We start from the raw sequence: 253,383 nt of genomic DNA on the forward strand, positions 1-253,383 counted from the left end.
TTTATGAAGGAATTTATCAATAAACTTCTTTATGAATCGAAATTACATAAATAGTAATGTATGACTCTCATAAGGATCAACAATTCCACAGGTCAAACACGGAAATGGCAGAGAGAAGAATTGTGATTTCAGGGAAGAATGCCAAATAACCATGTAAAAAATTGGTTTAAAATAGGGAATAGGCTGTATGTACTAAGCTATTCTATTTAAGCAGTCTAAGTCTGCTGCAATATTGGGACGGCGCTACTCCAGTTTCCCTTTGAGAGTACGCACTGAGAGATGCTTTTTGCATCTTAATATCTCGATCTCTTCGAGAAGGTGGCGTCTTGCTTTCCCGATGAAGAATTTTTAAATTATTTTGCAAATTTGTACTCGTGTGTGCCTCGTCAAGCAAATGGTTACTTATGGCTGACTTGGAATTAGCTAAATTCAAATGTTCTTTAAATCTCGTGCACAAGCTTCTGCCTGTTTGTCCATTGTATCTTATAGGACAGTCGTAGCACGTAAAGCTTTAACATACACAATGTCAGCGTGACATGTACAGAAAAGATTATTGATGGACTGTGATGTAATCACAGTGAAGGACACACCAACACAAAGTTTATATTTTTAAAATTTAAAAAGGTCTCTAATTACTAAATTTTTCTTTTATTTTAGGACCGGTCATAAGATTTGCCCAGGAAAGACGAAAAAATTTGCATAAGTAGCAATGGAAGGATTACCATAATATACTATAGTACTAGAAGTAGCACAAAATTAAATAACATGACAGGCAGCTGAAACGTACATGTCTTGTTAAAGTAGTATATAAAACATAAAAACTTGCAGCCAAGAACGGCACCATCAAAAGCAATAAAACATAATGAAACTGAATGATAAACAAACTCAAATGACTTGGTCATAAAACAAAGGAAAAAAATATGCGGTCAAAGACTATTTTGTCCAGTTCATGTGAATTAGTGTTCACGAAGGAGAGCCACAAACTACATTAACTGTTTCATGAATGCTTTAGTAAAAGGAATGCTTACATCTGTTACAACTTCACGTAGAATTTGTGTAGGAATTATGAAACGTTTTTATCACTCTGACTGAACATTTCGAACAAGCAGTTCTAAGAAGAGAGAATACTGTTGGAGCAGTACACAAGCAAGCAAGCAGTGAAAACGCCTTCTATAAAGTGCTTCAGAAACAGGCATGTAAATGTGTATCAGATTTTTCGGAACTACGATAGCCTTGATTACAATAAATAGAGTTTTACCAGCCACGGATAGGTGACGTAAAACTTGTTTACCTAAAGAGAACGAATTTGGATTTGTGTTTTGGAACTAACTGCACTAAAAATTATTGTGTTGTGTCACATTCCCATGCGTCTTTGCATAGTTGCTTCTCAGTCACATTCAAACGTTGACTACACGGAATAAAGGCTTGTTCTGTTGACTGGTGCGTTGATGTAAATACTTAATTTCAAGTAACAATCATTTTATGACTGTTGTGATTAAATTAATTCAATTTAGAAATACAGGCCAAAGCATTATATTTAGGATGTTGTAAACATATCATTCCTTTTTCAGGGAAACTTTTCTTGCTGTTACCAATCAGAATTCTCTATACTCTTTTGTGCTATTATTTATGCCTTCAACTATAAATATAAACCGGTGGAAAACCTCGTGACTCACCCCGCTTTACACACACACACACACAGACACAGACACAGACACACACACACACACACACACATATATATATATATATATATATATATATATATATATATATGTGTGTGTGTGTGTGTGTGTGTGTGTGTACAGCGGGGTGAGTCACGAGGTTTTCCCCCGGTTGCTGGAGGTTATTCCTCAGGTATTTGCAACCAAAAAATGTAAGTACAGTAATATGATCAGCTCCATAATTAAGGAGCTACAACAGAGTTCCGAAATACAAAATTGTTAAGGCTTTCGTGGCCACTTGTTGACAAACTGCCTATTGGCTTCTGTCTCGGGTTCTTCGGCCGACGTTCATCTAATGATTTTTCTGACGTTTCGCCAGCACGAGTGGCTGGCATTGTCAAAGCTTCACCCTGCATTGCCGGTGGTGAACTGGAGGCGAGCTCGCGGCCGCAGACTATATGTACCTGGCGCGCCAACGTCCGAGGGCTTCTCCGCGGTCATTTCCGGTGCGGTTCTCCTCTTGCTACCTGCGACGGTCGCTCGCTGCAGTACGGGAAGCCAGGATCCGTTTACCTTAAGGCTTTCCTCTTTCTTGTTGAAACTGTTCGCGTGTTTTTGGATTTCTACAGCTTCTCTGAACAAGCGCGTGTGATAGTGCTTCTCTACAGCCAGAACTTCCGTGTCGGCGAATTTTATTACGTGGTCGGTCTCATTCAGTGCGTGCTCTGCCACGGCCGATTTCTCCACCTGCCCCAACCTGCAATGTCGCTTATGCTCTTTGATCCTGGTGTTAATGGATCGTCCAGTCATTCCGACATAAACTTTTCCGCATGTGCAAGGTATACGGTATATTCCCGACATTGCAAGTGGGTCTCTTTTCTCCTTCGCCGATCTAAGACACTCTTTGATCTTCCTTGTCGGTTTGAAAATCGTCTTTACGCCGTGTTTGCGCAATATACGGCCGATTCTGTCCGTCACTCTGGGAATGTATGGCAGAAAGGCCGTACCCGACATTTCTTTTTCTGGTTCCTTACTTCGCCGAGTGTTTAGCTCTGTTACACTTCTAATGTAATTCGTGGAGTACCCATTGCTCCTCAGAACAGTTTCCAGGTGTTGCATTTCTCGTTTGAGGTGTTGAGGCTCACATATTCGTCCTGCTCTCGTTACGAGCGTACTAATCATGCCTCTTTTCTGGCTGGGGTGGTGGTTTGACAGTTTGTGCAGGTATCGGTCCGTGTGTGTCGGTTTTCGATACACGCTGTGTCCCAGGTTTTCGCCGTCCCTTGTGACCAGCACATCTAGAAATGGCAGTTTCCTGTCCTTTTCTACCTCCATGGTAAATGTTATGTTGGCATGGAGGCTGTTCAAGTGTCTCAGGAATTCACCGAGCTGTTCTTCACCATGGCTCCACACCACGAAAGTATCATCGACGTACCTGTACCACACCTTAGGTTTGCAAGTCGCCGAGTCCAGTGCCTGTGCTTCGAATTGTTCCATGAAGAAGTTGGCCACCACTGGACTGAGAGGACTACCCATGGCGACGCCTTCCAGCTGTTCGTAGAAATCGCCATTCCACGTGAAATAGGTCGTGGTGAGACATGCATGGAAGAGCTTTTTGATGTCTTGCGGGAACATGGAACCGATGTGCTCCAGAGCGTCGCTGAGTGGCACTTTCGTAAATAACGAAACAACATCAAAACTGACCAGGATGTCGTTTGGCGCAAGTTTCAGTTTCTTCAGCTTCTCAATGAAATGTCCTGAGTCCTTAATGTATGTGTCGGTCTTTCCCACGTGTGGCTGGAGCAGAGAGGCCAAGTGTTTCGCCAGTTTATACGTTGGTGAGCCAGGAGCGCTAACGATCGGTCTCAGTGGAACGTTGTTCTTATGGATCTTGGGTAATCCATACAGCCGAGGTGGTAGGGCTTCTGTGTTGCGCAGGTTTCTCTGTATGTCCGCCGGCAGAGAAGACGCCTTGATTAATCGATTCGTATTCCGAGTGATACGCTGCGTCGGATCTGCGCTTAGTTTTCGGTACGTCGTCGGATCTAATAGGTCTCGGACCTTTTGCTCATAATCTTCGGTCTTCATTACGACGGTCGCATTCCCCTTATCGGCAGGCAGTACCAATATACTCTTGTCGGCGTTGAGATTCTTAATGGCTTGTACCTCTTCTTTCTTCAGGTTGCAAGCTGGTGGTTTTGCTCGGCGCAGTATCCTGGCTGTTTCAGTGCGTATTTCCTCTGCCCTTTCACAAGGAAGGGTCCGAATGGCTGCTTCGGTGTTGGCAATGATGTCCTCCATAGGTATAGTTCTCGGGATGATAGCGAAATTCCCTCCTTTTTGAAGGACTGACACTTCCTCTTCGGTCAATTGTCGTTCAGTGAGGTTGACCACTGTGTGTGACATGTCGGGAATCGCCTTGTCGGTCTGCTTCCGGCATCTTTCAAACTTTTTCTTTTGCCGCACGGTGCAGCGCTCGAGTTCGTTCTGCATGCTCCTGTGAGTGATGCTGTCGATCTTGTCCCAGTCGTCTCGATGCATTCTGCTACTTAGTTGATAGAAAATGTCCAGAAGTTCCTGATCCGTTCTTGCCAAGTCTCTCCGTGTTGTATGTATTCGCTCACGAAGAAAAGCTCGTTCCATTCTGTCGTAGATACGATGTGCTTGGGCGGTGGTGAATAGGCGCTTGCATCTCAAGAACTTCGGTGTAGCACATTCATCTCGGCACCGTGACAGAAAGGCGAGAGAGGACATCAGTCGCGCTTTCTTCTTCCGTCGTTGGTCAAGGCGTCGGTACAATCTGCAAATCTCCTCCCCGTAGAGGCGTAATACAAAATTGTTAAGGCTTTCGTGGCCACTTGTTGACAAACTGCCTATTGGCTTCTGTCTCGGGTTCTTCGGCCGACGTTCATCTAATGATTTTTCTGACGTTTCGCCAGCACGAGTGGCTGGCATTGTCAAAGCTTCACCCTGCATTGCCGGTGGTGAACTGGAGGCGAGCTCGCGGCCGCAGACTATATGTACCTGGCGCGCCAACGTCCGAGGGCTTCTCCGCGGTCATTTCCGGTGCGGTTCTCCTCTTGCTACCTGCGACGGTCGCTCGCTGCAGTACGGGAAGCCAGGATCCGTTTACCTTAAGGCTTTCCTCTTTCTTGTTGAAACTGTTCGCGTGTTTTTGGATTTCTACAGCTTCTCTGAACAAGCGCGTGTGATAGTGCTTCTCTACAGCCAGAACTTCCGTGTCGGCGAATTTTATTACGTGGTCGGTCTCATTCAGTGCGTGCTCTGCCACGGCCGATTTCTCCACCTGCCCCAACCTGCAATGTCGCTTATGCTCTTTGATCCTGGTGTTAATGGATCGTCCAGTCATTCCGACATAAACTTTTCCGCATGTGCAAGGTATACGGTATATTCCCGACATTGCAAGTGGGTCTCTTTTCTCCTTCGCCGATCTAAGACACTCTTTGATCTTCCTTGTCGGTTTGAAAATCGTCTTTACGCCGTGTTTGCGCAATATACGGCCGATTCTGTCCGTCACTCTGGGAATGTATGGCAGAAAGGCCGTACCCGACATTTCTTTTTCTGGTTCCTTACTTCGCCGAGTGTTTAGCTCTGTTACACTTCTAATGTAATTCGTGGAGTACCCATTGCTCCTCAGAACAGTTTCCAGGTGTTGCATTTCTCGTTTGAGGTGTTGAGGCTCACATATTCGTCCTGCTCTCGTTACGAGCGTACTAATCATGCCTCTTTTCTGGCTCGGGTGGTGGTTTGACAGTTTGTGCAGGTATCGGTCCGTGTGTGTCGGTTTTCGATACACGCTGTGTCCCAGGTTTTCGCCGTCCCTTGTGACCAGCACATCTAGAAATGGCAGTTTCCTGTCCTTTTCTACCTCCATGGTAAATGTTATGTTGGCATGGAGGCTGTTCAAGTGTCTCAGGAATTCACCGAGCTGTTCTTCACCATGGCTCCACACCACGAAAGTATCATCGACGTACCTGTACCACACCTTAGGTTTGCAAGTCGCCGAGTCCAGTGCCTGTGCTTCGAATTGTTCCATGAAGAAGTTGGCCACCACTGGACTGAGAGGACTACCCATGGCGACGCCTTCCAGCTGTTCGTAGAAATCGCCATTCCACGTGAAATAGGTCGTGGTGAGACATGCATGGAAGAGCTTTTTGATGTCTTGCGGGAACATGGAACCGATGTGCTCCAGAGCGTCGCTGAGTGGCACTTTCGTAAATAACGAAACAACATCAAAACTGACCAGGATGTCGTTTGGCGCAAGTTTCAGTTTCTTCAGCTTCTCAATGAAATGTCCTGAGTCCTTAATGTATGTGTCGGTCTTTCCCACGTGTGGCTGGAGCAGAGAGGCCAAGTGTTTCGCCAGTTTATACGTTGGTGAGCCAGGAGCGCTAACGATCGGTCTCAGTGGAACGTTGTTCTTATGGATCTTGGGTAATCCATACAGCCGAGGTGGTAGGGCTTCTGTGTTGCGCAGGTTTCTCTGTATGTCCGCCGGCAGAGAAGACGCCTTGATTAATCGATTCGTATTCCGAGTGATACGCTGCGTCGGATCTGCGCTTAGTTTTCGGTACGTCGTCGGATCTAATAGGTCTCGGACCTTTTGCTCATAATCTTCGGTCTTCATTACGACGGTCGCATTCCCCTTATCGGCAGGCAGTACCAATATACTCTTGTCGGCGTTGAGATTCTTAATGGCTTGTACCTCTTCTTTCTTCAGGTTGCAAGCTGGTGGCTTTGCTCGGCGCAGTATCCTGGCTGTTTCAGTGCGTATTTCCTCTGCCCTTTCACAAGGAAGGGTCCGAATGGCTGCTTCGGTGTTGGCAATGATGTCCTCCATAGGTATAGTTCTCGGGATGATAGCGAAATTCCCTCCTTTTTGAAGGACTGACACTTCCTCTTCGGTCAATTGTCGTTCAGCGAATCAGTCAATTATGGAATTAGTTAAATACAGTGATGTCGATTTGCACGCCGATCAGTCGGATGAAAATGGTGAGCAAACAACAATCGAGGTAGAATCCCGTGCTGACGGTTACGAAATTGTAACCCAGACAGATCAACTTTTAGATCCATTGGCGAAATTCTTTAGAGAATTGGAAGTAATGGTTACTATTATGCGCACCAACTTAAATCATGTGAGCGAAATTTCATCTGTGCTGACGAAGTTGTCGTCAAAACAGCACGCCTTTAAATTCGAAAGTTTGGAATTAAAAACTACTCAGAAAGGCTTACCGGACGCATTAACTAAACTGAGGGATGAAGTAGGAGAGATATTTTCAGCATAGTCTTCTTTAATGGATGTAGTCCTGGAGACATCGACTAGAATGGATATTTTGATTGCCGAGCAAGAGATTAAAGTAAAAGATCAATTTGAAGTACAAAGTGAAATATTTTCTAGAGAGTTCACAAACTGGATATCCAGAAAGAATATTCTGATGATGAAAAATGAGATTCTGAGTTTAAGGAGCTCTGGAACAGCTTAGTATAGATAAGTGTCATCAAAACGAAACATTTCAGAGGAACTTAAGGAAACAGAATTACACCAACTTAAAGCCGCAATGGGTAAATATCTTACTGTGTGGTGTGAGATGCCACTCAGATGGAATATTTCCGAAAAAGATCTGTTCAAAGTTAAAGACATGCACAGAAGCGCCAAAAGAAACAGGGATAGGCATGCGTATTCAAATACAGAATACGGCGCTGCGATCGGCAACGACTGTATAAGACAAGTGAGCAACCTGATAGAATAGGTATTCATTGCACAAAGGAAGCATCAGCTACAATTTGTATGAAGCTGAATATCTCACAGCAGAACAAAAGGTCACCTAGTTAGTCTCTGACTGAAGTATTCAGAAACATTTGAAGAGAATCCAAGTACTATCTGTGGTTATGAATAACGTCTGGAATGTCGTCCCCCACAAGACATATCGCCCCACCCTTATACTTCATTCCGTGGGCCACACGACCAGCACTGACCTCTGATTAAGAGGGTTATACCCTCATCCAAATTTAAAAAGCTATGTCCAATGGTACTGTATTTATATATTTAGACTTATATTTTATGGATATTTTATTTTCATATAACTGTATAAACACAGACTACCTGATTTATATTTAAATTTAGAATGTGATTATACGCTGACAGTGATCAAACTGGAATATTCTTAAATTGTACATAGTGTATATATGCAACATCTGTATCCATTGTGTATGTGTGAGTATGTAATAACAAATTTTATCCATAAGATGTTGTCATGGAAAATTAATGAACTATCATTATCACTGTAGTTCAAGCCCACGTCCGACTGCGGCTGAGCCAGGGGGCAACGTTCGAGTAGCTCTTGGTGCGACAGCAATCAGATTATTGTTCTGGTTGAAACTAGATCAGAAAGAAGTTTCATGTGGGGTGTAACGGTAACACGGGCCACCTTAAATGGCAATCGATGCTAATGTTACACCTCTGCTAGGAAGTCTTGAGAAAGCTGTGACTGTGAGATAACCTAATCGGAACAGAACAGGCAAACTGGGATACGTTCCCGAAACACTCCAACAAACAATTGGCCAATGAGATAGCAAACAGTAACATATGCCTCTCAACAACACGTACCTTAAATGAACTAGATGCAGCAGTTTATAGAAGCAATCACCAACACACATGAAACTAGTAGCAATAATAAACAGGGAAGAGCATGAAATAATTCTGATTTAAATCAGGTCTGTTAATGATCATGTTCTATAACATCTTTGCTTAGTTCAGGGTATCTATGCCTGTGCGTTAACCAAATTGCATTAGAATAGCTAACTCACTAAATATTTTTTTCTTAAACTCGGTTTGAAACAATTGAACAAAATGCAAATCTAACTACACTGGCTCCAAAGGAGCCTACGCTTTGCGTCATTAACCAATTATCCTAGTACATGAGGGCCCTTAAACTACACAAGTATGTATGAGAAATGGTAAGTATTCTCATTAATAATTATTAATTAAATAAAATGCAACAAACTATAACCCTTTAAATAATAAATGTGCTTTGATAAGCAGTCTTTTAACCAACTCAAAATATAGTTGGTTGTGCAAATGCCAACTCAACATTAAATTCAAACACTTTCTCATGAAATGAACACTGATACTTTGTAATTCTGATCAAAGTGCATAAATGCAGCAATTAATAATATTTTTCACTTCAGTTTGACGTTACTATTTTCTGGCAGCTTTTCAATTAAGGCATATTACTAAAGAAAATGACTGCGATTTGCTTAAAAACACACTGGAAGTGGAATATTTCTCCAACTATAAAATAACTCCACGCATTAAAAAGCAAGCACAACTATTTTTACAGCTGCCGAATAAGACTTTTAATAATAAATCAGGACACTTGGAATTAAATTCACTAGGATAGAATTCCTGTCCAGGTTTGTGATTTGGAATAGTCACGGCTGTAAGACAGAGTTCTTAGCAACACCACGATTGTTATTCAAATCAACCAAATTCCACAAATATCTGGTGCATTTACAGATTGCCAAATATAAACAATTTAGCGGAAGGCTGGTGGTACTGGTGGCGTAATCTGCAGTGGCTGTTAACATGGAGACGATGCAGTCATGGCAGTACTGTTGACCTCGCCCTATTACAGATCTTCTTGGCCTCGGAATTATATTTTTTAGGGTCAAATACCATGCCGTGATAACAGTATCACCAATTGCATCATCTGAGGCTCATAAATACTGCTCTTTACCTCCTCTTGCCTCAAAACCCCAAGAATATGAGCCACAATGATCCGTTACTGCTAACAAGATGTTAACCACAGCATGCTCAGCCCAGACTCCTTACTGTCACAAAGGACGAGTTGCCACTTGATTGCCAACCACACATTTACCACACCGCCAGGCTACTTCCAGAGCTGCGGGGCTTCCCCACATCTTTTACATTCAACCCTACAATCCCAAACTATGGAGCATGTGATTTACAGTACATTATACAACAATCATTCCAGTAGTTATTTAAATCCAAAAGCACAATTTAAACAACATCGTTCAGAAAGTTCACATAACTAAAATATGAATGCATAGTCAAAGAATTTCCATGACAGATACATCACTCTTCATAAGCAACACTACAAATTGACACAGACATATCGAAACAGATACTAAGTAGGTCGGTCGACAATAGGTGTTACGGGGGGACAAGGTAATTTTGGGAAACCATTCAAATTCATCCCTCATGACGAGGAAAAATAAGAAATGTCAACTTATATACTTAGGGTCTTTAGAAATTGTCAGGATTCCATCATCAAGATTTATAAGAGCTACATCGAGTAATACTGCGTATACCTACATATAGACTTCTGTATTTGATAGACATTTTATTTTCATGTAAACGTTTAAACACAGACTACTTGATTTAAATGGAAAATTAGAATTTAAGTATGCACTAACTGTGCTCCATCTGGAATATTCTTAAATTGTTCGTAGTGTATATACACAAAATCTGTATCCATTGTGTAGGTGTGAGTATATATTAATAAATTTAATCCATTTTTTAAAATATGCCCTATGCATATGTATAGAGATGTAGATAAATGAATAGTATGCGAACATTTTTTCGGTTTTCTAAAAGTATCTGAGATAGAAAGCGTATTCTGTAAATGTGTGTGAGATATCCTTTCAATAATAAGTGGAGTTTATAACACTACATAGGTTCGTTATACGCCACTTTTCCCTAACAACCTAACCTTAAGTTCTGTCATGGGAAAAGCCACGTATAACAAACACTAGCCTGTCATGACACAAACTAATGTTACCCTCTGAGAGGATTTATAGTTTCGACCGTGCATGTATTTCTAATGGATACAGGTATCGCACAGTAATTTTTAACATGGTGAATTTAGCGGAAAGCTAAACAGGCTTTAAACTTTGGGGTTTAATGAAAGTAGTAAATTTCGTTTACGAATGAAAAAAAGTGAATGGTTGCCAACTCAATTAGCTACATGAACTTGGAAATATATGTCTAAGAAAATTAAATATTAGTTATTGAAGTTACTTTAATTAATATTTCCCTTTGAATAGTACACAAGATACAAACAGACAGAGGGCACTCTGAGCTGTGTGTAGCAGCAGTCACCAATACTGCACGTACTAGTAACCATAGAAAGCAAAATTTATACCAAACTCACACCAATAAGAGCTACACTCAAGATTGTTACTTGGATCAGTACTGAAATGTTACTGCAAGAGTGCAGAACTAAACTTAGCCAGGAGGGGTTTCTGACTTAACTGACACATAAATACCATAAATAAAAATAAATAATACTACAATTACAATGTTTATACTCCTATTTATAGAAATGTATCAGATTTCCTTAGTAGCAATAATATTCCAATTATCTTTCTAATGTGAGAAGAATATGGTGGGGATCCATAAACTGATATTGAATCACTAGTCAAACTCTATTTCAGTAGCAAAATTCAATTTAAGTAAATTTAATTCTTAGCTTCAATTGGAATATTTTATGTTTTACTTTTCAAGGCAAATTATTCAATAGTGAGCTCAATTAACTTCAAAAATTCATTCATGATAGCAATCAAAAAGCTAAATGAAGTTTCAAATGAGCGTAACTTATTTGCCTTTTTTCATCACCTGTGAAGCAGGTATTTTAGACAGTGACATTTACAGTCTGGTACTGAATTTTTGCAATAAGTTGAGAGTATTTTAGTAAAATTCTAACTAGCTTCACTTTTAATAATCCTAATAAATAAACAATAATAGTGCATTTTAAACAGGATACTCGGTTTTAGAAAAACTTAGGAGGGGACCCTGCTTAGGTTCATGATCAGGATAAAAGTTATGGTTCTAAACATTGGTTTATAGCACTTGGATTATTATTAAAATCACTCACACAAATTAACTGCTCCATGCTCTGATACATATCTGTATGCATGAAGTTGGTGGAGCAGTGGCGAAGTGGTGGTGGCAAGCGACATGGCGACTAACTGTACTTACGGCACTTGATGTTTGTATACTCTATAGAATTTCTTCTTGGCGACGTATTTTTAATGTGTTAGAACCATTCCTTATTTGCAGAGTACCATGCAACAGCCAGATCCACATCTGATCCAAAATTCCTTGCAAAGCGGCTTCCAGTTGCCTCCTTTGACACCGTTGATGTATAACGTGCAACGGCTAGCCACTGACTGCTTATCGTTCCCACCAAGTAGTTGCCGAGTTCGACCGCCAAAATCACCTTTTACATCGCACCAAGCCACTTCCGTTGCGGAGGGACGACCCTACATCTTTTACATTTTACAACAGAAGTACCCTAAGCATGAAACAGCTTGCAATATACATTGAATTTTTATAAGTATACACATATTATAAAATTTCGTTATTTTAAATACAATTTAGCTTCCTCCATATATACGTTACAGAACTCTGATTTCCTGTCACGAATCAAGGACTTTAACTAAAAAAGAACACACACTCCATAATCGTAGATACACAGTTATCTAATATAAACTTGCTTCTAATCGATATAAGTGTTAAAAGCTGTACATTTCAAGTTTGCTTGTGTAATGAACTATCAATACTCATGAATCAATAAATACAGACAGTTGACACAGTAGTAATGGATGAGAATGTCGTCGTGAGGAGCAGTAGTTGAGCAGTGCAGTCCTGGTGGACTTAGCTGATGCATCCGATTTTTGAATAAGCAGATGTATCTGTTCGAGAATGTAGTAATAATAGAACTGATTCTATGTGGACTGTGCATAGATACAGCTTGGCTTTCTCATGTCTTAGGAAATATTTCTAATTTTTCTTTGAGTTTATTTATTTACTTTTATTTATCTAGTTATTTATTCATCTTGTGTGACAGATTTAGATGTTAATGGCTCTGTTAAGCATAAATATGAACAAAGATAGTCGCTTTCGGGAATTAGCTATGACATCTGGTACACTATGTTTGTAAATTGAAGGGAAACACTGCTGTCAGCTGCAGCGGGAAATTACGCGGAATCAGGGGCGACGAGGGAAAATTGTATCAGACTGGGGTTCGAACCCAGGTTCACCTGCTTACTTGGCAAGTGTGTTAACCACCACGCTATCCGGGACACAGCGTTATCACAACAGCACGGACAATCGCATCACACTTTACTGCTGATCCACATTCCAAACGAGAGCGACCTATCCGCAGTCCCTATCGACTGTACTCCTGTTCGCTTCTCTGAGATTCCCACAGGAGGTGGGACGTATTTGTGCATCCCCACTGAAGGAGGATACATTTCCCAGCTAGGTGGATCAATTATATGTCTGTTCTTTCGGACATGTCCAAAAGAATAGACACCATGCATTTATATGACATTCTATGTTGCCTGTACAGTACGTAAGTAAATGTCTGTGTGGCAATCAGGGTGAGTATGAACTGGTGATAAAAACTTCTGTCCCCCTCCTCAGCTTTGTCCCTCCCATTTCCTTCCCTCCCCAACCCTCTTCGGCGCGCCCCCGCCCTTCTCTTCCGCTCTCCACCCCTCCCTCCCTTCTTCCGTTCTCCCTCATCTCCATGCCCCTGGAAGATCCTCTGTCTGCTCATCGTCATCAGTGTGCTATGTCAGTGTTGTTTGGTGCTGTTCTCCTGTGCATCCAGAGCTGTGAATTTGTTTCCTGGACTAGTACATAGCGTTACTGTCAGTGATCGTTATGTACTGCGCTGTCCATCGCTACTTTTATGCTCCAGCCATACTTCGCCTTGTGTTCTTTTAATCGTCCCAGTGTGAGGTTTTTTTGTGCGCAATACCTTTTTAAGGTTTATACCTCTATTTTACTGTAGCCCCTTTTTGTCTGTTCTCTTCCATTATGTTCCCCCTTTTTATACTTATGTACGCCATATTTTCTCCTTTGTAATTTTAAATGTCTTCTATTGTATAATTAATGGCTTTCGGCTGAAGAGCAGCGCATATGCTGCTGCCAACCCGCCCCGGATGGGGAACTGAAGTAAAAAAATAAAAAAATAAAAAAAGACATCTCTAGGAAGTACAGTTAGATTCTTAATAATGAATTAGATGTGTGTGTCACCTACGCACTTTTCATGAAGAACTGATGTGGTACGTACAATGTGTGCAGAGATTTGCTTACTACATGACGTAAGTAACTACACGAGTCATTTTTTTTTTTGTGACAGAACTATGAGCGATAACACAAACACCAAGCTTAATTCATAAGTGTCCAGAACAGTGATTTCTCACTTACCCACCGAGCGAGGTGGCGCAGTGGTTAGCACACTGGACTCGCATTCGGGAGGACGACGGTTCAATCCCGTCTCCGGCCATCCTGATTTAGGTTTTCCGTGATTTCCCTAAATCGCTTCAGGCAAATGCCGGGATGGTTCCTTTGAAAGGGCACGGCCGATTTCCTTCCCCATCCTTCCCTCACCCGAGCTTGCGCTCCGTCTCTAATGACCTCGTTGTCGACGGGACGTTAAACACTAATTTCCTCCTCCTCCTCACTTACCTTTAACTGCAGCCACGGAGATGGGAACTGGAATCTTTGTGTGTGTGTCTGTATGTGTGTGGCTCAGAACTATTCATGAACCCGAACCTTTAAGTGTCACGTAAACCGCGCTCAAACGAAACGCATGCATTACTGTTGGACATGAGCATGCATCAAGCCCCCTCCGGCGACAATCGGAGAGTTGACGCACAGACGTATCCATTGTTGATTTAAAATGTTTTCTTTTTCAAATAATGCGATTAACTCTACAAAGACGCTAAATAAATGCGCTTGTGGTAGTTGTAGACCGCTACGAAACCTTATCTGTGGCAATATGCACTGCATGTCTTGTTATTTCGAATAGTGTTCTGCTTCATGTGCGAGACCATATGCCAGTTAGTGACGAATAATAAACGACTGTCAACCGACCCGCCTCCCTCCACCCCCCCCCCCCCCCCACCGCCCCGTCACACCCCGACGGATCTACTTGAATTAAATTAAATTAGAATTTTTCTTGTGTATGGAACTTGCACCTCTATTCCGATGTATTAATGATGTTTATAATTCAGGTAATCTTAGTTTTTGTGTTATTCACACGTTTTTATGATGTTTCATGTAACCCTCTCTGATGTGTGTGCTGGATGGCGGCTCCTTGGTCCGCTGCTAATTTATCCTGCGGGTTTCCATGATGGTACCACATCATGCTCTTCACTGATTTACTCCATTTTCCTACCTACTACATACGACCACACTTCGACAACATCTGCACGAAATTAAAAAGAATCATTCATTTACTTAGATATGTGTATATCTACTTCGTAAAGCCTCATCCTTCACACGACAGAAAATATTTGATAAGATTTGTAATACAGGATAGTTTTCACTCACAAAGAAAATAGGAAGGAAAGAGCATTTTATTTTACTTCCAATAAAGTGAAACTGTCGTCTTTGTGTTACTCATGTGTCACAAAAAGCTCGAGATTTTCATACGTTACTTTGAAACCAAAACTCTACATTTTTATGAAAACAGAAACTTTGCTGCAATATTTCTATGTGCACTTTCTGTACAATAAAAACAATTGCTTTGTTATGAAAACTAACACCAGAGATTGAAAGTTCTGTCCCGGTTTTAGTGAGTTTTCCGTGAAACTTGCCTGAATTGGGGGACGAAATAATAAAGGCAATTCCAGGGGAAGTAAAGATCCAGCCTCTGTTAGTATGTCATAAATAGCGTTTCACTCACGGTAACTACACAAAGAATATAAAGGCTCGTTGCGTTGAGTCAAGAATCTGTAGAACAACAGGACGTACTTGCAAAAAGTAAAATGAGCGCTCATTTCACAAAATCGAACTGATGCATCACATGTAACGTACAAAGAAACGAACAGGTGTATAATATTAATTGCCCTGCGTAGTGTGTAAATATCGTCAATGTATGATGAATACAAGATGAACGAAAGGAAATCCATAGAATGGCGAAAGCTATGTTTACTATAGAGCCACACTGCGTATGTCAACGTACATCGAAACTGAATGCCATCTGTAAAGTGAAAGAAGGGGAGAGTTTACTGATCTTTACAACCGTTCCAGAGACACCACAGTGATCTTCGCAAGAGTATCTGTGTAACTTTATTGCAGTCATGTCTGTAATTAGATTATTACAAATGTAATGACACCGTCTACTTTGATCTGCCTTCTAGAATTTAAGTGAAGAATGTAAGTTTGTCGCCACATCAGCGCATTTTTATAATTAACTGTATAATTAATTACGCAGAGAATAAAAACACAATTGTTTAGCATTCCCGCATTTAATATTCGTAATATGTTTCTTTTCTTGTCAGCAAATAATAGTAATAAAAAAACTTAAACTCTACGAGCCGCCATTACCGAATTGCTCAGTGGTTTATCTGAAGCCGAAACGATCGAGTCCATAACGTCTAGTTCCGTACAGTGTCTTGGTACTGTTGCCAATTGCTGCTTAATGGGGCCTATCCATCTGCCCAAGGTTCGGACATCCACCTTTCGTGTTACTCTGGTTCTGGCTGCGAAGTTACAAGTATACGGCGTGCTCTGCTGGGCAGTCTGGTAACAATCTATGACAGCTACGTAATGTTAGTGAAGTAATCCGCAATATCCTGTTGTAGTTCATTTTTACTGAATTTCGAACCTTGAGGGTAATATGCTAGAGTATGCTATGTTCCTTCAAAACAAACGCCACATGTGAATTTTATTAAAAATACGAGGTTCCAGTCGGCTACTTATTCACTCATTTAATTTCGTAATTTTTCATGGTCCATATCATGTGATGAAAACTTTGTGTATGAAGACTCGAACTTTGTCCAGTAAATGACCGTATATCACTCAAGTAGTACTGGCCACAGAATGGTTGAGGGTTGAATATAAATGCCTACAGCAATTGTCATTAGCAAATTTACGGTGTATATTCACATATCTCTTATGAGAAAACTGGTTTATCGGGACTAAGTCATAACCAGTGAGCGTGGTTCGTCGCACGTATTCTCGATTTTATAGCTGTCTTTTAATACTGGTGTGCACATCTAAGAATGCAAGATTTCGCACATGACGAATACCGATGTGCTGGGAGAATTTTCTTTCGTTCTCGAATATCCTGATTTTGGCAGGATCATCGCAAAACTGGAGTCGCAGACATATTTTCTGCAGTGATCAGCAGGGTCGCCACGTGGAGTATCTCCTGCAAAGCACAGGTAAGAGATCATCGTTTCTACTGTGTGTCTACTGTACGCACAAACTAAGATGACACTCGGCGCGACGGTTGATGGGAGCGACAGTAAAGGCATTTTTCAGTTACAGTCGCTCCCATCAGCCACCGTGCCGATTGTCAACATGTTTTGTGCGCATAATCCCGTGAAATGGGAGTTTTGAGAATGATACGATCTTCAAACTTGTTTTACATCCAAGAGGTATATATCTGTATATGGCTTCCTTATTGAAACTTTATCCAGTAAATCCACTGTAGAGTATAAGGTCACGAAACCGAACATCCGGTAAAGTGACGCCAGAAGAAGTAATGTCTCGTACAGCATTTCCGACGTACATCCACAGTGTGACGGGCAGAATCGAAATATACACTGAGGTGATAAAAGTTATAGGATAACGACATGCACATGTACAAATGGCGGTAGTATTGCATGCACAAGGTATAAAAGTGATCTGTATTGGCAGGGGAGTCATATGTGCTCATGTGATTCATCCCAAAAGGTTTCCGATGTGATTATGGCCACACGACGGGCATTACAGACTTCGAACGTGGAATGGTAGTTGGAGTTAGACGCATGAGACATTCCATTTCGGAAACCATTAGTAAATTCAGTATTCAGAGATCCACAGTGTCAAGAATCTACGAAGAATACCACATTTCAGCCATTACCCCTCACACAGTGGCCGACAGCCTTCACTTAACGACCGAATAGAGCGTCGTTTGCGTCGTGTTATCAGTGCTAACCGACAAACAACACTTCGTGAGATAACGGCAGAAAGCAATCTGGGATGTACAACGAACGTATCCGTTAGGAAATTGGGGCAAAATCTGGCGCTAATGGGCTACGTCAGCAGACGACCGACGCGCGTGCCTTTGTTAACAGCACGACATCGCCTACAGGGACTCTCCTGGGCTCCTGGTCATATTAGTTGGGATCTAGACGACTGGAAATCCATGCTTTGGTGAGATGAGTCCAGATTTCATTTGGTGAGAGCTAATGGTCGGGTTCGAGTATGGCGCAGACCCCCACGAAAATTACCGACAAGCCACTGTGCAAGCTCGTGATGGCTCCACAATGGTGCGAGCTGTGTTTACATGGAATGGACTTGGTCTTCTGGTCCAACAGAATCAATCATTGACTGGAAATGGTTGTGTTCGGCTACCTGAAGGCCATTCTCAGCTATTCATGGACTTCATGTCGCCAAACAGAGAAGGAATTTTTATGGAAGACAATATACCATGTCATCGGGCCGCAATTGTTCGCAATTGGTGTGAAGAACGTTTTAGACAATTCGAGCGAATGATTTGGCCATTCAGATTGCCTGATATGCTTCGCATCAAACATTTATGGGACATAATTGGGAGGTCAGTTCGTGCACAAAACCCTGAACCGGCAACACTTTCGCGATTCTGATCGGCTATAGAGGCAGCGTGGTTCCGTATTTCTACAGGGGACTTTTATCGACCTGTTGAGTCCATGCCACGTCGAGTTGCCATACAACGATTATTGTCACCTCAGTGCAATATGCAAACACGTAGAGACTATACAGAAACATGTCAAGAAGATCAGAAAGCGTCTCATATCAGCAAAGGACAAAGGGGACCACTCGTAATGATGGAAGTATACCGCATACTGAGTATGTGTGGAAAAGTGTACATTGGAATGACCTGATCATCCATCACTACCAGCATCATCGAATATCCACGGTATGGTAGGTTGCGAGCAGTGGAGAAATCGGCCGTGGCGGAGCGCACTCTGTGTGAGATCGAGTATGTAATAAAATTCGCAGACACAAGCAGTGAAGAGCTACCGCGTCCGTTTGCTTCAAGGAAGCCGTCGAAATTCATAAACAAGGCAACAGTTTTAATAAGAAAGAAGAAATGCTCAAGATAAACGGATTCTGGGTTCCTGTACTGCCGTGAACAACCGTTGCAGGTAGCAATGGCGGATCTACAGCGACAATGACCAGGACTGCGGACGTTAGCATGGACAATACATAGAGCCTCGCGCGATGGGCTCAAATCCAGTTCGCTTTCGGCAATGGAGGGCGAATCTTTGAGAATACCAGCCACTCGTGTTGGTGAAATGGCAGAAATATCATTGAAGTAATGTCAACCAAACATTCTGAGATGAAGTCGAAGAAGCTGTATGCCTACAGGTGATCAACGATGACACGAATTTTGTACTGTTAAGAAAATATCATGAGGTAAAGGCAACAATACGCAGTTATTGCTTTGTTTTCCTATCGGAGGACTGATTTGATGCAGCTTTTGATGCTAGCCTGTCCTGTGCGAGCCTCTTCTCCAGAGCTGCTGCAACGTTCACCAATTTCGGCCCGCCTACCGCAGTCTAGTGTTGGTCTCTCCCGCAACGGCAGGGGTGAGCAGATGCGGTAGCGCGGGCGCACGTGTTCGCCCACACTGCTTGCCAACGGCGCTATCAACAAGTAGTTCCCCCCTCTCTTCTGTTAACATCGTTCGTTTGTTACTGGCGTGCGCGCGGCAAGACGTGCCTGATCCGAACTTAACACTTCTTAGTAAGATTACGTGTATTGAGTTGATAGATGTTTTATATAAAAAAAGAAGCATGTGTTCTTTGCCTGTTACTTTATGTTGGTGTTGTATTTGCGACCAGGATATTATGTCACCGAGATTGATACTTAGTTGTCTTTCCTTTTATCCTCTCCCCCGCCTCCGGGTTCTACACTGAACAGAACGACAGGATCTGGAAATTTGCAAGGCGTCTATTGCTTGTACATGCTATCGACTAAGCAACATTTACTTTAGGGCACTACTGTGCTCTTTATGGCATTACGAAATGGAAAGATTATTGTGACTCTTCAAGCTTTCCTGGCGGTTATGTTGTAAATAGTCTTCACGGGTTTGCCGCCGGATGATGATGTGCAAATTCCACAATATTTCCTCGGAGCAACTGTCCGACACCTTCAGCTGATTGAACCTTGCTGGTGACTAGGTACGATTGACGGTATCCGCACGTCCACGCGCCGTGTACAGGGTGAAAAGTATTTAAACCAAAAGCTCTTGGAGGTTGTAGGGGACATCAAAACAAATATTTTTCCCTAATGTCATTTTTTCCTATGAGGATTATTTAAACCGGTGGAGGCATTATTTCGCCCTTCCGTTGTTAGAGGCTGTATTACGATCTTCAGTTGTAGGCAACTGCTGTCCTCCAGTGTAGTAGTGCATTGTCTCTGTTTACTAATGGAGCGATACACCTGGAGTGAGTACACTGACATGGTTGGTGCGTACTACGTAGCGCACCACAACGGGTGAGTTGCACAGCGGGTTTATCAACAACAATATCCTAATCGTCGTGTCCTGCATCATACGACCTTTTCTGCTGTGTACCAACGTCTGCGTCAGACCGGGTCATTTATCAGATTACGTGGACAGGGGCGCCGTCGCACGGTAAGAACGCTGCAATTTGAGGAAGCTGTCTTGCAGCATGTGGAGCGGGATTCTTCAATCAGCACTCGTGTAATTGCACGTAACATGGGGACGAATCAGACGAATTTAAGAACAGTCCTTCGAGAGCAATTGTTATGTACATTTCACTTACAGCGTCTCCACAACCCGGAACCAGTTGATTATTCACCCAGAGCACAGCTTTCGCAGTGGTACCTGGAACAGTGTAAAATGCATCCTACATTTCCATCCTCTGTGTTGTTTACCGATGAAGCAACGTTCGGGCGTGATGGAGTCTTCAACATACATAATTCGCATGTTTGGAGTGAGGATAACCAACATGCCACAGTTACTAGCCCTCATCAAATGCGGCTCTTCGTTAATGTCGGTGTTGTTGGGAACTGTTTAATTGGGCCATATCTGCTACCTAGGCCATTAAATGGCAGTCACTATTAACAATTTTCTCGCCAGAGTATTGCCAGAATTGCTGAAAGACGTCCCGCTCCCTACAAGACAACGCATGTGGTTCCAACATGACGGGGCGCCGGCACATTTCAGTCGTCGTGTGTGTCGATTCCGGGACCGACGGTTCCCAGAAACGTGGATTGGCAGAGGTACAGGACCCTGCACCATGGCCTGCTCGATCCCCAGATATGTCCCTCTGGAATTTTTTGTGTGGGGAGAGATGCGCAACCTTGTTTACGCAACCCCTGTTGCATCAGAAGAGGATCTTGTTGCCCGGTTAGAAGCAGCAGCAGGAACAATTCAGGATACTCCTGGGGTTTTTGCCCGTGTCAGACAGAACATAATCCGACGGTGTAACCTTTGTTTACGTGTCAATGGAGGCAGTTTTGAAAATCTACTGTAACTGAAATTGGGTTGTGTTAATGTGTTGTCTCTTGGTCATAAAAAAATGGAAAAGTGTTTATTGGTTTAATTGATTTGTCGCCAGAGCAATCTTCCTCTACCGGTTTAAATACTCATCATAGGAAAAAATGGCATTAGGGAAAAATGTTTGTTTTGATGTCCCCTACAACCTCCCAGAGTTTGTCGGTTTAAATACTTTTCACCCTGTATAAAAGACGGGCTCGAAGAATGCGCAGGCGTGGAAATCACGCATGCGCAATGATTTGCGGATAAATGGTGCCATACTTAAACGCCGCTGCCGAAAATCGAAGAGCTGTGCTGCTGCGCGTGCGCTGTACGTTATGTTCACTAACAGTGCGGCCAAAGGTTTCTCACTGGCCGCACTGTTAGTAAACATAACGTACAGCGCACGCGCAGCAGTTGGGCGGCATCTTCACTACTGCTTCCCAGTACATTTAGTCGCTCACATGTTTTTCTTTGCACATGGTGACGCAGACACACTCTCAGAAGAATTTCACGAAATTTTAGTTTCGTCACAAAATCTTATGTATCTCTAGAACGCAGTGGAATTTTACAAGTTCCCGCTTTAGCACAACGTTTAACCCTCAAATACGTATTTAAATGACTGACGCGTTTTACGACCTGCTCAAGCAGAGCAACATGTAACGCTGTCTGTTCACACAGGGAAAGTGAGCTGTATCAGAGCGAGCCGTCCATCAGATGGTGATCGTTGGCTTGATACGGAGGCCGACCTACTGCTTCTTAGGCGGTTTTCTCACACCTGAATAGCAAAACCTGTGCTGGTTGCCCATTTATGCATCAGAAACACACTATACACACAGTGATAAACAAACACACGCAGAACAAAATTTAGAGAATAGAAACATAGCGAACATTGCTGGCAAGATTATGAAGACTATGTGACGTGGAATACAAGTAAAATTAACCCGATTTCATAGCAATTGTAAACAACTATAACACTTGTCTGCATGGTATCAGATGACTGAAAATTAATATGTGATACAACCTCAAATGTTTATGCTCATTCCAGATCTGTTTTCAGTTTTTTCCTGCCACTTACAGCTTTGCCGCAGTTTGACTTCAAGGATGTTACTGTGCCTGTAGTTTATACGTATTGTTGGAGGGAAATTTCTTAACACGGCCCTGTATACCTTTAGACTGTTACACCTGTTGACACTAGTTGCTATTGTGTGACCTTCAAAGTGTTTTTTATCGCATAGGCTTGCATTACCAGTGCTATATTGTGATTATCCTGTATATTTAAAATAGAATTAATAAAACAGTTCACCTAATGTTTGTGGTTACGACAATGTCTCTACGCAAGCGTATGAGCAATCCAAATGCTTTCTGTTATATATGTAGAAATTATACAGTGCTTAAGCAGAAGTAGCAGACTCTGTGAAAAAGTTTGCCATGGTTATTTTAAAATGAAACTTGGTGACCAGGACAAGGTATGGGCGCCAAAGACAGTTTGCCGCTATAGTGTTGGAAGGTTAAGACTGTGAACAAAATGAAAGAAAACATGCATGCCATTTGCAATGGTGTGGAGGAGCCTAAAAATCACATTAATGACTGTTTTCTGTTTAGTTAGTGTTCAGGGTACAATCTGAAAAATAAGAAACAAATTGTGTATCCACGTATTGATTCAGCCATCTGTTTGCTCCTCTTCCTCCAGCCGTTTTAGAGGACGTTTCAGAAGGCGATGATGAAAATGAAATTGATGCAATTATCGAAGACTATAGCGATGTTCGAAATGTTCAGATGTGTGTGAATTTCTATGTCATGTCATCGGCCCTTAGACTTATACACTACTTAAACTAACTTATGCTAAAACAATACACACACCCATGCCCGAGGGAGGACTCGAACCTCCGCCGGGAGCAGCCGCGCAGTCAGTGACATGACTATAGCGATGTCTAGCAGCCTGAATGCGGCTTTACTCTACAACTGTCCTCTCAGAATGAAATTAATGATCTCGTACGAGATTTGACTCTGCGGAACTACTTGGCTCCTGGTTAAAAAGTAAGAATCCTTTCTTCTCACAGAACGAACCTTTGGCTTACTGCAACAATAACGAAAATAAAATGGTTCAAATGGCTCTGAGCACTATGGGACTTAACATCTGAGGTCACCATTCCCCTAGAACTCAGAATTACTTAAACCTATCAAACCTAGAGACATCAAACACATCCATGCCCGAGGCAGGATTCGAACCTGTGACCGTAGCGGTCGCGCGGTTCCAGACTGAAGCACCTAGAACCGCTCGGCCACAACGGCCGGCAATAACGAAAACAACTTCATGCACTTCTATGACATTGACCATGATCCTATTCAGTGGAGACATTTTCTAGACTCACCAACGAGGAGCCTGAAAGACGTATTACTGCACAATGGGAACGTGTATGGGTTCATTCCTGTGCCCCATTCACTTCAAATGAAAGAGATGTATGAGAAAATGAAAATACTCTTAGCAATCATCCAGTATGAGGAACACAAATGGCTTATCTGCGGTAACTTCAAGGTTATCGGAATGCTATTAGGACAACAACATGAGTTCACAAAAATGCTTGTTTCTATGTGAATGGGACAGTCGGGCAAGGCAAAGACATTGGAGTGAGGGAGTTTGGCTAGAGCTGAGAAATTTTGTGCCTGGAACTAAGAATATCTGCACGAAGCGCTTGTAGGACAAAAAATCTTGCTTCTACCACTACACATAAAATTGTGCTTCATGTAAACGCTCTACTATAGTCGACCCTGCTTCAAGTACCTCTCCAAGAAATTTCCTTTTATCACACGAAACAAATTAAATGTTGGAACTTTCTGCACTCAAATGTCGACCACTTTCCGGAAAATTTTGGACATTAGAGTGAGAAAGAGGGTGAACGCTTTCACCAAGATACTAAGGAGAAAAGAGAACCACTTGAATGAATATCAAGAGCACAGATGGAAGCCCACTACTAAGCAAAGAAGGGAAAGCAGAAAGGTGGAAGGAGTATATAGTGGGTCCATACAAGGGCGATGTACTTGAGGACAATATTATGTAAATGGAAGAGGATGTAGATGAAGATGAAATGGGAGATACGATACTGCGTGAAGAGTTTGACAGAGCACTGAAAGACCTGAGGCGAAACAAGGCCCCGGGAGTAGACAACATTCATTTAGAACTCCTGACGGCCTTGGGAGAGCCAGTTATGACAAAACTCTACCATCTGGTGAGCAAGATGTATGAGACAGGCGAAATACCCTCAGACTACAAGAAGAATATAATAATTCCAATCCCAAAGAAAGCAGGTGTTGACAGATGTGAAAATTACCGAACTATCAGTTTAATAAGTCACAGCTTCAAAATACTAAAGCGAATTCTTTACAGACGAATGGAAAAACTGGTAGAAGCTGACCTTGGGGAAGATCAGTTTGGATTCCGTAGAAATAATTGGAACGCGTGAGGCAATACTGACTCTACGTCTTATCTTAGAAGAAAGATTAAGGAAAGGCAAACCTACGTTTCTAGCATTTGTAGACTTAGAGAAAGGTTTTGACAATGTTGACTGGAATATTCTCTTTCAAATTCTAAAGGTGGCAGGGGTAAAATACAGGGAGCGAAAGGCTATTTACAATTTGTATAGAAAGCAGATGGCAGTTTAAGAGTTGAGGGGCATGTAAGGGAAGCAGTGGTTGGGAAGGGAATGAGACAGGGTTGTAGCCTCTCCCCGATGTTATTCAACCTATATATTGAGCAAGCAGCAAAGGAAACAAAATAAAATTTCGGAGTAGGTATTAAAATCCATAGACAAGAAATAAAAACTTTGAGGTCCGCGGATAACATTGTAATTCTGTCGGAGACAGCAAAGAACTTGGAAGAGCAGTTGAACGGAATGGACAGTGTCTTGAAAGGAGGATATAAGATGAAATCAACAAAAGCAAAAGGAGGATAATGGAATGTAGTCGAATTAAGGCGGGTGATGCTGCGGGAATTAGATTAGGAAATGAGACACTTAAAGTAGTAAAGGAGTTTTGCTATTTGGGGAGCAAAATAACTGATGATGGTCGAAGTAGAGAGGATATAAAATGTAGACTGGGAATGGCAAGGAAGCGTTTCTGAAGAAGAGAAATTTGTTAATATTGAGTATAGATTTAAGTGTCAGGAAGTCGTTTCTGAAAGTATTCGTATGGAGTGTAGCCATGTACGGAAGTGAAACATGGACGATAAATATTTTGGACAGGAAGAGAATAGAAGCTTTCAAAATGTGGTACTACAGAAGAATGCTGAAGATTAGATGGGTAGATCACATAACTAATGAGGAGATATTGAATAGAATTGTGGAGAAGAGGAGTTTGTGGCACAACTTGACTAGAAGAAAGGACCGGTTGGTAGAACATGTTCTGAGGCATCAAGGGATCACAAATTTAGCATTGGAGGGCAGCGTGGGGGGTGAAAATCGTAGAGGGAGACCAAGAGATGAATACACTAAGCAGATTCAGAAGGATGTAGGTTGCAGTAGGTACTGGGAGATGAAGAAGCTTGCACAGGATAGAGTAGTATGGAGAGCTGCATCAAACAAGTCTCAGGACTGAAGACCACAACAAGAAACAACACTAAGGAGATGAAGAGGACCTATAACGGCCAACTACTGTCGGATATTCAAGAGGGTGTGAGGTAACGGGCGAATTGTGGCGCCTGAAATTGGCGTGGCCGCACGGGACGCTAGGTCAGCCGGGAGGGGCCCAGCAGCAAACACGTGGTGGCGAACGTTAGCCGGACGAGAGGGGTAGCCCCAGCGCATGGTCCACCCGCGTGGCTGGGAATTCCGCTGTGACGAGGACGGTGCTTTGTGTCGGTGAAGGAGATGTCTATGCAGAGAGTGCCAAAGATGGCTGACTTTGTGAAATCATCATGGCAGACATTTCACAGTTCGTATAGAAATTAATAGTAACCAGATGAATCATGATACCTCAAAAGAAAAATGTACATTACCATTATATTGGTTTAAAGTTTAGTATCTGGCGATAAATTATACAAGTAAAACCCAGCAACGAATTTCCAAAATCTAAACGGTTTATCCGATTTCTTCGACCTACGTGTCTTTAGAAAGCTATTAGTGTAAACCTAAATTGGTATGAATTACAGGCAAGTAACTTGAATAGTACATGAGCTATTGGAGGTCAAAGTGGCCGATTAATATCGATCGCGTCAGGCCCTAAGTACTCCAAAGTTGCACGAAAAACGGTAGCAGTATGCTTATAAATATATTTATTCGTCTACGTCTTTGTTTATATTCGATATATACTGTTCGTGAAGACTCTGGTTAAATATTTACTGTGTTAAGAAAGTTCAGAGACATTAGGCTACTGGCCTACCTTTTGTTCTATTCCTTTGATATATGTTTATTTAATTTGTTTAAGTATTTAATAATATGTGTTAGAGCCTGTTTATGATAAAGCCGTAGGAAATTTTTTTTAATTTCAAGTTATTTAATTGTAAATCTAGTATTTCGTATGTGCTTGAATATGTTTGTGAGTGTATGTTCGTTTGGAGACAGGGACGGAGCGCTCTAGCCAACCACAGCGTTCGTTAGTGGTGAGACTGCATGGAAGTGGGGGAGGAGGATCGTTTCGAGGTAGTTCTGGATGGTACGGCACAGGACACGGGCGTGAGTGCTGGACGCGGACAGTATAGAGCGACGGACGCACAGTCCCGGGAAAGGCTTGGGAGTGGAGCGGTTTGCGCGCGGTCGCGACAGATAGAAATACTTCGGAGTGCGCACTTGTTGCTCTTGTGAGATTTCCGTTGCTTCTACAGTGAAGACGTAGTGGGCGTTTAGAAGTGAATATCTCGCGAGCTATGTTGTCGTTCATAACTAATTACGTGCAGTAGGAATCTATTGTTTCCCTGTTATTCAACATATATTTTATTTAATTGCTGGACCATCGACACCAATAAGTGTTTTGTAGAATTATACCGCATTCTCAAACGTACTTCTACTATCGTACTCATAATTTAAGGTCGTTAAGATAGTACCTGCATATTTTATTTAATTGCAATCTTCCATTTAAAAATTTATATGTTACATTCATAATTCGCGATTTACGAATGATAGAAACCTTCGACCATTCGATTCATGTGTGTATTCTTATCGTATACTGTAGACTCAGCAGTATTTGGCCTGTAATGCGGGAGGTACGTATCCCAGCCCCTAGACAACGAAACCAGCCAAAACTTTTGATATTTCAACGTTGAGTCGGAGGGTGCGTAGTCCTTTTGAAAGCCCGCAAGGGACAATCATCACATACAAGGATCTGCAAGGGAGGCCGGCCGAGGTGGCCGAGCCGTTCTAGGCGCTACTGTCTGGAACCGCGCGACCGCTACGGTCGCAGGTTCGAATCCTGCCTCGGGCATGGGTGTGTGTGATGTCCTTAGGTTAGTTAGGTTTAAGTAGTTCTAAGTTCTAGGGGACTGATGTCCTCAGATGTTAAGTCCCATAGTGCTCAGAGCCATTTGAACCAGCCATTTTCAAGAGAGTCAAAGGAGAGAAAATTTAAAAATTAGTGGTACCAGAGACTGTCAAGAAATAAATTAGGGGAACCCTGCAGAGTATTTTTTAAATGTATTTTATTTTTAAATGTGTTTTGATTACAATAAAATGGTGTTTAAATATATTTGTGGGTTCAGAAGTTAAAATCATCAAAATATTACTTCTTATTTTGAGTAAAAACCTAACGCGCAAGACAAAAATGGAAGTTATTTCTAGAATCAACATAAAAAATTTATCCAAGAATACCTAATTTCGACAAATCATTTGACAAAAAGTTCTAAAGTGCAGACTAGTGTAATTAAAAAAAAGTGGAGCTTGCAACAGCTACTAACGCTGAGTAAAACTCACGACTGCATGCCTACGCGACTACAGAACAATCACTGGAACAGACACATCCGTAAAATATCAGGGAGCTGTCGTACGTTGTGATTTAAAGTGGAACGACAGCATAAAACTAATCTCATATAAGACAGGTGCCAGACTAAGATGTACTGAGAGAACCGTGAGGAATTGCAATCCACCCATATAGGAGACAGCTTGCAAAAATTTCGTAAGATCCAAAGGAAAGCGAAAGCGTCGCAGAGATGCTCAGGTAACTCCAGTGGTAGACGCCAAAGTCAGTGACGGATTTACACATTTGCCCCTAGTAGGCCATTCAAATTTTGCCGCCCCTACAAATCGGTACCCAATTTCACAATTATATTATTTACAACTTTTCGTCAATGAAATTTTAACTTCATTATTTGTGCACTATCGTCCTAATTACACCACCTTTTTCTCGTTATTAGTATGACTGTGAACTAGGGGATCGGTTTGTCAGTTCCTAGATCATTTTTGCAACACAAAGATTTAGTTAATATTGCACAAAAATTAGTTTCTGTGTATATTTCTGAGCTAATAAAAGCTCAGTCATTTACTACGTAATCGTAGTTAAATAATTTTTATTGCGCTTACTTACAGGTTAAACACAGTATATTCAATTATCTCGTAACAATCCGGCTGATGATGACACCCCAGGTTCGATTCCCGGCTGGATCGGAGATTTTCTCAGGGACTGTGTGTTGTGTTGTCCTAATCATCATCATTTCATACCCATCGCAAGTTGCCGAAGTGGCGTCAAATCAAAAGACTTGCACCCGGCTAACGGTCTACCCGACGGGAGGCTCTAGTCACACGACATTTACATTTTTACCCGTTTTAAGGAAGAAAAGCTTCTCTCGCCCGAACAATTAGCCGCTGGCGTACTCAGAGCCATGCGAACTACAATATCCAAGTTTGGATAAACCTTTTGCAAATTCTATTTTCGCTGGAACGAAGAGAGTCTTCTCAAAGATCCAGAATCTGGTTTTAACGAAAATCTTCCAGAAGAAGGGTGGAATTGAAAATGAGCGAATTCTAGAACTAAGTCGGTCTCTAAATCATTAGGATACTTTTTTTGCAAGAAAAGGGCTTTTTCCGTAGCGGTTGATGATGACACTTCACTCATTTTGGTCGGAAATGAAAACGTTTCAATGAACCTTTTGTAGGCCTCCTGTCATTTTCTTTTTAATTCTGAACCGATTCTGTCAATGAGGACGAGAAATGTGATAAACCAGAAAGTATCACTCACAGCCATTCTTATTTTTTCATCGGGTGTTTCATTATAGATTTCTTTCCTTTTCGGTTGTGTTTTTCCCATGTCTTTCGTATACTGTTTCGACACGCTTAATTCGATCGCTTTTCCATCGAAATACTTAAAATTTTCTCGTTCAGCTACGAAAAACTTGCAAAGAGATTCGTAAAGATCGACAACAGTGATCAAATCTACGGTGAAAACCTGAATTTGAACATTCCCTTTGTTTATTCTTCCCAAAAAAACATTCCACACAATAACCATGACCGCCGTTTCCAGTTTTTCTAAATTCAAAAGTACTCTCTTCGTTTCGTTTCGAGTTAGGGGCTTTTCGGCAAATCGTCCTTGATTGATTCCAAAGCTGTAAGGACTTCGTGCCAAGAACTTCTCACACTTCTACATGTGTCCTCTCTAGCTGAACCAACGTGTCAAATTTACTCTCTTTAGCGTTCTCACTTTTTTGACTTCAGTTATTTCCGAAAGTTTAAAAAATAGACGCAGATTTCTTGAACCAATAAGAAGAAGCGACAAACTTCTGTGTAAGATTCAGTACCCGTAGTTTGCCAGTGAATTTAAGGAGTGGGCAGAGCAAGGAACGAAAAAAAAAAAAAAAAAAAAGTGCTTGGCTTTTGAATTTTAGCCTGTAAGCCATTGTACACACCAGACACGTTTCGCGGCATTATCATATGATTGCCCACGACAGTATTCAGTATTTATGTCCAGTGTTTCGAGTTCCGAAATAACGGCAAGAGACATTTCTTCAGCTTTATGTCCCACTGAGGGCAAACCCTTGAGAAATCTTTCACACGTCACCTGTTTCCGAAACGTATCAAATGACGACATTAAGTTCGTATACATGTGTTATATCTGGTGTTGAACAGGTGATTAAGGAAAAATGTTTCCCCCTTCTTGTCTCGTCTCCAACCTGTTTTAAGTCTTTAAGATCCATCATGAGAATAAACTCTTCGCAGACGGTCTTACTGATACGTCACGGATGATTTACTGTAACACATTGTGAATACGTACCTACTATAAGTTTGCACCGGTGATGTTACCATATGAAATTATTTATACAGTCCACGAAACGCTTTGAAAAATTACAGCACACAACCAGAAAAATGTGCCAGAGAAATATTCATATGTATTATTTGGCCACGATAACTTGACGATTGCGCTTGTCCTGGCACAAGCAGAGAAAATCGGCACTTGTTGAAAGATATTCGATTGTCTCCGAGCGCTGCCAACGTTATGCTACCATTATACCGGAAGTGGTACTGCACACATCGTTATGGGTAATGGTCCTAGCACCATTGCAAGCAGTAGACGTTGGCTTCCCCTTATCTTTCCTCTCCCCTTGACACCTTTAATGTGGGGGCAAGGCCGTTTCCAGCAACCACCTCGCGAATCGTCAAGTTATTGTCGCAAATTGTATTAGAAGTTGCAGAACGCAATCAACCGAGGCGGCTCATCTTTTGTTTTTTGACGGGACGGGACTTCGCCGTTTGTATCGCCGCTCTACCTCTCTCTCGAACTCAATGCCAGCACGCGGTGTATGCCTACAACAGCACAATCCCCCCCCCCTTTCGCCCCCCCTTCCCCCCCCCCCCCCTTCGTCACCCACAGCGGCCGCGCCGCGCTAGTGCAGTCAGTTAAGCCAGACTCACTCAGCGGACCGTAGTCACTCGTTCCCGCGACGCAATCGCACGCGACTAAGCAGATTGAAGAAAAATTTATTTAAGAGGTGTAACACATTACATGCTGAATTGTTTGTGTGGACCTAATAACATTTAGGTATATAGATATGGCTCTTTTTAAATTCCGGAAGACGTGAAAAAAAATTTGGCACCAAACTTTCCGCCCCTAAAATTTACCGCCCTAGGCTCCAGCCTACTGAGCCTGCTGGTAAATCCACCACTGGCTACAAGATGTATGTTCTGCTTCACACAGTGATTTTCTGTTCAAATTCCGAGAGAGTTCCTTCCTGGAAGAATGAGCCTACATACCGCCTCCTTTAATTAACATATAAAACCTGTAAAAATCTTAAATTCTTGACAAAAATTTGACTAACGAAGTATCGATAATAACATAGGGGTAATGTTATGAATCCTTAAAACCACTTAAATGAAAGTGTACTAATATGTATTAATTAGTTACGTAAAAGGATACGAAAGAATGTATATATAATTGGAAATGACTGTAATATTCCTAGTAAACGTGTTTTTCAAAATTCAATTCTCGAACATTTAATCAGACAAGCCGAGGATTCACAATGGGTTTTCCTTTCCTACTTTTTTGGATGAAAATGTCACAGAGAGAATATCATTCAGTGGGGACGTGGATGTTGTGTCCATGTCTGAAGAAGTGAATATGCAAAACCGCCTAAAAGTGCGTCGAATCAGACAGAATGTGATACGACTTTTGAGCAGACATAGGCAAGTCGTCTCTGAAAATTATGGCTCATGGAATGCAAGATTTTTCGGTGATAATAGTGATAGAAGTATTTGAGCCAGAGCTGCAGTGTGAACAATGGCTTCTGCAGGCACCCTGGTGAGCCCTGTTAATCTACTTGGTCAGAGATGTAAAGAACTGGTTTGAATTTATTTGACGTCACAGCTTTCGACGGCACAGCAGCTTTCTAGCACTCATTTACCTTAAGACATTTCTTGTTCCTGATTTCTTTGTCGTTGAATAGTTAATGTTCTGTGTCTAACATGCGATTTCAAATACAACATTTTTTGACGATCGTAGAATTTCGTGAAGTGTTCACTGGATAATGAAGCTATTATTTTACATGTTGCAATGGTTGTGGTTGCTCTTTGGTTATGAATGGTAAATTTACTTCAAACAGTTTACAGTTTCTTAATTCTTACTTTTAATAATTATTCAGTCTCGGAGTTTTAAAAACATGGTGGTCACAGGGCTGTGTAAGAACTATGCAGTTTGCCTCCATCTTGATTTCAAGTAATTTCATTTCAACAAACGACATTTGGCTTCATACTCTTAGAGTAAATTTCAGAAGAATGAACTTAAATGTTGCACTTTTCAAGGTAGCGATCGCTTTTCGTAGTTTAATATTTGTCTCTGAGGATTTGTCACCCAACAAGTTAATAGCAGTTTTCAACCAACCTTTTTACAGAACCACTGTCGATTTGGTGGACATAACCAACTTAACTGAAGGTAGGAAAATTGAGGACATTATACTCATCCCCTGTACATCTCGTGAAAAGACCATGCACGTAAAATTCGATTCGAGCTCACGTGAAGACTAACCATGATATCGCTTGCAGAATATACACAGCAAGAAATAAATTAATACATGCTTTTAGAGGTTTCCAATTCACTCGAGATTTATTGTTGCAATAGTGCATATTGAGTACATGAAATTATTGCATTGAAACATCAGTGGCACAAGCGGTGTAAGGTGGTGTGGTCTCCTGACCTTCATTTCTTACATATTCTGTCCTCACAATCGTATTCTGCACATCAAGACGCTTCATTCGAACCCAAACTCGATAAGGTAGAGTCAATTTTGCATGAATTCATGAAAGCGATATGCAAATCTAATAAGTAAATCGCAAGGCCCACCGAGGTTGAAAAAGTCGAGGCTGGCGTACATAACATGACGGGCACAGGAATTTTCGTTCTAAAGAGGCAGCCAGCCCGCTGGGAGGCCTGTCTCTGTTGCTGAATGTTTTTCAAGCAGTTCTTGTTGGTACATTATGAGCTTCTGTCTGACTTCTGTAGTAGTGTGAGGTGGAAATAGTTTCTTGCAGGAGCCAAAGGGTACTTGTTGGATCAACTTGACAAAATAAAACCCACACACTCACAGCGGTTCTGAGGTACCAGGTATTGACCCATGCTGAAACACCCACATTAGTACGTGGTGTAGCCTACATGGGCGGCAATGCAGCTGCTGACTCTGGCATCCAGTTGCTCCTTCATATGGCGAATACTGTATGTAATGCGACACCTGCTGGATATGTTCACATACTTCTATAATAGTTGTTTGCTGACGGGTCGCTCGAGTCACTTCTCATTCATATCCGAAGCGTGCTCGGGTGGAGGCACATCAGGAGATCGTGCTGGCCAGGGAAGTTGCTGGACGTCTTGCAGAGCACGTTGAGTTTCACGGGCAGTGTGTGGGTGAGCATTATCCTGTTAGAACAACACACTACCTTCCTGTTGCGAGAACGGCAAAAGAACATGACTAACAACATTCTGCACGTACCGAGTGCTGGTTAGGGGCCCCTCCAGAAACACCAAAGGTGAACGAGATTTGTTGCTTACCGCAACCCAGGCCATAAGGGCTGGGATGAGACCAGTGAATCTTGGACGAATGCACTCTACGAGACAGCTGCCACCATATGTACGTCATACACGCAAATGACCACCACATGCATGCAGGCAGGATCTGCTTTCATTGTTGAAGACCACAGCGCACCACTCCGTCTTCCAGATGATCCTACGACTGCACAGTCGAGCCGTACACGTTGATGCTGTGACATGAATGGAAGACGGGCTAGAGGTGTGCACGTCCGTAATCCAACTGCTATTAAGCGGTTCGCAACAGTTCGTGTTCACACGACTGAGCTCACAAGCTCTGTTATCTTTGCTGTGGTAGCTTGTAATATTTCTTGCTTAGTCAGCCATCATATTAGGCTCTAAGAAGCTGTTCCCAGAGCAGTGGAGGTGCAAGAAGTATATAGATGAAATATGGTGTGAAGTACCTGTGACAGATGTTAGATTCGGTACCATTCCCGTGAGAAAGACCGCCTGCATAATGCTACTGCTCTGTGACTGGCTGCTGTGTTCGGAGCAAGGGCGCCAAAAGGTTAAAGTATAGTCATTATTATTAGTTAAACTACTCACTGGAATGACTTCACAGATTAATATAAATATTTGTCAACAGCTGATTATCAACCAGTCATTTTAGAATTATTAAAAACAATTTAAATCAAAAACAAAAGACTGGCGAAATTGCAGACGAAGCACTTCGGAAGCGTTCGGGTCACGCCTTTTCTGGTATGGCGCGCGAAGTGTTTCGGGCTGTTCGTCACTCTGGATTAGGCAGTCGAGAAGAACAGACATGTTGTCTGTCGTAGGATGTGTTTCCAATTTTTATTTAAATTCCTGTTCGTCACTCTGGACTAGGCAGTCGAGATGTACAGTCATGTTGTCTATGGCAGGATGTGTTTGCCAGTATTCAGTATTAAAAGGTTCACTCCGGTAGTCATGAGGTACAGACACGTGCCACAAATAGTCTAAAGATACATTTTCGTAAACAATGTGTTTGATCATGTACTTCGCTAGTATCAGAAGGTGTTGTAGTAAGATCATGTAGTCTTCTCGTGTGGCTATATTAAAATACGCGAGTGGCATCCCAAAGGAGTGATACATTATTTCAGAACAGAACCCCTCTAAAAGTCAGTTTCCGCCTCAAGATATAGAACCTACGACCTGCGCGCTGTTTTCTGCACTGGGAACATCAACTTGGAGAAAGCAGGTTAGTGAACTATAACAGAATCTTCGTATTCCACACAGTGCAGTGGAAACAACTAGGCGCCTCACTGCATGCACAGAACAAATGTGCTCAGTGACACGTCATCTGCAGTAATGCACAGGAGGTAAAGGTTCAAATGGTTCAAATGGCTCTGAGCACTATGCAACTTAACTTCTGAGGTCGTCAGTCGCCTAGAACTTAGAACTAATTAAACCTAACTAACCTAAGGACATCACATACATCCATGCCCGAGGCACGATTCGAATCTGCGACCGTAGCGGTCGCCCGGCTCCAGACTGTAGCGCCTAGAACCGCACGACCACTCCGGCCGGCGGAGGTAAAGGAGGATGATCGTTATTAATACCAACAATCAATTCATTCTTCCTTTCTTGCCGTAAGCTGTTCGATCAGCCATCGTTGTCCTACAATGCGACGATCCCGGAGGGCGTCTGTACTGCGTGACGTCCAAAACATAGTCTAACAAGGGAACCTCCCCATCGCACCCCCCTCAGAATTAGTTATACGTTGGTACAGTGGATAGGCCTTGAAAAACTGAACACAGATCAATCGAGAAAACAGGAAGAAGTTGTGTGGAACTATGAAAAAATAAGCAAAATATACAAACTGAGTAGTTCATGTGTAAGGTAAGCAACATCCAGGTGGGTGTAAACCCCTGAGCACCGTGGTCCCGTGGTTAGCGTGAGCAACTGTGGAACGATAGGTCCTTGGTTCAAGTCTTCCCTCAGGAGAAAATTTTAATTTTTTATTTTCAGACAATTATCAAAGTTCAGGAACTCACATATAATCAACTTCGCTCTCCAAAATTCCAGGACATGTTCAGATTTGCTTGGACATATGCGGGATTTGACGGTCTACACACGGAAAAATTTTAAAACGTTAAAAACATATGTTTTGACAGAGCACAGACAAAACTGAGCGACTCTGAAACTGTTGCATTCATTTGTTGCAGTTTATGTGACAAACTCTTATGTTTTCACACTTTTTTGGGAGTGATTATCACATCCACAAGAAAACCTAAATAGGGTAAGGTAGAAGAATCTTTTTACCCATTCACCAAGTATACAAGTTAGGTGGGTCGACAACATATTCCTGTCATGTGACGCACATGCCGTCACTAGTGTCGTATAGATTACATCAGACGTGTTTTCCTGTGGAGGAATCGGTTGACCTATGACCTTGCAATCAAATGTTTTCGGTTTCCATTGGACAGGCACGTCCTTTCGGCTACTAATCGCACGGTTTTGCGGTGCGGTCGCAAAACACAGACACTAAACTTATTACACTGAACAGAGACGTCAATGAACGAACGGACAGATCATAACTTTGCAAATATAAAGAAAGTAAACTTTTCACTCTAGGGAAGATTTGAACCAAGAACCTCTCGTTCCGCAGTTGCTCATGCTAACCACGGGACCACGGCGCTGTTGAACTCGGGCTCTCCTAGATGTTGCCTATCTTGCACATGGACTACTCAGTTTGTATATTTTGCTTATTTTTTCATAGTTCCACACAACTTCTTCCTGTTTTCTCGATTGATCTGTGTTCAGTTTTTCAAGGCCTATCCACTGTGCCAACTTATAACTAAATCGGAGGGGGGTGCGATGGGGAGGTTCCCTTGTAAGGGTGCGAGAATATTCACGTGATCTCTGATACCAGCACCGTTGCACAACTGACGCAGCACATCCAACTTGTGTGGCAATTCTGCGAATGGTCGCTCCTGCCACTCGCCAGACTACCATTTGACCCCCTTTCAGATTCGATCAGTTGGCTGTAGGAAGCACGAGTGCGTCTCTGTGATACGGTTACCTGCCTGTTTCGCATGTCTGCGCCACACTGTGCCCCCAAACAAGCATCGTCTCTAGGAGAAATGTCCGTATGCTGATGGTCCAGTGTTTGTCGGTTGGGTATTGCTTGCTATTCAGAATGATATTGCTTAATTATTGCTTTTCGTGACTGACTGTGTCTGTGAAGTGCCAGGAACTACCACACTGAGCCTTCTGGCCCTATTAAAGGGTAGACACAATGGTGCTCTGATAACTATGCCACTACGGTGTGTGTTGGCGAACGACGTTGAAACCATTATCATCGCAGCTACTATCCCCCAGGTGGCATATGCCGTCGTCGGATCAAAATCGACGTCGTCTTATAAGTGTACTAATTCTTTTTTCCGGCAGTGTAGCTGTAGATTAAGAGGTTGTATTTCACCTGTGTCCGCAGCTCGTGGTCTCGCGGTAGCGTTCTCGCTTCCCGCGCACAGGATAGTGGGTTTGATTCCCGGCGGTGTCAGGGATTTTTCCTGCCTCGGGATGACTGGGTGTTGTTGTGTCGTGTTCATCATCATCATTCATCTCCATTACGGTCGCAGGAAGGCACCTTCGCTAGGACCTTGTGGCGGTGCGTGTCTCCCGCATCGTTCCCAACGCTCCTCGGACTATGGGACCTCATCATCATCATTTCACCTGTAGCGTAAGTAGGAGCTGTCTGAGGTAGCGCTGTGCTCTCTGAAATGTACTCTCACAAACACGCCACTCAGAATGCAGAATCTGAAAGATAGCTACGGATTCGCGTCCTGCTAATCCTTCATTACACCGTACACACCCATTAAAAGAAAAGAAAATCGATATTCTTGTATATATTTGTTTCAGTCATAGAAATTACAAAAGAAAACTATTTAATTAACGTACAACGGACACATACATGAATTAAATGTATGGAAGAGAAGATACTTAAACTAGGTGAACATGTAATGTACAGGTAGAACTATGTTGCATCGCCGACTGCTGCGTTCCGCGACCAGGCGGCTGTGCGTGACGTCACGGCTACGCCATCCAGCGCGTCAGCAGGAAGAGCAGCGCGCTGCCCACAGCCAGCCACGGGCGAACCGCGCCACCTGCAGGCACACCACATCGTCTCATCCACAGCTTATCGTGTTTAGCTTACGAATACAAGTCAAATTTAGGTGAGTGTCATGTTTTATAAGATACGAAAAGCGTGAATCCTATAACCTCTGACTTGCTGTCTGTTACGAGAACCTAAACTGAAAAATACATAACCAAGATGGCCTAGTTAACCATTCCTAAGAACGCCAACTTCATTTCACATCTGAAGGTGTTTATAATTAAACTTTCGCTACCTGAGCCCGCGTATACGCAAAACTATTTACCGTATGGGTGATGATGTTCAGACTGTGCGCTGCAGGATTTGCGTTGTTGGTTGTGTCATTGTCATGACTCGCCATTAGGCGCTGATACTCGTTCGCTGACGCAGGGTGAAACACAAGCTTCAATGTGCACTGCAACTGCAGAGTCAACATCGGTCTGGATAAAGTCGGCAGGGCTTTACACATAAAGTTGTTTTATCAACACGCCAGTAATGCAAGTATCGACACATTGGAGAAATACAGCGAGGTTCTCTTTCTGCACCGGGTTTGAAGAACATGATTCGGAAGTTTGAATTATTTGGGCCATTTGGGAATTGCTCCTGGGAGAGGTCGAAGGCTAAATGCGTCACAGTTTTTTAAAGAAGTTTCTGTTGCCATGGTAGAGAGTGCTGCACGCAATGTGCGACCACCAAATAGTGCACAAGCTGTGTCACAACAGCTGATCGTTCTATGGTCCACCGTTGTTTCGGTCAGCAAACAGAGCAATTTCTAGTGCGGTTCCAGGCTCTCGTGGATACAGATGGTTGTCACATTGAACATCTTCTGTAACGTGGAACGTTAACACTGTGCGCAATTAACAAATGTTGCTTTTTCATGTGGAAATTAAAATATCTTTCTTTCAATGGTTTATTCGTTATTTTCAGTAACGATTCATTTTACTACGATTCCTCGGCTTTCATGAGGGCGTCTCAATTAGCGAAAGTTTAATTATAACCACCCTGTACTTTAATATATGTCTTATTCATTGTTGGACTACAGTTTTCTCGAACATGATACTCTTGTAGTGGTAAATGTTACTTGCCATGTAGACGACCACGAAATACCAATGATAGGAAGTGCTCATACGTAAGCTAAGATCATAATTTCTCAAGAAAAATTTTGCTTTATCACACTTAATCCATATGTGGTCTTTTGTTGACCTACGAAAGTTAAATGATAACCTATCTGAAGCACTGTCTGTGTCTGTCGTGTAACTGATAGGATATATATCAACAGAACACTTGAGAAAAGTTCGTCAAACAGCAAAAATATGTTGCTTATCTGAACCACTAAATCGTTTTTATAAGGAATACATTTTTTTGAAGTCATGATCAACGTGTTAAAACTCCGTAAAGATTTTAAGGATAGCTAACACATACCGGAAAAGTTTGTGCTTTCAAGTTATTATGTATTAATGCCTGGAGAAAAGTACCGGTGATATTCGCTTCCATTCACTAAGTGCCAAAATACCGTGAACAAACAAATTTGTCTAGGCTAATGCAGTCCGGGGTCATATGTATGAAGGACAAAATGAGACGCCGGCCGAAGTGGCGGTGCGGTTAAAGGCGCTGCAATCTGGAACCGCAAGACCGCTACCGTCGCAGGTTCGAATCCTGCCTCGGGCATGGATGTTTGTGATGTCCTTAGGTTAGTTAGGTTTAGCTAGATCTAAGTTCTAGGGGACTAATGACCTCAGCAGTTGAGTCCCATTGTGCTCAGAGCCATTTGAACCATTTTGAACAAAATGAGACAAGATATCATACGGGAATTAAATAATGTGCAAAACTGACAATTTTAGTATATTATAGAAGAGAAAAGACAGTCTGTAAAATTATAAGTGTAGGAAAGATCAAGATGTAGACAGACGCAACAACGAACTGCCTGTATCCATGACACGACGTGTGGAATATTTTGAGTTTGTGACGCTTTTTGCCTGGAAGGCAGGTTAAGATTACCAGTGACAAATGATTTACTTCTTGTTCCGTTATACTCACGTTGTCAAATAGGTGCTGTGAGTGCAGTGAGGCAAAAGTGGTATCGAGGCAAAAGGAACTGTGGGAATAAGAAACTCATCGAAAATGAGGCACTATATCGTACTGGTGCAGCCGAAAAACAGGACGTTTTCGAACACAGTCGCTGGAATTAGAGTAAAAACAGGGACGAGGAGAACACAACGAAGACCAGCTAGTTACAGAGATGCTCTGTGAAGGTCATGAAGGGACCACTTGGGTGGAATTTTTGTTTTTAATAATCGTATCTATTCTTATTTTGGTATGAGAAATGACTGATTATAATCGCAGGACTCATTCACGTGAACAACTTCTTCAATCATAAATACAATAACAAGATAATCCCACGTTGTTAGAAGCAACATTAGTGTACCACATTAGGAACTGAGTACAAATTATTACATTTTGTAGTAAGGATCCTGTCGTAATCAAATTTCGCCTGTAATGTCGTTCACAGTTTAAATCAGGCAGGGGCAACTTTTGGTAACCAGCGCACGTGATACACGTACTTAAGCTCGCGGGCCGCCTCGTAACATGAAAGCAGCGCTCTTTGGCCATAAAGTCAAAACTATAATATCTGTGAGGTTATTTGCGGGTGACGTACCGATATGAATGGGACCCCTTTCTCGAAACGCTACGCCAGCAAATTATGCCTCAATGCACTCGTCTGGACTCTTACGCTAGCCGGATTGAAACTTAACGCGGGCCGCCTACGACCCAAGGGCCGCCGGTTGCCCGCCCGTGGTTTAAACAACCGCTTTTCCTACTACATCGACAGAAAAATTCCTTGCAACGCCGCTCTCTGATTGGATGAGTAGTGTCACATCTGTAAATTCTACAGTTTTCTCTGACTGAGTGACAGAATGTCCAGCTGGGTTGACGATTCTACACAGCCGGACAATATTACGATGAATAACTTTGTCGTCTTTGTAGCGAAATGTGTCAGATGTGCTGGTTACCTGATCTCCATCCTGACTATGGGGCGAATACTTTGACTCTTGGCTGAGGCTGTGATCTTATGCCCTTTTTTTCAGATGCTCCAAGAAGTATAAGTGCAGAGTAAGTTGCGCAACACAGAAGCCCTACCACCATGGTTGAGTTGGTTGGCGTCAAGTAGCAAAGATGGTGTACCTTTAAGACTGATCGTAAGTGCTTCTGGTTCACTGATGTACAAATTGTCGAAACATTTGACCTCCCCACTTCAGCCACCGTCACATACATAACGGACTCGGGACTTCTCATTGACAAGCTGAAGAAACTAAAAACGCTTTGTTCTTATTTCTTAAAAAATATATCGTCTAATTTTCTATCACAGCTGCAAATTTTTATGGTATAACTAGGTTCTACGACATCTGATCACCTTAAGATATAAAAACAAAGTAAAAATTATATGTGTTCTTTTATTATTTTAGTACAAGTAGAAAAGTATTGTACATAACTGTTAAATTTACCTGTGTAGTTGCATATTACCTGTCATCTGTTGTATGCAGCTGTGGTCTATAGCTTAAAGAGGTAACTGGTTGTGGAAGGGGCGAAGAGGAAAAGATGTCAAGAGGGTGCAGGGAGAAAAAAGTCGGGTGAAGGAGATTGGGAGAGAAGGCAAGGAGAGATAGTAGAACGGATGTCATGAACATAATGGAATTTTAAAAGACGACAACAATGTAATACCAATGGCAGCAAGTTAATAGGTGAACATGAAGACAAGATAATCATCTACATGTCAATCCGCTATGAAGGATTTGTGTCAGATGTAATTACTAGACTTTCGTAGAACCAGTTTCTGCATAGTGTTTAAATTAATGAAATTGTACGTCTTAGACTGGAGCACCGCTTGAATCAAAGGCCTCGAAAGTCATGCCAGAAGGTGTGCATAAACTGAAGTGTGGAAACTATCCAAAAGCTTACGTAGGTTAGACAGACAAGACATTTCAAATACATTTCAGAGAGCGCGTTGCGATACACAATAATAAAGCTGAGTTTGGTGAATGTCTTCTACCATCGAAGCACTCTGTTGGAAACATTGATGCGCATTTGGAAGTGCTACACAGTGAACCTTCATACATATGACCCCGGACTGCATTAGCCTAGACAAATTTGTTTGTTCACGGTATTTTGGACTTAGTGAATGGAAGCGAATATCACCGGTACTTTTCTCCAGGCATTAATACATAATAACTTGAAAGCACAAACTTTTTCGGTATGTGTTAGCTACCCTTAAAATCTTTAAGGTGTAAGAAACTGAGATTCCTACTTACCGTTTACATGAGCCTGGTAATACATTGAAACGCCAGAACGATTTTATCAAAAGCACATATTTTAGAAACTTCGAAGGCCTCTTCCAGTCGTCTACCTCAACACAACTTCTGCATGAGTAACAGTCCCACTCACCTAGGAGAGACGACGGCTGGGCATCAGGTCACAAACCTCCGTAGCAGCAAGCCGGCGTGCAGACTGATTTCCGCACACTTTGTACAACCTGCGTGCCATACCACGCCACCAAGCATAAGCGAATGCAATAAACAATAGAAACCGCGTCCTTTTAATTTTACTTGTTTCACTTAATTCGCGTTCACAATTTTGTTATTTATAGCTTTCATAGTTTTTTTACTTCCATTCTTCTGCGCTCTTTATATTTTAACGTTAATTTTATTTTATATAATGTTTATTTTCTGTAAATTTCACTTAAACATTTCTCTTCTACGGAAGTTAGTGTACCATTTTCAGAATGAAAATCCATTATGCCCATGCTTCATCATGCTCCCTCTCCCTATCCAACCCTTCGCCCTCTTCTTTCTCCCCTTCCCTCTCTTCACCCTTTTCCCCTTTCTCCCATCTCTGAATGAGTTACCTACTCAAGTCATAGACAACAGTTGCATACCACAGTGTTCGGATGTGTGGTTCGTGTAAAGACAGGACAGCTGGCTTACTGAACTACATAGATAAATTCAACAGTTATGTACAATACTTTTCTGCTTATTGTAAAATAATAGAAAGTCTGCACTTAGTGTTTTTTAGTCACGCCGTAAAAATTTGTGCAACTGTGACAAGAAAATTAACGATATAAAGTATTTTTAAATATCAACACATTTATTTCTCTCGTGATCTATATGTCGGCTATAGTTGTCTCATTATTTAACAAAGTGTCACTTGAAGACTCCTGGAGTAAACTGGCTCCTCTTTCCCACAGGACTTCACCCATATGTTTCATATCATCTTATCACATGCTGTTCCACGTGCCATGAGGACTTTAATTAGCATCTGAAAGGAATTGCTATGGCTAGATCACTTACTCTAGTGCTACCACTTTTGTCATCGAGCATATCAAAAGACAGGGATCGGACTTGCCACATTGCAACACGTTAAATATGGTACAGGTACATCAACGGCAGCTTCTTTGTTTTGAGCCACATTGATGGATGGCTGGGTGACTTCCTAAGACGGATCGTGCGTGTTGGGCAGCCAGTCTGAGGATATTTAGGTATTTAATAAAAAAGGTATTTCAGGGTATAAGTCACATCTTTCGGATATTCTCCCAGTAGAACTTCATCGGCGCCTACATGCCTGACTGCCCTTTCAGGCCAGAGGCAGATCACTGTAGCGAAAGATGCTGCGTAAGACATCATGCCACTTTCCCAGCGTCGCTGCTGAATAGACCGGCGATTCCCCGCAACTGTTTAGCCGATAGGGAGCATGGCAGGCCCGTCATAAATGCGGCTTCTGGGGTACATATGAGATTAGTTTCTCTCTCTTGGTTTCCAGACTTTAGCCAGAGTGAATGGCTCAGCGCTGTCTGTCCTGGCACTGCTCACTAGGAGCGACCATCAGCACATAGACGTGAACTGCCACTCTCCTGTTCCCCATTCCTCGTTATTTACACCCCAAACCCTAGACAGGCAATTAGCCTTCACGTCGTACTCCAGGTCTAGCCCAGTCTGTATACCATAATCGCAGAATATCATATGAGTTTCGTTTAAGTTTCTATTTTCATTTAAAACCGGCATCTCTTCCACCACTGATAATTCATCCCATTCCCTCATCTTGCGCAGTATGTTGTACGTGTTAGCATTAAATATGCTGTTATTTTCCAGGATAGTATCTACAGTGTATACTAAAATTCATCCAAGTTTGGGAGCTCCTGGAAGCCGATCCGCCTGTGTGAATGACTGGTAGACTGCCTGCTAGGGGGAAATGCTGAACGAATTGTGGCAGATGCGGAAACTATTGCTGCAAGGGGGAATGACTGAGTGGCCAAGTCTGCAAGCGAATCATAATAACATCATGGAAACCGAGAGATTCCTTCATACTAATGACAAAGTAGAGTGTCGTTAGGAGGTCTAGGTACAACGAAACAGTAAGTATTCATGTGCCGAACCAGCAGAAAAAAGCCTGTGAAAGGTGAAGTTGCGAAAGTCTGAAGTCACTATGACAGCTGTCAGCGAGTGGAAACAGGAAATGTGATGTCACTGCCATCCCCACCGATTCACAGCGCACAGGAGGCACCAACATAAATACGTCGCCCTTCTAAACAAATGTGGTTGCTGATTGCATAGTCGCAGCCCTTGTGTCAGCTGCAGCTACCCAGTGTGAGGGGATGCTACGGAGGTCGACACTGGGCACGCTTGGCTGTCTTCGATCACGAGTCTGGCTAGAAGGACGCTGCTGCTGCCACTTCCAGTGCCAACTTATGTGGTGTGGATTCCGCCGTCACCCTGCTGGTCTGCTGGAGACGCTCTGTGTGATCAGGACGCTGTCCGCCGTCTGCCTTTGAGAGGGAAGGTCACTGCTGCTGCTCATTCCATTCTTGAGGCCGACAACGATGCTGGTACTTGAGGTGAACGTGAGTACAGCAGAGTCCCGCTAATCCAAACACCGGTAATCCGAACGTTCGGTTAATCCGAACATGAAAAACGTTGAAACTTCCTGGCAGATTAAAACTGTGTGCCGGACCGAGACTCGAACTCGGGACCTTTGCCTTTCGCGGGCAAGTGCTCTACCAACTGAGCGACCCAAGCACGACTCACGCCCCGTCCTCACAGCTTTACTTCTGCCAGTACCTCGTCTCCTACCTTCCAAACTTTACAGAAGCTCTCCTGCGAATCTGCAGAACTAGCACTCCTGAAAGAAAGGATATTGCGGAGACATGGCTTAGCCACAGCCTGGGGGATGTTTCTAGAATTTAATTTTCACTCTACAGCGGAGTGTGTGCTGATATGAAACTTCCTGGCAGATTAAAACTGTAGAGTGAAAATTTCATTCATAAAAAACGTTGGTCTAAATATGGAAAACCGCACGGTAAACTGCTCCACATACACACTATTTTAATTTACACAGTACAGTGAACACGTATTAGAAAAATTGGCAAGAAAACATTAGGTTTAAACAATGTATAACAATGAAAGAGAAGCTGTCAAACCCACTAAAATACAGCGGACATTTTATCCCTTCTTTTTAGATGACAAAAACTCAGTCATTGTTTTTTGACGTAATGAAGACAATCTGTTATTTGACGCATAGTTGCGACATCGTCTCATAAACATCAAATCAGCAGGTGTAGCAGTGGGCTCCAATAACGTAGTGCGAGGTCAAGGGCTTCTGCTGCGTCTGGCACCAGCTCTCCTTTGTCGCTTTCAGCCTCATTGTCACTTCCGTCACAGCAGTCCACTTCTTCCTGCTCTTGAATCACAGCAGCAACTAAATCAGCGTCAGTAAGGTTCTCCACACGTGCTCCATCCGCTGCCATTCACTCATCTACGTCTCCTTCAATATCTTCTTCATATCAAGGGATTGTCTTATCATTTGTAATAGATTTTCCTCTTCATTTTCAACTAGGTTTTCCTGAAATTGAAGAGATTTCCACAGGTTTCTACAAGATTTTCTGAGTATTTTCTGAAATATTCTGCCTTGCCTCAGCGGCCCAACAAACATCATCCTTCACTTTGGCCTTTTATTTTGTCCACTAAAAGATGCTATGATCTTGGATCGGCATTCTTAAAAACTGTTTTCTGTAAATCAGTTTTAAGGTTTGCAGTACGCCCTGGTCTATCGGCTGTAGAAGTGGTGTAACATTCGGCGGCAAAAACGTCGCCACAGTTTCTCCATCACATGATTCCTCAGTGCTGCGGTGAGATGGCGCATTATCAATCAAAAGGATTGCACGGGGAGACAAATGATTTTCCTTAGAAAACCGTCGAACAGAGGGAACAAACTGGCCGTGAAACCTTTTTTTGAACAGCTTACCAACGATCCATGCTTTTTTTTCTGGTTGCGATAATATACGGGCAGGGAGTTCATGCCGCAGTTTTTAAAAGCTCTGGGCCTAGCAGATTTGTCGATCAGCTTTAAAGGCAGTTTGTGGTTACCAGCAGCGTTCCTGCACGCTAATAATGTCACACGATCTTTGCACATTTTAAAACCAGGAGCGAAGTCTTCTGCTTTTGATGCCAGGCTCTTTGTTGGAAATGCCCTGAAATTAAGGCCAATCTCGTCAGCGTTTTGAATTTGTCAGGGAGAATACTTTCCCTCTCTTATCATTTTTTCAAACTCATACAAGTATTGCTTCGCTGCATCACGGTCAGAAGAAAGATTCTCTCCAGTAATTGTTAGCTGACGGATTCCATGACGTTTTTTGAATCTGTCCAACGAATCCGTGCTCGCACTAAAAGACTCATCACTATTCGTTAACTTGTTCAGGTAAACAGCCTTCTCCTGAACCAGTGCCCCATTCAAAGGAGTTCCCCCTTCTCTTTCCTGCGTAAACCAAAGGAAAAGAGCTTCATCCATTTTATCGTACTGGAACTATTTCAAAGTCTGCCAAATTTCGAGTGTTTTTCCCGAAGACGTTGCACAGGACTGTTCAAGCTTCACTCTGTTCTTCTTCCAATCACAAATCGTTGCTTTACCAACACCCAGTTCCGTTGTCAGTTTAGATACATTCTCACCTTTGTCTATCCGCTTCAAAGCATTCAGTTTTTCTTTGAGAGTTAACGTTGTATGTTTCCGCTTACTCATGACGAAAATATGTACACCTCTATACCTGAACGAATACAATACAACTGTTACGCGTGCCAGCGATCGGTAACTAACATAACCAAGCGCTTTGCGAGCCAACTGGCAGTACACTGACCGCAGACCCTACAGAGGTCTCAACCATGCACAACAACAAGGGCAAGGAGTGAGAGCGAGCCATTGTTCCCACACTTGCTCCCATTTGTTACCATGGTGTACCTACTTATCTGCTTGGTACACTTCATTCAAGAAACTCGTCACCGTAATTCCGGCTAATACGAACAAATCGTTAATCCGAACGAGGTCTGGTCCCAGTTAGTTCGGATTAACGGGACTCTACTGTACTTCAAATGGACTTGGGGGTGTGACTCCCTTCTGGAAGTCTTTGATGTCAACGAAAGCACTTTGGAGATCGACACATAGAACTGGAGGCCGCCAGTGTCCACGGATCGACGATCATCCTACGGCGTTAACACTGCCACCTGACACACTGCTGCGCTGTCAGAACTGCAAGTCGAGCACATACCAGCTCGCTTCTGCTGATGAGACTGCTGCTCTGTCAGCTACGTTGTGGCACAGCACTTTGGAAGACAAATTTGTATTGCCGCTTAACAAATGTGCTATCGTCAATGATACTAAACTGGACTCCTATAGTAGTATGAAGCCACAGAAGGACCAACTCCTCCCGGATGTGCTGGTTACGAAGATTACTGAGAATTTGGGCCGCAATGTGAATCGAAAACCTACAAACGAGAATCAATACCTGCGCAAAATTTCAGATAATTACTTGAGCAATAAAACAGGTGTCATTAACACACTCGTAATGTACGTGAGGCGAATCTGCGAGCCGCACCACTTTAAGGACGAGTTCTAACACCTAGAATGCGTTCGAAACTTAACACCTGGTGAAGTAATAAGCCAGAAGAAGAAACGTCTGGCGTGGCCTTTCTGCCATATAGCCCCCGAGTGACAAAAGAAATCTTCCAAAATTGAGCAAACGCAGCCGGCCAGAAAGATAGTGTCTCAGACTGGCTGAGGACAAATGAAAACGACTGACAATGACGGAGTATACTGCATACCACGTATACGTTGAATAGCTATGTTGCAATGAGTGGATAATCCATCTATCACAGGAAAATCGAACTTGAACGGCGCTGCAAATTGCGACATATGGAGAACTCGGCCCTTTTAAGGCATTGTGTGAGACCGACTATGAAACAAAATTCGCTGATACCAGGTTCTCACTGACGAGAATAACTAACACACCCGTTTGTTGAGAACGTCATCGAATTTAAAAAGCACGACAATAGCTTCATCACGAAAGAGAAAAACAAAGATTGGAAGCAAAAGACTGTTGCGGGGGTGAATATTTGACAGTACTAGCCACAATTAGCCACTTATGCTTTGAAAAACGCCACATAATCCACTAAACGATCGTCGGTCGAAGATCCTGCGACGAGTTGGCACTGGCAACAAGTCAAACCGAGTGCTGGCAAACATTCAAGCGCCTTTGAACACTGTTTGAATTATAATGATTAAAATTGTGTAGATAAGAGTACAAGGGTGCCGTAGGCTCAAGTTTTGTGGGAGACAGTAATCAAGGTGCGTAGGTGCATACGGAAATAACACTGGAAAACCTAATAAGAAGGAACTGACTTTTGACGTAAACCAAGGGCTGAGAACTTTATTCATCACAACTGTAAAACAATTCGAGCTTGGATATGAACAGCGGGGCATACCAACAGTACTACAATCAGGGCATATAGATGAATGTCCAGCAAGGACTTCATTGCTAGTCATACTGCCGCTAGCTGCGCCGTATAGAAAGTGGATTAGCGGTTAGTCTCGCTGATTGGCGCGCTGTAGGTCACCAGTTCGAATCCTATCACCAGAAATTGTTTATTATTTACGTTTTCTAGAAAATTCTTAAAAAAACACACACAATATATACATATATATATATACAGGGTGAGTCACCTAACGTTACCGCTGGATATATTTCGTAAACCACATCAAATACTGACGAATCGATTCCATAGACCGAACGTGAGGAGAGGGGCTAGTGTAATTGGTTAATACAAACCATAAAAAAATGCACGGAAGTATGTTTTTTAACACAAACCTTCGTTTTTTAAATGAAACCCCGTTAGTTTTGTTAGCACATCTGAACATATAAACAAATACGTAATCAGTGCCGTTTGTTGTATTGTAAAATGTTAATTACATCCGGAGATATTGTAACCTAAAGGTGACGCATGAGTACCACTCCTCCGCTGTTCGATCGTGTGTATCGGATAGCACCGAATTACGTAGGGATCCAAAGGGAACGGAGATGGACCTTAGGTACAGAAGAGACTGAAACAGCACATTACGTCCACATGCTAACACCTTTTTATTGATCTTTTTCACTGACGCACATGTACATTACCATGAGGGGTGAGGTAAACGTACACACGTGGTTTCCGTTTTCAATTACGAAGTGGAATAGAGTGTGTCCCACTGGAAACGCGTCGATGTATGTGGTAACAGCATGATGGTGCGCCTGCACATTCCGCAATTAACACTAGGCTGACCCTTGACAGGATGTTCGACGGGCGTTTCATAGGACGTGGAGAACGCATAAATTGGCCAGCCTGTTCTCCTGATCTTTGGATTTCTTTCTGTGGGGTACGTTAAAGGAGAATGTGTACCGTGATGTGCCTACAACCCCAGAGGATATGAAACAACGTATTGTGGCAGCCTGCGGCGACATTACACCAGATGTACTGCGGCGTGTACGACATTCATTACGCCAGAGATTGCAATTGTGTGCAGCAAATGATGGCCACCACATTGAACATCTATTGGCCTGACATGTCGGGACACACTCTATTCCACTCCGTAATTGAAAACGGAAACCACGTGTGTACGTGTACCTCACCCCTAATGGTAATGTACATGTGCGTCAGTGAAAAAGACCTATAAAAAGGTGTTAGCATTTGGACGTAATGTGCTGTTCCAGTCTCTTCTGTGCCTAAGGTCCATCACCGTTCCCTTTGGATCCCTACGTAATTCGGTGCTCTCCGATACACACGATCGAACAGCGGAGGAGTGGTACTCAAGCGTCAACTTTGGTTACAATATCTCCGGATGTAATTAACATTTTACAATGCAACAAACGGCACTGATTAGGTATTTGTTTATATGTTCAGATGTGCTAACAAAACTAACGGGGTTCCATTTTAAAAAAACGAAGGTTTGTGTTAAAAAACATACTTCCGTGCATTTTTTTATGGTTTGTATTAATCAACTACAGTAGCCCCTCTCCTCACGTTCGGTCTGTGGAATCGATTCGTCAGTATTTGATGTGGTTTACGAAATATATCCAGCAGTAATGTTAGTTGACTCACCCTATATATATATATATATATATATATATATATATATATATATATATATAATAAAGTTTTATATATACTAAAAATAACTCCGCCAAAGCCGGTCCCAAGCCCGGTTGAAAAGGGAAGAAAGGAGCAGTAACACCTCGTTAAAAAACCTTGGTTCACCTGGCCCGGGTGATAGTACCTCGAGAGTGTCGCTTGCCAGGGAAACGGTGAAGACCTCAACGGCAGTGAAGGCGGCGATGAAGATCATCATAATGGCGGAACTGACGGAAGAAGCAGGCTTTTGTATGAAACCACCAGACTGTAGCGTCTGTTCCCACAGTGGGCGGCTACAAAAGGCGTCTGTCCCACATGTTAGTGGCGGCCTCACTTATAATTTTAAGCTAAATGCTTGAATTTTTATCATCGAAAGGTTCAACTACCTTTCCCCAAACCAAACTTTAACCTAAGATATGATGGTAAATTTCAAAAGGAAAACTACTCCAGTAAGTAACCAATCTTCCATCGCTATTCATGGTGGTGCAACTAGGCCTTTGGATTCTGGAGAGTCTAGAATATCATGTAAGGAAGAGTAGGAGTTTCATAGTACTTCTTCAAAGATAAGACTTAAGAAAAAACATCTACTGGGGACTCTGAACATCAACACACTTATGAAAGTTGGAAAACTAAAACACCTAACAGACACTCTCAATCAATGCAACATACTTATATTAGCACTTCAAGAAACAAGATATCTGGATGAAAATGCATTTGAGTCAGGTGGATACAGGATCTACAAAGGAAAACCAGCCATTAAAAATTCCAATAATACGACTATATTAGGGACCGCAATTATGGTCAGACAGCAAGTTACGGAATCAATAGCTAATTTTAGCTCCCCATCAGAACGAATTTCATTTCTGACGTTCAAGTCAGGCAACAAACGTTACACTATTATAAATGCACATGCACCTATCAATCAACATAACGGGACAAATGTTGGCAAAGTGGAAGATTTTTGGGACATGCTACAACATGAAACATCCATATCACCAAAAGAACATATAAAAATTTTAGTGGGTGACTTTAATGCACAAGTTGGCAAAGAAATAAAATTTAAATTAGTAGTTGGAGATTATCATGCACAAAGAAAGAACCAACAGAAATGGGGAAAGAATCATAGATTTTTGTAAACAATTTAATCTAAAACTAATGTCGACATGTTTCAGGAAATTTGCAAGAAAGGAAAAAAATGTGGGTATCACCTAATCCAAATCAAGATGAATATCAGTTAGACCATGTGGCAATAACGACTCGCAACTACAAGGAAATCTTGGATGTCAGAGTGAGGAAGGGCCTAAACATAGACTTCGACCATTATCTGACTGAAATAAAGACCATGTTCCATCGAACAAACATAAACAAAAACGTAGAAGATTTCCAAGAGTAAACACTAAATTTCTCAAGCAAAATCAGGACAAATTCTATGATATACTAAACACAAGAAAAATGGATGATTGGGAAGAAATTAAAGGAACAATGCTAGAGTCAGTTAAAGAAATGGGACAACCACGAAGAATGCCAAGACACAGATGGTGGAACGAGCTGTGTGATGAAGCTATTGACAATCGACTAAAGGCATGGAAAAAATGGAACAGTAATAAGAAACATGAATACTGGGATGGATTTGAATATGAAAGGAAAAATGCAGCAAAAATCATCAGATCAGTGAAAAGAAAATATGACAAAGACAGATTAGAAGAAATGGATTCAGACTTTAAAAGGAACAACACTAGAGACAGACTTTCAGGGAAGTTTTAACAGGATTCCAGTCACAAAGTTTACATTTTAAATATAAAAATGGAAAAATGGTTTTAAGCAATAAAGAGAATTTTAGCTGAATACTTTGAAAATCTATTAAACTGTGAAGAGCCTAATGAATTTCAAAAACAATAACATGAAAATCCACCATAGGTACCACCTACAGTAGAAGAAATAGAAAAGATTAGCAAAATATTTAAGAATAACAAAGCACCAGGAGAGGATGGGATAGTAGCAGAAATGTGAAAATTAGGGGGCTTATCCGCATGGCAGAAAATTCACAAAGTAATTCAAGGCATTTGGACAAAAGGAATCATACCCAGTGACTGGAAACAAGCATTGATCCATCCTCTCCATAAAAAAGGACATAAAACAGACACCAAGAACTACAGTGGCATATCCTTGTTACCAGTGGCATACAAAATACCTTCTAAAGCACTTTTAAATAGAATAGAGGAACAAGCACGACCTAATATAGGAGATTATCAAGCAGGATTTAGGAAAGGTAGATCATGTGCAGAACAGATTTTTAATTTAAAAACAATTTTGAGAGTGAGAGCTATACAAAATAAAAATACAGTAGTTACTTTCGTAGACTTCAAGAAGGCCTACGACTTAGTTGACAGACAAACACTACTCCAGGTACTTTATGAATCAGGGATAGATGAAAACACCAGAAGACTTGTTGAACAAACGCTCACAGATACAATATCAAGAATTAAGTTTCAAGGCGAAATATGTAAACCATTCAAAATCAAAACAGGAGTTCGAAAAGGGGATGGACTGTCCCAATTCTCTTTAACTTGGTTTTGGATAAAATAGTAAAAATTTGGGAGAGCACATTAAAAAACAGAGGCACAAAGGGTATAAGCATGGACCAAGGAAAGAACAAATTTGAAGTGAAATGTTTAGCCTTTGCGGATGATATGGCATTGATGACTGAAAACCGAACAGACGCAACAGTTATGCTTGATCTGTTACATGAGATTGCTGAAAAGACTGGGCTAAAAATATCCTATGAAAAAACCGAGTATAAAGAACACAAACATAATAAAGAAAAGATTATGAAAACAAAGTATGGGAAAATTAAAAGAGTTGATAGATTCAAATATCTGGGGGAGTGGATCCAAGCCAATGGACTGGATAACACAACAAATAAAGAAAGAATAAAAAAAGTTAGCATTTGTATATAAATTAACACAAAACTACTACAATAAGAAATCAGTATCCATACAAGCGAAGATTTGACACTATAATTCAGTTCTTAGGACACAAGCAACGTACGGGTCAGAGTGCCTAACATTGAATAAGAAAAGTGAATTAAGAGAACTAGAAAAAAGAGAGAGAAAAATACTAAGAAAAATTCTAGGTCCTGAGGAAAACAAGGAAAATAGGTGGATTAAAAGGAGAAACGAAGACTTATACAAAAATACAGAAAAGATCACAGATGCAATGAGGAAGAGACGGCTATAATTTTATGGACATTTAAAAAGAATGGAGGAAACACGGATTACAAAGAAAATTTTTAAATGCTTTAGTAATCTGAAAAAAACTGTAGGAAACTGCAGTAAAGAAAGACGCCAACAAAATAGGCGTTACAGAAGAAATAATACGTGACAGGAATCACTTCAGGCTACTGATAGAAAACGCAAACTATGAAGAAGATGAGCCAAAACCTCGACCCAAGAGAGTGTGGACAGATGAGCAGAGATGAGCAGTTGGCGAGAAAATGAAGAAGTACTGGGAAGAAGGGAAGAAAAAGAAACACCATAAGTCGTAAGTTGTATGCGGTCCATAGCTAGTCAAGTTCATAAATAAAAAAAAATAAAAAAAAACAAAAATGTATGTATGTTCCAAATCATGGGCAAAGGGCAGGGACGAGAATGAAAAAGAAGTGTAGCCGAAGATGCGAAAATGAAAGCACTTAGTGACTTGCAGCAAACTTTACAGATAATCTCAGACCTTTAAGAAATTCTTTCTCGCTGACAACTCCTACAAAATTTGGAAGGGGAACTTCATTGATTAATTACTTCTTCACTAGTAAAACAGTATTCGCGACACATCTTACAGATAGTATTCACATATATTACTGAATGTACCTGCAAAATTATTTCATTTTACGACACATAGTTCAGGAGATATGACATCAGAAACACTGTGATGCGTGAAACACTGCACATAATGCGTGACAAATTTATTACTTATTTGCTGTTAATTACATTCTCAACAAATTTCGCAGATATTATGCACATACGGCCAATGGCCTTGCGCATCGTTTCCCGCCAGATCACCGAAGTTTATTGCTGCCGGATTTGGCTGCATTTGGGTAGTTGAACGTCCGGGTATGGCGAGCACTGTTGGCAAGCGGGCTGCACACAACCCTTGGGGGGCCTTGACTGAAAAGTGGCGACTCCAGTCACGAAGACTGACAACTGCTTGGAGAGCTGTGTGCTGACAACATGCCCCTCCGTATCGGCATCCTGTCATATCTATCGGCTGAGAATGACAAGCGGTCGGTCGGTACCCTTGGGTCTTCCGAAGTTTGTGCGAATGGAGTTTAATTTTGGTTTATCCGCATATGCCAATGAACATAAATACAAAACTACATCATTGTGCGACACATACTTCAGGATATATGACGTCATAAACACTGAGATGCGTGAAAAACTTTCGCATCATCCATGACGTTTTACTTTATTACATCTTTACTACTATTTCTATTTGCATAACATTTCGCAGACAGCATCCAAATATATCACTGAATGTACCTGCAAAATTATATAACTAAAAGGCACACTTCAGGAGATATGACGTTGTAAATCTGCATGAAAAGGAAACTGCAGACCAAAATACGGTAGAGAAACAGGTAAAATATGTGTACAAATATGAGTGAAATGTATTAAATATATGTGAGACGTGCTTTCTCTGGCAAAACCCAGGGTAAAAAGGTCCTCCTAAATCCCTGAATCGATTTCAGCCGAACATGGTACACATACTTCTTCTTCTTCTTCTCAGCGATCACAGGCCCTGTAGATCACGCGCTGCATCAACGATCTGCTTTCACCGCCTTCTATTTCTCGCAGTCTCTCTCCACTCTGCGGAAATTCCTAATGCTGCGATGTCCTTCTCTATGTCATCTTTCCACCTTGTACGAGGTCGACCCAATGATCTTGTTGCCTGGAGAGTTCCTTCAAATCCTTTTTTGGTGATTCTGTTGTTTTATTTTCTAGCCACATGTCCAGCCCGTTGCAGTCTCCTTTTTAATTTCTGGATGATAGTGGGTTGCTTCATTAGCTGATAAATTTCATTGTTCTTTCGAATTCTCCTTACGCCAACCCTCCAACACAGGTCTCCAGATTTTTCTCATTACTTTTCTTTCGAAAACATTCAGTTTTTCTCTTTAATTCTTAGTAGGCGTCCAGCTTTCTGAACCGTACAGTACTATGGGGTAGATTATAGTGTTGTATATCTTCATCTTTGTGGTGATTGACAAAGCTTTACTTTTCAGTGGGTTGCTTAGTGAGTACAGACATCTTGACCCTGAGGCTATTCTTTCGTTCATATCCATTGTTATGATATCATTATTGTTGGCCAATTTCTAAGTAAGGATTTGGGTTTATGACTCGACCTATTTCCATATATTGTTATTTCTCTTGGTTAATCAAAAGTCTCATTTTGCTGGCACTGTGCCTGAGAGATCTGTACATGTCTTTCAGTTCTTCTTCAGTTTCACTCATCTGCACAAGCCAGGAGTTTTACTTCACTGTGTTCGAATCGGAGATCATTGTAAAGTTGTAAATTACTCTCCCGAACCACTTTCTCTAATGCAAGGTTGAAGAGGACACATGAAAGAGCGTGTCCTTGTCGTAAGCCTGTTTTAATTGGAAAGGCGGGGGATATGGATCGTCTGACTTCACTGCTGCCTTGGAGCCATCCATGCACAGCTGTATCATCCTAATGATTTTACTGGGTATACTAAATTCTCGTGATACACATACACTGACGGGAAAAGAAATTGCAAAACCAAGGAGGAGTTGAGCGACATAAACAAAAGAGGCGTTTCTACATGTAAAAGATGATTTATATTCAGATTTCGTGCCAGTCGCATAAGAGGGATGCTGGTATCGCCGCTATGAGGATGCAAATCAGCTTTCTTTTAAGTACACGCCGTAACGGTCGTTAACGTCAGCTGCCTTTGAGGCTGGACATGGCGAGTTGGTGTTACTCAAGAATGCCTCTAAGGCGACGAAAAAGCCGTTATTAACACCTCACTAATTTTGAACGCGGTCTTGTAATAGGGCTACGAGAAACTGGGTCTTCCTTTTGCGATATTGCCGAAAGACTAGGTAGGAAGGTGGCCTCTGTGCACGGTCGCAGGCAGCGGTGGTCACGAGAGTGAACGGTCGTAAGAAGACCGGCTCCGGACGCTGCGAGAGGGAAGACCATCGTGTTCGGCGCAAGGCTCTGGCGTATCGCAGTACATTTTCCGCAGGGATATGAGCAGCAGTTGGCACCACAGTGACACAGCGAGCTGTTACAGATCGGTTACTCCAAGGACAGCTCCGAGCCAGACGCCCTGTAGCGTGCATTCCACTGACCCCAAACCACCACCATTTGCGTCTTCAGTGGTGTCAAGCGAGAGCTCATTGGAGGGGAGGTTGGAGATCTGTTATGTTTTCTGATGAAAGCTGGTTCGGCCTCGGTGCCAATAATGACCGTTTGTTGGTTAGAAGGTGGCCAGCTGAGGGCTTGTAACCAACCTGTCTGGTGCTAGACACGCTGGACCTATACCTGGAGGTACGGTCTGGAATGCGATTTAGTATGACAGCAGGAGCACTCTCTTGGTTATTCTACGCACCTTGACTGCAAAATTGTACGTCAGTCTGGTGATTCGACCTGCTGTGCTGTCATTCCTGAATAAAGACGGTGTTTTGCAACTGGATAACGCCTCCAATCGAGCACATATGGGACATCATCAGACGACAATCCAGCGTCATCCACAAACAGCATTAACTGTCTGTACTGACCGACCAAGTGCAAAAGGCGTGGAACTCCATCTTACAAACTGACAACCGCGCACATATTCAACAAAATGCACGTGAATTTGCAGGCTCGCATTCAAGTTCTGGCGGTTGTTAATGTACGAGCATTTCACACTGTAAGTAGGTTGTTCAGGTTTTAATGTTGGTAACGCCACGTAGCGCTCTACATGAAAATCACTGATTGTGCCGTGTGAAGTCTGTGGCTGGTTTGCATTGTTGGAATATCTGCTATTGTAGTGTTGGGCAGTTGGATGTGAACAGTGCGTAGCGTTGCGCAGTTGGAGGTGAGCCGCCAGCAATCGTGGATGTGGGGAGAGAGATGGCAGAATTTTGAGAGCGGACGATCTGGACGTGTGTCCATCAGAAAGAGTAAATTTGTAATATTGGCTATCATGATGATGACTTCTGAACATTATTAGCGTAAATACATTGTTTGTTCTCCATCAAAATCTTTCATTTGCTAACTATGCCTATCAGTAGTTGGTACCTTCAGTAGTTAGAATCTTTTATTTAGCTGACAGTATTGGCGCTCGCTGTATTGCAGTAGTTCGAGTAACGAAGATTTTTGTGAGTTAAGTGATTCATGAAAGGTATAGGTTATTGTTAGTCAGGGCCATTCTTTTGTAGGGATTATTGAAAGTCAGATTGCGTTGCGCTAAAAATATTGTGTGTCAGTTTATTGATAATCAGAATAAGCAAAGAGAGAAATGTCTGAGTACGTTCAGTTTTGCTCAGCTGTTTGAAAATCAAATAACGTAAGGGGTTTACCAGCACAGTAATTCATAAATTTTTGTAAGAGGATGTTTCAACACTTGCAATGGCTTATCTCACGCCTACACGAATCTGTGATCTCGCAATGTTAATCACTTAAATATGTTATCTGGACAAATGTATTACAGAAATGTAATATTCTACATTAATCAATTTTTTTGAGGTTGCGATTTTTTTACATCAGTTTATAACTTACTACCTGGAAAGAAATACCACAGGGGTAAGAGCCAACAGTCTGCTATTGGCCTTGGGTGATAACTTAGTTGTGGAGAGAGGTGAAGATGGTCAGGGAGGGTAAGGAGAAGATGGATACATATGGTAGGAGGAGGTGGACAGAGAGAAGGGGAGGAGGAGATGGACAGAGGAGGGAGGAGGAGGAGGAGAAGAAGATTGACTTAGAGGACGTAAGGATATGAACTCAGAGGAAAGAAGAGGAGATAAAGAAGGAGGTGATGGATGGAGAACGAGAGAGAGTGGGGAAGAGCAGATGGACACAGGGTGAGATGCGGAGCAGATGGACAAAGGGGTAAGGAGGAGATGGACTAGCAGAAGATCGGAATACATACATATCCACGCAGTACCAGGTACTCAGCTGGTTTCTTTATATTTGCAATATTTGTATGTTCTGGAATATTCTATGCTTGTATAAATAGAAGAACTCTCCGTCCAGGAGGCAGTTCTATTCCGTCTGTCCACTGGTGTCTTTAATAAACGTGCTTCGTGTCGTATCCTCCAGAGGTCACAATGCTACAGCAAAATCGGCAAAGTGAATTAATACTACAGGCATTAACGAGGGCTTGCTGCAATCTGCAGCCATGCAAGACCACGCCTCCACGTCAGCAACAACAGAAGCCTCGCACTGAGGTCAGTATAGTGTTGAGCATGGAATAGCGCAGTCCCAGTTAGGGACCTCATCTAAAGCAGTCAACATTGTCGGCTAGGACCAACGAGATGTCAAAGTTTCAGATGAACATGTAGTGTTGTTAATCTTGCACATTGTACCTCAAGAGAACTGTTTTTTAATTGGTGCATGAAGTGCTGTTTTGCTGCTCCTTGACAGCTTCAAATTGTCCAGTTCTTCTGTGCCAAAGAAGTGTGTCCATGTGAAGTAAATCTTTTATTCATTTATGTAGTAATGTGAACTAATATTTCATGCACTGTAGTTTAATGAACTGTCTCCCAGAACAATCAAAGAATCCAAAGTTGTGCCCAGACGAAAGCAGTTTTGTCTGGTCACAATACTTTGACTGCTAAGTGTAGTACTTCATTGATGACATTGCTTTCGGATTTGGAGTTGATTGTAGTTATGAAGTGACACTGTTCGTTGGAAACGTCGGATGCTTAAGAAAATTAAAAAAACTCTCCACTATTGTGGCTTCAATTAAACACCATAAAAACCAATGCCCCCACGGACAGGAACAGGAATACAAGCAGTATACCGTTCCAGACCTCTGTTTATTCAGAAGAACCAGTAGATTCAGAAACAGCAGCAAGTCAGCTGTACATTATGCATCCATCAGTGTTTTGCGGTGACACTGGTCGGGAATTGACGAAGTGGCTGAAAAATTTCAACCGAGTCGCCAAATACAACAGGTGGGATGGTGTGATATGTCTGACAAATGCGTACTTTCATGTGGGTGGCACAACCCAACAGTAGCTCGAGAACACTGAAAGGAAACTAGATTGGTGGGACAAATCACAGGCAGAAATGAAGATAACAGTTGGTGACAATCAGCAGCAAGTTCGCTCAGTAGAAGAGCAATTGAAGAGCAGGACCCATCATCAAGGAAAAATGAGAAAGACTTACACACGGAATGTTTTAGTCGTATGCTATATTGCGAATCCAAATATGACAGAAGACGAGAAGATCCCACATTTTGTGAAAGGAGCAACAGAAAGCATTTACCAAAATGCTTTGGTGAAGGACGTCACAGTGGAGGAATCAATGAAGTTGTGCCAATGCATCGAGGTAACGCAACAGAAAAAAAGAGCTGGACGAAAGAGATACGATCGGTTCCCGAATGTGGTCCCTGTAGCAGTTGTGGAAAACGGCCACAACAACGACCATGTCATATGCTGGGTAGTGAGAATAGAGACAGGACTATCGGATCGAGTACACAAGAGACAGCAACCATGTATATCGACCACATACAGCGGGAAGTAATAGATAATGTTGAATAAGAGGTCTTTCGATCTTTAGCATTCATCTCCGTCGCCAGCCAAACGCGAGTTCGTGCCGCAACCGTCAAACGACAAACCATCATTCGGCCAATGTGGGTACAAACATTTCCTGCGCCAAGTATAATGCCCTGCAAAAGAGTTAAGCATGTTCAGTTTGACGAAAAAGATGGTGGCTGCCATCATAGCGGCGCAGATCCCATCACCAGCGCGAATTTCGTAAATAAGCTTTGCAGTCTGCTCAAACAGAGCCAGAGGGTGTGCAGTCACTTAAACGTAGGCAGTGCAGTTTTATGATAGTGAATTAAGGTTTGAGTTGGACTTTGATGTTGACAGAGGCGTAGGCGAACGCAGTTCACTTAGCCAACCTTTTCTGTGCAACAACACAAATGCCACTCGACATGGTAAGTCAACTGCTGCGCCTTCTCCTGTTACTATACTTCTCTTTTATGGACAACATGTTGGTTACATTCGTTTTTATTCGAATTGCGGAACTTTGGGGGCCAGGATGGAGTAGTTCCGTATCGTTCCTTTGGAATAGATTTTGGTGTTGTCTAGTGAAGACCCATGTGGCAAAAGGAGCATTATACTCCTGAGAGCGCAACAGGGACAAGACTTACTACAACTCTGAACCAGTCGAAAGATTGCGCCAGTGACGTAAGCACTACAAAGAGGGTCATAAATGCACGGCCGTCATCATAGTGGATTCTGAGGCATACAGTACGGAATTGGTGTTGCTGGTAAGAGTTTGTAAAAATATTTTATACAAGCCAACACGTCTCAAGAATTTACGTGATTTTTACCGGAATTTTGTTACTTTCTTTAGTAGTGGACCTACACTTCTCCGCATTAGCCTTATGATGTGTTAGTGATACGGAATTCACATGGTGGCGAATAACGTACGATTGTCTGCACTGCAGGTAAAGACAGACAGGTTACAGATCGAGCATGTGCGGATGCAGACTACGCTGCTAATGTGCAGGTGAGTCATAGATCGGATCCGATACGCGCCCCTGTAATGCTATCGCTTACCGTGCCAGTCGGCCAAGCTGGTTCAAATGGTTCAAATGGCTCTGAGCACTATGGGACTTAACATCTGAGGTCATCAGTCCCCTAGAACTCAGAACTACTTAAACCTAACTAACTTAAGGAGATCACAAACATGCATGCCCCAGGCAGGATTCGAACCTGCGACCGTTGCGGTCGCGCGGTTCCAGACTGAAGCGCCTAGAGCCGTAGAGCCGCTCGGCCAAGCTGGTCTAGGTGAGGATTGTCATTCATCGCTTCTCCTGTTGGAGCGCCAATGTTAGTTCTTATTTTGTTTTTCGCCAAACGGGAGGAATAGAATGTTCTCGTTCAGAGAGCGCACCGTGGTGAAATATTACAACTTAAAATCAGTACTAAGGAAGGCGAATAGTAGACTTCTATTTATTGCAAGAGCTCTGGAAAAGTGCTGTGCATCGGTAAACGAAATCGCAAAAAAGACAATGGTGTGACCAATTACAGACCAGCGTTTGGTTTCTTTATTAAGAAGGTTTGACAAACATTCGGTGAATTCAGAGTATGTTGGTAACAAGTAGTCAGTACAGCCGATAAAAAAAAGTAGCATATATGCTCGGAGAACGTACACGAGAGTAACTGTAAGAAATGTGTCTCTGTCCTCGTTTAATTACGCTTGGTTAACATTGAGAACATGTTTTTGAGGACGACTGTGGAACAATATTTCCGCCACAGTAGTATATGTCGGATAGAGTCAATATTTTAGCATTCGTATCTATTTTAATGTAAGTCGCATGTACATGTGGCACGCTTGTGTAGGGAGCGAGCTTTCCATAAGTGGTAAACAGTTTCTCCTTTCGTTACTAATAATTTCCCTTCCCATAAGTAACTATCACACCAGATATTTCACCGTAACAAATTCGTAAACAGATACGAAATACGTGGCGCGAAGTGACTACAGTTACAGCATGTAACTTCACTTACGGGAACATGGCAAGGAACTCCAATCAACATGTTGGAATAATAATTTACCGAACATTATGTATTTGAAGACCATCTTATTAAAACACAGCAAACAAAGCAATTACGTAATAACTCAGTAGTTAGCTGAGGGCCACGCGGACTGCTTTGAGAAAGGCCCACACAGTAAAAGATTTTAACTATCAATGTCATGCATCATTTTCCAGAATACACCTCAAATATTTTGTGTTCCTCTGGGCTTGCAGCATAGTAGATATCTTGTGAAGCCATTTAACGTATATTATACGAGAAAGTTGCTATTTTTTGAAGTTTTATTCAGGAGTTGTAGGGTTAGGCGATAAGTTTATTTCAGGTACGTTGCTTTTTTGAAGCGATTTGCAGTTACATAGTACTATCAGTATACACAATTTTTACGTTCTGTATCTCATTGGTTTCGTAACAATGTGTCGAGTACTTACTTCCGTATTTCATCTTTGACGTTGAAGCTGTTAAATATTTCTACGTATTGTATGTGCAGCGCAGGTAGGGCTGTTTTCGTTTATATAAATTTTTCTTAATAGTAGACGTTATTGAGTAATTTTTGTTGAAATTTCTCGTTTTCTGTGATTTTGACAGCTTTACTTGACAAAAATCAACGATGTTGTATGGTAACATATTTGTCTTATCTATGGATCTGTGTCGTGATTATAGGTTCTTTGTAAAAGTTTGTGCGACTAGTCTTTGCTTATCATGTCATGTGTTATCGTATACTAAAATTTCGACGTAATTTTCAATAAAACTTTTATGCTTGACTTCAATCTGTCCGTTTAGAATTTTGTGTATGTGTGTGTGTGTGTGTGTGTGTGTGTGTGTGTGTGTGTGTGTGTGTGTGTGCCTATCTTTCTATCTCTTCTAAAGGAGTCACTACACTACTGGGATTTTCAAATAGCAAAAATGTGGAGGGATTTGTATCGCTCTTTCTGGCATGCTCTTGCTATCTGATCAGAAAATTTCCTCCTGTTTGGCCCATACTTACAGAAAATTTCGTCGTAATTTTAGAACACAAGAACAGGTGACATGATAAGCAACGACTACTCACACACCTATACAAAGAATCTATAACCACCACACAGCTCCATAGATGAATAAGATAAATAGGTAACCATACAAAATCTTTGACTTTTGTCAAGTAAAGCTGTCAAGCTTACAATTAGAGAAAGCGAAAAATTTCAACAAAAATCACTTAACAACAACATCTACCGTTGAGAAAAACATATGCAATGAAAATCATCTTGTGGCGACGTCATTTATCCACTGCGCCAAAAACAGCGGGTGAAAGCTGCAGCTGATAGGTATTTATCTTTGCCGTAGTCGGCTTGGTTACGAGTTGTTTATTCTTGTTAGTTTTTGATCTGTGCTTGAAAAATAAAATGTTTTCTCATCTCATGAAAAAGCTGTTACTTCATAAAATATAAAGGCTCCCATAGTGGTGACCCCGAAAAATCGTAGCAGAAGCATAAAGAAAATATGTATACCGACGAGAATAATGAATTCAGAGACAAAAGCATGGGGCAGTGGAATCAAGATTGAAGACTACAGTCTGTTCGACCAAGGATCGCGGTCCACGCCCTTTGATTCGCCACAAAACGGAACGACAGATGTTAACGCAAAAGATGGGAGTACCTACGCGCGACACGGAAATGTTACGCTTTCCGCGTTCTGGCCGACGCGCTCCCAGCTTTGGTTTACGCAGGCTGAATGCATATTTCGGCAGCGTGGGGTGTCTAACAACATTGACAAATTTAATATAGTGGTTTCACATCTAAATTTAGAAGTGATAGAGCAAGTAGAAGAAACCTTGTCGCAACAAAATTACTTTGTGGTAAAGGAAGCTCTCATACAGCATTATACGTTGTCACCAGATTTGCGACTACAAAAAATTTTCGCATACGAAGATTTGGGCGACAAGACTCCCAAGTACTCAAAGCCTTACGTACATTAGCCGGCCCGGAACTCCTACCTGAAGAGTCTTTACGTCAAATATGGCTTCGTAAACTTCCTGCCAACATCCGTGCCGTCATTGCAGCAGAAACAGACTTACCATTGCAAGTCTTAGCAAAAAAGGCAGACACCAACGCAAACACCTTAACCGAGGTTTCTGCGTGTTCCGAATTCACCTACAGCCAGGATAGAGGCCCAAGAACGTGTAGTGTGATGGAATCTGACGTCAGTGAGCCAGGAACATGCAATAATACTTCCCAACAGCAGTGCTCATCGACCGAACCCACCATACAGCAACTGGCAGCACAAGTGGCAAAACTCAACGTGCAAGTAACTTCACACCACCACCAGCTACGAAGTCGCAGTTGGAAAAGACGAAGAAATGCTATCCAACAGGATTTGACAGATCAATGGTGCTGGTACCACAGACGCTTCGGTAACACTGCCCGTCAATGTATTCAACTCTGCAGCTACCCAAACTTAAAAGGCGGGCGTTAAAGGGCGCTAACGTTCGTCAACAACAACATAGGCGTCCGAGTCATAGCGTGATTCAAAGAGGTGAAAACTCCACGGTATCTGCAGTCAACCAATCACACCGATTGTTCGTGTTGGACCTCTCTTCAGGTGGGAAGTTTCTGATTGACACAGGTTCAGAAGTCAGTGTGTATCCAAGAAAGAGAGGTGATATACTCACGACAACAACGCAACATGTGCTGACTGCGGCAAACAATTCCAGAATATCTAACTATGGTGCGAAACAGTTGGCATTACATCTGAATTCCAACTTCCATCCAAAATGGACTTTTGTGGTTGCTGATGTGCCGAGTCCTATAATTGGAGCGGACTTTTTACGGAACTACCGACTTATGCCCGACCTGGTTAACCGTCGTTTGGTGACAGTTTCCACAGAAGGGATATTGGCTACTGCGTCTTCCGCGTCGGTTCAAGTGCAGTGCGATGTGCCCGTGTCTTTCCGCACGAGGATTTCCGGCTCCTCTACCGCGTCATCCGCGTCGGGATATTGTGATACGATGTCGTACCCGCAACTAAGCGGGGCGCACACGTGTGCGTCACGCAAGAAGACACCCGACAGTCGTAACGATTCGTATACTGTAGGCAATATCAGAGCACTGTCGGAGGAATCACTTTTTCGTAAACTGCTTCAAGACTTTCCAGCACTTACCGAACCCGTCAACGCAACCAGGAAATGCAGACAAAATACTCAACACCACATCAGCACGACACAAGGTCAACCCGTTGCCTTCCGCCCGCGGCGTCTGCCTCCAGAGATAGCTGCTCGCGGCGCGAGCTGAGTTCGACAGACTTCTAAAAACAGGTATTGTAAGTAGGTCTGATAGTTCATGGGCATCTTCAATTCACATGGTCCGTAAAAAAGACAATTCATGGAGAGTATGTGGAGACTACAGGGCGCTCAATGCCCGAACAATTCCCGACCGCTACCCAGTACCCAATGTGACTGATTTTAACAGTACGATTAGCAATGCCAAAATATTTAGTGTGATTGATTGCGCCAAAGCATTTTCCCAGATTCCCATGGCTCCATCTGACATTAAAAAAACAGCAGTTATCACACCATTCGGTTTGTTTGAGTACAATTTTATGCCATTTGGCCTCAGAAACGCTGCCCAAACATGGCAAAGATTCATGCATGAGGTGCTTCGAGAATTACCATTCGTATTTTGTTATATGGACGACATTTTAGTATTCTCTGGTTCTGTATATCAGCATGTCGAACATCTACGGCAGCTTTTCCGCCGTCTGACAGAGTATGGCATAATTATTAACGAAACAAAGTGCACGTTTGGAAAACGCGAGGTTAAGTTCCTGGGATATTTGGTTTCAGCAGCAGGCCTGTCACCTTCGCCTGAGCGGGTTGAAGCAGTACAACAGATGCCCCTTCCCACAACTTACAAAGGACTTCGCAGATTTTTTGGCATGCTCAACTATTACAGACGTCACTTACCTAAATTAGCTGCCGCCCAAGAGCCACTCACAATGTTACTTGCAGGTAAAAATACAACAGGAAATCGTAAAATTCCATGGAGTCCAGATGCTGAAGCAGCTTTCCATGACTTAAAGAAATGTCTTTCTCGGGCAACACTACTGGGACATCCAAGACTGAGCGCTCTTTTAGCGCTCATGGTTGACGCGAGCCAAACAGCAGTGGGTGCAGCGCTACAGCAAGAAGTTGATGGCAGATGGCAGCAGCTCGCATTTTTCTCTAAAAACCTGACTCGACAGCAGCAAAAATGGAGTGCTATTGTCCGTGAGTTGCTTGCTATTTACTTATCCATAAAGCATTTTCGCACGTCTGTCGAAGGGAGGTACTTTGCAATTTTTACCGATCACAAGCCGTTAGTAGCTATATTTCAACGAGACACAGAGCTCAATTCACCACGTCAGTGCAGGCAAGTCGAGTACATTGCACAGTTCACAACTGACGTGCGTCACATTTCAACCTGCTCGCAGATTGCCTGTCTAGGAATTGTGCCAGTTTAAATTCAATTCGTTGGACCGAGTTAGCGTCTAAACAACGAGAAGATCCTTTCTTGCGCCGTCTAATAGAGGAACAGAGAACTGCACTGCGGCTCAGACGTGTGTCTGTCCCAAATGTTCCAGACAGAATTTGGTATGATGTAGCAAAAGGAAAGGAGCGACCTTACATACCAGGACAATATCGTCGGGAGATTTATAGTGCTCTACATAACCTATCACATCCAGAGTACGAGCTACAGCCAAGTTAGTTTCCTCCAAAGTAGTGTGGGCTGGGATACAAAAAGATTGTCGTGCATGGGCGCGTGCATGCCTAACATGCCAGCGTAATAAAATCAGCAGACATGTCTTTGCACCTATTGCTGACTTCCCGACGCCATCTGCAAGATTTTCACATATACATGTGGACATTGTGGGCCCGCTATCATGCTCTTCAGAACAACGCTACTTGCTCACAATCATTGATCGTTTTACCAGGTGGCCAGAAGTAGTTGTAATACAAGACATTTCTGCGGATTCGGTTGCAAAAGCACTGTTGCATTCATGGTTCTCCAGGTTTGGCGTTCCGCAAAACGTAACAACAGATCGCGGAAGGCAGTTTGAAAGCCAACTTTTCAATGAACTTTTAGTACTGTGTGGGTGCAACCACCTACGCACCACAAGCTATCATCCATCTAGTAATGGAATTGTGGAACGACTACACCGCACGCTCAAAGCTGCATTAATGTGTAGTTCCACTTCATGGCCTGAAGGACTACCGCTGGTCCTACTCGGATTGAGAACGGCCGTGAAGGAGGACTTACAATGCTCTTCCGCAGAATTGGTTTATGGCGAGCAATTGAGGGCTCCTGGAGAATTTATCGTTCCAGCATCTACACAGCCGTTCGCCCCTGAGCTATGCACGCAATTCGCGAGACAACTCATCGTTAGAATGAGAAACATCAAACCCACTAACCCTGTCAGACATGGAGACCGGAGATTGTTTGTACATAAAGACCTGCAAGCAACGTCCCACGCTGCTTGTTTCGCCTTACTCTGGACCATACAGGGTAATCACAAGAGGAAGCCACAGCTTCAAAATCGATAAGGATGGTAAAGAAGAGACAGTCTCAATTGAGCGGCTTAAACCTGCTTACACCGAAGAGGGTACACTCCTTCCTCGGTCTGCAAAATCACCCTCAAACGTGGAGGCCAAAGAAACAGCAGAGAGTCTCGCCGAGCCCTCGGTTTCAGAAGAGGACAACGAAGCAGCAAGTGCAGAACAGGAACAGCCATTGCCTGCACCAGATGTTTTCACGAGAGGTGGTAGAAAAATCAAGTGCAAGTTTCCTCACATACCTGGTACACCCGGTTTCAAAAGGAGGGGGTTTGATGTGGCGACGTCATTTATCCACTGCGCCAGAAACAGCGGGTGGAAGCTGCAGCTGATAGATATTTATCTTTGCCGTAGTCGGCTTGGTTACGAGTTGTTTATTCTTGTTAGTTTTTGATCTGTGCTTGAAAAATAAAACGTTTTCTCATCTCATGAAAAAGCTGTTACATCATAAAATATAAAGGCTCCCATAATCTCTATCTGCGCTAGAAATACAACACGTAGAAATATTTAACAGCTACAACGCCAACGATTAGATATGGAAGTAAGAACTTGACACATTGTTACAAAACCAATGAGATACACAACATAAAAATTGTGTATTCTAAAGGCGCTATATAACTGCAAATCGCTTGAAAACGGCAGTGCGCCCGGAATGAGTTTATTGCCTAAATGTTAAACTCTTGAATAAAGCTTCAAGAATAGAGGCTTCCTAATATAATACACATAAAATGTCTTTACAACTCAAATAATTAAACTGAGAGGATATTCGCAATAAAAGTAATCCAAAGCTAATTATTACTCCCTCGCGGAAGCTCAGTACGGGAGCAGCACTCCGTCAGAGGCGGCGAGATCTGTCGCAGACAGTGTCTCCCGACATGATTGTGTCCACAAGTTGTCACATAAAAATCTGATTATACGTTGTTACTGAGTCAATTTCAAACAGCAGGAACCTTTCGCATATGTTGGTTTAGCTGTACCGAAAATGTGTATTACGAAATGTAAGAACTGTGAACTCTGCCTCGCCTGTAAATAAACAGTTGTCTGCAACCTCTCGTAGGTCCAACGACAAAAAACCACTTTAAGACTTAAGGACTGAGACATCGAATTCGTTGGATATTTGTACATGTGGAGCACACTGCGATGTAAAACTCTCCATACACTACTGTAGCTTAATAGTACGTTAACTTGGCAGCCACTCTCTTCCTCCAAGTTTGTGGCCAGACTTGTACAGCTTCCGAAACAGTTATTCTCAACTTCTCGTGTAATGTGTGCAGGATTCTCTGTTTCGCTGCCATGCGTATCCTGGAACTGGACACGGTGCACGTATACTCACTGCAATGCTTGAGGTCGGCGCTGGGAAAGTAGCCGTCCGCGCATGCGCAGGTACCGTTGGCGGCGCAGGCCGTGTGCTGTGAGCCGCCGTCGCCCTCCATGTAGCAGTGGCCCAGCTCGTCACCCGCGCACGCCCTGCCGAACGCTGCAACACCACCAACACACACATCACTCTTTATTTACTCACATGCCTAAAGGATCCATAGCTGGAACAGACTCAGGTAATATTAAACCAATGAAATTGCTTGCAATTATAGTGCATTTTCTCAGTGAAATTATGAACTTGTGAACACTCATGTGATTGGGTTGAAACCTTACCTCAGTATAAATTTCAATTTCATAACTGGATCGAACCGGGAATGCGTCTACACTAAGGTAACAAAAGTCATCCGATAGCGATATGCACAAATATACAGGGTGTTACAAAAAAGTATAGCCAAACTTTCAGGAAACATTCCTCACACACAAATAAAGAAAAGATGTTATGTGGACATGTGTCCGGAAACGCTTAATTTCCAGGTTAGAGCTCATTTTAGATTCGTCAGTATGTACTGTAGTTCCTCGATTCACCGCCAGTTGGCCCAATTGAAGGAAGGTAATGTTGACTTCGGTGCTTGTGTTGACATGCGACTCATTGCTCTACAGTACTAGCATCAAGCACATCAGTACGTAGCATCAACAGGTTAGCGTTCATCACGAACATGGTTTTGCAGTCAGTGCAATGTTTACAAATGCGGAGCTGGCAGATGCCCATTTGATGTATGGATTAGAACGGGGCAATAGCCGTGGCGCGGTACGTTTTTATCGAGACAGATTTCCAGAACGAAGGTGTCCCAACAGGAAGACGTTCGAAGCAATTGATCGGCGTGTTAGGGAGCACGGAACATTCCAGCCTATGACTCGCGAATGGGGAAGACCTAGAACGACGAGGACACCTGCAATGGACGAGGCAATTCTTCGTGCAGTTGACGATAATCCTAATGTCAGTTTTAGAGAAGTTGCTGCTGTACAAGGTAACGTTGACCACGTCACTGTACGGAGAGTGCTACGGGAGGACCAGTTGTTTCCGTACCATGTGCAGGCACTATCAGTAGCTGATTGGCCTCCACGGGTACACTTCTGCGAATGGTTCATGCAACAATGTGTCAATCCTCATTTCAGTGCAAATGTTCTCTTTACGGATGAGGCTTCATTCCAACGTGATCAAATTGTAAATTTTGACAATCAACATGTGTGGGCTGACGAGAATCCGCAATCAATTGTGCAATCACGTCATCAACACAGATTTTCTGTGAACGTTTGGGCAGGCATTGTTGGCGATGTCTCGATTGGGCCCCATGTTCTTCCACCTACGCTCAATGGAGCACGTTATCATGATTTCATACGGGACACTCTACCTGTGCTGCTAGAACATGTGCCTTTACAAGTAAGACACAACATGTGGTTCATGCACGATGGAGCTCCTGCACATTTCAGTCCAAGTGTTCGTACGCTTCTCAACAACAGATTCGGTGACCGATAGATTGGTAGAGTCAGACCAATTCCTTGGCCTCCACGCTCTCCTGACCTCAACCCTCTTGACTTTCATTTATGGGGGCATTTGGAAGCTCTTGTCTACGCAACCCCGGTACCAAATGTAGAGACTCTCCGTGCTCGTATTGTGAACGGCTGTGATACAATACGCCATTCTCCAGGGCTGCATCAGCGCATCGGGGATTCCATGTGACGGAGGGTGGATGCATGTATCCTCACTAACGCAGGACATTTTGAATATTTCCTGTAACAAAGTGTTTGAAGTCACGCTGGTACGTTCTGTTGCTGTGTGTTTCCATTCCATGATTAATGTGATCTGAAGATAAGTAATAAGATGAGCTCTGACATGGGAAGTAAGCGTTTCGGGACACATGTCCACATAACATATTTTCTTTCTTTGTGTGTGAGGAACGTTTCGTGAAAGTTTGGCCGTACCTTTTTGTAACACCCTGTAGACGGTAGTAGTATCGTGTTGACAAGTTATTAAGTGGCAGTGCACCGGCAGAGTTGCCATTTGTGCTCAGGTGATTCATGTGGACAGGTTTCCGACGAGGTTATGGTCGTCACGACGGGAATTGACAGACTTTGATCGCAGGCTGGTGGTTGGAGCAAGATGCATGGTACATTCCATTTCTGAAATCGTTAGGGAATTCAGTATTGCGAGATCCACAGTGTCAAGAGTGTGCCGCGAATACCAGCTTTCAGGCGTTATCCCTCAGCATGAACAACGTAGGAGCTGATGGCCTTCACTTAAAGATCGACAACAGCGGCTTTAGTGTAGAATTATCAGTGCTACAACAGACAAACAACACTGCACGAAATAAGCGCAGGAATCAGTGTGCGACGTACGACGAGCGTATCCGTTAGGACCGTGCGGCGAAATTTGGCGTTAATTGGCTGTGGCAGTAGACGACCGACGGCATCGTCAGCTGCGCCTCTCGTGGGCTCGTGACGGTACCAGTTGGCCCCTAGACGACTGGAAAACCGTGACCTGGTCAGACGAGCCACGATTTCGGTTGGTAGGGGTTCCAGGGTGGCGCAGACCCAGCAAACTCGTGACACAGGTCGTCAGCAAGGCACTGAGCAAACTGGTGGTGGCTCCATACTGGCGTGGGCTGTGTATACGTGGAATGGACTGGGTCCTCTGTTGCAACTGAACGGATCACTGACAGGAAATGGTTGTGACAGGATGTGTTCAGTTGCTTGGGAACCATTTGCAACCATTCATGGACTTCATGTTTTGAAACGACGTTGGAATTTTTATGGATGACAATGTTCCATGTCACTGGGACACTATGGTTCGCAATTGGTTTGAAGAACATTCTGGACAATTCGAGCTAATGGGTTGGCCACCCAGATTCGCCGACATGAACTCCGTCGAACATATATGGGACACAATCGAGAGATCAGTTGGTGCACAGGCAACACTTCCGCGATTATGGACGGCTGTAGGGTACCACGGCTTAGTATTTCTGCAGGGGACTCCCAACAATTTGTTGTGTCCATGCTGCGTGGAGCTGCTGCACTAGGCTCGACAAAAGTAGGTCTGAGGCAATAGTGAGAAGTATTCCAGGACTTCTGTCACCTCAGTGTAAGTTTGGCTTACTGACGTACAAAAATAATATTTTGTGATGATTAGCGTAAAACAGTATGTACAAGTGTCGATGTGTTGTACAATTATGCTGTTAATGTGGCGATATAGCAGATTTTTATATTTAATAACATCACTAGTATATTACCTTCAGTCTTGCACTATAGAAGACTGAGTACGCACTGCTCTCTTTTTTTTTTTTTTTTGCCACTGATAGAACAGTTAAGGTTAGACTACCTCAGACCATGATTCGAGATTAACTGTCCATCGTTTTATTGCGTATTATTTAGTTATGCTATAACTAAGCACTGTCACATTGTTTTAATTTTGTTTGCAACCTTTTGTTTCAACGTGCTATGATTTTATTCAATGTAGCCCTCCCCATCCTCTTACCCCCGCATTTTTTAGCCGCTAATAGCACTTAATATAAGATATTCTCAGACAATGCCACGAGAATAAAGTTTTGTTTTTATAGATTATGGATTTTACTGTCACCTATTATACCGTGGCACTTATTTTTGTTGTAGAAACCTACCTCTGTTCATATTTTAAATATTCACAACCATATATTTTAGGATGTTATATACTCTTTACTTGATGCATCATTTGCCATATTACCTGCCAGTAGCCCCTTTTACGTAAAATGTCCTTAGGTCATGACGCTAAAGTATGAACTGCTAATTTTTTCTTCTCGTCACTTTTTCTTAATATATCTTTAAGTTTGTATCTCGTTACATAATTTTAAAAAACGCTTTATACGTCATTTGGTGAGCCATGTATTACAATAACTAATCTGACTCTGAATCTAAGCGATCATGACTCATGAATGTTGCTTTCTAGGTGAAGTAAACATCATTTGTTAGATGTTGTCTCACGTTATGTTTCTAATGATGTACCGCCTGGCAGAAGGTATATTTAAGAAACTTGGTATTCTAACTACTACTTCTCAGTACATATACTCATTGATGTCCTTTGTCATTTCCAACATGTCTCTTTTTACGCAAAGTAGTGCAAAACTTGATTATAATACCAGAACCAAAAACAATCTGTATAAGGACTATAAAAGCTTAACATTAGCACAAAAAGGAGTCAAGACACATTTGATGCCTCCGCAAACCGTTCGTTCTAGATCTGAATTATTTTTAACAATTGCGACCTTTAATATGTGCTTATAATAGAATACAGTACGTTACGTCTATAAGCCGTGTATCAACCTATGGACACACTGATGCTATTCGCTGTATATTTGCTGTAACTGGTTCCTGCGTGTACAGAAGTGACAGTTGGTGTTCGCCTATCAGTTGTATCTTTGATTTGTTTCGTTGTAGACTGCGCTTGAAAATGGCCTGGAAGGCTGAAATTTGCCAATCGTGCAAAGTGTAATAATCTGAATACTTGTGAAGGAAAAGCCAAGGCGGAATGCTTCAAAATGTTCTTTAACAAATTTACAGCTTTGATTCCCCACATGCAGAAAAAAAGTTGTAAAAGTACATAGCGTTTTACTCACCATAAAAATTTTTTTAAAAATGTTCAAATGTGTGTGAATTCCTAAGGGACCAAACTGCTGAGGTCATCGGTCCCTAGACTAATACACTACTTGAACTAAGGTAAACTAACTTAACGCTTAGAACAACACACACACCCATGCCCGAGGGAGGACTCGAACCTCCGGTGTTAGAGGCCGCGCAATACGTGCATAGCACCTCAAAATAAAATTCAGTACCTGGAAATTAACAATACATTCTAAAGAATTTAATGTTTTATACAGTACTTAAACGTGTAGAACGAGAAATAATTACAAAGGCTGTCGAAAACACAGATTCATCTCTAAGACCAAAATGTGTAGAGAATGTCGCAAACCGCTCATGGCGGTCCCTGTTGCGCGTTCCTGCATGCAATTCTAAAAACAATCACTGGACTGTAGAACCAGCAAAAAAACATCATGCGATCCCAGGTACAATATCGTCTACGTACAACACTCTCCTCTGCTGTCTTGTACAAAAATTAATTCAATGTTTTTTTTATATATTAGGCAATTTGCAGAAAATCAACAGCTCCCACGAGGATTTCATTACCATCCCTTCAAATTATGATGCTTTTATCACCACTAAAGAGAACTGTTTATGGTTTACCTGTATAACAGTTCCGCTCCTTCACAGTACAACACTTACACGTGACTATAAGAAACAGGCACACACACGTTGGTCAAGAACACCACACAGCTCAAAACGTTCTGCACGCTTCTACGTAATGAAACGGCATCTATGAACCTTAAAAGAATATAGAGAGTGACAAACTGCCTGTTGTCTTCTGTCTCGGGTTCTTCGGCCGACGTTCATCTAATGATTTTACTGACGTTTCGCCAGCACGAGTGGCTGGCATTGTCAAAGCTTCACCCACCATTGCCGGTTCACCACCGGCGAAACGTCAGTAAAATCATTAGATGAACGTCGGCCGAAGAACCCGAGACAGAAGCCAACAGGCAGTTAGTCAACAAGTGACCACGAAAGCCTTAACAATTTTGTGTTACAGAGAGTGTTGTGAGGAAAAATCGAGGATAGGAATCTTTGTCTGGAAACGTTATTCAATGATGCTAGAGAGTTTTCAGTACGTGTGGAACCACAAATCCCGGTACACGACACCTTTGACTGTAAACGTGGCTGACGGCTGAATGTTTGTCGGTCTGCAAGGCGTGACAGAACAATACCGGCAGCACTGAACTTTCAGAGGCTAACGTTGCCACCGCAGCAGCCGCCTCCATCTCTTCCACTGGAAGTTCTGGCTGCCAGTTGCGTTCTATTACTAACAGAGCAGTTATCATCTACATCTACATACATACTCCGCAATCCACCATACGGTGCGTGGTGGAGGGTACCTCGTACCACAACTAGCACCTTCTCTCCCTGTTCCACTCACAAACAGAACGAGGGAAAAATGACTGCCTATGTGCCTCTGTACGAGCCCTAATCTCTCTTATCTTATCTTTGTGGTCTTTCCACGAAATGTAAGTTGGTGGCAGTAAAATTGTACTGCAGTCAGCCTCAAATGCTGAATTCAATACTTTAAATATATCAAAACAAAAGATATGTACAAGCCAATACGACGAGGAACGTCATTCCGCATGGTAGAGAATACAAAACAATTTTCAAAGAGTGAAAATTACCATGTGTTACATTTTTAAAAGAAGGTGAGTTACAGGAAGGGTTTAAGACGCGAGCCTGCGTGTATGAGGTAGGCACATACCCTCCAGATACCGGACAGAGTGCGAATATCTTCACACCCCGCATAAATTGGTCTTAGAGAGTCCTCGGTTGAAACTACTGGAATTTCGTACAAAATATTCTTAAGAATGAGCCAAAAAGAAAAAAAAAAGCGAAGAGTTCTAGTGACAGGTGGCCAAGCTGCAGGGCTATCTCGAACCAATCCAGCGATCTTCAAATATCTTTCTAATTTGGGTTCTGGCAGCTAGACAATGTACTAGAGCCACGTACGTTGATGGGCTACAAATGGCCCCTTCTTTAAAGATTCCGGCAGTACTCTTCGAATGAATGTTGGATAATCGTCTGTCGGCGGGAAGAGAACATGGGTTGTTGGAATCAGGTAACCGAATAGAACGCCAGCCAGTAAATTGATTATAATTTTTTCTTGATAATCCCGTTGGTAGATGGTGTGCGGATTCGCTTCCGCTTAAGTTGTCCAAAGAAATTATTTAATAATGTCTATGATGTATCTCTGCAGATAAAAGCGACGAATGAATATTTGCACAAAGACTAATTTGGATTGAGGTGACAGGTTTGCTAGGAAGGTCCACGCAGTTATGCGAAGCCACTGTGCCAATATGGGGTAGATGTTAGCGCATCTGCCTAGTGTGCTGGAGACCAGGGTTCAAATCTCGACCTTGGTATAATATTCATTCCTCGCTTCAGTCTGCATATATACACTGCAGATGTTTGAGACTTGAAAAAGTCTCTGGAACCACACAGTTTCATTTAATTAAAAGTAGTTCTACTGCCAGGGATCCGAACAAGCTTTTCAGGACGTTGGTTGTTAAGGCAAATACCGAGATTGGGAATTCTCTCCCTAACATTAAAAAAAGTCACAATTTGGACACCCTGTGTCACGCTACCACCACAACTGCTATTTGTTTATACGAATTGCAGTGCCACCTGCGTTATACTGATTACGATGCGAAGTGGCACTGTGGCTACTACAGCCGTTATTATGTACATTAAATAAATTCGCAACTCCGAATAAGGACAACCATCAGCTGTAGAATGGGATGACGAGAATCAAAATTTGTGCCCGACCGATTGTCGACATGTGGAAGTTTTAGTCTTGACGTGAATCGTTCACGGATAGCCAAATAGGAGCCGGTACGGTAGCTCAGCACGTTCAACCAGAGAGCTGCGTGCACCCTGTAATAAAAAAAAAAAAAAAAAAAAAAAAAAAAAAAAAAAAAAAGTCAACAATGAACTTCAAGGAATGTCATTGACGTTCGCCACGATCAGATACGATGAACAAAATGTAAAGAAAATAAATGGGAGGCCCACCGCTCGCGATAAGCGGGTAATCTGGCTTGGAGTCCCGGTCCGGCACAAATTTTCGTTGGCGTCATTCCATTCTGCAGCTGATGGTTGTCCTTATTCGCTGTTGCGAATTCATTTAATGCTATTTGTTTAGGCTCGCTAATGTATTTGAACTCGAATATTTCACTGTAGTCCTCACGATAGAGAATAAAACTATTTTTTACAAAATGCAGCTGCGTGGCACAGCACTGTGAAAACCACTGCCCGAACTTAATACGAGGACAAAACAAAAAGTCGCAAGCGCCTTTACCTCAGGGAAACGAAATTGGTGCCTCCGTTCCTCGAACATCATTCTCCCGATCGTCACGCAGTTGCTTTGCAATTCATTTGTTACAGTGCGAGTATTTGTGGATGGGTCTACGTAGAATTGCATAAGCATATCGTTCTCAAATCTTTGTGCACCGAGCACGCTACCTCCACCTGCTTGACTTTCCACGAAACCACCTGCCATGCAGATGAGGATGAAAAGCGGCAGACGTAGAGTGCTGTAGCTGACACGTTTTACGCAATAGGCGTAAAATTGTTTGCCCATTTACTCTCGTTTCACCGTAACAGACCAAGAAAAGTTCTTCATTACAGGGCACAACAGCACGAACCAAAGCCCGCATCTCGTGGTCGTGCGGTAGCGTTCTCGCTTCCCACGCCCGGGTTCCCGGGTTCGATTCCCGGCGGGGTCAGGGATTTTCTCTGCCTCGTGATGGCTGGGTGTTGTGTGCTGTCCTTAGGTTAGTTAGGTTTCAGTAGTTCTAAGTTCTACGGGACTTATGACCACAGCAGTTGAGTCCCATAGTGCTCAGAGCCATTTGAACCAGCACGAACCAAACTACGAATTACCGCCGAGTTTTCTTTCCCCCCAGTCGCCACTGCGCATCGCCGGCTCTGCATTACTGTTGCGACTGATATGGACACGCTCAATGGCAGCCAACGACTGAATACTGCCAGGCCAAATGTCCCGCTGTCAGTCCGCCCTCAAAAAGTAATGACAAAAATAACAGCATGGCGTTATGCACATACGCAAATGGCAGTAGCATCGCCAATGCAAGTATAAAATGACAGTGCATTCGGGGCAACGTCATTTGTACTCATGTGATTCAGGTAAAATGGTTTCCGGCATGATTATAACCGCACGACGGGAATTATCAGATTTTGAAAGCGATGTGGTGGTTGGAGCTAGATGCGCACGACATTACATACCGTAAATCATTAGGGAATTCAATATTTCGCGATCCACAGTGTAAAGAGTGCGCCGAGAATAGCAAATTTCAAGCATCACCTCTCACGACGGACAACGCAGTGGCCGAAGGGCTTCACTTAACGACCGACAGCAGCGGCGTTAGCGTAGAGTTGTCAGTGCTACCTGACAAACAACACTACATGAAATAACCGCAGAAATCAATGTGGGACGTACGACGGACGGATCCGTTAGGACGGTGCGGCGAAATCCGGCGTTAATGGGCTGTGGCAGCAGATTATGACGCAAGTGCCTTTGTTAACAGCATGGCATCGCCTGCAGTGCCTCTCCTAGGCTCATTACCCTACCGGTTGGACGACTGGATCACCATTGCCTGGTCAGATGAATCCCGGTTTCAGTTGGTAAGAGCTGATGGTAGAGTTAGTGTGTGGGACGACCACATGATGAACCTGAACCCAAGTTGTCAACAAGGCACTGTGCAATATGGTGTGGCTCCAGAATGGTGCGGGCTGTGTTTACATGGAAAGGACTGGGTCCTCTGCTCCAACAGAACCTATAATGGTTATGTTCGGCTACTTGGAGACAATTTGTAGCTATTGTTGGTATTCATGAACCCAAACAACACTGGGAATTTTATGTATGACAATGCGCCATGTCACCGCCCCACAATTGTTCGCAATTGGTTTGAAGAACATTCTGGACAGTTCGAGCGACCCAGATCGTCCAACATGAATTCCATCGAACATTTATGCGACATAATCGAGAAGTGAGGTCGTGCACGAAATCCAGCACCAGCAAACACTTTCGCAATTATGGACAGCTATAAAGGCAGTATGGGAAGTATTTCTGCAGGGGACTTCCAACAACTTGTTGAGTCCATGCTATATCGAGCTGCTGCACTACGCCGAGCAAAAGGAGGTCGGACACGGTATAAGGAGGTACCCCGTGACTTTTGTCACCTCAGCGTAGTCCGCGCTTGCTGCTGGAAGCGGTGGGCTAGAGGCAAGCGCTGGTCTCTGTGGCATCGACGCTCGTGGCGCGATTTTACGATGTTCCTATACTCAATTTGTTTCTGAAGACACCCTCAAACACCTCGAAGTCTCTCTGTACAGCTTTGTTTCACTCTGTATATAAATCATCTTCCATTTTGTTCTGATAATGTGGAAAAAATTGGTGTCGCTAATTACTAAAGAGCTGCACAGCCACTGAATCAGATCGGACTACGGAGGAAAATATCAGCGATAAACAAATACGAATCTTTGACTATTTGACATTGTATTATAATTTACTTAATTCGAAATTTTAATAAGCCGTGGAGAGTTGAAGGTAAAATATTTGAGCTGAAAACGTTACGTACTGGAAATGAGAAAGAATTTAGGGCTGAGGGGAATGTGAAATCTTAGTGCAAGCTTAATTCAAAAACACATTTGAAATATTATGCAGACTAAGGACTTTGCCCTAACTTTGATAGCCCGTTTTAGCTGGCAAACGCCGGCATGCATGATACTGACGTCGAGTAGAAGTTAAGTTTGCAAACACTATAGCAGGTTATGACGAAATCTGCCATCGAGTGTAAGTTTTAAAACTGTTCCCTTGATGAAAATCGATTTTAGTACATTATTTTCCAATGGAAGTTCTATAGACATTGTTCCATTGTGTGAGAAATGCACCACTAGAAATTCGGTGCAAAAATGACCTCAAGGACAAAATAATTCCTCATTGAGCTCACGGTAACAGAGACAGACGTATGGGACAGGCTAATGTTCGTTATGATGGGAAACTTGTAAATAAGAAAATCAGATCACAAATGAAACTATTCTAAACGAGCCGATTGAAATCAGCGAAAGTGATGTGTGGTATCGCAGCTGTCGCAATATATTCGTCACGCCGTATCCAGACCGCTTCTCAATATTTGCAAATGAAATTAACTGCACGATAAGGAGGGAGCGACGATGAGTGAGTATGCCAAAAACATCCAGCGTAGGATACTTTTCGCTCTTATGGTAAGTTTAAGTGGAAACTGAAATTGATGTCGAAATCATTTTACTGGACGTCATAGCCTTAAAATTTAGGACCTTTACCACCGTTCTAAATATCCGTTTCTTGTATTTTTTATTTTTAACAAATTATGATATCACTATAAATCTGTGTTCAGTAAATCTAAGAAACATAAATAGTTTTGTTTTCGTAACTCGAAAGGTGTAGAAATTTGCACCACATGTGTAACTGCGACAGTGTGTGATTCGAGGGGAGGAGGGAACAGAAGAATAAGCCTACGAAACAGTTCATCTACATCTACATCTACATGGATACCTGCACATTTAAGTGCCTGGCAGAGGATTTCCGAGGGAACTAAAGAATAAGCCTTACGAAACAGTTTCCAAGCGATCATTGCGAAGAGAACTGTGCTGATTGGACGTTTGAAGGCGTGTACCTCGCAGATCGTCATTCCACACGCGAGCATATAAAGCTAAGTGGGCCAAACAACAAGGAAATTAAATAGTAGGTTACGGGGGACGTGTAATGAGTGGTCGATGAGTCAAAATTTTGAGACTTTTCAAATGCAGCGCGCCATAAAATTTGTATCGTTAAACTCCCAATCTTAATCTCATATAAAATGTCTACTTTGAATGTAGCAATCAACATCCCGGCAATCTGGTGACTCTACGGTATCTAATCATAGGTTAGTTAGATACGCCATACGTGAAGAAACTCGTGGACTCTGTTCCTCCCTGAAATGAGGTCTTTATGAGGACCTAAGGGGCCAGGAGCGGGAATGTTTTTGTCCGGTGCGTATGTTCAATGCCATGTTGCTGCACCGCATGTTTTGTGATATCCTTGGACCCTCCTCGGCATGTTGTCCTTAATGTGGTCGATACGTTGCTGCTCAAGTTTGTTCTGTACTACAATGGCGGTCTCCCTGAAGTCATCCACGTGCGAGGAGGTTCCAGGAATGATGGATCAGTTGCTCGCCAACCGATACAGACTGCCATTTCAATCGGTTGATTCCTGTGTAGACGAGATGGCAGCGATGTTATCGTGCACTATCATCTTAACCCTGTGAGTGCCTTCGGCTACTGCATGACATGACTATTTTATTGGCTTTTTTTGAGTACCAGTGCCATCGAAGCTATTGCAAGACAGACACATATATGGTACACTGAGTACCTCTGCGAGTGTAGTGCATTGTAGCGGACACTTAGAGCGTTCAAAGTAACAGTCGGCTCGGAGATGTGTTACGTAATTGTAGGAGATAATTACATCTGGTTTTTATACAGTAATCATACTGAGGAGATAACTGACGGTGGCGGTAAATATATCTAAAGTTATTGTAGAGTAAATTTGATTTTGTACTATCGCTTTTATGAGTGGTTTCGAAATGAAACCACGGGAGCAGTATGTACTTGTGATAGAAATTTATTTAATTTGAGGCCCATTTTTGCTTGTTATGTAGGACAACAATTTGTTTTAGGTATTTTGAGTTTATGGAAGTTTCGATATGTGAAATTGTGTTTAGGAAGAATGCGAAATTGTTTTCAAATTTATCTCGTAAAAAGATTGGCTGTTGAAAACTGTTTGTCCGGGTGGCTCCAAAGTGAGACCACAACCTTAAAACAATTGACTGTTTAATTTCTGCTAATTTCTTCTTGTATTCGAAGCTTACTATGATCATAAATGTCAATTATGTGAAAAAAATATAGTTACGTTTTCTTATGTTATTGGGACTCAAAGGGTTAAAAGACGAACCCATCACCAAAACGTTCACTGTAGGACAAGAAAATAGGTTAGAGAATCCTATAGCGATACTGGACGGCCCTCAAATTACCGTCGATAGCAAAGAGAGGTGTCGAACATGCTTTCATTAAAGCGGCTCAGAATATGGTTGACCCACTTCCCTGTTAAACTCAGCACTGCATCCCTGCTTTCTTGTATGACAGTCATTGCGGGTGAGACAAATCTTGCACCCTTCGATGAAGAGAATTCAAAGCCATTGATCCGTGTTCAGTTTCAGACGTTTTGTTGGCCACTTTCTTGGCGCAGTTGTCTCGGAAGAGGCAGCGCACACGGGACATCTACGAGGCATGATTTTCAGGTATCTGGTGGCATTGTTGACCGAGAGCAGCCGCGAGTCGATCTTCTATGTTTTGTGTCTGAAGAAAGTGGCCGAATATATCAAAGACATAAATGTAGCATACGTCAGTATGGCGGGCAACTTAAGGTGCTGACAGCCCGTTTTCTTGCGAAGCATGTTGACAGACTGATCACCGCCATGTCCCTTAGTGGGGTCTACCAAGCAAGAATGCAGGATTATTTTTACCTCCACCATCGATACTGTGTGGTTACAGAGTACTGAATGGCAGCTAGCTCTAAATGTGAAAAAATGTAAGTTAATGCGGATGAGCTGGAAGATCAAACATGTAATGGTCGATTACAGTATTACTAGTGTTCTGCTTAACACAGTGTAGTCGTTTAAATATCTGGGCGTAACGTTGGAAAGCGGTACGGAATACATTGAAGACGAAAAGAAACTGTTATAGGTATGCGTATTCAAATACAGAGATATGTAAACAGACAGAAAACGGCGCTGCGGTTAGAAATGCCTATACAGACAACAAGAGTGTGGTGCAATTGTTAGATCGGTTACTGCTACTACAATGGAAGGTTATCAAGATTTAATTGAGTTTGAACGTGGTGTTGCGCACGAGCGATGGGAGACAGCATCGCCGAGGTAGTACTGAAGTGGCGATTTTCCCCTACGACCACATCACGCATGCATCGTGAATATCAGGAATCCTGTAAAACATCGAATCTCCGGCATCGCTGCGGCCGGAAAAAGATCCTGCAAGAATGGGACGGCTGAAGATAAACGTTCAACGTGACAGAAGTGCAGCCCTTCCGTAAATTGCTGCAGATTTCAATGCTGGGCCATCAGCATGTGTTAGCATGCGAACCATTCAACGAAATATCATCAATATGGGCTTTCGGAGCAGAAGGCCCACTCGTGTACCCTTGATGACTGCACGACACAAAGCTTTACGCCTCGCCTAGGCCCGTCAACACCGACATTGGAGAGTTGATGACTGGAAACATGTAGCATGGTAGGACGAATCTCGGTTCAAATTGTATCAAGCGGATGGATGTGTACGGGTATGGAGACAACCTCATGAATCCACGGACCCTGCATATCATCAGGGGACTGTTCAAGCTGGTGGAAGCTCTGTAATGGTGGGTGGTGTGTGCATTTGGAGTGATACGGGGCTCCTGATACGCCTACATACGACCCCGACAGGTGACACGTACGCAAGCACCCTGTCTGATCGCCTGCACCCCTTTATGTCCATTCTGTCTTCCGACGGACTTCGGAATTCCACCAGTACAATGTGACACCCAACACGTCCAGAATTGCTGCAGATTGGCTTCAGGAATACTCTTCTGAGTTTGAACACTTCCGCTGGTCACCAAAACTTCCCAGACATAACATTATTGAGCATATCTGGGATGCCTTCCAACGTACTGTTCAAAAGAGATCTCCACCCTCTCAGACTCTTAAGGATTTACGGACAGCCCTGCAGCATTCATGATGTCAGTTCCCTCCGACACTACTTCAGACAGTCGAGTCCATGCCATGTCTTGTTGTGGTATTTCTACGTGCTCGACGGGGCCCTACACAATATTAGGCAAGTGTACCAGTTTCTTTGGCTCTTCAGTGTAGAACGAGTATAGGGTAGGCGAATGGTCGACTTTGGTTTATTCAGAATATTTTACGAAAGAAGTGATTCACCTGTAATGGAGCTCAGATATAGAGAGCTGGTGTGACCTACTCTTTATTACTACTCGGGTGTTTGGGATCCATACCAGGTCGGATTGAAGGAAGATATCGAAGCAATTCAGAGGTGGGCTGAAAAAATGTGTGTGAAATGTTATGGGACTTAACTGCTAAGGTCATCAGTCCCTAAGCTTACACACTACTTAACCTAGATTATCATAAGGACAAACACACACACCCATGTCCGAGGGAGGACTCGAACCTCCGCCGGGACCAGCCTCACAGTCCGTGACTGCAGCGCCTCAGACCGCTCGGCAGAGGTGGGTTGCTAGATTCTTTAGCTGTAGGTTCGAACAACCGTAAGTGTTACCGAGATGCTTTGGGAACTCAAATGGGAATCGCTGGAGGAAAAGGGACTTTCATTTCGAGAAAGGCTATTGCGAAAATTTAGAGAACCGGCGTTTTAAGCTGACTGCAGAACGATTCTACTACCGCCAACGTACACTGCGCGTGAGGACCGCGAAGATAAGATTCGAGAAATTAGGGCTCTAACGGAGGCATATAGCCAGTCGTTTTTCCCACGCTGTGTATGCAAGTGGAACAGGACAGGAAATGACTAGTAGGGGTACAGGGTACCCTCCGACAAACAACTACGGTGCCTCGCGGAGTATCTATGTAGATGTAGAAGTACTGAAAAAGAGGTATAAAATAACCCAACCTTGGAAGTCGTTAAGGTATTGCAAGCCTTAGTTTGAGCACTTTAATGGGGGATGTACGTTAGCTCACTGATTAGATAGTCAGCTAAAGCAGGGTCAGTCAATCTATTTTGCCTACTGCTCACTTTTGTATCTTCGTTTGCAGTAAAATTTTCCAGCCGCCCACCGGTTCCACAGTAATGGTGATTTATAAAGTAGGGAAGTAATTATATTTAGAAAATTACAAAACAGAGTTACAACAAGTTATATAAATAAATTACTTACAAAAGGCGATGTACCCGAGGGCAATATTATGGAAATCGAAGAGGATGTAGATGAAGATGAAATGGGAGATATGATAGTGCGTGAAGAGTTTGACAGAGTACTGAAAGACCTAAGTCGAAACAAGACCCCGGGAGTAGACAACACTCCATTACAACTACTGATAGCCTTGGGAGAGCCAGCCCTGGCAAAACTCTATCATCTGGTGAGCAAGATGTATGAGACACGCAAAATACCCTCAGACTTCAAGAAGAATATATTAATTCCAATCCCAAAGAAAGCAGGTGTTGACAGATGTGAAAATTACCGAACTTTCAGTTTAATGAGCCATGGCTGCAAAATACAAACGCGAATTCTTTACAGACGAATGGAAAAACTGGTAGAAGCCGACGTCGGGGAAGATGAGTTTGGATTCCGTAGAAATGTTCAAACACATGAGTAAATACTGACCCAACGACTTATCTTAGAAAATAGATTAAGGAAAGGCAAACCTACGTTTCTAGCATTTGTAGACGTAGAGAAAGCTTTTGACAATGTTGACTGGAATACTCTCTTTCAAATTCTGAAGGTGGCAGGGGTAAAATACAGGGAGCGAAAAGCTATTTACAATTTGTACAGAAACCAGATCGCAGTTATAAGAGTCGAAGGACATGAAAGGGAAGCAGTGGTTGGGAAGGGAGTGAGACAGGGTTGTAGCCTCTCCCGGATGTTATTCAATCTGTATATTGAGCAAGCAATAAAGGAAATAAAGGAAAAATTCGGAGTAGGTATTAAAATCCATGGAGAAGAAATAAAAAGTTTAATGTTCGCCGATGACATTGCAATTCTGTCAGAGACAGCAAAGGACTTGGAAGAGCAATTGAACGGAATGGACAGTGTCTTGAAAGGAGGATATAAGATGAACATCAACAAAAGCAAAACGAGGATAATGGAATGTAGTCGAATTAAATCGGGCGATGCTGAGGGAATTAGATTAGGAAATGAGACACTTAAAGTAGTAAAGGAGTTTTGCTAATTGGGGAGCAAAATAACTGATGATGGTCGAAGTAGAGAGGATATAAAATGTAGACTGGCAATGGCAAGGAAAGCGTGTTTGTAGAAGAGAAATTTGTTAATATCGAGTTCAGATTTAAGTGTCAGGAAGCCGTTTCTGAAAGTATTTGTATGGAGTGTAGCCATGTATGGAAGTGAAACATGGACGATAACCAGTTTGGACAAGAAGAGAATAGAAGCTTTCGAAATGTGGTGCTACAGAAGAATGCTGAAGATTAGATGGGTAGATCACATAACTAATGAGGAGGTACTGAATACAAAAAAAAATGGTTCAAATGGCTCTGAGCACTAGGGGACTCAACATGTATGGTCATCAGTCCCCTAGAACTTAGAACTACTGAAACCTAACTAACCTAAGGACATCACACAACACCCAGTCATCACGAGGCAGAGAAAATCCCTGACCCCGCCGGGAATCGAACCCGGGAACCCGGGCGTGGGAAACGAGAACGCTACCGCACGACCACGGGCTGTGGACTATGGAATAGAATTGGGGAGAAGAGGAGTTTGTGGCACAACTTGACTAGAAGAAGTGATCGGTTGGTAGGACATGTTCTGAGGCATCAAGGGATCACCAATTTAGTACTGGAGGGCAGCGTGGAGGGTAAAAATCGTAGAGGGAGACCAAGAGATGAATACACTAAGCAGATTCAGCAGGATGTAGGATGCAGTACGTACTGGGGGATGAAGCAGCTTGCACAGGATAGAGTAGCATTGAGATCTGCATCAAACCAGTCTCAGGACTGAAGACCACAACAGCAACAACTTACAAAATACATTAGGAGAAAATTTTTTGAGAAACTTAATGAAAATATTTTGAAACCCAGTACCGCTTATCACTGACTATTAATGGTGGAACATCCACTAGTCGGCGGTAGAGACCAGGTTGACTACCACTGAGCGAAGGAAGCGCAAGGAAGCGGGTCGCTTATTATTCGTAGCGCAAGGAAGCGGGTCGCTTATTATTCGTAGCGCCCTCGCCCCGCATCGGCGCAGCTACGGCCACCAGCGAGTACTTACGCAGCGGGCGGTAGCAGGTGTAGTTGTAGTAGTGTGCTGTCGGGTCGCAGACGCAGCGCCCGTTCGTGGAGTTGCAGCGCCCCAGGCTGCCCATCGCCTCGGAACACTCCCAGCTTTGCTCGCAGCTCGCGTTGTACGCCGCAGCCTCTGTAACAAACCACAGTCCAAGGGTGTGGACCTAATGTTTTTTATCATAGTGCTTCTCAACCTTCCAATTACGTGTTATACACTGCGTCACAAAAAAAGTGAAGCACTCAGAGGACATGGTCGGATATCAATGTGACTTCTTACACGTACGCACCATCGGCGGGTATGTAAATGGTTACAGCTGCAATTCTCTGTGACAGCTATAACAGCCACCACAGAACATTAGTGTTATTCATGTTTAGTGCTGTTACCAGGCCCTGTAAGGTATGTAAGAGGCGTTAACTGAGTCAGATTTTGTAATTTTTTATATTTTCGGGCAAAGTTTGAGTTGGTGAAGTTACAAGTAGTAAAAAAAATAAAAAATAGGTTTTCCATCGAGACCCATTATCGGCTACTGAAGGAGTGACTGGTGAACCGAACAAGGAGGGTACTGGTACACCCACTCTGTTACAGAGGACTAGACGCGCAGCCTGTATACAAGGTATTTCAAAGTCTTTGTGACATACGTCATGGGGAACAACTTTTGTGAGAGACAAACTGTTCGCTGACACTTTCCAGACTTCGTATAAGGCTGTTATTCCCCTGAGAGGCAGCAGTGCATAGGCACTCTGCGGCGTCCATATGAAGTGTGCGTTACCTATCATCCAGTGATTTAGCTATCTACTACATGTGAAAGGCGCCAGGCCATGCAAAAACGTTCCTGATTCGCTTCTAAAACACCTTTCTCCGCACAGAAACACTCATTCTTACGATTTTAATATTGAAAACCACTCCGCCAGTTTAGTGGGTAGTATGCTGCACAACTGGTAAATAGAGTCTGCTAGTTCGACGAAATACTCGTCGTCCCAGGGCTGGGGAATGATAACCGTTGCCTAGCGTCGCTGGGAAGCGCCAGCGAACATTATGTCTGCAATGAATTTGAAATGCCGTCCATACGAACGTCTTTGCTATTTGACTGTTTACAGCCATCGAGTAATTCATGAAATGCATATTTGACCATCAGTTGTCAGCTTCTAGTCAATAAGTTGTCTTTTGTGTGAAGTATGCCCCTATTATTCGTGATAGCTCTTTTCACATCTTAATGAATTATATGTCCTATGTCCATCCAACAGATACAATACTGTCATATTATTATGCGCATCATGCCCATTAATCGTCAGCACTTGCATACCTGTGTGCACACGTAAGTATGTGGCCGCATATTTGCTCCAGGCTGTGTGTTAATTTGGCACTTACTTATTCTTCGTGGACATTGTTCTGACATTTTTGATTACCTAAACCCTCAATTTTCACATAAATCTGTTGGATAAGTCAACCGTAGCGTGAGGTCTATGTTCCTTGTAATACTTCTTCGGACAATATGCCTACAAGTAGATATGCTGCTTGACAATTATATACCTGTATTAAGAGCAATTTTATACTAGCGTCTTAAAAAACCCAGAGACGAATCATTTAATGCCTTACAGATATATTACGCTTTTAAAAGGAAAATTGTGTGACTATGTTTACTGTTGTATGCACTTGCTACCAGCTGTCCATAAAGCCAAAATTAGTCACTCGTTTCATTTTGCTGTGATTTGTTACATTTTCGTGATATATTACATCTAGATCTCGTTTCTCAAAATAAACAATAAAAGTGACATGACATTGACATTTGATGTGGTCCTTCATACATAATCATTACCTAATGGTAAAGGTTGATTAATGTAACTAGGCTGTAAATGAATGATAGTTGACAATTTGTACCTATTTGTAAGAACTTTATTTTTAGCCAGTTTTATGTTATCAACACCATGCACATTACGTTTATGTTGTGACTGATGTTTGTTTTTATACACCTCATGGATAATTATGAAATAGTTGTGCTACTGTTTACCATCTAGGTATTGAAGAGGTTTGTACGTTCTTGATGTGAGATAGATGTCTTCTATTTTTGTAATGGCAACTTCGTGTCCCGCTTTCTGTTTACAAGGAGAAGTATCAAAAAAGTTCGCCAAAGATAGCCTAGTCTCCTGCAATCAGCAGTTAATTCATGATCAATATACTTTGTAATACATAATGAAGAGGTTTGGAGAAGGTTTCCGACCAATTCTTCATGTTTGTACCATGACAGTACTTATGTTCTGTCCTGTTAACTGACGTCACTACTCAGGGCACAGTAAATGTCCTGTGTATCACTTACTATACTGGAAATTATTACATATTATAACACCTAGACTGTATCCATTGTCAAATAATTGTCACCGGAGATGTATCTAATTTAACGGTTCTTAATCTTTTAGATATTTACGTTCGTTTTGTACACCTTTATAATTTCTTATCATATACAGGGTGTTACAAAAAGGTACGGCCAAACTTTCAGGAAACATTCCTCACACACAAAGAAAGAAAATATGTTATGTGGACATGTGTCCGGAAATGCTTACTTTCCATGTTAGAGCTCATTTTATTACTTCTCTTCAAATCGCATTTGGAATGGAAACACACAGCAACAGAACGTACCAGCGTGGCTTCAAACACTTTGTTACAGGAAATATTCAAAATGTCCTGCGTTAGTGAGGATACGTGCATCCACCCTCCATCGCATGGAATCCCTGATGCGCTGATGCAGCCCTGGAGAATGGCGTATTGTATCACAGCCGTTAACAATACAAGCACGAAGAGTCTCTACTTTTGGTACCGGGGTTGTGTAGACAAGAGCTTCCAAATGCCCCCATAAATGAAAGTCAAGAGGGTTGAGGTCAGGAGAGCGTGGAGGCCACGGAATTGGTCCGCCTCTACCAATCCGTCGGTCACCGAATCTGTTGTTGAGAAGCGTACGAACACTTGGACTGAAATGTGCAGGAGCTCCATCGTGCATGAACCACATGTTGTGTCGTACTTGTAAAGGCACATGTTCTAGCAGCACAGGTAGAGTATCCCGTATGAAATCATGATAACGTGCTCCATTGAGCATAGGTGGAAGAACATGGGGCCCAATCGAGACATCACCAACGATGCCTGCCCGAACGTTCACAGAAAATCTGAAGAGCAATGAGTCGCATGTCAACACAAGCACCGAAGTCAACATTACCTTCCTTCAATTGGGCCAACTGGTGGTGAATCGAGGAAGTACAGTACATACTGACGAAACTAAAATGAGCTCTAACTTGGAAATTAAGCGTTTCCGGACACATGTCCACATAACATGTTTTCTTTATTTGTGTGTGAGGAATGTTTCCTGAAAGTTTGGCCATACCTTTTTGTAACACCCTGTATATGTGCACTATATTTAACCCGCCAAGGTAGCCGAGCGCGCTAATGCGCTGCTTCCTGGACTCGGGTAGGCGCGCCGGCCCCGGATCGAATCCACCCGGCGGATTAACGACGAGGGCCGGTGTGCCGGCCAACCTGGATGTGGTTTTTAGGCGATTTTCCACATCCCGCTAGGTGAATACCGGGCTGGTTCCCACGTTCCACCTCAGTTACACGCGCCGCAGACATTTGCAACACGTCCGCACTATTTCACGATTTACACTAGACGCAGACAGTTGCGGTACACTGATTCCTTCCTGGGGGGTACGGGGTGGCGGCAGGAAGGGCATTCGGCCAACCCTACAACTAACACTGCCAAATACGTTGCAACCACGCCGACCCTGCGATCGCTGCGGGACTATGGCGTAATCGAAAGAAAGAAAGAAAGAATATGTGCACTATATTTGTCTGTGTTAGTACCTTTGATGATGGCCTAAGACCGAAACCGATTGATGCTTGAGGTTTTCAGTAAAACAACTGATCGACAAATACGCATTTCATGAACCCTATGTGTGTGTGTGCTACACCTGTTGCCTGGTGCCACAAACTGCAGCTTGCAGGCAGGGCCCCGCGTACTCACTGTGGTGGCAGCGGGCGCCGTTGACGCTGGGCAGGTAGTCCGGCAGGCAGGAGCAGCGGCCGTCGCGGCACTCTGCGTTGTTCACGCAGTCCGATGGCGCCGAGCACTCTTCCCGCAGCCCTGCAACACACGGCGGGACTCACACGTTCCGACACAATATTCTCCTCTTAGGATAATCGAGAAAAACTGTTCTAAAGCCAGAGACACAAACGAAGTTCTTGACAAATGAATCCTTTGCGTCATTATACGAGTTGTGGCTATAAAATAACAGAACTGATGCTGTCACACAGTAGGTACACATGCACCAAAAATGAGTTGGCAATAACTGAAGCGTAAAACTTTCTTAGGAGTCGAATGCGGCATCTCTGGTGTCTGAAGACAAATCAGTGCGACCGTGGCCTTCGTTTGTGTAGAGTCGGTTATTTTGTTTAGATAAGTGCAATAATAGAGCATTGTCGTGGAGTTCCACATGAAACTTGGAAATACAGCTACGGAAACCTACCTTTTACTGAAAGAAGTGTATGGCGAGGACTGCTTATGACGTACGTGAGTTGGCTCTGGCTCTGAGCACTATGGGACTCAACATCTGAGGTCATCAGTCCCCTAGAACTTAGAACTACTTAAACCTCACTAGCTTAACGACGTCACGCACATCCATATCCGAGGCAGGATTGGAACCTGCGACCGTAGCGGTCACGCGGTTCCGGACTGCAGTGCCTAGAACCGCACGGCCACCGCGGCCGGCCGTACGTGAGTTTCTGAGTAGTTCAAGCTTTTACAAAACGGCCTAGAAAACGTTCAAATTGACTCACGCCCGCTGAAACTGTAGTAATTGACAACGAATACATAAGGCAGATTTCACATAATCAGTTTAACCAAAGAAACAGTTGCAGAAACTTCTCACGAGCCAACTAAAAGAAGCTCGTGAAAATGTTTCTACTGACACTTTATCATTGAAAGTATCAATGCACGTACCTCGAAAACACCAAAGTGATCGACAGTTGTAGCTTATCGCACCCCAGCCATAAGGACTGGGGTGGAGCCAGTGTGTGTTGGACAAATGAACTCTACGAGACAGCGCTCACAAAGTCGTACGTGCAAACGACCATTACTTGCGTGCAAGCAGAATCTCTTTTCTTCGCTGAAGACCACGTTGCCCCATTCCATCTTTCAAGCGATACTCTGACGATCTTTCAAGTGATACTCTCACGGCACCAATCGAGCCGTGGACGTCGATGTTTTGGCTGAGTGGAAGACGAGCTAGAAGTGTGCTTGCCTGTAGTCCCACTGTTAATAACCGATTCGCAACAGTTCTTGTTGACACGTCTGGACTCACAAGCCCTCTTACCTCTGCTGTGGCACCTGTACGATCTGCCACTACTGCCCTTCCAATACGATTCTGGCGTGCGTCTGTACTGGAAGATCGTCACCTCGTCTACGGGTGCGAGTAAATTCGCGTAACTACTGATATCATCATCGTAGCACAAACGACGCAACACGTCCAACCTGTGTGGCAATTCTCCGAAATGTTCATTCTGCCACTCGAAAGGCCACACTTCGAACCCCTCCAGACCCGTTCAGTTGGCTGTACAAAGCACGAGCGTGTGTCAGTGGCATGGTTACCTGCTTGCTTCACACGTTTGCAGTTCACTGAGCCTTCTGGCTGCGAGCATTCCTTGTATAGACGTAGATAGCGTTCTGATAGCTATGCCACAATGCTACCCGTTGGCGTACGACTTTGAGATCATTAACAATACCTCTACTATGCCCCAGGAGCGATATGCCATCACCGCCTTTCCAGGTGTACTACACTACTGGCCATTAAAATTGCTACACCACGAAGATGACGTGCTACAGACGCGAAATTTAACCGACAGCAAGAAGATGCTGTGTAATGCAAATGATTAACTTTCCAGAGCATTCACACAAGGTTGGCGCCGGTGACGACAGCTACAACGTGCGGACATGAGGAAAGTTTCCAACCGATTTCTCATACACAAACAGCAGTTGACCAGCGTTGCCTGGGGAAACGTTGTGATACCTCGAGTAAGGAGGAGAAATGCGTACCATCACGTTTCCGACTTTGATAAAGGTCGGATTTTAGCCTATCGCGATTGCAGTTTATTGTATCGCGACGCTGCTGCTTGCGTTGGTCGAATTCCAATGACTGTTAGCAGAATATGGAATCGGTGGGTTCAGGAGGGTAATACGGAACGCCGTGCTGGATCCCAACGTCCTCGTATCACTTGCTGTCGAGGTGAAAGGCATCTTATCCGCATGTCTGTAACGCATAGTGCAGCAACGTCTCGATCCCTGAGTCAACAGATGGGGATGTTTGCAAGACAACATCCATCTGCACGAATAGTTCGACGAAGTTTGCAGCAGCGTGGACTATCAGCTCGGAGACCATGGCTACGGTTACCCTTGACGCTGCATCACAGACAGGAGCGCCTGCGATGGTATACTCAACGACAAACCTGAGTGCACGAATGGCAAAACGTCATGTTTTCGGATGAATCCAGGTTCTGTTTACAGCATCATGATGGTCGCATCCGTGTTTGGCGACATCGCGGTGAACGCACATTGGGAGCGTGTATTCGTCATCGCCATACTGGCGTATCACCCGGCGTGATGGTATGGAGTGCCATTGGTTGCACGTCTCGGTCACCTCTTGTTTGAACAGTGGACGTTACATTTCAGATGTGTTACGACCCGTGGCTCTACCCTTCATTCGATCCCTGCGAAACCCTACATTTCAGCCGGATAATGTACGACCGCATGTTGCAGGTCATGTACGGGCCTTTCTGGATACAGAAAATGTTCGACTGCTGTCCTGGCCAGCACATTCTCCAGATCTCTCAGCAATTGAAAACGTCTAGTCAATGGTGGCCGAGCAACTGGCTCGTCACAATACGCCAGTCACTACTCTCGGTGAACTGTGGTATCGTGTTGAAGCTGCATGGGCAGCTGTACCTGTACACTCCATCCAAGCTCTGTTTGACTCAATGCCCAGGCGTATCAAGGCCGTTATTACAGCCAGACGTGATTGTTCTGGGTGCTGATTTCTCAGGATCTATGCACCCAAATTGCGTGAAAATGTAATCACATGTCCGTTATAGTATAATATATTTGTCCAATGAATACCCGTTTATCATCTGCATTTCTTCTTGGTGTAGCAATTTTAATGGCCAGTAGTGTAATTTTTTGGGGGGCAGTGTACATCTAACCTATAAATGAGTATTTAACTGAACACTGTTGGCTTGAGTAGTAAAGCAGTTGATGTTAAATTTGTGTTTCACTAGTAACGTGAGTATCGACTGGAGGGCTGAGGCTCGTACTTTCTCCGTCTACCACGCTAGCTAGCCTTTCATACGTACTCGAAGTGCGCACAGTCCACTACCGAACTGTGCGTCGTGGAAGCCGATGTCAGTCTTTCATGGCTTACCTGCGGACGTGTGGCACGTGGTTGGACGACTTGACAGCGACCTGCAGCTGTCCCAGAACATCGTCCTGTAGAGTCGGAACTTGTGCAACTGATTCAGGGTACTTTCAAAGGAGCCACGGCATCTCGTTTTTGTCCTTGTGGTTTTAATTTTTATTCTGTTCCTCCGAAAATAATTTTGTTCCAGTTGGCATGACCTCTCTGAGGTGCCTAACAACACTACAATCAGTGTGAAATATTTATTTTTTATTTTTTTAATACTAACAAGGGAACCTCCCCACCGCACCCCCCTCAGATTTAGTTATAAGTTGACACAGTGGATAGGCCTTGAAAAACTGAACACAGATCAATTGAGAAAACAGGAAGAAGTTGTGTGGAACTATGAAAAAAATAAGCAAAATATACAAACTGAGTAGTCCATGTGCAAGACAGGCAACATCATGGATAATCTCAGCTCAGGAGCGCCGTGGTCCCGTGGTTAGTGTGAGCACCTGCGGAACGAGAGGTCCTTGGTTCAAGTCTTCCCTCGAGTGAAAAGTTTAATTTCTTTATTTTCGCAAAGTTATGATCTGTCCGTTCGTTCATTGACGTCTCTGTTCACTGTAATAAGTTTAGTGTCTGTGTTTTGCGACCGCACCGCAAAACCGTGCGATTAGTAGACGAAAGGACGTGCCTCTCCAATGGGAACCGAAAACATTTGATCGCAAGGTCATAGATCAAAAGATTCCTCCACGGGGAAACACGTTGATATATTCTATACGACACTGGTGACGGCATGTGCTTCACACGACAGGAATATGTTGCCGACCCACCTAACATGTACACTTGGCGAATGGTTAAAAAGATTCTTCTACCTTGCTCGATTTAGGTTTTCTTGTGGATGTGATAATCACTCCCAAAAAAGTGATGAAAACATAAGAGTTTGTCACATAAACTGCAACAAATGAATGCAACAGTTTCACAGTCGCACAGTTTTCCCTGTTCTCTGTCAAAACATATGTTTTTAACGTTTTCAAATTTTTCCGTGCGTAGACCGTCAAATCCTGCATATGTCCAAGCAAATCTGAACATGTCCTGGAATTTTGGAGAGCGAAGTTGATTATGTGTGAGTGCCTGAACTTTGAAAATTGTCTAAAAACAAAAAATTAAACTTTTCATTCGAGGGTAGACTTGAACCAAGGACCTCTCGTTCCGCAGCTGCTCACGCTAACCACGGGACCACGGGGTTCCTGAGCTCACATTACCCTTGATATTGCCTATCCTGCGCATGGACTACTCAGTTTGTATATTTTGCTTATTTTTTTCATAGTTCCACACAACTTCTTCCTGTTTTCTCGATTGATCTGTGTTCAGTTTTTCAAGGCCTATCCACTGTGCCAACTTATAACTAAATCTGAGGGGGGTGCGATTGGGAGGTTCCCTTGTAAGTAAGTCTAACAGATAGTAGATCGCTAGTTGAAAGACTTACTGCCTTTTTGGAGTAATTTGCTCACTGTGATTTTCTTCAGGAGTTTTGCGTTTAACTGGGAAGTATCACAAGCCTAATGACCGTATGAGAGTAAAAATGAAATAGCCATCTTTCTTTTAGGGCCCAATTTCTGTCGACCTTGCAGGTTCACTGACAATCATGCTATAATAGTTTCTTCCAATAGCTGCCAGGTCAAAGAACATATGCTACAAAGCTGCTCTCTGGACAAGTATGTAGACATTCTTTGTTCTCGAAAATGTGAATTCCTGTATGTGTACGAACACAATCTCTCTAGAACGTTCAGTTCAACCTGCTTGTAGGACATGAGTGAAAAGACACATTTTGTATAGCCTCGCTGGCCTCTTTCGAATCGCTTACAAATTGTAACAACAACGACGCTGTACTATTGTACATACAAATAATTTTTTTCTTCTGATTTTTCGATAAACTTGTGTAATTGATGTTCTGATTTCATTTCTTTTTTGTTTCATGTCATTATGTTAAGAAAACTGTAAACAAGTTTCAATGTGAATATTAATGTTTATGTCAAATGTCAAGTAATATTGTAATAGAATTGAAATGTAACAAATGTTGAGACTGTTGTAAGATGTTTAAAATTGTAACTGTGAATCTGGTCCATACGTAGGCAATGTGTTAGGATATGTAGAATGCAAAACCTAGGGTGAATACCCGGTCTGTCATGGAGCGGTAAAAGGTGGATGGCAGGCGAGCGCGGGAAAATGCACACGGGCACTGCACGGCACAACGGGCATTGGTTTGAGCAACATCTTCTGGAGCGAGGAGGCTCTCCTGGAAGACATAGCTTCACTGAGCCTCTGGTATGCCGTTCCAACGCCCACACAGCATGGTGAAATTACATAGGCATTAGATGGAAAAATATTGCGACGCTAAGAAGAATTAAAGTGCCGATACATCAGGAGCCATAGCTGTGGTTGTATGTGTGCTCTGTGCCTCGCCATCTCGCCGCTCGCCAACCGCCGCATCGATACAAGCAGGTTGAAACTTTTAGTACTGTATTCGTATGGACCATAGAGTGAACTGTTCAATAATAACCTAAATTTTACCAGAACTTTCCCATCATTTAATTATCCTCACAACTAACCTAGACAGGGTCCTTCCCAAATGTTGTGCAATCCGAGTGTCCCGAAATGAAAATTAAAATTTGTGTTAATAATGATTATTTGCAGAACTAGCTATGTTAGAATGGTGTTTAAAGAAATGTTTTGTTAATGAACCAGTAAATGAATAACGAAGGTCTAACTAAGTTGAAAGATAACTTTGATATTGATGTAGTAATGAAGTTTATTATTTCGAGACAGATATAAAGGTATTTAAATGAGCAGTAAATAAGATGAAAAGAGTAGTAACTTATATACTGGAAATCTTGAACGTATAATAAATTCAGTAATCATTTTTTTAATACAGCTATCATAACAGTTTCACGGTCCCCCCCCTTTTTTTTATTCATTTGAATTCTGAAGTGTTCTAAATTCGTTTGACCAGAAAAAGTTAATGTCAATATAAAAGTCAAAATTTATCAGTGTTTTATCTTTATGAAAATTGACATTTTGTGTGTGGGGCATGAAAGTACAATCTCTAGGGTAACCTATGCCCGATTTTAATCAGATTAATAGACAGTATAAAGTTTTGTAGTATACATTATAGTGTAGTGTTATGTATTCATGGTTTTTCCATATCAGTACAGAAGGTGAAACTATCAGTTCAATAGATTTTTTGGTTCTAAAATTCTACTGTATTATGCAGTGTTACAACTTGTTGTTTTGCATGAATATATACCAACTTGTACAGGGAAGAAACTCAGTTAATGCCTAATTAGGCTGGCGACCGTATTATTATTAAATTGGCAGCATCTTCAGTGTTGCTTTTGGTCCACCCTGACGTGTAGTTGCATTTCGAACCTGCTTGACGGATCATTGTTATTACAGAGTGGGTGTAAGTCTGATTTGCCACCATTCAGGCACACGTGGTCGATATCTATACAAAAATCCTTTCTCATAAGGTGAACCCCGCTCACTTACCGTAGTACAGGCTATAACGAGTACTGTGTCACGCGGAGGTTACAAAATCAAATGCACTGTTATTTGTAGAGGCTGGTGCGGAAGTGTGTCTACCTTTGGCACAGTAGATCTTGCGCTGGTCAGTGTCGGTGATGGTGTGGTACCCAGCTTTGCAGGAACAGCTGCCACTGTTGCCGCACTGTGCGTTCACGAACTCGGTGCAGTCCGCGTCTGCAGAACAAGCCTTGTAGATTCCTGCAACGGGTCGTAACATGACTTTAGTTTGTTGAAAGGAGAAATACTACTTTCGACATATATCAAACGTTCTCATCGACACTTTTTAACAACAAATAAACACGTAGCTTATTAATGCTCAAGGAAAAATTTATGCAGACTGATAGCTGAGTGTGTAGGTACAATTATTCGAGATGCAAGTAAATTCTGAATACACAGTGGTGTAGAATTGACAGTAGGGTAAACAGATGTTTCTCCATCATTAATGAATATGCATAAAAACGTTAGTCACCTGCAAAGGGCAACGTATGTTATGACAACAAGATTCGACCACGTTTCAGTTAATACTTTAGGGGTGATTGTTTAGGCATTGAAGATCTAGATAGGTCGTAATATATCGCTGCGCTTTATGAAGAAAGCCGCCCACACTGCAAAACGTGACCCGCCTTCTGCACAGTGATACACTGTAAGCAGAGCTGCATCCATCACTATCCCCAATCTCTATCCCAACCCCAACTCCTCCACCCCTCCCCCTTCCCGAACCCCCCCCCCCTCCAAAAAAAAAGGTAATGTGCATGAACTGTAAACAACCTACGTGATGTGCAGTGCTGCTTCAGCTCACGAAAGAAGTCACTGTCACCCTCTCCCCCATCCCCCCTCTTCCCTCGATCCCTCCTCCACACAAACTCACTTCATCAAATGGATTTCCGACGAGAATGTATCTCACAACAGTCCTAACTCGGATACTTACAAGTATTAGGATACTTTTGTGTGTCTGCGAATAGTGCTCTACCGTGGTATAGTAGTAGAAAGATCTTCCGCTACTGCATCAGCGAACGACCAGCGTACTTCTAAACCGCTCTGCGTGTGGCTGTTGAACGACAAACCCAATGAGCTACGTTACCACGTCATTCACGTAACACGAAATTTCGTTCTTTAGGTACCTTTAACAGAGACCATATGACCAACTCCGGACTTAAATCATCTGTAAAGGAAATGAAAGATTTTTCCGCACCATCTCAAGAAAGAATAACAACTACACTTAGCACCTCCACTGCCTCATCCTCGTCTCGTCGACACTGTTCATAGTATCTTCCCATTTATTTTTTTCCACCAGCTCCTGAAACATTGTACACTGTTACTTTCAAAGGACTTCAGCAATACAACAACCTGAGCTCATGGCTAATATGGAATGTATCACATAGACATCTCACACGAGAATGTGGGAAATAGAACGCGACCAACTCAAATGCATACTAGATTATAATTGCACCTTCACTGAATGACTCTAAATGTCGTCAATCCTTAAATTTTAATGCGGAATCGAGTGGGCACTAGTCACAATATTTTGGATTAAGGACAAATAAAACAAAAAAATGAAAGTGATGAGTAGTCAATAGAAAAGAGAAAAATTACATGTTGAACCTCTAAACTGAAAGGGAGTTTGTAGATGAATTGAAAGATTTTACAATAATCGGATAATCGGAAACAGAATAGTGTTATTCTTTTTAAAGGAGCTTCAACCAAAGTAGTCTAAGGATTTAACATTGGGCTGAAACTGAAGAAGACTTATATAAAATTTTTCATCTGTAGCACAGAATTGTATGGAAGGGAAATGTAAATTATCGGAAACCACAAAATAAGAACTAGGAGAATTTAGAATGGTTTCTTTAAATCAATTTGAGATGGAATATTTCCTTAAATAAAGCCTTGGTTACTTTCCTGTGCAGTCGTGGTCGTGCTCCATCTCTAACGACATCGATGAAGACAAGACATTAAAATTTTATCTTTTGTTCATCCAAGCGACTTGAATCGATCTACAGAATACGCGACTGTTGCTGGTGTATGTACGATTAGTAGGACATGCTTGATAATTGTCAGGCAGAGAAAAAGGGCCGGTGTCCACAGCTTTCATACAGTGTTGGTGTGGTAGCTCTGCGAGGGTTCACGTTGTCTTCTGATGACAGTCCACCTGGAAATGTTTTCCAGATAGATAGACAATCTGGCTGGAGGATTTCGACAAAGAGCCATGCTGTTATGGAGCTTCGAAGTAGTCGCAGGGGTTGGGGTTGTCTTGGCGTCCCAGATAACGGATAGTCCCCAGCAGTGAGATCGACTTTTCTAAACTATCTATACAGTGGTGTAGTCCCTCGTTTGTGACTAATCAGAGAAAAAGAATTTCTTGTGTCTATTATGGCCTTCAAAATGTCACTGATTTTCGGAATGTCTCGGTTACATCCACAAATACGATAAACGTCGACCAAGTTCAGCAACCAAATTAGAAATTTCTCCCTGGCACTAATCACAATGCCTTTGCCTAACTTGTTAGACACTTGACATTTTTTCTCACCAAACTGAAAGACACCAATAAACAGGAATTTTTTTAAATCATTTGTTATAGCAACTTCGGACTCTTAATTCTCATGTAGGAGCCATGTATGGACCGTCACTGTACAGTTAACTGCGTATGATTTTCGAGTCAGATTAAGAATGGAAAACAGCGGTGAAGAGTAAACATTCGAGTCATTAACTCGATGACCTGATGGAACAAGACAGTTGGGAACATAATGTAAAGCCACAAATGAAATAGGATTAAATGCAGACTGTTTTAAGACTACCCATTAGAGTAAAACAGAAAGAAGGCATTGTTTGTATGAGCTTTTTCAATACTTTAATTTTTTAAGCGTAAGAAAAGGAAATGATATGTTTTGCATGTCACACCTAATTTGATTAGATGTAAACATAATTAAAGAAACTGGACAAACCACTTTCTTGACAAAAACCTTGAATAAATTATTCGTATTATAACATAAATAACCATGTTCACTAACTTATAATACACATGAAATTCTTTCTGCAGAAAAAAAACATCATCCTGAAGTAACTATTGCTTTTCTGATGTTTAACTTCCCTAAGGTACACAGAAAAGCTGTTCAAACAGTATATTGACTTTGCATAAAGAAAATTCTCTAGAAGTGGAATTTAAAATCAATGTCTATATATATATAATGTAAGGTTCTTATCGATACAAAATATGTCCTGCTAAGGACTGTCTTTTTATTATTACTATTATTGTTGTTGCTGTGGTCTTCAGTCCTGAGACTGGTTTGATGCAGCTCTCCATGCTACTCTATCTTGTGCAAACTTCTTCATCTCCCAGTACCTACTGCAACCTACATCCTTCTGAATCTACTTAGTGTATTCATCTCTTGGTCTCCTTCTACGATTTTTACCCTCCACGCTGCCCTCCAATGCTAAATTTGTGATCCCTTGATGCCTCAAAACATGTCCTACCAACCGATCCCTTCTTCTAGTCAAGTTGTGACACAAACTTCTCTTCTCCCCAATCCTATTCAATACCTCCTCATTAGTTACGTGATCTACCCACCTTATCTTCAGCATTCTTCTGTAGCACCACATTTCGAAAGCTTCTATTCTCTTCTTGTCCAAACTAGTTATCGTCCATGTTTCACTTCCATACATGGCTACACTCCATACAAATACTTTCAGAAACGACTTCCTGACACTTAAATCTATACTCGATGTTAACAAATTTCTATTATTCAGAAACGATTTCCTCGCCATTGCCAGTCTACATTTTATATCCTCTCTACTTCGACCATCATCAGTTATTTTACTCCATAAATAGCAAAACTCCTTTACTACTTTAAGTGTCTCATTTCCTAATCTAATTCCCTCAGCATCACCCGATTTAATTTGACTACATTCCATTATCCTCGTTTTGCTTTTGTTGATGTTCATCTTATATCCTCCTTTCAAGACACTGTCCATTCCGTTCAACTGCTCTTCCAAGTCCTTTGCTGTCTCTGACAGAATTACAATGTCATCGGCGAACCTCAAAGTTTTTACTTCTTCTCCATGAATTTTAATACCTACTCCGAATTTTTCTTTTGTTTCCTTTACTGCTTGCTCAATATACAGATTGAATAACATCGGGGAGAGGCTACAACCCTGTCTCACTCCCTTCCCAACCACTGCTTCCCTTTCATGCCCCTCGACTCTTATAACTGCCATCCGGTTTCTGTGCAAATTGTAAATAGCCTTTCGCTCCCTGTATTTTACCCCCGCCACCTTCAGAATTTGAAAGAGAGTATTCCAGTTAACATTGTCAAAAGCTTTCTCTAAGTCTACAAATGCTAGGAACGTAGGTTTGCCTTTCCTTAATCTATTTTCTAAGAAAAGTCGTTGGGTCAGTATTTACTCACGTGTTTGAACATTTCTACGGAATCCAAACTCATCCTCCCCGACGTCGGCTTCTACCAGTTTTTCCATTCGTCTGTAAAGAATTCGCGTTAGTATTTTGCAGCTGTGACTTATTAAACTGATAGTTCGGTAATTTTCACATCTGTCAACACCTGCTTTCTTTGGGATTGGAATTATTATATTCTTCTTGAAGTCTGAGTGTATTTCGCCTGTCTCATACATCTTTCCCACCAGATGGTAGAGTTTTGTCATGACTGGCTCTCCCAAGGCCATCAGTAGTTCTAATGGAATGTTGTCTACTCCCGGGGCCTTGTTTTGACTCAGGTCTTTCAGTGCTCTGTCAAACTCTTCACGCAGTATCTTATCTCCCATTTCATCTTCATCTACATCCTCTTCCATTTCCATAATATTGTCCTCAAGTACATCGCCCTTGTATAAACCCTCTATATACTCCTTCCACCTTCCTGCCTTCCCTTCTTTGCTTAGAACTGGGTTGCCATCTGAGCTCTTGATATTCATACAAGTGGTTCTCTTCTCTCCAAAGGTCTCTTTAATTTTCCTGTAGGCAGTAGCTATCTTACCCCTAGTGAGAGAAGCCTCTACATCCTTATATTTGTCCTCTAGCCATGCCTGCTTCGCCATTTTGGACTTCCTGTCGATCTCATTTTTGAGACGTTTGTATTCCTTTTTGCCTGCTCCATTTACTGCATTTTTATATTTTCTCCTTTCATCAATGAAATTTAATATTTCTTCTGTTACCCAAGGATTTCTATTAGCCCTCGTCTTTTTACCTACTTGATCGTCTGCTGCCTTCACTACTTCATCCCTCAGAGCTACCCATTCTTCTTCTACTGTATTTCTTTCCCCCATTCCTGTCAATTGTTCCCTTATGCTCTCCCTGAAACTCTCTACGACCACTAGTTCTTTCAGTTTATCCAGGTCCCATCTCCTTAAATTCCCACCTTTTTGCAGGTTCTTCAGTTTTAATCCACAGTTCATAACCAATAGATTGTGGTCAGAGTCCACATCTGCCCCTGGAAATGTCTTACAATTTAAAACCTGGTTACTAAATCTCTGTCTTACCATTCTATAATCTATCTGATACCTTTTAGTATCTCCAGGATTCTTCCAGGTATACAACCTTCTTTTACGATTCTTGAACCAAGTGTTAGCTATGATTAAATTATGCTCTGTGCAAAATTCTATAAGGCGGCTTCCTCTTTCATTTCTTCCCCCCAATCCATATTCACCTACTATGTTTCCTTCTCTCCCTTTTCCTACTGACGAATTCCAGTCACCAATGACTATTAAATTTTCGTCTCCCTTCACTACCTGAATAATTTCTTTTATCTCGTCATACATTTCATCCGTTTCTTCATCATCTGCAGAGCTAGTTGGCATATAAACTTGTACTACTGTAGTAGGCATGGGCTTTGTGTCTATCTTGGCCACAATAATGCGTTCACTATGCTGTTTGTAGTAGCTAACCCGCACTCCTATTTTTTTATTCATTATTAAACCTACTCCTGCATTACCCCTATTTGATTTTGTATTTATAACCCTGTAATCACCTGACCAAAAGTCTTGTTCCTCCTGCCACCGAACTTCAATAATTCCCACTATATCTAATTTTAACCTATCCATTTCCCTTTTTAAATTTTCTAACCTACCTTCCCGATTAAGGGATCTGACATTCCACGCTCCGATCCGTAGAACGCCAGTTTTCTTTCTGCTGATAACGACGTCCTGTTGAGTAGTCCCCGCCCGGAGATCCGAATGGGGGACTATTTTACCTCCATAATATTTTACCCAAGAGGACGCCATCATCATTTAATCATACAGTGAAGCTGCATGTCCTCGGGAAAAATTACGGCTTTCAGCCATTCGCAGTACCAGCACAGCAAGGCTGTTTTGGTTAATGTTACAAGGCCAGATCAGTCAATCATCCAGACTGTTGCCGCTGCAACTACTGAAAAGGCTGTTGCCCCTCTTCAGGAACCACATGTTTGTCTGGCCTCTCAACAGATACCCCTCCGTTGTGGTTGCACCTACGGTACGGCCATCTGTATCGCTAAGGCACGCAAGCCTCCCCACCAACGGCAAGGTCCATGGTTCATGGGGGGCATTACTATTATTATTATTATTATTATTATTTTATTATTAGTATTCATTCCTTGCTTATTGTAGATAGTTTTAGGGATATAATGAAGAAGGCTGAAAGGTGCTCGTATTAGGAGAAATGGTTACAAAAGATGATCATATCACGAAAAATGACATTTGTTTGGTATATTTAACAGTTTATTTGGAATGTTCACCACTATGAGCGGTCTTGCGTGGCTGGATAAAGGACTGATATGACTTCTTTGGCTACCACATGCTGTAGTATTGTTGAGTAGAGGTCTGGGCGGGGAAGGAGTTGGAAGCAGTTGTTATCTAGAGAGGGAAGGGGAGTACTGTATCACGGCAAGGTGAGGAGCTTGGATGGCGGACATACCATACAGAGAATTGATATGCTCTCTAACATGTAACTGAGAACAGAAGATGATTTCAGAGGATTTTATAGACAGGGAAGAAGATAATTTGCATTGAGTTTGTGGTGTCACTGCCAGACACCACACTTGCTAGGTGGTAGCTTAAATCGGCCGCGGTGCATTAGTACATGTCGGACCCGCGTGTCGCCACTGTGTGATCGCAGACCGAGCGCCACCACACGGCAGGTCTCGAGAGACGTACGAGAACTCGCCCCAGTTGTACGACGACGTTGCTAGCGACTATACGGACGAAGCCTTTGCTCTCATTTGCCGAGAGACAGACAGAATAGCCTTCAGCTAAGTTCATGTCTACGACCTAGCAAGGCGCCATTAGCCTTAGATAGCTTGTATCTAAAGAGTCTCACTTGTATCGCCACAATCTCCAGATGTCTCATCAAGAATGATGTATACAAAGGAAGGATTAAAAGTTAAGTAGTCCAGAAGATACGTACTTTTCTTTATAGCATTCATTAAGTCTCCTGTTTCAGACCTCACTCTATCCTTCGTGAGTTAGCGCGTGCATCTTGGCCGCCTCTTTCAATTAGTGTGCGTAGTGTTGGCAAGTCTGCCGACACAACAGAGTTTGTTTTGCTGCAAGCGTTAGCCAAGTAATATGTGTAATGCTAAGATTTCATTGCATTTAACGATGTGTACATTTTGGTATCCAGGACGAATTATGTCATGTGTTCAGTATTAAAATTCCTTTCCTCCTCCACTGTCAGTTAAAATATTTCTTTAACAAAGCCAAAGAATAAATCTTACATAATTTTAAAAATGTGAAAAAGAATAATTTTCTAAGAAAAGGTCATTTTTCATGCAAGTTTGAGTTACTTTTCTATGTTATTAAAAGGAGTCTGCATAATTGTAGAATACTCTGCTATAGATTTATAAATATATCATGAAGCTATTAAGTAAAAGATATATTTGGTACAACTTGCCCTGTCACTCCTTACACTATTGCATCGGCAATGAATCGTATTTTCAAAAAAATAACAGAAGTTTAATTTCCTAATGCAACCTGATAAATGACATAAAATAAGATAAGTTAGTTTGCCATGCAATGACTGATTTCCCATACATGTGTTTCATCACTTCATGTTCTTCCAGTGTGCATACAGAGTAGAACTGAGTTATGTTACAGTGTAAGAATCTGTTGAAGGGTCTAAACGAACCTTTCCAGAGAAAATTAGGAACAATATTCGTTTCCAAAATTTCACACTAATTCAACGGCCGCGTTTTCTAGCACAGAAAATTTTCGTTACTTAACAATCTGCCACTGTGTGTGATTGTATCATGACATAGCCACTCTAATATTGATAACAGTTCTTTATATGCATTTACAAATAATCAGATGCTGTTTAGGTTAACTTATATCATATACATCAAAAGTAATTGGCACATATATATGTTTCGAAATGCAGTCTTATTTTTAAGGCCATAGTGAAAATGAGAAATTTTGTTTTACCAGTGATTCGCAAACACAGAACTAACAGAATGAATGGCTGGTGGATGTGATATCTGGGATTGTAGCTTATACCACGCAACAGGTGGTTTCAAAAAACCAGTCACATACATGGGGACCTCTCCTGTAGGTATTCGAGCACTCAGTATGGAACTATGTCACTTAGCTTCCACCATTTAGCTTGCTCAGCCACTCTAAAGGGCGATTACAAACTGCCACCAGCTCTGAGCGCACTTTCTTCTTGCCAAAAGGAAACCAGAACATTGTCATTGGGGGTCATAGTTACAGTGCATGTAAAATAATGTGCCTAGTATATGTACAATCAGCAGTACATGTATTGGGAGATCGGTAGTGGGGAATTGCCGAGTGCTCGAGGGGAAGTGCCGTTCTAAACAGAAACCCAAGCTCATATTCTTTGTAGGTATTGAGTGGAGCCCCTCCGTGCCCACACTTGCATGGTGATCATTCAAGAAGATCTGATATCACCTATGCCTTGGTCAGTATCTACACTCCTGCAAATGGAAAAAAGAACACATTGACACCGGTGTGTCAGACCCACCATACTTGCTCCGGACACTGCGAGAGGGCTGTACAAGCAATGATCACACGCACGGCACAGCGGACACACCAGGAACCGCGGTGTTGGCCGTCGAATGGCGCTAGCTGCGCAGCATTTGTGCACCGCCGCCGTCAGTGTCAGCCAGTTTGCCGTGGCATACGGAGCTCCATCGCAGTCTTTAACACTGGTAGCATGCCGCGACAGCGTGGACGTGAACCGTATGTGCAGTTGACGGACTTTGAGCGAGGGCGTATAGTGGGCATGCGGGAGGCCGGGTGGACGTACCGCCGAATTGCTCAACACGTGGGGCGTGAGGTCTCCACAGTACATCGATGTTGTCGCCAGTGGTCGGCGGAAGGTGCACGTGCCCGTCGACCTGGGACCGGACCGCAGCGACGCACGGATGCACGCCAAGACCGTAGGATCCTACGCAGTGCCGTAGGGGACCGCACCGCCACTTCCCAGCAAATTAGGGACACTGTTGCTCCTGGGGTATCGGCGAGGACCATTCGCAACCGTCTCCATGAAGCTGGGCTACGGTCCCGCACACCTTTAGGCCGTCTTCCGCTTACGCCCCAACATCGTGCAGCCCGCCTCCAGTGGTGTCGCGACAGGCGTGAATGGAGGGACGAATGGAGACGTGTCGTCTTCAGCGATGAGAGTCGCTTCTGCCTTGGTGCCAATGATGGTCGTATGCGTGTTTGGCGCCGTGCAGGTGAGCGCCACAATCAGGACTGCATACGACCGAGGCACACAGGGCCAACACCCGGCATCATGGTGTGGGGAGCGATCTCCTACACTGGCCGTACACCACTGGTGATCGTCGAGGGGACACTGAATAGTGCACGGTACATCCAAACCGTCATCGAATCCATCGTTCTACCATTCCTAGACCGGCAAGGGAACTTGCTGTTCCAACAGGACAATGCACGTCCGCATGTATCCCGTGCCACCCAACGTGCTCTAGAAGGTGTAAGTCAACTACCCTGGCCAGCAAGATCTCCGGATCTGTCCCCCATTGAGCATGTTTGGGACTGGATGAAGCGTCGTCTCACGCGGTCTGCACGTCCAGCACGAACGCTGGTCCAACTGAGGCGCCAGGTGGAAATGGCATGGCAAGCCGTTCCACAGGACTACATCCAGTATCTCTACGATCGTCTCCATGGGAGAATAGCAGCCTGCATTGCTGCGAAAGGTGGATATACACTGTACTAGTGCCGACATTGTGCATGCTCTGTTGCCTGTGTCTATGTGCCTGTGGTTCTGTCAGTGTAATCATGTGATGTATCTGACCCCAGGAATGTGTCAATAAAGTTTCCCCTTCCTGGGACAATGAATTCACGGTGTTCTTATTTCAATTTCCAGGAGTGTATAAGGAATTCCGCTGAAAATGCAGTAAAATCAGCGATTTAATTTCGCCTGGCTTGTTAACCATCTGTAGCTTTCAAGGAAACGTCATGAGTGACCAATTTTGTGTAAAACCTACATTTCCCTTGATTCCATCTTAAAATTTGCTTCTTTTTCCAAAACACAGCGGAGTTTAGACAATTATACCTCATTAACACGTTGTGCAGACACAATTGTGCGAGCATTCTGAAACTGTGGTTTATTCAGTTTATTAAATGAGAAACTGAGGAAAGTAAAGTCAATGCTTATAAAAAAGCACAGCCTCAGTACAAAAGTTTGCGTGTGACGTCTTCACTTATGCCACTCCATAAACCGCAGCATTTGTTGTTGAGGGAGCTACCGATGGCTGTATCGCTGGCACACGCGATCACAAATGAGTATGCCGCATCAGATCAATTTTCAGGAGATTAGTGACAGAGACTTCCACCTGAATCTAAAGTAATACACCATACTTTGGCTAAATTTTAAACGCAGGGACATATTATGCAATATCCACCAAACGCGAAATCATAGCGACCCCTATCTTTCATTGCCAACTTTTTCGAATTTCTCGCAGTGTTTTACTTAAATGCAAATATCACAATAACTATACCCATTAACGAAATGATGGGCATGTCATGGGCTGACACATAAAGCTACACGTAACGCAAAAATGAATATTTTTTAACCTAATAGTTTTCGTAAAATCGTTTGAGAAAGACTGCAGGGGGTGCGGGTCGATTCTGTCACCACAGCTCGTAGCCGACCAGGCGAAAGTGAGCAGTGTCCGCCTTCTCTTCCGAACGAGCGAATGAACTCGCCCAGCGCTTTCAGCGAAAACTGCTCACTGCGCTTCGGCCACCCTATCTCGCGCGTCGTAGTGACCTGTGTACGAGGGGCGTTTGAATAGTCCGTGCAAAAATAAAAACTACCTACGTGTTTGGGGTAAACTTTTTTATTTTTCGACGTAGTCTCCTTTTAGACCTATACACTTCGTCCAACGCTGTTCTAATTTGTTGATCCCTTCCGAATAATAGGAATTGTCCAAGTCTGCAAAATAGCTATTAGTTGCTGCAGTCATCTCCTCATTTGAATAAAATCTTTGTCCCGCCAGCCATTTCTTCAAATTTGGGAACAAATAGTAGTCCTTGGGAGCCAAGTCTGAAGAATAGGGGGGGATGTGAAACGAGTTGGTATCCTATTTCCATTAATTTTGCCATCACAACTACTGAGGTGTGTGCTGGTGCATTGTCGTGAAGGAAAAGGACTTCTTTGCGGTCAAAACACCGGCGTTTTTCTTGCAGCTCGGTTTTCAAACGGTCCAATAACGATGAATAACATGCACCTGTAATATTTTTACGATTTTCCAGATAGTCGATGAGGATTATCCCTTACGAATCCCAAAAGACAGTCGCCATAACCTTTCCGACCGAAGGAATGGTCTTCGCCTTTATTGGCGCAGATTCTCCGTCGGTAACCCATTGTTTAGACTGTTGTTTGGTATCAGGAGCATAGTAATGTATCCATGTTTCATCCACAGTGATGAAACGACGCATAAAATCCTGCAGATTCTTCCTGAACAGCTGCAAACAATCCTTACAACACTTCACACGATTCCGGTTTTTGGTCAAGCGTGAGCAATCGCGGAACCCATCTTGTGGATTGCTTTCTCATGTCCAAATGTTTATGCAAAATATTATGTACCCGTTCATTCGAGATGCCCACAGCACTAGCAATCTCACGCGTCTTAACTCTTCTGTCATCCATCACCATATCATGGATTTTATCAATGATTTCTGGAGTCGTATCCCCCACAGGGCGTCCAGAACGTTCAGCATCACTTGTGCCCATAAGACCACTCCGAAAATTTAGAACAACTTATAAACTGTTCTAATCGAAGTCACCGTAATATTTACCAAGCTTCTCTTTAGTCTCCGGAGGCGTTTTGCCTTTCATAAAGTAATGTTTACTCACCACTCGAAATCCTTTTTCGTCCATTTTTTGACGATCACTCGACTTCCTTGATTCACACGAATGCCAAACACAAAGAAATAGACCAATATGGCTGAAACTTGGTGTATGTTCTTTCCAAAGATGCTACTAACTAAATATGACCTCGATACGCGCCGGTGGTGCCATGTCTCGGACTTTGCCCGGACGTTTCAAACGCCCCTCGTATACTGCGTGCATAATGCCTTGACCGCTAATGATGGGGGCGCTCAGAGCGCTTTAGGGTAAACGCCGAGCACTGGAGGGTAAGTGCCATTCAAAAATGAAGCCTACACTCACATTTTTTGTAAATATTAAGTGTGTCCTCTAAAAGCCTACATTTGCATGGCCACCATTCAAAAAGTCTACTGTCACGTCTCCTTTCGTTAGTATCTAAAAAGAATTCCGTCAAAAATGCAGCTATTTATTTTTTTTACCATTGGTAACTTTCAGAGAAGCGCCACGAGTGGCGAATTTTAAGTAAAACCTACACAATTCTATGGTTGCCATGTCAAAATTTGGTTCTTTTGCCAAAATACAGCGGAGTTTACACTGTCGCACCTCACTAACAAATTGAGCAGACACAGTTGCGACAGCATTCTGACTGAAACTCTGGTTTAATAAGTGAGGTCAGCAACGTATGAGAAAGCCCGTCGTCGGTAGAAAAAAGGTGTAATATCTTCACGCATGTTGTTGCAAAACCCATAGCTTTTCTCGTTTTAGCAGCTATCCATGGCCCTTAAAACTTACATTCTTTCACCAAAAAAGTCTGTAGTTGTTGGAATAAGATGGTAGGTAATGAAGTTTTGCTAACGATGTGATGATACTATCATTTGACAAATCTCATTTCAATATCTGAAATTATTTATGAAATATGAGGAATGCTGTGGGTGTTTCGCTCTGGCTTTATAGCTGGCGCGGCGCGATCGCAAATGAGTGTGCTACATGCGATCTGTTTTCTCGAGGTCAATGACAGTTGGATACCTCCACCCAAGTCTAAAGAAAAATTCCGTGCGTTCGCTAAATTTCATAAGCAACAACATATTATTTAATATACACCAAAGGCAAAATCATATCGACCTCGATTTTTCATTGCGCACTTTTCCAGATATCGCGCAGTGTCTTAGTTTCACATAAATATCAAAATAACTATGACCATTAATGAAATAATGGGCACATCATCATGAACCTGACATACGAGGTGCGACTATAAAGAAATGACATTAATTTTCTTTGCAAGATGTGGCAACCCTGCAGGCTTACGTAGGCACAATATCTTTTACCTTGGCCTATAAGCTGCTTCTAGTCCAAGCGTCACATCGATGCAACTGATCAGTCCTGAGTTGTACTGTAATGAGTTAACACTTGTTTGTGTCTCTTGTCATAGAAATGGAACCGCATAATATTGCGCTACGGTATGCCATTTCTTTTTGCGTTAAATTGGGTGAAAACGCGACGACAACTTACGGTAAGCTTCAGAAGGCTTTTGGAGAGGAGGTTATGTCAAGAACTCAAGTTTTTCGTTGGCATAAGATGTTTAGTGAAGGCAGAACGAATGTTGAAGATGAAGTGTGGAATGCATGCTTGTGTGCTTCTTTGATTCCAAGGGAATTGTTCGTAAAGAGTGGGTGCCTCCTGGACAAACAGTTAACCAATATTACTACAAAGAAATTTTAGAAAGACTTCATAAAAGAGTTGTTTGTGTCCGTGCGGACATTGCTGATAATTGGATTCTGCATCATGACAATGCGCCATCCCCTACTGCTCTATCAGTACAGCAATTTTTAACCTCAAAACCTTATTCACCAGATATCGCTCCATGCGACTTTTTTATATTTCCGAGAGTCAAAACGGCGGTCAAGGGAAACCATTTTCAAACAACACAAGATGTCCAAAAATCTGTGGCGAGGATCTTGGAGTATATTACAGAAGATGAATTCCAGAAACCATCAATGGCAGAAGCGCTGTAAAAAGTATGTGCAATCGGAAGGGAACTACTTTGAATGGGACAACACTAAACTTGACTAAAACGGTAAGCAACAATTTTTTTCTCATCAGACTCATTACTTTATTGTCACACCTCGTATAGAGCTATAAGTGAAGCAAAAATGATTTTTCTTACCAAAAAGTTTGTGTAAAATCTTTTGAGAAAGATTGCAGCGTGCGCGCCACGGTTCTGTTATCGCTGATTGGCCGAAAGTTGGAAAACGCTTATCGGCCTCCCCTTCCGAGCAAACGAATGCGGTTTGGACGAAAAGTGGTCACTGCGCATCGACCACCGTATCCGGCGCGAGCTATACATGAGAATACGTTCAGTATGAAGGACGAGCGATACTCACTGCAGCTCATGATGGTGTAGTCGGGCGCGTAGCCGTCCTCGCAGGCGCAGGTGCCGTTGCTGGCGCAGCGCACGTGCTGGTGGTCGCCGTCCACGGCCAAGTAGCACGAGCCCTCCACGTCTCCCGTGCACTTGTCGTTCAGACCTGAAACATCGCACCGTACTGCTCTATAGCCGCAGCACAGCTTTCTTACCTTTCAAGTGGTTCAAAATGACACTTAAGACTATGTAATGTGAACAAGCCAGCTGATCATAATCGATTTCTAATTATTCGTTGAATACGGATCGAAATTAGCGCCCAGATCATTGAGCCGTGTGTCGGCTCTCGACATATATCGCACTGTAAAGATTGTTCTGAGTCCTTCCATTCCATCGTTAATTGATTCTTTCATATTTATCGTTATGCTGCGTACGATTCTGTTGAGATTGCCCCCTGGCGGCGTGTCTGGTCTTATCGATCTTCGATTCGTTGCTTCCTGTTAGCCTTGTGTAAGGAATAAGATCTTTGGGGGGATGGCCGGTTGGTTGCCTAGCGGTGACGAGTCGGTCGGTCGTTTTTAAAATCGGGAATGAGAGAATGTCGTACCTAACAGTTCCCTCCATATACATTTATGAAATTATAATCTTTGTACACAGCAGACAAAAATTATTTGAGGAAAATCGGCCGGCCGAAGTGGCCGTGCGGTTAAAGGCGCTGCAGTCTGGAACCGCAAGACCGCTACGGTCGCAGGTTCGAATCCTGCCTCGGGCATGGATGTTTGTGATGTCCTTAGGTTAGTTAGGTTTAACTAGTTCTAAGTTCTAGGGGACTAATGACCTCAGCAGTTGAGTCCCATAGTGCTCAGAGCCATTTGAACCATTTTTTGAGGAAAATCATTTTAACCACACGTACAACACAAGAAATAAAAATAATTTTATGTTACCCACACACCATTTGAAATTATATGCACGAACTCCACAGTATATGGGGATGGCAATATATGGTAATCATTTTTTGGGGAAATTCAAGTAGTGTATCTCGAATACTGAAACTGCAAAAGAAAATTATAAGATACATGTCTAGTGCACAACAAACAGAATCTTGTCACCCATTATTTCGGAACCTGCAAATCCTAACAGTTCCCTCCATATACATTTATGCAATTATAATCTTTGTACACAGCAGACAAAAATTATTTGAGGAAAATCATTTTAACCACACGTACAACACAAGAAATAAAAATAATTTTATGTTACCCACTGTAAGGGGTCCGCAGGCCCTTACTATTAAAACTTGCGCTCACACAGGTCGGTAGGGCAAATATCGAGTAGTGTGTGCAGGACGCGCGAGCTAGAGGGGATCCCCCGGAGTGCCGAGTGGACGGCTTGGGTAGATTCCCGCGAGGCGGGAATAACTGGGCGGAGAGCAGTGCGAAGTTAGTTGCGTGGAGGATGCCGTGAGGGTGTGTTAGGTTCCCGCGAGGCGGGAATAGCTGTGCAAAAAAGCCAGCAGAAATTATTGCTATTTACCGGCAAAGGGAGTGGCCAACGCCGTGGTTTAACCCCTTTGTATCAATATTCGGCGGAAAAGTGAGAAAGTTTTATTATAAAGTGATTTCAGTGAGATTGAGTGCCGCTGTTATACTTCCGCGTCTACCGCGCCGGCATTACTTGGATTACAGTGACTGGATATTGCGTGTGACGATGCACAATAATTGTAGCGACCTGTGATGAGATTAGCCGTCATTAACAGTGTATTGACGAAGGCAGTGGCTGTCTCCTTATTTTTGTGCTTGCTAAGAATATAGGTTTTGTTTATGAAACTGTGTTTGCTGTCCTCATTTCCACCAAACCATACTTATTACCATATTTGTGAGGATAGCACGGAATGTAACACCTCCTGAGCAGTCCAATCCGATTGCTAGCCCATTAGGTACACGGTCACATTATTTAATTATCTAATTTTGGGCTGCTAGTCAGATCCGCGAACGAGCAGATAACAAAAACCATAAAAAAGGACGTGTTACACCTTGGCTTACCGTGGACAGGACTCGGACTAATGCAATTTTCGAACGCAGTGTTACACAGTTGGTGAGCCGTGAAAGAACAACTGCAATTTTCGGACGAATCGTGTTAACACAGTTGACTTACTGTGAAAAGAACAAGTGCAATTTTCGGACGAGAAAACAAATTTTTCAATGTGGAATCGGGACAGTGCATGAACGTTAAAATCGCGATAAGGAACAGTGTAATTTTTGAACAATACGAAGTAATAAATCGCACGATTGTGACTAAACTGTTTTTCTTGCCAGATGAGATAGCCAAATAACGTCAATAAACTGTGTTGTAAAGTGCAAACGCGAAAATCCGCGCGAAAAACTGTGAAAAGTGGACGCTAAAGAGAGACACGTGTGAACATTAATATAGCGAAACGAGCTAAAATTTCAGCACAAAAGTTGTTAGAAAGGTGTTTAATGATAACATGTTGACCGAAATTGCCTTTTGAACGGTGAAAATCGGACGATTTCATGTGGACCCATAAACTGGTACGCTGAGGATAACGTATTGTGGCAACGCAATTAGGGAGTGACGTCACGCAGAGCCACGTAGCAGTCGCGCCAAAGATCTTCGATCCGCGAGGTGATTTCACACGACGAACGACGCAACTTCGAGACAACGAGCGCAGTCCCGGCATCTAGCGGCTGAACGACGAACTACGCCCGCCTGCAGCGCCACGGGCGGCCGACGGAGAACTACGTCGTCTGACAGCTGGTCTTCAACTTCGCGCGAACTCCAGCGGCGGCATGACCACGCCCATCCGAAACGTCAAAACATCGCGACTCGCGGTAACGTCGGTTGGTGAGTGAAGACGACGAGTTAGAGTAACAGTAAATTGCAGTGTGCAGTCTTCGTGATAAATAAACAGTTTTAACTGATATTTATGTTAGGGAAGATGCTAAATTGTAGTAATTTTAGAAAAGTTGCGAAACATATTTTGAAGTCTAGCATGCTTATTGGTGCACACTGCATTGGATAAATGATAATTGTTTTGAGGAATTCGCATTTTTAAATTTTGTGAGTGTTATGAGTATCTTGTTTAAAACATTTTACATAAATGGTGTATGTAGAAATGGTTATTGGGAATTTAGGTTTTTGAGAGCTGTTATATTCAATACTCATACATGTTGTATCATTTTGGGAATTAACTGAAGGAATTGCAGGTACTGTTCGAATAGGTTCATGATAATTAGGAGTGTTTTGAATTATTGGAGGTTATTTTGTACTACTTGCCTGGGCCTTAAGTATAAATCGAAAATGTCTTCTGAAGATAGGCAGGTCTGTGAGGCAATAGTTGAAAGAAAAGGGGTAGAACAGGAGAACAGAGATGATTCAGGAATTAGTGATTGTGGATTGTCATTAGGAAGCCCATCGGCACACTCAACTAGTTATCCTGAAACACCGGGACAAACAATGAGAGCTAGGCCAGTTTCAGAGGGCGAAGATATACGGTCGATGTTGGCAACCTTGCTACAAGAAAATAACGCATCGTTAGAGAAAGGTATCAGAAAATCACTAAAGGAAGATTTACAAGCATCATTAGAGAAGAATTCACAAGAAACTAGAGCAAGGGAAGAAATATTCCGCAAATCATTAAAGGAAGAGTTACAAGAAAATAGAGAAGAAGGAAGAATATTCAGAGAAGCAGTAGAGAGGGGTTTACAAGAATCGAGAGAATCACTAAAGGAAGATTTACAAGAGATCAAAACATCACAAATGAAGATGGAAAATAATTTAAAGAAAGAAATGCAGGAGTTACAAGAACGACTGAAGATGGACATCGACGAAAGAGAAAGGAAGCTGCAGAAGAGCATAGACCAAGTCCAGGGAGACGTGGAGAAGACGGAAGAAGAGCTAACAAAAAAGACAGAAGAAAATGTTGAAGAAAATAGAACCGAAATGGAAGAAAAGATCACCGAAGTGACGCAGATGCAGAAACAATGCAACGACATGGTTGAGAAGATAGAAGAAAATGTTGAAGAAACCGGAATCGATATGGAAGAAAGGATCACCGAAATGACACAGAAGCAGAACCAATGTAACGACGTGATTGAGGGGATAGAAGAGAAGCAAAAACAATTGGCAGTAAATCTGAGAAATGCTGGAGACATGCCGCGAGAAGATTACCAGAGGGGTGCAATCGAAGGTGAGGACTTCACTTGTGGAATCAAGAGGAAGAAAGGGACTACGGATAATGATCAATTTGGAGGAGAATTATTGAAGAAATGCTGGCTCAAGAGTCGTCAATGTGCAGCACTTGAGGACCCACTACGATGCAAACCACTTAGTGATTGGAAAGGATCGTCTGAAGAAATTGCCAAACCTTTGTGGAAAGGGAACGAGACTTTGGAACAACCCCTGAATGACAACGTAATGATATCTGCAATAAAAAGAAGAATGAATCAGAAAAGACAAGGAACCGTATCCAGGAGCCCAATTAAAGGTAGAGAGGCCTTAATGAAGATACTGGAGCAGTTGGAGTATATTAAATCACAGAAATACAAGCTAGCTAAGGATCGAAACAGAGAAGGGAGTAATGACCCAAGGATTCATTTTAATCATTCGTCTGATTTCCGAGGAAGAGGCGGAGGAACCGAGAAACCAGATGACAGTCCAGATGAGGTCCGGTCTGGAGTGAGGGCTATAATGACCCAAAATAAACATGCTAGGACATGGTTAGGACAATTAGCTGTAAAATGGACAAATGAAAGGAAAGGGTTTATTTACATTTGTGCTCTGTAAGGTATTTCAAGTAGGGTTGCCTATTTCATGTCAAAGACTCTCTCAGAATGCATCTAAAACTTGTAATAACTATGTTGCAGTAATAATCCATATGTTCTGTATTTAGGTAAGGAATTTTTGAGTGTATACGCTGTGTGTGTTCATTTTGATATTGGACTACAGACGACTATTGCTGGTTGAACTGAAAGGTTGTAATTTTGGATAATGCCATTTATGTGATGTACTAACCTTTTTTGTAGAAATTGTTATGGAGGCAGCCCACTACCGGAGTCCAGGATTATTTTGAAAAATTGTAAATTCATTAATAATTTGTATTGCATGTTTTGATTCAATGTAACTATGTTTTTAAATCCCTAGCCGATTCTTTTTCACCTGTGGTTCAAAAGAAGTTTTTGAGGGCGGGGATGTAAGGGGTCCGCAGGCCCTTACTATTAAAACTTGCGCTCACACAGGTCGGTAGGGCAAATATCGAGTAGTGTGTGCAGGACGCGCGAGCTAGAGGGGATCCCCCGGAGTGCCGAGTGGACGGCTTGGGTAGATTCCCGCGAGGCGGGAATAACTGGGCGGAGAGCAGTGCGAAGTTAGTTGCGTGGAGGATGCCGTGAGGGTGTGTTAGGTTCCCGCGAGGCGGGAATAGCTGTGCAAAAAAGCCAGCAGAAATTATTGCTATTTACCGGCAAAGGGAGTGGCCAACGCCGTGGTTTAACCCCTTTGTATCAATATTCGGCGGAAAAGTGAGAAAGTTTTATTATAAAGTGATTTCAGTGAGATTAAGTGCCGCTGTTATACTTCCGCGTCTACCGCGCCGGCATTACTTGGATTACAGTGACTGGATATTGCGTGTGAAGATGCACAATAATTGTAGCGACCTGTGATGAGATTAGCCGTCATTAACAGTGTATTGACGAAGGCAGTGGCTGTCTCCTTATTTTTGTGCTTGCTAAGAATATAGGTTTTGTTTATGAAACTGTGTTTGCTGTCCTCATTTCCACCAAACCATACTTATTACCATATTTGTGAGGAATGTAACACCTCCTGAGCAGTCCAATCCGATTGCTAGCCCATTAGGTACACGGTCACATTATTTAATTATCTAATTTTGGGCTGCTAGTCAGATCCGCGAACGAGCGGATAACAAAAACCATAAAAAAGGACGTGTTACACCACACACCATTTGAAATTATATGCACGAACTCCACAGTATATGGGGATGACAATATATAACAAGCTAAAGGGCAAAAATATATTTAATATGAAGCCAGAGAGTCTAAAAATAAGGCTACAACAGATTCTGTGGGATAAATGCTACTATTCAGTAGAAGAATTCATAGAGGATGACATGATAATTTGAGCAAGGGGTAATTAATTGTTAGTCTTTTATTGTATGTGTAACAAAATTGTATTATTATTATTATTATTATTATACCATTTGTTAAAATTAGTTGTAATTAATTGTTAGTTTTTTATTGTATGTGTATTTTTATATTGTATTATTGTTATGGTACCATTTGTTAAAATTAGGTGTTGTATGTATATGGTAAAACTTTACCAAAATTTTGACGTGTCTGCTGTACCTAAATCAAATGATTTAGATTATGTACGTTATGAGACTAATAAACCACAGTTCACAATACGATGCGACCGCGGCGTGGCGTGGCGGTGGAGAGTTGGCTGTTGTTCCGGGAAGCCGCGTGGTGTATCCTGGCGGTGCGAGACGTGTGGGCCGAGTTGACGGGACAGGGCTGTAAGCTCTTGCTGTGAACACCCGGGGGCCACGGCTGTGGTTCCGAGTCACTACTTGGTGGGAGCGGCAACGGATGTCTTTAAATTTTCCGTCTGGAGGCGGGAATGATGGACTAGTAACTCGCCTCACCTGAGGAGTGTTATTTCGCCGCCGTGGGTGCAGAGAAGACGAGGGCTCCGGTGACAGAGCGCGTGGCTGCGTGACTGTGCCCAGTTGGGTACGCTGGCGACGTGGACACGGTCGGGTGTGAGTAACCTTTGCATCGGAGTTCACCTGCTGTTTCTCTGATAAACTGCAAGTTAAGTTGGTTAAAGGTTTAGATGTTAATTGAAGAATTTTGGTTTGTGCAACCAGCGTCCTTTCTGCCTTGTGGCCTCCTGCGTTCGGATTTCCTGTCCGTCGCCGGTGTGTTTATAGAGAGTGATCTTTTCCGCTTCTTATTAGTACTGACCGATAGGAAGTGTATTTTTGGGCAGTGATTATTGTTTTAGATTACATTTGTTCTGCCTTGTGGCCTCCTGAGTTCGGATTTCCTGTCCCTGTCGCCGGTGTAATTATAGACCGTGATCTTTTGGCTTCTTATTAGTACTGCCAGAGAGGAAGTGTATTTTTGGGCAGGGATTATGGTTCCTGATTTGATTCCTCTTCCTCCCCTGGCCTCGCGTGAGGTCGATCTGATTGCTGAATGTGAGGCGTTGTGGGTCTGTTAGTCCGCTTCTAGCCTGAGCATCCTTCTGGCGACAATTGTGGCCGCCCTTACACCCGGTCGGTTAATTATTCCTATCCCAGGCCATTCTGGTGGCAAGACATGGTATTCAAGTTGTTAGTTATTGTAAAATGTTAAATGGTTGTATTTTACTCTGATTGTTTTAGGCCACTGTTTAAAAAGATGAAGTTTACCTTTCATTGGTGGGTTTTTAATATTACGTGGCTTTAAAATTGTTAGTTATTGTAAAAGGTGAATGACTGTATCTTTACTTTGATTGTTTTAATCTGCTTGGCATCCTTTGAAAATGCTAGTTCTGCCTCCCTGTTAGCGAGCCCTTGTAATTTAATATCTTGTTGTGCCAAAGTTTAAAGGAAGTTGGTTCCCTGCATGTTCGGTAGCGAAATTGTATGCAAATTGGTGGTTTTTGTTTCATTACTTGGAAAGTTTTAATTTTGTTATTAAATGCTTTATCAAAGTATGTTTTAAGTAAAATGGCTTGGCTATGAACGGTAAAGTAAAATGTTTTGAAAAGGCACTCATGCCTACTAGCTTTTTGGATCTGTTCCTGGTCAAGTAATAAAGAAATGACTTTTAATGGTTGAAGTAATCAATAAAGAAATTGTAAATTGCAACTCGACAGTAACCAACTAATTTTGGCCCAGTTTCCCAACTGGGGGATTTCCTTGATTAATCGTAACACCCGTCTCAATCATATTTATCGAGAATGTACTGCAGAACGAACAGCCGCATGAAGTTGGAAAGGATCGCTGATCACTTTCGGTTACAAAAAGGGTGGAAGATCGGATGCTCAGCATTGCCCAATCTGACAAAAATTAAGTAGATACTCCTATGTACTGCAGAATTAGCCACTTGATGTAACGATGTCACGAGAGGCGGACCCCTCTGTATGAATGGAGGTGGGGAGTACTTTGTTGTCAGTAGAGAAGCAGTAACAGCAAAATGGGTCAGTCAAGAAAAATTAGTGACTTTGAACTTGGACTAGTTACACGATGTCGTCTGAGTAATAAAGCCTTCAGGGACATTTCCACCGTTCTAAGGCCGCCCAAGTCGGCCGTTGGCGACGTGATTGTGAAGTGGAAACGCGAAGAAACAGTCAGAGCTAAACCAAGACCAGATGGAGCTCATGTACTGGCAGACAGGGACAGTGGAACATTGTGGAGGTTGGTTGTAAAATCTCGTGCTGAATCAGGGGGAGGAATCACTTTGAGTTCCAAAGTGCTACCAACAGTATAGTTAGCACAATGACTCTGCATAGGGAGTTAAAAGGAATGGGGTATATTCGTCGAGCGACTCCTCAGAAACCACACATTTCAGTAGTCAGTGTTGAGCGACACATGTGGTGGTAAAACCAGCGACGCCACTGGACATTGGATGGGCATAAGCAAGTGATCTCGATTGATGAATCCCGCTATACACTGTGGAAGGGTTTGTGTTTGACAAATGCCTGGAGAACTTCACCTGCCTCCACTTGTAGTGGCAACAGCGAAGTACAGAGGTGATAGTGTTACTGTGTGGAGGTGTTTTTCGTGGTCAGGTTGTTACCTTTCACTGTGTGTAAGAGAACGCTAAATTCAGAGGGATACGGACAGATTTTACAGCATTGTGTACCGCCTACGTTAAAGGAACAGTTCAGAGATGACGACTGTCTGTGTAAGCATGGTAATGCACCATGTCGTACAGCAGCATGTGAGCCAATGGTCTGTGCACAGTAGTATTTCTGAAATGGACTGCCCTACCTAATCTAAAACAAATGGACTGTCGATTCCGCTCCAGACCCCAGGATCAACTGGTTTCGGGCCTTGAGGAGGAATGGGCTGCCATTCCCCCACAGACATTCAGACGCCTCATTGAAAACGTTCCCAGCAGACTTGAAGTGGTCATAATGGTGAATGTTCGATACATCTCATATTAATGTCCAGAACAGTTGTCTTCATACATCTCATCAAGTGGTGTATAGCACAATACTGCTGACGTCAAACTGTTGGAGGATCCTGAACAAAACTTTTCGTTCAACATTAATGTTCCTGGAGGAAAAGATGCTTGTTTTAATGATACACGTTTTGTGCGATATTCTGAGCACAAGTTACAGCCAGGTGCGGACCGGATTGCAGTAAGTTACGCTGACCAGCGATTGCGAAGTGGAATGGAGGCCACAGGGCCGTCGAAACGCTGAAAAGAGTTAACACAGCGGTTCGCATGGCGCAAGCTATAGGCAGACAGGGCCCAGTGGCGCAACCGGGGTGTGTGGCATACATGACTCGGAGCGATGCGTTAGTGAAACAGAGGCGCGTAGCCGAATATAAACAGGTGTTGTTTTCTAACGAGATTCATTCAAGTGTGGCAGCTCTACTGGAGAGCGGGGCGTGTCACTCCGCTGGGCTACACACAGCAACAGATGGGGCGACAGCATCCCAGTCCACAGCAGGTCGTTGGTTCGACCCTCTGAGGCCGACGTGGAATCCGCAGCCAGCCAGGGCGGGCCACTCTTCGGCTCGCTAATGCGGGCAGTCGTCTGGCTCCCGACTTCTGTGACGAGGACCGCAGATTCGGAGGCCGGATCGCAGGCAGTCATTGCCGCCGTGTTCCCAGCTACGCAAGCTGAGGAAGAAGCAGCAGCGGGGCCAGCCTACGGCTTCCGGCGGAGCAGCGCGGAGACAGCGAGGACAGTGGTGGCTGAGTCGGCTCTCGGAACTCTACAGCTGGCGCACAAGGCCAGCACAACACAGCACTGCGTTACACAGGCCACTGGGGGTGCTTCCTCAGCATTGCAGGGCCACTGACGCAGACCGAGGTGAACGAAGCTCTGTAGAGGAAACGAATAAATCATTTGAAAATTTCTCGCCGAGTTTTAATACAGCACCTCCTGGCACCCACCCATTACATTTGGTGTCAATACGCCGCATTTGGCGTCTGATACCACAACATCTGGTATCAGTCACAACAGTACCAAGTTTCAGGCATCATTTCCCACCACGGAAACAAAGTGGCCGATGGTCTTTAATTAACGAGAGAGAGTAGCAGCGTTTGCGTAGAATTGTCTGTGCTAACAGACAAGTAACACTGTGAGAAATAGCCCCAGAAATCAGTGTGGGACGTACGACGAACGTATCCGTTAGGACAGTGCGGCGAAATTTGGTGGGCTATGGCTGCAGACGACCGACATGGGTACCTTTGCTAATAGCACGACATCACCGAGCTGTGTGTACAAGGAATGGACTGGGTCCTCTGTTCCATGTCAACTGATCATTGATTTGAAATGGTTATGCCCGCATCTCGTGGTCGTGCGGTAGCCTTCTAGCTTCCCACGCCCGGGTTCCCGGGTTCGATTCCCGGCGGGGTCAGGGATTTTCTCTGCCTCGTGATGGCTGGGTGTTGTGTGATGGCCTTAGGTTAGTTAGGTTTCAGTAGTTCTAAGTTCTAGGGGACTGATGACCATAGATGTTAAGTCCCATAGTGCTCATAGCCATTTGAACCATTTTTTTTGAAATGGTTATGTTCGGCAACTTGGAGACCATTTGCAGCCATTTATGGACTTCACAAACAACGATGGATTTTGTATGGATGACATTGCACCAAGTCACCAGTCTACAATTGTTCGCGATTTGTTTGAAGAACATCCTGGACAATTCGAATGAATGATCTGGCCGGCCAGATCGCCCGACGTGACTCCTCTCGAACATTTATAGGACGTAATCGAGAGGTCAGTTCATCCACAAAATCCTGCATCGGCAACACTCTCGCAGTTATGGGCGGCTGTAGAGGCAACATGGCTCAGCTTTCCTGCAGGGGACTTCCAACGACTTGTTGAGTCCATGCCAAGTCGAGTTGCTGCATCGCTCCGGGCAAAAGTAGATCCGACACGATTCTCCTTGCCTTTTGTCACTTCAGTGTAGTTTTATTAATATTATCCTGTCTGCGGGGGGCAGAAAATAGGGGTGTTAATTATTTATAAAATGAGCTTGGTAGATATTAGTAAACTAAGACGAGATAAGTGGATCCCTCTATTTCTTTCCTTGCATCAGTTGTTCGTTCATCACACATGCTGTATTCTTTCTAAATTTCAGGGCTAAAGTCTTTTATGGTCGTCCTGTAATTTTGCCCGGAGCGATGCAGCAACTAGACTTGGCATGGACTCAACATCTAAATTACAGGACGACCATAAAAGACTTTAGCCCTGAAATTTCACTAAATGTGTCTACACCAATGAAACGCTATTGAAACACTAAACTCGATACCACCTTGCAGTAACGAAGTGATGCGCTTCAACATGATCGATAATCTTATCATGAGACATAACTGATTAAATCGTGTGGCTGCACATGTGGTGGGAGGATAAAGTCAATTTAGGTGACGGTTAGTATTAAGAAAACTCTCATCTACTTCAGATGAAGATCTACAGGATGGATTATGGGTTATTTACTTATTTATTTTCTTGAATCATCCGTCTTCTCATTGCTTTCATGCGGCTCGCCACGAAGTCTCGTGTGCCAACCTTTTATCACCTCAAAATAGTACTTGCAATTACTTCCTGGATGTATTTGTCTCCATATTCTTCTAACAATTTTACCCCAGAGCTCCCCGTAGTATCACGGAACTTTACCCCTGAAGCCTTAACAGATGTGTTACCATTCTACCACAACCCCTTGTCAGTGTTCACCTCGCCGATTCTGCAGGGAACCTCCATTTTTCCGTACCTTATCAATCCATCTCATTCTCAATCTTGGTCTGTAGGAGCACTCTTCAAATGCTTCGATTATCTTCTGTTCCGGTTTTCCAACAGTCCAAGTTTCACTGCCATACAGTGCTGGGCTCTAAACTTACATTCTCAGGAATTTCTTCCTCAGATTAGAGCCCGTGACTAATACTAGTAGAGTTGCTATTTTTTCCAGATCTAGTCTACCTTTTGTGTCCTCCTTGCTTTGTCCATCGCGGGCTATATTACTGTCTAGGTTGCAGAATTTCTTAACTTTGTCCACTTCGAGGTTTCAAATTATTGCATTAAGTTTCTCGCTGTTCTCATTTCTGCTAGTACTCATTACTCTCGTCTTTCGACGCTTTACTCTCAATCTGTTTTCTGCAGTCAGTAGACTGTAATTTTTCTTTTTTTCTCAGCGAGAGTGCCAATGAAATCGGCGAATCTTATCGTAGATATCCTTTCACCTTGAATATTAATCCCACTCTCGAACCTTCCTTTTATTTCTGTCGTTGCTTCTTCAATGTACAGATTGAACAGTACGGGTGAAAGACTGCATCCCTCCCCTACACCCTTTTTAATCCGTCTTTTCCTATAGCTTACCCCTATTTTTCTTAGAATTTCGAACATCTTGCACCATTTCACGTTATCAACGAGTTACCGTGTGCTAACTCATGAAACAAATCCTGACTTGAAATTACATCTCCGCGCTATGGCAGAATATCCATACTTACCAAGTGTTCAGACGAGAGTGCCCTCCGAATCTTCCCTCGTCTCTTGCAAGTTTTAGCGTTGGCGGATTTTGGAGGGGCTGTAGTAGCTAATATGCAGTGGCTATCAGAAATTATTGTCTAAGGAAGAGCGTGGCAGAAACTGTACTGAATCTTTTCTTAGCAGAAAAAGCTTCGAGAATGGCCTCGAAGGTTCTTCTAGGAAATCTGAAAAGCTCATAAAATGACTTCATTTTAAAATAGGCGCGAAGATTCGGCTCGGCTGTTGAGATTCTCAACCGATGGTGATCTTTAAAGAGTCTTCTCTCGCTTGCACAGAAATAAAGGAAGGAACAGCCTCTAACCTTCAGCTACGTCGCAATGTTCCCATTTCAGGCAGGTTGCTACTTCAGGCCTAACTACTGTACATGAAAAGGTACTGGGGCTGCAAATCACAAGTACCTACACAGAAAAAAATAACAGATCCCACGAGGCATCGCCATGTAAATTGAGAGAAGAAAAGTGAGACTGATACGACACAGACTTCGTCAATAGCCAGAGACATGGTACTGTGAAAAAACACAGAGGAATAACATATGTCTCTCAACTAATTTCAAACGATTACGTTCATTCTCACGCTATTCCGTGCATTTTAAATGTTTGACTTAGCATAGTTCCAATTACACATTCAAAAGACTTGTCGGTATATTTTATCAACATTTGAAATGTAAGTAATGGTTTCACAATGAAAGCAAGTATTTGAAACCACTTGCCATTAAACATTATATGCAAATGTGGCGGACACCTAAATGAATAAGAAATTACGAGTTTCTGGGCCTTTATAACAACAATATGTTAGAATCATGTAACGATGTGAATGGCTGGAGGAAAATTTGACTAATAGAATCCAGCGAATGATCCACAGAAACGAAAGTAACGTCGGGTATGCCCATAGAAGCGTAACAAGACCTCCAGTGCTCACAATATACGTAAAACGATATATTAGATGGGGCAGCGGTATAACCTTATTCGTTTCGGTACCGTTATATGCAGGGAAGTATCGTCTTTGGGGGATCGTCAGGAGCTGCTGAAAGGCTTGCACACAATTTTAACTCGATTTAACGATTGACAGCTCTCTTTAAATGTGGGCGTGTAAGGGAAAGATCACGATAGTATATGATAACAAGATTAGTGACATAGATCTCGAGCGCTTCAGATCATATAACAGTTTAATCACAACATTAAGAAGTGGTATGAAATAGGGTGAGCATGCAAAATCACTATGAAGGAAGGCGAATGAAAGACTTAAGATTTGTTGTAAGGGTTCAGGAAAAATGCAGCGCAGTTGAGAAAAAAAAAAAAAAGAAAAAGAGATCATTCCGTCTTCAGGCCACAAGTGGCGCATCGAGACGATCCGACCGCCGTGTCATCCTCATTGAGGACGCGGATAGGAGGGGCGTCAGCACACCGCTCTCCCGATCGTTATGATGGTATTCTTGACCGACGCGGATATTATTCGGTTGAGTAGCTTCTCAATTGGCTTCACGAGGCTGAGTGCACCCCGAAAAATGGCAACAGCGCAAGGCGGCCTGTATGCTCACCCATTCAAGTGCCGACCACGCCCGACAGCGCTTAACTTCGGTGATTTCACGGGAACCGGTGTATCTACATCTACATCTACATCTATACTCCGCGAGCCACCTTACGGTGTGTGGCGGAGGGTACTTATTGTACCACTATCTGATCCCCCCTTCCCTGTTCCATTCACGAATTGTGCGTGGGAAGAACGACTGCTTGTAAGTCTCCGTATTTGCTCTAATTTCTCGGATCTTTTCGTTGTGATCATTACGCGAGATATATGTGGGCGGTAGTAATATGTTGCCCATCTCTTCCCGGAATGTGCTCTCTCGTAATTTCGATAATAAACCTCTCCGTATTGCGTAACGCCTTTCTTGAAGTGTCCGCCACTGGAGCTTGTTCAGCATCTCCGTAACGCTCTCGCGCTGACTAAATGTCCCCATGACGAATCGCGCTGCTTTTCGCTGGATCATGTCTATCTCTTCTATTAATCCAACCTGGTAAGGGTCCCATACTGATGAGCAATACTCAAGAATCGGACGAACAAGCGTTTTGTAAGCTACTTCTTTCGTCGATGAGTCACATTTTCTTAGAATTCTTCCTATGAATCTCAACCTGGCGCCTGCTTTTCCCACTATTTGTTTTATGTGATCATTCCACTTCAGATCGCTCCGGATAGTAACTCCTAAGTATTTTACGGTCGTTACCGCTTCCAATGATTTACCACCTATGGCATAATCGTACTGGAATGGATTTCTGCCCCTATGTATGCGCATTATATTACATTTATCTACGTTTAGGGAAAGCTGCCAGCTGTCGCACCATTCATTAATCCTCTGCAGGTCTTCCTGGAGTACATAGGAGTCTTCTGATGTTGCTACTTTCTTGTAGACAACCGTGTCATCTGCAAATAGCCTCACGGAGCTACCGATGTTGTCAACTAAGTCATTTATGTATATTGTAAACAATAAAGGTCCTATCACGCTTCCTTGCGGTACTCCCGAAATTACCTCTACATCTGCAGATTTTGAACCGTTAAGAATGACATGTTGTGTTCTTTCTTCTAGGAAATCCTGAATCCAATCACAAACCTGGTCCGATATTCCGTAAGCTCGTATTTTTTTCACTAAATGTAAGTGCGGAACCGTATCAAATGCCTTCCTGAAGTCCAGGAATACGGCATCAATCTGCTCGCCAGTGTCTACGGCACTGTGAATTTCTTGGACAAATAGGGCGAGCTGAGTTTCACATGATCTCTGTTTGCGGAATCCATGTTGGTTATGATGAAGGAGATTTGTATTATCTAAGAACGTCATAATACGAGAACATAAAACATGTTCCATTATTCTACAACAGATTGACGTAAGCGAAATAGGCCTATAATTATTCGCATCTGATTTATGACCCTTCTTGAAAATGGGAACGACCTGCGCTTTCTTCCAGTCGCTAGGTACTTTACGTTCTTCCAGAGATCTACGATAATCACTGTAGAATCTTACGGGTATCTCGTCTGGTCCGGATGCTTTTCCGCTACTAAGTGATAGCAGTTGTTTTTCAATTCCGATATCGTTTATTTCAATATTTTCCATTTTGGCGTCCGTGCGACGGCTGAAGTCAGGGACCGTGTTACGATTTTCCGCAGTGAAACAGTTTCGGAACACTGAATTCAGTATTTCTGCCTTTCTTCGGTCGTCCTCTGTTTCGGTGCCATCGTGGTCAACGAGTGACTGAATAGGGGATTTAGATCCGCTTACCGATTTTACATATGACCAAAACTTTTTAGGGTTCTTGTTTAGACTGTTTGCCAATGTTTTATGTTCGAATTCGTTGAATGCTTCTCTCATTGCTCTCTTTACGCTCTTTTTCGCTTCGTTCAGCTTTTCCTTATCAGCTATGATTCGACTACTCTTAAACCTATGATGAAGCTTTCTTTGTTTCCGTAGTACCTTTCGTACATGATTGTTATACCACGGTGGATCTTTCCCCTCGCTTTGGACCTTAGTCGGTACGAACTTATCTAAGGCGTACTGGACGATGTTTCTGAATTTTTTCCATTTTTGTTCCACATCCTCTTCCTCAGAAATGAACGTTTGATGGTGGTCACTCAGATATTCTGCGATTTGTGCCCTATCACTCTTGTTAAGCAAATATATTTTCCTTCCTTTCTTGGCATTTCTTATTACACTTGTAGTCATTGATGCAACCACTGACTTATGATCACTGATACCCTCTTCTACATTCACGGAGTCGAAAAGTTCCGGTCTATTTGTTGCTATGAGGTCTAAAACGTTAGCTTCACGAGTTGGTTCTCTAACTATCTGCTCGAAGTAATTCTCGGACAAGGCAGTCAGGATAATGTCACAAGAGTCTCTGTCCCTGGCTCCAGGTGTATCCACTGCGGCAAGGCCGTTGCCAGCGCAGTTGTGAAGGAAATCAAATTGTGTGATCAATTCCAGAGTATTTTTCCAGTGTCTGGAGTCCTTATCACATAGGGATGACAACACACATCGAATAAATTGAGAGAAGTACTGGTAGGATCGTAACTGGTTGGCATAGCACATACGAGATTGTAATAGAAATGGTAGGGGAACTTAAATGGGAATCATTGGAATAAAGACGACTTAGTTTTTCCGAAACTTTTTTGGGTTCATGAGAATGTGATAAGCAAGATTAGGGCACGTACACAGGGAGCTATTGTCCCGTCGCTCAATACGCAAATGGGAGAGGACAGAAGTCGATTACATTCCTAAAATTTATTGTCCACAATGCTCTGTACAGTGGCTTGTGATTTACATAGATGTAGGCGTTGGGAGCAAGAACGACCCGAAAAATTATTGAACTGACAAATGGTTCAAATGGCTCTGAGCACTATGGGACTTAACTTCTAAGGTCATCAGTCCCCTAGAACTTAGAACTACTTAAACCTAACTAACCTAAGGACATCACACACATCCATGCCCAAGGCAGGATTCGAACCTGCGACCGTAGCGGCCGCGCGGTTCCAGACTGTAGCGCCTTTAACCGCTTGGCCACCACGGCCGGCTATTGAACTGACACAAAGATGTTCTTTACATCAGTTAACTTTAGTTCTGTGTGTTGCATCGTACCCAGTGGTAATCCAAATGTTAGCTTTACATCAGAAATTGCTTTGTTTACATGTCTATTTGTTGTGTTGTGTTGTAGTTCGTGTTTCGTTGTAGTTCGTGTTTCGTTGAAATGGGTACACTGGAATACAGTGCTACCATAATTTTCTTCTCTTTTGCGAAGGTGTTGCTTCACAGGTCATAAATATGTAAAGAAATACAGTTTCATTTAAATAACACATTATTTGCTACCTATTTCAATGTATCTCGTGCTAATTAGCCAACATAAAAATTGTTAGCAGAGCCTATATTGGCTAATTGCTACTTTGTTGTCAACTACAATCATAGAAATCCGTAACCCACTAGCAGTTAGACTCGTCAAAACAGAAGAATGCATTTATGAACTTGTCACTGTACAAAGTGTATTCCGCAGAACGTAGGGAATGCGAAATCTGACATTGCAGTATTATCGTACTGCAGCAACGTTTAATGGATTCTTTTTTTTTTTGTTTTTATCATTGACACCGCAATTGTGATGACAATGTGCGGCGGTCGGGAACTAATTCGCAGATTATCCGGAAGAGGCGCTACAACAGCCCTTATTTATCGTAGCGAACTTGCTTTCCGACCGGACTGAAATTGGTGTTTACCGCAGTTGCGTGATATGAATTATTCTCTATATCTACGAGTTACCCATGGAGAAAGTTACACCTATACCGTGTGTTCAAGAGTTCTTGCATCAAGTGTCTAGGAAAGAGATAACATCACGGGGAACAACTTTTGTTAGAGACAAAATGTTAGCAGAAGCTTCGCGACGACACTATTTATTTATTTATTTAAGTTGGTCTGGTTAGGGCCGTCAGGCCCTGTCTTAGATCAGGGTAGGTTTCACGCATACAGCACCTTTTTTACGTCGTAGTTTCATAAGAAAATAACAATTTTAATGTGTCTGAAGGGGCAATTTAGATTTTCATCTACTATTACTTATAGACTCGTTACTCAAGGTCAGAAGTTGAAATTTATCGCATTTAGACTTAAAGATGGTAGGAATTTCCGACATTTTGGGCTAATGGACATAGAATGACCAACCACTACCGCTTGGTTTATCGGTGAGTTGAGTTTTAACCGTATATCCTGCACCCAATTTAATAGTGCGCACTCATCGGTATCGAGATTCTGGATAGCTATCTTCAGGATCATTGGTTCTACTCTTAGATACAAATGTCGGTCTTCAGCATACACGTGGTATTTGCAATAGGACAAAACTGATGACACATCATTTACGTACAATTAAAAGATAGGAAGGCGTCCTTTTGTACAGGTTGTGCCCCTGAGAGGCGGTAAGAAAAGGACACTCTACAGCGTGCGTGTGCCTTGTGTGTTGTCTGTAATCCAGTCATCTGATCCGTATGAGAGGAGGCAGGCCCAGTAAATTTAAAGTTCTTTCTCCGCTTAGAGCACTCATTTTTCAGGTTTTCTTCTTGGAAATCACCCTATCAATTTACGAAGGGAGGCAGTACACAGCAAAACATAGTAGACGCTGCTAGTTAGGTGAAATTTTGTCGTCCCAGAACCGGTGAATATTAGCCTAGCGTCTCCGGGAATCTTCAGCGAACATTTTGCGCCTAACAAAAGCTGTTTTCCATGCACAGCCGCAAGACGTTTCGTGTGGATACACTGTGTAAATCTACAGTCTTTCGTGGGCGTTACCATCAGGGGTAAAATATTCTGTTAGAACTGGAATCTTCTGGAGGCAATAAGACCGTGTGGCTACTGAATGAGGTTTCGTAGGGGGGATGAGACGAAACGATGAGTTTCGTGTAGAAATATTATGCGGTCCGACATCCAAGAAAGTTCTACCTTCAGTGTCAGATCTGCAACAAAACAGAGGGAGCCACTGTATTTCACGTATGGTAGGGCACATTGTTTTTTATTTTCTTATGCTGCCTGCCTTGATTTTCTCTCTTGTAAATCTCTTCATCAGAAAGTAGCATCCTTGAATATTTGCCTGAGGAAGTAAGGGAAGAAGACACACACACACACACACACACACACACACACACACACATGCACGCACACGCAGCTTACTCACGCAGGCTCTTCTGGCAGGTGTAGTTCTGGGGGTTGTAGTGGTTGCTGAGCATGCAGAGGCAGCGTTCCGTCGTGTCGTTGCCGAGCAGCTTCCTCTGGCAGATGGCCTTGCTGCCCAGCACGCCCTGGCACTCCGCCGTGGCTCGGCATGGCGCTCCGTACACCTCGCTTCCTGTAACACAAACAAAAGGAACGCGATGTTCTCCAAGCGGTTACACATCACCTTTCATTGATGGTTCAAATGGCTCTGAGCACTATGGGACTTAACTTCTGAGGTCATCAGTCCCCTAGAACTTAGAACTACTTAAACCTAACTAACCTTAAGGACATCACACACATCCATGCCCGAGGCAGGATTCGAACCTGCGACCGTAGCGGTCTCGCGGTTGCAAACTGTAGCGCCTAGAACCGCTCGGCCACTCCGGCCGGCTCACCTTTCATTAGCCACCGAATTTTAGGCGTAATTATGACGGACGGAATGATCAAAGCCGCAGTACCTATCGGAATTCAGTGCCTGTATAGACTCAGGTGACAAACGTCACTGCGAGATGCACATTACAAATGACGGTAACGTCGCATACACAAGGTATAAAAGGGCAGTGCATTGGAGGAGCTGTCATATGTGGTCAGGGGAGTCACGTGAAAAGGATTCCGACGTGATTATTGTCGCACAACGAGAATTAACAGAGTTTAAACGCGGAATGTTAGTTCGAGTTAGACGCATGAGACATTCCGTTTCGGGAATCGCTAGGGAATTCAATATTCCGAGATACAAAGTGCCAAGTGTGTGCCGAGAATACTAAATTTCTTGCATTACATTTCAGCACGGAGTTGTGAGTGCCAACAGATAAACAACAGTGCCTGAAATAACCGCAGTACCAGAACGTATCCGTTAGCACAGTGCGGCAAAATTTGGCGTTAACGGACTATGACAGCAGACGACCGACGAGAATGCCTTTGCTAACAGCACGACATCGCCTGTGGCGTCTCTCCTGGGCTCGTGCCCTTATCGGTTGGATTCTAGACGACTGGAAAACCAAGGCGTGGTCGGATGAGTCCCCATTTCAGTTGGTAAGAGCTGATGACACGGCTGCAGTGAGGCAAACACCCCACGAAGCCGTGATCCCAAGTTGCCAACAAGGCACTGTGCAAGCTGGTGGTGGCTCGATAATGGTGTGGGCTGTGTTTACATGGAATATTCTCGATCCTCTGGTCAAACTGAACTGATCATTGATTGGAAATGGTTGGAGAACATTTGCATTCATGGAATTCATGTTCCCAGACAAGAATGTCGTGTCACCGGGCAGCAATTGCTCGACTCTGGTGTGAAGAACATTCTGGACAGTTCGAGAAAATAATTTGGCCACCGAGATCGCTCGATATGAATCCCGTCGAACATTTATGGGACCTAATTGACGGGTCAGTTCGTGCTCAAAATCTTGCACCGACAACACTTTCGCAATTATGGACGGCTATAAAGGCAGCATGGCTGAGTATTTCTGCAGGGGACTTCCAACGACTTCTTTAGTCCATGCTACGCCGAGTTGCTATACCGGGATAAAGGAGGTCCAAGACGATATTAGGAAGTATCCCATGACTCCTCTGACGTCATTGTAGATTAATCTACATCTACATCTACATGGATACTCTGCAAATCACATTTAAGTGCCTGGCAGGTGGTTCATCGAACCACCTTCCCAATTCTCTATTATTCCAATCTCGTATAGCGCGCCGGAAGAATGAACACCTATATCTTTCCGTACGAGCTCTGATTTCCCTTATTTTAATGAGGATAGTATGAACATTTGGAAAGATGACTAGACAAAGGGAGTTATTGTGTCTGTCTTTCAGAAGGATAACAAGAATCTCTGCAGGAATTGCAGAGAAACAGCATTACTGTGCCACTGTGTGAGGAGTTATGAAAAGATAATTTTACGGAAAATCAGGGATAAGACAGAACCACTACTAGGAGTAGAAAAACAAAGATTTCCACCTGAAAGATTGACTACAGATATCTTATTTGCAGTATTCACAGATATAAAAAAGGCTTATGGTGCTATTAGAAGGGAAGAAATATGGTGAGATAAGAACAGACTGAAATTCTCAAAATTAATACAACTGAGAATCAGAAACACTTACAAAAATGTCTGAATTGTGTTGTAACGGACGGCAACACATCAAAATGATTTATACCGGGCAGAGAGGTGTGCTCTCACCAGTGCTTTTTAGGATAGTCATGAACAACATCATAAGGAAACTTCACCAAGGATCAACAGCAGATAATATGAAGATCACAGCATGTACAGACGACGTGATAATTTGGGAGGAAAATTAACAGAAATTAGAAGAACAAGTAAGTACCTGTCAGAGAGTAATTGAGAAAACAGGCACGGAAATAAGCTTAGAAAAGGTAAAGTAATGAAAGCCAGTAGGAAAAATGACAGGAAATGAAGGATTTAACTTAAAATTGAAAAAAATTATTTAAAAAGTAGATGCTTTCAAGAATCTAGGAAGTAAGTTAACCAGGAAAGGAAACATCAGGGAACAGAAAATTGTCCCAAGTTTTATTCTTGTATAAAGGACATAATTACAAATTGGAAAATTCCTGCCAACGTAAAGACCAAGATGTACAAGTGATATTATCTCCCCATTTTCATTAACGGATGAGAATGTAGCACTTGGACAGGGATAGATCTGATGAGAATACAAGAAACAGGCATTCGCTTTCTACGACGGATCCTCGGTAAGAAGAGAAGGGACAGGATGAGGAATGACACAATACGAAACACCCTGCAGATCAAGTCCGTAAAAGAAACTCTGGAGGGTAGCAGGCTTAAGCGGTTAGTACACATTAAAAGAATAGGACCAGAAAGAGTTCGAGGAAGAGCCCTAGAATGGCTTTAATGTGGACGAAGACCAATTGGCAGAGTATGAACAAGATGAAGAAGACCACTTGAAGGATGATATGAACCGAAGAGAATGCAATGGGGGGAGATGCTACATGATAGACTCTGGAAGAGAAGAGAAGCTTGGAAGAGACTCTGTGAACAACCTACATAAGCAGGAACGTTTCAGGAAGAAGAAGATTACCCTGGTACCTATTAACGAATCAATACTTTCCTCACAGGTCTACAGGACTTGAAATCAGATGTCCAGGTACTGTGGATACACATTATTGGACAAAAAGAATTCTATACTATAACGGATAATAAACCAAATATTTATTCCACATATGAAGTTTCGTAATAATACCATTAAGTATATTCAGCTACAAATAGTCATTTTAGAGAGTGGTTTGCTAGACCTCTAAGATTTTGAAATATTGAGCACTTTCAAGTTTTTATACTGTCTTTTGTTGTACACTTGCTTTTACATCATATACAAAGAGACACGTCTCAAGTCGACTGTACGGGATGTCCACAAAGTACCGCTATCACTTCAAAAAACTCTAACTTGGAAACTTGTAGAAATAGTTGTTTACTGTATACTGTTTATCACCTCTCAAAGATTTTTTTCCTTTGTCCTTTCCTGCAGATGTGATTTAGAGTGCATCAAAATGGTCACAGACCAGGGGAATGAGCAATGCATCATCTGGTAGGTAGAATCGAAATCTATCGACGCCACCAAGATTAATAATTTCATGTAGCTCAGTGGCTTGGTGCAAGTCTTTCAATTGGACGCCACCTCGGTGACTTATGTATCTCTATCCTGCTCCAGTTATCCAACAAAGAAAACCTATAGTTTAACTTGGAATCCGAATCACGTTCGGCTTCTGGTCGCTCATCACATCGTTGACAGGTGAAGGAAGACTAAAAAATCCGTCGCCAGCAGGGTTTCAGTGACAAGACCTTTGAGTTTCCAGACAAGCACATTACCGTTAGGCCACTTCTTATTCGTTCTGCCTACTAGGACGTGCTGAACAGTAATGCCTCCGAATATTTTATGTAAAAACTCTTAAGGGTTTCAAATAAAACAAACTTTATTAACATTCTACATGTTTATTCTCTATGTTTACTCATTTGCAGCCCTCTGCCGCTAGAGGACTCCGAATTGTAACGTGCCATCGTGGCGGTGTGTAATGTTATATATGAGCAGAAGAATCAGCATGCTGTAATCAAGTCCCTAATTGGAAGAGTTCATCCACACATGGAGTACCCCCTCCTTACGCACGACCATGCCGGATCACACGCGAAGGCTGCGACATCTGCAACAATCCGACACCTTGGGTTCACTGTTATCGATCATCCTCCATACAGTACTGACTTGGCCCCATCCATCTGTTTCCAAAACTCAAAGAATGCCTTAGGAGACTTCACTATGGTAGTGATGAAGCAGTGCAAGCAGAGGTGAGGTAGTGGCTCCGTCAACAAAGTCAAACATTTTAGAGTGACGGTTTCAAAAAAATCGTTGGGAGAAAGGTGTTCGTCGGCAGTATGACTACGTTAAGAAATAAATATGTAGACATGAAGAATAAAGATGTAGAATGTTAATAACGTTTGTTTTATTTAAAAAGCTTTAAGAGTTTCCACATAATAGATTCCGAGGAATGACTTTTCAGCACGCCCTCGTATATACACTATGTGATCAAAAGTATCCGGACACCCGCAAGAGCCGGCCGCTGTGGCCGAGCCGTTCTAGGCGCTTCAGTCTGGAAACGCGCGACCTCTACGGTCGCAGGTTCGAATCCTGCCTCGGGCATGGATGTGTGTGATGTCCTTAGGTTAGTTAGGTTTAAGTAGTTCTAAGTTCTAGGGGACTGATGACCTCAGAAGTTAAGTCCCATAGTGCTCAGAGCCATTTGAACCAATCCACTGCAAGTACTATGACAGTTGGGCGGGAGGTGGGAAAACTTGGATTTCATGGTCGAGCGGCTGCTCATAAGCCACACATCACGCCGGTGCATGCCAAACGACGCCTCGCTTGGTGTAAGGAGATTAAACATTGGACGATTGAACTGTGGAAAAACGTTGTGTGGAGTAACGAATCACGGTACACAATGCGGCGATCCGATGGCAGGGTGTGGGTATGGCGAATGCCCGGTGAACGTCATCTGCCAGCGTTTGGAGTGACAACAGCAAAATTCGGATGGGCAGGTGTTACGGTGTGATCGTGTTTTTCATGAAGGGGGCTTGCACCCCTTGTTGTTTTGAGTGGCACTATCGCAGCACAGGCTTACATTGATGTTTTAAGCACCTTCTTGTTTCCCACCGTTGAAGAGCAATTGGGGGATGGTGTTTGAATCTTTCAACACGATCAAGCACCTCTTCATAATGCACGGCTTGTGGCGGAGTGGTTACACGACAATAAGATCCCTGTAATGAACTGGCTTGCACAGAGTCCTGAGCTAAACACTATAGAACACTTTTGGGATGTTTTGGAACGCCGACTTGGTGCCAGGCCTCACCGGCCGACATCGATAGCTCTCCTCCGTGCAGCGCTCCATGAGGAATGGGCTGCCATTCCCAAGAAACCTTCCAGCACCTGATTGAACTTCTGCCTGCGAGAGTGGAAGCTGTCATTAAGGTTTCGGGCTGGCCAACACGATATTAAAGTCCAGCATTACCCATAGAGCGTGCCACGAGCTTATAAGTCATTTTCAGCCAGGTGTCCGGATACTTGTGAATACATGGTGTATATGGACAGTTCATCTACAGGTTGTTATGAGTAGTTTGCGGGCATCAAATACGTCGCATAAATGCCTATATCTTTATTTATTTATTATTATTATTTTTACCTCTTAAAAAAGAGATCTGAAAGATATATAAAACAGCATGAAGTCTGAAAATAACAAATTACGTAACAATGTAGTCCCCACTGTAATAAAAGATTGAAAGCAAATTCGCAAAAAGTGTTCAGCCAAGTATATGCTTTACCTTTATTACAGTTTATACCAATATAAAAACATCGATCTGACTATGAATCTTTAAATGAACCAAGTTTCGTCATAATAACAGAGTTACATAATAAAAATACAAAACTAAGTTTTTTGAATAGATATCAAGTGTTCAGAGGAAGTAATGACATACTGTGGCTGTGTTTTACTTTGCTACCGTCAGAGTTTTTTAAGCTCAACACCCTTCCCCTCCCCTCCCCCTCCCCCACCCCTTCCACAAGGATTTACCTTGGACTGAACTTGCAAAGTTGTATCAGTTTCTTCCCTCCCATGCCAATAGCGCTGCTCCTTTCTTTTGACTCCCCACTTCTGCTCCTTGCTCCCCTCACGCCACCGCTTCCCCTCCCTCCCCGTTGTATAACCCACACAGTATTACTGTGTGCAAGTTCAGATGTTTGGTATTGAGTTTAATATATGCCACTGCTTACTATGTTCTAAATAGCAGACGTAAAAAATGGGTTTCAAGATTATATAGACTCTAGCTTCACGATATATTAATGAACTTGACTTACTGTTTTAATTTGTGAATGCACAAAGTAAATGTGAACTTAAAATCGTCTCGTTACCTATAGATATTTAGCACATAATAACTGGATTATACTGCCACAATAGATTAACGTTCACAACACTACACGTTTGTTCGTGATCGTATGTGGTCGCCTTATATAGAAGCCCATGGACGCAGCGTTTCACAATTGCACGTTACCTACGTGGAGTGGTTACCGTTGACGAGGGGCTGAGGGGCTGATACATAGCATGGGAAGGCACGTTGCAGCGCCGCTCTGAGTCACATCTTGGACAAATGTGAAGCTAGAGATGCGGCCAAAGATCGTCAAGTGACGTTGCAAAGTAATACGCAATATGTCACTATTACCTCTAGATGCTTGATTTATTTTCTATAGATATTAAATGGGAAGAGAAATTCCGCCTTATGCAAGACACCTTTTTCTGTTTTGTTTCACGAATACATGCTTCAGCACTTTTGTGCTGTCATCAGTGGATTTAACTTTATTTTTAACTATAAAATTTTTGTTACATAGTAACATTTGTGTTGTTTATAACATTATTTCAAAGTTGCATTTATAGCTTAATTGGCGAGAAGTGGATGTATGCATTAGTTAACATACCTTACAATTTTATAGTTACAAATAAAAATTAAACCCGCTTATGAGAGCAGAAAAGTGTGCTGAAACATGTATGGGGTAAACAAAACAGAAAAAAAGGTGTCTTGCATAAGGTGGAACTTCTCATCCCATTTTCGTAGCAAGCACGGACACAAGAAAAAGAACTGCACCACAAGATGATTATGGAAATTAATTTTGTAACACTTTTACTATCACGACACTTGCTTAATTTAAAGATTCATGGTGAGATCGATGTTTTACGGTGGTATAGACTGTGTATAATGGGGAAATGTAAATGTGGCTAAACACATTTACCAGTTTTATTTTGATCTTTATTTACAGTGGGTATTATTTTGTTAGGTAATTTCTTGTTTTTCTGATATTATGGTATTTTTAGATACCCTTTACACTGTGACTTTTTTAACAAGCAAAAATAAATAAATAAATAAATAAAATTAAATTAAATAAACTCTATACACGGCGGGCGCTCTTATCACTGCTGGCCTCAATCTGCATCTATTTACAACTCAACACTGACCTTTTCTTTTAGTACTGGGTACACCTGCGTTCCAGAAGTAAGATGCCATCTATACATTTTAAGGCTACGAAAATAAGGTGAAAACACGTCCAGATGTGGTGGGCTGGGCTGCCACCCATAGTTACAGATGACTGACGTCGTAGGCTGGGCAGACTCGTAAAACAAGACAGACAGCAAAATGAGACAGAAGTAACGTCACACTTTAATGCTGGGCACGGTAATAATAATAATAATAATAGTAATAATGATAATAATAATAATGGCGTGTGACGAGGGCCTCCCGTCGGGTAGACCGCTCGCCTGGTGTAAGTCTTTCGATTTGACGCCACTTCGGCGACTTGCGCGTCGATGGGGATGAAATGGGTACAAACGTCTGAACACACAGTACACCGAACACTCCTAACGGTGGGCCTCTGCAGAAGACGACCCATGCATTTGCAAATGTTAACAACATCAGCAACTACGACTGAAATGGGCACGTTGCCATCGGCACAGGACGTTGGCGCAGTGTCTGATGAATCCCGATACCCTCTTCATCGTGCCGATCGGAGGACGCGAATGCTTCGTCTTCCAGGGGAACAGCTCTTGACGACTGTACTGTAGAACGGAGATAAGTTGGCGGTGGCTCCATTACGCTCAGGGGAACATTCACGCGGGCGTCCCGAGTTTAATGTGATAAGCAGACGCAACGTGCAAGGCACATGACGGCCAAGGAGTATCGTGTACTGGTTGCAGATTGCATACACCCCTTCACGAATATCATATTTTCCGACAGGGCAGTGTCATTTTTCGTCAAAATAATGCGCTTTGTCACAAGGCCAGGAGTGTGATGGAGTGGTACGAGAAACACTGTGGCGAGTTCCAGTTAATGCGCTTCCCCTCCCCCCCCCCCCCCCCCAAACTCACCAGATCTGAACCCGACCGAACACATCTAGGACGTGATTGAACGTGACGTCAGGGCTGATTCTCCGCCCCCTCCTCAGAATTTTTGCGAATTAGGTGACTTACGTGTGTCTAGATGTAGTGTCAACTCTCTCCAGCTGCCTACCAAGGCCTCATTGCTTCCCTGCCACGACGCATCACCCCTGTTATTTGTATGGAAGGTTGTTGTTCTGGTCTTCATTCCAGAGACTGGTTTGATGCAGCTCTCCATGCTACTCTACCCTGTGCAAGCTTCTTCATCTCCCACTACTGCAACCCACATCCTTCTGAATCTCTTTAGTGTATTCACCTCTTGGTCTCCCTCTACGATTTTTACCCTCCACGCTTCCCTCCAATACTAAATTGGTGATCCCTTGATGCCTCACAATATGTCCTACCAACCGATCCCTTCTTCTAGTCAAGTTGTGCCACAAACTTCTCTTCTCCCCAATTCTATTCAATGCCTCCTCATTAGTTATGTAATCTACCCATCTAATCTTCAGCATGCTTCTTTAGCACCACATTTCGAAAGCTTCTATTCTCTTTTTGTCTAAACTATTTATTTTCCACGTTTCACTTCCATACATGCCTACACTCCATACAAATACATTCAGAAACGATTTCCTGACACTTAAATCATTACTCGATGTTAACAAATTTCTCTTCTTCAGAAACGCTTTCCTTGCCATTGCCAGTCTACATTTCATATCCTCTACTTCGACCGTCATCAGTTATTTTGCTCCCCAAAAAAAAAAAAAAAAAAAAAAAAAAAAAAGCTCTGAGCGCTATGGGACTTAACATCTATGGTCATCAGTCCCCTAGAACTTAGAACTACTTAAACCTAACTAACCTAAGGACATCACACAAATAGCAAAACTCATTTACTACTTTAAGCGTCTCATTTCCTAATCTAATTCCCCCAGCATCACCCAATTTAATTCGACTACATTCCATTATACTCGTTTTGCTTTTGTTGGTGTTCATCTTATATTCCTTTCAAGACACTGTCCATTCCGTTCAACTGCTCTTCCAGGTCCTTTGCTGTCTCTGAGAGAATTACAATGTCATCGGTGAACCTCGAAGTTTTAATTTCTTGTCCATGGATTTAAATACCTACTCCGAATTTTTCTTTTGTTTCCTTTACTGCCTGCTCAATATACAGTTTGAATAACATCGGGGATAGGCTACAACCCTGTCTCACTCCCTTCCCAACCACTGCTTCCCTTTCATGCCCGTCGACTCTTGTAACTGCCATCTGGTTTCTGTACAAATTGTAAATAGCCTTTCGCTCCCTGTATTTTACCCCTGCCACCTTCAGAACTTGAAAGAGAGTATTCCAGTCAACATTGCTAAAAGCTTTCTCTCAGTCTAAAAATGCTAGAAACGTGGGTTTGCCTTTCCTTAATCTATTTTCTAAGATAAGTCGTAGCGTCAGTATTGCTTCACGTGTTCCAACATTTCTATGGAATCCAAATTGATGATTCCCGAGGTCGGCTTCTACCAGTTTTTCCATTCGTCTGTAAAGAATTAGTGTTAATATTTTGCAGCCGGCCAGTGTGGCCAAGAGGTTCTAGGCGCTACAGTCCGGAACCACGCGACCGCTACGGTCACGGGTTCGAATCCTGCCTCGGGCATGGATGTGTGTGATGTCCTTAGGTTAGTTAGGTTTAAGTAGTTCTAAGTTCTGGGGGACTTATGACCTCAGCAGTTGAGTCCCATAGTGCTCAGAGCCATTTGAACCATTTAATATTTTGCAGCCATGGCTTATTAAACTGATAGTATGGTAATTTTCACATCTGTCAACCCCTGCTTTCTTTGGGATTGGAATTATTATATTTTTCTTGAAGTCTGAGGGTATTTCGCCTGTCTCATACATCTTGCTCACCAGATGGTAGCGTCTTCCCAAGGCTATCAGTAGTTCTAGTGGAATGTTGTCTACTCCTGGGGCCTTGTTTCGACTTGTGTCTTTCAGTGCTCTGACAAACTCTTCACTCATTATCATATCTCCTATTTCATCTTCATCTACATCCTCTTCCGTTTCCACAATATTGTCCTCAAGAACATCGCCCTTGTATAGACTCTCTATATACTGCTTCCACCGTTCTGCTTTCCCTTCTTTGCTTAGAACTGGGTTTCCATTTGAGCTCTTGATATTCATTCAAGTGGTTCTCTTTTCTCCAAAGCTCTTTAATTTTCCTGTAGGCAGTATCTATCTTACCCCTAGTGATATACACCTCTACATCCTTACATTTGTCCTCTGTCCATCCCTGCTTAGGAATTTTGCACTTCCTGTCGATCTCATTATTGAGACGTTTGTATTACTCTCTCTCTGCTTCATTTACTGCATTTTTGTATTTTCTCCTTTCATCAACTAAATTCAATATCTCTTCTGTTACCCAAGGATTTCTACTAGCCCTCGTCGTTTTACCTACTTGATCCTCTGCTGCCTTCACTATTTCATCTCTCAAAGCTACCCATTCTTCTTCTACTCTTTTTCTTTTCCCCATTCTTGTCAATCGTTCCCTAATGCTCTCCCTGAAACTCTCTACCACCTCTGGTTCTGTCAGTTTATGCAGGTCCCATCTCCTTAAATTCCCACCTTTTTTTGCAGTTTCTTCAGTTTTAATCTACAGTTCATAACCAATAGTGTGGAAGGTATACCGGCTATTAAATAGATGGTCTTAAGGTTCTGCGTGATGAGTGTATAATCTGGAAAGAGTGGATGGAGAAAGATTACCTCTCTAGAAGGGAAGACTTTTTAACAAGCTTCGGAGAAGGAGTCCAGGAAGACTGAGGAAGTGATGGGTATCGTGACATGCAAAAGAAAAGTCCTGCTGCTTGAGCTGAAGGTGGTGACTGCCACTGACTCACCATGCAGACACCGTGCGCCGTCGTAGTCGGGCAGGTAGCCGGCGGCGCAGGAGCAGCGGTTCTCGACGCAGCTGGCGCGCTCGATGCCGCCGCAGTCGCTGTCCGCGCTGCACGCCTCCCGCAGCTCTGTAACACGTGTAACGCCGGCAGTGAGCTTAACGCCTAACGACCCGTCAACCAGCGTGTCATTAGTGGCAGAGCGCAACTTTTGATTGCGGATTGGCAAGGACACGTGCTATGCTGCATCGAAGGCATCATCCTGGCTTTCGCCTTAAGAGGGACGTAAGCAACAATTTAACATTTATTTTAAGAAAATAATTAAAGCCATAGCAATTAATGTACAGATTAATGTTTTGCATGTGTAAAGAAAAAGGGCTATATTTTAACAGAAAAATATAATAAGTCGCAGGACTAATATTTTGCCAGAAAGTCTGATTTTTAAATTTTTATTGTTGTAACTCAAATTACACTACTGGCCATTAAAATTGCTACACTACGAAGATGACGTGCTACAGACGCCACATTTAACCGACAGGAAGAAGATGCTGCGATATGCAAATGATTAGCTTTTCAGAGCACTCACACAAGGCTGGCGCCGGTGGCGACACCTACAACGTGCTGACATGAGGACAGTTTCCAACCGATTTCTCATACACAAACAGCAGCCGACCGGCGTTGCCTGGTTAAACGTTGTTGTGATGCCTCGTGTAAGGAGGAGAAATGCGTACCATCACGTTTCCGACTTTGATAAAGGTCGGATTGTAGCCTATCGCGATTGCGGTTTATCGTATCGCGACGTTGCTGCTCGCGTTGGTCGAGATCCAATGACTGTTAGCAGAATATGGAATTGGTGGGTTCAGGAGGGTAATACGGAACGCCATGCTGGATCCCAACGGCCTCGTATCACTAACAGTCGAGATGTCAGGCATCTTATCTGCATGACTGTAACGGATCGTGCAGCCACGTCTCGATCCCTGAGTCAACAGATGAGGTCGTTTGCAAGACAACAACCATCTGCACGAAGAGTTCGACGACGTTCGCAGCAGCATTGACTATCAGCTCGGAGACCATGGCTCTCGTTACCCTTGACGCTGCATCACAAACAGGAGCGCCTGCGATGGTGTACTCAACGACAAACCTGGGTGCACGAAAGGCAAAGCGTCATTTTTTCGGATGAATCCAGGTTCTGTTTACAGCATCATGATGGTCGCATCCGTGTTTGGCGACATCGCGGTGAACGCACATTGGAAGCGTGTATTCGTCATCGCCATACTGGCGTATCACCCGGCGTCATAGTATGGGGTGCCATTGGTTACACGTCTCGGTCACCTCTTGTTCGCATTGACGGCACTTTGAACAGTGGACGTTACATTTCAGATGTGTTACGACCCGTGGCTCTACCCTTCATTCGATCCTGGCGAAATTCTACATTTCACCAGAATAATGTACGACCACATGTTGCAAGTCCTGTACGGGCCTTTCTGCATACAGAAAATGTTCGACTGCTGCCCTGGCCAGCACATTCTCCAGATCTCTCACCAATTGAAAACGTCTAGTCAATGGTGGCCGAGCAACTGGCTCGTCACAACACGCCAGTCACTAGTCTTGATGAACTGTGGTATCGTGTTGAAGCTGCATGGGCATCTGTACCTGTACACGCCATCCAAGCTCTGTTTGACTCAATGCCCAGGCGTATCAAGGCCGTTATTACGGCCAGAGGTGGTTGTTCTGGGTACTGATTTCTCAGGATTTATGCACCCATATTGCGTGAAAATGTAGTCGCATGTCAGTTCAAGTACAATATATTTGTCCAATGAATACCCGTTTATCATCTGCATTTCTTTTTAATGGTCAGTAGTGTATTTTGTCAGAAATTCGAATTTTTAATTTTTTATTGCTGTAACTCAAAGTATAATCATGCAATGAATTTGAATATATTACTGTAGTGTCCTAAGAGGGTTTAAGACCGCTAACTGCAATAGTTAATTTAAGACACAAATTGCTTTATTAAACAGAGTTTCAATTTTGGACATCCAGAATTATGTTTTTTTTTCTACATGTTACCCTAAAAAAAATCAGAATGTATGCGGAAGATCTTGTGTTTTCTACTTCCAATGAGACAGCAAAATGTTTGGAATAGCTCCTGAAAATTTCATAGAATTAGCGCATATATTTTGAGAAAGGGCTTCTAATAATGCAAAAAACATAAAACTGAGATAATGGGGTTCAAAGCTTACCTCAATTTCTTAAATGCTTAATACTGATACTCCTCATCCCTCAGGTTTCTCTTCTCACCCCTTAGAGTCTACCTGACCTGAATTTATAGGTAAGGCAGTGATCTGTCAGCCTTCTTGACCCTGCTGTCATCGATGATTCTGTTACAAACACACCTGGATCTATATCAACTTCCTTCAGCACTTCAGTTCTGTCATTTTTACCGTCAGTAAAACATAGAACTGAATCATAGACACTTATTTTGAATACTTCATGTCTACAGAACGTCCTTTTTGAGCATATAGTGCAAATTAAATTATTGAGGCTTTCATTTGTATTCTGTATCTTCCCATGAAGATACGACCTCAGTCAATCAAAAGTATCGAAAGAAAACAGCCTTACACTCACAAAAATTGAACTGCAACAAGAAGTTACCCTAATGTCGCAAAAGGTGGGAGTGGCTGCCAGTGCAGAGTTAAACTGTTTAATATTTTAAATTAACGCTGCTATCACACTAACGTTCACACAAACCATACATTAGACTCTGTAGATTACGAAAATAATAATTTTGAAAAATCGATTTTTTGTACCCCAGTCCATTACACTCCCACGTAAGCAATTTAGAGAAGTCACGAAAGTCGCGTATCTTGCTGCTACACCACTTGCACGATTTGTGACATGCAGCGGAGCAGAGACTCGCCATATTCACACTAGAATCTTGTTTCTGTTTAGCTGTCACTCACGCCCCCGATCGTACGTAGCAACGCGATTTTGCAGAAGGTTTCAATAGTTAAACTGGAATTATGCTTTGCTGCTAAAATTTTGAGACTAAGTTCAAATGGCTCTGAGCACTATGGGACTTAACTTGTGAGGTCATCAGTCCCCTAGAACTTAGAACTACTTAAACCTAACTAACCTAAGGACATCACACACATCCATGCCCGAGGCAGGATTCGAACGTGCGACCATAGCGGTCGCGTGGTTCCCTACTGTAGCGCCTAGAACCACTCGGCCACACCGGCCGGCTTTGAGACTAGGACTGAGGCGTCCACATGATCAAACTTTGGAGATACAGGTCTATTACAATGCTTCCCACAAATCCAAAATGTTTCACACATGACGCTTACACTGTATGTGGCGTTGAACGGTAACCCACATACCCACAAGCCAACGCCGATTGCATAATGTCACAGGCTCGCGAGAAAGACAAGCCTCGGGATGTACGTCACAGCACATGACACTGAAGGTTTTACCAGTGCCAGCAGCCATCTCCGGCATGGAGCTAAGAACTATTTCAAAGGAAAAGTTTTGAACATGGCTGCTTGGTTCAATGACCGTCTATAAATTAAAATTGAAACAAATGAGCCCACGGTCACAACATTTTAGTCTTATTAACTTCTAAGACTGCCTTCATCAGAATTCAGACATTTGAAGTAGTCTATAACGTAATTACAAATTTACGGGAAAAATATTTTTATATAAAAAAGTGTAAGTACTGACTAACAATACAAGACAGAGACAGTACTTACATGTTAGGTAGTAAATAAATAACGGTCCAGAGGGGCTTTAGTCACAAAAATTCGAATAGAATGTGTGAAGGCGAGCCTCTAAGGGCTGCTCATACCTGTACAGCCACAGGTTGCAACGGACTGAGGCGCCCGCGTTCTTTCACTCTGCTATTCACCGAGCTACTTCCAGTCCACTTTCGAAAGAAAAGTTCAACGACGAAATCGATATATTCAAAATGATAGAAGTTAAGAACGAGTATAAACCTGGCATAGTAGATGACATCCTCAGAATGAAAACTGTTAAATGAGTTACTACCCTCGGTACCTCTATCGTTGAATCTAACCCAAAAACATATTTTTCTATTCTTTTCTTCGGGCCCATCTCCTATCAGAACCAACGTCTTCTTCGTAATAAATCCAACTGCAACGTTGCCTTTCCTACCAATAATGAAAAAAAACTTCATTCATAATTTAAATTCGATTCGTTCCCCTTTAGAAAGTTCTGGCGCCTATATGATTTTCTGCGATACCTGCACTTCTTAGTACATAAGACAAACAGGACGTGCTTTTACAACCAGATATAAAGAACACCTTTTAAGAAAAAATGGCACTAGCCCCCAAAATTCGTCTTTTGCCGATCATTTTCTGATTACAGGTCACGCGCCTAAAGCTGTTTCCGATATCAACATCCTGCACACCTAGTGGAAAGGGCGTAGATTATATATTCTTGCAGAATTGGAGATTTTTAAACATATTTCTCGAAATGATAAACTCATTCTCAACGAGCAGATGCAGTTGCGTAACAAAAATTTCTTCAACGGGACAAATCCGTTACTTGACATTTAATTTCGGGTCTCCTCGTGCAGTTCACCGAAATGTTTTTTTTTTCATCTAAATCATGTCATGTATTAAAAGGTTTATTGGCCGTTTTTCATGTTATATCGTTTTCTACAGGCTGTGTCATTCAGCCCTTTCTGTATTTTCTATAATGACGTTTTTTTGCTTAAAACTGTACTTCTAAGATCTGATGTAGACAAAATGTTACTTTATCTGTCACTGTTAAAAAATGCCTTTTACGTTATATACTGAACAATATTTATTATAATTTTCGCCTGTGTACATTTAAATGTTAAGCAGTCAAGTTGTACCTGCGGCTACTAGATGGCGCTCTCTATGCAATGTCGTGTTCACCTGCCGCACTTGTTAACGCGGGCGTCTCAGTCCGTTGCAACCTAAGGCTGTACAGGTACGACCAGCCATTAGAGGCTCGCCTTCACACATTTCTTTTAAATATTTTGTGACTAAAGCCCTTCTGGCGTGTTATTTATTTTATACGTGACATGTAAGTACTGTTTCTGTCTTGTATGGTTAGTCAGTACTTACACTTTTTTATATAAAAATTGTTTCCCATAAACTTCTAATTATGTTATAGACCACTTCAAATGTCTAAATTCTGATGACACTCTTAGAAGTATTGAAAACGATGAATAAGACTAAAAAATTGTGACCGAGGGCTCATTTGTTTCAATTTTAAATTTTTATTTCAAACGAGTGTAATAATTCTTAACTGCGTGATCAAATGCGTGCAAGCTATCGACAGCAAACAACAAAATTAAGATCGTTAGTGAGGACCTTTTCAATGACGTATTGATCTTCCGTAGGCCCTGCACGAAGCCGAATGTTCGCGAAGTACTGCTGACAAAGCGGCTAGTATGACACCAGTATTTCGTTAGAGGGCTCTTATTTCTCGTGAACCACGACAGCGGCCCGTTACTCACACAAAGTGGAGAGTGGCGTATCGGTCTCAGAGAGAATAACAATATATGTATTCGCGAAAATTATTTCGTCATTTAGCACGTTAGACTGATATCAATGTCATCTGCTCACAGAGCAGTGTATAGACTATCGTATCACGTATAATACCTCGTAATACTGTCACGTACACATTGGTAGTTCATGCGCTTGCATTTCCCTCCTTGAAATAACCATAGGTCCTTTCGTTGGTTGTTACTCTCTTAACAAAAGGTTGCAGTATTTTTTCACATGCACTATATAATCAAAACTATTCGTCATCTCTATGTAATGTGAAACTGATCACTTGATGTCACGATAGGAGGACCCTCCAGTGTAAAAGGAGGCAGGTAGAGTTGTGCTGTCAGTAGGGAAGCAGTAACAGTAGTATGGGTCGTTCAGGACAGCTCAGTGGCTTCGAGCGTGACCTAGCCGTTGTATGTCTGTCGAATATCAAATACCGCGGGGGCATTTCAACGCTTCTACAGCTGCCCAAGCCGACTCTTGATGATGTGATTGTGAGGTGGTGGATTTAAGATATGGGGGTGTTTTTCGTGGTTAGGGTGTAGTGCCAATATTGCGCTTAAGAAAACGCTAAATGTGTAAGGATGTGAACGTCTTGGACAGCATTGTGTACTGCGTGCAGTTGAGAAACAGTTCGGAGACTGTATTTGTTTGAATGAACACGATAACACACCTGGTGATAAACTAACATCGATGAGGTCATAGTTTTTCGAGATAACATTGCTGAAATGCATTGGTGTGCTCCGAGACCTTTGGGACGAGTTAGAACTTTGGCCACGATCCATAGCCCAGCGTCCAACGTTACCTTTGATTATGGGGCTTGAGGAAGAATTCCTCGACAGCCACTCAGAGAATTCAGTGTCCACAGCAGATCCCAAGCCGTCAAGGATGGACCACACCGTACTATCGCCCAGTAATAGGTATCTGGATAATTTTAATTGGGTGATGTACTTATGAAGCATTATGATTTGACTGAAAAAGGTCAGTTCAACAATTCATATTATAGTAATTGCACATACACTACTGTTCTGAGAGTTGACGAACCCCAATAAAAACTGTAATGAAAGTTGGGGATAATCGGGTATGCGGGTGAAACTGGGAACTCTCATATTTCTCTTTACCTGTTGGTAACATTGTTTTTGGGTAGCTAGACCATGAAGACAGCCGACAGGTTCAGTATCGCCATGAGGCTTGGTAGTACCAGACGCGTTATTGTTGAGTAAAATAATTTGTTGGATTCTTGTGGTTGTGATATTTAGTGTTCAATAAGGAAGTTACACTGTCGTACTAAAAGTTGAAACTGTAATACAATTAATAATACTTTTAACCGGTTTTATGGTCATATGCCATTTCACAATTTTTCACCTTTTTTATCCAAGAGAAATTTGACAGATACTGTAAAAGAAAAAAAAAACAGGGCAGATGCAATGGGGTAAAACTACGTGATATTACCCCACGATCTTGGTTACATTTAACCTATATGTTGATGTAAGAAGCATATTGCAAATTTGTCATACAAAGACATAGTTGGGGACCGTGGCTGCTATGTAAAATAAATTGTTGGTAGTGTACAGCAACCAGTCACAAATTGGTTTCAGGTTATTTTATTCAAAAAGTACCATTACCGATTTCAAATTTCTTACAATTCGTCATAAGACGGTTTTTTTATGCTTTCGTCAATACAGACTATAAATAGTTTTCCAGTAATGTGCCCTAGGATAAACAATAATTTACAAATTACGAACTTATAACCAAATTGGTCACGCAACATATTTGTGTTAGAATGCAACTTACATGAGACGTCCATTTGGCCCATTTGCATCAGCAGTTTTCCAGGAAAGAAATATATTCTCAAGGATGTTTGCATTCTCACAGTCGCTAACGTTGCACTGCATTGTGAACCACTTTCATTTGGTCACAGAACGAATTTTGCACACATGTATTGATTTATAGGATACGAGAAAAAATACACTGCTTGCAAAGTACACGATTGTCAAACATACTACAGTGTAATGATACAGAGATAAGGCACTTTTTGGCGTGGGAGGAAACATAAATTACTGTTACATCAGACTGAAATAGTGTTTTACATTAAATCTAGGGCATTAAATGCAGACATAATCGATAAATACATGGGATTTTGTGAATTATAGCACTACAAATTTATTTTATACGACGACAGAGGTACAGGTGTGACCAAGAGCTGTGTAAATTGTTATGAGCTGTTTGAACATAGATAACGATAATACATTAAAATTTATTACAATTTGTTACCATAAAAATGCTGACTATTGTAGATATATACAATATCAAAGATTTGTTACTTGATCTGCAGATAGGTGTACAAATATTAATGTTGGAGCACCGAAAACACTTCCTGGAAGTTTTTCAGGAAAGGAGTGTTATCCAATAAAGTCTGCTCATTAAGGGCATTATCAGTGGAAGCGTTTTTTGTGTGTAAATATATCTGTTTTTGTTCTTTAATATATTCATAGTCGCTCCTTTTTCAGCTAAATGTAATATTTCCATATTGCTTTCAGTGTTTGTCACTGAATGGTTTTCTTCTCCAATGTCAGCTACAACTATAGATTTATTCAAGTTTCAAGGCCTTGGGGCATCTAGGTGTTCTTTGCACCTAATCACAAATATCTACCTGTCTGACCAACGCAGAATTTTGGGCATGAATCACATTGGAGCTTGTATATTTCCGGTTTACTGTATAGGGCCTTCGAAAGATTTACATCACTTTTCGGTGTAATTTATTGTTTAGAGAAGCCGATATTAATATTCTTTTTTTAAAGTAAGTTTCAAATTCGCTATGATATAGCGCCTATGTGTAGGATAACAGTATATTTAGGTTTTGCTTCTGCAACAGACTGATACGTTTTGGATTGAATGCTGGGTTTCCTGCTGTTCTGGGGAGCTGTGGCTTTTGTTTCTATTTTGTTGTGGAATTTGTCTATTATTATAGGATCATAGCCATTATTGTGGGCAACTATTTTAATTAAACTCCTTTTATTTTGTTGGACCATGTGATTCATAGGCACTTTTTGCATTCGGTGTACCATATGACATTTTATGTTGGCTGGGATCACATGAGTTGTCAATACTTATATCTGTGACGGTGGCTTTCCTGTAGATGCTAAACTGATGGTTATGGTTAGCGTTATACATTTTAAGATCGAGAAAATTTATTTTCTTTGTTGTTTCCTGCTCAACTTTGAATTTAATATTTTTATGCATTTTTCTGAATCTGCTCCCAATGTATGGATTTCACTGTTTGTACCCTCAAAAAGCAGGATTATATCATCAACATAGCTTTTGTAGTATATTATTTTGTTTGTGATTTGTTGATTATTTGAGAAGTATTTCTGTTCTATGTAGCTGATGTAAAAGTGTGCTAATATGCCAGCTAAGCTACATCGCATTGCCAAACCATCATGTTGTTGGTAAAACTTATTGCTGAAGCTAAGATAATTGTGCACCAGGAAGAATGTCAGTATTTCTAAGAGTTCATATGCCTCTGCATAATTTTCTTATACCTAATCAGATTTTTTATTACAATGTTAATAGTTCGGTTAAAATGTACATTTGTGTAGAGACTGACTATGTCGAGCGATGCAGACTTATCTGGGATGTGGATGTCTCCAGTAGAGGCTGTGAGTTCATGTGTTGTGTATGGTGTAGCTGTTTTCAAAGGTATAATGTTTGGCAATGAGGTTTTTTCACTTAAAGCCTATAAAATATGCAGGGCTGTTTCTCAGCTTCACTGTCGGGTGAATAGGACAGCTTTCTTTATGTATCTTTGGCTGTGCTCTTAGTTTTGGTGCTGAAAGATTCATTCTTATACAGCTGTGCACTTCACATGTGTTCAATAAAAAGTTAGTTATTTAGAATCTTAAGAAGTTTTTGGAATTTAATTTTGGCATCAGGCTTTATTTCAGTAATGTTATTTCTATTAAAAATTTTTTAATGTTTTCACTATGCATTCCTTTTCATGTAATATGGCAATAGAGCTTCCTTTGTTAGCCTTTACTTTCAGATAATTTGCTGTTGATATATTTCAAATCTCTTAGTTCAGTGTGTCAGTGGGCATTATTTGCTATTAGCTGTTTCATTATCAGTTTAATTGACTTAAAAGCTATTGCATTTATTCTCACCTGTATCTAGTTTAGCTGTGCCACATGCAAGTATTGTACAGACTGAGATTTTGACACTGTGACTGTTGAGTTTTATTGTAGGATTGTTTCATAGCTTCACTTAATAGGATAAGTTCACTGTTACTGAACTGGATGTCAATGGTGTTAACTATCCTGTCAAAGAATTTGTGTTGACCTGCTAGTTTATTTTTATCTCAATCAGAATTATTAATACATTTTTAGGTTTCTACCTTCTTCTTCTGATTGTTGTTGTTGTGGTCTTCAGTCCTGAGACTGGTTTGATGCAGCTCTCCATGCTACTCTACCCTGTGCAAGCTTCTTCATCTCCCAGTACCTATTGCAGCCTACATCCTTCTGAATCTGCTTAGTGTATTCATCTCTTGGTCTCCCTCTAAGATTTTTACCCTCCACACTGCCCTCCAATACTAAATTGGTGATCCCTCGATGTCTCAGAACATGTCCTACCAACTGATCTCTTCTTCTAGTCAAGTTTTGCCACAAGCTCTTCTTCTCCCCAATTCTATTCAATACCTCATCATTAGTTATGTGAACTACCCATCTAATCTTCAGCATTCTTCTGTAGCACCACATTTCGAAAGCTTCTATCCTCTTTTTGTCTAAACTATTTATGGTCCACGTTTCACTTCCATACATGGCTACACTCCATAAAAATACTTTCAGAAACGACTTCCTGACATTTAAATCTATACTCAATGTTAACAAATTTTTCTTCTTCAGAAACGCTTTCCTTGCCATTGCCAGTCTACATTTTATATCCTCTCTACTTCGACCATCATCAGTTATTTTGCTCCCCAAATAGCAAAACTCCTTTACTACTTTAAGTGTCTCATTTCCTAATCTAATTCCTTCAGCATCACCTGACTTAATTCGACTACATTCCATTATCCTCGTTTTGCTTTTTTTGATGTTCATCTTATACCCTCCTTTCAAGACACTGTCCATTCCGTTCAGCTGTTCTTCCATGTCCTTTGCTGTCTCTGACAGAATTACAATGTCATCGGCGAACCTCAAAGTTTTTACTTCTCCATGAATTTTAATACCTACTCCGAACTTTTCTTTTGTTTCCTTTATTGCTTGCTCAATATACAGATTGAATAACATCGGGGATAGGCTACAACCCTGTCTCACTCCCTTCCCAACCACTGCTTCCCTTTCATACCCCTCGACTCTTATAACTGCCATCTGGTTTGTGTACAAATTGTAAATAGCCTTTCGCTCCCTGTATTTTACCCCTGCCACCTTCAGAATTTGAAAGGGAGTATTCCAAGCAACATTGTCAAAAGCTTTCTCTAAGTCTACAAATGCTAGAAACGTAGGTTTGTCCTTCCTTAACCTTTCTTCGAAGATAAGTCGTAGCGTCAGTATTGCCTCACGTGTTCCAACATTTCTACGGAATCCCCAAGGTCGGCTTCTATCAGTTTTTACACTCGTCTATAAAGAATTCGCGTTAGTATTTTGCAGCTGTGATTTATTAAACTGGTAGTTAGGTAATTTTCGCACCTTTCAACACCTGCTTTCTTTGGGATTGGAATTATTATATTCTTCTTGAAGTCTGAGGGAATTTCGCCTGTCCCATACATCTTGCTCACCAGATGGTAGAGTTTTGTCAGGACTGGCTCTCCCAAGGCTGTCAGTAGTTCTAATAGAATGTTGTCTACTCCGGGGGCCTTGTTTCGACTCAGGTCCTACAGTGCTCTGTCAAACTCTTCACGCAGTATCGTATCTCCTATTTCATCTTCATCTACATCCTCTTCCATTTCCATAATATTGTCCTCAAGTACATCGCCCTTGTATAGACCCTCTATACACTCCTTCCACCTTTCTGCTTTCCCTTATTTGCTTAGAACTGGGTTTCCTTCTGAGCTCTTGATGTTCATGCAAGTGGTTCTCTTACCTCCAAAGGTCTCTTTAATTTTTCTGTAGGCAGTATCTATCTTACCCCTAGTGAGATAAGCCTCTACATACTTACATTTGTCCTCTAGCAATGCCTGCTTAGCCATTTTGCACTTCCTGTGGATCTAATTTTTAGACGTTTGTGTTACTTTTTGCCTGCTTCAGTTACTGCATTTTTATATTTTCTGCTTTCATCAATTAAATTCAATATTTCTTCTGTTACCCAAGGGTTTCTACTAGCCCTCGTCTTTTTACCTACTTGATCCTCTGCTGCCTTCACTATTTCATCCCTCAAAGCAACCCATTCTTCTTTTACTGTATTTCTTTCCCCCATTCCTGTCAATTGTTCCCTTATGCTCTCCCTGAAACTCTCTACAACCTTTGGTTCTTTCAGTTTATCCAGGTCCCATCTCCTTTAATTCCCACCTTTTTGCAGTTTCTTCAGTTTTAATCTACAGTTCATAACCAATAGATTGTGGTCAGAGTCCACATCTGCCCCTGGAAATGTCTTACAATTTAAAACCTGGTTTCTAAATCTCTGTCTTACCATTATATAATCTGATGCCTTTTAGTATCTCCAGGGTTCTTCCATGTATACAAACTTCTTTCATGATTCTTGAACCATGATTAGCTTTGATTGTTATGCTCTGCGCAAAATTCTACCAGGCGGCTTCCTCTTTCATTTCTTACCCCCAATCCATATTCACCTACTATGTTTCCTTCTCTCCCTTTTCCTACACTCGAATTCCAGTCACCCATGACTATTTAATTTTCGTCTCCCTTCACTACCTGAATAATTTCTTTTATCTCATCATACATTTCATCAATTTCTTCGTCATCTGCAGAGCTAGTTGGCATATAAACTTGTACTACTGTAGTAGGTGTGGGCTTCGTGTCTATCTTGGCCATAATAATGCGTTCACTATGCTGTTTGTAGTAGCTTACCTGTGTTGCTATTTTTTATTCATTATTAAACCTACTCCTGCGTTACTCCTATTTGATTTTGTATTTATAACCCTGTAATCACTAATTCCTACTATATCTAACTTTAACCTATCCATTTCCCTTTTAAATTTTCTAACCTACCTGCCCAATTAAGAGTTCTGACATTCCACGCTCCGATCCGTAGAGTGCCAGTTTTCTTTCTCCTGATAACCACATCCTCTTGAGTAGTCCCCGCGCGGAGATCCGAATGGGGGACTATTTTACCTCCGGAATATTTTACCCAAGAGGACGCCATCATCATTTAACCATACAGTAAAGCGGCATGCCCTCGGGAAACATTATGGCCGTAGTTTCCCCTTGCTTTCAGCCGTCCGCAGTACCAGCACAGCAAGGCCGTTTTGGTTATTGTTACAAGGCCAGATCAGTCAATCATCCAGACTATTGCCCCTGCTACTACTGAAAAAGCTGCTGCCCCTCTTCAGGAACCACACGTTTGTCTGGCCTCTCAACAGATACCCCTCCGTTGTGGTTGCATCTACAGTACGGCTACCTGTATCGTTGAGGCGCGCAAGCCTCCCCACCAATGGCAAGGTCCATGGTTCTTGGGGGGGTTCTTATGATTACCTGAGATTATTTGTTGTGTTGTAAATACATATAAATTTGTAAGGTGAAATGTTAAAATTTATTTGTAGCTCTTTTTATGAACCTGTGAAATTTAAATAATAAACTATGTTCAAACAGCACATAACAATTTACACAGTTCTTGCTCACACTTGTACCTATATCGTCGTATAAAATAAATTTTTAGTGCTATAATTCACAAAATCCCATGTATTTATCGATTATGTCTGCATGTAATGCCCTAGATTTAATGTAAAACACTATTTCAATCTGATATAACAGTAATTTGTTTCCTTCCACTCCAAAAAGTGCCTTATCTCTGTATCATTACACTGTAGCATGTTTAACAGTTATGTACTTTGCAAGCAGTGTATGTTCTGAAGATGAGAATGAAACGCCTTGTGCACTTTACAAAGAGACCTACTCGTTAATCAGATGGTTTGGTAAAGTGTTTAAAGTGTGAGAAGTGGGTCCATGTGGATTGAAGATGTCTTACTTGAGCATCGGTGTGTCCCATGCCCCAGGCGCAAAATATAACGTCTCGCGTTTTTGTCCCACAGAGTACCTGATTTTATCGCAAGGTATGGTGTATAATTGTATATTGCATACTGCTGTGTTATATTATTAAATATTATGTAAACCATCAAAAAACGCCCTCGTAGTTGATATGTCACACTTGTACCTATATCGTCGTATGCCATGTTTATCTTTCACTGCAGTAAATTTGAAGTCCCAGCAACGAAATCATGATTAGCTAGCTTTCTCTTCAGCTACCCTGTTGTACCCCAACTTCCCCTGCTCCAATGTAAATCAGAGTACATCTGTATCAGCCTCTCCATAGTACAAAGACTGAAACAGCCAGGTGCAGTGCTGGCCTCGAACAACAGCAATTGAATTGGTCAGTCGATGATCTATCGTTATCTTGTAAGGTTTCAAAGTGAGTCTGTGTAGAATGCGATGAGCTGATGCTATACATGCTGTTGATACACCAGCCTGAGGTGCTAAATGCCGTAACTATTTTTCGACACCACTCGTAACTCATCTATTTTGTTCTCCGTTAAAACGGATACCCGACCTACCACGCCATCCCAGCTTCATCTTACGGATCATAAAATACGTTGGGCTGTTTCCCCGAGTTCACGATCGGGCGAATAGGACAGCTTTCTGTATGTTTCTTTGGCTGTGCACGTAGTTTTGGTGCTGAGGGCTTCATTGTTATACACCTGCGCACTTCGTGTGTGTTCAATAAAAAGTTACAGTTATTTAGAAGTTTACAAAATACATTAAACGATTTGTGTTTGAAAAATCACAAAGTAGTCTTAACTTGAGAAAATAAAAAGTAACTCACTCGAAATTTAATTTTGTTGCCACTACACGAGGAACTCATAAAACAATTTAAAGTCGAGGAGTAATGCTGTTGCGTCACGAATGCATCATCGATCAGTATAATTTTTGGGACTCATTTTTCGATACTTGTGACTGATTTATTTTGCAAAGAGTGGCTTACTTCTCGTGATCTGCTTTTGAGATGAGCGTGTAGAATATTTTTATGCTTTTATCTCTATTTCAGATTTGTTCTGAACAAATAGTAAACGCTCTACCAAGCCTAAGAGATCACGTGAAGCAGATATGTATAAAAATGGCGTTGTAGATATATCACCGAGCAAACAGGCAGGTGCAACCAAGCTTTTTTATGATATTCATTTCTGTTACGAGACCAGGTTAGTGGAGCTCTCATGACAAGGAAAACAGTTTAGCCAGCTGCAACAACTTTTTGTGGTGTGCCCATTGATTATATCGGTGAATCATGAAAGTCATTTCTGAAACGTTTTCAATTAAAGCAGTGAGTCATCACAGATAAGGTCATCACCTGGACAACTGTTTAACATATCTATGACTTTTTAAACTGTAGTGCTTCAGGCTTTCTTGTAAGTGATTCAAGAACAATGTATTCTTGTATACTATTGTGTTAATAAATGTTGCGAAAATAAACAGCTTGGTTCAAATAAGGAATCGGATATTAGTCTTTATGAAAATGTGACGAAATCTTTACTCGTTTTTCACAGTTTGTGATTGTGTTGAAGGCAAGTGTACTAACAAACAATCAGAAATTGAATATATTTTCAATAATCATTTCTTAAATCTTGTGGAGAAAATAGGATCTAGATCTTCACTAGAAGAGTCAAGGCTACTAATAGAAGAGGCCACACCTGTGCAGTTTGAATCAACTGTATTTCCACCAACCTCTCCCTCTGAAATCAGTAAAATAATAAACTCACTGAAAAGTAAAAGCTCTTACGGAACTGATGGCATTTCCAGCAAGATACTTAAAGCTTGTTCCCCACAGATAAGTAGGATTCTCAGCCACATATGTAATAGCTCTTTGGAGCAGGGTGTTTTCCCCGACAGACTGAAATATGCCATTGTAAAACCATTGCGTAAAAAGGGGGATACATCGGATGTCAACAACTACCGCCCAATCTCTCTTCTGACAGCTCTATCAAAAATTTTTGAGAAAGTAATGTATTCAAGAGTAGCCTCCCATATTTGTAAAAATAAAGTACTAACAAAATGTCAGTTTGGTTTTCAGAAAGGCTTTTCAACAGAAAATGCTATATACGCTTTCACTGATCGAATATTAAATGCTCTGAATAACCGGACATCACCCATTGGTATTTTTTGTTATCTCTCAAAGGCCTTTGATTGTGTAAATCATGGAATTTTTAGATAGGCTAAATCATAATGGTTTGAGGGGGGCAGTGCACAAATGGTTTAATTCATACTTAACTGGAAGAATGCAGAAAGTTGAAATAAGTGGTTCATGTAATGTTAAAACAACAGCTGATTCCTCAAACTGGGGGGCTATCAGGTACGGGGTCCCACAGGGTTCGGTCTTAGGTCCTTTACTGTTCTTGATATACATTGACTTACCATTCCACATTGATGAAGATGCAAAGTTAGTTCTTTTCGCTGATGATACGAGTATAGTAATAATATCCAAAAACCAAGAACTAAGTGATGTAATTGTAAATGATGTTTTTCACAAAATTATTAAGTGGTTCTCAGCAAACAGACACTCTTTAAATTTTGATAAAACACAGTATATACAGTTCCGTACAGTAAATGGCACAACTCCAGTAATAAATATAGACTTTGAACAGAAGTCTCTAGCTAAGGTAGAATTTTCAAAATTTTTAGGTGTGTCCATTGATGAGAGGTTAAACTGGAAGCAACACATTGATGGTCTGCTGAAACGTCTGAGTTCAGCTACGTATGCTATTAGGGTTATTGCAAATTTTAGTGATAAGAATCTCAGTAAATTAGCTTACTATGCCTACTTTCTTTTACTGCTTTCGTGTTGCATCATATTCTGGGGTAATTCATCGTTGAGTAGAAAAGTATTCATTGCTCAAAAACGTGTAATCAGAATAATTGCTGGTGTCCACCCACGGTCATCCTGCAGACATCTATTTAAGGATCTAGGGATCCTCACAGTAACCTCACAGTATATATACTAACTTATGAAATTTGTTGTTAATAATCCAACCCAGTTCAAAAGTAATAGTAGTGTGCATAGCTATAACACCATGAGAAAGGATGATATTCACTATGCAGGGTTAAATCTGACTTTGGCACAGAAAGGGGTAAATTATGCTGCCACAAAAGTCTTTGGTCACCTACCAAACAGCATCAAAAGCCTGACAGATAGCCAACCAACATTTAAAAATAAATTAAAAGAATTTCTAGATGACAACTCCTTCTACTCATTGGCTGAATTTTTAGATATAAATTAAGGGAGGGGAAAAAAACAACTTAAACATTAGTGTCATGCAATATTTTGTGTAATGTAATATCTTGTACAGACATCTTTTATTAACCTGACACGTTCCACATCATTACGAAGTGTCGTATTCATGATCTATGGAACAAGTATTAATCTAATCTAATCTAATAATTCTTCAGCAATTGTGTCTAATTCACGTGTAAAGTCCTTTTGTTAATTAATCTTTTATGAACAGAAAGAAAAAAATTACTAAGAAGACATGAGCTCTTGAAATACCTCGAGTGAGGTTTTACAGTTTGTTAATTAATGAAGCGAGTAGTGAGAGTGCGGAGCAAGTGCAGACTACTCAAAAGCGATACCAGAGTACAACCAGTTTACACCGTCCAGTGAGTGAAGCATTCAGTGCAGCAGTTGTGTTTGTATCTTGGCTGCATTGATGTAATGTGAGTAATCTATCAGTGTTATCAAATACTCTGTCAATAACATCAATGTCTACTTTGATGCAATATTCCATACGAAAATGTAATTTATTGTAATGTGCGGCGCTGAAGGATGGATAATGATCTGTGGACTATACCTCAATGCTAATAAAATTTCTGAACTCCATTAGATAGTAGACATTTCCTTACTTGACATATTATCATCGACAGGTTTGGTATGTATTACGGAGAACTTATGAGGAAAACTGTATGAACGCCATCTCAAACCAGGACCTCCAACTATGGCCAACGCTTGGTGTAGCTAGGGCTCCAGAAGCTGACTGCATGACTAGGTAGACGACCTAAGCGACCTGGAAAGACATTTATAGTAAGGATATGAAGAGCGCTAGCCTACACAAGAAGCAACTCATCTGGATAAGTGAAAGTTAAACTGCTAAAGGGGGAAACCGTTAACTAGGATGGAGAAGAAATATAAACTGTCTGAGCATGAGAATGTAACAGCTAATAGAACGTAACAGCTAATAGAACGTAACAGCTAATAGAACGTAACAGCTAATAGAACGTAACAGCTAATAGAACGTAACAGCTAATAGAACGTAACAGCTAATAGAACGTAACAGCTAATAGAACGTAACTAACTGAAACAGTAATGCAAACAGTCCACAAGACCAACAATCCTACATCTCGTTCCTCGAAATGTTAAGAATAGCTCTTCATTCATGTGGTCATAGCGTTCTTAGTTACTTTACCATAATTACAGGTATTTAAATTCCGACTGTGCAGCTACCACAAAATGCGCATTTATAAGGCCATAATCGATTCGTTTTATTTATAGAAGGTGTTTATAAATGAATATCGGGGTTTTAACGCTTTATAATATTCATTATATTCAACTTACAAGCATAAATGATACGTCAAATGAAAGAGCAACTCACAGTTTTACCAAGAACCTTATAAATGTTCAATGTGAGCACCATTTGTCACATGGCACACATCAATTTTATAGCCCATTTCTTCCCAAATGTTAAGTGTGTCTTCAGTGATTGTAGCAACAGCTGCTTCAATCCAGTTTCTTAATTCAAGGAGGTCTGATGGTAGCAGAGGCACGTACACACGATCCTTGAAGAAGCCCCAAAGGAAAAAAATCGCATGACCTAGGTTGGATGAACGTGGAGGCCATGCAAAGCAAGCCCTATCATTGGGCCCCTTGCAGCCTAACCAGCGCTTGGGTACAGTGAAGATGAACCAATCGCGTACTTCGCTATGCCAGTGAGGTGGCGCACCATCTTGCTGGAAAATGAAGTTCTCTGGCTCATCTTCTTCCAACTGAGGAAAGAGCCATTGCTCTGGTGTATCAAGGTAAGAAGTGCCAGTTACAGTAGGTTCACCAGAAAAGAAAGGTCCATAAACCTTCCGCCGGGATACGACACAAAAAACAGTCCTTTAGGGGAATCTCGTTGCATTTGTACCACCTCGTGAGGATTTTATGAGCCCCAGATGCACACATTGTGAGTGTTATCATGTCCACTAAGGTGAAAGGTCGATTCATCACTGAAAAACATGATCCAGAAAATCTTCGTCATGAAACATTTCATTTGCGAAGTTGGCACATAATCCATGCCTGCCGGCTTTAGAGCCTGTAATAACTGTAAACTGTAAGGATGTAGCTGTACGCATTTTCTTAAAACTTTCCAAACATTCGACATGGGAACTTGTAATTCGCGACTATCCTTCCAAACTGATTTCTTTGGGCTACGAGTGGACGACTCTCACTCGCTCAAAAATCTCTTCGCTAACTCTTGTCGTCCTGTGCTCTTCCCTTTACAAAGGCAGCAGGTATCTTCAAATTGATGATAGCATCTATGAATGTTATCACTTGGAGGATCACAACCGAACTTCAGCTGGAACACACGTTGCACAGTAACTACAGATCCGGTCTTTGCAAACTGCAAAACACAAAAAGTTTTTTGTTCACTAGTCGCCATCTTTGCTACTACCGCTGTCTAGCGGATTGCGGCGGAGACAGTGCGCGCTGCGCATGCACACTGGTGCCAAACACAACTGTTCGAGTTGCTCTTTCATTTGACATATTATTTATAACTGGAAGTTTAATGTAATAAATATTATAAAGGATTAAAACCATGATATTCATTTATAAACACCCAGTATAAAACATCGCAAGTGGTCAACAGTGATTTCTACATCTCTAGCAGACGCTACTTCCTTATGTGAGCGGAAATCGAACAAGAAATGCCGAACGTAAAAAATCAACCTCAGTTGTAAGATGGCAAGAACTGCGCCCCTTACATGAAGTCATTGAAGATCACCTAACTCACGTTGAGCGAACAGTAGGGCTGAACAAAAATGACTGACAAGGCACAATTCATCTTGTAGAGGGTATAGTATGGACGTATTGGAATAATTAATGTCAGGCGATGGTTTTAAAGTAATTCACACGACATGAAAACTTTGTGGAAATGAATCGATTTACTGGAGGCTAGTTTATCCCAGGTAAGTATTCAGAGTTGACCGTGGCCGGCTGCGGAGCGGTGAAGGGAAGCGACAACAGGCAGCTTAGGGTGGCTCAAGCTCTGAGAAAGCGGTAATGGGGCGCGGCCTCCAGCTGCCTTAAGATGAGCGACAGTGAGTGGGTGGTCGACTCCATGCTGGTGTACCAGGAAGCAGACTGAGAATTTGTACACCTGTTGATAAATGTCCGTCGTCCCGTTTTCAGTGAAACATGCGAGAAAGCCGCGCAAAGCTACAGTGGAGCGGTCAACAGAGGCCAAAATATGTGTGTTCGTGACTATAGCAACTTCACGCTGAATTCACGATCTGCAGAGTCTGAAGTAAATCAGGTGAAGAGTGACACAATGAAATACGCCGGCCTCCAATGGGAACATAGGACCAAGGAATTTGAAGTACTCTCCTGGGAGTCAGAATTCCGGAAAAATTGGTGTTTTGTGCAGACACTAACCTTGTTGGGTAGCCTGGGAGGAGCTAAATAGCAGAAGTTGAGAGGAAGGGAAATTTTGTGGGAATTTGTTCACTTCCCAGAGAAGGCATTGGTTGGCACTGGGAAGCGACGCATAATTAACACGACTTGCACTGCAATTGGCGTAAGTGATTTTGCTGGAGGGGAAACCGAGGCGAAGAGCAGACTGGGAGAAGTCTCCATAGTGGTCTTGTTCCCAGCTTGCCTAGAGCGCAGACGTGGTGTTCTTTACTCAGCTTGCCTGAGAAAGAGTGAGCATCTCTGCAGTTTAGGACTTAGCATATGGAACGATTGAACTTGGAGATAGAAAGTTTTGGTTCAGCTATGTACTGAGCAAGATAGCTAGGAGTGAATAGACGAGTGCAGCCTTGCAGCACGACGAGGCCAGCCGATGTCCTCACGACGACGACACCCCGCCACGCTGAATTCAGTGATATTGCTCCCGCTCCGGCTTGAATTAGGCCACTGATTAATTTGTTGGATCATGTCGGCAAAGTTTCCACGAGGGTTTCATGGGCCGTGTATTGGGGAATTCTTCTCACACTTCGCATTACGCCTGGGTTAGTCGATAGGAATTAATTTTGATTTATCGCGCTTTACTCCACGTAAACGCAATTTATTACCACTGCCTGATAGGAGAGTCACATAATGTGATGATTGAAGGTCAGGAGTTAAAATAAATTTGTGCTAATCGACTGCAACTGTTTTCAATCAAGTAGTTGAAATCCCAAGTTACTTTCTTAATTAATTTTATGTTCAACATTTGCATCTGGTGTTCAATAGCTGAATATAACATCAATGTGCACCCCTTTCTAATTAAAAGTGATCAATTCTGAATCAATTAATGTCAACACTGCCACCGCAGTTCAATCAGGTGTCACAGGGCCTTATTACTTCCTTTGCGTTATCCGATATTGCGGTAGTTTTGCACTCTCTGTTGATCTGTTAGTCAATTAACTTGGGTGAACACACGCCAAAACCAGATAAGTGACGGGTGGGGTGTTACACAGTATCTTCTATAACAACTATTTTTGGAACCAGGAAGCAAACCAAAATTGTACATATGTTTCATTGCAGACAAGTGACGGTGTTTGATATCAATATAACGAAGCATGTGGTTATATAAATTCGCATTTTCTGGTAATTGCACGGCTGGTATTTCAAATACCTTTACTAAAAGTTAAGATTATTGTTTTTAATTATTTCATACTGCCTCTGTCAATTTTTGGTGTGCTTTCAGCGCTGTCATTGCGCAGAATCGGCGAGGAGAGGAGTATGCTGAAAACATCGACAAGATGTAGGTACAGGAAGGAAGAGCGTATGTTAGGAAATCAAGCAATAGATTCCCTAGTACATGAGGGAGCTGTAACGAGTAAAACATCTGCGTGATGACAAGATTGAAACATAGCCAAAAATAACGAATGATGTTGGGTTAAGTGCTGTCCTACGAAGAAGAGATGATAAAGGAGATAAATTGATGGCGGACCGTACGAAGCCAGAAAACAAGATCGTGTGATTTCGGCGTTACGGCATTTACAATTAGCTAGATCGAGTGCAGCATTATAAACATCTACGATGGCAAATGTTGCCATATTGCCATACTGCTCTATTCGGAGGTGCTGTACCTATTGCATGTCCTCAGCCTTACATTTCTGAGTGAAGGTACGATTTGTATAACAACACTTATTCCTCCCAGATTTTCGTCCACTTGAAGAAGCATTCTGTTTACCGTCTAAGAACGCGTGCTGAACATTCAAAGTAAAGAACATAAAACACTGGAAGTGAACCATCGCACAAATGGCGAATATCATTGTTTTACTTTGAAAGTAACTTATAGGTTATTCATACACACGAGAGTTTGAAAAACAAAGTAGCATTTATACCAAGAAGAAATTTTTTTGTTATAATATACAAAGTATTTCGAGGTTTAAATTCTCATCTCTTGGTAGTTTTGGTTTTACGTGCAGCTAATTACAGCATCTACATTAATGACTACCTCAGTAAAATTATAGTACGCAGGCATTCCGAAGGTCCCACAAACAGTATGTAAAACGAGATCTAGCTGAAAATGAGGTTCCCGCCACTGAACATACGGTACAGAATTAATGAAATCATTTGTGACTGGCTACAATGTTTCATAGTCTCATATCCATTTTAAGTATTCGATAAGGAAAAAATAATTTATGGAAGCTGTTATGTATCTGTGTCGTGAATACAGAAGTTTTGTCAGATCCATGATATTATGGATGCAACGACACACAAAGGAAGTGCAGTGTTTAGGCAATCACTACGTTGCTCTCCCTAGCAGATGACGTGTGTGATGTCACAACATCCACTCGGTTCACCTCCACCACCTACCATCATGGGTATAATTTCCTTTTAGTTTTTGTTTTGTATCGTGTATTTTATATGTTACTATTATTGTCCGACATCCCTCTAACCCCATTTGTATTTATATTTCAGTAAACGGTCCGAAGGTCAAATTCTGACGGAAACCGGTAGCCATTCAAAAGAAATATTTCATCGCGGCCAATACTGATTTTAACTTATTTTTAAGGAATCGTATTAAGTTCCATAAAACAAAAATCTGGATTTAAAGCTGTAATCACGAATGAGAGAGTGAAATAATCTACGTAAAATAATTCTGGATATGAAAAAGAGGATTGTAAGTGAATCTGTCTGACGACTGACTCGATAGACAATGGCAGACGTTTTCATAGGACAATTGTGACGAAAAGAAAGATGACTGAACTCTAGTACTTAGTCGACGACGAACTGAATGGAAACGTTGCACAATACCGGGTAGACAAGGGCGGAGCAGGAAACTGCCAGCATGCTTTTCGAATAAGCTGCACTGGCATTCGCCTTGATGTGTATAGAGGAGTAGTGCTAAATGTGGTCGGGTACGAGGATTTGTAGCCCACACACCCCTAATGCTAATCCAACGGCTCAACCACAGTGTCATCTTCCTCAGGAATGTTCAAATGTGTGTGAAATCTTATGGGACTTAACTGCTAAGGTCATCAGTCCCTAAGCTTACACACTACTTAACCTAAATTATCCTAAGGAAAAACACACAAACACACACGCACACACACACACACACACACACAAGCACGCCCGAGGGACGACTCGAACCTCCGCTGGGACTACCCGCACAGTCCATGACTGCAGCGCCGTAGACGCTCGGCTAATCCCGCGCGGCCATCTTCCTCGGTGATCAAGTTGTTAAAAGATCCCGTTACCATACTATATTAATAGGTGACGATATCAATTTCTCTGCCGGCGATTATAAAAATTACTTGTTTACCTGCTTCCAGCCGAAACATAATCTGTCTGTGCCCGTTATCACAAGATAATGGCGTACAGGTAGGCAGACAGCATGCTGGTGATAGCGGCGTCCCAGACCTGGGGCACTGCTTGCGTTCCACAGACATCGAACGGCGACAATATAGCTACTTTAGCAACCTCTCATACAAGCGCTGAGACTTCTGTCATTCTGAAAAACTGCGGGAAGACTAATGGAGTGGTCATCTGTCGCAACGACCCCTGGATGAGGAAGTTACGTGTTAAATTCAACAGTGTTGCCCAAGAAGCAACGAATAGGCGCGGTACGATCGAGACACTGCGGCCCTATAAAGAACCTCGGCCGTCTGATAATGCCAGAGAGCTAATGAAGCAAACTATAGTTGGAGGCATGTGATAGTATTCGTTCGGTATGTATGCAGCATACTATTAGTACCTAGGTAAACGCTATGCAAACCACTCGGTCTACACAAAATAAAGGAAACTTAACAAATTGGTTTTGGCACACGGCGACATTCACCGTGATTGCACTGCAGTTTGAAAATACAATCTCAGACCGGTTTTTTCCAACTTTTTTTTTGAGTCATCAGTCTTCTGACAGATCTGATGCGGACCGTCACGAATATTTCTCTTGTGCCAACCTCTTCATATCAGAGTAGCACTTGCAAACCACGTCCTCAATTATTTGCTGAATGATTCCAATCTCTGCCTTCCTCTACAGTTTTTGCCGTCTACAGCTCCATCTGGTACCATGGACGTCATTCCCTGATGTCTTAACAGACTTCCTATCATCTTATCCCTTCTTCTTGTTAGTGTTTTCCACATATGCCTTTCCTCTACGATTCTGCGCAGAACCTCCTCATTCCTTACCTTATCAGTCCACCTAGTTTTCAACATTCGTCTGTAGCCCATCTCAAATGTTTCGATTCTCTTCTGTTCCGGTTTTCCGACAGTCCACGTTTCACAACCATACAATGCTGTGCTGCAAACGTACATTCACAGAAATTTCTTTTTCAAATTAAGACCTGTGTTTGATACTAGCAGACTTCTATTGGCCAGGAATGCCCTTTTTACCACTGCTATTCTGCTTTTGATGTCCTCCTTGCTCCGACCGTTCTTGGTAATTTGGCTGCCTATGTAGCAGAATTCCTTAACTTGATCTACTTCGTGACCATCAATCTAGATGTTAAGTTTCTCGCTATTCTCATTTCTGCCACTTCTTATTGCTTTCGTTTTTCTTTGATTCACTCACAGTCCATATTCTGTATTGATTACAATGTTCATCCACTTCAGCAGATCACGTAATTCTTCTTCACTTTCATTCAGCATAGCAGTGTCATCAGCGAATGGTATCATTGATATCCTTCCGCCTTGAATATTGATTCCACTCCTAAACCTTTCTTTTATTTCCATCATTGGTTCCTCGTTGTAGACATTGAACAGTGAGCAGAAAAGACTACATCGCTTACACCCTTTTTAATCTGAGCACTTGGTTCTTTGTCTCCCACTCTTATTATTCCCTCCTGGCTCTTGTATATATTGTATATTACCCGTCTCTCCCTGTAGCTTACCCCTGTTTTTCTCGGAATTTCGAAAATTTTGCACCATTTTATGTTGTCGAATGCTTTTTCCAGGTTGACATATCCTACGAGTGTGACTTTATTTTTCTTTAATCTTGCTTCCATTATCAACGGCAACGTCAGAATTGCCTCTCTCGAGCCTTTACCTTTTCTAAAACCAAACTGATTGTCATCTAGCCCATCCTCGGATTCATGAGCTATTAAGCTGATTTTGCGATAATTATCGCACTTGTCAGCTCTTTCAGTCTTCTAAATTGTGTGAAAGATATATTTCCGAAAGTCAGATGGTCGCCAGACTCATACGTTCTACACACCGACGTTTTGTTGCCACTTCTCCCAAATATTTTAGAAATTCCAATGGGATGTTATCCATCCCTTCTGCATCATTTGATCTTTAGTCCCTCAAAGTTGTCTTAAATTGTGATTCTAATACTGGATCCCCCATCTCTTCTAAATCTCCTTCGGTTTTGACTTTCTTATATGCTGAGACAGTCCTTCCGACGATCATTTCGTTTTCGATTTCTTCACATTTTTCAAGCAGCCGTTTCGTCTTAGCTTCCCTGCACTCCTTATTTATTTCATTCTTCACGACATGTATTTTTGTATTCCTGAATTTCCCTGAACATTTTTATACGTCCTTCTTTCATCGATCATCTGAAGTATTCCTTCTGTTACCCATGCTTCCTTCGATGTTACCCTCTTTGTACCCATGCTTTTCTTTCCAACTTCCGTGATTGCCCTTTTTAGAGATGTCCATTCCTCTTAAAGTGTACAGCCTACAGTTCATATTGCTCTATCCGTAGCCTTAGAGAACTTGAACTTCAAACGTATCTCGTCAGTTCGTAGTACTTCCGTATCCCACTTCTTTGCGTATTAATTCTTCCTGACTAATTTCTTAAACTTCGGCCATCTCTTCATCACCACTACATTGTGATCTAAGTCTATATCTGCTCCTGGGTACGCCTTACAATCCAGTATCTGATTTCAGAATCTCTGTCTGACCATGATGTAATCTAACGGAAATATTCCCGCATCACCCAGACTTCTCCAAGTACACCTTCTCTTTTTTTGAATCTTGAACAAAGTATTTGTTATTATTCTCTGAAATTTATTGCAGACCTCAATTAGTCTTTCTCCTCTCTCATGCCTTGTCCCAAAACCATATTCTCCTGTAGCCTTTTCTTCTACTCCTTCCCCTACAACTGCATTCCGGGCCCCCATGACTATTACATTATTTCCCTTTACGTACTGTATTTCCCTTTACGTACTGTATTTCCCTTTACGTACTGTATTTCCCTTTACGTACTGTATTTGCCTTTACGTACTGTATTTGCCTTTACGTACTGTATTTGCCTTTACGTACTGTATTTGCCTTTACGTACTGTATTTGGCTTTCAGTATCCTCATATATTTTCTCTATTTCTTCATCTTCATCTTCGTTGGTATTGGTCACTGAACTGCTTTTTTTCTTTTTTCCCACGAATTCCTCTCCTGTGCCAACCTCATCTGAGAGTAGCACTTTGTCTTTTTTCGTTTTGAATTCAGGGACCCCTACTATATCTAGATTGGGCCTCTGTATTTCCCTTTACAGACCTTCTAGCTTCCCTATCACTTTCAAGCTTCTGACATTCCATGCCCCGACTCGTAGAACGTTATCCTTTCGTTGGTTATTGAATATGTTTCTCATAGTCACCCCCCACCCCCTCAGCAGTCCCCTCCCGGAGATCCGAAGGACTATTCCGGAATCTTTTGCTAATGGAGAGATCATTATGACACTTTTTCAATTAAAGGCCACATGTCTTGTGGATACACGTTATGTGTCTTTAATGCAGAGGTTTCCATTGCCTTCTGCAACCTCATTCCGTTATCATTGCTGATTCTTGCACCTTTAGGTGCAGTTTCCCACTCTAAGGACAAGACAGTGCCTTGAACCTCTGTCCGCAGCTCCGCCCTCTTTGCAAGGCAGTTGGCAAAATGAGGGTGACTTCTTATGCCGGAAGTCTTCGACCGCCATTGTTGATTATTAATCAAAATTTAAGCGGTGGCGCGTTTCGAACCCCAGACCGAGGACAAGGACGTTTAGATCACTTATCAAAGACGCTACCCCCTTTTTTAAATCTTATTTTATCCGCTGTATTTGCTCAGGGCTGATGTCTCATGACATCCGTTCATCGTTGATTCGGCGGCTAACCCTCTGACCGAACACTCTGAGCTATCGTGCCGGCTAACCCTACACCACTGCTACAGAGCAGTCTGTTTTAATAACATTAATGTGACCACCAGCCTACGGGCTTTAACCTTCTGTCCTACCGTCAGCAAAACGAGTCCATGTAAATCGTAGAAGAGCAAAACACGGTTGGGGGTTAGAGCAACGGAAGAGTTTTCAGAGCTCTGTGTGGCGGACCTGCTGGAGCAAGTATCCTCCCTGTTTAGTAGTGAGCCTAAGACTGTTTTTAAATTTCGCAAAGCATAAGAAATCTTGTTCACCACATCTTAGTTTTTAACAACCCTTTTTTGGGTTTTTAGATGAGCACCTAGACTTGTTATTTATGATGTTGGGTTTAAGCAGGGTCATACTGTAGGCTGCTTAGCAGTCTCCCGTGACAGTGTCTGTAGGAAAACACTTTCTAATGACTTTGCAAATAGTTACATGCAATACCAAGGCTACAGGAGCAGATGAGGGCAACCGATGGAATATTTTTCTCGTCAGCTCTGATTCCTTAAACCTCTACAGACCAATCCCAGTCTGCAAATCCATACAACACAGAAAACAATCCAATCACATAACACAGTTCTTACGCACAACGTCGAGTCAAGGGAGTATCATTAGTACTCGGCCATCATTGGTACTGGGCCAAGGGGGACTCTAGGAAAATCGCCAAGCCGACTGAACAGCAAGGAAAATAATGTTGCAGCTTGCTGTCGCCTTGAATGCTTTAGCCTCGTTGTTGAGGCGGAGAGTGACTGTATGTGTCAGTTGGAGAACATATGCTTGCAAGCACAAAAAATATTTTAAGTTTCCTCACACCTACAGTTTTTTCATGGTGAACAACGTTTCGCCGCTAGGGGTTAGCCGAGCGGTTGCGGCGCTGCTGTCATGGGCTGTGCGGCTGGTCCTGGCGGATGTTAGTACTCCCTCGGGCATGGGTGTGTGTGTTTGTCCTTAGGATAATTTAGGTGTGTAAGCTTATGGACTGATGTCCTTAGCAGTTAAGTCCCATAAGATTTCACACACATTTGAACAACGTTTGTCACACAGATGGAAAGAAGTGTTTTTAACACTTCTGAGAAGAGGGCAGTGTCCTCTGACACACAAATACCTCCTGCAGCAGGGGAACCTATCAGTGTGCTGCGACAGTGCTCCACGTCTTAGCTGATTACGTTAAGTTGGGTGATGCTGCGGGAATTAGATTAGGAAATGAGACGCTTAAAATAGTAAATGAGCTTTGCTATTTGGGGAGCAAAATAACTGATGATGGTCGAAGCAGAGAGGATATAAAATGTAGACCTGCAATGGCAAGGAAAGCGTTTCTGAAAGGGATAAATAAAGTACAGATTTAAGTGTCAGGAAGAAGAGAATAGAAGCTTTCGAGATGTGGTGCTACAGAAGAATGCTGAATATTAGATGGGTAGATCACATAATTAATCAAGAGGTATTGAACAAGAAGAAAAAGTTGTGGCACAACTTGACTGGAAGAAGGGATCGGTTGGTATCGCATTTTCTGAGGCATCGAGGGATCACCAATTTAGTATTGGAGGGCAGCGTGGAGGGTAAAAATCGTAGAGGGAGACCAAGAGATGAATACACTAAGCAGATTCAGAAGGATGTATTTCGCAGTATGTACTTGGAGGTGAAGCTTGCACAGGATAGAGTAGCATGGAGAGCTGCATCAAACCAGTCTCAGGACTGAAGACCACAACAACAATTCTGGCAAGAGAGGATCAGTTTTTCTTGAAAATACTGTTTTAAATGACAATGAGACGATTTTGGAGAATGTTTTAAGATTTTGTGTTGTCGGTACTCTCCATCTAATTATGGAATATGTGTCTCCGGGTGACTGGTTCACCCTTTTCTAGTCAGTGATCAAACCAAACGCGAACATCTCAATAATTTTTACAATTTTGACAGCGTTTCCATTCCTCTTTTCATATGTACTGTTAAACTGAGACACAGATCTGATTTAAGCCATTTCAACATCCGTGTGTAAAAAATGGTTCAAATGGCTCTGAGCACTATGGGACATAATATTTTAGGTCATCAGTCCCCTAGAACTTAGAACTACTTAAACCTAACTAACCTAAGGACATCACACACATCCATGCCCAAGGCAGGATTCGAACCTGAGACCGTAGCAGCCCCGCGGTTCCGGACTGCAGCGCCTAGAACCGCACGGCCACCGCGGCCGGCTCCATGTGTAGAGTAGGTCCAACGTTTATTTATTCTCACAGAGGGTGAATCTTCCTTGTTCTTGTTAGCCTGGCACATGTGCGAGGGAATAACTTTTAGCGCTTTATTTTAGGTAATTCTGTTTACCATGTTATGTCATGATTATGTTACAGTTTTTTGAAGTGTGGAAAAACGACATGGCCTGCCGAGGTGGCCGAGCGGTTCCTGGCGCTACAGTCTGGAACCGCGCGACCGCTACTGTCGCAGGTTCGAGTCCTGCCTCGGGCATGGATGTGTGTGATGTCCTTAGGTTAGTTAGGTTTAAGTAGTTCTACGTTCTAGGGGACTGATGACCTCAGAAGTCCCATAGTGCTCAGTGCCATTTGAACCATTTGAAAAGCGACATGAACGTCAGTGTAGGCATGTACGCTGCCAGGCTTGACTTCCGCTATACATTTTAATATGTTGTTCTTACCGGGCAGTCTTTCAAGTGCGTTATGTGTCCATTGGCCACTGTCCCAAGAAGATTGCTGTGGAGGAAAAATTTTAGTCTCTCTGAGCATTTAGTTCATCGGGAGGACGACGGTTCAATCCCGCGTTCTGCCATCCTGATTTAGGTTTCCCGTGACTTCCCTAAATCACTCCACGCAAATGCCGGGATGGTTCCTTTGAAAGGGCACGGCCGACTTCCTTCCCCGTCCTTCCCAAATCCGATGAGACCGATGACCTCGCTGTTTGGTCTCTTCTCCCAAACAATCCAATCCAATTTAGTTCACATTCTGCATGCGCGTTGATAACTCTGCCGTTAAGTCCCCTAGATCCACGATAATCACGATGATAATCATTATCATGACTACTTTGTTTTAAAAAATTCTGAGAATAGTCCAGTCTCCCGTAGAGGTCTACGGGAGGCGCTGAGCGCAAGAGTGTTTTCAACAGGACGAAGACAAAGGCTTAAGATGTAATTAATGGAGTGCATAATGTTGGAAGTCTGGATGCTGTAGACAATCTAAAAAATCTGAACAGAGAGAAGACCAGTCTTGGCTTGGTGGGGGTATTGGAGTGAAATGGAAAGAGAACAGATTTCTGGTCAGATGATTATAGAGAAGTAACAGTAGCATCAACTACTGTATAAAAGGTGTTGGCGTCGTTATGTATTAAAAGTAGGTAACTGGGTGAATTATTAAGAGCGAAGAACACAGTGACTAAATACGAGACGTGTTTTTTAAGTAAGTACCGTTTTGAAATTAAAAAAGGATGTGCTAAGATATCTCAATTTTATTTTTACATGGAAGCCTGCAACTTAATCTACTTTTCTACATGATTTCCATCAATATTGAGGCACTTGTCATAACGTTGTACCAGTTTTTGAATTACCTCCTCATAAAAGTCGGCCGCCTGACTTGTTAACCACTGCATCACCACTGTTTTGACTTCGTCACCGTCTTGAAGACACTGACCACCCTGGTGTTTCTTAAAGTGCAGGAACAGATGGTAGTCACTGGGCGCAAGATCGGAGCTGTACGGAGGATGATCTAGAGTTTCCCATCAAAAAGATGTTAATGAGATCTTTGGTCTGATTCGCCACATGCGGACGGGCATTGTCTTGCAGCAAAACGATGTTCTTGCTCAACTTGCGTCTTTTGTTATGAATTGAATAGCGCAGATTGTGCAATGGCTTACAGCAAGATGCTGCATTGATTGTCTCATTACGAGGCAGAAACTCCACAAGCAATACTCCTTTTCTGTCCCAAAAAACTGTGCACATGATTTTCCGGGCAGAAATTGTTTGCTTAAAGTTCACTTTTCTGGGTGAATCTGAATGTCGCCATTCCATGGACTGTTGCTTTGATTATGTTGTGACGTAGGCCACCCATGATTCATCGTCTGTAACAATTTGGCTTAAGAAATCATCACCGTCGCTGTGGTACCGCTCAAGGAAAGACAATGCACTGTCTAAACGTTTGGTTTTGTGCATATCCGTCAACATTTTCGGTACCCAATGTGCGCACAATTTTCGGTAAATTAGGAAAGTCATCCCGCAAGGAGGAAATCGTAAAGCGTCTGTTATCTCTCGCCTTATTGTCCACTTACTGCACCAAACTTTCATTAACGACCGAAGGACGCTCACTCCGTTGTTCATCATGCATATTTGTGTGGCCATCTTTAAATGCTCTCACCCACTTTACCATTCCATCACTCATAATGTTTTCTCCGTAAACTGCACAGATCTCACGATGAATATCGAATGCTTTTAGGCCTTTAACACTAATAAATCTTACAACAGCCCGTATTTCGCAGTCGGCGGGACTCACGATTATCGGAGGCATCTTAAACACTCAATACACAACGTAAACAAGGAAGAATCAGACTGTAATGGCGTCAGTGCGTAGACAACAGATGTAGGTACCCAGTGTGCATGCGCAGAACGCAGACCGCAGCGCTGCGGCAGCGGGGTGGAAAAACGGTACTTTTAAAAAAAAAAAAGAAAAGCCTCGTAATTCTTCTGAAGATAGAGACTGAGGCTAACAACAACCACAACCGTACCTGTTTACCCGCTGTTTCGGCAAATACTGGCAATTTCGTTTTAGCCTGTGTAGCTGGAGTGAGCTCAAACAATTACTGCTAACCACGTCTTTCATGCGACGCCCAGTGTGAACAGAAAGCATCGGTTTGTATACCATTACAAACACAATTATATTTAAATAAGATTTCCACGTGCCCATTCGATAGTGCTCCAAAATTAGTCTAGTCCGATACTCTTTATCAACAAGTCTCAACAGGGATAGTAAAATACAGAGAATGAACGGCAGTGCAGCGGCGACTCAGTAGCGCTGCATGCTTGCCGGCAGCAGTGAGCGCGGGCCAGCACAGTGCTGCAGCTAGTGGAGCACTGGTTATTCTTCGGGATTTAATGTACCTGTTAATACATATCGAGAACACAGATATCTCGCTAGACTAATCTGGGATCGTTCTGTAGAATGGCCGCGTAAAGTCCTGATTAAAAATAACTTCGTTTGTAATGTTATGCAAACCGACGCTTTCTACTGACGCTAGGCGTCGTATGAAACATATGACGAACTTGTTTCGGTTAATTCCAGCTACACAGTGCTAAAATGAAATTGGAAATACCTTCTGAAACACCAAAAAATGTGCCTGATGACTCTTAGAAGATTCCCTGGGAATAAAATTTTGACGGTTCTAAGAGTTTGGAGCCATATCATATTGAAGGGGAAGCATGGTAGGTGAATAGAGATCACGAACTGAAAGAAAGCAATGAGAGGCAGAGAAGCTCTATAGTTCACACGTAAGTTCCTAGTGGTTGTAACTGATACCCTCTTCGAAAATCATATGAAATGAAGGTATAATTACGTAATGTTACATGAAATAGGGAGATATCTACTGGACTACGTCATGGTAAGAATAAGATTTAGAAATTAAATACTGACTTCCAAAGCAGACGCAGGTGTAGACATTAGCTCAGTCTGTAACCTTGTCCTAACCAACAGCAAACTGATATTATAGAAGATAAAGGGAAAAAAAATTAAGGGATGAAATGGCACAGACTGAGAAAAAATTCCCTGAGGCAGTGTCCAATGGCCTAAGTAAATTGTGTATAGAGTCGTTCAACGGAAAAAGATATTGCGTAAGGAAGGTAATAAGGCAGAACATCGCCAGCTGATATAAACAATAACAGGCTTTTCCAAATAAACACGGAACTACTTCGCCAGACAACATGTGACAGTGTTCCACCAATTGGAACTCATATGACACATGTAGCACTCCGCCGACCCGGCTTTATAAGCACGCCCGGACAGTCAGATAGGCAGTGTTTACCTACCGCTAGGAACAGCTCTGGCCAATACTTACGCTGGCCCTAGTATTGTAGTAGCACTTTGTATTTTGTAATTGATATAGTAAATTTTAGTCAGTATTTTTTTCCGTTGTCTTGTTTCCTTAACTGGTTTGCCACTACAAGAGTTGTGGGGGTTTTCTTGTTGTTCTTACGCTTAAAACTTAGTGTATGCCAAGAAGGCGTTTTTCTTTAATTATAATAAAGTGTGTTGAAATTGACTGTTAGTTCTTTCCTGCCGACCGCAGGACACTACACATAGGTATAAAGAAAAAAAAAGTGAAAAAGCCATAAATAACTTAGAAAATACTCATGATTATGGCTAGATGAAGAAAATGTAGAAATCTTAAGAATGAGGTAGGGTGACAGCTGTTATAGATTGTTGTTGCGAGAGTTAGAAGGTAGTGTCTGTTTCAGCACTAGATTAGTGTAGAGATTTTATTTGGTTTGCGAGCATGACCTGACAGACAGCCGCTCTCTGAGAATTTTATCGACGCTAGAGATGCTGTCCAGCGTAATCTTCCGCTGGAGCTGTTAGCTGGACAGTCTGTCTATGAAACACGTAGCTGGTGCGTTCATTTTCCCTAATCTGTGTAAAGCGTGTTGTATGGCAGATGCACAGTGAGTGCTGATAACTGTGGTCGGAGCCTGCGAGGCTCATCTAAGGCAGCTTGCATAGTGTCGTAGCGGCCCCTCATTAAATAGAGGGCCCACACAACCGACACGCCAGATGGGCTGCCGACCTCCTTTCAGGAGAGCGGAGGGAAATATCGCCAGCGGATATAAACAATAACAGGCTTTTCCAAATAAACACGGAAATTCTTAGCCAGACAACATGTGACAGTGTTCCACCAATCGGAACTCATATGACTCATGTAGTACTCCGCCGACCCGGCTTTATAATCACGCCCGGGCAGCCAAACAGGCAGTGTTTACCTACCGCTAGGAACAGCTCCGGCCGATAGTTACGCCAGCCTTAGCATTGTATATACTCGCGTAGCATTGTAGTAGCACATTGTATTTCGTAATTGGTAGAGTAGACTTTAGTCAGTATTTTCTTCCATTGTTTTGTTTCCTTAACTGGTTTGCCACCACAAGAATTGTGGGGATTTTCTTGTTCTTGCGTTTAGAATTCAGTGTATGCGAAGAAGGCGTTTTTCTTTAATTATAATAAAGTGTGTTGAAATTGACTGTTAGGTCTTCCCTGCCTAACGCCGGACACTGCACACAGGCCCGTGAAATTCAGACGCTCTAAAGAATAAGTATTTTTATAGCCGAACAGCCATTAATTTCGGAATACACTTGTTATAAACACACTGGCTGAGAGCGTATGACAGTTCGTATGCAATGAGAAATAAATTCTTCCGAAACTTCGTGCTTTTTAATGTGACACATTTTAAAATATGAGGATCTTATTTACTAGTCTGAAGTCATCAAATTCGTTACAACAAAGTAATGTCCGACTTGCGTCAGTACTGAAGCACAGTTTCAGAACAGCCACGCTGTAGCAAGTGTACTGCTTGCTGCAGCACAATCCAGCATCAATCGTTTGATCTAAATGGCTGAGGTAACATAAAACTTAGCAGTTGCCTCAGGTCTTGGTCGTTTATACGGAAAGTAGTTAAAGTGGACTAAGAGAAACAGTTGCAAAAATACTGTCCTATTCTGTCTGTTGTCACAGTATCTGCAATGAAATATTATTTCGAAAAGATATGCGGTGTGTGTTTTTATTTACGTTATCAATTTTTCGTGTGGTCTAATGTCTTTCAATTCTTCCTGTTTTGTAGTAATCTTTCCCGTCTCTCTACATATACTAAATTCAAAATTTTCAAATTCTGTTTCAAATGGGTCAAATGGCTCTGAGCACTATGGGACTCAACTGCTGAGGTCATTAGTCCCCTAGAACTTAGAACTAGTTAAACCTAACTAACCTAAGGACATCACAAACATCCATGCCCGAGGCAGGATTCGAACCTGCGACCGTAGCGGTCTTGCGGTTCCAGACTGCAGCGCCTTTAACCGCACGGCCACTTCGGCCGGCTAATTCTGTTTCCCTTCTTATTACTTCACCCAGGATGCGTTGCTAGATGCCCCATGACGTGGCTGTTATTGTCTCCTATTCTTTCTGGTTAGTTTATATTTCGTACTTTAACTGCTCACTTTATCGGTATGCATGCGACAGCGTGAGTACATAATACGTTCCAAAACGCCGCGCATAGAAACGGGATTTTCCGATGGTCATATCTCGGTTTCTGTTCGTGATAAATGGGAAGGGTCAAGTGCCTCGGATAGCCCTTGGGATAGGGACCATTTATAGGAACATTTCTACACCCAACAGGAGGATCGTTTTAGTGTCACTATATACAGTACAGGGTCAAAGTATGAATATTACACACTTTCTCTAACTTAGGCTTTATCCGTTCCCGAGACACAGAGGTTCAAACTTACCCTGTGTGTACACGTAAACGCAGCTTACAGAATGAATTAGCACGGAGAAATATACCTCCGTTATCATCTGAAGCACATGTAAAAATTTTTGTATGTAAAATCCGATCTGAGGTTTAAAATTAGTTTTGCGTTATTTCAGTTTCACATAAGTAAACTATCTAAATCTAATTGACCAATATATTTCTTTTCGTATGTATTACATCCGTTGCTGCGGCAGAGAAAAGAAGAGAACCAACGGAAAAATGCGAATGTGTTCCTGCTTACTTAAAAGACTCTTACTGAAAAGTTGGTTACAGCTGGCTCACGCTACCTTCCTCAGCATCCTTAAAAATTTTCCCAAAAATCTTGGAGAGCGTAGATACTCGCGCTTTTTTATGCTGAGAGAGAAGCAGTCGCCGTGGTAAAGATACGGAAAAGTAATAAATACTCAGAGATACTAGATAGTGGCTGTGTTATACAAAGAGCGAAGGAGACAATGGAAGTGCGAGAAAAAGAGAGGGACACAGTGGCAATGGAACCTAGTTTACAGCGACAGAACAGTGGTAGGAAAAGAGTGAAGTACACAGTGCCAGAGGGGAGGAAGGGGGGGGGGGGAGGAATAAATAGAAAGAGATTATGGAAGTGGGTGAGAGCCAGTGATAATCAGAGCCAGGCTAAATGACAACGAGGAAATGAGAGATAGTGACAGTTAGAAGAGAGAGGGACAGTAGGAAGGAATGAATGAGATATTAGCAGTAACAGAAAGCAAGTGGGAGATAGTGACAGTGAGAGGAAACTGTAGTAGTAGGACCTGGTGCTGCTGTGCGCCGCGACGACGGTATAGCGTGGCGGCTGGAATGATAAGAGCGAGCCGGGCCGTGGCTGTCTGACTGCCGGGCTCAGAGATGCAGCCGTTTTTTTTTGCCACACGGCGTGTCTCTTCGTTCCGCTCCGTAGATAGCACTATCTGCCTGCACGCCTACCATGTTACACTGCAAGCGAGGACTGTCCAGAAACCGTTAATGGGAACTATGTACGACGAATGTACTAAGCAAAAGTCAACTACTCATAGTCAATGCAATACTTCTAGGTTTGGGACCGCATTGTCAATTATAAAATTCCAATGTTTCGGCGACTCTTGCAAGACGCCTTCCTCAGAGTATATTGCTAATTACTGAAGCTTGCGTTTACATTCAACTACTCGTGTCGTGTGACGCATCTCAAAAGATTCTTGTTATCAGAACCTTAAAATGCTATGCACATTTGCTCTAATGAGGAAGAGATAAATGAACTTTGTCGTCCACGTCCTGTGGAACAGTTCATAAAAAAATCTCATTGTTAATAACACCGTTCTTCTTTTGGAGACTCATTTAATTTGTCTGACAATTTACAATGAATCTTTACCTATATTATCACTGACAAATAATAGCTCATGGAAAAAAAATCGCTCAATCTGTAGTTTATTAAATGCTAGGAATTCAAACAACGGGTGTATAAGCCTACAAATTTCTCATAGATGTAATGTCCTCCTAACCCAAAGGTACCCATAACTCAGGCCTACACTGCACGTAGGAGTTTTTGTACCCTAAAACCGCTCAAAAATCAAAATGGCCAAGTTACTTTAAAATCCTTTCAGAACATGTTAATCTTCAAGGTCGAAAACCTGCCCGTCTTTCGGCTATGCTTGCACCACCTTTTGCAAAGTCAGTCACAAACCAGGAGTAGTCGGAAATATATGTGCTCGTCCGTGCGGTCTTGTTTCTGACGTTTGTTTCTCCCGCTTTAGTGGTTACGTTTCGATAAAAAAACTTATTGAACATAAAATGAAAAATATGTTCTTCATCTTACATCATACTTTTGTTGTTTTACTGTTTAAACTGTACGTCTTTGTTACATCGAAATCTTAAGATTTCAATGTTTTTAGTTACTTGTCGGCTCTTATCGAGATATATTTCTTTTACGTGCATGAAATTTAGACTACAATAACGTTATCCACCTCATGCACCATTTTTTTACTCATTCAAAATGGAATGTTAAATTAGTTAAATTCTTGAAACATAGCAATTTTTCGTTTTAATCTGCTCCAGATTCTTTGGGAATACTCAAGAAATTTTCCCCAACAGCTTTTTACGATATTTTTAAGCCATTTAATGGGAAGAAAATGGATAAGTTTCCGCTCATGGAAGAAAAATTTCCAGCTAATCGAACAGATCTTTTATGTCCTGCTTCGAGGTATATCGAGTGGCAGCAACATTGATATTGATGAATTTGATGCCTTTGCTCGTGGAACTGGAAAAATGTACACAGATTTGTGTGGCTGGTATCCTATTTAACGCCTGGTGCCGACGTCATATGTAAAGCAGTTCTAGCTATAGGCCAACTGCCGGAGAAAGTATCTGAGACCCGTAGCAAGCACATACAGAAATACAGAACTATTTTGCTCGTAAATTTTGACGTGTGGATTGTAATAGTGATATACTAAACAGATTGTTACTAAAGTTCAGGCCCATTTTTAAGTTGTACTAGCCCAAGGCATCATAAAAGTGTTGAGTTGGGTTGTTTTGGGGGAGCAGACCAGACAGCGAGGTCATCGGTCTCTTTGGATTAGGGATGGATGGGGAAGGGGTACCCGTGGTCTAGGGGTAGCGTTTTTGATTCATAATCAAAACGTCTTCGGTCCCGGGTTCGATCCCCGCCACTGCCTAAATATTGATAAATAATCAGCATTGGCGGCCGAAGACTTCCGGCATAAGAAGTCAGCCTCATTCTGCCAACGGCCTTGTCAAAGAGGGCGGAGGAGCGGATTGAGGTTCAGGGCACTCTCTTGTCCTAGGGGTGGGAATCAGCAATGATCAACGACATGAGGATGCAGAAGGCAATGGAAACCACTGCATTAAAGACACGTAACGTGTATCCACAGGACATGTGGCCTGTAATTGAAGAAGTGTCATGATGATCTCTCCATTGGCAAAAGATTCCGGAATAGTCCCCCATTCGGATCTCTGGGAGGGGACTGCTAAGGGGGAGGCTACCATGAGAAAAAGATTGAATAATCAACGAAAGGACAACGTTCTACGAGTCGGGGCGTGGAATGTCAGAAGCTTGAACGTGGTAGGGACAATAGAAAATCTGAAAAGGGAAATGCAAAGGCTCAATCTAGATATAGTAGGGGTCAGTGAAGTGAAGTGGAAGGAAGACAAGGATTTCTGGTCAGATGAGTATCGAGTGATATCAACAGCAGCAGAAAATGGTATAACAGGTGTAGGATTCGTTATGAATAGGAAGGTAGGGCAGAGGTTGTGTTACTGTGAACAGTTCAGTGACCGGGTTGTTCTAATCAGAATCGACAGCAGACCAACACCGACAACGATAGTTCAGGTATACATGCCGACGTCGCAAGCTGAAGATGAACAGATAGAGAAAATGTATGAGGATATTGAAAGGGTAATGCAGTATGTAAAGGGGGACGAAAATCTAATAGTCATGGGCGACTGGAATGCAGTTGTAGGGGAAGGAGTAGAAGAAAAGGTTACAGGAGAATATGGGCTTCGGATAAGGAATGAAAGAGGAGAAAGACTAATTGAGTTCTGTAACAAGTTTCAGCTAGTAATAGCGAATACCCTGTTCAAGAATCACAAGAGGAGGAGGTATACTTGGAAAAGGCAGGGAGATACGGGAAGATTTCAATTAGATTACATCATGGTCAGACAGAGATTCCGATATCAGATACTGGACTGTAAGGCGTACCCAGGAGCAGATATAGACTCAGATCACAATATAGTAGTGATGAAGAGTAGGCTGAAGTTCAAGACATTAGTCAGGAAGAATCAATACGCAAAGAAGAGGGATACGGAAGTACTAAGGAATGACGAGATACGTTTGAAGTTCTCTAACATTATAGATACAGCAATAAGGAATAGCGCAGTAGGCAGTACAGTTGAAGAGGAATGGACATCTCTAAAAAGGGCCATCACAGAAGTTGGGAAGGAAAACGTAGGTACAAAGAAGGTAGCTGCGAAGAAACCATGGGTAACAGAAGAAATACTTCAGTTGATTGATGAAAGGAGGAAGTACAAACATGTTCCTGGAAAATCAGGAATACAGAAGTACAAGTCGCTGAGCAATGAAATAAATAGTGCAGGGAAGCTAAGAAGAAATGGCTGCAGGGAAAATGTGACGACATCGAAAAAGATACGATTGTCGGAAGGACAGACTCAGCACACAGGAAAGTCAAAACAACCTTTGGTGACATTAAAAGCAACGGTGGTAACATTAAGAGTGCAACGGGAATTCCACTGTTAAATGCAGAGAAGAGAGCAGATAGGTGGAATGAATACATTGAAAGCCTCTATGAGGGTGAAGATTTGGCGGATGTGATAGAAGAAGAAACAGCAGTCGATTTAGAAGAGATAGGGGATCCAGTATTAGAATCTGGGTCCGCAGCTCGTGGTCGTGCGGTAGCGTTCTCGCTTCCCACGCCCGGGTTCCCGGGTTCGATTCCCGGCGGGGCCAGGGATTTTCTCTGCCTCGTGATGTGTGATGTCCTTAGGTTAGTTAGGTTTAAGTAGTTCTAAGTTCTAGGGGACTGATGACCATAGCTGTTAAGTCCCATAGTGCTCAGAGCCATTTGAACCATTTTTAGAATCGGAATTTAAAAGAGCTTTGGAGGACTTATGGTCAAATAAGGCAGAAGGGATAGATAACATTCCATCAGAATTTCTAAAATAATTGGGGGAAGTGGCAACAAAACGACTATTCACGTTGGTGTGTAGAATACATGAGTCTGACGACATACCATCTGACTTTCGGAAAAGCATCATCCACACAATTCCCAAGACGGCAAGAGCTGACAAGTGCGAGAATTATTGCACAATCAGCTTAACAGCTCATGCATCGAAGCTGCTTACAAGAATAATATACAGAAGAATGGAAAAGAAAATTGAGAATGCGCTAGGTGACGACCAGTTTGGCTTTAGGAAAAGTAAAGGGACGAGAGAGGCAATTCTGACATTACGGCTAATAATGGAAGCAAGGCTAAAGAAAAATCAAGACACTTTCATAGGATTTGTCGACCTGGAAAAAGCGTTCGACAATATAAAATGGTGCAAGCTGTTCGAGATTCTGAAAAAAGTAGGGGGTAAGCTATAGGGAGAGACGGGTCATATACAATACGTACAACAACCAAGAGGGAATAATAAGAGTGGACGATCAGGAACGAAGTGCTCGTATTAAGAAAGGTGTAAGACAAGGCTCTAGACTTTCGCCCCTACTCTTCAATCTGTACGTCGAGGAAGCAATGATGGAAAGAAAATAAAGGTTCAGGAGTGGAATTAAAATACAAGGTGAAAGGATATCAATGATACGATTCGCTGATGACATTGCTATCCTGAGTGAAAGTGAAGAAGAATTAAATGATCTGCTGAACGGAATGAACAGTCTAATGAGTACACAGTATGGTTTGAGAGTAAATCGGAGAAAGACGAAGGTAATGAGAAGTAGTAGAAATGAGAACAGCGAGAAACTTAACATCAGCATTGATGGTCACGAAGTCAGTGAAGTTAAGGAATTCTGCTACCTAGGCAGTAAAATAACCAATGACGGACGGAGCAAGGAGGACATCAAAAGCAGACTCGCTATGGCAAAAAAGGCAGATAAGTCTACTAATATCAAATACCGGCCTTTATTTGAGGAAGAAATTTTTGAGGATGTACGTCTGGAGTACAGCATTGTATGGTAGTGAAACATGGACTGTGGGAAAACCGGAACAGAAGAGAATCGAAGCATTTGAGATGTGGTGCTATAGACGAATGTTGAAAATTAGGTGGACTGATAAGGTAAGGAATGAGGAGGTTCTACGCAGAATCGGAGAGGAAAGGAATATGTGGAAAACACTGATAAGGAGAAGGGACAGGATGATAGGACATCTGCTAAGGCATGAGGGAATGACTTCCATGGTACTAGAGGGAGCTGTAGAGGACAAAAACTGTAGAGGAAGACAGAGATTGGAATACGTCAAGCAAATAATTGAGGACGTAGGTTGCAAGTGCTACTCTGAGATGAAGAGGTTAGCACAGGAAAGGAATTCGTGGTGGGCCGCATCAAACCAGTCTGTAGACTGATGACAAAAAAGGGAAGGATGTCGGCCGTGCCCTTTCAAAGGAAACATCCCGGCATTTGAGGGAGCGATTTAGGGAAATCACGGAAAACCTAAATCAGGATGGCCGGACGCGGGATTGAACCGTCGTCCTCCCGAATAAGAAAAGTGTCCTATTTTTGCAAGAGCCAATCAGTGTAATGGTCGCAAGCAGCCCGACTTTACCTCTAGATGAAAATGATAGCGACGAAACTACAGGGGAAGGTAAAGATGATGAAGACGAAGATGACCAACAGTTTAAGACTGTTGTAATAGTTGGCATGTCAAGTTTTTATATTTGTTTCACTCACTGATTTTGAAATGCAATTTGTCACCAGCTCTTCTCTTTCTGGAAATATTATAACACAATTTAGCAGTTGTCCAACTGACCTCATTGTCATTTTTATATAATGGTAACCTCCTCCCACAACGATAAAAATAGCTGGTTCCTATGAGTTTTGCATGACAGCGAAGAACGATTATACAGGGTGAGTCACCTAACGTTACCGCTGGATATATTTCGTAAACCACATCAAATACTGACGAACCGATTCCACAGACCGAACGTGAGGAGAGGGGCTAGCGTAATCGTTTAATACAAACCATACAAAAATACACGGAAGTATGTTTTTAACACAAACCTACGTTTTTTTAAATGGAATCACGTTAGTTTTGTTAGCACATCTGAACATATAAACAAATACGTAATCAGTGCCGTTTGTTGCATTGTAAAATGTTAATTACATCCGGAGTATTGTAATCTAAAGTTGACGCTTTAAACCTCCGACGTTCAGTTGCGTGTTGTAACAAACACGGGCCACGGTCGGCGAGCAGCATCTGTAGGGACATGTTTACGATGACGACCGTGTTTACGAGTGTGGCTGTAGTGCACTGTTGTGGTTTGGTCTAGCTGTCGCAGTGTCCGCATGTAGCGCTTGATGCTATTGTTGTTCTGTATTCGTCTCCGCACGCAGACCAACTGTAGTACACCGTGTTACCAGACGTCTGTGATAGTGTAGTGTTGTAGGAACTGTGACCATGGTGTATTCGAATTCTGAAAAGGTGGAGATGATACTCATCTATGGCGAGTGTCGACGAAATGCAGCTGAAGCCTGAAGGGTGTATGCAGAACGATAGGCGGACAGAGAGCATCCAACGTGCCGCACATTGCAAAACATCTACCGCCAACTGTATGCAACAGGTATGGTCGTAGCACGCAAACGGGTCCGTAACAGGCCCGTCACAGGAGAAGAGAGTGCAGTTGGTGTGTTAGCTGCTGTTGCCATGAACCCACACATGAGTACACGGGACATTGCGAGAGCCGGTGGAGTGAGTCAAAGTAGTGTCATGCACATACTGCATCGTCACCGCTTTTACCCGTTTCATGTGTCGCTACATCAGCAATTACATGGTGATGACTTTAATCATCGAGTGCAATTCTGTCAATGGGCATTAACAGAGAATGCGTTGCAGTTCTACCTGTTTACCGATGAAGCGGGTTTCACAAACCACGGGGCAGTGAATCTACGGAACATGCATTACTGGTCCGTGGACAATCCTCGCTGGCTCAGACAGGTAGAGCGACAGCGACCGTGGACTGTAAATGTATGGTGCGGAATCATTGGCGACCACCTCATTGGTCCTCACTTCATTGCAGGGGCCCAAACAGCTGCAACATACATCGCGTTTCTACAGAATGATGCCGGCCGAAGTGGCCGCGCGGTTCTGGCGCTGCAGTCTGGAACCGCGGGACCGCTACGGTCGCAGGTTCGAATCCTGCCTCGGGCATGGATGTGTGTGATGTCCTTAGGTTAGTTAGGTTTAACTAGTTCTAAGTTCTAGGGGACTAATGACCTCAGCAGTTGAGTCCCATAGTGCTCAGAGCCATTTGAGCCATACAGAATGATCTGCCAACGTTGCTCGAAAATGTCCCACTGGAAACGCGTCGATGTATGTGGTATCAGCATGATGGTGCACCTGCACATTCCGCAATTAACACTAGGCTGACCCTTGACAGGATGTTCGACGGGCGTTTCATAGGACGTGGAGGACGCATAAATTGCCCAGCCCGTTCTCCTGATCTTACACCTCTGGACTTCTTTCTGTGGGGTACGTTAAAGGAGAATGTGTACCGTGATGTGTCTACAACCCCAGAGGATATGAAAAAACGTATTGTGGCAGCCTGTGGCGACATTACACCAGATGTACTGCGGCGTGTACGACATTCATTACGCCAGAGATTGCAATTGTGTGCAGCAAATAATGGCCACCACATTGAACATCTATTGGCCTGACATGTCAGGACACACTCTATTCCACTCCGTAATTGAAAACGGAAACCACGTGTGTACGTGTACCTCACCCCTCATGGTAATGTACATGTGCGTCAGTGAAAAAGACCAATAAAGAGGTGTTAGCATGTGGACGTAATGTGCTGTTCCAGTCGCTTCTGTACCTAAGGTCCATCACCGTTCCCTTTGGATCCCTACGTAATTCGGTGCTCTCCGATACACACGATCGAACAGCGGAGGAGTGGTACTCAAGCGTCAACTTTAGGTTACAATATCTCCGGATGTAATTAACATTTTACAATGCAACAAACGGCACTGATTACGTATTTGTTTATATGTTCAGATGTGCTAACAAAACTAACGGGGTTCCATTTAAAAAAAAACGTAGGTTTGTGTTAAAAAACATACTTCCGTGCATTTTTTTATGGTTTGTATTAACCAATTACACTAGGCCCTCTCCTCACGTTCGGTCTGTGGAATCGATTCGTCAGTATTTGATGTGGTTTACGAAATATATCCAGCGGTAATGTTGAACAGTACTTTCATCTTTTAACCATGTCTATCCACGTGGAAAGGATGATCGTCAGTAAACCAGTAAACCTCCATATTAACTCTAATTTCTGATTGCGATCATTTTGCGAGATACGTATGTTGGTGGGTGTAATAATGTTGCTCAGAGCATTCATTCCAGTTTGCATATTTTTTAAGTAAACATAAGATTAATATCAAACAGTGTATTTCATTTGATTCCATTGCGAAAAAAGACTTTGACCGGTTTTCGGGTGCAAAATTCTCCTACATGCAGCGCTATGTTACTGCTTGCTTCAGTCGTGGGTTGCGGCAAGAAGAAGCAGCAGTAAAGTCGGAGAAAGAGAGATGCGAAACGAGAAGCGCTGGCTAATATGGCTGGGCATACATTAGACGTGCAGATGCTGTCGCTGAACGCCTCACACAATACACTGACGCAAAACAAAAGAAAGATAACGGCAACACCAAGAAGCAGTTGTGCGACATAAACGAAAGTTGGTAGGCGTTATTCTACACTTAAAAGATGATCTCTACTTAAATTTCGCACCAGTCACATAAGTGGTTCTTATAGCGCCACTTAGAGGATGATAATCAGGTTTGCTTTAAATACAGGCTGTAACGGTAGTAAGCGTTGTTGTATGTTGTATGTTAACCGGGGACCTAGAAACGACGGAGAGGCTCCGTCCCCGCCCCAGCCGCAGTGGTCCACAACCCCACGACGACTACCACAGTCTACTTCACCCCTCCGCCACCCCACACCAAACCCATGGTTATTATGCGGCTCGGCCCCCGGTGGACCCCCCAGGGAACGTCTCACACCAGACGAGTGTAACCCCTACGTTTCCGAGGTAGAGTAATGGTGGTGTACGCGCACGTGGAGAACTTGTGTGCGCAGCAATCGCCGACATAGTGTAGCTGAGGCGGAATAAGGGGAACGAGCCCGCATTCGCCGAGGTAGATGGAAAACCGCCTAAAACCCATACACAAACTGCCCGACTCACCGGACCTCGACACAAGTCAGCCGGGCGGATTCGTGCCGGGGACCAGGCGCTCCTTCCCGCTCCGGAAACCCGTGCGTTAGACCGCTCGCCTAACCGGGCGGGCCTACTAAGCGTTAGTTACCTTTGAGACAGGACATAGTCAGTTGATGCTACTCAAGAATTCCTTGAAGGCGACAATGATGCCGTTATCAACATCACACTGAATTTGAACGAGGTCGTGTAATAGGTCTAAGAGAAGACGGATGTTCCCTGTGCGATAGTGCAGAAAGACTTGTCAGGAATGCAACCACTGTACATGATTGCTTGCTGCGGTTGACACGAGAAATTACGCTCTCAAGAAGACCGGGCTCTGGGCGGCCACATATCACTACAGAAATTGCTGCGTCTGCAGCAGAAATTTGCGCAGCAGCTGGCACCACAGTGACACAACGAACTGTTATAAATCGATTACTTCAAGGACAGCTCCGAGCTAGACGCTCTGTAGCATGCAATCCACTGACCTGAAAGCACGGCCATTTACGACTACAGTGGTGTCAAGCAAGAGCTCACTTTAGAGGAGAGTGGAGGTCTGTTGCGTTTTCTGATGAGTGATTCTGCCTCGGTGCCAGTGATGGCCGTGCGTTGGTTAGGAGATCAGTTGAGTGTCTGCAATCAACCTGTCAGCTTGCTAGACACATCGGACCTACACCGGGAGCTATTTCGTATGACAGTAGGAGCACTCTCGCGTTTATCTCAAGCTTTCTGACTGCAAATCTGTGCGTCAGTCTGGTAGACCTGTTACGCTACCATTCATGAACAGCATTGCAGGTGGTGTTTTTCATCAGGATAACGCTCACCCACATACCTCTGTTGCAACCCATCATCCTTTACGGAGTGTCGAGATGTTCTCTTGGCCTGCTCGATCACCTTATATGTCTCCAATCGACCACATATGGGACGTCATCGGACGAGAACTCCAGCGTCATCAACGAACAGCATTAGCCGTCCCTATACTGACCAGCCAAGTGCAACAGGTATGGAACTCCATCTCACAAACTGACATCCGTCACCTGTGCAGCACAATTCATGCACGTTTACATGCTGGCGTTCAATATTCTGGCCGTCACACCGGTTATTAATGTACCAGAAATTCACATCTGCAATGGCTTATCTCGCCATACATTAACCTGTGATCTTGCGATATTAACCATTTCAATATGTTACGTAGACAAACATATTCCCGAAATTTAATTACCCTACATCAATTAATTTGTGGTGTTGCGATTTTTTGCATCAGTGTAGATTCTCACCACTGGGACTGCACGGCCTGGCCACCGGCCTAGCGCTGGTGAAGGCAGCTGCTGCCTTGAACTAGGACACTGTCGGCTGGTCACGTTGAGATTTCCGGAGACACACTTTTCAGATTTTCCTTGAGCACTGGGGAGTTAGTTTCCACTCACGCCAGTTCGTGGCACAACAGACTTTCACGCTTGGGAATGCCGAGTAAACACATACAATAGCAGTGAGTGTGGGGAAGTGGGGGAGGGGGGGGGACGTGATCATCACACTGTCTTAGGAGAAATAACAGCAGCAAACCCCATTCCCACTAACCACCGGCCAGTTGACAAGGGCCCAATCTTCACAGATACACCCGAAGAAGAAAAGGGAACTTCGTGCAGTTTCCTGGTGTACTCGGAATCGGGATTGCACACCTGTTTCTGCCGCAGGAAAAATTATTTGTAGAACATTAACACCCAAAATCATTCTCATGCAGAAAATTTTGTGTAGCTTGTATCTGCATTTGAATATTATTTTTAGCTTTCCATTTTAATTTAGCTTTGCTGCAGTGCTGTCTGCTGTGCTCCACTTTAGAGAGAAAATTTTTATACCGTGGTAAGTGCAAGAATGGTTCAGGGTCATAGTCATACAGTTACGCTGTACATACAGAACATTGTCATTACACAGTTAGTCAGACTTTATCAGATCGCTTACATTCAGTTTGGAAGCTATTTTCTTGTTGTACAAAGTACATTTCAATGAACAGTGTGATATATCCGCGGGTTTCTGAGTTCTATTCTGCAAGTTACCTACTTAAATCAGCAGTGGACTTTAATTAAAGTAATTTGAATAAAGTATTCAGACAAAATTTAGAAGCTCATTCGATATTGGTTTCATTTTGGCGTATTTTCGAGATGTCGTAAATGTCCGCTGTGTCCGGCAACACATCACTGTTCACTTGACTGCGCAATACAGGGCCTAAGTAATCACATTTTTCAGTGATTAGTTTCGTGAACTTACACTCTACACGCACGCACGCGCGCGCGCACGCACACACACGCACACGCACACACACGCGCGCACACACACGCACACACACACGGAGAGAGAGAGAGTGCAGAAAAGTTACAACGTGTTAACATGATGTACATCGCGAGTTCAATGTGATAAGTTCACTCAACGTTGAATAGCATGATTTTAATCGCCTATTCTCTGCCGGAAGACGTACTGTAATTAAAACTTGTTGACAGATTAATAATATTGGACCAACCTGTACTTGAACCTGCTCCTCCACATAGAGTAAGCTCTAACCGACAGTTTGCCGGCACATCTTACAGCCCGCCTCGAAGCTCCAGTCTATCAATCTCTCCGTACTTACAGCCACTTTGTCAGACTTCATTCAAATCCTCCTGAGAGTAAACGTAGGGTGAAAAATACACTGATCAGCCAGAAAATTACCACCGACCTACTATAGATTTAAACCCGTTCAGGCAATAGCAGCGTCACCTGGCGAGGAATGACTGCTAATCACATACACGCACGGTGCATGTAGTATCAGTAAGCGTGCTGTCCGTATGTAGAATGGAACAGGTGCGTGATTTATCTGAGTTTGGCGAGGGCAGATTCTGATAGCCCGGAGGCTCGGCATGAGCATTTCGGAAACTGCACGACTTCTCGGGTGTTCGAGGAGTGCTGCGGTGTCTTCAACAGGTGGCGAAACTAAAGTGAAACCACATCCAGGCGTCGTGAGGTTGGGCGGCTACCCCTCAAGACAGATGTAATGGGCAGACCGGTAAAATAGGACAGATAGTGAACTGTGGCGGAACTAACATCAGACTTTAATGCTGGTCAGAGAACAGGTGTATCAGAACACTCGGTGCACCGAACACTCCTAACGACAGTCCTCCATAGCCGACGGTTCATGCACGTGCCAATGTAAACACCACGATATCGGCAACTACGACTGAAGTGGGCATGTGACCATCGGCACTGGATATTGTCGAAGTGGCAGAGAGTTGCGTGGTCTAATGAATCCAGGTACCTTCTTCATCATGCCGATGGGAGGGTGGGAATCCGTCGTCTTCCATGTGAATAGCTCCTCGAAACCTGTATTGAGGGACGGAGACAGACTGGCGGCGGCTCCATTATGCTCTGGGAACATTCACCTGGGCATCCACGGGTCCAGTGGAGCTCGTGCATGGCACCATGACAGCCAAGAAGTATCGCACATTAGTTGCAGACCACGTACACCACTTCATGACGATCATGTTTCCTGACGGCAGCAGCATTTTTCAGCAAGGTTATGCTCCATGTCACAACTCCAGGAGTGTGACGGAGTGGTTCGAGGAACACAGTGGCGACTTCCAGTTGATGTGCTAGCCTCCAAACTCACCAGATCTGAACCCGATCAAAAACATCTTGGATATGATTGAATGTGGCGTCAGAGCTCATCGCCCTCCTCCACGGTACTTACGGGAATTAGGTGACTTGTGCGTGCAGATGTGGCGCCAGCTCCCTTCAGTGACGTACCAAGGCCTCACTGCATCCATGCCACGATGCGTCACTCCTGTTATCCGTGCCAAACTTGGACATACCGGCTGTTAGGTAGGTGGTCATGATGTTCTGGTTGTTCAGTGTATATAACACGAAAAGTCCTTGGGTTGTGGCTAAGGCATTTTACATCGTATTCTTTAGCTGACAGGTATTGAACGAGCAATATGTGCAGGAGGTTGGAAGGAAGGAGAGTGACAAAGATAAATTGAAACTTGGAAGCAGATCGCTTAGAGATATGCCTTGCAAAAGCAAGACTTAAGGTTAGAGTTATGGCTGAAAGTTTGGATCTGTAACGAAGTTACATAGACAAATATAAATACTGTAGCTAAAAGTCATCGGCCTTTAGTATGGTTGATACGCCCATTTTATATTGTCGGAAAATCTTCATCTTTGGCTACACATTCTGCTTTGTGTCCTCAAGAACCCGCAATGTACTGTATATTACAACTTTGCGTGTACTACACTTTTTTTTGTTCAGCTCCTTCCAGTACCAGTTCAGCTGATGCAATATGTTTTAACACGAGTAGTAGTTATGTATGTTTCTGGTAGACGATTTCCACAGATATTTTTCTTCTCGTTTTCAGCCTACATCACTTCAATATTTCGTTGGATTTTTCCAGTGCTCCTTTCACTAACTGGCTTGTACTGGTAAATTATTTGCAATATTATGTTATTTCGCAATCTGTTATCTTGCTCTATTATTTTCTTTTGCAACTTCTTATTTTTCTATTTATGTAGAAAGCTGACTACGGACTTTAGACGGATATGCGGAAATCCATCTTTGAATTGAATTACTTATCCAAGGGATAAAATACTAGGTGAACATCGAACAAGGTGACTTAACGGAGTATGCTTACTCCTAGCCTAAACACAGACAGGCAGTGCGAATGTTCATAACAGTTCTGTGCGGCTGGTCCCGGCGGAGGTTCGAGTCCTCCCTCGGGCATGGGTGTGTGTGTGTTTGTCCTTAGGATAATTTAGGTTAGATAGTGTGTAAGCTTAGGGACTCATGACCTTTGCAGTTAAGTCTCATAAGATTTCACACACATTTGAACATTTTTTCATAAGTTGTTTAGCTTGCAGGAATACTGTTGCATCGTCAAATGCCATTATGTCTCCAGTATATTAGGACATGTTTTTATAAAACAGATCTGAAGATGCCCATTATAGAACGAAACCAGTGTCTGGTGACATAAAAATTTATGACCATAGAAGTGAATTAAAGGAAATATATTCTATTTTCGGGTCACCGATTCGCTGCCATGTCGCAGCTTGTGAAAAATTATAAGAAACACTCGTCAAGAAGTGTTGGAAGATTCTTTAGTTCTCTTGAGAACCTTGAAGATGAAGCTAGACTTATAACACCTTCCTCGCGTGAAATGTGCCGTCATTTTTCTAACAAAATCCATCCAAACTGGGCTAGAAATCTCTTTATGTAGGGAAACAAAGTTCTCTATCAGTGTTGTCACTGGTTTACTCGACATAAAAAAAGATAACCTTTCCAACGAGAATGTTTCTGTACTCGCATTGCTACAACTCATGGCCTGAATCCCAGTATGATAAAAGCTGCACTGTCTGACATTATACAATAATTGCAGGTAATATCGCGGGAAAACACGGTGACAGTCATAGATGAGATCATACACTCCTGGAAATGGAAAAAAGAACACATTGACACCGGTGTGTCAGACCCACCATACTTGCTCCGGACACTGCGAGAGGGCTGTACAAGCAATGATCACACGCACGGCACAGCGGACACACCAGGAACCGCGGTGTTGGCCGTCGAATGGCGCTAGCTGCGCAGCATTTGTGCACCGCCGCCGTCAGTGTCAGCCAGTTTGCCGTGGCATACGGAGCTCCATCGCAGTCTTCAACACTGGTAGCATGCCGCGACAGCGTGGACGTGAACCGTATGTGCAGTTGACGGACTTTGAGCGAGGGCGTATAGTGGGCATGCGGGAGGCCGGGTGGACGTACCGCCGAATTGCTCAACACGTGGGGCGTGAGGTCTCCACAGTACATCGATGTTGTCGCCAGTGGTCGGCGGAAGGTGCACGTGCCCGTCGACCTGGGACCGGACCGCAGCGACGCACGGATGCACGCCAAGACCGTAGGATCCTACGCAGTGCCGTACGGGACCGCACCGCCACTTCCCAGCAAATTAGGGACACTGTTGCTCCTGGGGTATCGGCGAGGACCATTCGCAACCGTCTCCATGAAGCTGGGCTACGGTCCCGCACACCGTTAGGCCGTCTTCCGCTCACGCCCCAACATCGTCTACCATTCCTAGACCGGCAAGGGAACTTGCTGTTCCAACAGGACAATGCACGTCCGCATGTATCCCGTGCCACCCAACGTGCTCTAGAAGGTGTAAGTCAACTACCCTGGCCAGCAAGATCTCCGGATCTGTCCCCCATTGAGCATGTTTGGGACTGGATGAAGCGTCGTCTCACGCGGTCTGCACGTCCAGCACGAACGCTGGTCCAACTGAGGCGCCAGGTGGAAATGGCATGGCAAGCCGTTCCACAGGACTACATCCAGCATCTCTACGATCGTCTCCATGGGAGAATAGCAGCCTGCATTGCTGCGAAAGGTGGATATACACTGTACTAGTGCCGACATTGTGCATGCTCTGTTGCCTGTGTCTATGTGCCTGTGGTTCTGTCAGTGTGATCATGTGATGTATCTGACCCCAGGAATGTGTCAATAAAGTTTCCCCTTCCTGGGACAATGAATTCACGGTGTTCTTATTTCAATTTCCAGGAGTGTATTTTGCAAGCTGACTCTCATTTCTGTTTGTTTCTCAAAATTGTAGTAAGTCTTCATCTACACATGTGTATGGTGGAGAGTAATTGTTATTACTAGTAGACTCTTTCCGTCCTACTCCAGTCACGGATGAAGCCATGGAAAAGGGACCGTGTAATACGCCTGCGCAAGCCCGCTAATCCCTCTTATCTTACTCTGAGTCGCCAGGCGGGATACGCGCAGTCCAACATTCTTCTGTGAATACAGTTTCTCTACGTTTACACAAGAGTGTTTCACGAGAATAACATATCTTATCTTCCGTAGATTCCCATTCAAGGTCCCTGAGAATCTCTGTTAGACTTTCTTGTCACTATACAGAACTGTTGCGATCCGAAAAGAGCGTCTCCGAAACCGTTGTGCTTCTTTTGTCGTACTTATTTCACATACTGAACAGGGCTTTAAAAGTGGCCACCATAGTGTGTTGCATATGATTACCTCTAAAGATGCTCTGCTCTTTCCCAGATACTTTGCAACAAACGGAAGTATTTAATTCGCCTTACATGCTACTGACAAGGAGACCGCGCCTGCTCGTCATGACTGAATTGGTCCAGATTTATGTTATACGCATGGCTTGGGCAGAAATGAAAGTGACAGAAGTGGGAACTCTAGATGGCCAAGCGTTTATAAAACAGAAAGAGCATTTTTGGCACGAGTCGTGCGTGGCATGATCCATTTATGTCAGCGTAGTTTACAGATGGTTGAAGTGATGGATATAGCAAAAATTTACTAATACCAGTATTGCTGGCCCCTGTTTTGATCACAGTCGAGTTAGAGACCTGAAGGAGGGGTAGTATAACTCTGAAACTGATTGCCAAGTAAAATAAGGTTGGAAACTAGACTGCTGAAAGATGACTAATTTGACATACTGTGTCGAACAGCCGAGTCCACAACCATCTCTAAAAAGATGGACACAGCGGTTGGCGCAAAGGAAAAAGCACAGAATGTCAATCAGCGGATCTAGGGCCCAACTCCCCGTGCGGAAACTTTTTTTATTCTCAAATTTTAAGTTACTTACACTGCAGATATATCAAAAAATGAACAAAGTATCCTGCTCGAATAGAGTGCAATTTGATATAACGTTTCCAGGAGAATCGTAGAAACGTACAACAATCGCATAGAAATATTTTACACCGAATAGTTACAGCGGATTAACTATTCGTTGCACATTTTTTACATGATTCTGACGCCTTCGGAAATACCACTTTTGATTGTTACGATGATTTGGAAATGGGTCTCGGCCCGAAATTAGTCATCGAGTGAATAAAAAAAAATTGCAACTTTGGACTGGTTTTTCTTTGTACTCTTAACAGAAGTTGCTGACCCACAGCTATTCCAGCATGCTTGCGACTATTGCACGGATATCAAATGCTGTGCATGAAACCTACAATAATTCATAGTCAGACGCTGATTAAAGTTCTGTTAGAAAACTGCATGGAGTTCTGGTCAAATGTAAAACAATGGACGAATCCAATCCTTCCATTAAGTCTCTTATAGATAAATTTGATGTTGCAACTAAACATAACAGAGAGAAATCTGAAATATAAACTCCACATTTAAAAATGTATTGACGTATGAGAATGCAACGAATACGTATTTCCAGTACACATATGACGAGAACTTTCTACAGTTTCCTGACAGTATTTTCACCTGCGTCTGATTAGGAATTATTGTAGGTTTCATGCACAGCATTTGTTACAAGTGCAATAGTCGACTTTCCACCCCAATTTCCCTTTTTTTTTTTTTTCTTAGCGAGTAGGTGGCTGTCATTGCTTTCGTAAAATTCTCCGAATGGTTCCACTAGCGCAAGGCGGATCTCTGCCGTCTCACATTACGTATGGCACATATCCTTAGCCCGTGTTGTGTGATGTTATTGTTGTTTTTGAACTAAATGTTTTTAATTCGCCATTTGTGTTGTAAGTAGGGTGTTTAGGTTATTTTATTGGTAACGCCACGTAGCGCTCTGTATGAAAATCACTGGCTGTGCTGTGTGCAGTCTGTGGCTGCTTTGCATTGTTGTAATACTCGCCATTGTAGTGTTGGGCAGCGGCAGCTGGATGTGAACAGCGCGTAGCGTTGCGCAGTTGGTGAGCCGCCAGCAGTGGTTGATGTGGGGAGAGAAATGGCGGAGTTTTGAAATTTGTAAGACTGGATGTCATGAACTGCTATGTATATTATGATTTTTCAACACTATTAACGTAAATACATTGTTTGTTCTCTATTAAAATCTTTCATTTGCTAACTATGCCTATCAGTAGTTAGTGCCTTCCGTAGTTTGAATCTTTTATTTAGCTGGCAGTAGTGGCGCTCGCTGTATTGCAGTAGTTCGAGTAACGAAGATTTGTGTGACGTAAGTGATTTGTGAAAGGTATAGGTTAATGTTAGTCAGGGCCATTCTTTTGTAGGGATTATTGAAAGTCAGATTTCGTTGCGCTAAAAATATTGGGTGTCAGTAATTTTTCAAAGGGGACGTTTTATATGTCGACCCTTAGTTGATGACACCTCACTGGAATCTTCAGATTTTTTCTTGTAGTTTGTGTAATTAGTGTAGCTTTAGTTTATTGCTAGCGCGTAATTGTAGAGAGAATCTCCTTTGTAGTTGCAGTCTTTCATTGTTGTACGGTAAAGCAGTTGTGGCATGCATGTAAATTTGAACCAAGTATTTCGCAGCTGCGCTTGCAATTAACGAGATATCATTTTCAATGCTATGTTAATGTGTTTTCTTATTGTGCTCTTCAAATTGTGCTTTTCTGTGTTGTCGTGTGAAATATTGTGACAATAATGGCGTGTGAAAAACCTAATACTAGGCTCGAAAGTAAACTGAGAAATGACAGTGAAGACGAAAGCAGTGTGTTAGCGCCACCGTGTAATGAATTAACTAATGTTCAAAGTAGTAATTTGTTAATTGTGCATAGGGAAACGGAGCGGGCGGCAAACAATGGTGTAGACAGTGAAACAATTAGTGAACAGGGAAGCATTATCGATCGATCGGTCGGCAACAGCCCGCCTCAGGAATCGTGAATGACAGGACACAATTTTGCAACTACTGCAGATTCAGGTTTTGGGTCCTCACCGTTTTCTCAAATAAGTCAAGACACATTTTCTGCTTGTCAAAATGTGAATGTTGCCGGTGCAACTTCACTGCCGAAAAGCACTGAGGAACATGTTTCAGACACCAGTGCATTGTTATTACAGTTAATGCAACAAATGGGACAAAGGCTCCAAAGTTAGACACAATGGAACAAAATCTTCAAAAGTTAGACACCACACTTGAACAAACAAGTGAAGATTTAACTACTGAGTTACATAACATTGAATTAAAATGTCAAAAAGTCTGTAATGACGTAAAACCACAAATTTGTGAGCATTTTCAACCTATTTTTTCGCGGCATGAAAATGCAATTCAGAATCACGAAGCAGCTATAAAAGAACTGCAAACCATTGTTCATGAAAATCACGACACCTCGCAAGCTAAAATTGACTCAGTTGCATCTATCGATTCGGTTACGCAACTTGCAAAAACTTAGGAAAACTTAAAGGACACAGTAGATACTCTGAAACTTGGTTCAGAAAAACACACTGAGGAAATAAGAACACTATCGGAGAAAGTAGCCGAACTTTCGGATCAGTTCACTAACTTATCTACTAAGGTAGATGATGATCTGAATGACACAAGAGCTGTAGCCATCACTGACACAGAAGAGTATGAACAAATCAGGAAATTCAAACAAAATCAGAATCAAATAAATACGCAACACCAAAGAGAAATCCGGGAAGTACAAGATCAGCTGACACAGGTAATACAAGAATTACGTATTTCAGAGGACACTCGCGCCCCAATACCGGAAGAGGGACATAGAAATACGGAAAAGACACAAAATAATAACACAGGGCACTTCGGAAATTATGAAAGAAATTGGCAAGGTGCACCGAATTTTAAAATGGAACCGCCGAAACGACGTAACAATGACCGATATGCGACTCGCCGACATGATGATTTTGACTATAAGCTGTTCATTACTACACGTAAATTTAAAACATTTAAGAATTCTGGCAACGACATTCATCCACAAGCGTGGCTCCATCAATTCTCTCATTGTTTTCCTCCCAACTTGTCATTAGAGCACAGATTAGAATTTATGTGTGGCTATTTAAAGAATGAACCAGCTGTAAGAATGCGATCGGTCATTCACGATTGCCACAGTGAAGGAGAATTTTATCATGCCTTCCTCTCAGAATATTGGTCTCAAACTACACAAGACCGAGTAAAACATAGCATCATAATGATGAAACATTTCGAACAATCTGAATTTTCCAGTCTTGTGAAATATTTTGAAGACATGTTTCACAAGAATCAGTACCTGTCAAACCCATACAGCCCCTCAGAACTCATCCGCATTTGCTTAATCAAATTACCTGAACATTTACGACATATTATTTTGGCAGGACGTTGCAAAGACGACATTGAAGCTTTTCAGGGAATGTTACAAGAGCTGGAAATTGACACTGACAATCGCGGAACGCGAAAACAGGTGCACAACAATTACTGGTCACATCCGTCACAATTCTGCGATGACAGAAATAATAACTGGACACGACAAGGCTATTCTTACAACGCAAATTTTGACCAAAACAGACACCACCCACATGACAACCACTGGCAGAGTAATAGTTACAGAGAAAGATCGCATTTCCAGAACTATTATTATCAAGGGAGACAGAATAACTTCAGACGCAACGGTCCACCAGGCAGTGATAATTCAGGGAGAAATTCTCCACCATTTAACCGACAAGAAAGAAACTACAGGAGCTACCGACATGACGACAGACCTGAATTTCATCAGAACTGGCGGGTTTCAAACAGGGCTGGCCCCTCTCGGCAATCCCAATAACGACGCACGCCAACAAAGGGATAGCAGACAATGTCTCGCACCGCAGGCAGCCACGTGCGCCGGCTGGCTTAGAGAAAAATAACATACACACTATCCTTCAGAAAAATTTGAGCATTCTTTACCGACGTACCATATACCACATGATAATTCCGTTGAAGCTGGAGCTCTACATAGTAGGAAGAGTAAAGGCTTGCACCAAATTCCACATGTAAAACCGTTTCTTGAGAGATAATCTGCTTTTTAACTTAGTCTTTGCCATAAAATTTTTCACTTCACGTTACTAGTATTCTTTGTCACACTTAGAAACTTAACATGCAACTATGTTTTAAAATTAACTACCCAGTCTAGAACCTAGGGAACATATTTAGACAATAATTACGAATGCATTGTTATAGTGAACAGACGACACAGTGTTACTGTGTGTGTACATTCTTGCTTGTTAGTTGCAAGATTACGTAAAGTCTACAAGACTTACATACTTAGAACATATACTGGTACTGCTAATGAGATTTTAACGCAACATTTTGGTTTACTTGAAAATACATTCTGGATTTAAAGTTCTTTCTGTGAGATACCAGATGACACAGTGGTTAGTTTATGTGACAGCTACACGATTTTATCACGACGCTACTAATGAGTGACAATTTACAATGTTGCTTTTGCGGTGTTTCTGTTTTATATCTGCACAGTTTTTCTGAATTCTTCTGGAAAGGAAAACACGTTTTAGTAGTAACTTTTGTGGTATAGCTACAATGAGACTGCCTTTTCCGTAGCACAACAATACGTTACAGCACAGTACTTTCTTCATCATGGCAAAAAGCGTATAACTAAGATATCTATACGCAAAGCATCTCACTTTTGTTTATCATGAGGTAAGTACATTGACTTCTGCAGAACTTAGCTTTCGGAGGACGATAACTACGACACTTCCACAGAGATTATGTTGCAACAAGACGCACAGTTTAGCGCTACAGGACACGCATTTGAGTGATTAATTTTGTACTTAAACCATTTATGTTTCAAGATTTTTGAATTACAAAGAAAGTTTTCCGTGATACATTTCATTCCAGTGCTGTAATCTGTAACACCTGAGGGTATAATTACATTAATCCTCAGGGGGGTACAAGCTTACTTTGTATACCATGTGTGTGGCAAGCACAAGGAGCCCTAGCTAATATGGTATTTGCTTATACAACTTTACACATCGGTATTTTGTCTGTACTTTGTGAACTGTTCATATTTTTTCGGACCCATTGTGATATTATGAGAGCTTTGAATGATATATTTGGTATGGGATCACGATTTTTAAAGTACGTTTGAGGCAGATGACACTTTTGACATGAGCAGAGAATTTTTTTTAGGTTTTGAAATTATTGCAGGAAGCTACGACGATTTTGAGAGTTGACTGAGGTGTTATGATGTTATTATTACGATGACTATGTGTAGTATGCTGTTGCGGTATGTTTATGATCAATAAGCTGATGCTATATGAGTTATTTGAGTATGCTACGTATCTGTTATGATGAAATATTGAAGAAGTGTCGACGAATAAGGTAAGGAATAATAAGTAGTGGTTAGGGACTCTGGTTTGTGATACAGGTTGTTGGAAACCAAGAATTGTACTTTAAGAGTTATGAAATGTACAGGGTGTTTCAAAAATGACCGGTATATTTGAAACGGCAATAAAAACTAAACGAGCAGCGATAGAAATACACCGTTTGTTGCAATATGCTTGGGACAACAGTACATTTTCAGGCAGACAAACTTTCGAAATTACAGTAGTTACAATTTTCAGCAACAGATGGCGCTGCGGTCTGGGAAACTCTATAGTACGATATTTTCCACATATCCACCATGCGTAGCAATAATATGGCGTAATCTCTGAATGAAATTACCCGAAACCTTTGGCAACGTGTCTGGCGGAATGGCTTCACATGCAGATGAGATGTACTGCTTCAGCTGTTCAATTGTTTCTGGATTCTGGCGGTACACCTGGTCTTTCAAGTGTCCCAACAGAAAGAAGTCACAGGGGTCACGTCTGGCGAATAGGGAGGCCAATCCACGCCACCTCCTGTATGTTTCAGATAGCCCAAAGCAATCACACGATCATCGAAATATTCATTCAGGAAATTAAAGACATCGGCTGTGCGATGTGGCCGGGCACCATCTTGCATAAACCACGAGGTGTTCGCAGTGTCGTCTAAGGCAGTTTGTACCACCACAAATTCACGAAGAATGTCCAGATAGCGTGATGCAGTAATCGTTTCGGATCTGAAAAATGGGCCAATGATTGCTTTGGAAGAAATGGCGGCCCAGACCAGTACTTTTTGAGGATGCAGGGACGATGGGACTGCAACATGGGGCTTTTCGGTTCCCCATATGCGCCAGTTCTGTTTATTGACGAAGCCGTCCAGGTAAAAATAAGCTTCGTCAGTAAACCAAATGCTGCCCACATGCATATCGCCGTCATCAATCCTGTGCACTATATCGTTAGCGAATGTCTCTCGTGCAGCAATGGTAGCGGCGCTGAGGGGTTGCTGCGTTTGAATTTTGTATGGATAGAGGTGTAAACTCTGGCGCATGAGACGATACGTGGACGTTGGCGTCATTTGGACCGCAGCTGCAGCACGGCGAACGGAAACCCAAGGCCGCTGTTGGATCACCTGCTGCACTAGCTGCGCGTTGCCCTCTGTGGTTGCCGTACGCGGTTGCCCTACCTTTCCAGCACGTTCATTCATCACGTTCCCAGTCCGTTGAAATTTTTCAAACAGATCCTTTATTGTATCGCTTTTCGGTCCTTTGGTTACATTAAACCTCCGTTGAAAACTTCGTCTTGTTGCAACAACACTGTGTTCTAGGCGGTGGAATTCCAACACCAGAAAAATCCTCTGGTCTAAGGAATAAACCATGTTGTCTACAGCACACTTGCACGTTGTGAACAGCACACGCTTACAGCAGAAAGACGACGTACAGAATGGCGCACCCACAGACTGCGTTGTCTTCTATATCTTTCACATCACTTGCAGCGCCATCTGTTGTTGAAAATTGTGACTACTGTAATTTAGAAAGTTTGTCCACCTGAAAATGTACTGTTGTCCCAAGCATATTGCAACAAACGGTGTATTTCTATCGCTGCTTGTTTAGTTTTTATTGCCGTTTCAAATATACCGGTCATTTTTTAAATACCCTGTATGTAAATGCATGAATGTATTACAATGCCGACGAAAATTTTTTGGACTCTGTTACATCAATAGGGTTTTGTTTCTACACACTTGTAACGCAAAATCTTGACCTGTGAAATATTTTTATATGAGACTGTCACTGTAGCAGAAACTGCTGTCGTAAATATTTCCGTAAGAAAGTTAAGTGACCACCTGCACGTAATGCGTCGTGGGCACCCAGATGGGTGACAGTCGCCTGGAAAGAAGTCATTAGTGAGTACCTTTCAGAGGCACAGGTGAAAAAAAAAGAGGCCATTATCCTCGCTATTGACATTCCTTTGTAGAAAGCATCGCAAAAAAACGACACGGTCGAACTTGAAAACATATGATTATACTGTGGAGGTCTTAATTTATGATATTTACTAAAATGCCTAATGAAATGATGAGAAACATTTTACGTCTATTGTCTTTCTAGTTGAGATTTTGCTCATTTTGTTTAATATCTAGTTTCTAGCTGCACTACAGCGTTGGTTAAAATAAAATGTATAGATGTACTAATATAAATATTTTCTGTCTACAGATCGAGTAAATAATAATTTTTTTCAAAAAAACGAAGTAGCACAAAAAGACATTTCCCTTCACAGGAATTGCATGCAGAATTTTCTTCTCAACTACTTGGTAATATTTCTCGTAGAATAAGTTCTGGTGCACCACTTTAATTACATAGACATTAAGATGTGAATAGACATTTCCCTTATCTGCATTGTTGTCTTTAGTGTAATATTTTTTCTGCTTGAGCTATGTCATGTTTAGGCATAAGTTACTGCATTTTCTGCTGCTGTTTGCCAGGCATAGTGCTACTAAATTTCACTTTGTATTGCTCTGTTAATCTAGTTTTACTACTGATTTATTTTTCTTGTTGCTGCACATTAGCTCATATTAGTTATAATGTTGCATTGCTTGATAATTAAGATATACTGCAGCTTGCTTTGACAACTTTCATTTTTTATTGCTGTTTGTATTAATTGTTTTATGCTGCTGCATTGCCTCGTCCTTAGTTTAGCATCTGAGCTCAGTAGATTTAAGTTAGCTTAAGAGGGGTAGACTATATAAGAAACTAACTATGATGGATTGGAAGAAATGCATTGAGAAGCTATAAGAAAATGGTTTGGCCAAAAAAGTAGTGTACAGTGGAGAAAAACTATTTTTGAAAGAGGATATGAACAGAATACAGAAAGCATGCTTGGATAGGATTTTTTTGGTGGAAACAAATGTTGAAATAAGAAAAAAAAGATCTATGGAATGAAGTTTTGGGTTGGACTGCAGTACCAAATGTTACACTGAAAACGAACCCTGTCCTTTCCTTTTGTGTTATCCCACTATGTGTTTGTGTACCCTTGTGTATTTGTTTTCTTCCTGTCTCTGTGTACTGTTTCATAGAATTTTTTTTTCTGTTCTAATACTCAGCTACATGACTATGATGAGGAATACTGTTATCCCCAAATATAATTTGCATTAATAATATGTTATTTACTTTGTAAAGATGTTAGACATTATTAATTCTGTTCTGTTTTAATGCTCATGTGTGAAGTTGATGTTTCAAAAGTTATTCTGATCTTTTATGTATGTACTCATGTCATAATTCCTGTAACACTGACATATATGTTATTTCGATTCTTTTGTAAAGCCCCTATTACTACAAATGTTATCTGTATTGTTATGTTCTTTAATGATGTATTCTGTATCTTTGTAATTGTATTCTTATGTTATAAAATTGTAATTGACACCAGTTCATCAAATTAAGTAACTTGTAAGTTCCATTTCACTGTACACGTTTGTTGGTCGTAGTATTCGGACAATATGTGAGAAGTAGGGACTGTTAGTGTTTGCATGTGTGTTAATAATTCAGCAAGGGACTGGATAACAGCATTGCTGGTTCTAAGGACAATTCCAAAAACTTTGTGAGTGCACAAGTGGTGGTTTGTGGACTTCCTATATTGTCCGCAAGACTCTTCGATGGCAATTGTGCACCTGCACAGTTGCAACAGATGGCTGCTGGCCGTCTCTACAAGGACTATAGTGGGTCTGCATCTTTGATGGCCCACCAGTATCATTATCTCTACAAAGACTACAGTGGGTCTGCATCTTTGATGGCCCACCAGTACCATTATTTCTACTCTGTGATGACCTACCTACCAATAGTCTTCAACTTCGTCTGACTGCGCTGTGGGTTTGCTCTGTTGTGGCTCATTACCTGTCTGCATGTCAAGAGTCAGCACTGTCTTTCCGTTGGAAGGACAACACTACTTCTTGAAGACTTCATGGAAATCCACTACTTCCGTGTGCATTTTCTTTTACTGCTCAGACTTTGAGAAAATCACTGCAATTTTACTGTGATGAACGATCGGGATTGTCTTTATGGACTGTGAGAAAATTTTAGCTTTTGACCAACATTGTATCAATAAGTGTGTGCATCTCATATCTTTGTTATTGTAATTATGAAACATTTCTTCAAATCATTATTGGCCACTGCCCAAAACAATTTGTAAAATTTTTTGTGGGGAGCATGGGGGCTATGTAAGTAGGGTGTTTAGGTTATTTTATTGGTAACGCCACGTAGCGCTCTGTATGAAAATCACTGGCTGTGCTGTGTGCAGTCTGTGGCTGCTTTGCATTGTTGTAATACTCGCCATTGTAGTGTTGGGCAGCGGCAGCTGGATGTGAACAGCGCGTAGCGTTGCGCAGTTGGTGAGCCGCCAGCAGTGGTTGATGTGGGGAGAGAAATGGCGGAGTTTTGAAATTTGTAAGACTGGATGTCATGAACTGCTATGTATATTATGATTTTTCAACACTATTAAAGTAAATACATTGTTTGTTCTCTATTAAAATCTTTCATTTGCTAACTATGCCTATCAGTAGTTAGTGCCTTCCGTAGTTTGAATCTTTTATTTAGCTGGCAGTAGTGGCGCTCGCTGTATTGCAGTAGTTCGAGTAACGAAGATTTTTGTGACGTAAGTGATTTGTGAAAGGTATAGGTTAATGTTAGTCAGGGCCATTCTTTTGTAGGGATTATTGAAAGTCAGATTTCGTTGCGCTAAAAAATATTGGGTGTCAGTAATTTTTCAAAGGGGTCGTTTTAGTGTGCGTTGTTAGAGACTATCATTTCGACTAAGAATACTAGATTTCTGAATACCTTTATGCCTTTCATGAATATGGTTCGTGTGACAGAATGAGAGTCGCTAAACCCTCTCTCATTGGCGACAATTTCGAAAATGTCCCATCTCTTTGTAGCCAGAAAGTCTAAAATATTTTTTTCGCCCTCGGCTTGTTGGAATACGCTGCATGTTAATCTGTTCGATATTACCGCGCACGACTGTTTCTTGTGACCACCAGAAAGGTAACCGTAATATTTCCGGAGGGTAGTCGGCAGCTTAAATTTGCCACCTAAAGCTGCTGTATGCTCGGTGTATTCCCATGGCATCGAGGTTAGTCTGTACATCAGTGACTCCAAGACTGATCTTTCTAAATCCCGTGGACACGGCGACGAACGCATGATTCAGTGCATTGCGCATGGGTATGTTTAATTCACATATATACACAATTCCAAATAAGCAATCAACAATCTCTCAAAAACAGGCTCTGTTAGATCACATCAGTAACAACAAGAAAAATAGCATGCAAGAAATCGACCTACATCTGAAAGCAACACTGTCTTGAGCAATACACAGAGGTTATATCCTACGAAAGAGCGTTAAATGTATGAGATTATCAGAGATGACACATCGACTACGACAAGGTACATAAAATCACCTATGGTTAACTTTCAGTTGTGGGACATCCCTCATGCAGACACGCCAATTCATAAGTGCTAATGCAGCTTTGCTGCTTCAACCTAGGTATCATCAGCAGTGCAGCACCTAACTATATGAACAACCGAAATGAAAAGACTTCAGGAATTGTAACAACATTTAAAAAATACGGTAATATGTAGTTTCCTATCTTGTGTGTGTGTGTGTGTGTGTGTGTGTGTGTGTGTGTGTTTAACCTTATGACTGAATTCAGCATGTATGTCAGTTATTTGTGAATATTTATAAAACTCAGGCAAGACTGATAGCAAAATGTGGCTGTGTCATGTGCGATCTGTTAACATTGATTCAAGATGAGCCTTTCAGGCTGGCCGGGGTAGCCGAGCTGTTCTAGCCGCTACACTCTGGAACCGCTCGACCGCTAGGGTCGCAGGTTCGAATTCTGCCCCGGGCATGGATGTGTGTGATGTCCTCAAGTTAGTTAGGTTTAAGTAGTTCTAAGTACTAGGGTACTGATGACCTCAGAAGTCCCATAGTGCTCAGTGCCATTTGAACCATTTCTTTGAGCCTTTCAGAAGCAAACATAAAAAATAATTGCCTATTAATATTTTAGGAATTCACGCTACATCTACATGGATACTCTGCAAATCACATTTAAGTGCCTGGCAGAGGGTTCATCGAACCACCTTCACAATTCTCTATTATTCCAATCTCGTATAGCGCGCGGAAAGAACGAATACCTATATCTTTCCATATGAGCTCTGATTTCTCTTATTTTATCGTGGTGATCGTTTCTCCTTATGTAGGTCGGAGTCAACAAAATATTTTCGTATTCGGAGGAGAAAGTTGGTGGTTGGAATTTCGTGAGAAGATTCCGTGGTAACGAAAAACGCCTTTCTTTTAATGATGTCCAGCCCAAATCCTGTATCATTTCTGTGACACTCTCTCCCAAATTTCGCGATAATAAAAAACGCACTGCCCTTATTTGAACTTTTTCGATGCATTCCGTCATTCCTATCTGGTGAGAATCCCACACCGCGCAGCAGTATTCTAAAAGAGGACAGACAAGCCTAGTGTAGGCAGTCTCCTTAGTAGGTCTGTTACTTTTTCCAAGTGTCCTGCCAATGAAACGCACTGTTTGGTTAGTCTTGCCCAGAACTTTTCCTATGTGTTCCTTCCAATTTAAGTTGTACGTAATGTAAGTTGTACCTAGGTATTTAGTTGAATTTACGGCGTTTAGATTAGACTGATTTATCGTGTAACAGAAGTATAACAAATTCCTTTTAGCACTCATGTGGATAACCTCACACTTTTCGTTATTTAGGGTCAACTGCCAATTTTCGCACCATTCAGATATCTTTTTTAAATCGCTTTGCAATTTGTTTTGATCTTCTGAGGACTTTATTAGTCGATAAACGTCAGTGTCATCTGCAAACAACTTAAGACGGCTGCTCAGATTATCTCCCAAATCGTTTATATAGATAAGGAACAGCAAAGGGCCTATAACACTATCTTGGGGAACGCCAGAAATCACTTCTGTTTTACTCGATGACTTTCCGTCAATTACTACGAACTGTGACTTCTCTAACAGGAAATCACAAATCCAGTCACACTAAAATTAATTAAAATAGATTCCTATTAATGTACAAATACACCGTTGCATGTCTAGTGTTATTTCCTTCAATAGGCAGCCTGTGATGGCTTACCTGTATATTAATTCCTAGCGATCACCATGTATTCTGCACTCGATGCCTACATGTGCTCCACACCGTTCTTTATGATTTCATAGATTATATTCCCTAAAGGTAGGATATATCAGTGTCCTGAAGACTCTGTATTAATCACGTTCCATTGCACGTCGAAAGGTGAAACGCATCAACTCAGTGCCCACTGTACAAATGATCCCTCTCCGAGCGAACCGAAGCTAGCGTTAAAGATGAGAGGGGGTCCCTTTAACAATGCCGCGCCTGATGAGTTCCTTCTTCTCCGACTGATTCCCTTCTTCGTCTTTGACGGACTGCCGCTGTAGGAACGTTCATTCCCGATATAAAGAAAAAGACGACACGTTTGATCCGGGGACTGGAAAAGCGTTAAAAAAAGGGCAAGGAACAAGTAAAGATTAAAATACATCTGGGTTACTGCAGTGATCACAGTAGCCAGAGATTAGCATTTACTGCTTGTAACTGCATGTTGTGTGCGCTGGTACACGGTATTCGGGTTACACACAGTCCCGTGCTATCCACAAGTACACGGAGGCGTTCAGCCACATACCACCTGCCAAGGGCAGAGCACTTGAGGCCGCCTAGGGGCCACAAATTTCCTGTTAGAATTTGCACAGTATGCTTCAAGAGGTTACACTACAGAAAAGCTTTCTAATTAATTTGACTATAGAGTTATATTTTGACTAGAATTTTCCGCTTTTCTTGTCTGAGGTAATTTAGAAACGTAGTTATATGGTAACAACTCAACTGAAAAAAATGGTTCAAATGGCTCTGAGCACTATGGGACTCAACTGCTGTGGACATAAGTCCCCTAGAACTTAGAACTACTTAAACCTAACTAACCTAAGGACAGCACACAACACCCAGCCATCACGAGGCAGAGAAAATCCCTGACCCCGCCGGGAATCGAACCCGGGAACCCGGGCGTGGGAAGCGAGAACGCTACCGCACGACCACGAGATGCGGGCACTCAACTGAATATACGGTTTCAGAGTAAGACAAAACATATCAATACTTTAATAGAGATCACACAAAAACACAAAACTTTTAAATTCACCTATTGTGTGGTGACTAAGTTTGAACAGGTAATTGGGCCCGTCAACGCCGACATTGGAGTGTTGATGACGAAACATGTTGCCTAGTCGGAAGAGTCTCGTTTCAAATTGTATCGAGCAGACGGACGAGTACGGGTATGGAGACAACCTCATGAATCCATGGACCCTGCATGCCAGCATGGGACTGTTCAAGCTGGTGAAAGCTCTGTAATGGTGGGTTGTGTGTGCATTTGGAGTGATAGGGGCTCCTGATACGCCTACAAACGGCTTTGACATGTGACACGTACGCAAGCAGCCTGTCTGATCGCCTGCACCCATTCATGTCCATTCTGCTTTCCGAAGGACTTGGGCAATTCCACCAGGACAATGAGACGCCCAACACGTCCAGAATTGCTGCAGATTGGTTCCAAGAACACTCTGAGTTTGAACACCTCCGCTGGTCACCAAACTTCCCAGACATGAACATTATTGAGCATATTTGGGATGCCTTTCAGAAGAGACCTACACCCTCTTGTACTCTTACGGATTTACGGACAGCCCTGGAGCATTCATGGTGTCAATTCCATCCAACACTACTTCAGACAGTCGAGTCCATGCCAAGTCGTGCTGCAGCACTGCTGCGTGCTCGATGGGGCCCTGCACGATATTAGGCAAGTATACCAGTTTCTTTGGCTCTTCAATGTAGAACGAGTTTAGGGTAGGCGAATGGTCGACTTTGATTTATTCAGAGTATTTGAAGAAAGAGTGGTTCATCTGTACATGAGATCAAATGTAGAGAGCTGGTGTGACCTACCCTTGAGTACTGCTCGGGTGTTTGGGATCCATGCCAGGTCGGATTGGAGGAAGACATCGAAGCAATTCAGAGATGGGCTGCTAGATTTGTTAGCGGTGGGTTCGGACAACATGTAAGTGTTACGGAAATGCTTTGGAAACTCAAATGGGAATCCCTGGAGTAAATGGGACGTTCATTATGAGAAACACTGTTGCGAAAATTTAGAGAACCGGCGTTTTAAGCTGACAGCAGAACGATCGTACTGCCGCCAACATACACTGCGCGTGAGGAAGGCGAAGATAAGATTCGAGAAATTAGGGCTTGTAAGGAGGCATATAGCCAGTCGATTTTCCCTCACTGTGTATGCAAATGGAACTGGAAAGGAAATGACTAGTAGTGGCACAAGGTACCCTCCGCCAAGCAACTACGGTGGCTTGCGGAGTATCTATGTAGTTGTAGATGTAGAAGTACTGAAAAAGAGATATCTGAGAAGAAAAATAAAGTAACCTTGGAGGCCGTTAAGGTAGTGCAATCCTTAGATGAGCACTTTGATGTGGGGTGTATATTAGCTCACTGATTAGATAGTTAAAGAGGGACAGTCAATCTATTTTACCTACTTCTCACTTTTGTATCTTCGTTTGTAGTAAAATTTTCCAGCCGCCCACCGGTTCCACGGTAATGATGATTTATAAAGTAAGGAAGTAACTATATTTAAAAAAATTATAAAACAGAGTTTCAGCAAGTTATATAAATAAATTACTTACAAAAGGCGATGTACCCGAGGGCAATATTATGGAAATGGAAGAGGATGTAGATGAAGATGAAATGGGAGATACGATACAGTGTGAAGAGATTGACAGAACACTGAAAGACCTGAGTCGAAACAAGGCCCCGGGAGTAGACAACATTCCATTAGAACTACTGACGGCCTTGGGAGAACCAGTCCTGACAAAACTCTACCATCTGGTGAGCAAGATGTATGAGACAGCCGAAATACCCTCAGACTTCAAGAAGAATATAATAATTCCAATCCCAAAGAAAGCAGGTGTTTCCAGATATGAAAATTACCGAACAATCAGTTTAATAAGCCACAGCTACAAAATACTAACGCGTATTCTTTACAGACGAATGGAAAAAGTGTTAGAAGCCAACCTCGGGGAAGATCAGTTTGGGTTCTATAGAAATATTGGAACAGGTGAGCCAATACTGACCTTATGACTATCTTAGAAGAAAGATTAAGGAAAGGCAAACCTACGTTTCTAGCATTTGTAGACTTAGAGAAAGCTTTTGACAATGTTGACTGGAACGCTCTCTTTCAAATTCTAAAGGTGGCAGGGGTAAAGTACAGGGAGCGAAAGGCTATTTACGTACAGAAACCAGATGGCAGTTATAAGAGTCGAGGGGCATGAAAGGGAAGCAGTGGTTGGGAAGGGAATGAGACAGGGTTGTAGCCTCTCCCCGATGTATATTGAACAAGCAGTAAAGGAAACAAAAGAAAAATTCGGATTAGGTATTAAAATCCATAGAGAAGAAATAAAAGCTTTTGTGGTTCGTCGATGGCATTGTAATTCTGTCAGACAGAAAAGGACTTGGAAGAGCAGTTGAACGGAATGGATAGTGTCTTGAAAGGAGGATATAAGATGAACATCAACAAAAGCAAAACGAGGATAATGTAATGTAGTCGAATTAAGTCGGGTGATGTTGAGGGAATTAGATTAGGAAATGAGACACTTACAGCAGTAAAGGAGCTTTGCTATTTGGGGAGCAAAATAACTGATGATGGTCGAAGTAGAGAGGATATAAAATGTAGACTGGCAATGGCAAGGAAATCGTTTCTGAAGAAGAGAAATTTGTTAACAGCGTATATAGATTTAAATGTCAGGAAGTCGTTTCTGAAAGTATTTGTATGGAGTGTAGCCATGTATGGAAGTGAAACATGGACGATAAATAGTTTGGACAAGAAGAGAATAGAAGCTTTCGAAATGTGGTGCTACAGAAAAATGCTGAAGATTAACTGGGTAGACCACATAACTAATGAGGAGGTATAGAATAGAATTGGGGAGAAGAGGAGTTTGTGGCACAACTTGACAAGAAGAAGGGACCGGTTGGCAGGACATGTTCTGAGGCATCAGGGGATCACAAATTTAGCATTGGAGGGCAGCATGGAGGGTAAAAATCGTAGAGGGAGACCAAGAGATGAATACACTAAGCAGATTCAGAAGGATGTAGGTTGCAGTAAGTACTGGGAGAAGAAGCAGCTCGCAGAGGATAGAGTAGCATGGAGAACTGCATCAAACCAGTCTCAGGACTGAAGTCCACAACAACATCAACAACAATTAAGAATTTATTTGAAATCAGCACAGAAAGAGTTAGTAAGCACATAGCTTATTTTCATAAAGAAGACATTCAGACTGTAATATAGTTGTTTTAAAGTTTATGTTGTTGCGCCACACCTTCGCCAGGGCGACGAACTGTTATTGAGTCGAACAGCAGGACTATGTCACAGAGCGGGAAGTGGTCCTCAGCTTGAAGTCCAGGAAGCACTAAGGGAGAAGGTGTGTCCAGAGTGCAAGAGCACTCTTGCAGGGCGCTGATAAAATGCAAGACACCAGCCAGCAACTCTGAAAGCCGACGTTGAGAAATCTTTCTACTCTATCAGAGTTTCTACAACTAACAAAGTTATGATGTATGAAATCATGGCCACCCAACAGCCACGGTCAGTTGCTCCAGCCCCAGCAAGCATACACACTGACGGAAAAAATCGCAACACCAAACAATAATTACTTCAGAATAATGAAAATTTGAAATACATTTGTCTGGGTAATGTATTTAAGTGATTAAGATTGCAAGATCACAGCTTAATGTGAGCATGAGAGGAGCCATTGAAAATGTGAAATGCTGGTACATTAGTAACCGGCGTAACTAACATAATGTTGAATGCAAGTACGTAAACGTGCATGCATTGTGTTGTGCAGGTGCCGGATGTCAGTTTGTGGGATGGAGTCCCATGCCCGTCGCACTTGGTCGGTCAATACAGGTACGCTTAATGCTGGATATGGAAGACGCTGGAGTTGTCGACAAATGATGTCCCATATGTGATTATTGGAGATGAAGGTAATATGTCGACAGTATACAGAGCATGTTTGGTTACAACAGCATTATGTAGGTAAGCGTTATCCAGTTGGGAAACACGCCGTGGAATGCTGTTCATGAATGTCAGCACAACAGGTTTATTCACCACACAGACGTAAGGATTTGTAGTCAGGGTGCGTGGTATAGCCACCAGAATGCTCTTGCTGTCATACAACATCGCACCCTAGATCATATTTCAGATATAGGTTGTAATGGTACTTGAATTACGTAACCATTATGGTACCTCACCTGAACCTCTCGATACCAGTAATATTCTACTGTATTTCTGTTAACTACTTAACGTATTTGAGACAACATTCAGATTTGATTTCACTTTTGATACATCGATATGTTTATATTGCAATGATATTATTATTATGTGTATTCTTTCTTTTGTCACTATCATCTTTGACGTACTTGTAACTCTGATTTTTGGGCGCGTAAGCGATAGTTAGTTGTTAAGTTGTTAGAGAGTCGGACCTTGAAAAGGTCAAGTCTTGGACGTCATGTTGGAAAGACGCATATTATAGTTGGCTTATAAAATATGAGGAAGATGTTTTCAAGTATGTTTTGTATTGTGAAGTGATGTTTTGTGTGATACGTGATATTGCAATAAAAGCAATTCGGAGTGCTGATAATTTTTTTTACATCACCATTGTCCAGCAAAAGTGTAATCTTCAAGAATGGTTTGTGAAGCGCATCTACAAAACTTTTGAATACAGCAGAATAAAACCTAGGACTCTTTGCATCCGAGCTTGGAATCATAACCATCTAGATTTTCGACAATTGAGCCATGACTTTTCGACGAGACCAGCGTGGGAAACGCGAAAAGATGAGTGCTTAGTTTTTTCATTATTACATGAAATGACTTTATTAACTGTGCTCTAATGACACCTGCCAGATAATGACTGTTGTTGCCCGAAAATGCAGTATTTAGCAGCGTGAGCAACACCACAATCGTTATTAAAATGCTGACCTTTGTTGTGGTAGGGTTGTTAGAAGGTCCAATGTGTGTAGCACACAGGCAGGTTGACTGTAGGCCCTCAACTGGTCACTTTTCTAACCAACACACGACCGTCACTGGTACCGATTCAGAACCAACTTTCATCAGAAAACATAACAGACCTCCACCCTCTCCTCCAATGAGCTCTGGCTTGACACCATTGAAGTCGCAAGTAGTGGTGGTTTGAGGTCAGTGGGATGTATGCTACAGAGTGTCTAGCTTGGAACTATCCTTGAAGACGCCGATTTGTAACATTTCGTTATGCTTGTGGTGCCAGCTGCTGCTCAAACTGCTGCTGCAGAAGCACCACAACGCGCCACGATGATCTTCCTTTCGGTTGTGCCTCGTGGTAGTCCAGAGCCAGGTCTCCTTGCGAGAGTGCATTCGCTTGACCAACGCTGAGAGCAATCACGTACAGTGGCTGCATTCCTACCAAGTTGTTCTGCATAATAGCAGAAGGAACATCCAGCTTCTCGTAGGTTTATTACACGACCTCGCTCAAACTCAGTGTGATGTTGATAATGGTATCTTTGTCGCCTTAAGGGCAATCTTGACTAACATCAGCCCACCACATCCAATCTAAAAGGTAATTAAAACTCACGACCATTACAGTGCGTGTTTAAAGCAAACCTGATTTGCATGCTCATAGGGGCGTTACTAGGGCACATCGGGCGCGAAATTTGAATCGACATTATCTTTCATATGTAGAAACACGCCCCCCCCCCTCCCCATGTTTCATTCTCACTAGTTCGTTATGTCCAGCAGCACCCAGGTGCGTATGGTAGGCTGTGCTATCTATGCTAGCTGTTGACTACAAGATGGAGACCTTTCGCAGCACATAATGATGCAGCCATTTGCCATCAACGGACCTTTGCCGCCAGTAGCTGTAGGCTCTCGCCTGAGGTGAACTCTACATGTGGTCAGCTTGGAGCCTCTGCTCTGCTGAATCACCTGTTGGATAATTACCCATATGGGCCGTGAGTTCGAGCATGTGGCAAAGTGCTGCCTAGTTGCACACTGTTGCTGACCATCGGCTGGGGTGGACACATGCCATCATCTTTGGTCTTGCCAGACACCATGGTTTAAACAAAATATATCCCAGCGTATTGTCAATGTAGCCACGAAGCAGCCGAGCCAGCACTGACACAGGCGAGCCGCGAGCTTGCGGCCATGTACGTCACTCAGGCCAACAACCAGTTCTCTGGCTATGACTCTGCCTTGTCATTGACATGAGTAAAGGATTTTCGTCGTCGTCGTCATCGTATAAGACATTATGCCTTTCAGCGTTCAGTCTGGAGCATAGTCCCCCTTATAAAATTCCTCCATGATCCCCTGTTCCGTGCAAACATTGGTGCCTCTCCTGATGTTAAGCCTATTACTTCAAAATCCTTCTTAACCGAGTCCAGGTACCTTCTCCTTGGTCTACCCCGACTCCTCCTACCCTCTACTGCTGAACCCATGAGTCTCTTGGGTAACCTTGCTTCTCCCATGAGTGTACCATGACCCCCCCCCCCCATCTAAGCCAGTTCGCCCTGACTGCTACATCTATAGAGTTCCTTCCCAGTTTTTCTTTGATTTCCTCAATGTGGACACCCTACTGCCATTGTTCCCATCTCCTAGTACCTGCAATCATCCTAGCTACTTTCATATCCGTAATCTCAACCTTATTGATAAGGTAACTTGAATCCACCCAGCTTTCGCTCCCATACAACAAAGTTGGTCGAAAGATTGAACGCTGCACAGATAACTTAGTCTTGGTACTGACTTCCTTCTTGCAGAAGAGAGTAGATCGTAGCTGAGCGCTCTCTGCATTAGCTTTGCTACCCCTCGCTTCCAGTTCTTTCACTATGTTGCCTTCCTGTGAGAATGTGCATCCTAAGTACTTGAAACCGTCCACCTGTTCTAACTTTGTTCCTCCTATTTGGCACTCAATCCGTTTATTTCTCTTTCCCACTGACATTACTTTCGTTTTGGAGATGCTAATCCTCATACCATAGTCCTTACATTTCTGACCAAGCTCTGAAATATTACTTTGCAAACTTTCAATCGAATCTGCCATCACAACTAAGTCAGCCGCATATGCAAGACTGCTTATTTTGTGTTCACATATCTTAATCTCACCCAGCGAGTCTATTGTTTTCAACATATGATCCATAAATAATATGAACAACAGTGGAGACAGGCTGCAGCCTTGTCTTACCCCTGAAACTACTCTGAACCATGAACTCAAATTACCGTCAACTCTAACTGCTGCCTGACTATCCATGTAAAGAGCTTTAATTGCTTGCAAAAGTTTGCCTCCTATTCCATAATCTCATAGAACAGACAATAGCTTCCTCCTAGGAAGCCGGTCATATGCCTTTTCTAGATCTATAAAGCATAGATACAATTCCCTGTTTCACTCGTAACACTTCTCCATTATTTGCCGTAAGCTAAAGATCTGGTCCTGACAGCCTCTAAGAGGCCTAAACCCACAGTGATTTTCATCCAATTTGTCCTCAACTAATACTCGCACTTTCCTTTCAACCATACCTGAGAGCAACGCTGATTAGAGATACCTCTGTAGTTGTTACAATATTTTCTGTTTCCATGTTTAAAGAGTGGTGTGATTACTGCTTTCGTCCAGTCTGATGGAACCTGTCCCGACTCCCACGCCATTTCAATTATCCTGTGTAGCCATTTAAGACCTGACATTCCACTGTATTTGATGAGTTCCGACTTAATCTCATCCACCCAGCCGCTTTATTGCACTGCAATCTATTGACCATTTTCTCCACTTCCTCAAATATGACCCTATTTCCATCATCATTCCTATCCCATTGTACATCGAAATCTGAAACATTACTGATCGTATTTTCACCTACATAGAGCAACTCTTCAAAATATTCCCTCCAACTGCCCAAGGCATCAACAGGATTCACTAGCAGTTTTCATGACCTGTCCAAAATACTTATTTCCTTCTTACCTCCCTTTCGAAGACTGCTAATTACACTCCAGAATGGTTTTCCAGCAGCTTGACCCAAAGTCTCCTACCTGTTTCCAAAGTCTTCCCAAGATTTTTTCTTGGATGCTGCAATTATCTGTTTGGCTTTGTTTCTTTCTTCAACATAACTTTCTCTGTCTACCTGAGTTCTAGTATGTAGCCATTTTTGATACGCCTTCTTTTTCCTTTTACAGGCTGCCTTGACTTTGTCATTCCACCAAGTTGTTTGCTTCATCCTACCTTTACACACTACTGTTCCAAGACATTCTTTAGCCACTTCTAGTACTGTGTCCCTGTACCTTGTCCATTAAGTTTCTCTACTCTTATCCTCCTACATATGGACCTGACCTCCTGCACTTTTGGCCTCACAATACCAATTTCACTGCAGATTAAATCGTGATCAGTGTCATCAAAGAATCCCCTGAATACACGTATGTCCCTCACAGCCTTCCTGAATTCCTGATCTGTTATTATATAGTCAATGACAGATCTGGTTCCCCTGCCTTCCCAAGTATACCGGTGAATGTTCTTATGTTTAAAAAAGGAGTTTGTGATTACTAAGCCCATACTGGCACAGAAATCCAAGAGTTGTTTCCCGTTCCTGTTGGCCTCCATATCCTCTCCAAATTTACCCATAAAGGATTTTATAATCAGAAATATTTTACTGATGTTCCTCGCATTATTCCAGTCACCACTGCAGCTGCAACCCACTTCCAGGTGGGGGCAAGGCTGATTTGCCATTGGCTGATACAACAGTCGCTGTAGGATCATCTCCCGATCTCTACACTTTGGTGTGAGAAGAGTTTCAATGCCAACGTCTGCCATTCGTCGAGAGTACGTTCCAACCTCAAAGTAACTGCCAACTCCGGTTAGCAGCTTCGACAGAACAAGTGTGGTAAGTGAACGTGTTATTTTGCCGGTCTCTTCCGTTCCTATACACGAATATGGTAGTGGGAATTGATGGCCATAAGAATCTGCAAATGCAGTTTGTGAAAGCTGAAGGCTCTGCGAATTTGTCTCAGTTCAGTGGTAATACTAGAGAAGTCTATTTACACCCAATGATATGCAAGGTGTGAAATTTGTCAGACCACGAGTTCCCTTGTACTTAAAAAGTGCCTGTGACATGCTAATAGTATGAGCGTAAGCCACATCGGTGTTCAGAGTTAAGATGGCTAATAATTCGTCACAAGAATTGACAGCACTTTCTGTTATTACATTTAAGTGTGGCTATTCATATTCTCTTGTGTGTCGTCAGGTTTACTGTATTTTTTGGTGGGTACAGTTTCCAGAAATGCCAGGCTCACAGACACGGGCGACGATGACTTAGGGAGTCATTGATTCTTTGGTGAAACAGATGACTTAGTTGAGTGAGCATAATGGGAATTTGCAAACGTGAGTAGATACTTTCATGACAGGTGATAGTCGTATGTAACAAAAGTCAGAGGATATGAAGGAAACAAAAGCATCATCCACTGTAACCACACCTTTATTGGATTCGACTGCGGCTAGTCTGATTACACCTTTCTCGGGCAAGACAATGGAGGATCTGTCAGCATTCATAGATAATGTGGAAGATGCTACAGGTCTAGGCAGCTGGACAGACAGAGTACGATTACAAATGTCCGAATTACGCTTAGTGGGTGAGACGGAAACTTAATGTACATAAGGTACAATAAGAAGCTGAATAAAGCACATACATTTGAGCAGCTCAAGAAAGGACTCGTTCAGCGCTGTATATGAGTAGCGAGGCGGGTGCGAGACAGTGTTTTTTCTTCCACGGGAGTAAAATATTATAGATATGGGTTTGTAGGCCACATTCTGAACCCGTGCCGCCAGCCACAATCCCGTGAGTGCGGAGCGGTAGGACGGCACACACAGCATTGTAGAAATAGAAAAAAGAGTGGACGAGGATCTAGTGCGCGTTCTTTAAACACCAAAGGGGGCCCCAATCTGCCATACGGCATTCCTAATAAAATTTAATGCTACGAAGGAGTGTGTAGAGGAGGAGTGTAATTGGGTGGTGCAAAAATATTTATTGAGCATGGGGGCTCATTTGTCGGTGGTGAGTCTGAACTTCCTATTTTTTTAGTCCTACGCATACAACTACAATTAAAATTAGTTTTATTCATTTATTTATTTTTCTACGGGCTACCAGTATTTAAACAGAAATTCGCCCATGAAATATGAGGAATTATCCAAGAGAGATGATTTTAAGTTATATTTAAAATTTGCTTTGCTACCTATCAGACATTTTATGTTGTTGGAAAAATGATCAAAGATTTTCGTTGCCGCATATTGCTGGCCGGGGTGGCCGAGCGGTTCTAGGCGCTACAGTCCGGAACTGCGCGACCGCTGTGGTCGCAGGTTCGAATCCTGCCTCGGGCATGGATGTGTGTGATGTCCTTAGGTTAGTTAGGTTTAAGTAGCTCTAAGTTCTAGGGGACTGATGACCTCAGAAGTTAAGTCCCATAGTGCTCAGAGCCATTTGAACCAGTTTTTGCCGCATATTGAACGCCTTTCTGAAGAATTGCGCTTTAATAACGGGTAACAAAAGTAATTTTTCCCTCTAGTGTTGTAATTGTGAACCTCGCTGTTCTCAAATTTTGATGAATTATTCATGACGAACTTCATTAGCGAATATCTCTATTGTAGTGGCGTAGTTAAAATTCCTAGCTCCTTGAAGAAGTGTCTACATGACGACTGCGGGTAAACACCACATATTATTGTTACTGTTCGCCTATGTGCAATCAGTACTTCATGTAAGATTACAGGCTTTCGTGGTCGTTACCACTTGACTTAAAATCTTGTGGGTTGTTAGGCTGCGTCATATTTCCTTCTAAAATAATCGATGTTTCGACCCCTCTGCTGGTATCTTCTTCAGGATATTGCTTGTAAACTGTTCTAGCAATAGTGGATACCGTAACATCCTGAAGAAGATCCCAGCAGTGTGGAGGAAACGTAGATTATTTTGGAAGGAAATATGACGCGGCCTAACAATGCAGAAGATTTTAACTTTAATTAGTACTATAGACGGAGAATTACCCCAGAAAATTATTTCGTAAGACATAATTAAATGGAAATTTGCAAAATACGTCAGTACGTTAATTCATTTGTTTCCAAGATGAGCAATTATACAAAGAGGAAACGTAATTGAACTTAGTCGATTGAGAATCTCTGTAATACACTTCTTTCATATCAAGTTCCCATCAAGATGTACACCCAAACGTTTGTAGCATTCCTCCCTGTCTACTGACTCCTGGTCATATGCTACATCAATTGTTGGTATGACTATTTGTTATACAGAAGTGAATATGTCTTTTTCAAAATTTAAGGAGTCATTTTTCTGATAACCACTTTATAATTATTTGGAAAATATCATTTTGACTCTCTTCTTTTTCTTCCTCTCTGATTGGAGTAATTATTACATTAATATCATCTGCACGAACTACAGATTCTGCCCGTTTAATGTCAAGCGGAAGGTCATTCGCGTATATAAGGATTAGGAACAGATACAAAATTGATCCCTGTGGGACTTCCTTTGTATTTTATGCCCAGCCACTAAAATTTTCTACTTTTAAAACATTGTTTGATTTATCTAGTCCAGCTTATTGCACTCTGTTTGTTAAGTATGATTCAAACGAGCTGTGTGAAAAAAGTAACTGGTTCCATAAAACTTGAGTTTTTCTAACAGAGTGACACAATCTACGTAGTCAATCACTTTGGTAAGAGCAAAAAAATACCAACTTGTGATATTTTAATATCTTAGGCTTGTACTGTTTGATGAGTGAATTTATTTAATCGTATGGCTAGGGCCTCCTGCCGGGCAAGCCGTTCGCCGGGTTCTGGTCTTTCAATTTGACGCCACTTCGGCGACCTGCAGTCGATGAGGATGATAGGATGATGATAACAGCACAACACCTAGTCCCTGGGCGGAGATAATACCCCGACCAAGCCGGGAATCGAACCCGGGCCCAGAGGATTGACAATACGTCACGCTGACCATTTCTTTTCTTTTTTTTTAAATCTCATTTTGTTCGTTGCATCTGCACGGGGCGGACGTCGTAAGACATCCGTTTAAGTTCGTCGTTGATCTATTAACTCAGTTTTTTTTTATTACAGAGAGCAGCTAACCCTCTGACCGAACACGCTGAGCTACCGTGACGGTGACCATTCAGCTACCGGGGGCGGACGGTGAGTGAATGTATAAATATTATTCTGTCGAATAACGAGCAAATAAATAAAAATCATACAGAAATTAATTGATCTGTTGAATTCACTGGGACATTGTTCCTGCTGGGAGAAGAGATGATACACTGTCACAAGGTTCCCTATCGTTAGGGTAGAAGCAAATAATGACTACACCGGTGTGCCAAACTTTGCGCTTGCAGCGTGTGCGGCCTACAGGCATGCCAAGGTTCGGTCCTTCTCGGAAGTACCCAGAAAAGCAAGACATTTCATTTACCATTGCGGTGCGACATTTTTCGATGGGCACAACAGTTCTCCATTCGTGGTGTCAGCACTGTTTACCCCTTGCTATTTGTTCTTGATACCAAAGGCCTTCACAGATTCAGTGGCTGTTTCTGCAAAAAGAGGATATCTAGCAATCTATAATCCCAATCCATTAAAATAAATACGAATTACAGAAGAGAGTAATGAGAATCCTCAGTTCGCATAAGCGATGGGTGCTACTTATTTGCTGTCAAACGACATTACAGTACCATGCAGAGAGAATGTAAACATTTAGACGACAATGAAAGAGCAAACAATAACAGCAATGGGCAGACGGATTCATTGTTCTGTGCATCAAGAAGTATTAGGTGCTAAATTTTCAGTCAATGAGCACTTGAAAAAATTGGTGTTAGGAACAGCAAAATTCCTGAAGTCGCATCCATTATTCCATAGTCAGTTGCAACAGTTTTCAGTGGAAATGAAGTAAGAGTGTAGATCATATATTATTGCAAAGTATTTTGTTTTCGAGGGCCACGCCAGGAACGACTTTTCGATTTAAAACTCGCTGTTGTTCAATTTATGAAGGAAAAAGCAGTGCACGAACTAAAATTAGAACATCCGGAATTGATTGCAGACTTCGCATTTTAAGTGGACTTGGGTGCACACTGTCCACAGTAAAAAATTGCACAGTAACTTCTTTCTTATTTGATACCTATGCATTTAAAAAGAAAATCGCGTTGTAGAAGTGACACAGTTCCCTAATTTCACTGGTGTTAAAGAAAGCGCGAGGTTTGGAGAACTCACTGTGGCCTTGCAAGAATTAAAAGGACAGTTTAACAAATGTTTTGAAGACAGTGTCAGTCCTATATCTCTTTTAGAGCTGTTTACGAGTCTGTTTACCGTTTCAACTTAAAGTGCCCTGTGTATGTGCAGTTGTAACTGATGGAACTGCAAGATAATTCCAGCTTCGATGACAAGTCTTTTTACGTCAAAACTGTCCACAACGTCTACATTGCTGTCCTCAGGTAGATTTTACATGTCTCTACTATGAGTATGCAAACGTGTTGCAATATTTCGATCGACATAGTTACGTGAAAGACCTATTTTCGATTATGAAACTAAAAAGCCATGATTATGTGGCAACTTGAGTGAGAAACTCTGTGAAGTTGTCTGCGACTCTTCAAATAATGGTTCAAATGGCTCTGAGCACTATGGGACTCAACTGCTGAGGTCATTAGTCCCCTAGAACTTATAACTAGTTAAACCTAACTAACCTAAGGACATCACAAACATCCATGCCCGTGGCAGGATTCGAACCTGCGACCGTAGCGGTCTTGCGGTTCCAGACTGCAGCGCCTTTAACCGCACGGCCACTTCGGCCGGCTGTCTGCGACTCTCCGTATGCCTACAGTTTGTACCAAATAAAAATTAATTTGTTTTCAGTGTGTCAAAAATGATAGCTGTGAAATATAAAAACAAGTCTCATGCAATGCGACTGTGCTGTCATTTAAATCTGGCGCGTTCGCTGTTTTCGCCTTTTCCCTCTCCCCGCGCTCAGGCAGCGTGGTGTGGCCATGGTGGAAATGTGAAGCAAGTCTGAGCGCCTTAGCACTTAGGCCTGGGTATGGCCAGTGAGCCGAAATCTTGGCCACCCTCGGTGTGCAGATGAAATGTGAAGCAAGGCTGAGCGTCTTGGCACTCAGGCCTGGGGATGGCCCGCGAACAGAAATCTTGTCCACCCTCGGTGTACAGACGAAATGTGAAGAGTGCCTTGGCACTTGGGCCTGGGGAAATCTTGGCTGCCATCGATGTACAGAATCATTAAGGCTCAGTTCATTGACAGAGTACTGAAATGCACAGAGAAATTACTGTGGGTAAGATTTTGGTACTGACCTACTGAATAATATTTTGTGTTTAGTAGGATGTTTGGAAAGAATGACGAATTTGATACATTGCGTCGTTTTATACATAGGAGCATGACGTGTGTGCATGAAGTGAATAGAGATTCTACGCTTCTGGATAGTATGGATGGTTTTGGCGTCAATGAGATTGTTTTAGCAAAGAGGTTATTAGTTGCCAGTCTGAAAGTGCTGGATGAGAACGATTTTTATAAGTAAAATGTCAACCTGTGCCATAAACTCACTGTCAGTACATCTGCGATACGCTAGAAAGCACAGCATTTGAATAGAGAAGATAGGCTAGCTATGGAGAAACTTTTCACAGATTTATTCAGTCCTAGTGAACCATTGCTGGTGAAATCCACTACACTACACAAAATCCTGATGAGGGAAAAATCTCTGGTCTTGGAAACAGTGTAGAATACCTCACCACTTGCAAACGATGGTGGAAAAGTTTATGAATCAGTAGTTGAATAATAGCGTTACTAAAGAGAATAATAGACCCTGTCGAGCAGCAGATGTCGTTTTGCCTAAAAAAAATCGTTGGGCGTGACGAAGAAATACTGTTTCTGTCACGATTATCATTATTTAAATGCAAAGAAAGAGAACAAAACAGACTGACGAGTAGGAACAACTGAAAGATGCAACACTTCAACAAATTTCTATTCGCTAAATGACGTTCACCATAATAAATAATGTAGGCAAATATGTTGAACACCTATTATAACACTGAGTTTATTATGTTGCTTCGTCTCTTCCAGACACGAAGCATCATTATAAGTTAGCTGGGATGTTTTATAACGCCTAAAAGAAAACAACTGTACATTTTTTCTGTGTCATTTGAACAATAACTGTGTTGGGTGCAACACCAAAATTGAAAACGCACCAGTCAGTATTTACCGGGTCCTTCAGTTGCTTACGGTCAAGGTCGTTCTATCTGGAAGCAAGAAAACTGTCCTCTTTCTTTAGTACAGTAGATTTGCGTCCCATTACCTAGCCCTTACTTCTTGTGCATATTACTGAAGCAGTTGATTATCAGTTTTGAAGGTCCCATGTGAGGATATTCATCGGCTATACTCATAATTGTACCCATACATTCGGTTTCTACATCACGACAAACTCTCTCACAGTGGCATGCGATAAAGAAGCCAAGTTATTCTCAATATTTGCCATTCATTTCACGCAAGCTGGACCGTGCCCCGTTTTTTCGTTTTTTCTTTTCCCATAACTCAAATGAGATGTACATTAGACGTATTTTGAAACAGCAACGGCTATTACTAAATCAGATTTATTTATGAAGGTAACACCAGAAAATATGTTCCAATGGCCAATCTTAATTTGGTCCCTTCTTAAATGATATAAATCACAAAACTTCTTGTTATTTGTTGACTGACTGCATGATCACATTTCATTTGGGCACACACAAAATCGATTCTGTTTTCGGTGATTCATCCAGCATGCCTTCATGAACACTGAGAGATCAGCAACTAAATTCTCTTGCAATCTTAACTACGTCGATGTTACGCGATTATAGTGTAACAGTACCAAAAGTCGTTGGGGTATCTGACAAGTAATAGAACCGCTTTTGGCTCAAGGCAACATTTTCAAGTACGTTGGTAGCACTTGAACATCTCCGTAAATACACTCCTGGAAATGGAAAAAAGAACACATTGACACCGGTGTGTCAGACCCACCATACTTGCTCCGGACACTGCGAGAGGACTGTACAAGCAATGATCACACGCACGGCACAGCGGACACACCAGGAACCGCGGTGTTGGCCGTCGAATGGCGCTAGCTGCGCAGCATTTGTGCACCGCCGCCGTCAGTGTCAGCCAGTTTGCCGTGGCATACGGAGCTCCATCGCAGTCTTTAACACTGGTAGCATGCCGCGACAGCGTGGACGTGAACCGTATGTGCAGTTGACGGACTTTGAGCGAGGGCGTATAGTGGGCATGCGGGAGGCCGGGTGGACGTACCGCCGAATTGCTCAACACGTGGGGCGTGAGGTCTCCACAGTACATCGATGTTGTCGCCAGTGGTCGGCGGAAGGTGCACGTGCCCGTCGACTTGGGACCGGACCGCAGCGACGCACGGATGCACGCCAAGACCGTAGAATCCTACGCAGTGCCGTAGGGGACCGCACCGCCACTTCCCAGCAAATTAGGGACACTGTTGCTCCTGGGGTATCGGCGAGGACCATTCGCAACCGTCTCCATGAAGCTGGGCTACGGTCCCGCACACCGTTAAGCCGTCTTCCGCTCACGCCCCAACATCGTGCAGCCCGCCTCCAGTGGTGTCGCGACAGGCGTGAATGGAGGGACGAATGGAGACGTGTCGTCTTCAGCGATGAGAGTCGCTTCTGCCTTGGTGCCAATGATGGTCGTATGCGTGTTTGGCGCCGTGCAGGTGAGCGCCACAATCAGGACTGCATACGACCGAGGCACACAGGGCCAACACCCGGCATCATGGTGTGGGGAGCGATCTCCTACACTGGCCGTACACCACTGGTGATCGTCGAGGGGACACTGAATAGTGCACGGTACATCCAAACCGTCATCGAACCCATCGTTCTACCATTCCTAGACCGGCAAGGGAACTTGCTGTTCCAACAGGACAATGCACGTCCGCATGTATCCCGTGCCACCCAACGTGCTCTAGAAGGTGTAAGTCAACTACCCTGGCCAGCAAGATCTCCGGATCTGTCCCCCATTGAGCATGTTTGGGACTGGATGAAGCGTCGTCTCACGCGGTCTGCACGTCCAGCACGAACGCTGGTCCAACTGAGGCGCCAGGTGGAAATGGCATGGAAAGCCGTTCCACAGGACTACATCCAGCATCTGTACGATCGTCTCCATGGGAGAATAGCAGCCTGCATTGCTGCGAAAGGTGGATATACACTGTACTAGTGCCGACATTGTGCATGCTCTGTTGCCTGTGTCTATGTGCCTGTGGTTCTGTCAGTGTGATCATGTGATGTATCTGACCCCAGGAATGTGTCAATAAAGTTTCCCCTTCCTGGGACAATGAATTCACGGTGTTCTTATTTCAATTTTCAGGAGTGTAGATTGGTAACACCTATGGCTATCAGGGTAAGCTATAGTAAAAGTTTTACCTAACGCTACCACTAAGTTGATCTGTTCCTCAAATTACATGTCTGTTTACAAAAAGGTGCAAGCAAGTATCTAGCAATCAGGAAAGAAACAACTGGACATAATGTAAGTCACTTACGCTTAGGTGAAGCATTTCGATTTTCCTGTTAATGTATTGCTGAGTTACGCTAAAGCGCCAAAGAAACTGATGTAGGCATGTCTGTTCAAATACAGAGATATGTAAACAGGCAGAGTACGGCGCTGCGGTCGGCAACGCCTATATAAGACAACAAGTGTCTTGCGCAGTTGTTAGATCGGTTTCAGCTGCTACAGTGTCAGGTTATCAAGATTTAAGTGAGTTTGAACGTGGTGCTATAGTCGGCGCACGAGCGACGAGACACAGCATCTCCTAGGTAGTGATGAAGTGGGGTTTTCCTGTACCACTATTTCACGAGTGTACCGTGAATATCAGGGATCCGGTAAAACAACAAATCTCCCACAGCACTACGACCAGAAAAAGATCCTGCAAGAACGGGACCAACGACGACTGAAGAGAAACGTTCAACGTGACAACTACAACCGTTCCGTAAACGGGTGCAGAGTTCAGTGCTGGGCCAACAAGAAGTGTCAGCGTGCGAACCATTCAATGAAAGAATGAGATTTTCACTCTGCAGCGGAGTGTGCGCTGATATGAAACTTCCTGGCAGATTAAAACTGTGTGCCCGACCGAGACTCGAACTCGGGACCTTTGCCTTTCGCGGGCCTGTAAAGTTTGGAAGGTAGGAGACGAGATAGTGGCAGAAGTGAAGCTGTGAGGACCAGGCGTGAGTCGTGCTTCGGTAGCTCAGACGGTGGAGCACTTGCCCGCGAAAGGCAAGGCAAAGGTCCCGAGTTCGAGTCTCGGTCGCGCACACAGTTTTAATCTGCCAGGAAGTTTCATTCAATGAAACATCATCGATATGGGCTTTCGGAGCCGAAGGACCACTCGTGTACCCTTGATGACTGCACGACACAAAGCTTTACGCATTGCCTGGACTTGTCAACACCGACATTGGTCTGTTGATACCTAGAAACATGTTACCTGGTCGGACAAGTCTCGTTTCAAATTTTATCGAGCGGATGGGCGTGTTGGGATATGGAGACAACCTCATGAATCCATGGACCCTGCATGTCAGAAGGGAACTGTTCAACCTGGTGGAGGCTATGTAATGGTGTAGGGCGCTTGGAGTTGGAATAATATTGGAGCCCTGATGCATCTAGATACGACTCTGCCAAGTGACAGTTACGTAAGAACACTGTCTGATTATCTGCATCCATTCATGTCCATTGTGCGTTCCGACGGACTTGGGCAATTCCAGCAGGACAATGGGACACCTCACACGTCCAAAATTGCTACAAAGTGGCTCCAGGAATACTGTTCAGAGTTTAAACAATTCCGCTGGCCACCTAACTCCCCAGGCATGGACATTATTGAGCATATCTGGGATGCCTTGCAACATGCTCTTCAGAAGAGATCTCCACCGCCTTATACTCTTACGGATTTATGGACAACCCTGCAGGATTCATGGTGTCATTTCCCTGCAGCACTACTTCAGACATTTTCGAGTCCGTTCCACGTCGTGTTGCGGCATTTCTGCGTGCTCGCAGGAGCCCTACACGATATTTGACAGATGTATCAGTTTATTTGGCTCTTCAGTGTATTTCATCATTGATAATACAAAAAAATGGCTCTAAGCATTATGGGACTTAACATCTGAGGTCATCAGTCCCGTAGACTTAGAACTACTTAAACCTAACTAACCTAACGACATCACACACATCCAAGCCCGAGGCAGGATCCGAACCTGGGACCGCAGCATTTGATAATACACTGCCTGAAAAAATGGAGATGCCCTCAGAATGGGAAATGAAATGGAACTTCACAGGTTGAGAGGGTACATGCTGCTATTTCAGTGATTTCATAATCGAGTGAAATTTCCAAAGAACGCCACAGTGTAAATAGTCCACTTATCAGAATGACGTTGTAGCCGCCTGGCCTGGGCGTATGTTCTGATTTGGTTGGGAATGGTGTCATGAAGCCGTTGTATTCTGCCCTGACGCGAGCTGGCCCACAAATGTAGCAACTGGTTCTTGATATCCTGGATATTGTCACTGGTACTAAGTTGACATCCTACACATGTTTTATCGGAACAGGTCTGGGAATCTTACTGACCACGAGAGTACCCAAACTTCACACAGTCAGTTCAGAGAGACACTTGATATTTGTGTACGAGCATTGTTCTGTTGAAAAATGGCCTCGACACTGTCGCGCGAGAGGAAGCACACGAGGACTTTAACGTCCGTGTATTATTATTGAGTCGTTAGAGTTCCCTCAATCACTATCAGCCGTGGCCTGAAGTCACACTCCACGGCTCCCCACACCATGACGCCGGGAGTGACACAGCTGTGCCTCTCCAAAACTTTGGAAGACTAGGACCTCTCCGCAGGTTGCTGCCATACTCGCCAATGATGATCTGGGGTAGCGGGGAACCGCACGTTATCGTTGAATTCGATACGACTTCATCAGAAGTTCATCTTTCTCAGTCACAGCACACACCAAACTCACTCGTTTGTGTTGTGGTGTTAACTGCAACCCATGCATTGCATAGTGATTCCTTGATCGAGCTGCTGCTAATCTCCGACCAATGGCGCAGGATGACCCAGGATGTTGCGTGGAGTCCATTAATTGTTCTCAGATGGAGAGTGCAGACGTGAAGCGGTTCTGATGTCCTTGGTGCACAATCCTCCCTTGTGATAGTCAGACGTAGTCGACTGGCATTTGACGACGAGCATACCTGACCTCACGTTTCAATGCAGTCCACCTCGGGCCACTGTCACATCAGAATTCTTCAGAAATCCGGATACTGCACGATTTGCAAAAATGGCTCTGAGCACTATTGGACTCAACTTCTGAGGTCATCAGTCCCCTATAACTTAGAACTACTTAAACCTAACTAACCTAAGGACATCACACACATCCATGCCCGAGGCAGGATTCGAACCTGCGACCGTAGCGGTCGCGCGGTTGCAGACTGTAGCGCCTAGAACTGCTCGGCCACTCCGGCGGCCTCCACGATTTGTTCATCCGTCAAAATGGAGACCTACAATGCGGCTCCTTCAAACTCTGCCAGGTGATAAGGCTCAAACGAGTAAGCTGTATCTCCGTGACCTTCACAGTAAACACTCAACTTCTGACGCTGTCCACACCTTCTATACACCCAACTACACCTTACCCGCCGTCTGTGTGTACATGTACGAAATTACATCAGACCATGTCTTGGGTGCTTCATTTTTTTCGTCAGGCAGTATAATTTGGAACCTGTCATATAAGTTTAAGAAATCGATACTCCCAAATCATTTTAAGAAACTTCACGTTTAAGTAATTAGTTATCTAAACAGGATCAAATGATGTAGAAAGTTTTGTTATGTACTTATACAAATCTAAGCACGAGATTAATGATCTCCAGAATAATTCATATTTTTTACTCACGTGTTGTGTATCTGGGGTGTTTTCTGACCCCATTGCTAAAATTTCAAATTATTGTTCTACGAGCCATGATACAGCCGAAACTACTTTACCCAGTTATAATAAAAAGTCCATAAAAAGCATATCTGGAGGGTGACAAGTCTAAATCCACATAAAAACTGTTTCTTTGTAGTTAAATCTTTGGTTCGAAAAGGACCCCGACAATTTGTGACTGTTGTAGGTCACACTTGGTTAGTATTATGTACGTCACATATCGAAAGAGTGCAACAGGTTACATTCGCCGATTTTACGCTTTTCTACCTGTTATTGCATGGTATAAGTATTTCCTTTTAACATAATATCTGGCAAAGATATGCCGTAAAATAATGTTAGCAATTAATTTTAGAGAGTATTTGTATTACTACGTGATATGTCTAGTTAAACACTTTACTTCAATGGACAGCATTTTTGTCTTTGATATGTATCATATTTAGGGTATCATTATTATGCATTCACGAGAACGATGCACGTGTTTCACCACATTGGATACCCTCATTTATTCTTTTTTGATTGGCAAATAATTATTTAATTCTTTAGCTTTGTGAATAGGCGCTCTAACGTGGAAGATACCATGCAAGGCACGAATAAACCAACTTACTGACACAGATCTAGCCTTTCAGTGCCGCTTACATTGACAGCCTTCCATGTTTCCACTCTCCTCATCTCGCTACTTCTAGACAGACCAAAGATGACAGTGGTCATTATTTGACAATATAAGGAGACACTAGATGTTTAGGAGATTGAACGTATATTTTTACAGTATTATGACATTTTCCCACAAGAGAGAGCCATAAGCAATCGTTATTTTTGCTCTACATACATCAGATACACTAAGAAACAGTTTGAGGCAGTAGAATATATATATAATGTCGTGTGACGAGGGCCTCCCGTCGGGTAGACCGCTCGCCTGGTGCAAGTCTTTCTATTTGACGCCAATTCGGCGACTTGCGCGTCGATGGGGATGAAATGATGGTGATTAGGACAACACAACACCCAGTCCCTGAGGGGAGAAAATCTCCGACCCAGCCGGGAATCAAACCCGGGCCCTCAGGATTGACAGTCCGTCTTGCTGACCACTCAGCTACAGGGGGCGGACAGTACAATAAAAATAACCTTTACATTTCAGTGATTTGTAGAATTAAATTCATACTTATCTTTACATCGTTCATTCCCTACTCGTGAAACTGGGCAGTCAAACATCCCGATAATCAGTTCTTAATTTTCGAATGTTTGGAAGGCGTTCTGCAGTTCCGGCATTGGTGTGATGATCATGGGAAGCCTTCCGGAAACCTTGATCGGAACCGATGGATTTGATTCATTTTCAGTTTACTTATGGAACAATGATGCTTCTGCCCCAGATAAATATAGGAAAAATCGTGTGTGTGTGTGTGTGTGTGTGTTTGTGTTGCTGCGAGCTATAGACATCGTAATTTGAACGTGGGTGTACATAGAGAAGACGCCTGCTGCCGTAACAACAAAATGGAGATCGCTGATTTTCAACAAAAGAAACCTCCTGCAGAAGGAGGCAGTTTCAGAGGAGAGTACTCACTAGCGGCGGATGCATAGCAGACGACAGCGATGGCGACGGCCAGGAGCAGCTGGGGGCGCATGGTGCCTTGCTGTGCGTTGCTGTGCGGTTGCAGCGAGCGGCGAACTAAGCAACGGCTGGAGCAGCAGACGGGTGCGGCCGGTGCGTTATCAGCGCAGCCGTCCTATCAGACATCTGGCCGTCTCGACGATCAAATATTTCGCCGTGCACCATGTCTGAGAATTAGTACATTCCGTCTGCCGGACGTTTGCATACATCTCAGGGCATTCATTTCTGGACTCGAGCAACAACTGAACTTATGCAAAACGTCAACATCAGGGAGAAAATGAATGATCTCCTCCATGAGGATCAGTATGGATTCAGAAAAACTCGGTCGCACGAAACCTAATTTACGTTTTTCTCACCTGACATTCTGAAAACCACCGATTCAGGCAATAAGGTGAGCGCAGTGTTTCCTGGGTTCCAAAATACGTTTGCCGCCCTGTACCACACCCAAGCTTATTAACAAAAGTACGGTTACGCGAGTACAAGCTAAATTTGTGACTGGAATGAGGATTTCGTGGTAGGGAGGATGTAGCATGGGGAGCCTTAGACAGAAGCAGCTTTGATCATGGTCCACGGTGTGCGTTGGGACTCTTGCTGTTCGTGCATTAGTAACCTAGTAGACAATGTTAATAGTCGCCTCACGCGTTTCGTAAACGATGCAATTATCTGTAGTGAAATATTGTAAGAAAAAATTGTATAAATATTCACTCATATCTAGAAAAATTTCAAAGTGTGAACTTGCTGTAAACGTAAAGAAATATGAAATTATGCATGTCAGAAAACGGTAAAACACAGCATCCTACGATTACAGTATCAGTGATTGACAATTATAATCTGTCAAACCATACAAATGCTTATAAATAACAATTTATGAGGGTATGAAATTGGCAAAACGGGTGGCAGACTTCGATTCATTGGTAAGATAACAGGAAAGTTCAGTCATTCTAGAAAGGAGATTGCTTACAAAACGCTCATGTGACCCATCCTATAACACTGTGTAGGAACCAAACACATGTGATGTTGAACGTGTTCAAACAAGGTCAGCACATTCTGTCAAACGTTTGTTTGAACCATGGGCGAGTGTCACTAAGATGCTGAGAAACCTGAACTGACAGACTCTTAAAGACGAACAATACCTGTTCCGCGAAAGCCTATTTGCCAACGTATCAGAAACCAGTGTTCAGTAAGCCTTCTAAGAATATATTACAACCTCTCACGTATCATCGCCACAGCGAAAGCGAAGACAAGACGAGACTAACTGCAGTGCGCATAGAGGGCTTTATCATTCCCTCCATACGTGAATGAGATGGCAAGAAATCTCAGTAAGTGGCACAATGGGGAGTCCCCTCGACTTTGAACTTCGCGGTGATTTGCACAGTCCAGGTCATTATTTCATGTGTCAGCTATTGCGCTACACTGTGGATAACAAAGATTGCTGCTAGCTAGACGAATTTCAGCTGCCTCGTTGTGAGCCTCAATTACACACCACGCCACCTCACAGAGAATCAGATGCTAGTATGGATCAAAACAAGAAAAGAAATCCAGTAAACATGGAGTCCAAAATGCATACCTTAAGAGCTGGGAGCACTCCTTGATCTTCTGTACTGTGAAACAAATCTCTCATACTGCAAGCTCCTTGCTTTCCACATGTTCGTACCAAACTGAGATAAAATGACCAGTAAACAAGGGCTTTAAGATGCACACCTTACGAGCTATGATCACTTGTTCACTGCCGTAAAATATATCTCATGTACTGAACAAGTGCTCATGCAGTAGCTCTTAAGTTGTTCATTCTGGAGCCAGCGTTCACTAGACACTTTTTTATTGTTCTGGCCATACTAACACCTCTTAAATCACGCAAAGCAGAGAACTTGCAGTAGAAGAGATTTGTTTCACATTGTCTAAAAATCAAGAAGTGATTCCAGCTCTTAAGGTATTCAATTTAGAGCATATGTTTTCTAGACTTTTTTTCTTGCTTTGGTCCATTCTATCACCACTGAAAATTTGTCGGTGGAGTTCTGGTTCACTCTACTTGTCCTATGGGACATGACTTTTGAACCACCCTGTATATAATCCCTATATGTAATTGATGTGCACACATAAATGGCGAAACGGATTTGCTGTTGATACTAGGCTTAAAGTTCCCTAACTGGTTTCATCGTGTTTTCTCATGCAGCACAGCGTGAGTAGGGCAGAAGATAATTAAAACATATTTAATGATCTACTGAGCCATCAAGGTTAACTGCCCACACCTCATTTTATTATTGAAATAACGGAAAGTTCAATATTTTGGGCACTCATAGACTAAACACGTTCGAGTACTTAACTAAAATAGTAAATAGATGAGGAGCAACAGATTCCTGTTCACAGCAAATAGCAACTCCTCGCAACTCCTCGTGCATAAGTATTACCAGAAATCAACAGAGGCCTCTGGTACTACTTCTTAGAAGAAGGAAAGAAAGACACTAAACTAGTGATCATGTTCGTTCACCCAATGGAGATGCTGTTATGCGAGACACTTTGACCTCTGGAACGTGCTGAGACAATTTTCACTCTCACATTCATCATCGCGTTGATCAGGCATCTACAGCGGTTGTATACCAACACAGTCTTATTTTATACGGTCGATTACGTAAGACCGACTCTGTTAAAGATCTATGAAACCTCGGTCTGCTCTGTGGTATAACAGCACGTTTTGAAATGATCTCCACAGCTTCCTGGTCCAAAAGATATCATGAATTTTATATGAATGTGTCCTCTGAATTTCACTCGTTGTCTGTTAAAAGAACAAACGTTGGTGCCACTGCACTGACATCTCTTTTTTTCTTGGTAGCATTCCTCCTGATTGGATGGACAGTAATGGATGTGTCATTTGATTATATAATTACAATTAAACTAAACCCCGCCCAAAGAGGCCATAAAAGCCCAACGCAACCGACCGGCCGCCGTGTCATCCATAGCGCACAGGCATCACTGGACGCAGATATGGAGGGGCAAATGGTCAGCGTGCCATATGTCAGTTTACGAGACTGGTTTGATTATGTAATAATTGCCCTAAATTACAATTTTAGGAGTAATGACTTTAACCATTTATAATTTGATCCATTCCTTGGCCGAATATGATTTTTAAATGAAATTTCAGGACATCACTCAGAATAGTTCTACTACGTCAGTCATCTTAGTACAATGGAGCAATTGATAGCCCACCATCGTCACAGTTTTAAATGCATATTGCACAATCAATGCTTGAGCCTATCTTCATTCAGGAGTTATGTCATGAATTTCAGTTCCTTTCTTTAAATCATCATTTTATTACAAAATCAATACTGATGCAAAATTTCTAATTATTTCACTCACATATCATCTCGTTAAAGATGGGCGAACAATAGAGGCTTCGCCGGCTTTGATGGCTACCATCGTCAATATAATCTCACTTTCTCTCTTTTGCTGATCTCATTCTTTACAACCAACATTTCAGAGTCTCGTGCAGAGGAAGGGCGATTATAACCAGTGACCATGGCAGGACATATAATTATGTAACATTGTCTGTTTTCTATGTAGCCTGTTCAATGAAGTACAAGAGACCACTCATTAAAAAGTACAAAGATCGGAAAAAATATTTCAACAAAGAGAAAACAGATCACAATTACAACGAAAGTAATTTGAAAGAATAATAATAATAATTAGTAGGAACCATTATTGGAGACATCACTGTTTGAGGTAAGGGCAACATGCTTGGTTCAACTTTAACTTATCATGGTGTGTACAATAAGTAACGTTAAAATCTGTGTCCATTCTCAGATATAACAAAAATTTTATTTGTTAAATTCTGTTACCATGAATAAGTAGTATTCGATAACTGTCAGCCACGAGATGGCTGTCTTTATAACGTTTTATATGTAATGCTAAATGATGTGTTACATTGTTGTACATTTATTCATGCAGATAAACTTCAAAGCTAAATATTATTACCTATAAGTCGTGAAGTAGCGATGTGCACATATACAGATGTCGGTAGTAGTACACAAGGTGCATTGACAGAGCTGTCATTTGTACTCAGGTGAATCATGTGAAAAGTTTCCGACGTGATTCTGGTCGCACGACGGCAATTAACATATTCTGAGCACGGAATGGTAATTGGAGTTTGACGATGGGGCACTCTGTTTCGCAAATCGTTAGGGAATTCCATATTACGAGATCCACAGTGTCAAGAGTGTGCCGATAATACCAAATTTCAGGCGTCTCTTCTTACCACCGACAACGCAGTGGCCCCCAGCCTTCACTTAACGACCGAGAGCAGTGGTGTTTGCGAGAGTTGTCAATGCTAACAGACAAGCAACAATGCGTGAAGTGAACGCAGAAATCAATGTGGAACGTATCCGTTAGGACAGTGCGGCGAAATCTGGCGTTAATGGGCTATGGCAGCAGACGTCCGTCTCGAGTGCGTTTGCTAACAGCGCGACATCCCCTGCATCGCCTCTCCTGGGCTCTTGACCATATCGGTTGGATCCTACACGACTGAAAAATCGTGGCCTGGTCAGATGAGATCCGATATCAGTTGGTATGAGCTGATGGTAGGGTTTGAGTGTGGCGCAGACCTCACCAAACCATGCACCCAAGTTGTCAACAAGGCACTATGCAGGCTGGAGGTGGCTCCTTAATGGTGTGAATTTGCCTCACTCAAACTAGATCTAGAAAAAAGGAGAGAGACCGCGACACCATTAACACCTGCAGCAGAAAGTATTCGAAGGGGGGGGGGGGTCTAATAACAAGCGGATATTAGGGAGAGTTCGCAGTCTAATGGCTCACCTTCTTTAATACATTGGGGTCTTTGTCCATCAATGAGCAGGAATCTGACGACAAGCACTTACTCTCGCTGACGAAATTCTTTACTTATACTTCAGATGCAGACCTGCATATTAAGATGTGGATTGGGCAGTCTATAGGCAGCCTGTCGAACTCCTGACGAATTCGAATAATGTTGGAGTTCATGAATAACCACATAAGTGGGGACGCAGTGGCCATAGATTTACCAGTCAAAAACCACTTAACAACCTTCTCAGAATTTGGGTACGAAATTTTGAAGGTATACTAGTCTGCTACAGAACAAAACATGCTTTCAATCTTTTTCACTGTAAATTCCAGAACGTTATCTGCATCGCGACCACCCATACACAGGTGACAAGCTGATTCAAATGTTCATAAACAGAATGCTGACAGAAAATGAGAGATCCCTGCTCTATATCGACAAGAGAGATCAGCAGGCTTTCGAATTAATTCTGACAGATCTCAATAAGTTCATGCAGATAATCGAATAATTTTACCCATAAATACAGAGGTACAAGTATTTAAAAGAGCTTCAGATGTTCTACATTCTTGAGCAGTACCTGCAGATATGAAAACGTGTGCAATGGATAGGCATCAGTGCACCAACTTATAGGTGAATGACACCAAAAATGATAATGCAGGTGAAAGTAACAGGGGCAGCAAGTCCCAAAATCATATGACTAATTTGTGAGATCAGAGACCCAGACATTATAATGGGAGATCCCGTCCGGGAAATGCTAAGCAAGGTCAGCCGGGGAGTGCGAAAATGGAACAATTGAAATAGTCGAAAATCGATATGCAGGTCCAGACCTAAAGATTGACCAGGAAACGAGTGGAGACAGGGGCCAAGCCTACAGTCTGTGCTAAAATGTGACGAGGTCAGAGTCGAACTGTTGGCTGAGATGGACAATATTTAACAAGTAATGTGTCCCGTCATGGGTATTAAAATTGACAATAAGTTCTTGTTTATGTTTAGCTGGAGGATTTTGTGGGAGTTTCCGTTTAATACTTGTAATTCCAATAGTTTTCACATGTCTGTACTTTTGGGAATCGATTATGCTGTTAGCTGAGCATTCCTGCAGTCAGCAGTGAGGCATAAAAAAAAAACTTTAAAACGAAGTTAGTCAGCAGTAAAGCAATGCATAGGATGTCAGATGTACCTGACTGAATCTTTTGTGAACTTGAGTATCTGTATTCCCACATTTTCCTGTCTGTCAATCGTCTGGCGTAGTAATCCAATACTCCGTGAGTGCAATGCGTGTTTAAAAAATGCTTTACATAATGAAGCTCAGTTACAATCAGCAAGATCTGTCGACGAATCCTGATAAAACACGTTGTTGTCTTTCTTTCAGGAGCGTCAAGGGAGCAAAGTGTAAGGTAAAAAACGTGGTGTATCGTTCTCTAACAGTGTATTCCCCTCATTTTCTTGTCTTGTCCATATGTTGTGTGAAACAAGTTTTTTGATGAGGTGGCAAAAAATTTTCTTTGACGAAAACATTAGCTTCTACCACTTGAATTAGAAATATTTCGTCAGTAGAGCACCAAGCGATCTAGACCATATTTATGTTAGGAATTTTGTTTTCCTCTGTGTCGCTTTTATAAGTTCGCCGGCCTCTATTGCTAGAATTTGTTGTCTACAAATGTTGATGGTATTAGGACAGCAACCAGCCACAAATTTACTTTCAGTTCCCTTATTCAAACGGTACCGTTGCCGTTTTCGAATCGTTGTGATTCATCCTCAGACGGTTTACGCGCTTTCTTTATGACGTGTGGTGTGTTTCTTTACAGATTAATTGTCCTAAAATATAAATAAAACATAATTATAAACACGCCACACACAGATGGTTGCGTTACAGATTTTCGTTGCATGTGACTTAGGTGAAACGTCGGTTTGGAGTGTTTGTTTTCATAACATTCGTCCAACAGATGTAACTGCATTCCCACAGCCTTCTTATTGTTGTACACGTAAATTGTTCTCACTCCAAACCGACGTTTCACGATGAATCACAATGATTCGAAACCGGTAACGGTACCCTTTGAATAAAGGAACTGAAAGTAAATTTGTGGCTGGTTGCTGTCCTAACACCATCAACATTTGTCTTCAAACAACAGCCACGGTCTCCATCATGTCATCATATGACAAATTTGCATTTGTTGTCTAATTTGGATTACGCACCCAATCTGCACTTCCTGTGCATAGCTCACGATCATCTCATGGACAGAACTGTGATAGTGCACCAGAACACTGTCGAACCTAAAAATTTTTGGGGTAATGAGATTTGTTTAAAGATGATTAAGGAAAATCTCTGCGTCAGGTTTTGCACTTTCGGTTCGCAAACCGTGTATCGCTTTGCTTTGATTTGTGATGAAATAAAATGCCGATAGACACCAAGTTAAGTCCTGTTTTTTATTAAATTTTTCATTGTTGCACGTCCACAATCACTCTAATGTTCACTCGTGGGGAAGATTTCACGTCAGAATTCTCGTGTCCTGTTGTGATGTTCTGAACGGTTCCAGACCTGCTAATTAAACCTCACGACTGTTAGAGAAGCAAGTGAGTTACGGAGCAGACGCGAGAAGAGCCTTTCCCAGCAGCCAGAGCGAAAGACTTCTCCTCCTTGGAATGGCACAGATCAGCAACAGCTCCACTTGTTAGGCCACAAAGGAACCTCTTGCTCAAGCTTGTTGTCCCTGCCAGCGCAATAAAGCTGTCGACAAACTCCGGCCGTCAGCGAATATCAAGACATTGAGGCAGCCTTCCCTTCAAAGAAACGTAGTTTTAGGCAGCAAAACGATGTAACAGAGCTGTGTCTCAGAGGGATAAAATGTTTGTTTCTGCATATTAGGTCCACGTAATAACAATCCATTTTTGTGGAGAAAAATTTTATATAAGAACATAATTAATTTATGTTTTTCAAGACTTGGAAATCACAAGATCTGTAAATAATTTTTTCACAAACGTTTATTTTGCAATATTAACACCTTCCGGATTCAGTCGTTGAGTTACGCAATGTATGCTCTCATCTACTGCTCACTAGGTCATAGCTGGTAAATAAGAACTATATCTGGACCACTGATACAACTCTAAATCTTATTTTTGAAATTACTTAATTCTTCTTGTGTCAGCTGATAGTCTTTAAGGGCCCTTGAATGTGACAACACATCCTTCTGACGCAAATTTACAACAGATAAGTCTTTGACTCTCGTGCATTTTTCTTTAAAAAATGAGGATGTTGTAATAAACATGTAAGATAAGTTCGAGATTGGTGGGCGCTGGCCACACAAGATGCATATTACTCACAGATTTTGAATAATATAACGCAAATATTTTATTAATGATGTCAATCAAAACTGTGCTCCTAGTAGCAAGCCTACTTTGTGAACGAAGGCTAAAAGATAACTTCATGATGATAGAATTTATATTATAGGGAACTGGTACTTCTGGTACTATGTTTTGGTGTTTCTAACACATTTTATCTCTGTAAGACCTTGATATACCATATTTATCCTCATACCATAATTTTCTTAGTCATCTTCTGCTGGCTATGGTTGCTTCTATCTTTTTCCTCATTCCGTGAATGTACTGAACCAACTTCTGTCCCCTCAGAGTATAATTGAACATGACATATTACCTTTCCTGGATCTTTTTTGTTTTTTTGTCATCAGTCTTCTGACTGGTTTGATGTGGGCCGCCACGAATTCCTCTCCTGTGCTAACCTCTTCATTTCCGAGTAGCATTTGCAACCTACGTCCTCAATTATTTGCTGGATATATTCCAATCTCTCTCTTTCACTACAGTTTTTGGCCTCTACAGCTCCCTCTAGTACCATGGAAGTCATTCCCTCATGTCTTAACAGAAGTCCTATCATCCTATCCCTTCTCGTTATCAGTGTTTTCCAGATGTTCCTTTCCTCTCCGATTCTGCGCAGAAGCTCCTTATTCCTTACCTTATCAGCCCACCTAATTTTCAACATTCGTCTGTAGCACCACATCTCAAACGCTTCGATTCTCTCCTGTTCCGGTTTTCCCACAGTCCAAGTTTCACTACGATACAATGCTGTACTCCAGACGTACATTCTCAGAATTTTCTTCCTCAAATATTTGATATTAGTAGACTTCTCTTGGCCAGGAATTTGCCGTTGCTAGTCTGCTTTTGATGTCCTCCTTGTCCGTCCGTAGTTGGTTATTTTGCTGCCTAGGTAGCAGAATTTCTTAACTTCATCTACTTCGTGACCATCAATCCTGATGTTAAGTTTATCGCTGTTCTCATTTTACTACTTCTCATTACCTTCGTTTTTCTTCGATTTACTCTCAGTCCATACTCTGCACTCATTAGACTGCTGATTCTGTTCAGCAGATCACATAATTCTTCTTTAATTCAAGAAAGCAATGTTATCAGCGAATCGTATCATTGATATCCTTCCACCTTCAATTTTAGTTCCGCTCTTGAACCTTTCTTTTATTTCCGTCATTGCTTCCTCCATGTACAAATTGAACAGTAGCGGCGAAAGGCTACATTCTTGTCTTACACCCTTTGTAATACAAGAACTTCGTTCTTGGTCGTCCACTCTTATTATTCCCTCTTGGTTGTTGTACACATTGTATAAGACGCGTCTCTCCTTGTAGCTTACCCCCATTTTTTTCAGAATTTCGAACATCTTGCATCATTTTACATTGTCGAACGCTTTTTCCAGGTCGACAAATCCTATGAACGTGTCTTGATTTTTCTTCAGTCTTGCTTCCATTATTAACCGCAACGTCAGAATTGACTCTCTCGTGCCTTTACCGTTCCTAAAGATAAACTGATCGTCATCCAGCGCATCCTCAATTTTCTTTTCCATTCTTCTGTGTATTATTCTTGTAAGTAACTTGTATGCATGAGCTGTTAAGCTGATTGTGCGATAATTCTCGTTCTTGTCAGTTCATGCCGTTTTCGGAATTGTGTGGATGATGCTTTTTCGAAAGTCAGATGCTATTTCGCCAGACTCATACATTCTACACACCAACGTGAACAGTCGTTTTGTTGCCACTTCCCCCAATGAATTTAGGAATTCTGATGGAAGGTTGTTTATTCCTTCTGCCTTATTTGATCTTAAGTCCTCTAGAACCTTTTTAAATTCTGATTCTAATACTGGATCTCCTAACTTTTCTAAATCGAATCCTGTTTTTCCTTCTATTACATCAGACAAATCGTCCCCCTCATAGAGGCTTTCAATATATTCTTCCCACATATCCGCTCTCTCTTCTGCATTCAACAGTGGACTTCCCGTTGCACTCTTACAAGGGAACCTCCCCATCGCACCCCCCTCAGATTTAGTTATAAGTTGGCATAGTGGATAGGCCTTGAAAAACTGAACACAGATAAATAGAGAAAACAGGAAGAAGTTGTGTGGGACTATGAAAAAAATAAGCAAAATAAGAGAATCATCTGACGTGACAGAAATGCAAACCTACCGCAAATTCCTGCAGATTTCAATGCTCGGCCATCAACAAGTGTCAGCGTGCGATCCATTCGACGAAACGTCACCGGTATGGGTTTTCGGAGCCGAAGGCCCACTCGTGTACCCTTCATGACTGCATGACACAAAGCTTTACGCATCGCTTGGGCCCGTCAACATCGATAGTGGATTGCTGAAGACTGGAAACATGTTGCCTAGTTGGACGAGTCTCGTTTCAAACTGTATCGAGCGGATGGACGTGTACGGCTATGGAGACCATCTGATGAATCTATGAACCCTGCATGTCAGCAGGGGCTGTTCACGCTGGTGGAGACTCTGTAATGGTGTGGGGCGTGTGCAATTGGAGTGATATGGGACCCCTGATACGTCTACATACGACTCTTGACAGGTGACGCGTTCGTACGCATCCTGTCTGACTACTTGCATCCATTCTTGTCCGTTGTGCATTCCGACTGATTTGGGCAATTCCAGCAGGACGATGCGACACCCCACACGTCCAGAATTTCTACAGAGTGGCTCCAGGAACATTTCGGAGTTAAAATACTTTCGCTGACCAGCAAACGCCCCAGAAATGAACATTATTGAGCATATCTGGGAAGCATTGAAACGTGCTGTTCAGAAGAGATCTTGACCCATTCGTACTCTTACGGATTTATGGACAGCCCTGCACTATTCACGGTGTCAGTTCCCTCCAGCTCTACCTTAGACATTAGTCGAGTCCTTGCCACGTCGTGTTGCGACACTTCTGCGTGCTTACGGGGGCTCTGCACGATGTTAGGCAGGCGTACCATTTTCTTTGGCTCTTCAGTGTAGATACCACGCGCCACCTACACGTGACAATTAGACGATTATAGAAGTAGACAGATAAAATTTAAATTAATACTCAGTATGTGTGCTTTTTAACAGTTCGCTGTGTACTTTAACTTGCCTAAATTGAGACTGAGGGACACAGTTTTAAATTTTGAAGTGTCGATGTGATGTCCATTGGCGAAAAACAATGGACTGCCATCTGTAAGATTTAAACGCAAGTTTCCGTACATAATTACTATCTTAAATTATATTAGTCACAGGATTTTGGGAGCTGACAGAACTACTTGCTGCAGTTTCAACGAAGCTTTGTTCGTTTCCAGCTCGATTATAGATGTTTGGTGTGTGTTTCTGTCAGAGAATCGTAGTTATTACTACTGAATACCTTCTACAACGAGGGAATTAGGGTGGTCACTGGGGCATTTAGGGAAGCCTAATTTCGAGGCTCTATACTGAGGTTGGTGAGCCGCCGCTTCACAGCAGGCGGCAACTCCTCGTGGTACGACAGGCATACAATATGTATTCTTCTCTTTTCACATCTGAATACCACACTATTGCTCACCTGCTTTTCGCAAAACTCTTCAACATTAATCGGCAAGGAACGAAACCATTGGGGATTATGTGCAAAAGATTTCCTTCTAAAGTAGACTGGTAGATATTGATGCTTCACACCAATATTGGAGTAAAAGGCCCTCTTGGTTTCTTAAGAGTTTCAGAATTATTTTAGAACTGACCATTTATTTTAAGACTGTTTTTATAATGTTGCAAATAAACAACATAATTTTGCTGAAATACTCAGACGCTCTAAAGAAGTGAATGGGCTACTCAGTAGTCTTCCTTGACTGTATATTCAGTTATCGACTCCCCTATCAGTTTGCCGATATTAGTGTTGTACTGTTTGTGATCCTGAAGGCAATGGAGCTCATAAGGCATCATCAAAGTTTAAAGTTGCCCATTTACTCTGTTTATCTCGCTGGTTCCCTGCAGAGCAAATACGCAGTTCATATAGGGAAAATTACTCCTACTTCAAAAGAAAAGGAACTAGATATAATTCTGGAGCCTGCCAGAGCAATTTCCCCGCAGGCTTCCATCTCGCTGTTCAGTCAAAAAACCAAACGACTGTGAGAGGGGAAGTGCAAAGGCCCGAGGGCCAGTAAGTTGCGTCTGGGGAAGCCAATTATCCAGCTGAGGTGTGCCCCGTACAGGTCAGTCCGGTGGGATGAAACAACTCTGACCCGCCTCTGAATAGGACACCCTCACATGGCTTCCAACTTTGTCGGCGGAAAAATCGAATGGTCTCTCATACGTGTAGTATGCTGCTGGTGATAAACCACGCCTTATTAGAAAGCATTTTATATTCGGCCCAAAGGACAGCGGCTGCTGTAACTAGGGAGCTGTCCTCTGTTTTAGGTAGCGATTAGACGAGTGTTCCAAAGCATTTAAAATTTTGAGCTTTGTTCGATTTCAACATAAAGTCTTGGTTTGGATGTTTTTGTGTTTTGCATAGTGGTTAGCCCATCCATCCTTTCCCGTCTAGTGATCAGCTATCTACATACATCTGACATACACACATGTGTAAAAATGCATATAACAGCTTTAAGAAACTATTTTTTTAATTCAGTATACTTTTTTAACTTTAAACTCTTTTGACCATACTCGTCCCATCATATTTTAGTACAGGCACTTAATACCTCGTCGATGCGCGCCGAAACAATACTGTCAGTTGTCTGCTGTCTGCTGCTAGTCTGGCACGTATCACTGTAATGTTCAGTGAAGAAGTTGACGAGATGTGTCGTGTCTGTGCTTAAGATTTCATTTTGATCTGATGACCGGCATGGTCGAAAGGCGTCAACAGGAATAATAAGCACTCTGCTACCTAGACAAATTGTGTGTAAATGCAAAGAATAATCACCGATCTCTATGATGACCTTCAAACCAATGTAGCGATCTATCAGGTAATCAGCATTGGGTTAGAAGTAACTTCGCCCATGAAAAACAGCTCAAGTTTTTCATACATACCTGGATAATAGTAGAAGCAGGTGAAAAAATGAATCATTTCTTCCCAGATTTCCGAATTACGAAGATTCATACGGAATATCTTCGTATTGGTGTGATTGCCTCGCAAAATTTTTTGTATGATACAACGCAGTAGATTGCAATGGGTGACGAATGTTCAACAGAAGCGGATGTAACATAGAGCTCCCACAATGAACTGTTGTAGAGTCATTAATGTTGTCAATACGCGTGAAGCATTCTGACATGATTCTGATTCTGGACTGGTGGTGCTATATACAACAAAAACTGGTCCGTTAAACGGAATTTTCATTGTGTGTTTCAATGTCATTGTTATTCCTTGAAAAGTGAAGGTTTTATCACGTTTGTAACGCTTCCCGTTCTCTTGCTTAGCGGCAATTCGACACATCTCCCATCATCAAATATTCGCTGTGTATTATTCATATTCAGGTATACCATTATTTCGTGTTAATAGTTCGGTGTAAGTTGCAAAACCCTTACGCCCATAACAATGGAATGCCGTCGCAGTTCTCTTCAAAAAGTAGCTAAATTCAACATTAAGCTCATAAGAAAGCGAATAGGTCTTATGCTGGGTAGTTAAATTGATGGTGTTCCAAATGCTGCAGTGTGGGACGTATACATGGCAGGACGCTGAAACACCGCTCGTACGTTCATTAATCGTGCGCTCGCGGAATACGATGAAAAATTAATAATTCAACATGCTGGCACCGAGTGAAAATAAGGCGCTGTAAGTAGTCAGAATGCGGAGTGGGTGCAGGAAAAGGGGGGAACGATCATACACTTGATAACGGTGTTTCTGGCACGTTTATTAGGCTCTGGTCACAAGTTACAATGTGTGTTCAGTAAGATCTCCCGACTCAGCAGCAAAATGCCACATCCGTAGCACGGCAAGGTCGACAGTTGCTCGCAGCGTATCTGGTGTAATCAGAGTGATATGTCGTCGTATGTCTTTCTTCAGATCAGCAAGAACTCGGATAAATCTCTGATAGACACCATCTTTTGCATATCCTCACAACCAGAAGTCACATGGATTTAGGTTGGGGAATCTGGAAGGTCACACATCTTGAAACTGCTTAGGGGTGATACAGTCCTTACCAAAGGTTTCTCGAAGCAAGCGACGTTTACATGAAAATAGAGATGTGGGCAGAATAGCGTTCTTGCAAAGCTAGAATCACTTATTGCACATATGATGATTATAACGTGCACAAGTCGCTGCACTCCTAACAGGCCCACACTGTGTCATCTCTTCAGAGGCCGGCCGCGGTGGTCTAGCGGTTCTAGGCGCTCAGTCCGGAACCGCGTGACTGCTGCGGTCGCAGGTTCGAATCCTGCCTCGGGCATGGGTGTGTGTGTGATGTCCTTAGGTTAGTTAGGTTTAAGTAGTTCTAAGTTCTAGGGGACTGATGACCACAGATGTTAAGTCCCATAGTGCTCAGAGCCATCTCTTCAGAGAAAAACAGACCGAGAATGGGGGAGCTTTTGAAACCGCTGCAAAGTCGCATAACGTGAGCGCAATGAAATTCCCTGCACAACATGTGCCGGAGTAGAACCCCACATGCGACAGGTCTGTGCATTCACGGCATCGTGCAGAGCAAAATGTGCCTCTTATGACCAAAGGATATTCTTCAGCCACATATCATCCATTTCCATGCGTGTTAAAAAAACGAAGGGCGAAGTCACGGTACGTAACTTATCTCGGGGCTTCATTCTGAATTTTGAACGATACCAGTATAAAATGCGTCGCAAAACCTTTTTAACTGTTGTCCAGGAGAGAGACAACTCCCGCGACATAGCTCGGGCATTGGCTGCAGAGTTAAGGCATGTGCTGCACTGTTGGCTACAAATGTATCAATTTCATTAACGACTGCCATGGGAATGGGCCGCCTCCTTCTCGTTACTGATCACCTAATTCACCTGTTCCTTCAAATTTCTTGATGAAATTATTTAGCCCATTTATCGACAAGGGGCAACTTCACAGCTGTATCTGTTGGCAGTATTCTCAGAATACAATACTGCTATTGCTGCCGTTCTGATAAAAGTAACTTTTCCAACAGTGCACCGTCTTCTCAATAGCCATTGCATTTCTTACGAAAAACTATAATCTTCTGTACCCTTTACACCAGCAGCCGGGTGTGGCCGAGCGGTTCTAGAAGCTTCAGTCTGGAACCGCGCGACCGCTACGGTCGCAGGTTCGATTCCTGCCTCGGGCATGGATGTGTGTGATGTTCTTAGGTTAGTTCGGTTTAAGTAGTTCTGAGTTCTAGGGGACTGATGACCTCAGATGTTAACTCCCATAGTGCTCAGAGTCATTTGAACCTTTTTTTTTTTAACCAGCAGCCGCCTCACTACAGAAATCAACACGCGTCGCCAATTGACAAACAGCACGCTGACTTCAGAACGGGGAACATTTCATATTCTGAATGCTTACAGCGCTGTATTTTCACCTGGTGGCAGAAAGCGGAACTATAATTTTTTGCCGCAATCTCTGGGATTGCACCGTTCAATGAATACACCTATGATGCTTCAGCGTCCTGTAACGTATACAATTAGCACCGTAGCACTCGAAACACAGTCAGTACCTTTTAGTATTCGATTGTGCATCAATTTCACACGCTCTTGATTTGATTCAGGCGGAATTTGGCTGTTAAATAACGCTTATTGGATGACTTTAGACGCATAAATAAAAATAATGCTTGAATTTGAACTATAGAGACGAAATCTGGACACTTACTCAGTTTCAATAGTTTATTTAACATTGCGCTTGTGATTTTCGCAAAACGTATAACGGAACCCAACTAGTAAATTTACTGGCGGAAAGTAATTTCTAGTTGAATATGGCTCATGTTTATCATTTACTAATGAGTGTATATACCATAAATCATTTGGGCTTATAACGGAAATAGGAATGTAAATTTTTTTGAGGTACACTGTCAGAAAAAGGGCTATGTTCAATCGAACCTGGCTGTAAAATATGAGTACTGTAGGGTTATAGCGTTAGTGATTCATTTAGCACGGCCAACGGCGACCTGATGGCGCTCAGAACGCCTGTCTGTACACCCTCTGTTTTGACTCTGTATGCACCAAGTGTGCTCAATTTAGGGGTGAACAGTGTTTGCAACATTCATTCTAGGGTGCAATCAACGAGTACGTATTCCTTTTGTACAGCTTCACCCATTTGGAGTTGGTCGAATTCCAGACGTCGGAAAAACTGGATGGGTATACTCGTATAGACGGAATGCTTCGCATGTTGAGCAGAATGTATCATCTATGGTGTGTCTCTGGTTTCAGCAGTGATGAGGGAACGTTCCCATGCCAGTAGGCCAGGCTCTGGTCGTCCACGTAGTACAGACGCATGTCAAGACTGGCACTTGTGAGAATAGCTATGTCCGACTGTACACCATGGCGCAACGAAGTCTAGAGACTTGTTGCACCTACTGGGCCATCGGAGACGAGTGGAAACCGTCTACTTACAGCATGACGATAATCACGTGTGGCTCTGTTCGAGCTACTAATACCACGACATCGTCAAGCATGGCTAGTCTGTTATCGAGAGAGTTGATTGCATGGCAGGTGCTTTGCTGTTTACAGCGACGAGAGTGGTTTCTGTCTGTATGCTAGTGGTGGATATACACGTGTACGGCGTAGACCTGGTGAGCTGACTAATCCAGAGTCCTTCCGCCATTGACACACAGGTCTCATCCCAGGCTTCAGGATGTGGAGGGTCATATTTGGTGTTTCTGCAGGCTACAGTAACCAGGGTCTAGCACTTTGCGCAGGTGTTTATCTAAGTGCTATTGCCATTTCTTCGACAGGAAGGTGATATGCTTTTTTAGTAGGACAACGCACTTCCGCGCTACATGCTGTTGCGATGCAATGTGCCTTTCGCTGTGTACAACAGCAGATCACCAGGTTCTTGTCAACTTAATACGTGTGGGACAAGATGAAGAGGGAACTTATTCTACAGCGCTTGCAAGAACCGTTGCCGAGTTGCAACAAAAGGCGCAACATGAATGGAACAATCTGTCGCAGAATGACATTCAAGCACCTTCATGATCGTTGGCACTACACGCTGAATTTGACTGACAAGTTACAGTTTGACTGACAAGTTTGACTTACAGTTATACGATTACCTCCAGATAATTTGCGATTTGGATGATCGACAATGGACACATGTTTTTGGTGGATTTCTTTTAGAATTTTACATAGAATATACGATAATACAAGAGAGAAATTAAAGATCATTTATAAAGTCACCAGAATTATCGTCAATGTTCTGTGAAGACTGAGGTACGTTCCTCATTGTACACCTGTTAAAGTATTAAGGATTTATTTTTAAAAGTTGTTAAGCCAATTTTGATACTCATTTTTGTCCAGAAACTAATTTCCTTGAAAATTGTTACGTATGGCGAGGAAAGGGTGAATCTGAGATAGTATGGAATAAGCAGGTTTGGGATAACGGCAATAGAAGCTCTTAAGTAATTTATTTTCTCAAGTTTCCGATGTGTAGCAGCAATACAAACGCTACAGAGTTGCATACCAATTCTCGTTGGACAATTTGACACTTCGTAGTGGTGTGTCGTTAGCGTGGCTGTGTGAACGAGATCGCATGAGAGCCCTCCGCAAATTGTTTTCCAGTTAGTTCAACATTCATTCTGTAACGATATCTACATCGCCGAGATATAAAATAGCAGCATCTGCTCACAGAGCTGTGCACAGACTCAGACTGAAACCTTCAAAGTAACAATAGTGCACAGGGAGTCCAATGCAGGTATTGTTGTCCCACGTCAGTACTGCAACTAACTGGAGAGGTTGATCCTGAAATGATCTTTTCACTGATGGAACATGGCCGTATTCGCTAGGATACGTGAGACCGAGCGAGGTGGCGCAGTGGTAGCACACTGGACTCGCATTCGGGAGGACGACGGTTCAATCCCGTCTCCCGCCATCCAGATTTAGGTTTTCCGTGATTTCCCTAAATCGTTTCAGGCAAATGCCGGGATGGTTCCTTTGAAAGGGCACGGCCGATTTCCTTCCCAATCGTTCCCTACCCCGAGCTTGCGCTCCGTCTCTAATGACCTCGTTGTCGACGGGACGTTAAACACTAACCTAACCTAACCTAGGATACGTGAACCAGTAGTTACATCAAGAGCCCCTGTGTGATGTCAAAACAGAAATGTGTCGAACAATTAGAACAACACGAATTGTTGGACTGGTCTTTCCCAACCAAACCATAACTTCTAATAGGTGCGTCAACAATGTTTTCTAAATCCTTTGCCAGAAAACCAATACACTGTATGACAAAAAACTGAAGCACCCACAGGACATGGTGGGATGTAAACGTAACTTCGTACACCTAAATGGTATTGGCAGACATGTAAATGCAATTCTGTGCGTCACTTAGAAGGGCTACCAGAATGTGTTAGTGCCGTTAGTGTTCAGTGTCGTTATCACGCCTGGTATTGTACGTAAAGGGCATGAACGGCGTCAGAGGTTGAGTGGTCACTGGGAAGGACACGGAGACGTCGAGTACTCGTGTGAGATAGCGTTGACAACAATTGACGGAGTTGAAACGGGGTTTAGTGTGGGTCTCCATTTATCCGCCTGGTCAATTGTGGAATACCCAGATTCATGGGGCATTCGGATGTGGCAGCTACCCGGTGTTGGAATGGATGAGTTCTTGAGGGCAGGCATAACCGTCAAGTTTCCAGTGACTATGTCTGATGACCGCAAGGGAAGATCAGCGTATCGTGGACCTGTCACATCGTAACCAATTCACATCCACACTTGCCATCCGAAAACAAATAAAGAATTCCCTGGAACAGTTCAAAATGGTTCAAATGGCTCTGAGCACTATGGGACTCAACTGCTGAGGTCATTAGTCCCCTAGAACTTAGAACTAGTTAAACCTAACTAACCTAAGGACATCACAAACATCCATGCCCGAGGCAGGATTCGAACCTGCGACCGTAGCGGTCTTGCGGTTCCAGACTGCAGCGCCTTTAACCGCACGGCCACTTCGGCCGGCCCTGGAACAGTCTATGTCATCCCACACCACTGGTTGGAGACTAGCAGCAGACGGACTAGGTAGGGAATTACACTACTGGCCGGCCATTAAAATTGCTACACCAAGAAGAAATGCAGATGATAAACGGGTATCCATTGGACAAATATATTATATTAGAACTCACATGTGATTACATTTTTACGCAATTTGGGTGCATACATTCTGAGAAATCAGTACCCAGAACAACCACCTCTGGTCGTAATAACGGCCTTGATACGCTTGGGCAAAGAGCCAAACAGAGCTTGGATGGCGTGTACAGGTACAGCTGCCCATGCAGCGTCAACGCGATACCGCAGTTCATCAAGAGTAGTGACTGGCGTATTGTGACGAGCCAGTTGCTCGGCCACCATTGACCAGACGTTTTCAATTGGTGAGAGACCTGGATAATGTGCTGGCCAGGGCAGCCGTCGAACATTTTCTGTATCCAGAAAGGCCCGTACACGACCTGCAACATGCGGTAGTGCATTATCCGGCTGAAATGTAGGGTTTCGCAGGGATCGAATGAAGGGTAGAGCCACGGGTTGTAACACATCTGAAATGTAGCGTCCTCTGTTCAAAGTGCCGTCAATGTGAACAAGAGGTGACCGAGACGTGTAACAAGTGGCACCCCATACCATCACGCCGGGTGATACGCCAGTATGGCGATGACGAATACACGCTTCCAATATGCTTCGATCGCGATGTTGCCAAACACGGATGCGACCATCATGATGCTGTACACAGAACCTGGATTTATCCGAAAAAAATGACGTTTTGCCATTCGTGCACCCAGGTTCGTCGTTGAGTACACCATCACAGGCGCTCCTGTCTGTGATACAGCTTCAAGGATAACCGCAGCCATGGTCTCCGAGCTGATAGTACATGCCGCTGCAAAGGTCGTCGAATTGTTCGTGCAGATGGTTGTTGTCTTGCAAACGTCCCCATCTGTTGACTCAGGGATCGAGACGTGGCTGCACTATCCGTTACAGCCATGCGTATAAGACGCCTGTCATCTCGACTGCCAGTGATAAAAGGCCGTTGGTATCCAGCATGGCGTTCCGTATTACCCTCCTGAACCTACCGATTCCATATTCTGCTAACAGTCATTGGATCTCGACCAACGCGAACAGCAATGTCGCGATACGATAAACCGCAATCGCGATAGGCTACAATCCGACCTTTATCAAAGTCGGAACGTAATGGTACGCATGTCTCCTCCTTACACGAGGCATCTCAACAACGTTTCACCAGGCAACGCCGGTCAACTGCTGTTTGTGTATTAGAAATCGGTTGGAAATGTTCCTCATGTCGGCACGTTGTAGGTGTCGCGACCGGCGCCAGCCTTGTGTGAGTGCTCTGAAAAACTAATCATTTGCAGATCACAGCATCTTCTTCCTGTCTGTACCATGTCATATTCGTGGTGTAGCAATTTTAATGGCCAGTAGTGTATGTGTTCTATGCGTAGGGATGCCGTTAAACACCATAACACAAACGGCTTGTGTGTGGATTG

General features: G+C 42.6%; 1 protein-coding gene and 1 non-coding gene across 2 annotated transcripts; one reads left to right on the forward strand and one right to left on the reverse strand.

Moving 5' to 3' along the window:
• Positions 1–37,500: 37,500 nt before the first annotated feature.
• On the reverse strand, positions 37,501–232,785 carry LOC126253085 (cell death abnormality protein 1-like). The gene is made up of 9 exons (XM_049954189.1): positions 232,659–232,785; positions 143,064–143,189; positions 131,718–131,888; positions 112,310–112,453; positions 97,700–97,840; positions 90,637–90,756; positions 86,616–86,762; positions 68,898–69,041; positions 37,501–37,776 (listed from the first exon to the last, which is right to left on the reverse strand). The coding sequence occupies exons 1-9, from the start codon at positions 232,717–232,719 to the stop codon at positions 37,706–37,708; spliced, it is 1,125 nt and encodes a 374-aa protein (XP_049810146.1). The 5' UTR covers positions 232,720–232,785; the 3' UTR covers positions 37,501–37,705.
• Positions 232,786–250,703: 17,918 nt separating this feature from the next.
• Positions 250,704–250,775, forward strand: Trnaa-cgc (transfer RNA alanine (anticodon CGC)). The gene has a single exon. It is a non-coding gene; the product is annotated as a tRNA-Ala (tRNA).
• The last annotated feature ends 2,608 nt before the right edge of the window (positions 250,776–253,383 follow it).

This window comes from Schistocerca nitens, chromosome 1, assembly GCF_023898315.1.
Source record: "Schistocerca nitens isolate TAMUIC-IGC-003100 chromosome 1, iqSchNite1.1, whole genome shotgun sequence".
Lineage (NCBI taxonomy): Eukaryota > Metazoa > Arthropoda > Insecta > Orthoptera > Acrididae > Schistocerca > Schistocerca nitens.

What these genes read in the sequence shown, in the direction of transcription:
- LOC126253085 (XM_049954189.1), bottom strand. Translation starts at nt 232,719, where the DNA reads ATGCGCCCCCAGCTGCTCCTGGCCGTCGCCATCGCTGTCGTCTGCTAT. An exon ending in CTGCTATGCATCCGCCGCTA is followed by an intron (nt 143,190 to 232,658) that starts GTGAGTACTCTC and finishes CACGTGTTACAG; the next exon opens with AGCTGCGGGAGGCGTGCAGC. An exon ending in CACCTGCCAGAAGAGCCTGC is followed by an intron (nt 112,454 to 131,717) that starts GTGAGTAAGCTG and finishes GCGATGTTTCAG; the next exon opens with GTCTGAACGACAAGTGCACG.